Source organism: Episyrphus balteatus, chromosome X, assembly GCF_945859705.1.
Source record: "Episyrphus balteatus chromosome X, idEpiBalt1.1, whole genome shotgun sequence".
Lineage (NCBI taxonomy): Eukaryota > Metazoa > Arthropoda > Insecta > Diptera > Syrphidae > Episyrphus > Episyrphus balteatus.
The window spans coordinates 4,493,278-4,781,635 of NC_079138.1; the positions used below are offsets into that span (position 1 = coordinate 4,493,278).

General features: G+C 30.3%; 5 protein-coding genes across 10 annotated transcripts; 2 read left to right on the top strand and 3 right to left on the bottom strand.

Annotated features, from left to right (window-relative positions):
• Window positions 1–14,674: 14,674 nt before the first annotated feature.
• LOC129920514 (vitellogenin-A1-like) lies at window positions 14,675–20,855 on the bottom strand. The gene is made up of 3 exons (XM_056001803.1): window positions 20,723–20,855; window positions 19,932–20,656; window positions 14,675–19,866 (listed from the first exon to the last, which is right to left on the bottom strand). The coding sequence occupies exons 1-3, from the start codon at window positions 20,751–20,753 to the stop codon at window positions 14,770–14,772; spliced, it is 5,853 nt and encodes a 1,950-aa protein (XP_055857778.1). The 5' UTR covers window positions 20,754–20,855; the 3' UTR covers window positions 14,675–14,769.
• Window positions 20,856–27,046: 6,191 nt separating this feature from the next.
• Window positions 27,047–33,231, top strand: LOC129920515 (vitellogenin-A1-like). Its single transcript, XM_056001804.1, has 3 exons — window positions 27,047–27,166; window positions 27,228–27,952; window positions 28,025–33,231. Exons 1-3 carry the CDS (start codon window positions 27,136–27,138, stop codon window positions 33,095–33,097), a joined length of 5,829 nt encoding a protein of 1,942 aa, XP_055857779.1. The 5' UTR covers window positions 27,047–27,135; the 3' UTR covers window positions 33,098–33,231.
• A 9,063-nt stretch (window positions 33,232–42,294) lies between these two features.
• Window positions 42,295–55,967, top strand: LOC129920521 (tetratricopeptide repeat protein 39B-like). Its single transcript, XM_056001815.1, has 9 exons — window positions 42,295–43,089; window positions 53,342–53,370; window positions 53,440–53,728; window positions 53,798–53,955; window positions 54,045–54,210; window positions 54,488–54,816; window positions 54,878–55,366; window positions 55,426–55,566; window positions 55,632–55,967. The coding sequence occupies exons 1-9, from the start codon at window positions 42,826–42,828 to the stop codon at window positions 55,717–55,719; spliced, it is 1,953 nt and encodes a 650-aa protein (XP_055857790.1). The 5' UTR covers window positions 42,295–42,825; the 3' UTR covers window positions 55,720–55,967.
• Window positions 55,968–70,716: 14,749 nt separating this feature from the next.
• On the bottom strand, window positions 70,717–184,296 carry LOC129920502 (paired box protein Pax-6). Of its 6 annotated transcripts, XM_056001778.1 has the most exons (11): window positions 184,012–184,296; window positions 183,625–183,793; window positions 140,911–141,031; window positions 118,293–118,524; window positions 111,339–111,519; window positions 96,269–96,494; window positions 84,036–84,209; window positions 83,719–83,801; window positions 72,933–73,336; window positions 72,656–72,858; window positions 70,718–71,347 (listed from the first exon to the last, which is right to left on the bottom strand). In XM_056001778.1, the coding sequence occupies exons 3-11, from the start codon at window positions 140,921–140,923 to the stop codon at window positions 71,232–71,234; spliced, it is 1,632 nt and encodes a 543-aa protein (XP_055857753.1). In that variant the 5' UTR covers window positions 140,924–141,031; window positions 183,625–183,793; window positions 184,012–184,296; the 3' UTR covers window positions 70,718–71,231. The 6 variants fall into 6 exon arrangements, with proteins under 6 accessions (XP_055857754.1, XP_055857753.1, XP_055857752.1 ...); XM_056001777.1 differs by lacking the exon at window positions 183,625–183,793; XM_056001776.1 differs by lacking the exons at window positions 183,625–183,793; window positions 184,012–184,296 and adding an exon at window positions 183,132–183,167 and having other exon boundaries at window positions 140,911–141,242.
• Window positions 184,297–219,361: 35,065 nt separating this feature from the next.
• On the bottom strand, window positions 219,362–224,949 carry LOC129920650 (alkaline phosphatase 4). Its single transcript, XM_056002089.1, has 3 exons — window positions 224,217–224,949; window positions 221,077–221,312; window positions 219,362–221,015 (listed from the first exon to the last, which is right to left on the bottom strand). The coding sequence occupies exons 1-3, from the start codon at window positions 224,326–224,328 to the stop codon at window positions 219,537–219,539; spliced, it is 1,827 nt and encodes a 608-aa protein (XP_055858064.1). The 5' UTR covers window positions 224,329–224,949; the 3' UTR covers window positions 219,362–219,536.
• Between the last annotated feature and the right edge of the window lie 63,409 nt (window positions 224,950–288,358).

Below are 288,358 nucleotides of genomic sequence, written 5' to 3' on the forward strand. Positions count from 1 at the left end.
TCTATTAGAAATGTCGGTTGTACTTAAAGTTAAACCACACGCTCTTGAATCAACAATATAGCTTCGTAAAAGAAAACGTAACAGCTCTATTTGTTAATTTTTCAGTCAAGGTCAAGTTACTTGTTGATAAAATATTTGTTCGAGTCAAAAAGCCAAATAGTGTATAGAACTTTTTTTTTCGTTGAAAAATAAAATAAAATAATGCATTTTTGTTGTAACAAGTTCCCTTCTATGGTTCTTACCAATAAGAAACTTTATAAATTCAAAATTTATATTCAAATAGCCCTACGTTCAACCTGGTCATTTATGTCGAATCAAAACAATTGTTGCTTCTTGAGCTTGTTGCTTTTGTTACAAACGACAGTTTTAATGAAGTTTTTTTTTCTAATTTGATTGTAACTCTCAATTGTGGCCGCGGACTAGCTTGATTAATCTAGGAATTATATCTGAGTGAAGTATGAAATTTTTTGTAGCAGTTAGATTCACATGATGAAGTCGAACGTGATATAAATTTTAGACCAAAATTTTATATTTGCCTATTTTCCATTTCCTACAAACAAAAATAAGCAAGAACAAATTTATAGAAAATTAAATAGTTTTTTTTTTATTTAGACAACCTAGTTGTAAATAATTGTATTGACTTCTAATAAAATCAACAAAAAATTTGAAAAATAATAAAAAAAAGTGTCCCAGTTTACGATTTGCATCAAAAATTTAGCTGCACATTGAAATGAATAAAATAAATTAAAAATATTTATTTATAAATTACGAAATTCCGGACAAACGGCATATACAATTTTGGTCTAAAATTTAGTTAGAAAAAAACTATCACAGAATTCATCGCAGTGCAAAATCTTTGCTCTCGAAAGAATTCTGTGCTATTTTTTTTTTTTTTTATTTACATAATTAAATCGAGTTGCATTAGACTGGAACAGCTATGGTTGAATATTTTTACATACAATAGAACAAAAAGGGCAGAATCAACAAAAACGGATGCAGACATCGACATTTCCAGTGCACTGGTTGAACATTGCCATATCAAAATGTTCAATCAGTGAATTGTAAATTTCGATGTCCACATCCGACTCTGTCCAGATTCGCCCCTTTCTCCTCTACATTTATAAAAATAAATATACAAACATAGCTTATCTTATAAGTTTAAATAAATTCAAATAAAAACAAAACAAGAATACATTCGAATACTAAGATAAGTTTCAAAACTAATTATTTTTTTTTTCGAGCACTTACTTGATTTCATTTTGACTTCTTCATCGTCATCGTGTTTTTTTTGTTCTATTAAATAATTACCGAGTTGAATCTGGCTAGGGTTGTTATTAATTACACTGTGTTACAAAATAAAAATCATGTTAATTACTTTGGAAGTGACCTAGCAGAGGTATTACTGACCCTCAAAATTTCAAGTTATCGTCAAAAAAAACCGTTTTTCAACGTTTTCACATTTCAACGATTTTTTACTCAGTCATTTTTCGGTCAATTTCAGATTTTTTTTACAGTTTTAAACAGAGTTTTTAACTTCCACAATTTCTAACTAATTTTTATGAATAAAAACTTTTTTGATTTAGCATAAATAGAACAATAAAATTGTTTAAAACAAAATTCAAAACACAAAATGTAGCTTAAAACGGGTAAAAAATGTTGTACTTTGAGATTCAGTCCATAAAATCTACACATAATTTGGTGCTTAAGTAAAATAATGACTGAGTAAAAAATGGTTGAAATGTGAAAACATTGATAAACGGTTTTTTAACGATAACTGGAAATTTTGAGGGTCTATGAAAAATTTCAAGTGCCGAAATATGATGTATTCAGTAATACCTAGCCCTGCAACCTCTGCTAGTACTGTTTAGTACAGCATACATTTTAACAACTTTACTATCCAATGAATCACATACAGTACAGTGCTGTTCGAAAAATTTCGGTCAATCTCGTTTTTTTTTTTTTTAATTTTGTCATATTTCTTGCAATAGCTTAATAGTTTTTATTGAGAATATGTTTTCTTATTTTAATCGTTTGATGTGTGGCATATTAAGAGTTAAAATTGTTCACACACAAAAAGAAACAAATTGAGACTTTGAAGGCTTTGTACTTTAAAATAAATTTTTAGACATTCTTTCACGTTTTTTTTTTCATTTTGGACTGCTTTAATGAGCCTCCTGGCATTATTTGAATCGGTGCATCCTTTGTGGAAGGCTAGTTTATCCCAGTGAGTCAGAAGCGGCATCCATTTCCACTGTTTCCACTGATTCTTTAGGAATTTTTCCGAGACTCGATTTGAAGAATTATAAATATATTTTCCCAAAATTGAACGAAAGTTGGCGTATAATTTCATCCACTAGTATAACTCTAATTCCTCGGTTGATCATTTCGGTTCCGGTGTGGGACTTCTTTAGATTTTTTTTTTGAGACTCGAGAAGAAAGGAATAAATACAAATTATTATTTTTTGACCGTAGGATGCTCATATGTATTATCAGTTTGACTGTGGGTAGTGAAGTTGTTAAAATAAGCTTTTTTTTTTAATTGAATCTCATTTAAAAATCGATTTCATTCAAATATTAAAAAATTAATGATATTTATTACAAAGAGCCCTATTCTACTGGTTTTTTTTTTCACGTGAATCTTTTGACTTACTTGATTAATCAAATTGCTTTTGATATACTTCCATCTTTTGATTCAAAAACGTTCCTTCTGTTATCGTATTTGAAATTTTGAAAGAAAAATTAAATTTTGACCGCCATTTAAAAACTTGTTATTCAAGACTTTCACGTAAATCGGATAGCCGAATAAAAATAATAAAAAAAAAGTCATGCAAGCGGTGTAAACTCTGGGTAAACCTCGTAAAATGGTAAATAATGTAAGCGAACCCATACAAAATTTTGATACATTTGACACTTTACCACTTTTAGGGCAGACTTAACCAAAGTTTACAACGTTTCATGAATACAAAAAAGAAATGGTCAATGAGTTTTGATTAGAAACAAAAAATTAGTACTTTTCAATCTTTTCTTAAACAATTAATATTAATTTTTTAATATATTAATACTAATCAAAAATACATACATATTAATAAATTAAAATAGTAACAAAAAGACAAATAATGTGTTTCGGAACTCTTTAGAAACTTAAGTAAATGATTTTTGTTTACTTCTAAATTGAAGGGTTGCAGGAAAAAACAATAGATTAATCTACATCGGTATGATGGAGTAGGAAACAGAAACACGCAACTGAAAAATTAACGTGTTTCTATATTCCTTCCCCTCCTAAAGCGTTTTTGTCCATTACTACGCCCCAAGAAGTTGTGGCTTCAAGCTACGCATGGCTGGTGGATGGGTGGGATAGTGGTTAAGTTGATTTTATCTGTATTCCTATCTTTCCTACTAACCCATTTGGTGGCGTTTATAAATTTCACGATGTTATTGCTTGAAATGGGAAGGAAATTGTTGGGAAAGGAATTCTAAATTCGTGATCGACCAAAAAATCAATCCCTATAACTAACGGTACGTCTGAAGTTTGGCTCAAGGCTATAACGATGGGCATTCTGTTTTAGGTGAGGCATGCATCTGACTAGTTCATAAGGAAAGACTGATAGTCTAAGAGCCAGCGACCTAAAGTTTGCAGGTAATTGCTTAGTATTCACCCCTATGAAATATGTTTAAGGACATCCCCAGGCATGTTACTGCAAAAAAAAAAGTCTCGTGAGACGTGGCAAAAACGGTCTGCCAAGCACTTGAATGTGAAAAAAATATTAAATTAAGAACTCGACCTTAAAACAAAAAAAAAATATTTAAAGAGAACGGCAACACTTACAAAACTAAACGATACCTTTTTTTAAAGGTAAAAAGTTATACTACTTTTTGGTTTTTATATAAATGTTTTTTGATGAATAGTTTTTGAAACAAAAAATTTCAAACACAAAATTTTGAAAAAAAATTCAAAAAAAGTTCAAACAGTTTTTTTTTTCATAAAATTTACCCAATCAAGTATTTTTTTTTTTTTTTGTTTTAATTTCTCTTATATATTTTGAGTCAAACACCGAAAACTAAAAGTCAAAATCTCTTTTACTTTTCGAGAAAACTGAAAATTACCAAACCTTCTATTTTTTCACCAACGCCAAAATTACGGCTATTAATTATGTCTTTCAGAAAGGAAGTAAGATGTTCACGGGTTTTATTGCAGGAATCGTTCAATGGGTTATAAAAAAGATAAAACCGCGGAGTGCTATTAAATGAGAGGGTGGGAACTGGAGATAACTTAACTTAAAAATTTAAATTTAGTGTATAATTTTAGCTTTTGAAAAAAGTATCGTTCATAACTGTAAGTGTTACCGTTGTTTTTTAATTAATTTTTTTGATTTTAAGTATTTTTCTTTTTTTTAATAACCCCTTCCGCCTAAACGGGGGAAGATAGACACCCCCTCCCATAGTAAAAAATGATTGTATTTAACCCTTCTACAAAAAACCGCTATCAATTCTTGGTTGCTAAGTTATAGTACTTTCCCCTCAAATTTTTCTTTTTTACTTGAGAAAAACTGAATCTGCGAAAAAAAGATAGGTTCAAATGGCCATATTTTGGTTAATTTTCAATGAAAAAATTTGATGAGACCAGCATTTCAAAGAAAATTTAATCTTCTATGTTTTATTAGAGCAATGTTAATGTCTATCTCAGCCCAAATAAGAGACACAACCAAAAAAGTAAAAAAAAGAAAAAAATTGATTTTGTTTGATTTTTTTTTTGTTTGTTTTGACTGTTTTGTTAAGAAAATTTTTTTTATAAATTTTTAAAAAACATTATTATTATAGGAAATTTTATTCTCTACAAAACTTATTAAGAACAATATCTCAAAATTATGCTTTGTTTACGAGATATATTGAAAAAACCAAAATGGGGGCTTTTGCACCCCTATCTCCAGTTCCCACCCTCTCATTTAATAGCACTCCGCGGTTTTATCTTTTTTATAACCCATTGAACGATTCCTGCAATAAAACCCGTGAACATCTTACTTCCTTTCTGAAAGACATAATTAATAGCCGTAATTTTGGCGTTGGTGAAAAAATAGAAGGTTTGGTAATTTTCAGTTTTCTCGAAAAGTAAAAGAGATTTTGACTTTTAGTTTTCGGTGTTTGACTCAAAATATATAAGAGAAATTAAAACAAAAAAAAAATAATACTTGATTGGGTAAATTTTATGAAAAAAAAAAACAGTTTGAACTTTTTTTGAATTTTTTTTCAAAATTTTGTGTTTGAAATTTTTTGTTTCAAAAACTATTCATCAAAAAACATTTATATAAAAACCAAAAAGTAGTATAACTTTTTACCTTTAAAAAAAGGTATCGTTTAGTTTTGTAAGTGTTGCCGTTCTCTTTAAATATTTTTTTTTTTGATTTAAGGTCGAGTTCTTAATTTAAAATTTTTTTCACATTCAAGTGCTTGGCAGACCGTTTTTGCCACGTCTCACGAGACTTTTTTTTTTGCAGTAACATGCCTGGGGATGTCCTTAAACATATTTCATAGGGGTGAATACTAAGCAATTACCTGCAAACTTTAGGTCGCTGGCTCTCGGTCTATGACATTCAATCTTAAAAATTTTAAATCTGAATTCTAAATAATCACGTATTTATTTAAAAGTGACTGATTGTTCTTTCCCGCAACCCTTCAATTGTTTCTGAAAGACTTGGAAATACTTTATTCAGCTAAATGTACCTCTGAAACATCTCAATCATTTAAAGCTGACAGTAGGCACACATTCAAATATGTCCTTATAAAATATTTGTGTCGTGTTTCTTAAAATTGGTGATTTAATAAACGTGCTAGAACTTTAGTTCTTGCCCATCTCAATATCAATTAAGTTCAATGTAATAAAATAATTTTAAAATCTCATATAAGCTAATTTTCTAAAAATTAATTTAAAAAAAAAAAAAACAAATCTCTATTCCATTAACTTTGTAGTATTTTCTTATTTACTTTCGAAAATTATCTCAAAAATATTATATAAAATCTATTCTTAATTATACTAATTCTTTTAATAGATGAAAAAGCATATTTAGTTGTAAATATTTAGACATATATGTATGAGTGCCAAATGACGCTTTATTAAAATAAAAATACTTTTAGGAAAATAAACAATATCAGGTTTTTGAAATTTCAATATTTTGATTTTGAATATTAAAGGATTCCCATAAATAAGTATAATATTAAAAAACAAAAAACGTAACTCAAGAACTTAAAAAAAAAAAAAAACGAGTGAAAGACAGAAGAAATATTTTTTATATTAAAGTTTAGGAAAACTTTAAATAGTCGTGATATAAGAGATATAAAAAAGTAGTACTAAGTAAAAAGGTTTAGATGGTATAGGAATGTCTTTAAAAATATATATATTTATCTTCAGAATGAAAATAATAACGTAAATAAAATTGAAAATATTAAGTAAATGCATTCTATTAAAATATGTATATCAAAAAAAAAAATATATATTTATGTATAAAATCAAAAAAAAAAAAAAAAAAACAAAAACTCGAATAAATAAATATGAGTAATTTAATTTTCTTTATTAAAATTAAGTACAAGAAAAAAAAACAAAAAATTTTTACTAATCTATATCAACAACAAAAATTCCCTTTTCTCATATTTTGTATTCAAAAGAAAACTACAAAAAAAAAAAAAATTAAATCACCCATTCAATATTATTTTATTTCATAATTTCATTTCATTTTATTTAAACTGATTAATACTTTTTATCTTTTTTTTTTTCTATTTATGTTATAAATTTTATATAATTTTTGAAAGCCCACCAAAGAATATTTTAAAATAATTTGCATAAATACAAACCATATCGTAAATATGCAATGATAAATTCAAAACAAAAAAGACAAAATGTATTGTACATTTATAACTATTACTTTCAAAGGCAGCTTGCCATGTATTTAAGTCTCTCTAATATCTATATCATTTTGCACAAAAAAAAAAATCAAAAAAAAAAAAAAAAAAAAAAAACAATTTGTAAAATTATCAATATATGTATGTAACAATGTAAGTTCTTAAATATTTTTCTATGAAATTAAAATAAAAATAAAACTAAAATAATCAAATTAATGAAATTAATGTTAATTAAATGTAAAAAATAAATTATATGTATAAAATGTGTTTGTTGTTGTTTATTTAATTCTTTATAATTTATTTAAAACTTTTAAGGATGAAAGCATGTTTTAAACGCAGTAAGTATGTACTTGTGTTAGCTTCTATTGATTTCACCAAAGGTTAAAATGTGTTAAAATACTTAAAATACTCTCCATCCTCTTCTCAACTCTGCCTTGCCTTATCCCTTCTCACATTTTCTAGTTCCTTTATTCAATCTTCACCCCTTCCTGATTTGTTCATCTTTCTCTTTCCAATCCCTCTTTCATACTGTCTTTTATTCCCTTCCTTCCTTTCATTTATTCTTTCCCTTGTCCCCATTGTGATTATCATTTGACTATTCACAGAGACTCTTCATTTTATTTATCACTTCATAATCTCGCCTTATGCGACTTCCGAACTAATTATTTCAATTTAAATATGTTTTATTAGTTATTAGTTTTTTTTCAACATTAAATCAACGTTGACCATATTACATTTTATGTTGCGTTTTTTCCCTCAGTGTAGTTCCCTTCGAAATGGCCAGAATCCATTCGAAGTTGTTACAAGAGGAACACTTTCTTCAGTTCCACATATTCCCGAAACATCTATGCACTTGATAGAAATGTCTAACTCATTCTTGAACTCAAATCAAGGAACTAAAAATGCGATCAAAGTGATATTATTTCCTTTTCACAGCCATTTCACAGAAGAATATAACTGTGATAAAAAATCTATCATATGAACAGTTTTTGACAATTGTTTTGATTTTTTCACAAACCGAGAATCGAAAATTTATCGTGAAGACGTGATAAAACGTATCTCTTCACAGTTTCACAAGAATTGACTCCCCCCATGGGTCAGTGTTCTCCCCTTAGTATTTAAATTCTTTCATTTCTACTATCTTCTTTCCCTTCCATCTCCAGTTTACTGTTGTGTTTCTCCCTCCTCCTTTCCTGAATCTTATCAATTTCGTTTTTCTCACTTTTACTTTCGGTCTCTAATTACTTTTCTAGTCTTCTTATCATAAATTGCATAACTTCTTCATTTTTTGCCATTAATCATAATCGTAGTTTATTTGTTACTTTTTCATCGGATAACTTGCTTGTTTCTTTTAAATTGTTTCAAATATTTTTTTTTTTTTGTCCTTCGTCCCACCGTTCCCTCAACCCCAAACTTATATATTCATACGCTTTTCATCATTACATCAGATTTTCAAGATAACCTGAAAAAATGTCTGCCTCCAAAAAAAAAAGAGCTTGAAAACCTGACGTGATGTGACAAAATGGACTTCGGATTCGTTTTTATCGACCCAAAAAACATATGATTAATATAGTCGCACTCCTAGGACAATTTTTTGTTTGTGGTCGTGTTACTGCCTCATGGGGCAATAACTGGCAGGTTTTGTCCGTCAATGGTCACTTTTGATATCCAATTCGGAATCAGCGACCCCAAAAAACTTATGAATTCCACAAAAGATTGAAAGTCTCCATAGTTTAGTACAAAGTACTCTTGAATTTGGGATACTTTTCATCTTTCAATTTTTCCTTCGGTCTCCACCAGGAGAACGAAATGTTTGCGAAATCTCAGCAAAACTCAATTGCAACTCAATGATTATAAAATAAAAGCAAGCTTAAATTTGAGATTTATGTATGTACAAAATAGGACAACAAAAACAAATATAAACAACTCCGTACACAATTTATGTCTCTGGCAAATATTTGTGAGCGAAAAAGAAGTGGAGACTTCTCCAAACAATTTTAAGGCCCTCAATTGTCTCAAACTCTCAACCAATTCAAGATAAATAGTGCAAAATGACATGGTTGTTCGTAGAGATTGATAGATACATTTTTCTAAAAGAATTAAAAAAGTGTTGAAAAAATTCTAAACAAAAATAACACTGCATTATGAACGATTTTGAAAACCTGGGCGAAACGCTTTATAAATTTTTGGAGTTGAGGTCACTTGAATTAGCTTTTCTCACTTAAATTTTGGTAACGAATATGAAACAAGTTTTGCGGAAAATGTAAATTCCCTTCGAGGGAAACTTACAATAGCTATTAAAATTCCGGACGAATAAAAATATTCCACGTGGAAAAATTTTCACGTGAAACCCAGGATAGGGCTGACAATGATTTTTAAATCTATCAATTGACAACCGTATTACTAAAATTTCTGGCAATTGATAGTTTTAATAGTTTCTCTTTTTTACACTTTACATCAGATCATAGCCGAAGAGCGTTTATAATTGCTTTATTCAAGCCACAATTTTGACGTCCAGGGTCCAGACTCCAAAGGGATCCGTTTTTATCTCCTTTTAGTATCTACAAATGGCCTACGTAAAATGGGTGATTATTTTCGGTCATCTTTTGTTTTTTTGGCGATACATCCTTGTCTTCAAAATTCAGCTGGTTAAAAAGCAATTTTTTATTTTTTTTTTTTTTTCAAATCACTAGAAAATTAATTAAAATTCTATAGATTTTTTGACGACTTGAAACTTTTTTTCCAAAAAATTATTTATAAAAAATTACTTTTTTTAAAAAACGGCTCTAACGATTTTCAATTTTTTTTTTCTAAAAATTCACCTTAATATATCAAATAAAACTGCATACTTTTTTTGGAGGGCAATTCGATTTCAGATTTTGTTTTATTTTTTTAAAAAACCTACCTTTTTTATATACCTACGAATACATTTCTCAAATTTCTATATAAAAAGTCTTTAACTTGAACTCTAATAGCAAGTTCGTGCGACCCATTTTATTTTGCATTTTATTTTGCAATAGGTAGGTAAATAATCGTTCATTTACAAAACAATTCGAAGCTATTAAGGGGTAATAACACCTTGTAAACCATGAAATCGAGCGTCATTTTCATCAGCGTATAAAACAAAGAAGAAATATTATTTACTTTTGGTGTTTGTTTAGTTTAAATAAGTATATTATTAGGTAACAGAATAGGCTTATGTTAAATTTTTTAATGATGTGAAATTTTTTTAATGGCGGTGTAGTTCAGGATGATAGTAAAATCCTGTGCTCCCATCGGGCGACCAACTAACTCCTACAGTTTTTAACCGATTGGGCTGAAATTTTGTGTGGATCTTAAAAATACTATTCTCTAGTGAAGTACGTAGGATTTTTTTTAAATATTAATTTTTAAAGAAATGGCATTAGTTTGAAAAAATTATTTCATTCCAAAAACAAAATTCGTTGAAAAAAAGAGCATAAAATCGTTAAATTTTAATAATTCAAAAATACGTACTTCACTAGAGAATAGTATTTTTAAAATCCACACAAAATTTCAGCCCAATCGGTTAAAAACTGTAGGAGTTAGTTGGTCGCCCGATGGGAGCACAGGATTTTACTATCATCCTGAACTACACCGCCATTTAAAAAATTTCACATCATTAAAAAATTTAACATAAGCCTATTCTGTTATTTATTAATATACTTAATTAAAATAAACAAACACCAAAAGAAAATAATATTTCTTCTTTGTTTTATACGCTGATGAATATGACGCTCGATTTCATGGTTTACAAGGTGTTATTACCCCTTAAAAGAAATTTTAGTTTTTCTGGAAACCAAACATTTTGATGTGAACATAATCAATTGAATTGAATTCACTTTTAAAAATACAAATTGAGCTATTTTCCTTGAAAGTTTTCCAGTATTGTTTAGAGAAAAGCAAAATATTTTAAAAATACATTTTAGATTGTAGTTACATAATCAACGCAGAAAGTGGGCGAAATGCGTTGATTTATCTGCATCGTTACAGGTGCACTTCTACTGCTTTCTATATAAAAAAAAAAAAAACCATAAGTTATTCCTCCTATTTTAGAAAAAAAAAAAAATTACCATTGGTACGAGTACTTTTAGCGAAGGACAGACAGCGCATGATGATGGCAAAATGTTCTTACCCATCGCTCCATCATATAACTAAGTAGATAGAAGTCAATCATCAAGTCAAACTTAACTTACAAACGGGGACCACCTTTTTCTTTAAAGCTTACAAAATACCCCAACTAAAAGAGCTTTGTGAACCCTTCAAAGTAATTGGGTGTAGGAGGGATTTAAAGGTCGCACAGTGGGGCGACCCATATGGCAATGTTGGAAATAATTGAAAAAAAAAACAAAAGATATCGGTGTTTTTTGTTAGTTTTCCGTTATATAACATTCCTACACAGAGAAAAATAGACCACATAAAATAAAACAAAAACAATAAGATTTCTCTATGGTTTTCATCCAAGAAGGAAACCTTATTAAAACAATCGGGTTTTCCTTATTGTTTTAAAATCTGCAAAAAAATAAAAAAAACGATGACCAGGCTGGGAATCGAACTGGAGACTTCAAATCATTAGTCGCCCACCTTACCACCTGAACCAACCTGCCATGAAAATATTGATCGCGATTTTTGTTCTAGTGCTAAGTTGCAAAAAAAAATCAACTTTTCAGTCAAATTTTAATAAGATTTTCTCTATAAAAATAATAAGAAATCTCCTTAAAAAAACCTTATTGATCGTTGATTTTAATAAGATTTCCTTATGAAATGTATGGACGGTAAAACAATATGGCAATCTGTTAGTTTTTAGCGGGTCATATTTTTCTCTGTGTATGCATCAAAACCACACTCGTTTTATCTTGGTGCATGATTTCTCACTCTAAAACGAGTACCTACTTGAAGTTGCCACATTAATTGTATTTTAATTGTGTTGTAAAAAAATTAACAAAAAGGTTTAATGTTCAACTAGCTGCCATTTTTGTTTAAATAACAGTATAATTCTGATTAAACATGCAATCGAAAGATTCGGTTGTATATTTTATCATTTAAATAAAAAAAATTTAAATCAATGAATTATTTTGCTGTATTTTGTATTAAATGTAGAGTGTTTAAAATTGTTGGTTTTTTTTTTTTTTTTTTTTTTTGTTCCATCTGAACTTAGTTGCAGTCGGGAGGAGGAGGTGGTTTTAGTGGTTAAGAGTCCCACATATCTATGAGCACGCGTTTTCCGGTCCTCATAGAATCTTTTGAAGATTTCAACACCTACCCACGGACAAAAAAAAAAAAAAAAAAATAATCAAAATTGTTAGTTGGAAACTAAGTTATTTGCGAAAAACTTTAGCTTAAAGTTAGTTTCCACACACTTCCACATCGAGATTTTAGTATTTTCATATGCCTTAACTTATTATCTATGGAATTCTAAAAAGAAACTGTGCTCATATGTGCTCCATTTTTTTGTTTTAAAGTACATCCTCAGTATATTTTAAAAGGCTTACTTTTTGATCTAGGTTTATTAGGAGGGTTCTTATTTTTGAGATATATATAATTTTTTGCTCTAATAATCTCATATGGTTGAAAAAAAAAATAAGAATTTACATTCCTCAATTAAAGCTCCTGACTTAATTCTAACCCGTTTTTCCAAGGAACTGAAGTTTCTTCCATCAAAAAATTTAAAATAAAAAACGTTGAAAATCATTTTAGAAATTTTTGCACACTAACATAAATCAATCTCACCTATAAGAACTATAAGTTTCAGATTTTTTGCAAGCTTTCAAGAAATCATAAAAAAAAAAAAAAATACCACTCTAAAATACTCCTACAAAATAGCTGTTTTTCACAAATTCACGTTCTACGACAAACCGTTGTAAAAAAATAATTTTTGTCTTACCATGTCATTATACCCGTATTTACCCTATCTAATGATTGAATTTTTAGAAATCCTTTCTCAGTGTTCACATTAAGGATATAAACTTTTAAATAAACTATATTAAATTTTGTCTTTTGGCGTCATATGAAATAAGATGAAACTCCAATCTATACCACATAGCTAACGGCAAGTGGAACGTGAGGAATAGTCATCCTTTTTTGGTATTTGCACATTTGCAGCACGGGTTCATCGATTTATAACATTTTACCACGTCACAAATATAATTCAGCCAACTAAATTTCGCAAATGAATTAATTCCAACTTTTGGGGTATCTTGCCCCATTGTGGGTCGTCTTTTTGTTGTTTTTTTTTTTTTTTTTTTGTTGACTTGTTTCGTTGGTCCAGCAGAATTTGGGATGGAGTGGATAGATTTATTGCGCAATAGCTAATTCCAAACTATTTAAAAACCAACCCACAATTTTGGTTGAAAATATTATGCCTATTAACTAATTATTACATTGGATTACAGCCACACAAAATAATATGCCTTAAAAGGAGGAATTTTCAAAAAATTCCTCTTAATCCATAAGACATCAAAAGAAAGGTGTCTTTAAACTCTTTTAATGGATAAAAGCCAAAAGTTCTTCGAGGTTTGTTTACTGAGTTATTTGCAATGCAAGAATGTATTTTTTTTCTCAGTTTTTCTTAAGCTCGAAATGAACCGCAGCGATACACTTTTTGGAGGATTGCCCTTGTCAATTCCTCAAAAGAGTACCTAGTTGTCATACTTTTCTATAGGTTTTTGATGTGCTGAATTCGAACCTGAAGTCAGAAATATCCTGTCAGCTCCCTTTTTTGAAATATTTCCATTAAAAGACTCAAAAAAACTACTTTTGAGTGAAGACATTTTTTTTTTAAATATAAATTATAACTATTTTCCGTCTTTCAAGATCTTTTTAAATCTTTACGATATCTTTTTTATTGTTCGAGATATCGTCATTTTTTTTCTAATGTATCAAACTTTTTGATAAATTGAGCCAAACACACTTTCTTCATTTAACGATATCTCGGGCAATAAGAAAGATATTGCAAAGATTGAAAGAAGGAAAATAGTTCTTATAGAAACCGTTATGATTTATATTTCAAAAAAATTTCTTCAATTAAGGGCATAACATCAAAAGTGGTAAAAAAAGTGGCATTTTCTAACGGTATTATTTCAAAAACGGTAGAATATTTTTGACAAGTTCAACACACCAGAAACCTTCTGAAAATTATATTCTGGTTCATGTGGGGAAAGTCTTGTTAACTTCAAAATAAGTCAAAAAACGATTTTTTTTTAACTTTCTAACGGTAATATTTCGAAAACGGGAGCTGACAAGATATTTCTGACTTCTGATTCGAGTTAAGCACATCAAAAACCTATAGAAAAGTATATTTTAGTGTCCGCACAATAAAAAAAGTTAAATTTTGTAGACCAGTGTAATTATATGTTTTATGTTAAAGACGGTTTACGGATAGTTTTAAGTGAAAACGTCATAAAACAGGAGGCTCTTTCAGAGCTTATTACATCAGCTACAGCAACTTTTTCAATGCCCGATTGAACGTCGGGAAATACTTGCTATGTCCTAAGACGCAAATGTTGCAAATGTTCAAAGAATTGTTTTGAGAAGCACCAACTAATGCTTAAAGTCGTTTATAAGGTTGTGTGCTGCAGCTGTCTATCAAATTTCAGCTCAAGTCTATCGCCGTAACTATTGCACCACAAGGTTGAAACTACTAAGTTTTTAGATGCTAAAACAAAAACTGTCAGAAAATCGAATAGGTCCTTCTCATATGTTATTGAAATATGAATATACAACATTTTTTTTTTGAAAATTTTCTTTATTCATTTAAAAACTAAAATCAAATAAAAAGGTTTAATTTATTTTAAGTCTAACATAATTCTAAGTCGTCAACATTTATACACTTGTCAAAGCCAATTTCGTCTTGTAATGGTTCTATTGCTTTCCAGCACAAGCTGTTGGCACATAGATATTAATCAGTTTGTGAGTCTTCTTAGAGCTGATATCTGGATTGGATCCACGACGAATTTGTTGCATGAACATTCTAGAAACAGAGTCCTTTTGAGAACGGCAATGAGCTTCAATTTCAATTTGTTTTTGGTTTACGGCTACACAGTTCTTAGGGCAACTATCGACTTGAAGCTTGGTAAAACAAATTTGATCACTATCAACTTCGTCAGTAACGTACTGGATTCGCTGTTCAATATCACAAGACTTTTGATTTTGGGATTTTTTCAAATTTTGCTGCCAAGATTTCTTTTCATTTCCTTGTTTTTGAAACTCGTTTGATTCAGATGAAGATGAAGAAGATGAGCTTTGCCATTGACTGTCAGATTGGCGTTTGCCTTGGAATTTCTTTCCATTTTCGAAGTTGCTAACTACGTTTCCGGCTTGATATTGGACTTTGTAAGAACGAGCTGACTGTGCTCTTTGTTGTGCTTGTTGCACATCCGATTCGCATGTCTCATCGGCTACTGCCCAGGCTGGAGTGTAGTGTTCTTGGTTTTGTAGAACTTTTTGTTCTGGTGTGGCAATGTCATTGTTTTGTTCTCCATCGTAGTTTCCGCAAAGACCGGCAACTTGGTTGCGCAATTTTGGATCGGCATGTACTCGTACTCTTTCTCCATCGTAATAGATCTTAACTTCAGCTCCGTGTAATTCAACCTTCAGATCATTTTCTGAGATGGCATAGATGCGGGCGACCAATTGTTTCTCCTGGCTGTTTTGTCTGGAGTGCGACATCGATGCGTGAACATCGATAGAAGATTTCTGGGAAACTTGTTGTGGTTTGTCGTTAACAGTTACGAGGGCAGGAGTATTAGGTGTGTTCGATGGCGAAAGCTGGATGCGTTGTCCTGCGGTAACAATTTGAACTTGTCTCTTGTTGCCACCTTCGTTAGCTTGGCGAACGAGAACTGAGAGCTCATCTTGAGTATTAGTTGGCTTAATGTGTTGGAGCACAGCGTACCAGCACTTTCCAATTTGTTGGTGTTCGGCTATTTCGTTGTCGAAGGTCAAAATTTTGGTTTGATCGATTACGCACACCTCAGAGTTGCGAGTCATGGTGCGCATGGTGCGTTCTTCAAGGTTCATTCCTGGGTGAACTGCTAAAAGGTAGCGAGCGTTACGTGGAATAGGAAGTCCAGTGAAGTTCTGTTGTCCAGTTGGAAGTTGAATGGTCATGTTCATCAAATGCTGGCGGACATCGAAATTGATCTTGGCATCTAATTTGCCGGGTTGTCCCTTCTTTGATTGATCAAGTTTACTGTTGTAATATCCCCAGTGGTTCAAGACAGAGTAGATAGATTGTGCAAAGCTCTTAACATCAGAAGTTGGTTGTTCAGTTTCGGCAATAATATGGAATTGGTCAAGGAGATTGGCCTGGTAGGTTGCCTTTAAGCAGGCTGGCATCTGGTTGTTGCCCTCTTCGCGCATTTGGCGTTCACATTCTTGGGAAATTGGCGATTGGAGGAGTTGTTGTTGGTAGTTGTTTGTTTGATCCATGATAATCTTGACATTGATTTTAGAGTTCTTGGGTTTGCCTCCCTCTCCGAGAATTACTGTCAATTTAGCGTTGGATTTTCCGTTGTGCTTTTGGGCATTGTAGAAGTTAAGGGCAGGTGTGTTGGCAAAGTTTCTGATGTAAGAAGCATACACTTGCTTGGCTGGGCCTCCAGTGGCAGTCTTTGCACTTCCGAAAAGTAAAACGCGGGTCTTGTCTCCAACAGAGTTGTCAGCTTGAGCAATGGTTCCAACGAATTTGGCGGGCTTTGATCCATCAAAGACTAATGCAGAATCAATAAGTCCAGCAGATGCTTGATTCATATCACGAGCGGCATTCCAAATCATTTCCTCGCGGCGAGACTCACTGTTTGGTGCAATATCAGAGACCAGAGCCAATTTGGATTCATCAGTAGAGGAAAGTGGTTTGTCAGAACGCGAACGCTTGTTGTTGCTTGATTCGTTGATCTCGGGTTGGTTGTCAAATTGAACACCGAATTTCACAGCTTGATTGGCAGACCGTTGCAAATCTAAGTGCAGAGTGAATTTGTAGTGAGCCAGTCCACTCTTTGGCCATGGTCCGTTTGCAGAGATGTCTTCTTCTTGAGTAGTTTCTTTCAACTCACTTGCATCGGCAAATGGCAAAGAAGCCAAGGACAAAGCAGCACGAAGTTTGGTCAATCCTGTGTTGTCCATGTCTTGATAGAAAGGCATTGTGAGCAGGGAGAGTACAATATTTCCGGAAGATGTGCTTTGAGTTGTTGGCTCAAACAAGTAAGGCAAGAACTGTACAGGGTTGACAATATTTTGCTGCTTGACCAAAGATTCCATTGTCAATATGAGACTCATTGGAAGTTGAGCGTATTGCTTGACTCCTTCGTTCTGAAGCAAGCGTTCCATAGCATTGACAGCATTCTGTGAGAATTGATGTTGGGATCTAACGTGGAAAGCCATACCGATAGAGTCTTGACCAAAAGTAGTTTCGTCTCCGACAGTTGGACGGACCTCGATCAATTTGACCTCTTGGGCTTCAGCAACTGGGCGTAGGCTGAGGGCGTTCTTGCGAGCAGTGAATGGCCATGAACTGAAGTGCATAAGCTTAACTTTGTTGTCAGTAGCTAATGGAGCAACCTTTCCTGATACTGCGTTGTTCTTCAAGTCAATGTTTAGGCTTGCACTCATTGGCATATGGACTTGCATCTTTTGAATTTGACCAGCAACATAGCGTTGACGTTCGAAAGGTGTGATGAAACCAGCCTTACCAATCTTTTCCATGCTGAAAGTGAAACGCACCTTTGATGTAACGTTGATTGCTTGTGTATCGTGAATGTTGGACCAGGCCTGTGCATTGGCAAGACTTGGTGTGGTCTTAGCCTTAACATCTCCGACAGTTTGTACCAAAATAGGTGCCTTGAAACTGTAGTAGAATGGATAACCGGTAGCCAGAGGGAAGGCAACCTCAATTTGTTGATGGTCGTAGATTTTGTTGAAGTGCAATTGGTGACCGGACATTATTTTCTGAATGATGCCAGCAAGTTGAACAGGAGCTGATTTCAAGGTTTTTTCGTCAAAAGATACGAAGTTCTTGCGACCCAACATCTTGAAGAGGAGTTGTCCAGCTACTTCGTTGTTGTTTTCAGAGCCAAAGTTGATTCCAAGTTGTTTGATGATTTTGTGTGCAGAGTAGGTGGACTTTTGGGATTCAGCAGTGTTGGATTTTCCATCAGAAACAAGAGCATCCCATACATTTTGTACACTGGACATTAGGGCTTGAACATCAATATCATTCATATTAATGCCTCCATAGTTTTTCCAAGAAGTATAACTCATCAATTTAGGGAAGGTGCTGTCAGGTCCCATGATGTGAGTCATTTGGAATTCTTCTGAAATCTGAAGAACCTCGGATACATGGTCTCTTAGTGAAGACTTTGAGTTCTGAAGACCATAAGTGTGTGGGTTCAAGAACTGCTGAGCGGCCTTAGCATTGGCAGCAAGGTTAGCATTTTCACTTGATGTTAGTTGAGCGGCGGAGTTGATAGCGGACTTGATTGTGGTTCTAACACCGATGCTGGGTTCGTTGTATGTTGACATTGCCATGCGTTGAAGAATAGCTGCTGGTGGGTCAGTACGCATCAAAAGAGCTACAGCCATGCTACGGATTTCTGGTTCGTCAGCAACATTGCTGTAGATTTTATAGAGGACCTTTTGTGCATACTTAGGGTATGACTGGGCAAGTTTATCAAAGGCAGCAACAATAGCCAAACGTTCAAATGATGAAGCACGTTTCTCATCTTCCAGGTAGGTTTCGAAAACTTCAACGATTTTGGGATGGGCAACATTACCCAAAGCACGAATGTACTTCTGGCTGCGTTGTTGGTTCTTGTTGTTGATGTTGTCGGCCAAACGTTGTCCCAACCAGGGCACAATTTCCTTGGTGACAATCTCACCGAGAGCTTTTTCGAATGAGCCAAATGATTGCACAGGGTAGTAGTTGTTTGCGTAGCTCTTGTCAGAGTAAGCACGACGCAACAAATCAGCAAAATTAATGAGGATGCTTGGGTACTGTCCTGGTCCTGCTTGCTTGCGAACTTGATCGTTCTTGATGATCTTCTCGAAGATTTCACGAACAATTGGTTCAGTTGGGGTACGCAAGTTCTTAAAAGCTGTTTCCAACAGACTGGCGGCTTGGATTCCTCGCACTTGACCATTGGATACATTGTTCACAATCCATAAGACAGCTGGATTGGTACCAGCTTGAGCAACAGCATCTAAGAGTGTCTCTTCAAGGAATTGCTTGCCTGCTTGTTGTTGTTGTTGTTTTCGGGATGCAAGTAACTGATCGATTTGTTCATAGTCCATTGTTTGGATGAGTTCGGCCAAAATGGTGTATTTCTCTAGGGTGTCGCGGGTAGCGATCTCTCCTTGTGATTCCAAATCGGTGGAAATTTCTTCAGCTAGCTTTTGGCCTTCAGCTACAGCATCAACGGAGTTATGGAATTGGATTGATCTTCCTTTGTTTCCAATTGAAAAAGGATGCAGAGGTTGTTCAGTGGCTTGTTTAGTTGTTGGGTGGGGTTGATAGTGGTGAGGGTATTTGGCAGCATAGTGGGGAGAGTTCAACTCTTCAGATGACTCGGAAGAAGACGAAGATGATGAAGAGGATGTGGTTTGCTTACGAATATGGTTCTCGGAATCAATGCTTCGACGTTGACGCTGACCGTTATATTGTTCCTCGTCGTACTGACCGTTGATGGCACTCTTAGCTGATGTTCTTGGGTTATTTTGGTTATCGGATGGAATGTTGTAACGGTAAACTAAATTTCCAACATGAATCAGGCGTTCAGAGTTGACTGCCAGAGGAGAGTTGATTGCAGCAATAGATTCAAGTTCAAGAGCAATACGACTGACAACTTCAGCTTGATCATCGTCATAGAGCATTGGACTAACAGCAACACGGTTTGTTGTTTCCACAGATCTGATTGTGAAGCGATCTAGGGGACCAGACACAACGACACGGGTAACGGAAGCTTTCTGCAAAACACTGAGTCTTAGAAAAACGAAAAACAAAACTAAATAACAAAATAGGCAATATTTACGGAAAGGAATTCTCCCATCTGGTTTGAATTTGGCTTCATGTCTGATGCTCCAGAAATACCGAAATGGTATCCACGACGAACATCGCAGTTGCTGTAATTGACGGTTTTAACGAATTGCAAAAGGTTTTCGTCCATTGAAAGTCCTGTTTGTGGGGCCCATTTTTCTGCAGGTTCAGCATCGCTGAAAGCGGGAACTGCTGACATTTCGTATAAAGTTTCGCATTCACCAGTCACTGTGGGTTCCATAGTCTTGTAGAAAGCGTTTGTTGCACCGGTTGAGGAGTCTGATGGCAATTGATTGTGGCGGCATGTAATGACATTTTCGCCAGTAGTATCAACTTGCATTTGGGAGAGAACAGCCTTGAGCTGGTTAACATCGTCATTGCTCATAGATTGATCAACATCCAATGAACGGATAACTCCATTTTTGTAGTTGATGCTGAACAAGGACTCGGTTTGAGGTTCGTCGCTGTAGCTCAATTTTTGTTCAGGAATTTTACTGTTGAGGCCGTCTTTAAGCTCATCGTGGAAATGAGCATGTCGAACCTGTGACAGTTTTCCGCGTACAACTGTCTCAGATTCAGGTTGCAAGATCAACTTTCCCTTTGTGATGATACCAACATATTGATCCTTGCCCAATCCGTAGCCGGTGAGTGTATTTGCCACGTAAGAGTAATCATACTGTTGGTTTGGCTGCCATGGTGTTGAGCAAGCACAGAACCCAACTGTGTAGAATTAAAAAGGATAAGTACCTAATGTTTTAGAATTTCTAGATTCGTTGTGTTTCTTACCAAGTGTCAGGAATATTAAGGAAGTCCGCATGGTGTTTAGATACTATTAGATCTATCAGGATTGCACTATGCAACTAAACTGTACCTTTTCAAAAGTAAGCTCTTGCTTTTATACAAATTTTCAAGACTCCCAGGCATTGGGGAGCGTTTGCTTAGATTCAGATTTTTCATATGTTTTTTTATTAGATGTTGATTAGAATGATGATGCAGTTTTATTGCAAACGTTTTTGATAGTTTCATAGTTATTCTTATCTCTAGACTCTAGAGCTGTTTGAATTACACAGTTCGATGAACTGCCATCACACACGTGTAACACTTAAGTTGTACTTCTCACCTTTAAACTTTTTAATTCAATCAGTGCATTTACGATATGTTACTCATATTGACTCAATAAAACTGAGTATTTTTTTTTTTCAATAGATTTAAATACATAGTTTAAATTCGAATCCTAAGTAAAAGAATGTATGACTTCAATGATAAAAACTTATCTTGAACTTCTATATCTCCAAAGCCTGAAGTCATAAGTTTTTTTTAGCTTCAAATTGAAATTAAATATATTAAAATCTATAAGAGAATACAGAAGATGCCAAAATTGGTCTTTAAAAAAAAAGTCAAGAAATAGCGTAATATCATTAAACATCACGAGAAAGGTCTCTTTAAGCTCTATTTACAACTGAAAACCAAAAGTTTCTAGGACGTCTGGTTGCTGAATTATTTGCAATCGAAATATTTTATTTTCTCACATTTGGAAGCAAAAACCAAAAGTTTCTTGCTTCCTTGCCTAAAAATACAGTTGAAACTCGATTAACCGGGATGGTCGGGACCGAGCTCATTACGGATAATCGAAAATCCCGGATAATAGAACTTTTTTTTCCATAAAAAATTTATATTTAGGTATTTAAGTTTTAATTAAAAAAAATTATTTCAAAAACTAGAAAACAAACAGAAAATTATTCCATAATACCTAACAATTAATTTTTTTGTTTGAATACCTATACCTATAAATCGTGGGCAGAAAGCCAAAACCACGAATCTTGAAAGTTGTAGTTTTTAGAAAAAGTCTTCAAATTTTTGGAAACTCAAGCAATATTTACTCCAGTCAAAGCGTCGGAAAAAAGGGCCTTACCTTGCGCACAGAGGTACTGTCATTTTTTATTTCATGGATGGATAGGGGTATATTTAAAAGGCTACAAAATAGGTTAGAAAAATGTCAATCATGAAATAATGACAAAAATGTGTTTTTTAACAACAAGAATTTGACTTTAAATGGCTGCCATTTTGTATTTACTCACTCAAATACAATGAAATTATATACAACGATAGAAAATATTATAAGGAAGAGAATGCATGTTTATTTTTTGGTCTACGACAATCTGGAGCAAAGATATGAGCTTAGAAGTAAAATATCCCAAAAAATGCATTTTTGTGAATAACTCCGCTAAAAAGAATGATCAGGTGGTGAGTAATTGGGTTTGAGCCTTTTAAGTATACCCCTATCGATCCATGAAATAAAAACTAACAGTGCCTCTGTGCGCAAGGTCAAATGACGCTTTGACTGGTGGAGTAATTATGGAATCTCGTGCAAAGGAAATTGATAGTTTAAGCTTCTAGGCAACAAATAGAGGGATCGATAAAAGTTAAATGACGCAATAAAAGGAAAATGTCAAAAAATGCGGTTTTGGCGTTGTGCCGACGAATGTTATGAACTTTAAGGAAAATTAAAAAATGGTTGCATTATTGTGTGACTGGGGTCTTACCCAATGTTTTTCTTCGATTTAATTAATGTAAATGCGGTGAAATAGCAATATATCGTCGGCACAAAGCCAAAACCGCGAATCTGCATTTTTTGGCATTTTCACTTTAAAGCGTCATTTACCTTGTTATCGATCCCTCTATTCACTGCGTCGACCCCTATCCTCCATCTGTTGCCTAGAAGCCTAAAATATCAATTTTCGTTACTCGAATTTCCATAAGATTGCATGTGTTTCCAAAACTTTGAAGCCATTTTTTTTCAAAACTACAATTTTGCAGATTCGTGGTTTTAACGTTGTGCCCACGATATCCTGATATGTTTTCCAGGAAAATTCTACTTACAAAAAAGAACTAAGTAAAAAAAAAGACCCTCTACAAAAAAAAAAATTGAAAATCTTTTCTTTATTTTTGACTGCCCGTTTTGTATATTTTAGCTAAGTTTTCATGGGCACACTACTTTTATTAAGTTAATTTGTCAAATCCATTTTGTTTTTTATTGATAAGACTTTACGTGATCTTTTATTTGCCCTTAACAAAAAAAACTTGACTTGCTTGACTTACGGTTTTCCAACTAAAACCGAACATTATCCAATACAAACCTAGATACAAAACAAAACATGCGTGTCTGTAAGATTTAATAGATACGAAATTCCGTTAGTTTGGAGAAGTGAAGGATCTTCCTCTGTCCTCATGTAACGGATAGTAGAGTTTATTACGGATAATATCCGGGATAATAGAGTTTAAATAAATACATTTTCTTTATTGTCGAGAAAGAATGTCAAATAATTTCATCACGGATAATAGAGCGTCCCGGTTAATCGAATCCCGGATAATCGAGTTTCAACGTAATGGATTTTCAAAAAAGTGCTCCAAAGTTTCTTGCTTAATTGCCTAAAAATAACAGATTTTCAAAAAAGGGCTCCAAATACATCGAGTGGTACATCAAAAGAAAGGTCTCTTTGAGCTCTATTTACAACTGAAAACCAAAAGTTTCTAGGACGTCTGGTTGCTGAATTATTTGCAATCGAAATATTTTATTTTCTAACATTCGGAAGAAGATATTTTCGGATCAAGGTAGCGAAACAAGATTTGATTTACGGATATGAGCTCACAATGAATATGCCTACCTATTTATGTAAAAAAATTAAAAATTTATTTTTCTAGGTTTTTTGAGAAAAAATCAAGGTTAACCCCTTGCCTAAAAATAATGGATTTTCAAAAAAGTTCTCCAAATACATCGAGTGGTACATCAAAAGAAAGGTCTCTTTGAGCTCTATATTTACAACTGAAAACCAAAAGTTTCTAGGACGTCTAGTTGCTGAATTATTTGCAATCAAAATATTTTATTTTCTCACATTTGGAAGCAGAAACCAAAAGTTTCTTGCTTCCTTGCCTTAAAATAATGGATTTTCAAAAAAGTGCTTCAAAAACATCGAGTGGTACATCAAAAGAAAGGTCTCTTTGAGCTCCATTTACAACTGAAAACCAAAAGATTCTAGGACGTCTGGTTGCAATCGAAATATTTTTTTTTTCAGCAAGCTCTATTCATAATTGAAAACCAAAAGTCTCTTTGAGATCTGTTTGCTATAATGTTACACAACTATCATATGATAAGGAGATTCATTTTCATCGTCAGTGATAATCTAGCGCAGTTCATTAAACTTTCTAATCAATTTATTTTCAAAACGTGGATGCAATTTTTTTACCTCAGATTAGTTTTACTTTATTTTTGTTTGATCAATTTTATTTGATTGATAGATTGATAGATTTGCAACATTGTATTTTTTTGTTCACATCAAGTAATACGTAGGGTCGTTGTCCGACTGCACACGCTATTGAGTTTGCTTTGTTTCTATTGTGATGGAATTTTTTATTGAAAAAATGTTAATATTAATGCCAAGTGCATTTGAGCCCAACACAACTATTTGGTTGGGAAATAAATTATGTTACCTTTTGATCTTATTCCTTTCGAAGGTCCTTCTGGTTTACTACCCAAATGTTAAAAATTCTCTATCCTATCTACGAACCATTTCTCTATACGTCCTTGCAAAAACAACGTTATTTTCGGTCCTCAATCATAAAAAATCAATCGTGGAATTTGAATGCCTCAACCAAAACCAACCAAAATTTCGATAACACAGTATTTCAAAAACCTTCTAGTCCAAAAAAGCGAAAACCCAGAATCCTGACAACTTCCAAAAGCCTAAAATAAAAAAAAAAAAACTTTTGGCACACTCTGTATAAAAAACGATTCTAACGGCCATATTATTCACTCTGGATTTAGTTTGGATTTAAGTTAATTTTAAATCCAATCCATTAAATCTGAATTTCATAAATCCGAGGATTTAATTTTTTGTTCATATTATTCACTCAAAAAAAATTATGTGTTTATTCAATAAATTTTGTATAATTTGCATTTATCTTTATTTTTCCTTCACAAAATACGTGAAAAAAGAACTAACACTGTGAAAATTAATTTTACATCTGGATTTATAAAGTTAAACAGACCTCCAGAGAGCAGTTTAAAATTTGTTTGGATTTAACGAGATTGGATTTAAAAAATTGGATTTAAGATTGGATTTAAGTAGTGAATATTATGAAATTGGATTTATTTTTGACATTTGACATTGTTTACATCCAGATGTATTTTTTAAACTAGTGAATAATATGGCCGTAAGTTTTTTATTGACTAGTTTAAAAAATACATCTGGATGTAAAGAAATTGAAATGTCAAAAATAATACCAAATCCATAATATTCACTATTCACACAGAGAAAAAAATAGTCTTTTTTAACTATTTTCATAGTTAAAATCGGGATAACTACTTTGGATTTGGATTTTTGACATTATTTGACAATTTTACATCCAGATGTATTTTTTAAACTAGTGAATAATATGGCCGTAAACTAAAAAAGAACTATTTAATTACCTACTATGTTTTTCATTTATGCTGTTTTTTTTGTATATAATTTCCCCTCCCACCAATCCTTCTTCCACCCTCGCCCACTATCTTTACAGGGTGATTCAAGAGAAATGTGCCAAAAAGATAGAGCGTGTAGGTTAGGTTGAGACAAGAAAAAAATCGTATGGGAGCGGGGGTCTATTCCCCGCGTTTAGCGGGAAGGATAAATTTAAAAAAAAAATTGACTTATTTTGGAAGAAAAATTATTAAAAATCAACGGTTTTACTTACAATAACGTGCTATACTTTTTTGTAAAGTCAAAATCCTAGTCTCTTACAAAAATTCGAAACAAAGCCATATAATGAGACAGTTTTTAAAAAATTAATTTTTAAAATCAAAATTTTGAAAAAAAAAAATTGGGAAAAAAAATTTCAAACTAATTCTTTTCAAAATTTTATGTAATTAAGTACTAATTTAGTTTTAAAAATTCGATGCTCCTATTTATTTTAAAACAAGAACAGAAAACCAGATTCAAAAATATCTTGTCATTTTCGAGAAATTAACAAAAAACCAAAACTACTTTTTTCTAAAAAAAAAACCTCTTCATTTTCTGTTTTTACGTGGCTGGACTTGTTGATAAATTAATTTACGCAACATTAACCATTCGTCAATTAGTTTTTAAACATTCAGACTTTAATAAGAATACAATAAGGTGATAGAGTATTGGATTTACCCTGAATTGATCAACTTTTATCATTGATAACACCTGAAAACTTACCTGAGAATTTTTCTTACTATGTCTGGGGTGCTCGTCGCCCATGGATTCTAGATGTAAGGGCCTTAAGGCAGTAAAATTGTTTTATTTTAATGAAAAATAATGGAATAATACTTGCGCAAGAGCATCGAATTTTAAAAATTAAATTAATACTTATTCACATAAAATTTGGAAAAGAATTAGTATGAAATTTTTTTTCCCAATTTTTTTTCTTCAAATTTTTGATTTTAAAAATTAATTTTTCAAAAACTGTTCCATTTTATGGCTTTGTTTAAAATTATTGTAAAAGACTAGGGTTTTGGCTTTACAAAAAAGTATAGCACGTATAAGTCAATTTTTTTTAAATTGCCCCTTCCCGCTAAACGAGGGGGAATAGACCCCCGCTCCCATACGATTTTCTTCTTGTCTCTAGCTTTTTGGCACATCACTCCTGAATCACACTGTATAGTCCCATAACCAAGTTTAAAAACTATTGATTTGTTTTGAGATGAAGGCAATTTTTCGACTTCGTTGATTGGACTATAATTGTTACATTTTTTGTATGGCAGATAAGCTGCTATTAAGAAAAACTCGAGTTTATCCCATTTGAATTGCATTGGATAAACTCCATTTTAAGTTAAACAACAACTATGAATATGACCCATTAAGATTATGCCAGTTGCTGAATTTACTTTTCGCACATGTAGGTATTAATTTAAGGGTAATGTCTCATCTAAAAATTCAAGGCTATCTGAACTTCATTTTTTAATCATGTAAAAAATGCAAAAAAATGCACACTGATATCAGTTAAACTATTTAAACACAAACAACATCCTGCATCTGATTTGCCTTATCAATGATTTCAAAATTTGATGAACTTGCAAATTTCATAGATGCTTGATCAGTATAAAAAGATGAGAAAACATTTGAGAAGGCACAGATTGGTTTAGTTACTGATCAGAATAACCTTCTATCGACTGAACACAGCGCTCACTCCGGAACGGCATGAGGACTTCTTTGATATTCTTAACCCTTGGTAAGTTTGAAAGATTTGTCCTTGTGAATATTTTGATTCTAATTTATAAAATATTCAATAGTTGGGTTCTGTGCTTGCTCAACACCATGGCAGCCAAACCAACAGTATGATTACTCTTACGTGGCAAATACACTCACCGGCTACGGATTGGGCAAGGATCAATATGTTGGTATCATCACAAAGGGAAAGTTGATCTTGCAACCTGAATCTGAGACAGTTGTTCGCGGAAAACTGTCACAGGTTCGACATGCTCATTTCCACGATGAGCTTAAAGACGGCCTCAACAGTAAAATCCCTGAACAAAAATTGAGCTACAGCGACGAACCTCAAACCGAGTCCTTGTTCAGCATCAACTACAAAAATGGAGTTATCCGTTCATTGGATGTTGATCAATCTATGAGCAATGACGATGTTAACCAGCTCAAGGCTGTTCTCTCCCAAATGCAAGTTGATACTACTGGCGAAAATGTCATTACATGCCGCCACAATCAATTGCCATCAGACTCCTCAACCAGTGCAACAAACGCTTTCTACAAGACTATGGAACCCACAGTGACTGGTGAATGCGAAACTTTATACGAAATGTCAGCAGTTCCCGCTTTCAGCGATGCTGAACCTGCAGAAAAATGGGCCCCACAAACAGGACTTTCAATGGACGAAAACCTTTTGCAATTCGTTAAAACCGTCAATTACAGCAACTGCGATGTTCGTCGTGGATACCATTTCGGTATTTCTGGAGCATCAGACATGAAGCCAAATTCAAACCAGATGGGAGAATTCCTTTCCGTAAATATTGCCTATTTTGTTATTTAGTTTTGTTTTTTGTTTTTCGTTTTTCTAAGACTCAGTGTTTTGCAGAAAGCTTCCGTTACCCGTGTTGTTGTGTCTGGTCCCCTGGATCGCTTCACAATCAGATCTGTGGAAACAACAAACCGTGTTGCTGTTAGTCCAATGCTCTATGACGATGATCAAGCTGAAGTTGTCAGTCGTATTGCTCTTGAACTTGAATCTATTGCTGCAATCAACTCTCCTCTGGCAGTCAACTCTGAAAGCCTGATTCATGTTGGAAATTTAGTTTACCGTTACAACATTCCATCCGATAACCAAAATAACCCAAGAACATCAGCTAAGAGTGCCATCAACGGTCAGTACGACGAGGAACAATATAACGGTCAGCGTCAACGTCGAAGCATTGATTCCGAGAACCATATTCGTAAGCAAACCACATCCTCTTCATCATCTTCGTCTTCTTCCGAGTCATCTGAAGAGTTGAACTCTCCCCACTATGCTGCCAAATACCCTCACCACTATCAACCCCACCCAACAACTAAACAAGCCACTGAACAACCTCTGCATCCTTTTTCAATTGGAAACAAAGGAAGATCAATCCAATTCCATAACTCCGTTGATGCTGTAGCTGAAGGCCAAAAGCTAGCTGAAGAAATTTCCACCGATTTGGAATCACAAGGAGAGATCGCTACCCGCGACACCCTAGAGAAATACACCATTTTGGCCGAACTCATCCAAACAATGGACTATGAACAAATCGATCAGTTACTTGCATCCCGAAAACAACAACAACAACAACAAGCAGGCAAGCAATTCCTTGAAGAGACACTCTTAGATGCTGTTGCTCAAGCTGGTACCAATCCAGCTGTCTTATGGATTGTGAACAATGTATCCAATGGTCAAGTGCGAGGAATCCAAGCCGCCAGTCTGTTGGAAACAGCTTTTAAGAACTTGCGTACCCCAACTGAACCAATTGTTCGTGAAATCTTCGAGAAGATCATCAAGAACGATCAAGTTCGCAAGCAAGCAGGACCAGGACAGTACCCAAGCATCCTCATTAATTTTGCTGATTTGTTGCGTCGTGCTTACTCTGACAAGAGCTACGCAAACAACTACTACCCTGTGCAATCATTTGGCTCATTCGAAAAAGCTCTCGGTGAGATTGTCACCAAGGAAATTGTGCCCTGGTTGGGACAACGTTTGGCCGACAACATCAACAACAAGAACCAACAACGCAGCCAGAAGTACATTCGTGCTTTGGGTAATGTTGCCCATCCCAAAATCGTTGAAGTTTTCGAAACCTACCTGGAAGATGAGAAACGTGCTTCATCATTTGAACGTTTGGCTATTGTTGCTGCCTTTGATAAACTTGCCCAGTCATACCCTAAGTATGCACAAAAGGTCCTCTATAAAATCTACAGCAATGTTGCTGACGAACCAGAAATCCGTAGCATGGCTGTAGCTCTTTTGATGCGTACTGACCCACCAGCAGCTATTCTTCAACGCATGGCAATGTCAACATACAACGAACCCAGCATCGGTGTTAGAACCACAATCAAGTCCGCTATCAACTCCGCCGCTCAACTAACATCAAGTGAAAATGCTAACCTTGCTGCCAATGCTAAGGCCGCTCAGCAGTTCTTGAACCCACACACTTATGGTCTTCAGAACTCAAAGTCTTCACTAAGAGACCATGTATCCGAGGTTCTTCAGATTTCAGAAGAATTCCAAATGACTCACATCATGGGACCTGACAGCACCTTCCCTAAATTGATGAGTTATACTTCTTGGAAAAACTATGGAGGCATTAATATGAATGATATTGATGTTCAAGCCCTAATGTCCAGTGTACAAAATGTATGGGATGCTCTTGTTTCTGATGGAAAATCCAACACTGCTGAATCCCAAAAGTCCACCTACTCTGCACACAAAATCATCAAACAACTTGGAATCAACTTTGGCTCTGAAAACAACAACGAAGTAGCTGGACAACTCCTCTTCAAGATGTTGGGTCGCAAGAACTTCGTATCCTTTGACGAAAAAACCTTGAAATCAGCTCCTGTTCAACTTGCTGGCATCATTCAGAAAATAATGTCCGGTCACCAATTGCACTTCAACAAAATCTACGACCATCAACAAATTGAGGTTGCCTTCCCTCTGGCTACCGGTTATCCATTCTACTACAGTTTCAAGGCACCTATTTTGGTACAAACTGTCGGAGATGTTAAGGCTAAGACCACACCAAGTCTTGCCAATGCACAGGCCTGGTCCAACATTCACGATACACAAGCAATCAACGTTACATCAAAGGTGCGTTTCACTTTCAGCATGGAAAAGATTGGTAAGGCTGGTTTCATCACACCTTTCGAACGTCAACGCTATGTTGCTGGTCAAATTCAAAAGATGCAAGTCCATATGCCAATGAGTGCAAACCTAAACATTGACTTGAAGAACAACGCAGTATCAGGAAAGGTTGCTCCATTAGCTACTGACAACAAAGTTAAGCTTATGCACTTCAGTTCATGGCCATTCACTGCTCGCAAGAACGCCCTCAGCCTACGCCCAGTTGCTGAAGCCCAAGAGGTCAAATTGATCGAGGTCCGTCCAACTGTCGGAGACGAAACAACATTTGGTCAAGACTCTATCGGTATGGCTTTCCACGTTAGATCCCAACATCAATTCTCACAGAATGCTGTCAATGCTATGGAACGCTTGCTTCAGAACGAAGGAGTCAAGCAATACGCTCAACTTCCAATGAGTCTCATATTGACAATGGAATCTTTGGTCAAGCAGCAAAATATTGTCAACCCTGTACAGTTCTTGCCTTACTTGTTTGAGCCAACAACTCAAAGCACATCTTCCGGAAATATTGTACTCTCCCTGCTCACAATGCCTTTCTATCAAGACATGGACAACACAGGATTGACCAAACTTCGTGCTGCTTTGTCCTTGGCTTCTTTGCCATTTGCCGATGCAAGTGAGTTGAAAGAAACTACTCAAGCAGAAGACATCTCTGCAAACGGACCATGGCCAAAGAGTGGACTGGCTCACTACAAATTCACTCTGCACTTAGATTTGCAACGGTCTGCCAATCAAGCTGTGAAATTCGGTGTTCAATTTGACAACCAACCCGAGATCAACGAATCAAGCAACAACAAGCGTTCGCGTTCTGACAAACCACTTTCCTCTACTGATGAATCCAAATTGGCTCTGGTCTCTGATATTGCACCAAACAGTGAGTCTCGCCGCGAGGAAATGATTTGGAATGCCGCTCGTGATATGAATCAAGCATCTGCTGGACTTATTGATTCTGCATTAGTCTTTGATGGATCAAAGCCCGCCAAATTCGTTGGAACCATTGCTCAAGCTGACAACTCTGTTGGAGACAAGACCCGCGTTTTACTTTTCGGAAGTGCAAAGACTGCCACTGGAGGCCCAGCCAAGCAAGTGTATGCTTCTTACATCAGAAACTTTGCCAACACACCTGCCCTTAACTTCTACAATGCCCAAAAGCACAACGGAAAATCCAACGCTAAATTGACAGTAATTCTCGGAGAGGGAGGCAAACCCAAGAACTCTAAAATCAATGTCAAGATTATCATGGATCAAACAAACAACTACCAACAACAACTCCTCCAATCGCCAATTTCCCAAGAATGTGAACGCCAAATGCGCGAAGAGGGCAACAACCAGATGCCAGCCTGCTTAAAGGCAACCTACCAGGCCAATCTCCTTGACCAATTCCATATTATTGCCGAAACTGAACAACCAACTTCTGATGTTAAGAGCTTTGCACAATCTATCTACTCTGTCCTGAACCACTGGGGATATTACAACAATAAACTTGATCAATCAAAGAAGGGACAACCCGGCAAATTAGATGCCAAGATCAATTTCGATGTCCGCCAGCATTTGATGAACATGACCATTCAACTTCCAACTGGACAACAGAACTTCACTGGACTTCCTATTCCACGTAACGCTCGCTACCTTTTAGCAGTTCACCCAGGAATGAATCTTGAAGAACGCACCATGCGCACCATGACTCGCAACTCTGAGGTGTGCGTAATCGATCAAACCAAAATTTTGACCTTCGACAACGAAATAGCCGAACACCAACAAATTGGAAAGTGCTGGTACGCTGTGCTCCAACACATTAAGCCAACTAATACTCAAGATGAGCTCTCAGTTCTCGTTCGCCAAGCTAACGAAGGTGGCAACAAGAGACAAGTTCAAATTGTTACCGCAGGACAACGCATCCAGCTTTCGCCATCGAACACACCTAATACTCCTGCCCTCGTAACTGTTAACGACAAACCACAACAAGTTTCCCAGAAATCTTCTATCGATGTTCACGCATCGATGTCGCACTCCAGACAAAACAGCCAGGAGAAACAATTGGTCGCCCGCATCTATGCCATCTCAGAAAATGATCTGAAGGTTGAATTACACGGAGCTGAAGTTAAGATCTATTACGATGGAGAAAGAGTACGAGTACATGCCGATCCAAAATTGCGCAACCAAGTTGCCGGTCTTTGCGGAAACTACGATGGAGAACAAAACAATGACATTGCCACACCAGAACAAAAAGTTCTACAAAACCAAGAACACTACACTCCAGCCTGGGCAGTAGCCGATGAGACATGCGAATCGGATGTGCAACAAGCACAACAAAGAGCACAGTCAGCTCGTTCTTACAAAGTCCAATATCAAGCTGGAAACGTAGTTAGCAACTTCGAAAATGGAAAGAAATTCCAAGGCAAACGCCAATCTGACAGTCAATGGCAAAGCTCATCTTCTTCATCTTCTGAATCAAATGAACACCAACATGGTAAATTCGCAAGCAAAGCTGCTCAAAAGCAAGGCAACAAACCATGTGAAGTAACCAAACGAGTTCAGTTCCTTGCTCAAGGACCATCATACTGCTTTACCACAGTTGAGGTTAATGCTTGCCCAAGTCACTGCGCTAAGAAGGATCAAGTTACTATCGAGGTTCCAGCTCATTGCCGTGGAAAACAGGATTCTGTTGCCAACATGTTTGTTCAACAAATTCGTCGCGGTTCAAACCCAGATCTTAGCTCCAAGCCTGTCACACAAACAATCCAAATCAATGTTCCAAGAGATTGTGCTAACAAACAATAGATACTAACATTGATAACCTAACTCTTTATTAAAAAAAAAAAAAAACTTTTTATTTTTCTAAAGAATGTAAAAATCATTTTAAAAAAGCAATACGCTTAAATAAAGCGACCTATAAAAAATTACTGTTTTACTCATTTCCACTGTTTACAACAAAATGTCCCTCCCTAGCTCTTATAACAGCTTACTATCGATTTTTCTAATGACCTAATGAGTTTCTTGACTGTATCCTGAGGAATTCCTTCACATTGGTCTACCAAAGCTCATTTACTGTCGATGAAGTGGATTCTTATCGTTTGTTTAAGCAATACAAACGTCCTTTACGAATACGGAAGTTTCTCGTGCACTATAGAAAGAATTCTTATCGAGCATAAGGAATAACGGGATTCAGCAGAATATTGGAAATACATCGATCTAAACTTAAATTTCTTGCCCAGGCAGCACGAGGCACAAAAACAACCACGCTTTTACCTTTTTTGAAATGCCTCTCTATATCATAAAAGATCTGCATCTGCCTCTTAGCATAAGCCGCATGGTTTCAATAAAACAGTGTTGAGAAAACTGCTCGCAAAGTGTGATTCACAGATGCCGTGCCGCACTCAACTCGCATATATGCGGATTATAGCTAGCCCTATTATACAGGGTGTCCCACAGTCACCGCCCCAAATGAAAACCATGGATTCCTGAGGTCATTTGAAGTCGAAAAACTTAAGAGGTAATTTTCTCGTTTTCGTCCCGTTTTCGAGTTACCACGGTTTTTATGATTTTTGCTCTCTTGTCCTTTAACTGGCCTTATCTTTGCCAAACTAAGTTTGATTTGAAAGATTTTTTTTACAACTAATCAAGAATTTATTACAGTTTAAGTTTGTCTCAAATTTTTTTTTCTGCGGACAACCGTTTTTCCACAATTTTGCATCAAACACAATTTTCTTCGTTTTTTTAGTTGTTTTTAACACTTTCATATCATTTAAGTCAAAAAAACACGTTAATGAGTATTAATTTTTTGTCCTTTTTCTTAAAGCCCAGTTTATTTTCATAAAAAAAATAAGTTTTATTTCATAAAAAAGGCTACTGAAAGTAATTAAAAAAAAAATAAACGAACTGAGTGAATTAAAAAAAAAATAATTTTTAAATAAAAAATTGATGTAAATGAATTAAAAACTTTTTCTGAGCTATTATGATTAAGAAAAGAACAAATAGATAAAGCTCAGAAAAAAATTTAATTTATTTAAATCAATTTTTTATTTAAAAATTATTTTTTTTTTTTAATTCACTCAGTTTGTTTATTTTTTTTTTAATTACTTTCAGTAGCCTTTTTTATAAAATAAAACTTATTTTTTTTATGAAAATAAACTGGGCTTTAAGAAAAAGGACAAAAAATTAATACTCATTAACGTGTTTTTTTGACTTAAATGATATGAAAGTGTAAAAAACAACTTAAAAAACGAAGAAAATTGTGTTTGATGCAAAATTGTGCAAAAACGGTTGTCCGCAGAAAAAAAAGTTTTGAGACAAACTTAAACTGTAATAAATTCTTGATTGGTTGTAAAAAAAATCTTTCAAATCAAACTTAGTTTGGCAAAGATAAAGCCAGTTAAAGGACAAGAGAGCAAAAATCATAAAAACCGTGGTAACTCGAAAACGGGACGAAAACGAGAAAATTACCTCTTAAGTTTTTCGACTTCAAATGACCTCAGGAATCCATGGTTTTCATTTGGGGCGGTGACTGTGGGACACCCTGTATAGTGTGTTTTGGCTCACTCAGACATGCCATTTTGTCAGTAGCCCATGTTAGCCATATTATAGTTGCGCAGATTGTCAGTACCGAGAACTGTCAGATGAAAGAAAAAAAAAATGGCTTCCTAAGTTTTTGACAGCTGCCCTATTGAAAATGTTGTTGTTTGTCTTGGAAATTGTTGTTCATAAACTTCCCTACTAACAATTTTGCTCCTATAATGCTTTACAGAAGCAACAATTGCATCTGTAAAGCTTTATAGAACCAAAATTGTTTGTTGGGTTATGACGCCATCTTGCAAATTTTGGGCAGATACGCAGAAGATAACGATAATAAAAACGCTAATAGGTCAGTTCGTTGTTTTCCCGCTCCAATGCACTCTGAGTCATGTCAATCAACTGTCACAAAAATCAGAGTTTCTCGGATTTTATTTTACATTGAACACCTCAGAGCATTAGTTTCACAAGCTGATTTCTGTTTTGACATTTTTTTTCTTTATTTAGTTTCTTATTTCTTGAATTTTGTGAAAAATCTTGTATTTGCCACAAAAATTTTGTATCCACAAACGACAAATCACTTTTCGCACTCCAGCAATTTTTTTTTCTTAAAGCCTGGTACGCTGCTCGCGCTAAATATTAGCTCCCATACAAATTATCGAAAAATTTGATCTGAGCTAAAATGGATCCCATACAAATTATCGATAACTTGTATGGGAATTTTATCTTGGCTAAAATTTAGCGCGAGCAGCGTACCAGGCTTAAATGTTGACTCTGAATTCCGCGCTCTGACAAAATACCCAGAGTTATTCAGGGTGCGTTCAGAGCTAACATCGAACACAGAGGAAATAACTCTGCTTGAAAAATGAGCTACAAAAAACGCTTGACAACGAATTCGGAGCGACCCAGAGTGCCCTACAGCTCACATCACAAAGAACAAACCTAATGTCTTCTTATTGACACTTGGCATCACGACACCTGGTGGATAGCGACGAAAACCCGAAAGTTATATAGATTATTTTCCGATTTGCCGCTCAATGTAATTTCCATAAGAAAAAAAAACAAAAAAGACCCCGAAAGACATTTATTTTACGAATTAATTTTATATGAACGAGTATCAATTTTATGATTGTAAAATGATAATAATATGTGTTTATATCTAAATCAGGTTTAAAATATATCAAAAAGAATAATAATTCCTATTTAATTTGTCTCCAAAAAATGAAGCAAATTGCAGGAAAACAACAACAAATACTACTTAAAATATAAAAACTATTTTGGTTTAATTTTCTTTCAAAATTGTTGAAAATAAAAAAAAAAATGCTTACCTACTATTATAGCAAACTCATGCTGAAGCAAGAAGCTATAGAGGCAACAAACATACAATGGTCAAACATTATAACTTGCCAAACGACCAAGCAGATCTGGCCAAAGCTAGATCCAAAACGTTCAAAAAATTTATTGTCTCTAAGTAGATTGCATATCAGCTCTGTAATAGGTGTCTTAACAGGACACTGTCTCATAGGCAGACACGCCATAAGACTTGGCGTAATCTCTAACGACTTCTGTAGAAATTGCCTTGATGAGGAAGAAGAAGAAACAATCCAACAATTCTCTGCTCATGTCCTGCCCTTTCCAGTAGACGTAAAAAATACTTGGAAAAATATTTCTAAGAAGATACTAGTGAACTAATCAATACTGACATCTTCAACCTTCACCGCTTCATTAAAAGCTCCAACTGGTTTAATTAGTGAGGAATTTCCATACAAAATCATGGTATCACAACGGACCATTAAATGGTCTAAGTGTGTCAGTCGTTTTCCTGACAGCCATTTCTACCTAACCTAACCTACTATTATTTGTGAAAAAGCAAAACAAATAAAAGAATAATTTAATAATTTCTATATTTTTTATAGTATTTTTTGTTGTTTTCAGGCGATTCACTTGCACTTTTTAAATACAAATTACACAAGAATTATTATACTTTTTGATATATTTTAAACCTGATTTAGATATAAACACATATTATTATCATTTTACAATCATAACATTGATACTCGTACATATAAAATTAATTTGTAAAATAAATGTTTTTCGAGGGCTTTTTTATTTTTTTCTTATGGAAATTACATTGAGCGGCAAATCGGAAAATAATCTATATAACTTTCGGGTTTTCGTCGCTATCCACCAGGTGCCGTGATGCCAAGTGTCAATACCATACTTGTATGCCAGCGTTACCGTTGAAAATTTTTGAAAGGTCGCTAAAAAAGTCGCTTTTAGAAAAAAAAAGGTCGCTAACCTGAAAAATTGAAAAAAAGTCGCTATTTAAAAAAAAAAAGTCGCTAAATCGTTTTCATATGTTTTTACATAGAAAAATAAACATAAGTTGTCTTGAAACAAAGTTTTCATTAACAATAACGAAATTAGAAACTAAAAAAAAAACAGTCTTCATTTTAGGATCTTAATAGGCTATTGATTATGTAGTTTAGAAAGGAACTAAGACGTTCACGGGTTTTTATTGCAGGAAATTTTGATATATTGCATATAAAACTTTTTATAGAGAATTAAATTTCCTATTGGAATAATGTTTTTTAAAAATTGAAAAAAAAAAATCCATACCACAATAGTCGAAACAATCATAAAAAAATATCAAAAAAATCGATTTTTTGAGTTTTTTTGTTTTTTTTTTTAGTTATACATTTTTTTTGGGTTGAGATAGACATAAACATTGCTCCAAAGAAAAAAAGAAGATTAAATTGCCTTCAAAATGCTGTGCTCACTAAATTTTTTGATTGAAAATTAACATTTTTTTTTCATTGCATTAACAAAAAAAATTAAAGAAAAAAATGTGAATATCAGTCCCTTTTTCGATTAACAAAAATTAAAGGTATGATATTTGACTAAATTTTTGTAATAATCCATTAGTTTAATAATTAGTATTTAAGTTTATTTCTAATGTAAGCATTTAATATATTAAATAAATAAATAGGCATTATTATCTTTCAATTAAGCCATCGAAACCTAAAAAAATATTTAATGGAATATTTTTTACGAATTTTTAAAAATATGTTACATGAGAGTAACGCTGGGTGCAAAAGGGTTAAATAAAAATTAAAAAAAACTAGAACGACTACTGCACTCTTGCGCCATTATTTTATTTGTTTAAAATTTTTTTCAATTTCACTTGCTAAATGCTTGTGTTCAGCCTTCAGCATTCAACTCGGTCTGCTCAGTTATTTTATTCTGAGTCCATCGATGGTGCTCTGAACTAGCTCAGAATACGTTCAGAACGAAAAAAGAAACACGAATTTGAAGCTCTAAATGTTCAGAATTAAAAAAGAAATACAATTTTTAGAAAGAAAAAAAAAAAAGTCGCTATTATGAAATTAGAAAAAAGGTCGCTTTAAATAATAAGTCGTCGCTTGGTCGCTAAGGCTTCAAAAAGGTCGCTAATAGCGACTAAAGTCGCTTAACGGTAACGCTGCCGTTGTATCTAATCGGAAATGTATAAAGAAGAGCTTTTTACTAAAATAAAAGTTTCACTTAAAGCTTTCCGTAGAGGCACTTTCAAAGGATGTCTTCCATTCTGCTCATTAGTTAAAAAAGAGAGAATGCTTCTAAATAAAAAAATATTTAAAATAATTTGATTTGATTATTTGCCAACACAGATGATAAAAAATTTAAAAATTAGGTGCAAGAAATTCAAACTGTTTCATTATATTTCAGTGCGAATGAAACTTTGAGTGAAACTAATATAAAACGGCATAAGTATTGTGCTTTGCTCCATCATTCTGAGTTAAAGAAATGTTGTGAATCGGAACAAAATTATTTTAGTTCTTCATTGAAAATATTTCTCTACAATTTTTGTCTATGTGAGAGTTAAAGAACGCATGCACTTTAACGGAGACGTTAAAACATTCCCGAAGACATCTTTGCGCACCTTGATGGGTGGTGCCTATTAGCCTATATACTAGCAGTGCCACAGGTATTTAAGAGAACAACTGGTAAGTTGAACTTCTTAATACCAAGTACGCACTCTCTATTTCATGCCATTTAACAATGCCACGCCCGTCCTAACACATTCGCAATCGATTTGTAGTTGAAACTAGGGATTGGAAAAGCCGCCCGGTTTAAAACGGTTGCGGTTTTTTTGCTTCGGTGAACCAGTTTTTTTTTTCAAAAAAAAAAAACAGGCTGAAAAAAAAAAAACGTCGAACTTTTATTCCCCCTCTCAACTAACCATATTATTATAAATTTTCATTCATATTGAGCTTAAAAATTACTCAAAACTTCTACTAAGAGTGAGTTAAGAACTCTTATAACGAAATCAAATTAAAGAAAAACTTTGCTTAGGTTTTTTTTTGGTTGACAAATTAAGTTGAATTTTTTTTTGGCTATCAAATCAAGCAAAAAACCCGAAAATCGGTTTTTACAAAAACCGTTTTTTTGGCCCCGGAAAAAACGAAAACCATTTTCTGTACTAACAACCGCTATCCCTAGTTAAAACGCTAATTTTTTTTTTTCCTCTATTCATAAATGCGTGACAAGGGTGAAACAAAATTTCAACTTCGCACTAAAAAAAGGTTCGGATCATTGTCGGAACAGCTGTCCCTTTATACATTACGATGCAGCCTTATATAAAATTAGCACTTTTGAGATTTTTGTGATCGCATAACATCATCTCGCCATCAGGCCAAATGACAATCGGTCTGCCCGGTGTGTTAGTAAATGTGAACCCGTAGGCATGATTTTTTTTTTTTTTATGGATATGGATATGTTAAAACATTGTCGGAGGCATCTTTGTGCACTTTGATGGGTGTGTCAAATTGTTTATATACTAGCAGTGCCACAGGTGGTATTTAAGTAATTTGAATATCTTAATACTTTGTACGCACTCTCTATTTCATGTCATTTAACGATGCCATTGTTGACATTAGCCCCATTCCTTTGGAGGTGGTAGTTTACTCGTGAGTAGAAATCTAATACAACAACTACATCTCCTACCCCTATTTCCATGGCAGAACTCTTTGCCGCCGCACAGTGGCCCATTTAGGCAAAAGTGCTTGCAATATATGATTTTCGATTCGATGCGTAGCGCGCTTCTACACGTAGTATTTTTTTGAAGGCGCAAATTTGACAGCTATTTTCTTTGGTTTTATTTTGTTTTTTTTTTTTTTTCGTATGACGACTTCTACAGGAAGACGTAGACGCACAAGATTCACATAAGAACAAGGGAGAGAGAAAGATCGATTTCTCCTTTGCTCTTATGTGCATCTTGTGCGTCTACGTCTTCGTGTAGAAGCAGACTATGTCTTCGAACTTTAATCCTCCCTTGCTCTTATGTGCGTCTCGCGCTTTGCGTCTTCGTGTAGAAGCGGACTTAGTTTTACTTTTGGTATATTTTTCACTATACATACTTCTGATCGGTTTTTTCAGCCTAATTGACACACACACTTAGTTTGATAATTGTAAAATAAAAATATTCCATCATCGCAGAAAAAAAGTGGGATTTTTTTTTTTATCTGACACAGGATTTTTTTTTTATTGATGAAGAACACTGGCTGAAAAACTCTTTTATTCGGGTTTCAATTTCATTTTGGAAAAAGTGAAGAATTAACGAAAATAATGTAAGAAATATATATGGCGGAGTATAATAAAATAGGAAATATAATCATAATGGTTGTTTTTGTTAATAACAAAAGAATTTTAAAGAAACACTTTTCACATTTTTCTCTTTAGCCTGGTACGCTGCTCGCGCTAAATTTTAGCCAAGATAAAATTCCCATACAAGTTATCGATAATTTGTATGGGATCCATTTTAGCTCGGCTAAAAATTTTCGATAATTTGTATGGGAGCTAAAATTTAGCGCGAGCAGCGTACCAGGCTTTTCAAACAAAATATTTAAATGTCAAACTTCAAATTCATAAGTGTGTGTGCAAATCGGTGTAAATCTGACTAAAAATGTGGAGTAAATCCGGGGTACTCCGTAGTACTAAAATTACTCCGGAGTAATTTTGTTTTTACACTTTTGTGGCGTCAAAGAACACAAAACCTTCAAAAGTGCAAAAATAAGTACTAAAGCCTGGTACGCTGCTCGCGCTAAATTTTAGCTCCCATACAAATTATCGAAAATTTTTAGCCGAGATAAAATGGATCCCATACAAGTTATCGATAACTTGTATGGGAATTTTATCTCAGCTAAAATTTAGCGCGAGCAGCGTACCACCCTTCAAGCAAGAAAACTGAGTTCAACAAAGAAACTCCGACCTCAGACCGCGAAAATCGGGCTTGCACTCACACACTTGGAACTTTTTGTGTATGAACACAAAGTCGAACGAGAATCGTGGTGAAAAATGAGAAAAGGAAAAGAAAGACAAGGCCAACAAGAGCCAAAGCGTCATTTTGTTATTTTTTTGTTGAAGTGTTTGGTCGCGTCGTGTCTCGTGTCGTTGTTTGTATAATGTTAGTTTATTAATTATAAACAATTTTATTAAATTATAAACAATATGGAAAACAAAAAAGGTATGTTTTATATATCGCTCAAAGTGTTTGGGTTAAAATGTTGTTTCTTCTTGTGTTGTAGATGTAATCTCTAATGATGAAGAAAAATCTAGAAGGTGAAACATGCGATTGGGTATCTAAAAAAACACCAACAACAGCAGCAGCATCAAATGAAATAAAATGAAAAAAAATGTATTGTATTTTATATTGTATTTATTGTGAAAATTTCGTTTGCCAAAATAAAATAAAAAATAAAACAGTTTCAGTGAAAAAAAAAAATAAATCTTGTTCTTTTTTTGGTCGCAAATGCGAAATGTCATCCCTTTCTTATTCCTCTTTCTGGGAGGTTTTCGCTGCTCCGGCTCAGGTCCGCCTTCGGCTCCGTTTTCTCGGAATGGAGATTTTCACCACACCAATACATATGCAATCGACTTCGCGGTGATTATAATTTCCATACTAATTTGAGCAGCCTTCGGACCAGTTTCTGATCCGAAGTCGGACTCAGCTCCGCCTCAGGCGGAGTGGATTCGGACCGAGGTCCGAGGGGCAGGCCATAAACAAAAAATACCAAGACTGGAAAATTTCGTACGTGTTTCCCCCCAAAACCCTTTTGTGTACATTGCTGTCTGTGAATATATGTGAAAGCCACCACGTTGGTAAATGACGTTAACACGCACACATTTATAGATTCACGACATTCACCACACATTTGACACGAACACAACGATAGGTTCACGACATTCACCACATCTCGCAGCTTGTAGGCAAACGTCAGTTGACCGCCGAGTTTCCAGTCTTGGTATTTTTTGTTTATGGGGCAGGCTTTAAACTTAAAACTATCGATAGTTTTGTCGATAGTTTTTTAGAACTATCGATGTACGCGATAGTTTTTTACTATCGATAGACTATCGATGTTTAACCAACACTATTTCAATGACTTGTTCAGCAGTATTTTTTTTTTTTTTGTGATTTCGATTCGGTTGCATGTTTTCTCATAAAAATATAATAAATTTAGTATACAATCGGTTGATGACAGTCGTCGGCCTTAAAACATAATAAACAACAAAGAAATATACATTTATGTTTTTATTTTTTTATATTTTTCTTTTGTTTGAGTAAAAATTTCAATTAAGAAAGGAAAAACTGTGATAACATTCATTCCAAATCAAAAATTAGCAATTAAATTCTATGAGACAAGCAAACAGTCTCGCTCGCATAAAATCAAAATATTTAAGTCTACCAACAGACTACCTTTCAGACTAATGACAACAAAATCCATGAACTTGCTTTGTAAAAAAATCAATAAATATTGAATAAATTTTTGTTGTTTCTTGTGTTGTGGTAGGATTTTTCCAAAAAAAAAAAACAAAAAAAAATTGCCCACCAACAATAAATTTGTGCATGCAAACAAGACCACGGTGACAACACACAACGACGTGGTGCAAGGTGCAAGCAAGAAGCAATCTAAGTACTAAGTTCAAAGAAAATAATCATAATCATGTCGTCGGCTCGCAAAGCAACTGCTTTAGAGAAGCCTTGTGCTTCTCCTTCGAGTTTCTTGCACAAAAAAACACCGACGAAACCGATTGCTAGTGAAGTTGTTGCCTCATCATCAACTTCAAAGTTAACGTCGGCATCGGCGTCGTCGTCGTCGTCGTCGACGACACAAGTGACAACGATAACAGCTCGGAATGCGGGCAACTCTTCATCCACCAGCAACGAGATAAAGGTTGACAACGATGATAATGATGACTCAGGCGAGGTAAGTGCCAATCATCATCATTAAATCAACTCAAAAATGTTGCTTTATCATTTATAGATTCGATAATGTTATTTTTGTTGTTGTTTAAAAAAAAAAAGGTATTTATTTCCTATCTATTTATTTAACCGTTTAACCTAATCTACTGAATAGAATTAATAATAATATGCTTACTATTCAAATTTATATATTATCTTGTATATTTTTTTTTTTTTTAGTTGTTTTAAATTCTAATTCTGTGATTTAATTTAAATACACGTTTTAGGTACCCAACTGGTAATTCTTGTATTTTGTTTTTGTTTTTTTTTTAATGATTTTAAACAAACTAAACAACAACGTTTAGTAATATAACTACACTGCAGGTCAATAGAATATGTTCACCTTAAAAAAAAAGGAAAAGAAGAACTTTTTTGACTTTATAACGTGCATCAACGAATAATTAATGGGCTCATTTTCGCCCCACTCCGAAGCCGGTTTAAGCACTACCGGCACCTCTGGGCAAGATTGCAAGTGGCGTCTCTAAAAGAAAATCATTTTAAAACAATTTTTTTAAATCACGAAAAAAGCATACTTGTTAAAGGGCCCGACCCATAGAATCCGTTGCGTCCGTTGCGACGAAATTTTTGACTGACAGCTCGATAAAATGCATACGTTCTTATGGGAAGCGACCCATAAGCGACGGATCGGACGGATGCGTTTTATGGGTCGGTTCTCATAAGACCGTGTGTATTTTATCGAGCTGTCAGTCAAAAACTTCGTCGCAACGGACGCAACGGATTCTATGGGTCGGGCCCTTAATGCAGTTTACCTTTATCTCTGACTTTTTTGTTTCAACACATTTAAAGAGATGTAGATCCAGTAGGTAAAGTTGGGTTTATTTGAACAATATTTTTCAAAATCCTTTTCAACTACATAAATGTCGTTTTCGAATGGAATCACTCAATGATTAAATCATTTTCTGAAATCCAATAAAAAAGTTTGAATCGCTTCCACTCAATTCACAATTTTCACTAGGAGATTTAAGAATGAAAGAATCGTTGAGTGAAACCACTCGAAAACGACATAAGTATGAATGATTTTGAGTGAATTCTGTTTTGAAATCAAGAATAGAATTTCTCTTCTGACAGGCGAGGCATTTTCGTGTGAATAATGTCGTTTTCAGGCCCCAACCCATAGAATCCGTTGCGTCCGTTCCGTCAATTCATCCGTTGAAGTTGAAGGATGGGACAGAAAGGGGTGACCCATAGAATACGTCGTATGAAGGATTGCTTTTTGACAGCTCACTTCAAATTGTTTATTTATTTATTTCTTTCTATCGAGCTTAAACTCTATTAGAATATAACAATAATATATCCATAACAACAATAAAATAATAGAATAAAATATTCATTGTCAACAATTACATTGGTTTTTTTTTCATTAAAATATCACTAGCATTAACACTTTTTTGAACAAAAATCTACTTAAATGTAGGTCGATTATGTCACAAATTGAATTAAATAATATGCAGGAGCTGGAAACTGGATCATTTTTGCCGTAGTTTGTATAGAAACGTGGCACATAAAAAAACATATTTTTCCCTATTAAGGGCCTTAAAGGAGCAAAAATTGGATAGAGGGCAAGTAAAGCAGAACAATCTATATGAGAACATAAAACATCTCTTGCCAACATTATAAGATATTGTTTACGCCGCGTTTCAAGAGTTTGCAAACCTAATATAAGGCATCTCTGATCATAAGAAGGCATAACATCATCAACCCAATTTAGCTTTTTTAGGGCATACCTCGTGAATTTACGCTGTACCGCCTCAATTCTATTAATACTGACATCATAAGTTGGATTCCAAATACAACAGGCGTACTCAAGATTTGATCTCACTAAAGTATTATACAGAGTTTTTAAAGTAAGCGGGTCCTTAAAATCATTTGAGTTCCTTTTCAGAAAACCTAATAATTTATTACCTTTCGAAACTATATAGTCATAATGATATTTAAAATTTAATTTTTCGTCCATTATTACCCCTAGATCTTTGATCTTCTCAACTTTCTCAAGTTCATAGTTTTTTTATTTTATAAACATATTGTATGGGTCGAAGAGATCTTGTGAAGGACATAAATTTGCACTTTGAAATATTTAGATGTAAACAGTTCATTTATATCTTGTTGCAGGAGGTCACAGTCGTAGGAAGATTTAATGACTCTGAAAATCTTAAAATCATCCGCAAACAAAAGATTACCAGAATGTTTCACCCAAGAAGGAAGGTCATTTATAAAAAGATTAAAGAACAAAGGTCCAAGATGACTTCCTTGAGGAACACCAGATAAGTTCTTAATTTCCTTCGATACATTGTTACCAATCTTAACACACTGTGTTCGATTAGTGAGATATTGTTCAAACCACCTTAAGATTTCATTTTCAAATCCCAATGCTTTTAATTTTTCTAACAAGATAATATGTTGTACTCGGTCAAAAGCTTTCGAAAAGTCAGTGTAGATTGCATCTACTTGACCACCTCGCTCCATTCCCTTTGTACAAAAATTCGAGAAGAGAGATAAGTTTGTAGTAGTTGACCTACTACTAACAAATCCGTGTTGATTTTCGGAGATTCCTCGTTTTATATTTTCATAAATACGTTTTTTAACTATAGCTTCAAAAATCTTAGGAATAACTTGCAACTTAGAAATAGGTCTGTAGTTAACAATGTCTTGTTTAGAGCCCGCTTTGTGTATTGGTGTAATAACCGAAGTTTTTCATTCATCCAAGAATATTCCTTGATTTAGTGATAAATTGAATAACTTCATTAATGGTACTGTTAGAGTTTCTCTACACATTTTAAGTAACAAGGGAGATATTCTATCGAAGTCCTCTTTTTTGTTTCCATCTAGAGACGCTAGCTCTTCTAAAACCTCTTCTTTGGTTAAAATAATTTTACCTAGACTCGTAATTGGCTGAATATTAAGGTCTTTTTTTAGTTTTGGCGTTTCAAGAATGAAGTTAGACTGAAAAAAATCAGCATATAATCATATAAATTCCAAGGTGTGTTCGATATTTTATCGCTGAATGTGCACTAAGGAAGTTCTGATGCAAGAAATTTTCAACTATTATTGTTGTTCTTTTTTTTTTATAAAATAAAATGCACGACTAGATTTCCTCTAGGTACTTGCTCTTCAGTTAAAAACAATTTTTTATAACAAATTATGAGTTGTAGGTATGACTTTGGCATTGTAAAATTGAACTCTACAACAGATTTAATTGAGTATTTAATTGATATAATTTATTAGATATATCATTAAATGTTACTTCTATTACATTTTCTTCACAAATATACAATTAAAGTTCACAATTCATAAAATCTGAGAAGAAAAGAACTCAGTTCTTAGTTCTGAAATTCCCCGGTGTGCACTCAGAAGCAGAAAATCGAACTGATCTATTGTTGACAACCAATGTCAAAGGATACGACGGATGAAAAAGTAGAAAGTTGGGCTACTTCTTCCGTCGAATCCGTCCGTCTCCGTCCGATCCGTCGCTTATGGGTCGCTTCCCATAAGAACGTGTGTATTTTATCGAGCTGTCAGTTGAAAACTTCGACGGAACGGACGCAACGGATTCTATGGGTTGGGCCCTTTCGATTGGTTTCACTCAAGTATTGACTCATTTTGAAATGAAATGGAACAGGTCAAGTCGCTTCCACTCAATTCTAATTTTTTTATATGTCTGAAATTGCATGTCAAATATTTGTATAATTTTTTTTTTCTTGCAAACGAAAGTTATGGTGTTAGAGTTTGAAAATTATGAATTATTATTCGAAGAAAATGGTAATTTATCCATTAATGTATCCATTTTTGCTTTGTAAGTAATTTAAATTTCAGAAAACAATAAATTGTTGAATAAAAAACAAAAAACACTGATTGAGTGTTTTTATTTTGACATTTGAGTGAATTCTGATTTGGATTCTGTTTTGAAATCAAGAAGAGAATTTTTATTCTGAGAAGCGTTCTGCCTGTCAAACTCGAGCGAATAAAACACTTTCAGAAGGCTTCTGAATGATTCCGGACGCTTCCGGAGAGCCAATCGAAAACGCCATAACTAAATGCTTTCAGCAGGCTTCTAACTATTTTTTTGTATTCTCACACATAAACGTAGTTTTTATGAGAAATGGAAGAGCTGTCAATTTTTCAAGAGTTGGGAAATGAGCTCGGGAGTAGTTCTCGCGTTTAGTTTCAAATAAATGAAAATTGTGGACAGTAAGAATAATAAAAACCGAAAGTTTTAGAGTGCTTATGTTGCACCTTCATATTTGCAACTATGTAAATCTTCATCTATTTAATTCTTTAAAGTACAGTTGTGTTTTTTTTTATTCATTACAGTCTGGATATTGTCGGTCTATTCTATTCCATATCCGAAAAAAATAAATGAACACATTCCATCTCCATATTACCAGCTATGATTAAGTGATTTAAATATAGGGGCGCCTTTTCAAAAATTAAATTGGTTGGATGAATATGAGGATTGCTTTAGTCTTTCAAAAGAAATTGGGGCACCTTTTTCTTCAAAGATGAACGAAGATCAACCCAAAATTGGGGGGCGCCTTCATTCTTCAAAATGTTTAGGACAAAAAATAAGAGCGCCTTTGAAAAAGTAAAATAGAAAAAAATTGGGGCGCCTTTGTGAAAGTAAATATAATTAAAACATAGATTGGAAAGATTTCGTTATTTATATAGACTTTTGTAAAAGTTCGGGGCGGCTTCGGCGCCCCTCAATCCTTGCCCTCCTGGGCGATGGTCCAGGCTGCCCCCCCCCTAAAACCGGCAATGCCCCGCTCCGCCCGAGCCTGTGGTATAGATTGCAATTTAAAATTAAATTATTACACTGGCCAACAATTTTGAACTTTTTAAAATTTTCCATGAAGATTTATATCGAATTGTATGGATTTGGGCTCAGTAAGCTCAAAAATCATATACCATATTCTTTCTAGCAGCTCTAGTTTTTGAAATATTCAATTTTTAATATTTGGGGGCATGTTAATACTATTTTTTAAGTTTTCCTTATTTTGAGAGTTTATTTAAATTTTCTGGAAAAAAAAATATATTGAACTTAATGTATTTGGGGTCAAAAAGACTATAAATTACATTCATTTCTTTCTTGAGTTCTATTTTTTTTTTTTAATGTTTTAGTTTTTCACATTTTGGGGATAATTTCGTACTTATTTTGAAGTTAAACTTATTTTAATTGTTTGTCGATATTTTCCAGAAATATCTTAATCGAACCTAATGTATTTGGGTTCACTAAGCCTAAAAATCTCACTGGTCCCTTTTTAGAAGCTCTAATTTTGCATTAGATATTTTCATTTTTAACATTTTGGAGGTAATTTCATAACTTTTTTTTAATTTTTTTACTGGAAACATTTGTTTTGAATGTAATGTATTTCAGTTCAGTAAGTGAAAAAAATACAAAAAAAAAATTAAATAAAAAAAATTTTTGTATGAATATATTTTATATGAATAGTTTAAAAACTAGAGCTGCTAGGAAAAAACTAATGTTGTTTTCTGAATAAGCACCTTCCATTTAGTAAAAAATGATAAACAACGATCTGGAAAATGTTTGTGTGTTTGGCAGTGTTATAAATACAAAAAATCTACTTAAGGGCAATTCCATGAAAAAGTGAACAAATAATGCAGGCTTTTTACCTTTTCTAATACCAAATCACTAGTTTGAACGGCAACTCTTAATGCAAGTTGCAAGAAAAGATTCTTCATTATATTCCTTTATGGGTAGAAATTAAATTCAAGGAGCACAAATAATCTAAAAACATTTTTAAAGCATAAACTTGCCAACTACAGAAGAATTTTACTTAAACGTGACGGAAAAACAAGCTCACAGGCAACAAGATGAATTTAAGAGTGACGAGGACAATTGCTTAAATGAATTAACATTTAAACAGCTTCGTTAAACAATATTGGATTTTAAAATTACTGTAATGAAAATGAATCTAGTCTTTATTTTTGCAACAGAAAATGGCATGTAACATGAGTAACTAATTGAAATTTAAACAAAAATATTTACATTTAAACAAAAATATTTATATTATTTATGTTAATGTTATTGCAACTGAAAAATATTTGCATTGAATATAAAATTTTTAATGCAAATGTATTTTTGAATTAAAAAAATTGTATTGCAATACAAAATTTTCCGCATTGAAAAAAAAAAAAAAATTTAATGCAAAATTTGTGCACTAACACTCTGTAGGCACACTCTGCGTGAAAGGCACACGGGTGCGGATTTGGTTTGTACTTTTTCATGTCACTTTAATTTTTTTCGGTTTCAATATTTTATAAGAAATAAATATATGAAATTGACGTAGAATTTTCCGAAGAATTCGAATATTGTATTCACAATTCTTAAAAAAAAATATATTGCCACCATTAAAATGATAATGTTTTGCGAACACCTTTTTTAATTTTAAAATTTTGTACAACCAAATTCGCACTCGTGTGCCGACATAGGGTTAAATATGTTTTTTTTTTTTTAATATTTATCGAATTTTTTACAATTTTGATTATTTGACTTTACTTAAGCTATTCAACTATAATATTGAACAATATAAGGCCAAGTAATCAAAATTGTAAGAAATTCGACGAATATTAAAAAAAAAACTATTTATTTGCTGAATTTATTGTTTAATGTAGAAAATATTTTGTTTGCAAAAAAAAATTTTTTAATGCTAAATATTTTTCAGTTGCAATTACATTTGTTTTGATGCAATTCTTTCTATTTTGTATATTTTTCAAATACTTTTCAGTTGCAATAAAAAATTTTTTTTTGTGCAAATTTTTTTTCAGTTCCAACAAATATTTTGTTTGTAATGCAAAAGTTTATTGTTTGCAATAAATATTTTTTTTTAAATTATTGTAATGGAAAACAAATGCATTAAAGAAAATGATTTTTTACAACCCTATATGAAAGTAATAGTTATGATACATTCATGTACAGTATTTTCGTAGCAGTTTATATTAAAATTGACAAAAAAAATATGTGTGTGAAGGGTAGATCGTATGGAGTTTTTTTTTTTTAATCGAGAGATAAATTTGATACAAAAGATTCCATACCAAATTCTTAAAAATTCCAGAACTGAATCATGAACGGTTTTCAAAATCTTAAGCATGAGGTAAACCTTTGAAAAAGTGGTAATATTGCTTAGAGAATTTTTTTTACGACGATTAGAATTTTACCATTAGAAAGATAATAATTAAAAAAAAAAAAAAAAATAGGCGTGTAATACGAAGTTTTTTTTTCTAAGGTGCTGGATTGTGTTTTTTAATTTTATTTTTAAAAATTATTTGAAGCATCCAAAAAATCTCGAATTTACAGGACTTATAGACATCACATTACTAACGTGCATGCGTGCTCAAATTGGATGAAAATAACATGCACGACTTGTTTGGCACGTACTTGCTCTTATGGTTAAAGTAACTCTAATGTTAAAGGTTTTTATTGAACATTACATTAAATTTTTAAAAAAATTCAAAAGTAGTGTAAAAAAATAAAAATTGGGTTTTTTTTTGCATTTTTCTCAAAACTGGAGAGTGACCGGGCAAAACAGACTTGAAATTCCTATTCAGCGGGTCAAAATCCATACCGGTAGATAGGTCTGGTTCAAAGTTCATGGCATTTTTTTTTTTGTGTGCTGGGGATGACAACAACAGCAGAAGTTATTGGAATAGAACAATCTTTAATCCTGCGAAAAGTTATTTCTTAACTTTAAAAATTGATGTTTCCGTCTGTCGAAATTTGTGCCAAATGTTCCTCCTCTTCAAGTATTGTATTACCAAATCAGCCTCATCATTATTTATTTCGACATGGTGTGAAGTATCCGAAGGGAAAACCTCATTTTATTCTGTAAAATGTGTCCCTGTTCTGGAACTTTTATCATTGAAGATACATTTTGTGTATGACTATATAAAATCCATTTGATAAAAAGCCGTGTCTCCACTTTTTATGTTTTGCATTTTTTTCTCTAATTGCTTAAACGCCTTATTTCTTATATAAAATTACCTTCAAAAACTGAATTTCATACAAACCGGACATATTTGTCACAGTTTTTTTTTTAATAATTTATTTAGTTTAGATGGAAATTCACTCCACATGTTATCCCACCAAAATTAATGAAATTTCTTTCAAAATTATATTTTCTAATTCATAAATTTTGAAAAGAAAAATTCTGAAAAGAAAAATTTTGAAAAATAAATTTTATACACATTCAAAAATATTCGCATTCAATAAGAATTTTTTTTAAATAAAGTTTTAAAAAAGTTTATTTTTTATAATTATTATTATTTCTTTATTATCACGTAAAGAAATTATAATATGACATTTTAATGTTTTTAGGTACAAAAATTGATTCTTTATCGGGTGAAACTATTCCATTTACCTGGAGTGTAGATGCTTCCGCCTATGTTAGATTTCCTGTTAAGTTAAGTTTTTTTTTTTTTTTAATTGTAGTTAGGTCAAACAGTTTTTCCAACTCACTGAATTTCAATCAAATTGGTTATAAGATTTATAATTGTTCATTTTGTGATTTGGATTTCCATTAAACTATAATTTTTATGATTGGATTTGGACTCTTGAAATTGAAAAAAAAAAAAAAAATTACGACTGGGTCGCACGAAATTGATTTTAGAAATTTACAAATTTAGTAAATGTATAAAAAAAAACTTAATATTCGTTCTTAAAATATAAAAAAGAACTCTATAAATAAAATTGATATAAAAAAGCATGCAGTTTAATTTCTTTTATAAAGATGCATTTTTAGAAAAAAATAATTCAAAATCGTTAGAGCCGTTTTTTTAAAAAGTACCTAATATTTTATAAATTATTTTTTGAAAAAAAAAAATTAATTATAAATTTGGAATGCCATTTTGCAGAAACTTTTAATCAACACAAAAACCAAAATTTCAACAAAATTCAATGTCACGTTTTCAAAAATTTGAATTCCAAAAATCATTTTTTTTTTCAAAATTTAGTTTTTGATTTATATTGGCAATATAAATGTTTTTGCATAAAAAAAATCGTTTAAATTAAACTAATAACTTGGAAGATAATTTGAAATTTAAAAAACGGTTCTATGGGAGGTACCGTTAATAAGGATTTTTGAAAAAAACTTTTTTCATTAAAATATAGACCTTATTTAAAAAGTTATATGTACTTGATTTTTTTAATAAAAATCGTAGGAGTCGTTTTTGAGAAAATTAAACTTTTCCAGAATTGGTATATATGGCAGGTACCTTTATTTTTGGTCCAACAAAATTAATTCCAAAAACCCCTCAATACACGATCCAAAAACTGCTACATACCAAGTTTGAAGTAGATCGGCCCATCCGTTTAGGCTGTAGCTCCTTATAGAAAACGACAGATATCTTTAGTATTTTACTTAGGGCTCATTTATAGCTATCAGTAAAAATTTTGTTTAGCTATTTTGAAGACTTTAAAATTTTATTTTGAGCAAAAAATTGATGAAATAAGTTGAATGCATATTTTGACTAATTTTATTCAGAAAAAAAGAATGCATTTGGAGTTAAATTTTATTCATAAATCTATTTTGAAAATTTTACTGAAGAATTTTCATTTTACTGAACAGCGGATTGCCAAATGCAAAAAAAAATTCCATTTCGTTTTACTGATGGTTTGAGGAGCAAATGTCAACTAAGAATTTAATTTAATGCCGCAAATTTACTGATTGCTATAAACGCTCATCAGAAAAAAACATTTCAGATTCCCGATGTTTCAATTTTTACTGCTAGATTTTACTGATAGCTATAACTGAGGTCTTATATCAAGACCTACTTATATTGACAAAAATCTTACTATAACGTAGTAAAAAAATCATTAATGACTGTAAGAAATGATTTCAACTATTAACCACTGATCTGTCTAATGTGTCCAATATTTTGGAAGTAATAAACGTTGAGAATATATTTTTTTAGACCAATAAATTCATTAAAAAAAAAAATTAAATAAAAAGTAATCCAGGAGATAATTTGATTACTTATAACTACAAGTTGTTTTGCGGCCTAAATCAAAAGATATCTTAAATCTTTTCTTTCTGAAAGCGGCACTGGTAGTTTTTTTTATAATCAACAAACCTGTTAAAGGTTTGAACCTGTCAACTAATCAATTCTAATCAATATAAAATTATTAAACTACAATTTATCAGCAAATATTCAACTTTGTATTATTATATTTCGTCTTGTTTCAGTTTCATGATGCCCTGAGTATAGAAGCAATGTATGCAAAATAAAAAAAAAAAAGAAGAAGAGCAAAAAGGATTGTTACTTTTTTTTTTTAACGTTATAGGTCTACTACAATGGACTTGGACATTGCCTTGGAGGAGGCCAAATTGGCTATACACTACTTTTTCAACAACAAATTCGATGATGCTCGAAACCTTTTGAAACCATGGGCTCACAGTAGTATGTACCATTCGGTAGGCAATAGTGTATTTGCATTCCTGGAAGCAATTCTAACATTCGAGCACAATCACATTGCTATTGCTGCCGAAGAATTAAAAACCTGCCTTGAAGTGTGTAATAGACATAAGCGAAAAAACACCATTACAGAATCAATTGGAAAGAAATTCAAAAAAGTATGACGTCACGATAGTAGATTTTTTTTTTTTTTTCTTAATAGAATTTATTATTATTATTATTTTTAGACAAATTATGATCAATATACAGATTTAGAAGCCCACGCAGAGCTGTGTTCAGCTGAAGCGATGCTCATTAAAGCAATGTTAACATTTATTGAAGATGAAACATTGACAAGTCTCATAAAGGGTGGTATGAAGATAAGAAACTGTTTCAATAGTTATAAGTAAACAAATTTATTTTATGGAATTTAATAAGGAATCTCGAAAATAATGTTATATTTTTGTTTTTTCTATTTTTATTGAAACATTTTAGGGAATGTGCAAATATTTTGACTCAAAGAAATTGGAGTTCAGAAAATTCGCAAATACATTTTGAAAGTGGAGTACGAATGGGCATGGGTACATTTAATCTAATGATATCTTTGCTACCAGCATGTGTGATAAAAGTATTAGAGTTTATAGGATTCTCTGGCAATAAGGTAATTTTCTTCGATTAAATAAAAAAAAAAAAACAATTCACAGTCAGCCCTATTTTGAATGAAAACACCCAAGTAAAAAGGCTCCTAATCAAAAATTTTTAGTGAAATTTTAATTTCTTTTTCATCATTATTAACAAAAAGAGAACGATTGAGGGCACTTCTTCCAAACACATTTCTCCGGTACTTTTCATTCAGAATAGGACTGAATATCATCAATCAAGTTGAAAAAAGAGATAAGAATTGCTTACTTTAGTAAAATCTTACTTTGATTATATAGAAAAATGGCATTGAAGATCTTGTGACGGGATATTATCTGCCTGGTTTGCGTCAAGTCCTCTGCGCAATGACGCTACTTGGCTACCATTTAATTGTCTGCTATGTACTCAGCCACCAAGAAGGTGACCTAGAATTCTGCAACGAAGTCCTCAATAAACAATTAGAACAATATCCCGAAGGAGTATGGTTTCTATTTTTCAAGGGTCGTTTAGAATTTATGAAGGGCAACCTTGACGAAGCACAACATTGGTACAAAAAGTCATGGAAATCACAAAATGTTTGGCCTCAATTTCATCATTTAAGTTTTTGGGAATTATTATGGGTAAACTGGTAAGATTTTTATTTATTTAATTTAAATCAATAAAAAAAAAAAAAATCGAATGGATTTTAGTCTCAAATTAGATTGGCGAGAATCAAGCCTCTATGCAACGTACCTTGTTGAAAAAAGTAAATGGTCTCGAACAATATATTCATACCAGAAAGCTGCAGTTCTTTTGATGATCGACGACAACGAATTAACACCAACTGAACGCACAACCATCGATAATCTTATGAGAGATGCTCCAAAGTACAAACAAAGAATCGCCGGTAAATCACTACCAATGGAGAAGTTTATATGTAAGAAATCCGAACGTTATTTTGCCCAAGATCGCAACTTAATAATGCCTGCAATCGAGCTTATGTATGTATGGAATACGTTTAAAGTAATGGGTAAACATTTTCACATTGCCGATGGAATCTATCAAATTATTGAGAAAAATCTTAAACAACATGAAGAGAAATCAACACCTAGTGCATATGATTCAGATAATCTTGCATTGATACTTTTGCTTAAAGGAGCTTGTCTTAGACAAACTAAAAATCCATTTTTGGCTTTAAAGTAAGTTAAATTAAGAAAATAATTACAATACATTATTAATTTTACAATTTTGTGTTAAGGAGTTTAGAGTCTGTGATGGCATTACAGAGCAGTATCAAAGAGGACATGTATTTGGTTGCTTATGCCCTAGTTGAAATAGGTTTAATTTATGCAGAAGAAGGACGTCGTGACCTCGCAATAGCAGCTTTAGAAGATGCTAAGTAATTATTATATGATTGTTGTTGTAGAAACTTGGATTTCATTTAATTAATTTATTTTATTTCAGAAAAAAATACACTGGTTACTCATTAGAATCCAGGTTACATTTTCGTATTCATGCAGCATTGACGGAACTTAAAGCTTGTGAGCGTTAATAAAGCAAAGGAAAAAAAAAATTAAATCAGAAAGTCATCATAGCACACATACAGACACAAAATATAATTAACCAAATTGATATGCCAAAAATTATTTGTTGAGTTCCAAAGGAAGGTGGCAGTACTTTGGTGTTGCTTAATTTTGTTTATTAGAAAATAAAAATTGTTAATTATTTATTATTTAATTGCTTCAAACAATCATGGGAAAAAATACATAATTCAAAAGCAATATATTACAATGAAATGTTTTTGTTTTTAATTTTATTATACAAAATATTTTCTTCCAAAAATGATAGCTTGCAATGACTGCAGAAACGTTTCATTCATCGAAAAGATCGTCTTTCACATATTCCGCACCGGAACCGGAACTATTGGCGTGGTAAGTCGGATTTAGCATATCATCGAGCTAAAAGATAACATTGGGGTCATATTAATGGTATTATTGTCAAATTTTAAAGCTCACAGACTGGTGGTGCTTTAAAAAGTTTTTGAAACTATGTATGGCACTTAGGCTAGGAACACACATGCGATTTTTATCGCGCGGTTATTCAGTCGCAAAATGGATCACAAGGATTTCAATGCCTGTAAACGCACATGCATCCCGCGATTAAAAATTTGAAAATAGTGTCTACAGTTATTGAAATCGTTTGCATCTAGTTTGCGACTGAATAATCGCGCGACCAAAATCGCATGTGTGTTCCTAGCCTTATGGTGTTTTCGTTTGGTAAAAAAATCAATTTATTTTTTGATCTAAATCTGTCAAAAAAAAAACAATTTTTGATCTGTTCAACTACAATTATGGCGTTTTTAATTGGCAATCTGGAAGCAAATAAAAGCAATCTGAATGCGTTCAATTGGGCAAAACTGACAGTTCTGATTCTGAAAAAAAGAGAATTTCTTTTCTGGTTTTAAAAACAGAATCAGAAGCAGAATCACTCACACATTCATAGATTTAAATGTCAGCAGTACAAAATGTTTGCAGCACAAATACAAATGAAATTTGGCGCGAATACACATATATGTGAAACATGTTAAACTCAAACAATACATTCACACCAAACTTCAGATTCTTCGGAATAAAAAAAAAACTGTTCAATTGGGATTTCGAATCGAAGAACAATTCCGGATTGCCAATTAAAAACGCCATTAATGTCGTTTTCTATTGACTTTTGAGATTTTTGTGTAAAAGTTTCAGATTTTCCACTGCAAATAGAATATGAAATCTAATTTTGTAATTGTGTACGAAATCTGTGCGTATAAAAAAAAAATAAAACAACAACAAATGTTCAGACAAATGTTAAACAGAGGAGTGTATGTGAAAGTGCGTGTGCTTGTATGCGTGAATCTAGCTAAAAATCCAGATTCAGATTCTTGAATCTCATGTCGTTTTCTTTCACTCTATTAAGGAGTACTCTAAATTTTTACTCCTTTTTCTGGAGTGAAAGAACATAATGAGAGTAATTTTTTTTATGTAATTGTGTGTGTGACAAGGCAAAAATGGATAATTTCCTTGAAAAAAATAGTGATAACAGGCCTAGGGAAAACATTTTATGAATTGAAAAGAAAAATTAATATTAATAACATATGAAACATAATACACGAAGACGGAAGGCGCAGAAATCATCTTCCAATTTCCTTTTGATTTTCGTCGGTTCGTCACGCGCTTCTACACGTATTATTTTTTTGAAGACGCAAATTTGACAGTTATTTTCTTTGGTTTTATTTTGTTCTTGTTTTCGTATGACGACTTCTACAGGAACACGTAGACGCACGAGATACACATAAGAACAAGAGAGAGAGAAATATCGATTTCTCCTTTGCTCTTATGTGCATATTGTGCGTCTACGTCTTCGTGTAGAAGCAGACTATGTATTTTAATTCCAAAAAAAAACACCAAAATATACAAAAAAAAAAAACAACTCCCGTGCGGGGTCTATGTGCAACGAAAACTTTTGAATAAATTTAAAACGTTACTATACACGCAAATAATTCACAACCGACGAAGCAGATTCCGCAACCGACAAAATAAAATAAAGCAGAAAAGCAAAAAAAGAGAACAAGATCAAAGAGAAACGTCAAAAAGAGTCACAAATTTTTTTACCGGAGACTCATGGTAGAAAATCTTCCTTCCCTTTTTTTCGAACTTTATTTCTCCTTTGCTCTTATGTGCGTCTCGCGCTTTGCGTCTTCGTGTAGAAGTGGACTTAGTTTTACTTTTGGTATATTTTTCATTATGCTTCTGATCGGTTTTTTCAGCCTAATTGACACACACCCTTAGTTTGATTTTATAATTGTAAAATAAAAATATCCCATCAACGCAGAAAAAAATGGGATTTTTTTGTTATATGGCACAGGATTTTTTTTTATTGATGAAGAACACTGGCGGAAAATTTTTTTTTATTGAGTTTTCAATTTCATATTGGAAAAAGTGAAGAATTAACGCAAAAATGGTAGAAATATATCTGGCGGAATATAATACAGTAAAAAATATATTCATAATGGTTGTTTTCTGTTAATAACAAAAGAGTTTGAAAGAAAAACTTTTCGCATTTTTCAATTTTCAAACAAAATTTTAAAATGTCAAACTTCAAATTTATAAGTGTGTGTGCAAGTGCATGTGCAAATCGGTGTAAATCTGACTAAAAATGTGGAGTAAATCCGGGGTACTCCGTAGTACTAAAATTACTCCGGAGTAATTTTTTTTTTACACTTTTGTGGCGTCAAAGAACACAAAACCTTCAAAAGTGCAAAAATAAGTACTAAAAGGGTACTCTCATTGGAGTGAAAGAAAACGACATCAGTCAAACGATAACACCATTAATGCGATTACTCAATCAATGAACGAATTGAAAAATCGATTGTGCGTTCCTAAAATGTCCAAACACAAAAGAAATATAAACAAATCCACTAATAACTTGTATTAAAATCACAAAGTTCAATTTTGGTGTGCAGCACATTTGGTACGTTTATCAACTTCACCAACACAAACACACCCATCTGAATTTTCAGATAAAAATTTCCACCTGAAAATCGTAATTAAATGTCAAAAAACGTAACTAAATGCCACCTAACTTTTTATGACAGCTGACCAATTAGAGCCTCTGAAAATTTAGATCTAACTGGCTGAATACAATGGTGTAGCTGTGGCTGTAGCTTGTAGAACTGTCAAAATTTTACTGAGGGAAACAACAACAAAAGTTGGCGGCAGCTGAGCAATAAGTTGAGAATTCTTCAACTTGCGCTACAAGCTACAGCCACAGCTACACCATTGTATTCAGGGGGTTAAGTTCAGATGGCCTGCGTTGAACGCGGGGAATTTCAATAGGTCGGTCAGCTGTCAAAAGCTTAATAAACCATTTTTTTTTCTTTCTTTTATCTGACAGTTCTCGTTACTGATTGGGCACGTTCAAACACCTATCGGATAGGCTATCTGGGATACCCGTATCTGGAATATCTTTTTGAACAAAGAGGTATCCAGATAGCTTGCCCAAGCAGATACTAAAAAAATATGTAAATATTGAGAAGAGGAAACTTTTTCTTTTGAGCAAATTACATTTTTTTTATTGTTGAAAAGTACTTGCACAATCGCTTTGACTTTATTTCTTGCAATTTTTTTTGTATTTTGAAGCTGAATAATAGCCCGAAAAAGTAATCAAAATAAAAAAAAGCCAAATGTATATCAGCTGATCACTCGGATACCTGAGGTATACCAGAAATTCTGGGATACCTTCAGATTATTTTTTGACAGAAAATGGTTCGTTTCCTTGCTAATTTTTAACATTGTTTACAACAACAAAAAGCTATCCGATAGCTTTATGTTAGCTCTTTGAACGTGCCCATTGATTATTTAACGATACGATTTAACGATATTTTTATTGAACAGTTATTATATATACAATTTGCTTAAAGCTAGTAATCTAAAAATGTACATTGATTATATTAGTAATATGTTGGCACAAAAGGGGCCTAACGTTTTTACATTGTTTTTTTTTTAAGATAAATTTACAGTTAATTGTCATTGTGTTTGTTTTAAATATTAATTCTGTTGGCAGCTTCTTAACTCGGGTTGTTCAGGTCCGGTTGTCATTGTAAAGGTTGGATTAGGGAGAGGTGAGGCTTTCAGCCACGATAGTGAGCTGATCCAGGATCAGCGTAGAAGGGGATGTTCTCTTCGTCGTTGGTTGATATAAGATCCTCATCCAAAAGTTCCTTAGCTTCTAGGTACCGCTGGTTAGGATGTCTTGGCTGGTTTATTACTCTTCCTATTATTGGGTTTGGATGATTGCTCAGGTTCTGTAGGCATCTTCTGCTTGATTGGATAAGATATTTGTCGAGTTTTATAATTTTGGCTTCTTCATACAGTCTCTTGTTGCTGACGTGTTTCTTGCGTATCCTGTCGTAGTGCATGCCTGTACAGATCCTTAAGATCTTCCTCTCCAGTATTGCTAACTTGTTTAGATGGGATTTTGTCACCGTGAACCAGATAGGAAAACAGTAGGTGATGATAGGCCTGATGAGCTGCTTGTACAGGAGAAGCTTTGTCTTTTGGCTGAGTCCGTTTCTTTTCCGCATAAGCGGATGAATGCGATGAAAGGCGAAATTGGCTTTTTTCAAAACGGCTGCTGCTTGAGGGTTAAATCGGTTCTTCTCATCGAATTGTATTCCCAGATATTTGACGTTATTTTTTGCTGAAATTTGATTATTATCTGCGCATGATATTACCTTTCTCCTTATTCCATAGTTTTTGTGAGATATGAAGTCTGTTCACTGACGCTGTGCTGGACTGTTCTAGGCAGAAAAGTACAGCTTTTTGCTGTTCATTGAGATTTTTTCTGTGCTGAACTTTTCTAGTTTCCTGTTCATTGACAAAACTAGAACAGTTTAGAACAGGATTTTCTGTTCTTGCTTTTGAGTCAGATCAGGTTAGAACAGATGCGTGAGAAGTGTCAAAAGCAAAGCTGTCATTTTTTGTTTTTGTTTTGATTTAATTGTGCGAATATTTCTCGGGTGCTCTTGGTTTTTCTAACTAAAAACAATTTTTAATTATATTTTTCGCAGTAAAAACTCAAAAAATAAATAAAACTAACGAGAACCGATAAGCAAAAAATTCATATAATTTACAATTTGTTTTTTTTTTTTTTTATTTTGACAACTGACGTTTAAATGACTGTTCTAACTTGATCTGACGTTTCTCACGAAACTGTGCTGTCCTGTCCTGTTCTGATCTAGAAAAATCCTCGCTGAACAGACTTATGGTATTGTGACTTGGGAAATAGCTTTCCACGCCATCTACCATTTGGAGCGACAACCTGAAAATGATATAGATTTTTTTTTCGAATTGCCGTTCAATGTAGTTTCCATAAGAAAAAAAAACAAAAAATACCTCGATAAACATATATTTTACGAATTAATTTTATATGTACGACTATCAATTTTATGATTGTAAAATGATAATAATATGTGTTTATATCTAAATCAGGTTTATAATATATGTACCAAAAAGTATAAAAATACCTGTGTAATTTGTCTTCAAAAAGTGTAGCAAATAGCAGGGAAACAACAACAAATACTACAAAAAATGAAAAAAACTGTTTTGGTCTAATTTTTTTTCAAAATTGTTGAAAATTAAAAAAAAGTGCTTACCTAGTATTATTTGTGAAAAAGCAAAACAAATAAAAGAATAATTTAAAAATTTCTATATTTTGTATGGTATTTTTTGTTGTTTTCAGGCGATTCACTTATACTTTTCGAAGACAAAATACACAGGTATTATTATACTTTTTGATATATTTTAAACCTGATTTAGATATAAACACATATTATTATCATTTTACAATCATAACATTGATAGTCGTATGCAACGAGCATGGTGTAAGAAGAGAAGGTAGTAGCACGCGAAGAAAAGGTCTGTTTGGGTACTGCCTAAAACAGAAATATTTCAACTTTTTTCAACTTTTTTAACCCAATTCCTGTTTGGGTACTCTGAAATTGTACATTTTTTCACAAAAAAGATGGCCGCGAGAGAGAAAAAAATTTCCCCTTCTTGCAAATTTCTGTCCAAAAAATTTCATCGAACAAAAATCTGAAATCTGTCAAAAGGTAGTGCTTTCTCTGTTTTTCTTTATTTGTTCTTGTCGCACAACATAAAGAAAACAAACTACAATCATGGTGGCGTGGATTTTTTTCTTGTTTTTTTTTTTATTTATTTCGTTTTAGTGATGTAATGCTCAAAACAAATTAATATTTATGAACAAAATAATAAAAAAAAGTGTTTCAAAAATAAAACAAAGTGTTTTTAATATTATTCATTTCTTTTTTTTTAAATTTGTGTTTACATTTTTTAATGAACAAAACAAAGTACAAACATGGCGATGTGGCTATGTTTTGTGTTTTTATTTTTATTTTTTGTGCTTTAATGGTTAAGAAGTGCTTTGTTTTATAAATGATTTATGAAAAAATGAATAAAAAAAAGTGTTTGTAAAACAAAACAAAATGTTTTGATATTTTTCCTTTCTTTATTTTTTTTTCAATTGGTGTTGTTGTTTACATTTTTGTTGTTGTAGAAAAAGTAGCAGAAAATTTTGTGCCAAAAGCGTTTGGGTACTTTTACACAATTTTTCTTTCTCTGAGAGAATTTCATCCCCACTCCTTAAAATTTGACAGGTTTCATATTTTTGTGCAAAAAGAACCCAAACAGACCTAAAGTCTGTATCGAGCATTGACTTAATATATATGGACTGCTAGAAGCATATTCAGGTTGGTTCCACTTGTTTCTTCGCGATTTCTTCTTAAACAAAAGCGGAGAATAAGTGCAACATTTTTGACGAAGTGCGAAAGGAACAAATAAAGAAAAACAGAGAAAGCACTACCTTTTGACAGCAAATGTCATTCATTAAAACTTTCCTCTTTTCGCCGTTTAAGTTTATACCGCTAGTGGAGCTAGAAAGAACTAGAATCATTTTTTTTTTCAATTTTTGTATGGAAAAGTCAAACGACTAGCAGTCCATAGTAGGTCAATGGTATCGAGAACAGTCAGATGAAAGAAAAAAGGTAGCTTCTTAAGTTTTTGACACCTGCCCTATTGAAATTGTTGATGTTAACTAAAATTTGTCTTGGAAATTGTTGTTGTTGCTTTTGACTTTGACAAATTAAACGTCAAAAACTTATGACTCCATTTTGTATAATGTCGAATCTAATGATATTACCTTCTTTTCTTATACCATAGTGCTACGAGAACTGTCAGATGAAAGAAAAAAATCGTTCCCTAAGTTTTTGACAGCTGCCATATATTGAAATTGTTATTTTTTGTCTTGGAAATTGTTGTTTCTTTTGACTTTGGGAAATCAAACGCTAAGAATAAAAAGCACAGGAACGGGTGTTTGAAGAAACCAGCGCGGCATTTTTCTCATTTTTACAAAGTACCCAGCAAACCACCCTAAACTGCTTACCGACATATGTCAAATGTCATTCTATAGGCCCAACTATAATAGGCATGGGCTTATGTCAAAATGGCATGAGTGATTTGTCGAACATACGCAATTCTTATGGGATAGCCATAATGGGCATATGCGCGCTTCGTTAACTTTCGTTAAGCCTACGACGTGCGCTCTGAACCGCACGACATGAGTAAATTTCTCTTAATAAAAATGTGATAAACGAATTGTGAATTGAATAAAACCAGTTCTGAAAATATTTTTGTGTAATTCAAAGCATTTTTTTGACAAAAATTATGGAAGATATAAATGCAAATTGTGACAGAAGGCTATGCGCGCGTATGCTCATTATCATGGTATAAAAAGACAAGGTATGATCATTAGAGCCGCCATCTTACAAAATGGGGTAATAAGGTTTTGACGTTTATTATTTGGCAAAGTCAAAAGCAACATTAATTTCCTAGACAAATTTGTTTACAACAACAATTTCAATGGGCAGCTGTCAAAACCTTAAGTAGCCATTTTTAAGTTTTGACAGTTCTCTATACTGAGTTTTTTCTAATGATCATACCTTCTCTTTTTATACCATGGCTCATTATGGCTATTCCTCATGTTTTCAGAAACAGGACGAAGCAGTTCGTTCGATTTTGACATATAAGTCCATGCGCACATATGCCTATTATAGTTGGGCCTTAAGGCCGTGTGTGAATTGCGTTAAATAGTTAAATCCGTGTTAAATTTTTGACACTATTGAGGTGAACAAAATAATTTCAAAAAAAGAATTTATTGTTTAAAATTTTGTCTGACTTTTTTTTGCCATGATACTCCTTTTTAATAAAAAAAAAAAAAAAAACAAAACAAAACCATCTGCAAAAAAAATTAACTCAAATTTAACCAGGTCCCGGAGCCCAATAAATTTTTAACAGCTAAAAATTTTTAATTCACCTCAATAGTGTCAAAAATTTTACACGAATTTAACTATTTAACGCAATTCACACACGGCCTTTGGTCCGTTCTTTTATTGAACAATGTTAACTATTGTTGTTATGTCAAAAATATCGTTGTATTTGTTTTTGTTAGATTTTGTTACAAAATGTCAACTTTGATTTAGGAACAACTAAATGTTACATTTTGTTGATCTGTCAAAACAAATTTTTTGAGATCAATTTTATGAATAAATAAACAAGAAATAATTAATTTGGCACTGAAATAATTCTTTGAAATTGAATTCTTAGCAAATTGAAAGAAAAATATGCATTATATAATTTAAAATATGGAAACCAACAAAAAATTCTTTTCTCACATCATCCCCTCTCTTCCCCATTTATTTGTGTTTGACAGATTAACATTGAAACTCAAGTCCAGAAGATGAGTTGGAAAAAGTAACAAAATGTAACTATTTGACACTTCAACATTGGATTTAGGAACGATGTTGTGACGTCACGATGTTACACTTTGTAACTTTTTTCTCATTTAGGAACGATGAAAGTTAACTATTGTTAACAATAGTTAACATCGTCGAATAAAAGAACGCATCACTTAAGTATAATGTAAAGAAGGGTAACTCTACCGACAAAACCAAATCTGCAGATTAGATCTAAAATCAAAAATAAATCAATGGAATGCTCTAAGGAATGCAAAAACAGTGGGAAATTCGTGATGTGACAGATTGAAATAAAAAATAAATTTATTTATTTTAACCATGGAAAACCCAATAAGTGAATTATCAAAAAAAAAAAAAAAAAAAAATGTATTTATATGAGAATTTGTGTGGTGATAATTTTTGTATGTATCAAAAGAAAATTGCACTTCCACCCATGACAAATAATGGCGCTTTCATTCCATCTGTTGTAAACAAATTGAATTAATTTTTGTTTATGACTATCTATTGTTAACTGGAAAAGTCAAAATGCGACACTAGTGGCAAAAATAAGCAACTACATATACACATAAAAAATCAGGAGCCATAAGAATACATGTGTGTTAACATTCAGGTAAAATAATTAATTAAAAAATATAAATGAAATTAATTTCAGACAAATTATATGTAAGTAACTTGATTGAATTTTTTTATTTCTCATTTCACTCACCCTTGTCTGAAATATAACAAACAAGATTAAATTCAAGTGCCGTTAACTTTATAATATTTTGATCACCTACCAACTTTTCAAGAAATGAATGCATATAAAATTACCAGATCACAATTAAACTACACTTATTGCAATACGACCTTCGATTTTAATAAGAATTTTGCTATACCTATATATAGTTTGACCTTTTCTTTTTATGAAAACAAGTTTTTACTTTTATTAAACTGTTGTTTTTACCTTTTATTAATAATTTCATTACAGCACTCAATCAATCAATTTCCATATTATTTTCCACAATTTCTATACAATGATGTGTTATAAGTAGTTTCAACTTCTTTCCGCCAGGGTAGGTAGTACTAAAAATAATTTTGATAGTAGATTTTAGTACTACATATGGTTCAGATATTCGATAAATATACTGTAATTTAAGAAAAATGATACCATCCAGTTTCTCAACTAGATGTCCCTCCTGCATAACAGTTATATTTGAATTTAATGTCGTTTTATCATTGTATGAAGTAGAATTTTCTGTTTTGCGTCGCCACCGCTGGGATCGCTTGTTTCTTTTATGTTTGAACCTTATGCAGAAAATTGAAGTGCAGATCTACCAAAAGATGTCGCCGTATCTGGAATAATCTTTTTGAACGCGATTTATGTCTTATTATTCAGATAACCACAAATAAAATATGTTAATACTGAAAAAAAGAATATTATTTTATCTGAGCAAATTACATTTTTTTTTTATTGTTGCATAGTATTTGCAAAATTAGCTTAATTTTATTTTTTTAATTGAACAAATTTTATAAGTTCAATTTGACGTTTAACAAACAGCTGTTTGTTTCCCTTGTTTACGCAATTATTTTGTGCTAGGGTGTTCATTTAAACCTTTTGCGGAATTTTCTATTTTTCTGCAAAGTAGAAAATTATCTCGTTACGTGAATACCCTTAATATATTTCTATAGTATACTATCAATCGAAGAAAATACTTTGGCGACATCTTTTGGTAGATCTGCATTTCAATTTTCTGCATAAGCTTCAAATATAAAATAAACTAGCGATCCCAGCGGTGGCGTCGACAAATGTTTATCGCTGGTGATAGATTATAGAACAGGAGCCCAGACGTCTTTAAAACGTTTGATTTTCAATTGATATCACTCGATGGATTTGTAGGATTTTTTGAAGTGAAAACTTCTTTAGTATCGTAGTGATTTGAAACAAGATGAAACGAAAACGCGACACGACTTCAGCTTGTTATAACTTTTTTTGTTTTAATAGATAGATGAATAAAATTTGTACTGTAGATAGGTAATTAAATAAATTATAATTGTACAAAATTTCAATTAATTTCATATTAAAAATTCTGAGATAACGGTAAAAAGATGTTCTTTTTCAACAAACGTTATATCTTTTGATGTAGTGCACATACAAATTTGATTTAACTTTAATACGCATGCTGATAACATAACCTTTTATTTGATATATCACACATAACGTTACGTGCTCTACAAGTTACACAATCTTAAATTAAAAAAAAATTTAAAAATACCTTAAAACACCTGTGGAGATCTGTTGGCGATGACCAGCTACCAGTGTAGGAAGTACCGTAATCTCAGTCTGGAAATTCGACATGGTTGACTTTAAAAAATTTTAACTTCTCTTGTAGACATCTTTGAAATAAGATTTATGCATCATTATACAAGGTGAAACAATAAGCTTTCACATGGTATCAAATTTTTTATAGGTTGTCAAACAAAAAAATTGATTTAATAGCATGAGAACATAAAAATAAATGTTTTTTTTGCTTTTTGGATGAAATTTCATCGAGTTTAAAAAATTCTATCTCTTTTTGTAGATCATAGACCTGATCGATATATATATTTTGATCTAGAATAATAAGCTTTCAGATGGTGTAAAAATTTGTATAGGTTGTTAGGAAAAAAAAATGCATTTAATAGTGGGAGAAGATAAAGATACGTGTTTTGTCCCTTTTTTTGATGGAAATTGATCGAGTTCAAAAAATTCTAGCTCTTTTTGTAGATGTCTCATAGACCTGATCGATATATATATTTTGATCTAGGACAATAAGCTTTCAGATGATATAAAATTTATCTAGGTTGTCATATAAAAACATGGATTTGAAGGTGATAGAATAAAAATAGGTAGATTTTTTCTATTTTTTTTTTTTGCAAGAAAAATGATTTTTTAAGGTTTCACTTCTACCACGTGTGAATTGCACACATGATTTTTTTTTTTTAAATGCCTATTTTTAAGCATTTTTTATTGAGAATCTTAAATTTTTTTTTTTTTATAAATTAAATACAAATTGTGAACTCATATCTTTTGTAAACCAAAACTTGTTTCGAGATCTTGATCCGAATATCTGCTTCCGAATTTAAGAAATTGCTGATATTTCAGCAACCAGGCCTCTAAGAAACTTTTAGTTTTCAGTTATCAATAAAGATTATCCTTTTCATGTCTCACTCCATGGTTGAAAATAATTTTCGAAACACATTTTTGCTTTTTTTTAGGAGGTATACCTCCTCTAAGCCTTATTATTTGCATTTACCTTTGATTTATTTAAGTCAATTATAACTTCTTAACGTCTCAAACCATTGGACTTATAGGTTCCAATACGAATTAAAACTACCGTTGCTTTTTGTATATATATATTTATATTAATTTTCGGACCATATTTTGTTTTTTTTTTGTTTTGTTTTTTTTTTTTTTTTTTTAATTTTTTCGATTTTCTGCACAAACTACACATAAAATGTTATAATTTATATATATATATACATTTATATATATATATATATATTCATAATAATATTAATGCATTCTTATATTTAATATTAATATAATATTTACTTGTCATTGAATGTTTTCCACTCTTACTTTAATTTTTTTTTTTTTTTTTGGGGAAAAACTGAAGTTTTATTACTCTCTTTTTGTTTGATTTTGTGTTCTCTTTTGTTTTCTCCCAAATTTCTTTTATTTTGTAAAATAAACTTTATTTTTTACACTGAAAATGTTGTTTTTTTTTTTTTTTGTTTTAATCATTTTATTCTATAATAACACTATGCATACACATAATTTAATGTACATAAATATGCATGATTTATGATTATAATTTAAGATCTAATATTTTTTTTTTTTTTCTTTTTCACTTGTGTTTTAGGTTTATTGTTTCACTTTTGTTAAAACGTCAGCTTTACTTTAAAAAAGTTGTATAATGTAAGCCATACTAAATACTTTTTTTTTTTTTAATTTTTGTTTATATAAAGTTTCATTTAAACATTGTTTATGGGACGTTTTTTTTTGTAATCTCATTTTATTTATTTTTTTTTTTTTATGTAGAGGGCGTTGGGCTATGGTAGAGGTTTTTTCAGTTTCTCTTGTTTTGAATTTACTTAATGTTTAACTATTTTTATTTATTATGTGTGTGTTTTTTTTTTTAAAGAGATCTTATATAATTAATTACAAATGTTAACAATTTTTTTTTTTTTTTTTAATTTGTTAAACTTCACAAAATTATAGAATTTCTTACGTTGTTTGTGTTACATAGAAGTACGGCTGTATATATTTGATTTTTTTTTTTTTTTTTTTTTTTTGTTATTGCTTCAAGTTGCTTTTATTATTATTTATATTATTATTATTTTTTTTTTTGTTTGTTGCTTTTTTACGCGTTGTTTGAGAATTCAATTTTCTTTTTTTTTTACATAAATTAACTTTTATTTACAAAATATATATTATTATGTATTCCTAATAAGAAAAAAACACATTCATACTCGTACCTACCTAAATGTTAGTGTGTATGTGTGTGTGTGTGTGTGTGTATGTGTTGTCCTTAGCTTTAAGAAAATTCATATTTTTTTCAAATGTCAAATTTTCTTTTTCTAACGATCAATAAGGACTTAAGCCTAATAAATTTACATCGAACACAGGGTGATTGACACAAATGGGGAGATTTATATAAATGAAGATCAAATTGCTATGTATTAATTTTTTTTTTTTTCTGTGTTTGTATTGTTGATTCCCCAAGGTGAAAATCTTAACTTGGATGACTTGGCGTGGAAACAAGAATAAAGGAAATCCTTAAAATATATATTTTAAAATTGAAAAACACATTATTAGTATATATAAGAATAAGATGCGATGTTTAAAAGCGATCTAGGATTTTTAAATCGTATTTAATATTGCTTGTCATTTATTGCTCATATTCTTGCACACACTAAGTCCAAGTAACACTTGATGTAACTATTTAAATACACGTCTTTTGGTTTGTTAGTTTTTTGTTTTTTTTTTTTTTTTTTTTTTTTCCTAAATGAGAGAAAACAATATTTATTTTTTCAACATGAACAATTAAAGAAAATGCAAATTGTTATTTAAATCATATTTGTTTTTGTTAGTTTTTAAGACACAACTGAGTTTTTTTTTTGTAAATTTATTTTTGTTTACTTTGTTTTTGCTTATTATAAGTACTTTTTACAGTAATTCGTTTTGGAGTTAGGTGTGTGTTTTTTTGTTTACAAAAAAAAAACTATGCAAATTACCGAATCCAGCAGATGAGTTTCGTTAACAATAGAAAAATTGAAATTGCTTCTAATTCTAACCGATAAAATAGCTTGCATAAAGTTGTTTTAAATTGCAGAATTGGTACACAAATTCAATTTACTTTAATCATTATCAAATGAAACTATTTTAAAGTGTATTTAACCAGCTCTTTTTAAAATCCTTGTAAGGATTCAAACTTTTATAAATAAACTATGAAAGCTTACAGAAACAAAATTAGCATCGGTAAAGCCTTATAGAAGTAAAATTGTTAGTTAGAAAAATCAAATCATTTACATACAATAAGAGAAACAAATTGGACAATGGAAGCATACGAATAGCACATTTTTAGAATTCGGTATAATTAAGATAAATAAATGAAACGGAAAAGTGAATAAAATAAAGAATTCGAAAAAAACAAAAACTATTGACTGAAAACTGAGAACAAACTTACCATTTTTTTTTTTTTTTAATTTCCATAAACGAATTTCATCATCACTAAGCTTTGAAAATTATTTTATTTATTTTTAAAATTTTTGTTTATTATTCAAAAGTAGGATTTTTGTTTTTAAATTCCAGATTAAACTCATAAAAAAAAAACCTTTGACTTAGATCACTAGCATTAGACTTAGATAATTCTTTTTTTTTTTTTTTTTTTTTTTTTTTTTTTTTTAATTCGATAAATTATGTTAAAACTTAAAATCTAATTTAAGCTAGCATTAATTGCATTTATTAAAATACAAATACGATTTATTTATATAATATATACAAATTTATGTATATAATAAATAACAGAGAAGTAAATTAAAATACAAAAAGGGTGCGGTGGGTACTTATAAGTTAAGATGCAGGGAAGGAATTATATAAAAAAAAAAAAATTAAAATTAGCTCATTTATAACACAGTTTTTTTTTTTTTTTTTTTTTTTTTAAATTAAATTATGATGCTTTTTTGTGTATTATTTTTTTTTTATAATATAATTTTATATATATATATATTTTTTTTTAGTTTTAAATTCGTTTCTTAAAAATTTTGTTACATTTTACTTATGGTGCCTCCTCGTGTGGATGCTGTTGTGGATCACTGTGATGAATTGTGTGATGAAGCAAAGCTGGATTTGTGGTGGGGTGATGTTGCTGTGAATGGTGTAAAGATTGTTGCAATAGATGATGGTGATGTTGTTGTTGCTGAGCAAGGTGGTGTTGCTGTTGTTGTTGTTGTTGTTGCTGCTGTTGTTGCTGCTGCTGCTGCTGCTGGTGAAGATGAAGGTGGTGCTGGTTGTTATTTGTTAGACCTAATGGTGGGGTGGATGGTGCTGCTGAGGTCGGATGAGGTGATCCTGTATTGATGTTATTGGTGGTTGTTGTACTATGAGGTGATCCAGGGGCAGCAATTGGGCTAACCTGCGATAAAATTTGTGGAGGCAGCCCAAAAAGTGCGGATCACTGGAGCCGTGGCCAATAGTTGGCGCCAAGGTCAGCGCCTTGCGATGGGATTTGTACGGGTACAGAAACTCCGGCAGAGATGACACCTAAGAAAAGAGAGGGATGAAAGGGGTCTTTATGATTTTTTAAAATGCTTCCTTTTAAATTTTGATATGTGATGGGTTTAAAAAAAAGTCACTGACTTAGACTTTTAAACACTTGATAGTTTAATTTGGATAAACTTAGATTTATTCCATTTTTTTTTTAAATTTTATAGTTGGGTGTTAAAAAAATATATATTTAATGGAAAATAAGTTTTCTCTGTCTGTTATAAGAGGATTAAAATTATGTATTTTAGTCAAAATCTTATGACAAATTTATTTGAAAAATTAAATAAAATACATGATGTTCTTTTTAGATAAGCATGTTTATGATACTTGAAATAGTAGGTACTTGATTTAGTTTCAATGCCAAAATTTATTTGTGTTACGGGCGTTACATAAAAAAATAAATTTTCAAATGAGAAATTCAATTAATTTATTTTTCAGAATGTATTTGAATGTTAACTTTTCTGTACCTTCCTTTTCAATGTGATGATTTAATTGCGTTACGGGTGTGACCTAACAAAATAGCTAATTTTCAAATGATTAATAAATTAATTATCAAATATAGGATGTATTTAAAGCATGCTTATGATACTTGAAATAGTAGGTAGGTACTTGATTTAGTTTCAATGCCAAAATTTATTTGTGTCACGGGCGTTACATAAAAAAATAAATTTTCAAATGAGAAATTCAGTTAATTTATTTTTCAGAATGTATTTGAATGTTAACTTTTCTGTACCTTCCTTTTCAATGTGATGATTTAATTGCGTTACGGGTGTGACCTAACAAAATAGCTAATTTATAAATTAATTGTCAAATATAAGATATATTTAAATATTAATCTTTAAGTACGTTCTCTTTTGCAATAAGACAAAAAACAAAAAAAAGATTGAAAAACCATCAAAAATATTTGTCACGGGTGTGACAATTTGTGACGTATCTTATTTTTACCTGATGGAAAAGTCAGAAGGAGGGACAGGTATGTGTTTGACTAGTATATGTACGTGACGTCATAGCTACTAAAATATTTATGGAATTTTGACAAATAAGGTATTAAAGAAAGCATCTTGCTCGTCTGTTAGTAAATGCCACTTCTCTAAAGGCTTAAGTGATACATTTTTTTTTTATTACTGTACAGTGGCTCAGTAAATAATTCACTAAAACCCCCAAAATAATAAAATCAAAAAAGAAATTAAAACCTGATAACTCAAAAATCAAGCTTAAAAAAAGTTCTACTATATGTACATTTTTTTTTTTTGATTTTTATGCCTCAAAGAAAGATGTGGTTGTGTTTTGGCGAGTTATATAAACAATATTATAAATGAATAAAATATTTACCAGTACTACTCGCACCAGAACCACCACCATATGCTGCATGCTGTGGTGGTGGCTGCTGATGGGCTGCAGCCGGATTACAGGGTGTACGTGAATGCGCTGCATAAGGTGAGCCCAAAGAGAGCGGATCATGAAACATATACGGGTAACTATCTCTCTGCTGAAGACATGAGGTTGTCATTGAACCAAGCGATGATGTCATAGAACTGCAAATATTTACAAAATAAATAAATTAAATCAAAAAATTATTATTATTTTTTTTGTTTTGTATGATAGTTACCTATAATTTTCCGCCATTGTCGCAATAGGCTGAGGAATTGATGAGTACATAGAGTTGAAACCTGAATTAAGTGGCAAACGAGGTGCGACCGCTTGTAAAAGTGGACTTGCTGAATTCGTATGACCGCTAGGATTAACGTCTGAAGCTGTACCACCAGTTCCATTACTGCTAGCTCCTCCGCCACCGCCACCTCCGCCATTTGTATTTTCACCAACATTATTATTTGATGCATTGGCTGCTGATCCACCGCCACCACCAGTACCATTATTACCACCATTGGCACTTCCACCAGTACCACCTGTTCCACTGGATCCATTGCCACTTGAAACATGATCAACGGAACGACGTTGGGTTCGTAGTTTTTCCTCTCGTCGCCATTTAGCGCGCCGGTTTGAAAACCAAACCTGTTGAACAACAACAACAACAACCCTATTATTATTATGAACAACAACAAAAAGCTAACAATCAAAAATATGATAAACAAAAAAAAAAAAAAAAAAAAAAAAAAAATACAAAACAATACTAAAAACCAAACGAAAGTTGTTTAAATAAGCAAAAACTCAATAAGTATAATAAATAAATCCATGCGCCTCTTGTAACACACTTTGTGTCAACTGTCAAGCGTTTATTACTTCCTCTGGATATGCGTCGGCGGCGGAGAAAACAATTTGCACTCGAGAGCAATAAAATCCATCAGCAGAGTGCGAGTGCCCCCTTGGAAGAGTCAGTTGTTATCAGAAATCATAAGCACTTAACGGATGTCAACCCTTCTTCTTCGTCGTCTTACTTTTTTATTTTGTATATATTCTCCCAGGACTTTTAGGGATATTACTACTCGTTATAGTATTTTTCCCGTCTCTCGAGCTCATTCAATAAAAGTCATTCCCCGGTTTAAAGGGTCAAAAAAAAAAAAAAAACAAAACAAATGGAAACAACAATTTTTACTTTTGTCATACGGACAAGTGGAATCAATAATACGATTTTGTTAAGTCACCCTTATTCATTTATCCATAAGGATACACATTACAAATTATGGCTCTTAAACAACAAAATTCATCTTTCTTTTGCTAAGGCTGATATTAAAGTTAGAGCCTGAAAACTCGCTTAACGGGCACAGAGCACGCAGCGCGCTGCAATTGTGACAGCGACGGAACGGACGGGACGCGTTGACAGTCCTTTCAATCCATGGAAATAAGTGTATATCAAGTGTTTACACTCCCGTGAGGGCGACATCAACAAAATAATAAAATATTATTACGATGTTAGGCATCATATAGTCATAATTTTATATTCTCAACTTCCATTCCCATCCCTCTTTACTCTAGCTTGATTATGATGCTTGAATAAGATGGTAACGTTCGGATCGGTTCGGTTCGGATTCGGGCTGTTTGTTTTTGTTGTATATAGTTGTTATTTATTGAAAATTCACTCACTTCGATGATTTATGATGATGTTCCTTCCGTTTTTTTTTTTTTTGAAAACAATAATGAAGAGATGAGTTGCTGTACCTACTCTACATTTGGGAAAGGGGGAAGCATATTTTTTTTTTTTTACTGTTTTGCTTTACAAATTGTTCTTGTTTACTTGCACTTGTTGTGTTTGCTGATTCCTAATTAATAGCAAGTTCTTTTGCAAATATTTGTTCAAGTGGAGTTGGACTTGTGTGTTTATATTGTGACATTGTCGTGAGTCGTTTGAGGAATAAATTATTTTTTTTTTGATTAGTTTGGTGTTAGAAATGCAATTTTACAAGTTTTTCAATAAACAGTTAAATTGGGGGTTGATAAATAATCCTATACAAGATTAACTTACTGCAAGTTAATAAAATTATGCCTACTTGATTCGGATTTGCAATTTACAACTATCAATTTATTTCTACATTTAGAAAAGTTATGAAAACTGATAATGAAGAATAAACTCTCGAGATTCTGCGAAGTGATGCCTTGAAGACTAAAAGTACACATACATATGGGTCAAAATCATGGAGGTGGGAAATTTCGATGACCGACTTCTTGAAAAATCAACTTTGTTTAGCCCTAATTTGTCTGCTCATGAATGGGCACAGCACAAAAAATGTATATTTTTCAATTTACCGCAAAACCCCAAAAATTAGTTTTATTTATTTTCAAATTTTAGCCCTGTAATGTGTAACACTACTTATCCAATACAAAAAAAAAAATCGGTTCACTTGGTTCGGTTGATATTTGGAGCACAAACTGCTAAAATTCATTTTGGCTATTTAGGAAATTCAATTAGTAGTAATTTTTTTTGTAAATTTATGTGTGTCCTAGTGACAGATCAAACAAAATATTTTTTACAATTTTGAAATGATTTCATGTTTTAAATTTCTATATTTTTATCCAATAAAAGCTCTGGTTTATTAAATTTTGTTTTGTCTCAAATTATAGTTTGGTTTGACGTTTTACAATTGTATATTGTAGTGTGTGTGAAAATGTATGTGAATCCGTCTCAAAAAGAGATTTGAAAAGATCGAATCTTCCGAAATCTTCCGGAAAAGTAGCAAATTTTTTTCAATGCAGATTGAATTTTTGGTTGTTTGGAATTCGAAATAAGGTTATTAACACATTTTTGTAAGTTTTCAGTAGTATTTTAGTTAGTAAAATCAGTTTACTTTTAAACTTTCACTTCAGAACTTATGTAAGTAAGATTGTAAAAATGCTCACTTCTGTATTGCACCACAAAATTAGTTTTCAACTCCTTCAAACTTTTTTCAATAAATATTTCAAAATGGCCTTTTAAAAATTCGGCACTTCAAAAATTAGGCTTTTAAGAAATACGGCTATTTGCCAATACACTTGTGGCGACATCTCAAATTTCATCGCTGAATTTTCAATTTATTTGACATTAATTTAAGTCACTCATTCTTTAAAAATTTCATTCATTTCTTTTAATTTTATTACCCGTTAGCAGTGTGCATTAGATTATAATTTCATCTTAAAAGCCAAGTAACATGAAGTCAAGTCCAACTTAAGACAGTTGAATGATTTTAAACCCCAAATATTGAATTTGCTTATATTTTGACATCAGCGTCACCTTCCGGGTCCAAATATAAAAAAAAATTGTCTCGAATGAACCTTATCACACACACACAAAAATTCACAAAAATCTATACAGTCTTTCGGACTCCAAATATGGAATTTCACTATAACTTGACAACAGCGACACCTACCGGGTCCAATTATAACACAAAACCTGTCTGGGATGGACTTTATCACACACACAAAAATTCACAAAAATCTATACAGTCTTTCGGACTCCAAATATGGAATTTGCATATAACTTGACAACAGCGCCACCTACCGGGTCCAATTATGAAACAAAACCTGTCTCGGATGGACCTTATCACACCCATGAAATTTCAGAAAAATCTATCAAGTCGTTTGGAAGGAGTAGGGTCACAAACAAACGCACAGGAGAATTAGATATATATATAAGATACTAAGATAGTAGGTCTTAAATAAATCAAATATAACTTTATTTCTTGGGACAGAGACCGATTTTTACAAAAAAATGATTTTATGCACCTCCGAAACACTTAGGCCATAAGTAATTTTTTTAACTTTTTTTTATAAAATTGTTTATTACAGCCATACTTAGATAGGATACTGAGTAAATATACCCAAAAACTGCAAAATTATGAGTGTAAGACTACATTTTTTATTCAGATTCTAAGAGCGTTCCCGGAAATGACGTTTTGACCTTAATTTATTTTTATTTTTTATGTCACAAAGTAAAACGAAATATTTTTGAGGAGATTATATTTTAGTGGAATCGATTTCACCAACAAATTTAAATTTCATTCTAGCTATACCCCAAAACAAGCGTTCCCGGAATGACGGTTAACCCTTTCGAACCCAAAGTATGAAAATCAATATTAAAAAATGTTTTTTTCGGTATTATCGGGTCAAAAACATCACAACTAAGAAATATGAATAGCAAAAAGTTATTTTCCAAAATAATAAATAGCAAAACTAATGTGTTATTCTCATGTTCAATGTAAGTAACATGCACTGCCTATCACCACCAAAAAAAGTCGGAGAACTGAGAAAATAACTTTTTATGAAACTATAATGTATGCTTCTTCTTCTAAGCAAAAAAAAAAAACAAAACACTTTCTGCATTAAGATTTTTTATATCTTTTTTTCAAAATTATGACCATATTTAAAAAAAATTTTTTTTGCAAAAAAAAAAAAATGTGAATTTCAGTCCCTTTTTCTATAGAAAAAAAATTAAATGTATGATATTAAACTAACTTTTTGTAATAATCCAGTAACTAAGCATTATTATCTTTCAATTAAGCCAACAAAACCTAAAAACTTGTTTAATATAATATTTTTTACGAATTTTTAAAAAAATGTTACATGAGAGTAACGCTGGGTCCGAAAGGGTTAATTGATGTAGGGTACTTAAAAATGAAACTAAAAGTATTTATTGATGTTTGGGCTTAAATGATCCGTTTTATAGATGCAATTAATTAAATAAAAAAATTAATTCATATTTTACCCAACGTTTCGCTAGTAATTTCCAGCTTCTTCAGGGGTTAATATTTATTATCTTTAAAAACAAATTATAAAAATTGTGGTTTTAGTCTATTATTATGAAATCAGTTGAAAATATTTTAATTATTTAAATGGTTAATTATTTTGTCTATAGCACTTACTTTTTTTAATGAATTTTGAGATTTACATTATTTTAAATAAATTAACATTTAATAAACAACACATTAATAATTTAACATTCATTGGACAACAAAACTTAAGCCTAATATCACTTCTTATCACAGATCAATTGTTGTTACTTATGGCAACACTATATATCGAGCTGATATTGTCTAGGTCTTCTTTATGATTCATTGTTGTTGTTGATTTTTGTTGTATTCGCAGACTTTCCAATGTATAGCGAGTGGTGGTGCGGTTTTCTTTATCTAATATTGTTACATTGTCAAAGTCTGCGAGATGATCATTCTCTATCATATGCTGCGAGAGTGCTGTAGCTGATCTCTTCTTTCTTATGTCAGCTTCATGTTCTGATAGTCTTACTGCAAGCTTACGTTTTGTTGTACCTATGTATACCATGTTGCACATGCTGTTGTTGTTGCCTTTGCATGGTATTTGATATACTACATTATGCTGATCTGTTTTTTGTGTGGGTGGTTTTGTTTTTGTAAATAATTAACCATTTAAATAATTAAAATATTTTCAACTGATTTCATAATAATAGACTAAAACCACAATTTTTATAATTTGTTTTTAAAGATAATAAATATTAACCCCTGAAGAAGCTGGAAATTACTAGCGAAACGTTGGGTAAAATATGAATTAATTTTTTTAATTTTTTTATTTAATTAATTGCATCTATAAAACGGATCATTTAAGCCCAAACATCAATAAATATAACGTAAAATATATGATCAAATAAATAAACTAATAAACTAAAAGTAGTTTCTAACATATATTTTATATATTTATCCATAAAAAAAGGTGTGGAATGACAAATCTATATAAAATTAACTATAAAAACTGCTTGCAGCACTCTTTTGTATCTTTGATGATTAAAATATTAATAAATGTTGGTATTATGCGTCATTTTTCTTGGGACAACTTTTATCAATGTATAAAAAATAACAAAAATTAATTTTTTTGTAAAAGTACAGTACAGTGTTGCCAGAATATTTTCGAGGCAAGGAGCCAAGATTTTGAAAAATCTTGGAGCCAAAAATAGCCGCTTTCAATAATGGTCCAAAAATACGCAAAAAACTTTTGTGGCATGAGATTTAAAGTTTTTTTTTTTTTAATTTTCAAATAACTTTTGCTTATCAGACTTCAAGTATAATTTTTTTTTTTTTCATTTTGTTGATATATTCTGGTTTTCATGCTCTTTTATGGGCGTAAAATTAAATTTTAAATGAAAATCAAATGAAAAATGTATGCAAATTGTGTGTCTGTTCATATTTTTGGTGGATTTTTGCTATAAACTGCCTTGATTTTGAAGGAGCCGTTAATCGCCAAGTTCAAAATGAAAAGAGCCAAAAGCGAGTTAAAAGTTCAAGGAGCCCGTTTGGAGATAAATAGCCGGCTCTGGCAACACTGATAAGAGATGTACCAATTAATAAAGAGTATTGTGTATATTTAGTGTGAAGAAAAGAAATACTCAAAAAATAATTAACTTTTATGTGATTTTAAGCCATTTGATTTTTAGTTTTTGAGTTATGGACATGCCCGGGAACGCTTTTTTTTGGGTACATTAGATGCAATAAAAAAGTAATGGAAACTTTTCTAACCGAAACAAATTGGTAAATAAGTAAAAAGATTTAAATAAATGTTATTTTGATTTAAAAAAAAAATGCCTGGACATCAAATTTTCCACCTCCATAATTTTGACCCATATACCCTTAAAGATGATAGCCGGAAGGCATAATCTTCCAGCAGGACACAGCTTACATCGACCCACAGGAGGTAATTTGTGAGAAATCCTTAAAATTGTGATAAAATATACTCAAAATAACACAGCAAAAATTGCCAGATTGCCATCAAGGGTCTTAGAATTCGCCAGAAGCAACACACAGAAAATAGCTTAGTTCGATCCAAAGCTGTATTCAAGCTAAATAAAGCTAAACTGGAAGTTTATAGATTTAGCTATATCTCCAAAATAAGACAAAAACATCCCGAAAGCTCTATAAAGAGAGAAAGGGCAGATTGAACGGCAAAAAGTTGATGAGATGCAGTGCACTTTTAACAGAAAAAAAAAACAGAAAACAGAAAAGCAGAATAAACGCTTAAACTCTGGAGAGACCATAAACCGGCTACTAAATGGTGGAAAAATCAAAACAAAAATCTACACATACGAGCGGTCAGGAAAAGTCAACCTGGAGGATTATTTAGGGCACCAACCACCAACTGGACGAACGTTTGGTAGCCATTTCAAGATAGCAAGAGCTGATGGACTAGAGGCTAAGCTTTTCAAATACTCAAATACTCTTCATTACCTATTCATTGATTTCAAAGCCGTGTAAAACAGTTTCTACAGAAACAAGCTATCTAAAGCCATGTCTAGTTCTGCGCCGTCAATATCAACAAAGACAAAACATAAATATTACCAGAAACAGAAAAATCTCTCTCCCTTGAGCAACTTAAGTGCCCTTATAAAAGACTCCTATCATTCTAGTTTTACTTTATGGTGCAAACCTGAGTAAAAACGAAATCCCGCCGCAGCACCACCACCGCACGGTTTATTTAGAGCCACCGCACCACAGCCGCACCATTATCAAAATGGCAATGGTGCAGAGGTGTGGGATCGAACCCTGCGCTGCCTAAGGCCACATTCTTTTATCCATCCCTCAGCTTGGACGCCACCAAGCAACTCAATTCACTGTACCAATAAAAACTCTTTCCTAGCTTTCTATTCCTTCTAAATAGTGCCGTGCAGTGTGCATTTAAAAGACCTTAAGTCTTAAAGGCATATAGTTAAAACTATTATTTATTATAATTTTTTATTCCGCCGCACCACCGCGCGCCGCCGCACAGTGTGGGATTTCGCGAATTTAGCGGAATTTAATTCGAAAAATGACTTGTCTTGTTTGATGCCAAAACCGGTTTTTCTTAAAGCTAATAGATTGTAGAAAGTGATAACAAAAGCATTGATAGGTGGGGATCATGTAAACAAAAAAAAAATAGCTTCGAAGTTGCAGTTGGCGATTTTTTTTTCTGTTTATTTGGTGAAAGAGATTACTTTGCTCTTAATTTTTTCTCGTGCGTTTGGTGTGCGTTTTAATAAAAGTTTTATTTTTTTTATATTTTCTAAATATCAAGGTATAATTATGTAAGTCATTTTTTATTTCACAGGGTGTTTTACATTTTTGTTTTGGTGATTGAAGTTAAAAAAATGTGTTTTTTTTCGATTTTTGTACCTTTGTTATGGCAAAACTTTAGTTATTCCGCGTTATTCCGCTTAGAGACAATATTCAATGCAAAGCTTGATTTATTATCTATCAAGAATCACTAAAATTTGACACCCCAATTTTGTTATGATATATATTTTTTTTTTTTTCTAAATGACCATCAAAAAAAAAAAATGATGGCATACCGTAAAAATCGAATAACTTTTTGGTATTTTGTTAGAAGAAGAATGTTATAAAATTAGAAACTTTTTTTATTTCACAGGGTGTTCAAAAAATTTGTGAATTTGATTTTAAAATAGTTCCAATAAAAATACAGGGTGTTCAAATTCAAAGTTAACAGTAAGAAAAAAAAAAAGAACTAAGTTATTTTAAAAATTAAAAACGAAAACTATAAATTAATAATAAAAAAAGTATTACATCTGATAAAGGGTGTTCCAATTATAATAATAAAAATAAATTAATTTAAAAAAAACAATTGTTTATTTTTCGAGCAATAGTGCCTTTAACGCGTATTTTTCACAAAATTTGATATTTGATACTTTGAAAATCGGTATTAAAATTAATTTTACTTGTTATAAGTGCTGTGTTTTGTTATTGTGTGTATATGTACTGTGGAGTATTAATTTTCGTCTTTTTATAATGTGGTATGTTATTTGAATAATTAGCAAACTATCCTTTTAAATTACAAAATATTTCGGTATTATATAATTTAAAGAATGTCTTTCCAAATAACAAAGAAGGACATATTTGATGTTTGGGTCTCAAAAATAAAAATTAAGCGCTTTGAGGCAGTTATGTCATTTGTTTTAAATGTTTTTGGTAACATAACGTTTTCTGAAGAAGCAGTTAAATCATTAAAGCCGTCTGTGAGGACAACTTGTTTTAAGTTAGATCAATTATGGTCAAAAAACAGGAACCGTGAAAGCTTTGAATGCAAAAATGCTTCCTGGCTCAGTGGCTATTTAGTAATACCACAGCAAATTTTTTACGAAATTCCTTCCCCTTCGAATTCTGCAAGTGTGGGTAGACCTAGAAAATCATTTAATGAGTGCTGTGAAAAAATGAAGGAGAAGAAAGCACAAGGCCTCTTAGACTCATTTAGCTTTGAAGAAATTTCAACTGCATATGCAGTTAGTTTGCGAAAAAGTGGAAAAAGGAATTAGTAAGGGTGAAATTGTTTACATTAAAAACAAAACATATAGTAAAAACAATTAAATAAATTCAAATTGGCTTTTTATTTTACAAGAATAACACGATTGGTAAAAACAAATTGTCTATTCCAGTTAAACTGATTTTTTTTCGACAGGAAGTTTACGGTTCTTTTAATTTTTGGTATCCTTGATGATGTATGGCAGAAAAATTTCGTGACAGAACACTTACCAATTTAAAAAAAAAAAACATTGATTGTGCATAAATAAAGCTACGTAATTTAAAACATCCTTTGAAATAGTATCTTGTACGTTTTAGTAGCCTTTTACAGAATAGTTTCTTTAGTTCATAAACAACGTCATTGACATATCGGTTTGCAAAAAACCTAGTCAATTCTGATAATAATTAACTTTTTTCTTTATTTTATTCATATTTGTCATAAAATTAAACAATAAATCATTCCTCAAAATTTTTTTTTTGTAAATTATGATTTTCAAAAAAAAGTACTTTTTGGTGAAAATAACCTGTCACTTCAAAGCTCATTTTACAAAAACTTAAATAAAATATCACCAAAATGTGAATTACATTTGATTGTATACACATATTCAATGAACTAATCACAAAAAAAACTACAACAAAATTTAAAATGCAAGCGTTATTAATTTTATTCCGCTAAATTCGCGAATTCCCACACTGTGCGCCGCCGCCGCCCGTACCCTATCCGCATCATGATCAAAAATTTCTATTCCGTGTTCATTATTTTGACATTAACAACATTAACTGAAATTCCGTACAAGTTGGTGGAGCGGGTTTTTTTTATTTATTTTTCGTATCCAAATCGCAATGCATACGGGTCATAAGAAAACTATTGAAATCAGTGAGCATTGGTTTGGATACGAATATCTTCTAAACGGTTAAAGCAATCAATTTCATTCCAAGGAATTTTTTGTAGAACGTTTAAGCCCCTACAAGAATATATCTTGCTAATTTAAAAATAATGAAGTTTCAGTGAATTAGAAATTTTTTAAAAATATAAAATGTTTTTATATTTTTTTGTTAACTTTGACCTCGAATATCTTTAGAATGGTTAGATTAATTAAAAAAGTTAATAAGACCTTTTTTGTGGAACAATCAATTTCCAACAAGAATATGTCTTGCGCGTTTGATTATTATAATTTTTCAATTTGTTACACAATTAAGAACAAAAAACGAATTTTCAAAGATTTTCTCGATTTTTGGACCTCAAATATCTATTCAACGGTTAGATAAACGAAAAAATTGTATAAGGCCTTTTTTGTAGAGCGTTCAATTTCCTACAAGAATATGAAAAGAAATTCGCTAAAAAGTCAATTAATAAAAAAATTATATTTTTTTAGTAGAAGCTTGATGTAAAAATGGAAAATTGCAAAGCGGAGGACCTTCCCATTAATATAAAGAGCTCATATTTGGTGTGTATATTCTAAAGTTGTCTAGCAATCGATTTTTCGGAGTACCAATTCAAAAAAAAGAATTTCGATTTTTTTGACCCACCCTAGTGCTTATTGCATAATTTTTTTTTTTTTTTTACAAATCTTGAACGTTATTCAAGTAAGTCTTTATAAACACAGCTGAATCGCACATGTATACGAAATAATAATAAATTTAAATAAATAAAGAACAAAAAATAATAACAATTTATAAATAAGCAACCCAAGAACAAAAACCAAATGAAAAACAAACCTGAATACGTGCCTCTGGTAAACCGATCTTTTCAGCTAATCTCTCCCTTGCAAATACATCTGGATAATGGGTCCTTTCAAATTCTGTTAAGAATAAAGGAAAAAAGAAAAAAATTTTAATTAATAAGTAATTAAATACAAAATAATCACCACTCTTATTGCGATTAACAACAACTATCAATTGATAGTTGATAAAAGTTTAAATTACAATATTTTATTTATATCAAATGTTTTAAAAACACAGAAAGTTTACAGAATCGCAATATGGGTGAATATCTTTTTTTGAAAAAATATCAAAAAAATAAATAATAAATTTACCTTTTTCCAAACTGTCAATTTGCTCATTGGTAAATGATGTTCGATTGCGCTGCAATTTTCTTTTTAAACGTAAACGCATCTGTGAATCTTCATCCCCCGACGAGTTATGATCGGAATTTCCATCAGACGTGCTCTCATGCGAGTTCGGATGCGAGACGTCCCCGGAAAAGATATCTGCAAAAGGAGCAAAAAAAAAATATACCTCACGGTCAATAAATTTAAGAATAAAAAGATACAAAAATTAAATGGCAATCTAACTCGTGTTTCGTGTATACCTATTTATCTGTCAAATAATGATGAATAAAACTTTAAAGGGTGTTGCTATCGTAACGTAACGAACGAACGCAACGCAACTGATGAATACAAGGTGAGTGAGGGTGTCAACTGTTCGGTTCGCTGTTGAGTTAATAAGCACACCCTTCGTTCAATATCATTTCTATCTATAGGCACTTTATCTATCTATCTAGGTATATCCAAAGCCCAAACACTTGACTGCTCTTTCAGTTTTGGATAAGAACAGATAATCTGTTTTTCTGAATGTGTGAGCCAACAACGGGTGGCAATAGCAATCTGACAAATAATAAATATATAAAAAAGGAGTGTATCCTTGGAGATGAAAGCTGCTCGTTTCAAGCTCATCACAAGTGATATGTACGAGTAATTGGCATTTAATTGAGCCGTCTGCGTTGGCTGTTTAAATTGATATAGATTTTGTAGATTTTTTTTTTTTTTCAATTTTTTTTTTAGATGAAATTGGATACATTTTTCAAAGTTCACGGCTTGAAAAAAAAGAAGTAAATTTTCAAACGATTTAGCAATTATTTTTTTTTTTTTTCTCTTCTTTCTTTTAATTACCAAAAGGCATTCTAGCTATTCATGTTTTTCGTGCCTTTTGCGGTAAACAGCGAAAGAGAAGGAGTTGTAGTCAGAGTCGGAGTCTGTCATGGAATTCATCGTCATCGACAAACTTCTCCTACAACAAGAAAAACAACAAGTGAATAATAAGGACTAACATAACCATATCAGATAACAACAATGCCATAGCCCATAGGAAGTATATGAAGAATGACGACGACGTCGATGATGATGATGATGATGATGATGATGATGATGATGATGAAAACGATGAACACTTTTGTTGAACAAAAAATCACAATGTCTCGTGCTTCTGGGCCTGGCTTTGGCTTCTGGGTATATAGTAGTTATGAATTTGGTCTGGTCTTGTTTACCATGATGGCTGCTGCTGGATCCCAATTAGAAATAAAACACTAAACAACACCTTAGTTTAAGGAGCTTCAAGATATTGGTGCCTTACTGATGTTTATAAAAGAATGCTCTGCTTCTTAAATTTGCTTGTCGCGTTTTGTATTTTTTTTTTTTTTTTTTTTTGGTTTTATTAAGATAATATTCAAATTAACGTAATTTGAGACTAAATTGAGTTTGCTTATGGTTAAGCCTTAAGGTGTTGCAGAAGCAGCAAGTTTGAAAAAATATTTTATGGCTGACCAACGACGCGACGGACGTCGTCGCTTTGCTCGGTCTCGGCCGTTGTTTAGATATTTATGAATAGTTGTGGGTCTCATCATGACCAACACGTGGCTACTGTATTCTCAGCATGGATAAATCTAGTATTCTTAGATGATTGATACCCTTTATGGGTAAAGGACAATGTGTCTATCGTAGTTTTATAGTTTAAACGCTATGATCTTTTGCAGATTGTATTTCTGTTAGACTTTATGTCGCTCTTCGGCCTCCGGAGGTCGTGTGTATGTGTGTGCTTGTACAGGTGAAAAATTGATATTAAATGCCTTGATTTGCAAGAACAGGTGGCGATGGTAATCGATATTTGAATATAATATAGCGTTAAGCTTAGAAATAATAGCCCACAAAAAAAGAGTGTGTGTTCTCATGTACACGCGATTGAAGTTATATTTCTTACTCAGACAAACTCACCTAGTTTGTTCAAACCATAAAAAAAAAAAAAAAAAAAACAGTTTTACAATTATGAACACTTTGACATTTCTTCTTTGACACCTCAAAAGAAGTACAACTTCAAAAAACGATCTAACGGACTAAGGAAGCGTTATAATAATAAATTATTTAATTTCTTGTGAATTGTGAATGATTTTGATAACTTTGGAATGGCCGAGATTTGTATTTATTTTTTTTTTTCAAGTTTGCACATCAGCTCTTTCGTTTAAACTTTACTAGTGCTTGCCTTTCCTTCGATTTGAAATTAAGTGTGTTTTACTTTTTTTTAGTGTTGATATAAAAGTAAATAATTCAAATAAAGTTATTTTAATGCACAATTTCAATGCATGTTTCATTATATTAAATGTTTTTTTTTTTTTTTTTTTTTTTTTTAATTAGGTATGAAAAATTAAGGAATTAAATTAATATAAATATAAGAAATTTTGGCGTTTCGTTTATAAATTAGATATAATTAAGAATTATATTGTGATTTTTGATCGTTTTGCAAAGATTGTGAATGTATCAAATTTCATTTTCAGTCGGGGTTAAATAAGATCCAGAAAATTTGATAAATACTGTTTTTTTTTTTTGACAATGATATGAAATAGTTCTCAAATTTCAAAGTTTATCCAAAAATATTAATAACAGTAATACCAATTCATTAGAAATTGTAAATATTTGCAAAAATGTCGTATTTAACAACCATAAAAGGGTCCTATAAGTTATAAAAAGTTAACTGTCATTATAAATACTATAAAGGGTCTACAAATTAAATCTTTTTTCTTCATATTTTGAATTGAGATGAAAATTGAAATAAAAAAAAAATTATGTTCTTGTCTATATCTAAATGCTTCAAGTCCAATAACCACTTCAAACAAAATACACATTTCCTGTTTTTTTTTTTTTTTTTTTTTTTTTTTTTAATAAAAAAAAAAAAAAATGAAAGAATAACGGATGCAGTCCGAGAATTTCTATACATACTTTTCATCTTGACAAAAAAGAAAAATAAAACTCATGCTACGGAAACGAAAAATAAAAGAGATACTTTCCGGTAAAAGAAAACCATTTCTTTTGTATTCGCCTGCTCGTTGGCTGGCTAGCGATGTGAAAAAAAAAAAAAAATGTCTGTCCACAACAACAATAAAAGGACATCATACACAAACACAATATACACCTACTACATGAAAAGCAATGGTATTAAAAGAAAGAAAAAAAAAAAAGGATCTTTTTCATACAAATCTAACCACCCATCAGCCGCCTGCCGCACAGTGGGGCATCTTGTATGGGAGACCGGAAAAAACTCAATTAAGACTAAACTACTGAACCAATTTTCATGAAATTTGCAGGAAAGGTAGCTAATAGCAAGACAAACCTACATCAATGACCACCCATAGCCACGTCCACTCAGAAAAAAATTATATTAAAAAATCTGAAATCAAATTTTTGCAGCTGTAAATGACTTACTTCCAATCGCTTTTTTAGAAAAATCAAATTCTTTTGAGTTTATTTGAACATTTTATTCATAAATACCGTTTAAATTTTACATAAATAAAAAAAAAATAAAAAATTTTCAAAAAAGGAAAAATATCCAAAAACGGTAGGTATGGCATTTTTTCAAAATTTAACTTTTTTGGAAACTTTTTTTTCCTTGGTTAGTTCTAAAATTTAAACGGCTACCAAGCCTAACCTTTTCCTTCAATTAGCGGAACATTCCATCAAATCATTCCATCCTTTTTTTGGAAACAAGTGGAACTAAAGATAAGAGAGGCTTCAAATAACCAGTTTTACTGTATTCCGATTCCGATAGTTATAAATAAAGCCAAAAAAGTGGCTTAGTGAAAAAAACATTTGTTTTAATAGGTAAATGTGCAATGCAGGTTTCATTAACACAAACTCCTGATCCCAACAGCGACTAAATTGGGCAAAACTTTAAAATTGTGGGTTTAAAATTTTTTTTTGCAATCTTATCAAAAATTTTGGGCTGTTTAGCAAAACGGACTTCACATTCAGATTCAGCATACCAAAATACATTTTGAAAGATTTGTCTGGCGAAAATAGCTGCATATTTCTTTTTTACCTTACCTTTTTTTTTGCTTTTTTGAATGACTTTTTCAGATTGAAATTGCTATAAAAACCGAATACGGACGTCTTCGGGTGAAAACTATTTGAAAACTATTGCTGAGATTTAACATTATCTAACGAAACCTATTCGCCAACAGAGGCAAACAGAGGAAGTAGTTAAAACCTTATGTGAACATAAAAAGTCACTAAAATGGAATGTTTTTTGTCAAAAAAATCGTATTCAATTCTTTTTCGCTAAACTAGTGTACCATATTGTTTGTCAATTTATTTTGAGCCTATTTACAAAAAAAGTTGGTTCAAACCTTGAAATTATACGGTAAATGGATCATTTTGAAACTACTTGTATTTTTATTAGTTTTCACTATTTTTCAACTTTGAGCGATAACCTCCAGGCCCACAATTTTTGTTTTGAAAAACAGTTTTCATTTTCTGATTCTTCAACTAATTTACTGTTAGAAACACGTGCAGTATCAAAATAAATCGTACTTCCGAAAGTTGGGTTTTTTCCGCCTTTTCCCCACTGTGTGCCGCGCGCTGCCGCCACTGTCCATTAACCGCCCAAACCCACACTTTCATCACCCAATGGAATGCCATTTTTATGCTTTTCATGTAGGCTAACGTTATTAGATAGATACACATTATAAGGTAGTATGTTTGCTTCACAAAAAAAAAAAAAAAAAAACAAGAAAGGGTAACAATTTTCCACCCCATTTCCCCCTTCCGCTATAGAGCTCCACTGGGGTAAAGCTCTTTTACATCCCCCAGTGCAAAAAATTCAAACGGTCGATCCATGTGCCAGTGCCATGGATGGGGCACTCCTGCAGTTACGGGATAAACTAAAATGGTAGTAGGGTGTGGTTGGTATATATTCAACAAATTAGTTAATAGAAAGACTATTTCTACGTTCCACCTCCGCATTATTCACTTTCTTTTAGGGTATCCTCCCTTTTGTAGAATTGATTTCAAATACACGCAGTGCGGCTGATGAGGGAGAGACATCACATCACATCACCCGTAAAGTCAAGACCACGTTAACCACTTGTACATATGTTCGGGTTTGGGTATGAGAATATAATTATATTGCGCTGAATAACTTCGACCATGATTGTAGAGGCAAGGCGCTCGCTGCTGAGTTAGCTGAATGAATCAAATATATCTATAACAGAAGCATAAAAGCCCCATATCAAAAACCTAAACCTAACCCCAACCCCCGAACCCGAATCCGAACCCGAACACAATCATGTACACAAAAATGGTTATGTCATTTAACCGTCGGCATTAATTAGCTGCATAAGTTGACGTTGCAACAGGACAGCTTGAGCAGAAAAAAAAAAAAAAAAAAAAAGAAACAAAACCTAAAATAAATATGAACGAAACGAAAATGAAAAGAGGAAAATTAATGATGCCAAGTCTTTTGATTATGATGGAATAGTAAAGGTCCTTTCTTTGACACAGGTTATCAATCAAAAAGAATATTTTTATGTGTTTTTGATATTTGTAGTGTGTCCAGCCTGGGTTGTCATACACCTAGTTGTCACACGTCGACGTCGTCGTCGTCGTCGGACGCCTGTAAAAAAAACTATTTCAAACCACTGACTGAGTCATATCGTTGTCATCGGAAGAAAGAATGAGTTGTTATTGTAAAGTGGGAACCTATATCCAAGAATAAGACTGTCCCAATCACATAGAAGATCTACAAAGTTCGATTATTTGACCTACCTTGCCTATGGCTTTTCTTCGTACCGGTGCATAAACATGTGTGCACTGTACATTAGGGTGTGTCACTTTTGTATATTCGAAAAAAAGTAAGTACTCTAATTTTGCAATTTAATAGTGGTCAAAAGTTTTATTAGGGTCTAAGGTTTAATAATATGTAAAAAAAATTCATAATATCGTTCGTCTTTGGCTCGCTCAAATCGGTTCAAGTTGTTAGGAAAAAAAACGATTTTATATGAAAAAATGTATTTTTTTCCTTCGCATATTATTTCGCAGCTTCTTTACTAAGTGTTAAATTCCAAAATATATAAGCTTAAAAGTTTTTTCTTATAAAGATATATATTTAATATATTTGTTTTTGTATTCAAACGGCGCACAGTGTTTCGAGCCCATACAAAAGTTTATCATAAATACTTGCAGCTAAGTTTTTGGAGTTTTAATATCTTTTTTTGTGTTTTTATGGCAGGAATAGAAAAAAACTTTTTTTTTAGTATAATTTATGAAATTAACATTTATTGAAGAAGCCACTTGTGAGAAAAATTAATTTTTTTTTATATATAAACAAAAATATACTTTTCGTAAGGTTTTTGGTGTGCTGAACTAGAATCCGAAGTCAGAAAAATTCTATCATATCACGTTTTTGAAATATTCCTGTTAGAAAATCTGAAATGTCGTTTTTTAACAGTTTTTGAGGTTATGTTCTTGAACGTGGTGATTTATTTTAAATAAATTTGTGACAGTTTCTAAAAGAACTAAATGTTTTCTTTTAAAGTTCGTTTAAATCTTTTCAATATCTTTTTTCTACTTTGAGAAATCTTAAGTTGAAGTCAACTTGTTTTGTTTATCTTCTCTATACAAAAAAAAATCGTAGGTTTATTTGCGTTTCATAGCAAATCTCGAATAGTTTTTTGTCAATCGATTTCAAATTTTGAAATAACGTTTTATTTGCATTTTCGTAAATTCTTATATCGGCGAGGTTGGTAAAAACGCTATAATACACAGTAGAGCGTGGCCGGGTCAAGTAATTATATTAAAAATTTAGTATGCAGAAAAATATAATTTTTTTTCGTGTTGAAAACAATACTTAAAATATTTTTAATTACATAAACAACTTTTTGTTACTTGTGTATGGCTAAAAATTATTAAAAACATCGATTTTTTCATTTTTGTGATCCCCTTGAAGATGTTTTTAAAAAAATGAATTATTTTGAGTACTTGACTCGTAGCACATAAATGTGAATATCTCTGGTAATCGCAAACAGAAGCAGACCAAACTTTGCCAATATTAAGTATAGGCCTAAGGCAAAATAATATAAAAAAATTATCGATATGATTTTATATATTTTTTTTTAAATTAAGTTTAAAAATTAAATTTTTTTTTTTTGGCCATTTATCAAAGAAATTTTAATAACTCATATATAATTTTATAAATTTATTTTTTTTTGTTATATGTTTTACAACAACACTCAAATAAACAAAATAACATTAATAAAATTTTTCAAACAATTACCAAACGTGAAATATACACTCTCAAAGATTCCCATAAATTCCTCAAAATATTTTCGATTTCCGAGGTACTCATGTTTCGGAGCTTATTTTGAATACATAACCTGGGTTATTTTGTAAGATAAATATGTTTTCATATGAGTTGACACTTCTAAATTATATTTTAATAGCAAAAATATTAATTTTTAACAAAAAAAAAAAGTGATTTATCATAAGGGGACGACACACTGTGCGGTGCAGTTAAAAAAAAAACATTTCTTTCAAAAATCTCTAAAAATTCAAATTTCTTCGATTCCTTCCTATATTTTGTACGAGCCAAATATATATTAATTAAAATGAAAATTGTAAACGCAGGATTTATTTTTGATATGTAATGTAACTTTTAAAAGCTATTACATTTGGAAATTCCATACTTTAGCATTTTGACACACCCAAACTTAATTTTCTCCTTTTCCTTCGAAATTTCACTTGGAAGTGGAATTTTATAGAAACCAACTCACAACATTTACAATTATGGGGACATAGAGAAGGTATTTTTTTCGGCAAGTGGTTAAACTTAATTTTTTTTTTTTTCGAAAATCCTAAAATTTGTTATTTTTGTGTCTATATAATTATGTAGATTGTATAAACGTGTTCACTGCAAACTTATATCTGTTAATCAAAACTTGATTCGATACTTTAGTTCCAAGTTATCTGATTTCGAAGGTAAGAAAATTTTGTTGGAAATAACTCAGCAACTAGACCTCCAAGAAACTTTAAGTTTTCAATTCTGAAAAGAGCTTTAAAAGACCTTTTTTTATGTGTCGCACTTAATGGATTTTGAGGAAATTTTTTAAAACGTATTTCTTTTGGCAAAGAGGTTTACGGTTTACCCTAAAGAAGGTAATTACGTTCTAAAGTTGTTATTTTTTGTAAAGAAAGTTTTCGTTTCTATGCCATTTTCTGCTTCAAAACCTGTCCGGCACTTAAATAAGGTACAAAAAGTGTCATCAGAGATGAATATGCTTCGATTGAAAGCAAAAGAAATAGAACTTGATCGAATAAGGAGCAAAGGCCTTTAAAAATTTCAACGTTATAATATTTTAATAACAGATTTGTTATAGTTCATTCACTTCATCAATAGTAGCTCTTATATGACCAGTATCTACTTTAAAATATGTGTATGTAGTAGCTAGGTGGTAATAAAAAAAAAAGTGCAACTGGATACCGAAACAGAATATGCACTTACAAAAAAAAAGTTACATCGATAAGGAGGTCCTTGTTGGATGCGTATATGTATAGTTTTCGTATGCATGACTGCACAGTGCACATTACGCTTCAGCTGATCATTTTTTTTTTTTTTTAATTTTGCATCCAATTCATCATATCTGTACTCTCGATATAGATACTACCTACTTGATGGTAAATGTAATCCCAAAAATTATCAGTGTAAACAAAATCAAATTACAGGCCAACATAAAATTTATCCTGACCCTATCAAATAATATATAAATTTATATATAACATACAAATTCGTAACTCGTAGGTATTAAATCTTTGTAGAGTTTGAGTTAAAAAAAACGTATTGCGATAGACGACATCATTTAATTTCGTACATTTCTATTCATTTTCATTTTTGACGTTATTAAGGACATATCTCACATAGTTACGAACATTTTGTAAAATAGCGGCGGCATCTGTAAAATTCATTTATATTAGCAACCAATAAGTTGCATTGCCAAAAAGATATGTATAAATCATTTTTAATTGGCTTTTTTTTTAATCTAAAAGTCTGATATAAAACTATAGATATGCCACTGATACATTCAATTGGTAAAATTTTCGTCCTTCCGTTAAAATCAGAATCAATAAAGTGAACAATATACCTATGAGGGAATGCAATATTTTACCATTCAGTTGTATATCAATGCAACACCGAGCAATACCTACACAAATATGTGTATACTTGCGATCCAATGAATAAAAGCATCTTTATTGTATATGTGAATATATTTGTAGGATGAACATGAACAGGGTTGTGATCTGAAAATGTTTGCCCTCATCTGTATTATGATGCCACATGTGGAGAGAAAGCCAAGTGTAATTATTATCTGTATTTGTCATTATTGAAGGAATTCATGGGATTGTGTGTTACGATATAGATAACATAATATTAAGTAGGTACATGTACTTAGGGCTGATTAAAATTAATTATGCAATTCATTGAACATACTACATGTAGGTAGTAGGTATAGGTACTCAAAGTGATATAGCACGAAAATAATTATAACATTCGAAATCCTTTAAAGGAGTGGGGGAGGAGTAAAAAATATAGAGACCAAGACCAAGACCAGAAATTAATTTTATCTTCATGTCAAAATATGTTATCGAAAACTAAAACTTGTAAAAAAAGGCAAGAACAAAACAATAGAATATAAAAAAAAATTTGTTTAGTACTGAGGTTATCATTAGGCGTAAAAAATTAATTTTGAAAAATTTCCTCCCAATGCGTTGAGTCTTTTTAAGCTCTATTTATAACTGATTTTTGTTTTTTAATATCTCCGTTTTCGAGGTATTGCAATTTTCTCGAAAACGACTCTAACGATTTCGATTAAATTTGATGTACGTAATAATCTAAGTAATTCTAACAAAATTTTTGTCAAAAAATTATAAGAACGAAAATATGGCGTTGCCGTTTTTTTGTAAACAATTGATTTAATAAATATCGTATATTTCATCAAAAAGTGAGTTAATTTTATTCAAAATTCTTATCACTTTGAAATGTACAAACAACAAAAAAAAAAATTAATTTTTTTTTAAATCATTATGTCCAATTTTGCATATTTATAAAAATTTACACTTTAATTACTCAAAAACTGTAACATTTATCAATAAAACATGGAATTTTTTGTTTTTTTTTTGAGTAAATTTTGTATAAATAAGCCAAAATTGTACATTCGAATTTAAGCTTTTTTTCATTTTTTGCATTTTCCGAGAACATTTTCCATTGTATACTAATGCAAGCCTGGTACGCAGCTCGAGCTTAATTTTAGCTCCAATACAAATTATCGAAAAATTTTAGCCGAGCTAAAATGGATCCCATACAAATTATCGATAACTTGCATGGGAATTTTATCTCGGCTAAAATTTAGCTCGATCTGCGTACCAGGCTTCAGAAAGTAGAGATTTCAACTAGTGATGAAAACTATCGAATGATTTGAACTAGCAATAGTTCATTCATTCATTCGAATAAAAACTATCGAATAAAACTATCGAACAAACTATCGAATAAAAACTATCGTATAAAAAAACTATTCAAATGAAAAAACTATCGAATGAAAAACTATTCCAATGAAAATATTAACTAAACTATTCGAATGAAAAAACTATTCGAATGAAAATAGTAACTAAATGAATGAATGAATGATTTAAAACTATCGAATAAATGAATATTTTACAACTATCGATAGTTTGATAGTTTTTATTCGATATTTCCCATCACTAATTTCAACGAACAAAATGCCCATCGACTTTTTGAAAAAAGTTAATATTTTGACACGTGAATTTTCGATTGAAAAATAGGGTGTATTTCTGATATTAAGTCAAAATAAGGTGAAAAAATTAATATTTTAAATCATATAAATTACTGTGTATTTGGGACATAATAAGGTAAGTTTTCACCAAATTTAGAAGAAAAAAAAACATTTTTTTTGAAAAAGATAAAAATAAAAAACCAAAACTTGGTTATTTGAATTTTTCACATAAATTTCGAGGTTATGTGAAAAAATTGTCAATACAAAAGTAGTTGTAGATGATCTTTTAATTATATACAATTTTGCAATACATCTTTTTTCCATAGGACTTGTTGTTTTGCTGGAAATCGAAATATACAATTTTTTACCATTTAAAACTCAACCCACCCGCTTCCCGAACTCGGCTCGCCCGTAATTTATTTTTCCTTTCATTTTTATCATATTCACCTCCTTTTCTAATGGGTTTCATTCTACTATGATTTTTTTTTTTTTTTTTTGGTTTCAAAAACTATCGACGTTGGGCTACAAATGCATGCAATGCTAACAGGCCTGTTGAAAAGATTTCGTTTCGGAAGGGGCTTGCATTAAAATCTAACAAGGATTTTTTTTCGTTACAAAAAAAGTTAGGTTTTTATTTCAAAGTAAAATAATTTTTTTTTGCGACAAAATTAAGGTACCAAAATGATTTTGCCTAATGACTTCTGGTATATTTAAAATTGCATAGCGAAATTCTAATACTAATTAACAAATAAACAAATTTTAACAGTTCTATGTACTATAATGACTTGGTTCAGTTACATCGTTTAAATAAACGACTTTAAGCACCAATTGGTGTGGCCCATTGGATTTCTCTTACCACATTTTAGAACAATTGCACTATTTAGACCCTAAAAAGAATTTGCCAAAGTTCAAAGTTTGAGCATAGTGGTATAACTGATATCGACAAATTTTTTTCATACAATGAAGTCAAATATTAACTACGAAAGAATTCTGTCCTTCTTCTCAAGATTATATTTATCGATAACATTGGTAAACAAAACTGCACCTTTTTTTTTTTTTTGTTTTATGAGGTTTCTTTACTGTTCTTTATTAATATTGGCATAGCTGATTTCAAATCTCCCTCAGTTTTCTAGCAGCTTTAGTTTCGGTGATATAGGTACAGATTTTATAACAAGAATATCTGAAAAACGCGAGCCGATAGAGTATTTTTAAGGGAAGAAAATTCCCAGACTTCCTGAAATAACCTCTCTTATTCTGAAGTTTCTATAAAGTATTGCAAAGCGAGTGTACCGGAAATAATTTTTGGAATTTTCTCTTATATTCTTAAAAGTGTTTTTAGCTTTAATAAAAACTTGAATGTGAAGGGAAATCAGCCCCTCAATACCCTCCTCTCTGGCTACATGACTGATGCTCACCTTTATTTTTTTTTTGTTAGTTTAAACTTACCACGTTTTTGTAATTCGTCCCTGGTTATTTGCCCTGTAAGGTTTGTAGCTGCTGGTGTTGGTGGTAGTGCCAAGTGTGCCGCCGGTGCATTACTAGGATACCACGCCCATCCACCTGATTGCCCATTAAACATACGCAGCTTCTCGTATACCGATTCATTTTGCTGTTGGGCTTGTTGTTCTTTTTGTGAGGCCAAATTTCTTAAAACGCGGTTGATTGATGAAACCTGAAAATACAAAAAAAAAAAAAAAAAATCAAAGTTTAAGTTAAAAAAAAAAATCAAGAAAAATAAAAAAATTGAGACTATATAAACTTCCCTGGATTGAACTAAATAAAAACTTAAAAAATGTATTTTTTTTTTTGTTATGGACTGTCATTTTTCCTGAACAGTGGGTTCATATTAAAAACCGTTGAGGTCAATATCTATTTCTTACATGTATGTTGAAGAAAGGTATATACAAATTCTACAAGTCCTTGTCGGCACCTTGTGTGCGAAGAATTGTCCATTATACCAGCAAACCGTTTGATCAAATATTTTTGTATTCCAATTCGTCATCTTTTTTTCCTTTGATGTTTCAAAAAAAAAAAAAAAAAAAAAAAAAAATTACAAATTTACAAAGCTCGAGTATGTACTGACACGTGCGTAAGAGGTGTGGGCTTAAGTGTAGAATTTGTACCATTTGACATTAAGACCGCACTTATCTGAGCGAATGTTCAATTAAGTTGAAACAGGGAATGTTGATGATGATGATGATGGTCGCTTTTCGCAGGAGTTAAAATGAAATACTTTCTTCTTCATTCCCTCAGATTTATTCAGAGATTGTGTGTTGTTCCCCCTTTTTTAAATCACAAAATATTTAATCCAAATATCTTCAAAGTTTACTGAGAAATTCTTTGATATGGTATTTACTTTGTTACTGGTAGTATAAATTCTATTTTTTAGTTCTGAATGTGTTAGGTAAATCGTTTTTTATTATATCCTTCAAAGTCCAATGCTCAAGATTTCTCGATTTCTCTTAAGATTTGGTTATGAAAAAAAAAAAAAACTGATATAGATACAAAATACAGACAAATCACTGTATTTATATGTATGAATATATGAATAGAGATCCACCCCTTGTTTACTAAGCTACAAACCATAAAAATATACCGAGGAGAATAAATACAAAAATGGTTATGATGCATCATATAAAATAAACAAAACCCATTGTTCGCATTAATGGTTAACCGAAATTTTATGACATTAAATAAACAAGTAAGACATCCGCCATTATTATTATTATTTTTTTTTTTTTAAATACAGAGATAGTATTTAAAGGTATTGGAAGATCCGATTCCAGGTAAGGGAAACAAATTGAAAATTTACATTATATTCTTGATTTCCACCCTTATATGAAGAAGAGTATTTTTGAAGTACCTTAAGCTGGTTTAATTTTTAAGCAATTTCATATGAATTATTTTTCAAGAAACACATATTGAATTTTTATTTTGACGTGATGAAGTTTTATAAATCGATAAATCTTGAGGCATCCAGGAAAAAAGGGTAATTATCCTGAGCCTGTTAACAGTGTGTTATAAACTGCAATTTTATCTTAAAGGCCAAGTTATAAGACGCCAAGTCCAAAATAAGATCAAATCTGCTTATAGCTTACTTAAAAGTTTAATCATTAAATAGGGTAAATAGGGTTAAAATGACATGGTAAAAATAAATTTATTATCTAAACGGCAAGTCGTAGAGAGTTGATTTTTTTTCTAAACGATAGATAAATGTGTAAGAAGAATAGCCGAAGTGTTGAAAAATATCTGAAATAAATAAAAAAACATACTGAATTACACTGGCCCAAAAAATTAGGGGAACAAAAAAAAAATCGTGTAAAATCAGTAAAAAATGATCGCATCAAGACAAAACAAAAAGCATGTGAAAGCTACATTCTTCCTTCCTTCTTTTTAGGATTTTATGACGAAATGTTTTATTTCTAACAATAAAAAACAGCTTAATCGTTTAAACTGTTGAAAATCTAAAATTTTCAAAATTGTTTTTGGTTTCACTTTTCTAATAAAAAATTGGGACATTTTTTTGTGATGAAAGATGATAATTTTTAAAAAGGCTTCAAGATTCTTTTTGTTTCAAGCTAGGATTTTTTTTTAGACTGCAATATTAGTCATCAAAACCAAAACCCATACTTTTGACTTTGACTATCAATATCTTAACAACGGATCACCTTACAGAAAACTCAAGGATACATTTAAAAACTTCATTAAATTCTCTACAGAAAAATTAGCTTACTTTGTTAAAAAAAAAATGTTTTCTTACATTTCAGATCAATTTTAGAAAAGCTTTCAAAATAGGCATTTTTACGGTTTTTTAGAACTATGGGTGATAAGATTAATCAGGCAAGGATGTTCGACAAAGTGGTAATTATAGGTTAAAGTTATATCAATGCAAATATTAAAAAAAAAATATATCAAATATAGATTTTTCCTAAGGTCCTGATTTTTGAAAACTATATTTTTGAAAAACAACTATTTTTTAGGGAAATTTTTGTATGGTTTTTTACTGTTTGAAATTTTTTAAAGGTTGCAAAACATCTCAAACTTATAAGGCTAATAAGTGAAATTGATTAACATATCTACGTGCTTAACACATTGGATTTATAAAATGAAATTCGCATCGAATAACGGGAAAACTATATTTTTTTGACCCCATGTCGTCATGTGCCACATGTCACACTTGAATAACAATAATGTAAACTGCATGCACGTTTAAAAAAAAAATACAATGAGGAAAAAAATGGTTCACAATCTTGGAACAGTTTAAGAAAGTCTTACAAATCGCTTAAGTACAACAAATTATAACAACATTTTAGACCAAATCACTGAGGGAGTTCCTTAGACCAACGAATTTCAAATAGAATATTAAGTATTTTCAACAACTGGCTACTGGGTCGAATGCCCGACGAAGATCCCCAAAAGTTGAGGGCCTTAGCAAATGAAAATTGGACTATGAATTTCGGATCTTAACGTGGAATGTCCGGACCTGGAAAACGGTTCTAACGATTTCAATTTAATTTGGTGTCCTAATACGTTGGTATTTTAAACTACAAGAGCAAGTATATTTGGCTCAGCCGTGCATGTTACAAGTTTTTTTTTCTATTTTCTTATGAAACTTAAATAGAAATTTTTAAATTTAACAAAAATAACCACCATCCCCCAAAAAAAAAAACCAATTTCAAAAATATATAATCTTTATAAAACAAAACAAGACTATCTACATTTACACATAGAATCCTTTGAAATACAAAACGTAAATGATACGTATGTAAATTTACATAAATATGCATTATATACATATATGTAGTTATACATACAAAAATAAATAAAAAAAAAAAAAACAACAACAACAACGACGATGTTTAAAATACAAAATGGAATCGTTAAATAACAAAATACCCCACAATACTATAAAGTATTTTGCATATTGAAGGAAATGAATGAAAAAAAAAAAGTAGAAAAAAATATATACATAATATATATATATATATAAAAGAATATATAAAAACACATTACGCGAGTGAAACAAAGAAAAGAAAATAAATAAAAAAAAAAAAAATAAAAATGAGTACAGATCATTATTATGGAGATGGAACACAAGCAAGTTTATCCATGCGAACATTTCTCGTTTCAATTTTTTTTTTATTTTTTTATTTTTTTGCTCTGAATGTATTTCGGATGAAAAGATTTGCAGAAAAATGAAAAAAAAAAAAAAAAAAAAAAAAGTACTCAACATTTTGCGAGTGCGGTGTGGTTATATTTATTCACCTATACCTTCGCTATGCTTGTATGGGAAGGACTAGAAATTGGTATGTGTACTACTTAAATTTAATGGATTTTTAATGGGGGAGACTAAAAAAAAAAAAATATAAAAATTATATCTACACATTCGTATTAATTAAATGCATTTATTTAAAATCATGCATTCTGAGGGTTAATTATTTTTTTTTTTTTCTTTTTACAAGAAATTCATGTAGGGGAGACTTAAATTGAACAATTTATTATTTTTGATTCAAAACAAAGGGGAATCATCACCTATCTTGAAAAAGAAGCATCAAAATAGAGAGACTTTCACATCGATAACTGAAATGACTTTTTGTCCAACTTGATGCATTTGATTTTTAAGACTTTATTTCATATAGAAATTCGGTAAAAAGTAACAAAGAGCCGTATTCGCAAAAAACTGTGGCAAATATGTCAGGGTCACTTTTAGATACGAAATAAGGCGTTTTAGCAGTTTTCATTAAAAGCAACATGTTCATTCGTAGTTTTGCCTTAAAAAGCCGATTTTATTAAAAAAATTGAAAACATGAAAAATGGAAATACAGCCGTTTTTTGTTTATTCACACACATCTTATGTCAGCTCCAAGAAGATTATTTTATTTGATTTCTATTTACTAGAATGCGTATTTATTAAAAATTCTTGACAACTTTTTTGTAAATACAAAATTTATAAGATAATAATACAATCTCATAATTTAATATTTAATCTAAAGATTAACCAATTACTTGTGTTTGTACGTTCTGTAGAAAAAGAAAAGAATTATTTTCTTGAAGCCAATTTATATTTTACAAAAAAAAAAAGAAAAATATTACCTTCTTTCTATTATTTTTTTAACATTTTTTTTTTTAGAAAAATAAATTACACCAACTAAAAAACCTAGCATTTTTTCTAAATAATAAAACTACACTTAAGAGCAAAAAAACGGAATCAAAAAAGATAATTTTTATTTAAAACAAAAATTGCAATGGATAAAATAATGTTTCTTCAAGTTTTATGGTCTCATTTAAAAGCTTGAATTTTTTACTTTTAATTGTTGGTAAAAACTTCAAAATGCATACGATAGTATCATAGCTATCTGTCCAATAAATTGCACTTCATTTTTTTCTAAATGTTAAATTTTCTTGATATTCTCTGCTTCAATTTCAGTTTTTTTTTCCTACCGTTACTATTGACGTTATCTGTCAATAAATTGCACTTAATTTTTTTTAAATGTTAAATTTTCCAGATACTCTCTGTTTCAGTTTCAGTCTTTTTTTGCTTACATGCTTCATTTATGTTGATTGGATCCTTATAAAGTGAACGGGTTTTAAAGTTCCTAGTATTGATTTAAAGCCTTTGTTTCAAGCTTTTTAATGGTGCAATTAACATTCATGTATGTCAATTACATCTTGGCCAATTAACGTTTTAAAAAAACGCAAAAGTTTGATTCCATTTTTTTGCTCCTAAGTGTATATTCAAGTCAATATGCTGCGTAAATAGTATAATAATGTTTTTTTTTTTAAATCACTAATTTATTCGTGAAAAAAAAAAATGAAAAAAATTAACTTTGTTTTTCTTCGCACAACATTTTGTTAGTAATTTTACATGACAACCTACTGTAAGTTTTATACCATCTGAATGCTTGTAATTTAAGCTTAATTAAATTACCAAAATCATGTATGTACGACATCTACAAAAAGAGCTAGAATTTTTCGAATGCAATCAGTTTTTATGAAAAAAAAAACAATTTTTTTACTTTCCATTAACAATTTGTTCATTCCCAACTTAACCCTCTGTAGGCACACCTCTTTTTTGTGACGTGATAGGCAAACGGGTGCGAATTTGGACTTTTTTGTGACCACTTTTTTGAAAAATCGTAATTTTTTTTATTTTTGTCCTGCCAAATTCGCACCCGTGTACCGACAGAGGGTTAATATAAATTTAATACCACCAGGAAGCGTATTTAAGTTTCAGAAACATTTTTTAGCAAAGATATTTTACCAATACAATGTTTTATTTAGGATTTCCTCTTTAGTACACCTAATTTTCTAAAGAGAATTTCAGAATATGTATTAACTTTATTAAAACATATTTTTTTTCCAGTTAAGCAAGTTTCTTTTTTTTAAATTTTGATCATTTAAGATAAGAATTCAAAGTGTTTTTGCACGAAAACTGAAAAAGAAAAATTAACATAAAAGTAGCCTTTGGTACCTATAAATCTTAGTACTAGATAATTTTAGCAGTTTTTTCTCCTATTGGGGAAGAAAATAAAAACTTCCGCAAACCTCCTACATTTTGTTTTATGCATGGGTTAGTGGGTAAAAAATACTTTACCCATTTTCGTTTGCTCCGAAATCTTAACGTGGCATAATGTAAAATTTTGACATTTATTAAATGATCAACAAAGGTGAACTAGTGTAATTTATTAATCAGCTGAGGGTCACTGTGGTGTATGAGTAACCTTTTTTGTATTGAAATATTTTATTCGTTAATACAAATTGAAGCGTTTGAATGAAGAAGGGGATAAGTGACATTTTTTCGATTTTCGGTTTTTTTTTTGAAAAAATGAGGATGTCTTGCGAAAATTTAAATTTCCGTCTAATCTACGTCACGCTACGATTAGTATTTTCTTATTTAGCGTTTTAATTTTTGGTATAAAAGAGTTACTAACACCTAAAAATCGTATAATATGGGTGGAAGAATGGGGTAACAGCACTTAACTCCTTTTTGGGTGTAATAAAAAAACAAGACTTTTTCGTCTGAGAAAAAAAAGATAAAGCAGCTTTCTGTTAAGAAAATAAAAAATTTAAAGGAACAAATGATGTTCATACCAAGTTAACACCACTGGTTTTATGAAAAATCTTTATCGGAACCATGCGAACAGAAAACAACTATTCAAAATAAAAAGAAAAAAAAATGAATTTTGTTACTTAACCCCTTTGTATTCTTAAAAATTCAAAATACTAATAAGCTTTTTGTGCAAGAAAGAGTTAACTGCTCTTTTTCTGAAAAATGTTGTTTTTTTTTTAAATATACCGAGCTACTGTTTTGAAATAAAAGTAACATTGTTAAAAAGCTATTATTTTTCTTGTTTTATTAGTTTATTCAATTTTATTATTGGAATATGAAAAAAGTTCTCAACAAAAAACTTTAAGTCCTTATATCTAAAAATTGTAAAATATTGTAAGTAATTTTTGTATTTATATTAATTACACTTTTTAACTTTTTTCATTTAAAAATACCTTTTTGGGTTATGTGGCGATATTCGATTAATTGTGCACGTATCTACGTTGATCAATCTTACCTATAAGTCCTAAAAGTTCTGAGATTTTTCGTAGCTCTTAAAAATTCTTAAAATTAAAAATAAATTGAAATCAATGATTTGGCCGAACCTACAATGAAGCACCGTTGAACGGTTTTTTTAGCTCTCCGAACCAACGAAGAACTACCGCTGAACGAATTTTTTCGCCAAATGGCGATGCTGGTTTCGATAGTGCGGTTCTAAAAAAATTACAGTTTCGGAGTTTTTTGTTTTCAAGCCGGAATGGAAGAATTTTTTTAACAAACCTAGTTTCGTGGCTTAACTGTTTGCTGAAAATTGAAAAAAAAAAAAATTAAAAAATTATCATTTTTTTACCGTCTAAAAATACCCGAGCCACGGCCATTTGGCGGAGAAATGCGCCTCATGTTGCGTTTTTACTTGCGATATAGGTACTATAGGGCAAGTTTAGGATTCGTAAAAAAAATCGAACTCGAGATAACAATTTTACATGACATTACGATGATGGAGAATGCCAAAAAAGTGGGTCCGGATATTCTGTCTGTCTGTCTGTCTGTCTGTCTGTCCGTCTGTCTGTCTGTAAGAACCTCGAGCTACATCCTAAACTACTGAAGCGATTTTCTTTAAACTTAGTAGTTAACAGTTTTGAGTGATTCCCTAGAGGAGAAATTGAAATTTTTTTTTTAGGACCAAAACTAACGGTACCTGTCATATAACGGAAACAGAAAAGTTGATTTATTTCAAAAACAGCTCTAACGATTTTGATTAAAATTTTTCTGCTTACTGTTACAGATAAGAGCCTTCTTTGACAATAAAAAAAATATTTTTTGTACCGTTATTAACGGTACCTGCCATAGAACGGTTTTTTTGATTTATGAATTTCTCATAAACGACATAACAGATTTCGACCAAATTTTTAATACAGAAACGTTTAATCAATCATTATTTAAAAAAATTTAAAATTTTTCAAAAACCACATTTTTGGATTTTTAAAAAATATTTCAAAATTTTTTTTTGAAAAATCAATTTTTTGGAAACGAGTTGGTGAAAAAATTTGAAATTTTGTTTTTATGTGTAAATTAATTATTTATTCAAAATTGCATATCAACTTTTTTTTTGAAAAATGTTAGAAAATTTTTATATATAAAAAATTATTTTTTTAAAAAACGGCTCTAACGATTTTCGAAAATTTTTTTCTAAAAATTCCTTTTTATACTAGAAATAAAATGGCATACTTTGTTTTTTGTAAAAGATCATTTAAAACGGTATTTTATTATTTATAAAAACGGATTTTATTTTTTTTGTACCACTAACGAAATTCCGTTAAAATATCAAATTTTCCCTAATTTTGTTCAATTAGAGTAACTTTTACCATAAGAGCAAGTACGTGCGAGCCCAGTCGTGCAATTTATTTCATTCAGCAGTGGTGGTGTTGAGATATTCAAAAGGATATTCAAAAGATTATATAGATTTGTTTTTCCTCTGTAACTAGTATACCTAACTATTAAACCATCAATAAAATAACAAAGCCCAAACAATAAAACTCACAAAAACTGAAACCTTTATTTTGTTTGTTTCCTTTTTTTGTTTTTTTTTTCTATTCTGAAAGTAGCAATAATTGAGATTATTCAATTCTTGTAAAACTACATTTCCATTAATTTTGTTTATCTTTTAATCAAAATCTAAGACTTATTCGACTCGTATCGTGTATAAAAGGATAGGGCAGGGGCAGGGGGGGGTTCAACTTCTTCTCTCATTTTAACAAGAACAACCAAAAAAACCTCACGCACTCTATTTATACATTCATCATTGAAAAATTACATTTATTTGATTAAGTTCTCCGAACAAATTGTTCAATACAAAAATAATTTAGCAAAACAAATTGTAACATGGACGGTCGGTTGCGTCGTGCGTCGCTTCGGTCGTCGTCAAAAAGACACAGACTTTTCGGGCGCTTATATATTGTATATGCCTAAAGTGGTGAGTGAATAACGCAGAAAACTAAAAAGGGGTTCATAGGATTTAATTCTGTTAGATAATCATCGCAAGGGACGATTGATCGAATTTAATGTATGTCTATGTAGGTATAAAAGTCTCGATGGAGGGTTAGGTCAATATACAAGGCAAAATGATACAAAAAGCAAATATACAAGAGTACATTGCATAACATATGGCCAATTTTCTAACTCATGCTAGTACACTATATAGGGTTCATTATAAGTTGGACTCTCTCTCTCTCTCTCTTTCTCTTTTGGTTGCATTGGTTGTCTTAATATAAGAGCAAAGCTGGAATTTCACTGCATGAGATGATGATGGAAATTGAAAAGAATATTGCCATTCGAAGGTTTTTCCTTTTATCTTTACACGGTTTGTTGGTTGATTGGGTAAATTAATTCTGTGGGATTGTGAGCGGTTATGCTTTTTAGTTGCCTAACAAACTGAACAACGGGATGAAGAACCCCAACAAGCAACAAAAATACAAAGCAAATCAATTCAAACTTCATTTACGATAAATAGATCAACCATCCTTTCTTTTTTTTTTTTTTTTTTTCTTGTTTTGAGGAAAACAAAAATGTGTTTTGAAGCAACTAATTCAATAGTGGGACTAATGTTATGATGAGTAGAAGTTATTGTTTGTGGGGAGGTATGTTATAGTTGGGTAAGTAATGGGTGTGACAGCTTTAGGGTAATTTTCGCGATTAGAAATATGCTTAAGCATTGGAAAGATGTTCTGATTGTTTTTGAATTGTTAGGAAAAAAGGTGTTTTTGGTAAATATTCCCCAGACGCGTAGTTTAAGATCGGTCTAAGCTAGATAATGTAGGTACCTATATGGTTTCTAGAATGTGACTTTAAGTGTCGTGTGACAACATTTTTGAAACCACGTCTTCCATTAAAAACAGAAAAAAAAAAAAAAAATCAAAAAAATGTTAGCCAAAACGCGTGATTACAGAAATAAATAAAATGCATGACTGGGTCGCACGAACTTGCTCTTAGAGTTAAAGTTGCTTGAATTTTTAAGACTTTTTATATAGAAATTTGGAAAAAAAAAATAAAAATTCGTTTTTTAAAAAAATAAAATAAAATCTAAAATTAAATTGCCCTCCAAAACAAGTATGCAGTTTTGATTGATATATTAACATGCATTTTTATAAAAACAAATTTTTAAAATCGTTAGAGCCGTTTTTAAAAAAACTAATTTTTTATAAATAATTTTTTGGAAAAAAAGTTTTAAGATAATATTGGTATGCCATTTTGTAAAAATCACTAATCAACATCTAAAAAAAAAAATTTCAAAAAAATTCAATGTCCCATTATCGAAAATTTGATTTTTCAAACAAAAATTTTCAAAATTTTTTTAAAAATCCAAAAATAATTTTTTTGAAAATTGTATTTTTGGTTTATATTTAAATTATATAAATGCTTCTTCACAAAAAGTTTCGTTGAAATCGAACAAGCAGTTTCGGAGATAATCGGATTTGAAAAAAACAGTTCTATGGCAGGTACCGTTAATAATGATTTTCAAAAAAAATTTTTTTCATTTAAAGATAGACCTTAGCTTAAAACTATCACTTGAATTTTTTAAACAAAATCGTTGGAGTCGTTTTCGAGATATTTCAATTTTACTAAAATCGGTATATGACAAGTACCGTTATTTTTGGTCCAAAAAAATTAATTCCAAAAATCCCTCTGGAGAGTCGCCAAATAACGCTACATACCAAGTTTGACATTAATCGGTCCATCCGTTTAGGCTGTAGTTCCTTATACAGACAGACAGACAGACTGACAGACTGACAGACGGACTTCCGGGACCCACTTTTTTTTCATTGTCTACCATCGTAATGTCATGGAAAAATGTTATGTACCTATATCGCAAGTAAAAAGGAATTCCTAATGGCAAAAATACCATTTTCGCCAAAATACAGAATACATTTTTATTAATTGAACGACGAATTCTTGACATCATTTTTTCTCGATTGTGAGAAAATTTTTTTATGGTGTTTCGTTAAGTTCATATGAAATTAGCGAATCGTACCTTTCGCATGGATTCGAAATGAATTTATAATTATTTCTTTTCGTTTTTTAAGTTTTTCGTTGATTTTTTTGAAAACTTAACAAAAATGCGTAAGTGCTTCGTTAAATTTTTATAAACTTGACGAATTTGTGTTGGTTTTCTGAGGTAATTCGTTAGTTTCATGTGAAGTTAGCGAATAATTTCTTTTGTATCAATTCGAAATGAATTTATATTTTATTTTTTCCCAAAGTGATTCGTTAAATTTTTATAAACTTAACGAACGTATTTCGGTAAAGTCATACGAAGTAAGAGAGTCATCCTTTTTGTATTGATTCGAAATCAATTTATAATTTCGTTTTCAAAGTGTTTCGTTAACTTTTAATAAACTTGACGAATTTGTGTTGATTTTCTAAAATATTTCATTAAATTGATATGAAGTTAGATTTATCCCGTTTGTATGAAGTTTTGCTGGTTTTTTAAAGTGATTTGTTTAGTTCATGTGTAGTTTATATTATTTGTTCTTGAACTGTATATGAACTTAACGAAACATCGTTAAAAGTATACACAAACAAGTTAACAAAATATCCGATTTTTCTACCATTAAAGTAGGATTTTTAGTTTAAGCTAATTCTTTAACGAAGTTATAAACATAAAAAGAATTTTTTTATTAATAAAAAAAAAAAATTTATGTAAATACAGATGCTCACTACTCACTGTTTGAAAAAAAAAAAAAAAAAAATAACAAAACAAAATGCGTCGCTATTCTATGTCATTCCAGCTTGTGGTATTTAAATCTATAGAGGTAGGTATTTTTTTTTTTTTTTTTTAAATATTGTTTGTCATGTCTGCATCCCTGCCTTCGATTTTATTCTTTTTTTACGACTTACACATGATTGGTCATACACAATGAACCAATGATACCGATGCCGATGGTACTCTGACATGATGAAGAAAAGTCTCTCTCACTTGCTAACAACAGACAGCAGTTCTGTAACATGTATATTTTGCCAGCAAACAAAAAAAAACAAAACAAAAAACAAAAAAAAAACGAAATATTTACCTACCCTTGTAGCTATAGCCATTCCACGTACACATCTACCCTAAATCTACCAGTAAAGGAATATAAAAACTCGACATGTGTATGAATGCTCACACACTTATGCAAGCAATCTGCATAAAGCAACTAAACAAACAAAACAAAAAAAAAAAACACAAAAAAGAATAACATTTACCATCAAAAACAACAAAAAACCCAACTTACCGAACTTACACTATGAATAGGGATAGCGGATAGAGTACCCTACACTAACACTTTACGTTACCCCGCTCCTATCTATACATTATGTGCAATGAAGTTCGTCTTTACATAACATATAGGCTCTACTCGAAAATAGGGATGTCTACATTATAGAAAATATTTCCAAATTTGTTATTATTCGCATTCGCATTTTTAAGCTATACCAAACTTAAAGCCTGAAAAAAAAAAAATACTTTAAACAAAATTAAAAATTCACCCCTGCTTGTTCTGCTTTCAGGTTTAGTTGTTTCTTGTTATTTTAGTGTAATGTACTTAAATACTAAATGAGTTATTATGCCCAATAATTTAATTTTGTATCCACGCCATCAGAGGCGTATGACGAGCTAGCTACCGGGGCCTCGGGGCAAGTAGACATTAAGAGAAAGGCTTCGAAGGCTGATAACTTGGAATTAAAGTTAAAGTTTTAAATCACAGATTTGAGATCATTGTGAACACTTATCTATGCCACACTAATGGAAAAAAATAACTTAAAATAAACAAAAACCAAGTTGATTCGAAAATTTTAAAATCAAAGTAGAATATCGTTAGTTTAAAGTGGTTTGCCGTTATAAAACATCTTTAAATCAAAGTTGTTTCAACTTTGAAAAAAAAGCATCAATTTATTAAAAAAAAAAATAATGTGTGCTATTCACACGTGGTAGAAGTGAAATCTTAAAAAATTACTTTTCTTACAAAAAAAAAAAACTAAAAAATCTACCTTTTTTTTATTCCATCACCTTTAAATTAATTTTTTTTATATGACAACAAATTTTATATCATCTGAAAGCTTATTGTTTCAGTTCAAAATATTTATATCGACCATGTCTATACAACATGTATAAAAAGAGGTAGAATTTTTTGAACTTAATCAGTTTTCATCAAAAAAGAAAATTTTTCTCTTCTAACACCATTAAATCCATTTTTTAAATGACAACCTATAACAAATTTTATATCATAAAAAAGCTTATTATTTCACCTTTTATATGACGCTCAAATCATTTTTCTACCATGCTTACAAACAAAAAGCAAGCATTTTTTAAAGCCAACCATGTCGAAATTTAAAACCAAGATTACGATAAACCTACACTGGTGGCTAGTAATCGACAACAACAGATCTCCACAGGTGTTTTGAGGTATTTTTCAAGTTTTTCTATTTAAGATTGTGTAGCTTGTAGAGCACGTCGCTTTATATACCTATGATATATATCACATGAGAGATAATATAATCAGTATGCGTTTTTGTGTGCTCTAGATCACCATTATCTCAGGATTTTGAATATGAAATTAATTGAAATTTTGTACAATTATAGTTATAGGTTCGGCGAATAAGTACCTAATACCAGTGGTAGATCGACTATATTTTGTACCTTAAATACCATGCAGCAGTGCTGAAAAAAAAATATATTTCGATTTAAATAATTCAGCTACAAGACCTCTCCAACAAACTTTTTGTTTTCAACTATGAATAGATCTTGAGGAGACTTTTCTGTTAATGTCTCACTCAGCGAATTTGTAGGAAATTTTTGTGAATATTTTTTCGAAAATTCGATCGAAATAAAATTTGTAATTTTTGTACCTAAAAGCATATATTCCTGTTCACTCTGAGCTCATTTCGATACCTTTACCTGTGCTAAAAATTTAAAAGAACAATTAGAATAAAAATAAACAAAAATTATCCAATCCAACAACTGGTCGCCTTATCCTTTTATGCAAATAATCATTTTTACTTAAAATGAAAATAAAATGTGCGCCAGGCTGCGTCGAGCTAATTTTTTTTTTTTTTTCTAAACAGCCGGCACGGCGCGCAACGCGGTTGTTGTTGTCATCAGTGACCTCTTATACCTCTATACTATGTATTGTTTCCTATTTTCTTTTAATCTCGGTATCTTCATGTGCGCATATTGTTCAAAATAGAAAAGATCTAACTTTCAAAGATCAGCAAAGCATAGAGACAAGCCTCATGGATTATCCATAAGCGAGATATGTTATCTTGACAAAAGAGGAAGGCTTGCTAACTTGTAGTAATTTGCGAACCATGGCAGAGATATCTCTATTTGTATCTATTTTGTATATATAAATACAATCACCAAAGTGTTCTGCGCAAGTGGTATATGCCCTATAGCTATATTTTTTAGTGTATAGGTACAAATAATACCTGGCCACAGCTAAGGGATCATTATAATTCGTTAGTTTTTCAACAAAGAGCCGAGCGGTTCTACTCTACTTGAGGGCCAATGTCCTTAAATTTAAAGTAGTTCGATTTTAACAATGAGGATATTAATTTCCTATAACAGTAACTGATGCATCAGTGTGGGATTTAGGTCATGTAAGATCATTTTCCATTTGCCGCTAATCAGGATAAGAATTTGAGTATTTCGATGATACTCTTACCTACCATAGGTCTATTTGAAGTGCGCTTTGGATTGCACTTGGAAATGCTTTTGTATTGTCTGAGAGAGAACCTTTTCACCTGGGAATATTCATTATTCAAAATAGTTATTAAGAGATCTAACAAAAATAAACGAAATTTTTAAGTAATTTAAAAATAAAAAGAATTTTTAAGGAAAATTGACGAATTGGATTTTTTTTTTTTTAATGTGAATTCATTTTATTTTTATTTGAATGTAAATAATCTTTGCAAAAATTTAAAAAAAAGAATACTCACGCTTGGTATATTATCGCTATTGCAGACCTGCTCCGACAGCAATCTATCACGAATTTCCCATGCAAAAATACTCGGGCACTCACGTTTGTAATCGGCGATTTTTTGTACAACCGGTGTCGTTGCAACACGTGGCTTTGAACCGCCAATTGCTCGTGGCTTAATTGATCCTGTTTCGTAGTATCTGAAATCAAATAAACAATCAATTAAGACCAAGAAATTTAGGTTATATGTAAGTTTAAAAAAAAAAAACAAAAAAAAAAAACAAGAGACTTTAATTCCAAGTTGAATGCAAATTCCTTAGCAACCTGAACTCTAAGAAACTTTTAGTTTTCAATTCTGAATAGAGGTTAAAGGGACCTTTCTTTTGATGTCTCAATCGGACTCGGTGGATTTGGAGAATATTTTTCAAAATGTATTTCCGGAAATCCGGAAAAAAATAATTTTTTTAAATTTTTGTGTCTAAATGCATAGGCCTGGAGCCCTTTTTTTTATAAAACTATTAATGTTGTACTTGTTGTAGACTTGTAGTAATAAGCAGAAATAAAGTATGGAATTTTAATTTTCTGTTTCATAAAATAACAAACTTTTTGCAACAGAGGCGAAAAACGAGATATTACACTGGCCAACAATTTTCAACTTTTTAAAATTTTCCAGATTTTTATTGATTTGGGTTCAGTTAGCTCTAAAATCATATTGGTTTCTTTCTAGCAGCTCTATTTTTTTTTTTTTTGAAATATTTAAGTTTTCCACATTTGGAGATATTTTCATTTTTCCCATTTTGGGAATAATTTCATACTATTTTTTTTTTTTAAATAAAAAAAATTTAACAAAAAAAAAAATTGTATGAATTTCTATGCATTTTCATGTGTGATTAATTTAAAAACTAGAGCTCATAGAAAAAAACTACTGTTGTTTTCGGAATCAGCACCCTATAATTATCTAGTAAGGAATGATAAACAACGGTCTCGAAAATTTTGGTGTGTTGGGCAGTGTTATGAATTGGAAATAGTTATTATTTTTTCCATTTAGAACTTAACCTATATTGTACAATCGCAAGAAATACTAAAAGTAATAAATACACTGGTCGGCAAAAATAAAAAAAAAAATGGCGGGAGCAAGAACTATGCAAGGTGGCTCTAATTAATTTAAGTGTGCTGAATTCAAAACTGTTTACAATATTGTTCCATCACGTCTATAGTTTTTAAGCTATACTCATAACTATTTTCACTAAAAACTCTCAAAAAATTATTTTCAATTAAGTTTGTTTTTTTTTTTATGTTTAATCAAAAAAATAAATTTTTCCTTAATATGTTGCTTTTTAAAATCCAAATCAGAAATCGCAAACCGGAATTTGGATTAAAAAACCATTCATATAATGATATGTAGATACTAAGATTTTGAGATACAAGTGTCATAAATTTCTTTTTCCAATAACTTTGAGCACAAAATTAATTTTGAAAAAAAAAGTAAATATATTTAGAACGATAAAATATTGCGTTTTCAGATTGCATAAGAAGGTTTGCTAAAAAAAATATTTTACGTTGGTGTAATTCGACGTCAAATGTACCCATAAAACACGTTTTTGACCTGTTAATATTTAAGTATTTCAAAAACGTGGCGTGCCAGTGAAATTCGGATTCGGACTGAGCACACAAAAATCCTTTAGAAAAGTATGGTTTTGTTCGTTGCCGACCAGTGATATTAGCTAACATTCTTTATCTTGTTAGGTAGTGTTGAATGATACTTTTTTTTGAATTAAATTTACAATAGTTAGAAACTGTTGCAATATTATAATAAAAAATGATTTTCGAGATTTTAATCAATACTAAAATTACGATCATAGAGAAGTCCTAAAATGTGAGTTTCATCATGACTGTGCGTCGCTCGGTGCATCCGTGTGTCCATCAGTCTCAACGGCAAGACGCATTGTTTTTTTATATTTCGCTTCGAACGTGTACCTACCTCTCATACAAAATTTTTGAGTTATTGACAATTTTCTCGAAAACCGCTCTAACGACTTTGATTACACATAAAATTCAAAGCAATTGCAATAAAACTGCATTTTTAGTTTTTTTTTCTTAAAAAGTCAAATAACATAAAAATAAAATTATTTATTTAACTAAAACTTGGTATTTTCCCTCAACATCAATTTTATTTTTATATTTATTTTATGCTTTTGTGCTTTGAACTTCAAGACGAAGTACGTGCGACACATTCGTGCATTTTATTTTTGTTTAAATTTTGAATTTTTTTTGATAGCCAGAGGTAAATTATTAAACTTTTTTGCTGTTGTGGCAGTATAAAGGTTAGAGAAATGAGTTTTTTGAGCAGTAGGTTCATAAAATGCATGTTGTTTATTATAAGATTAAATAACTGCGAATTTCCGTTAGGAACTTTTAAGTACTTTTTGTAAAGGCCAACTGTCAGTAAATCGATTTTTGTTGCAAATAATTCGAATAAGATGTATTTGAGCAATCAATAAAGGTCTAAAAATATTTTTATAACTCCAACTAGATAGCCTGTATTGTAGTTTAGAATATGCAAGATCATAATAAATTGAACCTTTTTAAAGTAAAATGATTTTAAAAGATACATTTTTCTTGTTAATGAGCATCAAATGATTGTTGATGTTGTTAGTATGGTGTTTCCAATTATTGTAACATTCAAATATTTGAAACTATTCACTGAATCAATGTTGAAAGAAGAATCGGGACAAGAATATTTTGGAAAGTTGATTTATAAGCACAAACACGATGATCAGCTGTTTTAAAACTCATCAACTTAATTTTTTTATTTATTTAATAATCTTATAATCAATTTGCAAGGTACAATTTAGAAGCGAATTTGACTGGTATATCATCTACAAATGCCGTCGAAAGGCCACCCAAACGGAACAAGGAAAAAGAAAGGGCCAAGTTCAGATCCCTGTGGGACACCTTTTTTTTTAAAATGTGTACAGTTAACAACAACTTTTTGAACTTTTTCATTCAATTTATGATTTAAACCATTGAAAAAACTTTTTTAATAGTAAATTATTGTCGATTAAAATCCTTTCGTTATATATCGATGAAAATAGCCATAGCAGATTTATTTATTATTTAAGCTACAATAAAGTGGACTACATGGACTAAGAACTTGTTTTTATTTAGGTACGAAATAATCCTTTTTATCATGAGTTTTTCAAATATTAAATAAAAAAAAAAATAGGAAGAGTAGAGATAGGTGGGTAGTTTTTTCTATTACCCTTTTTAAAAAGTGGAATAACCTCCCTCCGCACATTTAAGCTTATCTGGAAAACAACTTTGTTTAACACTTAAGTTAAATATTTAACTAAAAACATCCGAGAAATAAAATGCATTTTTTTAAAATAAAAGTTACTAAATATTCCACCTGGAAGTGAAAGAATTTTGAATTTGATGGATTGCTTAAGTGTATTAGATATTTTTATTAAATATTCATTAAACATGTTTGAAATACAGTTAAAGTCAGTTGGGGGAACTATAATAGATAATGATAAACTAACAAATTCGATTTTTCGAATAAGTTAGAACAGTACTTTTTGCGAGTTCATTCAACATTTGTGCTATAACTTAGATAATACATTTTTAGCTATACAATATTTTCATGTTTTTATAGCTTTACAAAGCAAACGAAGTAGATGGGTCCTTTTCCGCCTAAACCTTTTCAAAAAAATCCATTAGTCAAAATGTCCTGTCCATTAGTCAAAATGTAATGCAAAAACCTTATTGGCTTTAAAACCTAATAACTTGAGATTTAAAATTTGGTTCTGCAAGATAATGGTCTTAAAATTTAGTTTAAATATTAGACTATAGAAAATTCAAAGTTTTTTTCTTTTGAGAAACTAAGATACGAACAATTAAAATTGAGTTTAAAATATAAATCAGTGTTTTTTTTTTGTATTTGTTCGTTTTTTTGAGAGGCAAAATGTTATGAAATTAATTTGACTTCAAAATAACAATATTTTCATTAAACAATAGTTTTATTGCAAATTTATCAAAAAAAGCTTAAATCTAAATGAACAAAACACCTGAAGCCCGTTTTAAAACATAAAATTACTAAACACGTAAACACTTAACTTGACTTAGTCAAACAAATTGAGAGGAAACTTTTAAACGCTTGTTATCTAATTTATCTCGTTGAAGAAACAATACTTTTTTCTTGAAATTTGGTTAGTCTCAAGCTGGGTCCATACTACGTTGATCAACACGTTAAACATATGTTCCAAATCGACAAAATGTAAAGTTAAACCGTTCCAAACTGATTCAATTGCGAGTTTGTTTTTATATATTTACTCAAAATTGATATTATCAACTTACGATTTTCAAATTAAGAGTTTTTCAACTCTTTGAAAATTTTATTTCGTTGTAACAAGTTTGTTTTCTTCAAAAATCGTGAAAAATAAAAAAAAAATACTGTTTTCATTTTTTTTTTTGTTTTTGGAAAAATTTAATACATTTTACCATTCAAAATTATATAGGGAATATTTTTCTATAAATTTTGAAAAAAAAAAAAATGGTTTGATCTTTGACAAAATATTTGAGGTTGGCTAAAAAATGTTACGATTCTTGCAAAAAATCGACAGCTAAAGTCACATAACACGATTGCATTACGTGTACCAAAATTAATCGAAATCGTTAGAGTCATTTTTGAGAAAATCCCAATACCTCGAAAACGTTTTATGAGAGATATCCGTAAAAAAAAAAATTAAAAAAAAAAAATCAATTCATGCACCCGTTTAGGCCCTAGCTCGTGGTAAGATGGACGCACAGACCAACCAAAGCAACAAAGTTACGAATGCATGCGGCATGAAAAAAAAACACTTTGTTCAATTTCTTCATCATTAAAATTAAGAAAAAAACTGATTCTCCTATTTATATAATGAATACTGTTCTACTCTGAGGTTAGAATATATTCCAAATCAATTTTGGAAAGTAGTAGAAGTTTTTTTTTTTAATTTCCTTGAAATATGGCAAACCATCGCATGGCCATTTCGCTTCTTTCTGTAAATTCAAATGTTTTTGAGAGAATATTTCTCAAGAGACTTGACCCAAAAACTGAAGAAAAAGGTCTTATAGGTACGTAAAAACCATTTCGGTTTTAATATCAAGAACTGTGAACGGGAGCGGCGGGCGCCATCGTAATTGAGAAAGCTCTTGAAGAAATTTGTCCAGCGGTTATTTCAGATGTGTCTTAACCTCTTGAAAAAGTATAGCAAGAAGTCGTAAAATTCAAATTAAGACAATTCCTGAAGTAATCTAAACCATTCTTAGAGAATATCAAAAGAACAGAATTTTTCACGTTGGCTGGTGTACCACAAAGTAGTGTTCTAGGCACTATTTTGTACTTTTGTTTAAACTCGATGTACTACAAGCAGAATATATCATTTTACCGCAATACGATCAACGAATCGAACAATAAATTGAAAAATGCTCTAAGTAATGTCAATGAATGGAAATTGGCACTTGCACTTTACGTATACAATAAAAATTAGTAGATTGCTTTTTATTATTAATAGATATTACTCAGGTTCCACTTGCAATTGGAGCAAAATATATTTCGGGACGACTTTTGACGCGCAATTAAAAAAAAATTAGCTAAATATTTACATTAAACAAAAATGTTTTCAAAAAAAAAAAAAATCAAATATGCAAATTAAAAAAATACAACTAAAAAATAAAAAAAACCACTCATTTCTAATTTTTCTACTTTTCACCATCACCGCATGCTTCACACAGTTTTTTTTTTCAATTAAATTTTAATTTTTTAAAAAGAAAAATGTTCTCATTAAATTGTCTAATAGTAGATAAAATCCAATTAAATATCAATTCAATGTGAACTTAATACTAATTTTTTTTTATTTTAAAAATAACTTATAAATAAATAAAAAAAAAATGGTTTAAATTTAGATTTTTTTGTGTAAATAAGGGATGGTTAATTTTTATATTTTATTAAAGTGCTAAAAGCATATAGGTCGGTTCAAAGTTCAAAATCATTTTCATTCGGATAAGTTCAAATAGAATAAATCAAGTTTGCACTTCAGCTCTTTCGTTTAAAAGACTAATTCTTCTTAATCAAACTAACTCCATCACAATGGGTAGTTTTATAAAAAAAATTCTTCATACACAAGTGATGCATATCTTAACGGTATTTCTTAAAGATGCTGCTAATCGAATTTGAGAGTAGAAATGCATAGAGTTGATATCAAACATCCTGGCGAAAGTAGATTTAAATGTGCCCGATTTTAGTAACAAAATGTTGACAAGCACTTACAAAAAAAAACTAAATATTAAAACTTTTGGCTAGACAGCAATGTCATAAGGAACACTATGATTTTCAAAAAATGCAACAAATGTTTCGTGGCAACAAAATCTTCGTCAGTAATTTTTTATAACTTTTAATTCATAGTAATAAAACAAAAATCACTGAATATGGTGTGTATTTTTAAGACTTTGATTTTTACTTCCCAAAGTTTTTTTAGGGACTTTAATTTCAAGGTATTTTTAATAGATATTTTCGAGCGCACGAATGCAGTTTGGAGTATGAGTAGAAAAATTTAAACTTAAAAACAACCCAAGTTCTGTTTTAGATCTGAGATACTGATATTTTTTTTTTTACCAAAACTTGGTGAATTTTAACTTTGAACCGAAATTGTGATGCTATTTTGCGAAGATTTGAAAAATCATTGCAGATACATAATGTTGCCGTCGGCCGTCGTCGTCGGCGGCGGCATCGACATAAAGAAGTACCTATTTGGTCAATTGGAAAAAGTCACAACACATCCTATAGGCATATAACACAGTTCAAAACCTTAAACTACTTCATAATGGAACTTAATTTTATTAAAAAAAAAAAACAAAAACAAATAACTACTTTTTTTGTTGAATTTCTTTTTTTTTTTATAAAGAATTAAAGAAAACTGAAAAAATAACTTACCTGCCTAAAATTTTGCTAACACATCCATTCGATACTTGTAATATGCGTGATATATCACATGGTCTCGCTCCTGAGTGGGCTAATTCGACAATTTTTTGTCGCGTTGAATCGGGTAGGGGGCGCCCATTAACATAGACACCCCCCAGCTGGTTAATACCACTATGGCCAGCTGTTGAACAACCAAAAAGTGCACTTTGACTAACCGATGTCGCATGGCCATGCATTATGTGCTCTGTAGTTAGCATCATATTAAGATACAAGTGGTTTATTTTGTACGGTAGGTTTAAATTAGATAGTATATTTAATTTTTTTTTTTTTTTATTAAAAATTTTTATATTTTTGTTATTTAATTATTTATAGCACATTCGTAGGTCGTATCCATTTATATTTTATTTAGGAAATTTCGACGTTTTTTTTTTTTTTTTTTTTTGTTATTTTGATTGAATCACCGAAAAGACATATAAATTAAACACATACACATATGATTTATTATTTTTTAGCGCACAAATATAATCCACTTAATTATAGTGGCGGAATTAACACAGGATACAAATTAAAACAAAATATCAAGAATATTTTAATATCGAAGCAAAATGGTAGATAAATTTAAATTATTTATGGAATTTCCAAAAAAAAAAAACAAAAACAATAATAACAACAAATTGTTTGTTTATTTATTTTTTTTTTTTATTTATTTCAATTCGGATTGAAAAAGATAATATATATTAGAGATATACGTGTTTGTCTTGTTTTTTGCCTATCGTTCGCAGTTGATTGAACTCGCTGTCAGCGAAGCATTGAGTTCTCTCTTCAGATTAGATACTTAACATCGCGTGAATAATTTTTCCATCCATCCATCCATCGGATTTTTTTTTTTTCATACACACAGATACAAATTGATGGCGATGGCGACACGAGACACAACCTTAAGTTAAGCACAAAAAAGTATTATAATCTAGTACTATTTTTCAATACTATTTCTTATTTGCTTGTAATATTCCATGAGGCTTATGGCTGAGTTGAGCTGAGCGCTGAAGCAAGTTGTATTGGGAAGGTAGTGTGTTAAGAAAAAACAACCGAACCGTCTTGTCTATACATTCTGTATGTTGTTGTGTGTACGGAGAGAAAACGGACGATGCGTATAAAATTTCAAAACTAAATGAATATTGCAGAGATCCAACCAACCATTACGCATTATATCTTTACGGTCTAACCCCCTTGGTTGTGTATGTGTGCTCAAATAGATGTAGCCATATATATATATGAACACGAACACATTTTGGTGGTTGTCGTTGCCGTTGAGATGAGAGGGTATGCGTGTGTACAGTGTATAGTTAGTGTGTTCCACCCTTGGATGCACACGACCGAATACCATACCGATAACGACATAGGGATGTGTTGTTTAATAAACATCACAGCGCAGAGGGTGCCCAACACAGAGTTTCGGTGTTAAAGGGCGGGGTTGATGGATAGCGCCCCTTTGGTGTGACGGCGCGCAAAGAGTAGTAGCGAGAGCAGCGGCAACGGAGGGTTCGGGCTGTGTCGTCGTCATGAATTATTTTTCTTCTTTTCTCTTGAGTGTAAGTTTTTGTTTTCTTTCTTTTTTCCTCATTTTTATGACTTTGTTATGATGAGATTTTTTTCACATTTCGGTTGTGTTGTTGTTGTTGGATCTCTTTAACTTGTTAGAGTGGGACAAGGATAGATAATTCCCCTTTTTTTTTTCTTTTGGTAAGGTGTTGTGTGTGCGATTGAATTTTTGGAGGAGTTTTGTTTAGCTAACTAAATTTTACAACTTTTCATTGTAAATTTTGACGAGTTGAACAGGTGTATAATTTAAGGTATTATGATAGCTTCCTAAAAAAAAAATGAATGTATGACAACAATCATCGAATAGGATCTGTATCAGTTTTGATGGAATTCGATTAAAAATGTTGCAGGAATTTATTGATGTAGGTATATCGAGATTTTTATTTGGAAATATTTTTTGTATATTTACTAAACATTTTTATACAAATCGACATGAGCGTATGAATATGGGGATTAATAACGTTTAATTAAAACTCACAATTTGCTTAAGCCTTTTGATTTAGGTATAATTTTGAATGTTGGAGTAATCGATTGGTATATCTAGTTTGTACGTCAGCTCTTTTGTTTAGATGAAAAAAGGATGATTAAAATTATTTTACGGTATAATTTAACCAATTTTACTTTGGATAAAGAAATAGTTTGACAATTAGATGGGATGGTTTTGAAATATTAAAGATTGAGATTTGATCAACTTGATTAAAGATGACTTTTAAGCAATGTGTTAGGATCGATTTTCTAGTTGGATAAAATAATCAGAGGAAATTAAATTGCTTAAAGAGAGTTAATCAATTAAATTGCAATATTATATTCTTTTTCTGGTGGTTTTGAATGTTAGTGTCAACCGATTGGTATCAAGTTTGTACGTCAGCTCTTTTGTTTAATAGACACATTTATGAATAAAAACATTTCAAAGCAATCTGTATTGGAATAATAAGATGGATCGAATGGAGGAGGCTTTTTAAGGGCTATTTTCTAGTGGAAATAAATAAACGTAGGCAAATATAATTTAGTTAATATTTGTTAGCAACTAGATTAAACTTTTTTTTTCGGGTTATTTTTTCCTGTTTCGGTTTACTCAAATTGACATCAACCAATTGATATCAAGTTTGTAGCTACGTCAGTTTTTTTTGTTTAAAATACTAATTCAAACTAACTCCATTGAAAAGGGCAGTTGCACCTACAACAAATTTTTTTTGTCTGGTGCATATATTTGGAGTATTTTTTAAAGATGTCCCTCATCGATTGGAGATTAAAAATGTCAACAAATTTTCTAAGAGTTGATTTTTTTTCAACAGATCCACTCAACTCTGAAGGAGTCTGACGAAGGAAAACTTGTTCAATTTTAACTCGTTTCAAAGCTTCTGTAAAACGTTATAGCTTATAGAAGCTTTTATTAGGCCTTATAGAAATTGAAATGTTGAGTTAATTGTAATGCAGTCGAATTTATTGAAGCGAGATTTGAATTTTTCATAAATATATATTTTAACTGGATCATTTCACTTAGTCTTTTACATATAATTTTGGCGCAATTTTTTATAAATGTACTCATGTTGAATAATATCAAAATCTAGATGGCTTTTAGTTTTCCATAAAAAAAAATAAAAGGAAAAAAAAAAAAATGTCGGTTAACCAAAAACTAATCCCCTTGAGTGAAAATCCTTTTCAAATCAAAATCCATATTCGTCATTGTGTATTTTATTTTTTTATATACCAGCTACCCTATAACGCACTTTTAATATTTCCACAAACTCTAACCCAAAAATGAAGGTTATATGCATCTTGATCCCTACATTCAACCACAAAGATACCAATTTAACAAAATTGAATGAAAACTATATTCATGTTCACAATGCATTACAGTATCATCACAATATTAGCCTTTTGCAATAGTATAATACCTCCTTTATATATGTATATGAAACACAATATTCGGTTCCCTTTTTGAGATTGGCATGATCCTGGCACATTTTTAACAGCCGTGGCCCAAATCCTTTTGTTTGTGTGTGAGGTATTGTCTATTATTTTTTTCTGTAGTTTTCAACGCACCCTCTCGAAGAGCCCACCTATATTTTGTCTAATAATAATTTTATCCCCTCTCAAAAAAAAACCAAAAAAAAAATATTAAGACTATCAAATACCACAATGATTTGAAATATGTTCCTACATTTGTAAATATTATTTATCATAATTGGTATCCTTTCTTGTTCTGTTTTTGTATGTGTGTAATTTTGTTTTTTGATTCAACCAAAAATATAAATATTTTCCTTTGAATAGATTCAGTGAACCTTAAAAACGAGATAGGTTCGTCTGTCACTCCTATTATGACTTTGCGTGTTACGCAAAATTATGATCGTAAGGATAAGGTTTGAAAACAAAAGGAAAATTTTATAAGCTAAATCAATGTGTAGTAACGAAACATTTGGATATTTATGAATACTAACCAATTTTGATCAAACGACAAAAAAAAAAATACATTTCATTTTTTGCAAAGTTTAATCAAAATCTTTAGAGCCGTTTTCGAGTGTTTTGCTATAACTTCAAAATTTTGTATGGGAGGTACACTTTCTAAGCGAGATATAAAAAAAACTAATTTTTAGAACTCCATAAAAATCATCTGTACCTAACGAATTTAAAGAAAATTCGTTCACCCGTTGAGGCTGTGGAAATGTGTACAGATTAATGAGCAGACAGAGACCCACTTTTTCGGATTTCTCCATCATCGTAGTGTTGGTTTTGTTTTGATCAATACTTGCCAATACCACTACTTGCACTATTGAGCAAGTGAAAAAAGGAGCGAATATCTGCAAAACTACTTTAGATCTTTATACAATTACTTTGATTAAATAAATAAAATGCACGACTGGAATATGCTTTTAGAGTTCGAGTGCTTAAATATTTTAAAAATTTTGTTGGTGTCGAGAAAAAAAAAATCAAAAAAAAAAAAAAAAATCGAAAGTTTAAAAATTAAATTCAAATTTTTTTTTTTTTCAAAAATGTTTTTAAAAATATTTTTTTTTTTTTATATTTTATACTTCAAAATGATGTCTGTAAATTTTTAATAAAATTGACTTATGCTGTGATGAAATTTATGAACTTAAAAAATATGTCAATTTGTGAAAAACGGCAACGCCATATTTCCGTTCTCCGCATTTTTTTGAGAAAAACTAAAAACGCAGTTTTGTTAGAATCAATAAGTCTATTACGTATACCAAATTTGATCAAAATCGTTAGAGCCGTTTTCGAGAAAGTTGCAATACCTCGAAAACGTTATATGGGAGATATGCGTTAAAAAGGCGATATTAAAAAAATAAAAAAAAAAATGGGTCTAGGGAATAGCGTAAAAAACATCTGTACCCAGTTTCAAGCAAATCCATCCATCCGTTTAGGCCCTAGCTTGATGTACAGATGGACGCACAGACGCACAGACCGACGGACGGCATGACGAAAACCACTTTTTTTATATTCTCCATCATCGTAATGTTGGTTTTGATTAAAACCTCAATTTTTTTTTCTACACGAAACCAATACTTGCCCTATAGAGCAAGTAAAAAAACGAACTCAATATGTATTCATATAATATTAAAATTACACGAATGTTAAATCAAATTGAGCAGTTTAATTGCTATTATTAAGATGTATTTTAAGAAAAATATTTTAAAAATCGAGCCATTTTTTTAACTATGTATAATATTTTATAAAAATTAGAAAAAAAAAAATTAAAAAAAAAATATAAAATCGGTATCTATGCTTTAAAAAAAAAAAATTAAGTATTTTTTAAAAATCCAAAAACCAATTTTTCCAAAATTATATTAAAATTATATAAATGCTTTTGTTTAAATAATTTCGTTGAAATCAAATTAGTAATATCAAAAAAAAAATGGTCTTATGGGAGGTAAGTATTGTAATGATTTTCGAAAAAAAAAAAAAATTCACTACAAGATAGACTTTGTCTTAAAACTGACATTTGCATTTTATTTAATAAAAAATTTAACTTTTATTTACTAACATTGGTATAGTGACAGATATCTTTACTTTTGGAAATTAGTACCAAAAACACGCCTGGAAAAACGCTACATACCAATTCTGAAGTGGACCGACCCATTTGTTTAAGCTCGAATACAGACAGACAGACGGACAAGGTGGCGGCGCACGGTTGTCCAAAATGACTTATCTCGTTGCAAAAATCATAACTTTTGAACGGATTGAGTTAGCGGTACAATTTTTTTTTTTATTTGAAGGACATTTCTAGGGCTGTTATACCAATGAATTTCAATAAAATTATTTCACAGGGTGTTTCGGAATCATCGACCAAAAACAGATTTTCTTTAAAAAAAAAGTTTAAATTAAAATTGGTATGCCATTTTGTAGAAATCACTAATCCACATTTAAAAACAAAATTTCAAAAAAATACAACGTCACGTTTTCGAAAATTTTATTTTTCAAAAAAAAATTTCAAAATTTTTTTAAAAATCCAAAAATTATTTTTTTTGAAATTTTATTTTTGGCTTATATTTGAGTTATATAAGTGCTTCTTCACAAAAAGTTTCGTTGAAATCGAATAAGCCGTTTTGGAGAATATCGGATTTGAAAAAAAACGGTTTTATGGCAGGTACCGTAAAAAATCCATTCGGTTCCATTCATTAAGCCGAATAGGGTATGTGTACCAATCAATTGTTGATTCAAAATAAAAATATTTAGCTGCGCATGCTTGCGCACTGCCGAGATTTTGTACTTTGAAAAAAAATGAAGGCAGAAGGAACAGATTTTCTTTAAAAAAAATGTTTAAATTAAAATTGGTATGCCATTTTGTAGAAATCACTAATCCACATCTAAAAACAAAATTTCAAAAAAATACAATGTCCCGTTTTCGAAAATTTTATTTTTCAAAAAAAAATTTCAAAATTTTTTTAAAAATCCAAAAATTATTTTTTTTGAAATTTTATTTTTGGCTTATATTTGAGTTATATAAGTGCTTCTTCAAAAAAAGTTTCGTTGAAATCGAATAAGCCGTTTCGGAGAATATCGGATTTAAAAAAAACCGTTCTATGGCAGGTACCGTTAATAATGATTTTCCAAAAAAATTTTTTTCATTAGAAGATAGACCTTGTTTTCAAACTTACATTTGAATTTTTTAAACAAAATCGTTGGAGCCGTTTTTGAGCAATTACAGCTTTACTGAAATTGGTGTATGACAAGTACCGTTATTTTTGGCCCAAAAAAATTAATTCCAAAAACACCTCTGGAGGGTCTCCAAAAAATGCTACATACCAAATTTGAAGTCAATCGGTCCATCCGTTTAGGATGTAGATCCTTATACAGACAGAAAGACAGACGGACTTCCGGGACCAACTTTTTTGGCATTCTCTATAATCGTAATATCATGGAAAAGTGTAATCTGAACTTTTTTTAGATGTGAATTAGTGATTTCTACAAAATGGCATACCAATTTTAATTTAAATATTTTTTTTTTAAGAAAATCGGTTTTCGGCCGATGATTCCTAAACACCCTGTAAAACAATTTTCTTGAAATTCATTGGTGTAACAGCCCTGGAAATTTCCTTCAAATTAAAAAAAAAACTGTACCGCTACCTCAATCCGTTCAAAAGTTATGATTTTTGCAACGAGATAAGTCATTTTGGACAACAGTGCGGCGGTGGGATTTCTCAAAGCAAGTAGTAACATAACATGAATAGTGGCATAGAATTTAATGAGCTTATCATATTGAGTCGTTCAAATTCCACATCCGAAAAAAACATGAATGTGAATCAGGAAACGAATATGAAAAACTGTTCAGTTGAGTAGATTTTCAGAAAGAAGATTATTTATAAAAACAAGAAAGAGAGTCGGAGACAGAACGGAGCCCTGTGGTAGACTAGAATTTAATCGTCAGTTTTAAAAACGGAATAAGTCCACTTTTTTTCGAAAACGACCTTTTGATGAAAATGGTATCTTTAAACGTAGACACATCTTCTAACTCGAAACAAAAGAAAAAAAATATTTTAGCTGTCGGAGTTACAGGGAGTGAAAAATCCCATAAGTTTGAAGAAAAGAATAAATCCAGAATTTGTTCTATTCTTAGGAGTCGGAAATAAGATATTAAATGTTTGATTGCACTTTTTTAATTTTTTGTAAATCTGAATGCATAGTATTTTAAGAGGATTGTGTCAAAATTTGAAGTCGATTGGAGCAAAATTGACGGAGAAATGAGAACCTATAGGTCAAAGAGCTGCAAAAAGCAAAAAAAGGACCCAATTCAGTTTTTTTTGCGTTTTCCCATCAGTTTTCCAAAATGGACTAATTCCGTACTAGATGAATCATAACACTATCTGGCAGTGTTGTAGAGTTGGCAGCAAACTGTCTCGTAAGAAGGTTATCTTTTATGCTTTTGTACAAATATTTTCATTGAAATCGACTTAGTCGTTTACGAGAAATTCAGAAATCATAGTTCTGTGAAAATTAAACCAAATAACCATTCCAGGTTTTAAACTTTTTACGTAAATCTATAAAAATCTGTCAAAGACAGCCCACAAACCAAATCTTAGTGAAAATGTCTTTGCATAAATCCGTCTTAAGGGGGGAAATCCCTCTGGAAGACAGCTTTTTCAATAATTTTTTTTTGGAAAACCGAAAGCATTTATTAAAATTTGGAAAAGTATATGATATTATTGACATTATGAAGTATTGATACATTTTTTTTTTTTAAGTAAAATAAAAACAAAATGGCGGCTCTACAGCTCTTTAAAGTTGGCGTCTACAGTTTGCGCCGTGCAATGTCAAAGTCCAGAAAATTTATTATAATCAAAAAATAAAATATATTTTTACGCATTGCATGAACCTAAATTTAGTAAAAAAAAAGTGTAAAATAAAAATTAGAGACCAAAAAAACGAAAAAACACAATTTTTTTTTATAAAAAAAAAATACTTAATATAAAAATTATATTGAACTTTTAGGTTCATGCTATGGCCAATAAGTTAACGAGTAATTTGCATTTCATTTCAAGTCGATAGCTTCATTAGTTTTTGAGTAACGTTGCACGGCGGCGCGGAAAAAAAAACGCGTTTCGAGAAAAATGCGTTTAAAGTTTTCGTTTTCGTACTGAGGTAGGTTCGGAGCGCGTATGTTTCGGGACTATCTAGGGTTTTTTGAGGCTTCATTTAAGGCTAGGACCACTGAAAATAGTTTCTTCGGTTGATAAATGAATTTACTAGGCAAAAAAAAAAAAAATTCCAAAAGGATTTCCCCCCTTAAGCTAATAAATGATAAGTTTCTTTCGTGAAAAATTGCTCAACTTTAACAAAAATTGTTGTGTTAACAATTGTCATACATCACACTGCACACAAACAAACGAACATTAAAGAGTCTTAAAAAAGGCAAAACTTTTTATATGCAATTAGGATACATATAAAAGTGTTGTTTTTTTTTCAGTTTTGTCACATCAAATACAAAATTCTTGTCAAATTTGAATATCTAACTGTTTTGTGCGATGTTTAGGTACTATTTGGCCCTATAAATATGGCCCAAGATTATATAAGGGAACTTAAAGATAAATAAAAGTAACGTATTTATTAAATTAAATTCTGAAAAAAAAAAATCAAATCAAGTATATTTTCCTTGGTAAATCAAACAAAAGAGCTGATGTACAAACTTTTATAAAATGTCAACTAAACTTTTTTACTTATTTTTCCTACTAGCTTGAAACATTTTACTCATTATCTTTTAAATAAATCAAACATACTTTTTTTAGATTCTAAAGTAAGGTAGCTGCCCTGGCTGTCATCAAATTGACCCTGGCAATCAAATCAACAATCGTTTTGTTTTTTTTTTACAAGTATTTCGTCTACAATATTGCAGTCACTTTAATATATCAGATGTCAATAATAAACCATCATCATTATCATCATCATCCACCCCTCGGCAGCGCGGTGGCGGGCGGCGGCGGAGTGTGTCTCATACCTACAGTAGCGAGCAAAAAAAATGCAAACGAAAAAGATTTAAAGAGTTTTGAATAAGAACTTAGTTACCAAGTTTGGCATATTGAAACTGTTTTATTTTCATTAAACAGAGTCAATTTGTGGAATATTTTACTCCAAAACCATTATTTGGTCAAAAGTCTACCTAAATATGCGTTTTTAGACGAGCAAAAAAATGCAAATGTTTTTATTGTTTGCATTTTTTTTGCTCGCTACTGTATTTAACTAACATACACAATCCTCACTAAAGTCTCAATAGGTGGCTCATTTGCGATACTGTCAACACAAATAATATTTATGATTGTGTTTTACGATCCTGTGTCTCTTGTTATTGTTAAATGCGACATTATTTCCATTCATATATCATTTTTGTGAGTTTTTGGTTTTTTTTTTTTTTTGTTAGTTCCAAAAAAGTTGCATTTAAATGTTTCGAAAGGAATATGCTTGTCATCGTGCGATTTATTTTGTTTTTTCGTGCCTTTCGGAAAAAAAGCTCTCTTCATATTAAAGATGGAATGTTTACTTTTAAAGGAGTTGTTTTTTTTTCTCAAGAGGGATGAACATCATCATCTATTGAAATAGACAAAACGGCTCTATACAACAGGGTTATAGAGTTCGTATTTCAGCTACTGACTGGGATGATTTTATGTGTTTGCTGGACTATGACAATGGAAGCAGGAGTCAACTAGTGCGTGACCAAGTGAAGCGACCACATTTAACGTCAAACGGAACTCAGTCGAATTTCCTATATGTACCTATAATGTTTATTATGCGGGAGATGTCTGTTAGACGGCTATTAAATTGGGGGCTATAGCTGGTTTAACCTTTCGGGAAATGTTTTAACAGTTTAGTTATTCTTAATGTATTTTTTTTCTTTTTCTTTCTTTTATTGTATGGGTATTGGAATGATGTAAAGTGTCGTTGAAGAAATGATACAAGCCATTAGTTTGAACATGGTATAGAGGGAATTTTTTTGGTTTATGGGATAGTTGCATGCAATTTAAGTCCTTGAAGGTTAAAAAGTTCTTCATTGCTTTACCGCAGTATGTCAACAGATAATAATTTATTTACCTTGCTTTGTAATGTAGAAAATGGCATTGAAATTTGAGGTTTGCCCTTGCCAAATAAGTTGAAGTAGTGAGTAATATTTATAAGCTTAGGCTGTTTCAGAGAAGTTACAAATGAGCTCTTCAAACGGCAACCGGACGACAAGAAACATCGCCTTCTAAAATATCACCATTTTCAAATTCTTTTTATTCATCATAAACTTAAATTTAAAAAAAAAAATTATACCTTTTACCACCGTGTCATACGCTTTACCTACATAATAAAGCCACTATAGACGCAGAGTTATCTTAAAGAATAGAAAACAATATCTTTTTTTTTTTGACAAAAGTATAGCAATAGCAAGCGGTAAGGATTATCCCTGACAATCAGAGGCAATGTTCAAAACAGACTGTTAAAAAAATGATGCCTGTGTGAATGTAAAAAAAAAATAAAAGAAAAAAAACATATTCAAGTATCCATAGATATAAGACAGACGACCGACGACGACGCTAATACCAAAAAAGTAAATCTGCCGCCAACACATTGATGCCTATACTGCTGCAGCATAGCTGCTGACAGCCTAGATGATGATGATGATTATACGGATAATGACGATGAGAATGATGAATAAAAAACTGAAAGAAACTATATAGGGACAGGGATTCGTATCAATACAAAAGAAAACAAAAAACAAAAAAAAGGAAAAAAAAACTTAAAAACGCAAAGGTATTATAGAAATATATGTATATAGGAGCAGGAGGGCACCTTTGAGCACTTGCAACACGTTGAATAGAAATTAATACTTTTCATCGTCCTATGGCTCCTAATCTCATACCAGGTAAGGTTTTTCTACAAATTAATAAAAAACAAAAAAACAAAAAAAAATAATAATTAAAACTAGCAGCTCTAAAAACGTTTGTCATAACACAACATAGCAATAACTTGATTGGATTTTAAGCTTAAAAAAAATTTATACTAAATTAAACAAAAAAAAAAATGTTTGTTATAGAAATTATTATGAGAACTTTGCATACAAAATACAAATTTAGCTAAAATGGAAGATTATAGATTAAAGCTACCAAAAGATGGAGAAAACATCGATCGGACAGAAGTGTGAAAAAGAACAACAGTAAGTTTCATTCAGTGTTGTTTTTTATAGGTTTTTTTTTTACATGTAAAAAACTTGAAAATTACATGTAAAAAATTCAGTGATGTAACAAATGGTAAAAAATGAAATTTCTTGAGAAAGTCACAAACAAACAATTTAATGATTGAATTCTTTTATTTTATTTTTTTTAACTATTTGCAGAAAAAGAAAAACACTACAATTTTTGAACGATGGTTAAGTAGTTAATTTCATTAAATTTGTTCATCAGAGAAAATGCTTGATATCGTTTGCTGTTCAACGTAAAATAAATTTGAATTAATTTCTTCGACCTTTCACATTTATTAAAGGACTTGTGCCAAAGGAGATGGCACATTTTTGGGCCCAGTGTGTGCACTAACGAAATATTAAATGAAAGGTGACGATAAGCACATTACGTGGGTAAAATATTTTCAAATTCGTTAGTGGGGTCTTGGAGATATTTGATTGTGAAGTTTCGGATTACAAAATCAAGATTTCAGCTATTTTTTCGAACAATTAATCGTAGAATGCGTAATAATGGATGTACAAAAATTAAATTGGTATCAAATGAAAGGTATTTCTCTTGTCTATATCTGTATCAAAAATCTTTATCTATGTTAAAAAAAAAATAAAACACATTATGTATTTACTTCTCAAAAAGTGATTTTTTTTAAACGAGGCCTTTGGCACATCGTAATATCAAAGTATTCAGTGGTGACATGTACTTTTTTTTGCAATTATTACATAGCTTAATGTGTTACCTTTAATTTTATATATAAAACAGTTCTATAAATCATACAAAAACATTATAATAAGCACACAAAAACGCGCTGAAAAATGCTTATTAAATAATAAGAATAGAAACTTTAGTTCAGTCAGTAATGATGTCAGCTAAGTTTTAATGCAGTATTGAAGAGCGGTTTATCCCAGGTACAAATCTCAGTTTGCGTATTGTTTGGCCTTGTGATGCGCCCGCCATTTTGAAAAATGCATTTGTCTCAATATCTCGAGAACGACTGGTCGGATAAAAAACTAGAAAGGGCTTTTTAGAATGGAAATATATTAATCTTTCTCTCAAGTAGCACACTGGTGCATTAATTAAATTCATTAATTTTGGTGTAAAATTAAGAAATTTGAATAAAATGGTGTATTTATCAAAAAAGATGGTATAAAAATTATACCATCATCTTTTCTGTGCAAAATTTCAACATTTCTTTTAAGATTCCGTGCAAAAAATACGCCGATATTCAATTGTTTTTATAATACACCATTATTGGTGCACAAAATTATTCGATTCTCAAATGAACCAAAACGGTATATTTTGTACACTATCTTTGGTGTAGGAAGTACACCCTGTAAACATAAAATTCACCAGACTGCATAAGTGGGAGACATCATATTTTTCCATGGCCGCCATTTAAATAATGAAAACAGCGATTAATTATTTATTTTACTTTAATAGTACTATATCGGCCTAATATCCCGCATTCTTACTTTTTTTCGATTTGTTTATATTATAATAAAAGAACGCTTCTAAAAAAATGTAAAAACAACAAAAAAATTATTATTTTTGAAAAACTGATTTTTAAAATCGAAAAAAAAAAAATCATTAATTCATTGAAATTTTTGAGGCGCTCGATTTTTAGACGGGGTAGTGTCTAAAATAAGTAGATGGAATTTGTTTCGTTCTTAAATTAGGCACTCAAATTCATATTTAATCATTAGTTAATTGTATTGTGATAGAGAATAATTAATTTTCATTTTTTTCATAAGAAATAGTGTACATTTTAATTCATCAAACTATTTAAATTTAAAAAATAAACTTTGGTTCAAATTATAAATCAGAATAATTTAAATGGTGTATTTTATATATAGATTTATTGTGTATTTTTCAATTTAAAAGGAATAATTTTTTTTTACCAAAATCGGTTTAATTTTTTAACCAGTGGAGTTTATTATATACGAGAAAATGGTATATTTTTTATATTCAAAATGCATATCACGAAAGTGCAAAAAATACCCCAAATATTTTGGTGTATTTTAGACTTTTGTGCTACTTGAGCTTTTTCTAATACAACATTTTTCTCTAGGAGTTTTACTTTCAGAGTAAGCGAACCGCAAATTGTGAGTTTTTTGATATTTTAAATATTTAAAACAACCCTTAGAGTTAAGTGCCAAATTACTGAAAATGAGATGATTTATTATTACGCATTCTACGATTAATTGTTCGAAAAAATAGCTGAAATCTTGATTTTGAAATCCGAAACTTCAAACTCAAATATCTCCAAAACCCCACTAACGAAATATTTTACCCACGTAATGTGCTTATAGTCACCTTTCATTTGATACCAATTTCGTAAGTGCACACACTGGGCCCAAGCTCCATAGAAATATGTGACATCTCCTTTAAATGTTGGGCAATTTTCGTTGATAAAGAGGGCAAATTTAATTTGGAAAGGTTTCTGCGTTTCATTTCAGCCGTAGTCTAAAAAAAAAACACATCACCTTTTAAAATGTTTCCACTTTTTTTGCTAAAATTATGCGAATCTTCAATGCCCTCTCCTGACACATTTCTTAGAAGAAAGTTAAAGTAATTTGGTAATTTGTCAAAATTTCGCTATAGAAAAATTGATACAAATAATATGAAGAAAATGCATATTCGGTGTATTGGATTTCGTCACTGCACTGAAGGTTATTAGTTTGGAGAATACGAAAAAGCGCCAAATTTTGTTCATTCAAAATGGTGGATTTAAAATTTCATTCATTCATTTCATGCTACTTCTTTTACTTTTTTTTAAACAACAATTCTTTTTACTTATTTTCTTTTTAAAAAATACTATTTTAGCATTAAACTTTTGCCAATTATATAAAAAAACATGAAATAATAAAATATGAATATATTCAACAAGTCTGACAATTTATATTTTATTTATTTTTTTTTTTTTATTTATATTTCTTCTAAACCAAAAAAATTATTTTTCTAAAAGATCTTAATGATTTAAATTCGAAGTCAAAAAATCTATGGCCATCCAAATGATTTTTGACGCCAATAATCATTTTTATCAAAAAACAAAATTGACTTCCATGGCTAAAACTGGGTTTTATGGTTTTTTCTAATAGTTCCTACACACACAGAAATTAACGAAATTAAAATGGGACCACATTGCAGCCAACAGCTATATCCAATACAAAAAGAATTATCAAAATTGGTTCACTTAGTCCAAAGTTATGAGGTAACAAAAAAAACAGACGAATTGAATACCTCCTCCTTTTTGGAAGTCGGTAAAAAGAACCAAGGCTAGGTTAGGTATAGGAATGGTTGTGAGGAAAACTTAGAACATTGATTGGAGCGTTGAAAGTTGAACATGACAGCATTAATTAGTTCATTTGTATCTTTTAAAAAGTATTTTTCCAAGTGTAATTTACGTCTTGTGGAACAATTTCTACAGAAGTCGTTTGAGAATACACTTATTCTAACGACCTATTACGGAGCTGATATGCATTCTGCTTAGGGACAAATATAGAGTTCCATTTCTGGCGAGTTCACCGGCATGCACTCGGCACTCAAAAGAGAAAAATGTCTAGTTTTCGGAAGCTTAGTTTTTAAGAGATCCCTACAAGCTCCTTGCCCTGTCAAAATATATGCGTTTATAACTCCTTTCATGTACCAACATAATTTTATGAAAAAGTCCCTAGCATACACCCCTTCTTTATTTTTTATCACAATAAATAAATGATTTAAGAATAAAAAAAAAAAAAAACAAAAATCCGTTTATCTGTCAGCGTTCATCATTTTCATATTTCCGGAACTTTTCACAATAATGCTTACTCAGCGACAGAGGCGCGGTGCGGTGGCGGCGGGCGTGTGCACCATTCAATCATAAAACCATGTGCTATTTCAAAATATATACTAACACAAAATCACACTTCTGTGTGTTTTGATTTATCTACTTAAAATGGAAATAATTGCATATTAAAATTCGAAAGATTTCAGTTTTCCGGTTTGGAGTGTGTGTGTGTGTATGTTAGAGTAGGAAATAATTTTTCTCGGAGATAGATTCAAATGTAAAAGGCATGGCGCACAAGGCGCAACAATAATGCACAATGGTCGTTTGAAAACGTGTCATTTATATGCATGTTTCCGTTTTTAAATTAAAGCCTTTAACTTGAATGTCGGTCATTAAAATTCATCTATTAGTAGAAAATAGAAAATTTTATAAAATTTTTTGTTGAACTATCTAATCAATGCAACATGTTAACAAATAAACTGAAGGGAAAAGAATAATTTTTTTTTTTTTAAATATATTTAAATGCGCCCTTCCCCCAAATCAACCCAAACTGAAGATGGGTAAATTATTTCAGGCAATATCACTCACTCACATAATTAAGACATTCTCCGCAACACAATTATTACGGCAACAGAGAATGTGACAAGCAGTGAAAATATTGCCAAATTAAAATTACACGGTTAAACATTCTTGCAAAATCAAAAGAGTGTATAGGTACATATCCTTGTTGCTTTGATGTTGCCCATCGGCGGCGCGTCGAATTGTTGCTATGTGCCACGACGACGACGACGACAAAGACGACGTTCATTTAATTTTTTTTTTGTTTCCATTTTTTATTTGTCGTATGACAAGCTTCCTTATTTCTATATTTATTTTGTACTGAGTATTTGGTGAGAGCTAATGCTTGAAAGAAGACTAAGACCTGTGTGTGTGAAAATTACCTCATAGAGAAATTTGAAATCATTATACGTGGCATAACGAATTTCACCTTTAAAAGTGCACTAAATACAGATTTAAACGCCTGTGATACGAATCGACAACGTTCGTCAATTAAACTTTTCATCCCTTTGCCAATGGCAGTTGTTTTGTTGCTGTGGCTGCTGCTGCTGCTGCTGCTGCTGCTGCTAGCTGCTTATGGTACTGAGGGGTAAGATAAAAAAATCCCAAAAACGTGTTGGGCGCCACGCACCAAAGTCTGTTCAAACCAAGAAATTTGCACTGATTCATTGCGCGTCGAACGAGGGCAACTCAATTCGGTCGGCAAAGTGGATGTACAAAGTATAACACGCAAAGTAAAATACTTGACTATCATCAACCTCCTACTCCTGCTGGATGCGGATGGTCTGTTATGTTTGCTTCCGTTGCCAGAGAGAGCTTGGTTATACCACCACCAGTGCCGACCGACCACCGCCTGTCCTAGCATATAAAGAGCTTGGCTTTCTACCAGTCAAATATATTTGATATTTCACTGCGGAAATTCTCATTATCCCTTTTTTTTCACGTAACGGAGGGTTGACGAATTGACTGTGCTATTCTGTGGTGGCAGCGAGTGGTGGAAGCTAGCCTACACCTACGATTGAGCTAGCTGTTCATTTCGTGTATGTTCAGCACCCTTTTTCATTTGATGCTATAGTTTCGATCGGCTCTTGCTGTTTTCTGTTGTTTTTTTTTGTTTTATTATAATTAAGACGATGACCACCAATTCTATCAAACAGCAGAACAGTGTGCTTTGTTTGAATGCTCATGTCCTGTTTCATTCTATCCAGTATAAAGTTCAATATTTTTGATTTCAGTTCGATGTGATGTTCTGGCAATTTTGTTAAACTATAGACATTTTATTTTGTCTATGAAAAAGTAAAGTTTTTTGGTAGATTTTTTTTCTTGACTGTTGGTTTCAATAATTTAATTTTTATAATCCGAACTTTGCAGACTAGGGTAATTGGTACAATGGTTGGCACCCCCCGATTTTTGTACCAATTATTGGCACCCTTCATGCAATAAAGCATTTTACAAAAACTAAAAAAATTCATGTTTTTTTTCATAAACTGTTTTAATTCTCTACAATTCTGCATTTTTATTAAGGTCTATTTCATTCTCAGTTCCTTGTAATTAGTAAAAAAGTAAAGCTGTTCTAAGTTCATGAAAAAAGTGCAAAAAATACAGTTTTCCCGCTAAGGACACTGAATTTTTGTAACTGTCCGTTTTTTGATTATTTTTTGAGTTTTTGGATGAAGATTAATTTTTTTTAGCTTAACAATATAATAAATTAAATGTTTTTAATTGTTTTTTATATAAAAAAAAAAATCATGTGTGCAATTCACACGTGGTTGAAGTGAAACCTTAAAAATCATTTTAAAAAAATCGAAAAAATATAACTTTTTTATTCCATCACACTTTTTTTTATATGACAACCTACAATTAATACCATCTAAAAGCTAATTGTTTCAGCTCAAAAAGAGCTAGAATTTTTTTTAACCCAATTAATTAGTTTTCATAAAAAAAGCAACGCAATCAATCTCTTTTCTCTTCTAACGCCATTAAATACATTTTTAGAAGATAGCCTATAATAAATTTTATATCATTATTATTTCACCTTTTATATGACGCTTCAATCATATTTCTACCATGCCGACAAAAAAAGTAAGAATTTTTTAAAGCCAACCATGTCGAAATTTCAAACTGAGATTACAGTACTTCCTCTACTGCTGGCTGGTCATCGGCAACAAATCTTCACAGGTGTTTTGAGGTATTTTTCAAGTTTTTCAATTAAATATGATAAACCTTGTAGAGCACGTACCGTTATGTGTGATATATTAACCCTCTGTCGGCACACGGGTGCGAATTTGGCAGGACAAAAATTAAAAGTGGTCACAAAAAAGTGTCTTTATAAGGGTGAAAATAAATTTTTTTGAAATTGTGAATACAGTATTCGAATTCCTCGGAAAATTCTACATCAATTTCATATATGATTTTCCATAAAATAGTGAGACCGAAAAAAGTTCTAGCACCATGAAAAAGCATAAACCAAATTCGCATGAAATGAAAGGTAATATTATCAGCATGCGTATTAAAGTTAAATAAAATTGTTATGTGCTCTAGATCAAAAGATATAAAGTGTTTAGAAAAAGAACATCTTTTCACCGTTATCTCAGAATTTTGAATATGAAATTAATTGAAATTTTTGCACAATCATAATTTATTTAATTACCTATCTACTGTATAAATTTCATTCATCTATCTATTAAAACAAAAAAGTTATGATCAATTGATTTTTCGTGTCGCTTTTTCGTTTCATCTTGTTTGAAATCACTACGATACCAAAGAGGTTTTCACTTCAAAATATTTTCAAATTAATTAAAAAGTTGTGTCAATAATTGGTCCCACATAAAGTAGTGGTTTTATTATTGGCAGGGGGGGTGCCAATAATGCGTGCTTTGGGACATCAATTGTTGGCACTGCCAATAATTGTACCTTTAAAACTGCCAATAATTAAACCGTGTATCCGTTTTAAGTTTATGTTTGAAAAATGTGGAAAAAAGAGCTCAAAAGGTTTGATAGATTTGCCAAGAACTCGTTACAGATGATTTGTACGTGATTTTCAAGACCCGTTTTTATTTCATTTTAATATCACGATTTCGATTTCGAAAAAAATTATATAAAAATTATAGTTTTTCTCAAAAAAAATTGTACAGCTGAAATGACGTTAGTCTTTTTTGCGAAAATGGCATAATTTTTAGTTAAATTTGAACTTAAAAACAGATTTAACTTCCAAAAATTATCTAAGATAAAGGTATGTAATTTGAAATGCAAGAGCCACTACATACGACCCAGTCGTACATTTTATTTACTTTGTTTTTTTTTTATTGCGTTAAATGAAGATTTCTTGTTACATCAAACTGTTTTTAACTAAACTTTGATGAAAACTATCATGAAAAACACTTGTATTTCTTTCAATTTTGAGGGTGCCAATAATTGTACCTTTTGTGTAGCTTTTCCTATTTTAATACTTTAAAAATATTCTTTATATTTTAAACATTTTTTTTCTAATAACATTCAAGTCAGAAATTCTTAAAATTTTAATTTGATATATAAAACATATTCCTAACTCTTTAAATGCGAGAGTTATTCGCAATTCAAAGTAAAAAAATGCTTATTGGTGCCAACCATTGTACCCGTTGCGCTAATTGACTTATTTACCGTTACATCAAAGTATTCCAGCTTGCCGTGTGAAATTTTTGACTCCTGCTAAATCCGTCGCGTTGTAAGAACCAGTGTTCCTTTTTACTAGGGCATGTTTAGGATTCGAAACAAAAAAAATGGAACTCGATATAACAATCAGACATGACATTTCGATAATGGAGAATGCCAAAAAAGTGGGTACCGCAATTTTATCTGTCCCTCTGTCTGCCCGTCTGTAGGTACCTCCAGCTACAGCCTAAACTACTGGAGCTGTTTTTTTTTTCAAACTTGGTAGTTAACAGTTTTGGGTGATTCCCCAGAGGATAAATTGAAAAATTTTTTTGGACCAAAACTAACGATACCTGTCATATATCGGTTTTTTTTTTTAATTTTTGAATTTCTTATTAAACTTTAGAAAATTTTCAAAAAAACACATTTTTGGATTTTTAAAAAATATTTCATTTTTTTTTTTTTTTTTGAAAAATCGATTTTTTGAAAACGGGTTGATTTGTGTTTTTATGTGATGAATAACATTTTCTTAATAATGTTATTCCAATTTTGTTTTTGAAAAATGTTTGAAAATTTGTATAGGTATATAAAAAATTATTTTTTTAAAAAACAGCTCTAACGATTTTCGAAGTTTTTTTTTTTCTAAAAATTCCTTTTTATGCAAGAAATCAAATAGCATACTTTGCAATTCCTACACCCGATGCGATGCACGTACAGTGGTGCATTTGGTGCTTTTTGGCGTCAAAATTTATTTGCACGGCCATATCTTGACGAAATATCATCCTTTAGTGTACAAAATTTCATATTAGTATGGAAAATATGAAAAAGCTGCCAACTTTTTTGTTTTATTCAAAATGGCGGCCAGAATAAGCCTTTATAAAGAATTTTCTTTTTCAAAACAGCATATCAGCTAGAAATTTGGCTAAATTCATACGTCAAAAAGGTGCTAGTTCTTGGATTTAGGATTCATAACTTGGAAAACAAAGTTCAAAATGTGCCAAACTAGTAAAATACACTTTAAAACTTCTTATTACGCTATTTCAGGGATTTGTTTTTTTAAATTAGGACAATTTTGACATCTCTCCTAATTATGTTTCATAAAAAAATTGCACATTTTGGGGTTATATGGTTGCCAACTATGTTTTGAAGTAAATATTAGAAAACATGATTTAAATGAAAAATTTCAATGTTTTGTCGATAAACCAAAATAATACTTTTCTAATCAATTCTAAATTCAAAACTAAGGTCAAAACAAATCAGATCAGTTTTTTTTTTCCAAGCGAGGTTCGATCATCGCTGATCTTTTCATCTTTCCACAACCTAAACGACTAAAATTGGATTTTTATTGGTATAAATGATTTTTATGGAATTCTGAAAGTGAATTTATTATTTTTTTTTTTTAATGTGGCAAAGTAAAAAGCATGGTTATGTATTTGACCGGTGTATTTTGTATGTATGTTCATCTGTGGCATCATAGCTCCTAAGCTACTTATCGTAATTTGACAAATTATAGATTGTTCGAAGTCTCTTGCATGTCTGCTAGTTATAAGTTGTGTAACGTTGTACCAAACTCTATTTTTTTGATGTATATTTTTGAAATACCTACAATATTAAAAAATCAGACTAACATTAAAAAAATTCATCAAAATACCTATGCAATAGTCAACAGATTTGATAAAACATATTAAACGCTTGTTATAAGAAAAGAAAAAAATAAAATAAAATGATATCCACCATACGTTGAATACTTGAGAAAAGACGACACGTGTCATAGTCCTGAGCTATTATTATTATTATTATTATTATAAAATTTTCTAGTATACGAAAAAAGGATGACAAGAACAACCGACATGACGCACGCTACGCAATATCAAGGATTACACATTTTCAAAGCAAGTTTTTTTTTTTTTTTTGCGTATATAACTTACTATGGGTTTTAAGTGGGCAAACGTACGATAAAGCTGATTTTGTAGTGTTCGTGTGTCAAGTACACATCAATTTAATTATGATATCATCTCTCTTTCTGATGGGAACATTTGATTTGAAAAGGACAATTTTTTGTAGATATTAAGTTTGACGGATGAAGAAGGATGAACGATAGTGTCTGGAATTTGATAGAGGGCGAGGCGCGTGTTGCAACATTTGTAACAGACCTATAAAATTTAAGTGGCCATCATCATACACGATGTTTAAGGAAAGAAACCAAAATATTTACTTAAGGACTTGTTTCCTTTTATTTGTTTATTTTTTTTTTTTTGTAAATGTGTAATTGAGGATGTATTTTATTTGTTGGATAGGTAATTCAAAAAAAAAAAATGTCAGTTAAGTTAATTCTTCTAAATCATTTAACATTTTGCGAAATTGTACATCTTTTGGGTATAAATAATAGTGTAACGCCCAAATTAAAGGATGATTATAGTTCATTTTGTGCATCATTTGTGCCCATCAGTATTCAAAAATCTGTTTTCCTTCTTCTAACACCTAACAGTAGGTAGGCTCAAATACAAACTATACTTTTTTGGGATCGAAGCAAAGCAAAAAAGGGGATGATTGTGCAACTCATATATAGTATCACATTTGAGAGTGGTTTAATTAAGTGGCGATTCTGAATTATATCCAGCTGTGCTGCATTATGAATTAGAATATAATATCAAAGCAAACAACCAAAAAAAAAAAAACAACAACAAATAAAATGGATTATGAAACGATATCTCCTGTCAGGGTTCAATTAAGTTTAAATTTTTTGATTGACTGCCCACGAGAGAGACTGTGCTAAAAGGGAAAACGAAAACACATTCTTAAATTTTACCATTTTGCTTCTTAAAAATATTCTAAAATTTTAGTTTTATTTTGTTTTTTTTTTTTTTTATTTTTAAAGAGAATAAAAAAAATAATAATTGAGTTATACCTGCATGCGGCATTTTCCAAAACGTATCAATACCATCCCGTGTTAACGGGTGCTGCAAACCGGCCGATCCAATCAGTTTGATATTTTTAATTTATCTTTTATTTATTAAATGAGAGGTAATCTAATATTTGGGAAAAACATTAAATTAGTAACTTATTCACTATGCGCAAAATATATTATGTATGAATTTTCGTTAAAGAATTCTTTTTTTTTTTTAAATTATCTACTAAAAAACACAAGGACGCGCTCGAAAAATAACGACAAAATAATAATAACGCACTCGGCACATGGCACGTGATGAAATCTTTTAATCGCTAAAGGGCTTCAATTACCTGCAAAGAAAAAGAAAAAAATATATGTTTTTGTTTATTGTTTTCGAGAAAAATAAACAATTCAAATTTTAAAGAATGCATATAATTTTTTATCGTAATTTTATTTTCAATGCTAAATCTCTCATGTGCATAGAAATTTCATTTGCTCATAAGAACAAAAAAAAAAAAAAAACAATAGGTACTATTAATAATACCTATACAAAAATTTAAAATAAAAATTACTATAAATAGGTACTTCAATATAAAAAAAAAAAAAAAAAAAAAAAATTATTTTAATAATTTTTTTATTATTTTTGTTATTTTTTTTTCTTCGTTATTATAAATAGGTACTTTCTTTTTCAAATTCAAATGAAATTTTTTTTACATTCCTGTATAATCCAACAGTGTTAATTGACTTATAAAATTAAATTTGGTCATACTAATTCATGAGAATCAACAAGAACAAACATTTATTTCAGACATTTTTTTTTCTTATTCATTTTTATTACATTTCGATCCTTTTCACTTTTGGGTTTATTTAACTATATCTGTTAAAAAATGGAAATTATTTACAAATACAGTGAATATAATTTTAAAACTTTAATTTAATTAATTTAAACTTTCGAGAGCACCTTGATTCTCTAGACGAAAAAAGTAGTGTCGTCAGCAAAACCTACCATAATTAAGTGTTTTCAACTAAATAAAATAAGAAAAGAACCTTGCAGATGCCTATTTATTGCAGTGAATTTGAAAAAAGAAAAAAAAAATATTGAAATTTGTTCATATTTTTTAATTTTTTTTTTTCGAAAATCCGAAAAAAAGTAATTCATTGTCAACTCGTATCTGTAAACTAAAACTTGTTTTCAGACTTTGATCCGAAAATATCTGCTTCCAAATGTAAGAAAAAATATTTATAAATTGCAAATAACTCATAAACCAGACCTCCAAGAAACTTTTAGGTTTCAGCTATGAAATTATAAGATAGACAAGTGGTTTTATTTCATCTATAATGTTTGATTATTGTTGTTTTGAATGATATTTTTATATTTATGACATTTTATCTCAATTAATTTAAAAATAGATCAAAAAGAACTACTTTAGTTATTTATTCTTGATGGTAACGCATTGGAGCAGTAACGCAGTTGTAAATATCTCATTATATCGTTAATTTGAATTTAATTAAAAAAACAACCTACAATAATGTTGTCACTGTCAAATTTGTTTGCATAAAAAGAAAAAACTCTGTATAGCAATAAAACAAATTTTGTCCCAATACTTTATTTCAAAAATGTAGTAACTCAGTAATAAACATTCACACCTCTTTAACTGACTTTGAAGTTATTAATTTGTCTATCTTACAACTAGTCAAATAAAATGATGTAAATAAAATTATACTACAATATTTGTTTGTTTTCACATGGTAAGGCAGGAAAGTTATGTATTCATTCCTTGCTGTAGTATTATTTGTATAGCATTTCAAGTGGTCATTTTTGGAGTTTTACAGCATTCATATTGATATTTCACTGCAAGAGTGCGGTAATTACTTTGAATTGTTTAGATTTAGGATGGCAAGATTGACAAGACATCATTAAGATGATAAGAAATATCTTTTGTTTCTATTTTGTTTTGAAATAATAGTTTTTTTTTTAAGAGTCATATTCTATCGTTTCCAGCTATCTTAAGAATGTAACAGCATTCGTAAAAATCTAACAATCTGTTCATATGGTCCACTTGAAAGGGTTCAAATTGTATCGTCAAGTTGCGTAAATCATTGAGTACTTTATTAAATTGTAAATGGATTTTGACACTTTTGAATAATGCCTAATCTCAATCTAATGAAATTACACAGAGAAAAATAGACCACATAAAATAGAACAAAAACAATAAGATTTGAATGTTTATGTGGCAGTAAATTATTAAAATAAATTTATTTGGGGAAGCATGGTTTGAGCATTATGAAATTAAGTACAAAAAGAGAATTAATTGTAGATATATTTGGGGTACTTTTAGTACCTCTTCAAGTGGATTATTAAATTGAAGCAAATTGAATTGTTTAGATTGGACATTGGGAATGCATAGAGTGTATTAAGATTTCGTCAAAGTGTTATGATTATGACATAAGAAGAAATGAATCCGCTCCATAATTATTTTCTACTTTCAGACTTTTTTAAAATATTTTTGTTTAAAGCGTGTGTTTTTTTAAAGTGAAGAGAAAAGAACTTATTGCAAGAAATAATTAAATAATTGTACCCTTTTGAAATTTGAACTAGGAATAACAATATAAGAAAAATGTCTCTAAGAATAAAATGATTCAAAGGGAGTTTTTTTTTTTTTTTTGAAAACTTTATCAAAATTAAAATTAAAAACCCTAAAGGGTTTGGGTTTTAAACAATCATCAAATAAATTTTTTTGAAAAAGGTTGGAATTTTTTGAACTATTTTTTGTAGGTAAATTCTTATTAAAAAAAAAACTTTTAAAAAATAAAAAAAAAAATTATAAATATTCTTTAAAACCAAAAAAGGTGTTTTCGTTGCTTAAAAAAACAGTTTTTAATCCGTTTTCACATTTCTTATAAGGTTATTGACAAAATGAAATTGAAATTTTCGTCTTATGAATGAAATAGCAAACTTTACCATAAGATCAAGCAAAAGGACACAATCGTGCATTAGATTTTTTTTTTCGAAGAGTAAAAATTTACACTTTTTTGACTTTTGAAGAATTTTAAAAAATAGTGATTAAAACTTTTATGCAAAAAACCTACATATTTTTTACCGACTTCAAAAAGGAGGAGGTTCTCAATAAAACTTGATTCTTTGGTATGTTTGTTATCTTAGAACTTTCGACTAGCTGAACTGATTTTGATGATTCTTTTTTTATTTGAAAGCTGGTGTGGTATCATTTCAATTTGGTTCAGTTTTTTATTTAATACTTTATGTTTTTATATATCAATTTTTTTGTGGGAAATAATAAAATCTTTTCTACATCTTAACACAAAATTTGAAATATAAATTGCTTTCAAATATAAATTGAGTTATGTTCAGTTTTTGTTTAATATTTTGCGCCATTATTTTCTTGTTTAATCAGATTTTTTAACCCCTTAGAGTACTAATGCTAAGTAAAATAAATAAAAAAAAAAAAATACAATAAAGAAAACATAGAAAACGTCTCAAGTACTTCGTCGTACTTAATTACATTTAATTATATTTTTTTTTTATATATCCTTGACTCTCCTCGGCACCATTGACTCTCACACTCTTGTGCGGCCACTTGACTGACTATCGTCGTCGTCAGTTGCTGTGTGCAAAAATGAAAAAAAAAAAAAATATAATTGGTATGCTTTTGCCTTTGATCTACTCTCATAACGTCGACATCGACATCGACATACAAAAGGATCAAAGCTAAACGCCTTCTTTTCGTATATCTTTTTTTTTCGATATTTTTTTAAAGCTTGAAAAATATATATTAAAAAAAAAAGGCAACAAATCAGACAAAAAGTCACAAAATAAAAACTTGACTGCATTATAAAAAAAGTTAAAAAAAAACAAAAGATTTTTCATACTGGTACAAGTATCCCAACCACCACCCCCATCATTCTATCTATAAAGAAAATTGTATGAAAGTGAAATGGAAATTCTTGTGAGAAATCCTCTCAAATAAATTCATTCCTAGTTATTTAAATAAACAAAATAAAATTAAATAAAAAAAAAAAATAAATACATTTAAGTCGAATATTCTAGAATAGAAGTGACGTATAATGTATTCAATTTTAAGCAAATTTACTAAAATCGAAAGTCTTTACAACCTCCCTCTCTCATTTTGTTCTTAAAATATACTCTTTAAGTGTGACTAATTTATGAAAAGAGTTAATGATATAATATTTCTCATTCAGTTAATTCTATAGATACTTCAAAAAAAAAAAAAAAAAAAACTACCCTTACCAGATAAATTACTTCAAAGTACACTGAAGCGAAAGAAGATGAATTTATGTGTACTCTACATCATATACAACTTGAAGTACAAATTTCCCACCGTATCGTCATCATCATCCAACATCGTCATCGTAATAATCTCGTGGCTCTGATAGCATAATATACATAATAGTGAATGGATCGAAAAAGTGCAAATTTATGAGCAATTCCATGTCAGAACTCAGAAAATTAAAAGTTCGAATAATTTTTTTTTTTTTTTTTTTTTTTTGTTTGCTGTATGTGAAAGGGGTGGTATAGTGAAATGACAGAGTGGCAATGCAGCAGCATTATTATTGTGCGTCGAAATTGGTTTCGCTACGTGAACACCACGTCAGACATGCTTTTCAATGTTTTTTTTTTTTTTTTTTTTTTTTGTACACAACAAGTGTTCATGACACAGCAGTTTCGGTTTTGTAAGCCTATTGTAATACCTACACCTAGCCCTTCTATACGATTTTTATAAGTGTGCCCTTGGAATTTATTCGTGTATTTTGTACCTACAATCATTAATATTCTCAAAACAGTAATATTATAACCAATTTGTTGAAGAAATAGGTTGTAAAATTACTTTTTTGCAAACATAGTGACCTTAAGACGGCATTAAAATCGTCAACCAGATTTGTCCTTAGCCAAATGTTTTCAGTTTCGCAAGCCAAGTTGATTGAGGTCCTTTTCCACTTGGGTCACCTGGGCCCTATTTCACCAACTTACAAATTTGTAATTACAAGTAATTTTCACAATATTTGTGAAAAAATCGAGAAATTCTGTTTCACCAGTTTCTTGTGATCACAAAATTGTACTTGTAATCTACAATTTTAAATTTGTGAAAAAATCCATTTTCTGTTTCACCGAAACTTGTATTTTACAAGTAACAAACTTGTGAGCTTTCAAGTTTCTTGTGGGTTTCTGTTTCACCAAAAAAAAAAAAGTTACAAGTTTCTATTTATTTGTGAAAATTTTCTACAAGAGTCAAGACGTATGTCATTTTTGTTACAAGTTTGTAAAAACCGTATTTAGCGTGATTAAAGTGTTTAAAATGGCTTTACGCCGAAGGCCATTATTATTATTTTAATAAAAGCTATATATTATTATTATTCAAGGTTGTAAAAATACATTTGAGATTTAAAAAAAAATCATTTATTGCAAGTAAAAAAATTTCATAGTGAAAAAAAAAAATTGCATTAAAAAAATTTTTATATATTTTTCAGTTGCAATTACATTTTTTTTAATGCAAATTTTTTTGTTTGCAATAAATATTTTTTAAGGCGATTTTTTATTGCAATAAATATTTTTTTTTTTAATTTGTAATGGAAAACAAATGCTTTAAAAATTGGTATAGCATTTGTGTTTTAAATCGAATGAAAACATCACAAAATATCTGTTTAAAAAATTTTCCTGATTCCGCTATAACCTGCCTCTTAAGTGTATGTAAAAATTCGTTCTCTTTTGATCAAAGAGGCTTGTTTTTTTCTCATATTTGTAGTTCTTAATTCCTTAAATTATTTTATTAATTTTCCTCACTCTTTACAATTTTATTATTTTACCCTTTGTTTTACTTCTATAAATCCATGAATGTCATTCTAAATTAATAAATATAAAAATAATCCAGCAATACAAAAATCTTAATATTTATTTACAGTTTTGTTTGGCATTTAAAAAAATTTCTTATTTGATTTAATTACTAAGATATGACAGTATAAGTTATTTGACAATTTTTCGATTAAAATAGGGTTGCTTAAGTTTTAAAAATGGCAATCCTATTTTTTCATATTCAATATCAACTTAGTTTTCATTTGAAACAAATTTTAACCTCTGTCGTTACGAGTTAAGTAACTCAACGGTCACCGCTTTGACTTTAAAGAGCTTTACAAGTTTGTGAGATAAACTTGTTGCTTACAAGAAAAAAATATATTTGGTGAAACGGTAATTCTACAAACTTGTGGTTTTCAAAAGTTAGTTGTAATTTTTTTTCTCGATAATCACAAATTTGTGAATTACTTATTTGTACTTTGTGAAACAGAATTCCATTGTACAAATTTGTACTTGTGATCTACAAGTTACAAATTTGTGCTTGTAACTTGTAGTTGGTGAAATAGGGCCCTGGCCGAAGGATTGTATGTCTATGTTCTTCACATGATGTAACCATCTCGGTAGAACTCGTATAGTTCTCCAAGCACCATGAATATAGATGAGACCGAAATTTGTCCGAATAATTTTCCTCTCGAAAGAATGCAAAGAGTTTTCATCTACCTCCGTTAAAGTCCATACCATTTGACAATGATACCACAGCCGCAGGACTATAATGATAAAAGTCTTGTATTCGTCGAGCCGCGTTAGAGTTATGTTAAATTATTCAAGTTGGTTGTGTGGAACGGCATCAATGCTGACTCAACTTTGAATGTGGCAATCTGCTTTTGTGGGGGAGTTGTTTTCATCCATCGCCATTGCAGAAAATACAGAAGTGATTTCTCAAAATTCTCAGCATCGCTTGCGACTCAACTACAATATATGTCCACAGTTTCCTGTGCATTTTTACAGGCTTTTAGATAAGGCTTATAACTTTGAGATGTTCTTTTTACATTTCTGATGTTTCTTTTTCCTTCGGAGAAGCCAATGTTGCTCCATCCTTTTTCTTATGTAGAGCTCATTGGCAATTCTGGTTCACAGAAATAACCAACTAAAAACGTTTGCATCTAAAATGTTTTACAAAAAATTCTTCTGCATTTGTTTTGAAAAGCTTTATTGAAGCAACATTTTGTGTTTGTTGGGTATGTTCACCATTCACCACAATCATGTTTTGTTAATAATAACACTGGTCTGCAAAATTTATCTTTTTTTTTTTCTTCTTCAAATATTTTTTTTTTTTAATTATGAAAGAATTAACTTTTCTCATTTTTTTATAAATGAATTTCGAAAAATATGAGTACTTTGTAGAAAATAACCCTTTTTAATTCGGTTGAACTAGTACAAAAATAATACTAATATTCATATTGAGCTCAAATTTGAAAAACTTATTTCTCAAACCATGATCTATCATATGACACCAAATTTGTATTTATTAATTAAAGTGTACACACATTTTACCTATGGTAAGATATTCCAAACGTACTTAATTTACTAAAATTTATATATCCCGGATAAGAAAAGAGATATTGAAAAAGGTTGAAATTGAATTTGAAAGAAATAAATAAGTCCTTTTATAAACCGTGACAAGTTTAGTTGCAAAAGTTTACAATGCGCCAAAATATTGGTTCGAAAACAGCAAAAAAAAAAATGGATTTTCGAGATTTTCTAATTTGAATATCTAAAAAACGTGACTTCGAATTCGGAATCAGCACATAAAAATCCTTTAGGAAAGTATACTTTTATTAAAAGGAGGATTTCCTTGCAGGCCAGTGTCATCAACTGCATAGCCGTATTTAGGGGGGGGGGGGGGGTAGGGTTACAGGGTTGATTATATATTTTATTATATTATTCTTTTTAAGTATATTATTTGCTTTTCCTAAAAGAGCTCACTTTTGAAATAATCCTACATAAACACAAAAAATTATTATTTTTTGTTTTTTCTTGGGAATGCCATTCTTAAAGTTGTATGCTAAATATTTTTTTTGGTTAAATTCTGATTCGTGCCCAACACTAGAGCTGTAGCAAATCGTATGTATTCGTTACTAAAATGCGGGTATTCACTTCAGTAACGAGTAACGAAACGTTACTTTCTTAATACTATCGTTACTCGTATGTTTCGTTACTGGGTACTGAAGTAACTTAACATACGAAACGTACGAGATACGAAACATACGAGTAACGACGCGATTCCAGTTTCAATACTAAATCCGATGTAAGAATGTACAAAAGTTTTTTGGTTTTTCAAAAAATTAGTTTATTTTTGGTGCAAAATTTTCAACACAAAAAAAGCAGAGAAAACGAGGTTTGAAAATCACTCTCAATAGAAAAAATAAATGAAAAATTGTTCGACATGGTTGTATTGAAGTGTTAATATTTCGAGATCTGCGCGTTGTACTTTTGAAATAAAGGTCTCTAAAGAATTGCGATAAGATTACTGAAAGAATATAAACAAAAAATTACCAAAGTTTTGTCTAAAAATTTGGAAAAAAAATCAAAAAAGTTTCCACGTTTGATTAAAAAAAAAAAAACGAAAAAAATTCAATATAGCTACCTTTAAACTCTTATTACATGAGAATGCCACAACTAATTTTAATGTTTATGACGGGAGCGGGTCATAATTCTGCTTGTCAAAATTCTGTACGACAAAATTCTGTGGGGTCAAAATACTGTAATACCATAATTCTGTACGTCATTATACTGTAAACACAAAATTCTGTACGTCAAAATACTGTATCAACAAAACACTGACATGCAAAATTCTGTTTTGAAAATTCTGTACGGCAAAATACTGTATATCAAAATTCTGTAAAAATGCTGTAAAAAAATATCGTTTTGATAATGTAAAAAAGTGTGCGCGCACTTTTTTACATTATCAAAACGATATTTTTTTACAGCATTTTTACAGAATTTTGATTTACAGAATTTTGATGTACAGAATTTTGAAATACAGTATTTTGACCAACCAGAATTTTGCTATACAGAATTTTGACTTTCAGAATTTTGTTCCTACAGCATTTTGCACATACAGAATTTTGACATACAGTATTTTGGCATACAGTATTTTGAATACAGAATTTTGCAACATACAGAATTTCGACCCCAACCCGTTTATGACCTTAAAATGTAGCTTAGATTATAGAAATTGTTTTTGGTTTTTTTTCAAAAAAAAAATTTTTACACCCTTATACCAAGGTACGAAACATACTTAAAATACCAAACATACGAAACGTATCAAATACATGAAATATACGAAATGTACGAAACACACGAAGCATGCGAAAGTAACGAAAGTAACGAAAAATGAGAAACACACGAAACATACGAAATATGCGAAAAATGCGAAACATACGAAAGTAACGAGTAACGATATTATTGATGCGGGTACTAGTATCAAAAGTAACGTATACATGCGAGTACTCATTTTGTCGTTACTTTTACAGCCCTACCCAACACCACAGGGACTCGTTAAAGCTTGTGGTAACACAGCAAACTAAGCTGAATATGAAAAAGAAACGAGAATGCAAAAAAACTGTTCATTCAGCCTAAATATTTAAACTTTCATTTTTAAACGTAATAATATTAAATGTTTGGATTGAAATTTTTTTGTAGATCACGAAAACTGATAATTTTTGTAAGAGTTAACAACATTTTTTGAAATATTTTACTGAACTTCGGAACTAGGGGTCAAAAATTACATTTTTCAAATTAAGACGTGATATATAATTTATTTATCAGTGACATTTAATTAAAAAATAATTATTTGAGCTGAATTGAGCTGCTGAAGATTTTTCCTGTTCTGGGTGCAGGTTAAATTTGTATCTTTAGGGAATACATTTTTGATCAAAGATGTTTTGTGTATTTTTGTTAATAAAGCCTAGAAGGCAATTTTCAAGTCTCCAAAATCGACAACGAAAATGCTAACGAAAAAATATCATCGAGTATTCTGTCAAAGTCAATAACAAATAACAAAATCCAAATTAAAAATTAAAATTAAAAACCTAGAAAAAACAGCAGAAAAGTGAAAAAAAACTGCTTTTGGAATCAAGAAAAATGCACAGGACAGTATAAAGTATAAGTAACAAATGATTGAACACTCTCCAAATTTTCACTTAAACTGCGAACTGAAATCGAAAAGCAAAACGAAATTTTTCGTTCAAGACGTATGGAAAATTTCGTTTCGCTTCATCTACGTATGCTAGACTTTAAAGTACAAAACTTTTAATAAACAAAGAAATTTGCAAAAAATAATACCTACAAGAATGTTGACTAAACATAAAATTCAAAGCACAACGCGTTTTGGGAGTTTGAAAATTTTAAAGACTTTTTAAAGACGAAATTTTAATGAAATCTTGAACGAAATTTAATTTGTTTTGTTTTTGCTTTAAAACTTATTTTCTGATGTTTTTTTCTTTAATTTTTTGATTTGTACTTTCATTTTTTTTTTTTTTTAATTTGCTGTAATACCCGATGGTATTTTTTCGTTAACATGTTCGCTGTTGACTTTGGAGACTTCAAAATTTTTCGTTTCGCTTCAGCTGCGTACTAGGCTTTACTAATGTTTTTAACACCATTAAATCTTTTATTTTGCAGCTTAAGAAAACTTTTAAGCCACTACCAAAATGTATCCATTTAATATTCAACATGTGTAGAGGTCAAAAATTTGTCTTTGGACAAATAGCCTAAAAGACAAGATCAACAATTTTTGGTTATTTTTAGATATTTTTCACAAACCGTTAGTAAGAGAAAAGTCCATTTGTCATTTAACTGCTGTAGTATTTTTTTATATGATATTTTACGATATAGTTTTTGTGTAAGGCTTAGGGAGGCATCTAAAAATTTTGTAAAAAATATTTTGCTCGGTCTGAGCTAATCACCCCCCCCCCCCCCCCCCCAAATTGAAATCCTAGCTACGGCTATGATCAACTGTATTAACTAATAGGCATGTTAACTGACCTTCTTACGAGCTCTAAGAAACCAATGCCTACTTGCATGCTGTAAGTTTTAAGAGCCTAAGTATTTGGATGTGTTTTTTTTTTTTAACTGATGATAAACATGACAAAGTTTAAAGAGATTTGAATAATTCAAAAGAAAAATTATTTTGACATTGAAATTATGTTTGAAAATAAAAATTGTCTTCAACCCGTAATTTCTATATCTTGACAACGAAATCTGGATTTCGATTAAAAGTCCGCGCATACTTCAAAAATGTCAAAAAATAAAAACAAAAAAAAAAAAACCACTCGATTTGAAAGAAAGAGAGGAAGAGGCTTCTATGTTCTAATTAAGATAGGCCCAGTCAGATATCCTCGGACATGTTTACGTGTGCGCTCCTTCCTGTGTCAAGCCACTCATAATCTTTTTTTTTTTTTTTTTTTTTGATGACCTGTGGAATTGAAGAAAAATAAAAATTAAAAAAAAAAAACCCAAACGATCGAGCCTGTTTTGTGCGCCTTCGCAGGATTATGGTGGAGACACCACCACATCACGAGATAAAAGTGAAACACTGCACAAAGATAAAAAAAAAAATAAAATAAAATACTATGCACGCGCACGCTCATTTTTTGACTTTTGATTGATGGATCGTGGACAGATCGGTTTTTGGCGTAATAAAAATTTCCATAAAAGTTGATGCGTGTCTCATTGAAATTTTGTGTGTGTTAAGCGCTGCCAATTTGCTGTAGAGAATAGCCGGGCCGAGTGGGGAATGCAAAAGATAAACAAAACAAACAAAGGGGTTTGCTTTTTTAATTTAATTCTCGCTGTTAGATCAGGTCAATCATGAAAACCTTGAACACCTTTATATCTACATGATATAGGTACCAACAGCTAACACTTTACATGCTGCAATTGAATGCAATTATTCCTCTAACTTGATTCTTTTCTTGCACGGTTATTATAAATATATCCAATCTTGTACCTTCATTAGTGTTCCTGTTGAACTCCCCTCACCCCCCTTTTTTTTTGTGTACTAAAACATTAGCAAATGTTTTTGAAAGTATTTTTTCCCGATTTAATAATTCTTTTAAAGACAGCCGTTTTGGCTTTTGTTCTTCTCTTAAAACGGGGGTATATTCCTCCATATTGGAGGGTTTGGCTTTTTTTTTTATACGAAAACCTCAATGTGTGTGTTGATGACGATAAAAACTCATTCTGTCATCGGTATATATCAACTTGAATGCTGTGACGATGATAATGGTAGGTTTTCACGTAGAAATGATGTATGCAGCACAGGAGCGGATTTGTCAAGAAAAAAAGAACTTCCAAGATGATATTTTTACTTGCGATATAGGTACTATATATCAAGTTATGCATTCGTACAAAAAAAAAAGTTGAGATAACATTTTTCCATGACATTACGATGGTAGATAATGCCAAAAAAGTGGTCCCGGAAGTCCGTCTGTCTGTCAGTCTGGTTGTCTACCTGTATAAGGAGCTACAGCCTCTAAACGGATGGACCGATTAATGTCAAACTTGGAATTAATTTTTTTGGACCAAAAATAACGGTACTTGTCATATACCGATTTTAGTAAAATTGAAACATCTCGAAAACGGCTCTAACGATTTTGTTTGAAAAATTCAAATGTTAGTTTTTAAACCTAAGGTCTATCTTCCAGTGAAAAAATTTTGTTTTGAAAATCATATTAACGGTAACTGCCATAGAATCGTTTTTTTCAAATCCGATTATCTCCGAAACTGCTTATTCGATTTCAACGAAACTTTTTGTGAAGAAGCATTTATATAATTTAAATATAAGCCAAAAATAAAATTTTGAAAAAAATAAAATAAAATAAAAATTTTTTTTTTGAAAAATCAAATTTTCGAAAACGGGACATTGAATTTTTTTGAAATTTTGTTTTTAGATGTTGATTAGTGATTTCTACAGAGTGGCATACTAATTTTATTTTAAAACGTTTTTTCCAAAAAAATTATTTATAAAAAATTAGTTTTGAAAAAAAACGGCTCTAACGATTTTGAAAATTTTTTTTCTAAAAATGCATCTTAATATATCAATCAAAACTTTATTTTATTTTTTTAAAAAACGAATTTAATTTTTTTTTTTTTTTTCAAATTTCTATATAAAAAGTCTTAAAAATTTAAGCAACTTTAACTCCAAGAGCGAGTTCGTGCGACCCAGTCGTGCATTTTATTTTTTTAAAAGAAGAAAATGCAAATTCAAGATCTTTTTGAATTTTAAGGTAGTCGTCACAAAAGGTTCTTGAGATTTTACATCTGCTTTTAGAAAATCCTTAAGGAAAAATTAGGCCCGCCCTTAATAGAACAAAAGTCCACCGAAATGGGACAGGAGCTCTGTATATAATGTGGAGCTAAAAATAAAATTTTGAATATAATAATTTTTGGATTTTTAAAAAAATTTTGAAAATTTTTTTTTGAAATATCAAATTTTCGAAAACGGGACATTGAATTTTTTTGAAATTTTGTTTTTAGATGTTGATTAGTGATTTCTACAGAGTGGCATACTAATTTTATTTTATAACGTTTTTTCCAAAAAAATTATTTATAAGAAATTAGTTTTTAAAAAAACGGCTCTAACGATTTTGAAAATTTTTTTTCTAAAAATGCATCTTAATATATCAATCAAAACTTTATTTTATTTTTTTAAAAAACGAATTTTATTTGTTTTTTTTTTTCAAATTTCTATATAAAAAGTCTTAAAAATTTAAGCAACTTTAACTCCAAGAGCAAGTTCGTGCGACCCAGTCGTGCATTTTATTTTTTTAAAAGAAGAAAATGCAAATTCAAGATCTTTTTGAATTTTAAGGTAGTCGTCACAAAAGGTTCTTGAGATTTTACGTCTGCTTTTAGAAAATCCTTAAGAAAAAATTAGGCCCGCCCTTAATAGGACAAAAGTCCACCGAAATGGGACAGAGCTCCATTATAGACTTATATCATGTGGAGCTAAGTTTCAGCGACTAACAATGCTAGTAAATTACACTGGTCGACAAAAAAAAAAAAGTTTTGTTTTATCACGTCTAGTAACATCACCATTTTCACTCTAAAGGAAAAAGCTAATTTTCAATGAAGGTATGTTTAATAAAAAAAATCCTTAATTATGTTACTTTTTAAAATCCAAATCAGAAGTCGCGAACTAAAATTTGGATAAAAAAAAAAACATTCTTTATGATATGTACACGGTTAAAAATTTTGGTGTAAATTCTACGAAAATTTGGATTACATATGAGTCAACACCAAAATTTTATTTTAACTAATACTTTGAATATATTACATTTCTAAGCCTAATGCAAAATTTACTGAAATTTAAATTTTTTTTTTGTATTAAAAACCAAGGACATTTTCCTGAATTTAAGGATTCAGTTTATTATATTGATATTTTTTTTGCTATTTCTTTTTTATTATTATTTATGAAACCAAACATTTTTGAAAGTGATTTTTCATCATAAATATATTAATGGTGATAATATTATCTCTTTTTTTTTCATAAGCTATGTGAAGTGAAATATTATTGCCGACAAAATTGTATCAGTAATTCATACATTTTACTTCGAAAAAACACAAAGCGCCTTCAAAATAGTGAAAATTCAGATTTTTTATTTTTTATTTTCTATCAGAAAAAAAGGTTAGCATTTTTCTGATCCAAAATACTTTTATATATATGTAGGTACTTTTTCAGGAAGCGATAATCCTTAATCCAGACATAAAAAAATTATTTCTTTTTTAAAATGTCTTCCATTTTCGTTTACGCTTTAAAACTGTTTGATGAAATTTAGATTTTCTTGTTTTAAAAAAAAGAGTATTTTTGGTTTCAATTCTTAACCAGATAAAGTTATAATTTAGGTGCAAAGAAATTATTTATCAAATTCTCTTATGTTTAAATACTTTTGATTACGTTTTAATGTTTTGTATTTGAAATTAATAAAAAAAATATTATTAAAAAACTGTGTAATATAATCGCAATTATTAAAAAAAAATAATTTTTGTTTTGAAAAAGACCTAATTTCAAAGATTGTATTAAAAACTACGACAGAATTTTTAACCGTGTACTAATAAAAATATATTTGAGAAAAAAAAATTAATAAATAAAAATCCTTTTAGAATAAAATATTTCGGTTCTATAGCTGTATTATCGTTGTCGACCAGTGTTATCAGACCTTTTTTTGACAAATGCAATGAATAAAATTCTTCGAGATGATCTTTTTTTTTTTTCAATTTACAACAATCAATTGATAGGTAATGAAAATTAAATTTCTATATCTTATTTAATTAAAACTAGAAGACATAGAAACATATAGTTTTCACTGTTCGATAAGGAATCAATTGAGGCAGTTTTCTGTGTGAGTAATTTTTTTTGCTAAAATTCACAGTCTGGACAAAAATAGTATAAAATGAGTTTAAAAAAAATTTGTTCGCCTATTTTTAACTTTGAAATCGATTATTTCAAAAACTATTGGTTATATCATATTGATTTAAAAATTAAAATCAAATGTACAATTTTGCCTTTCGGAAATGGTATCATTTATTACTGTAAGTGTTGCCGTTGTTTTTTAATATATTTTTTTTTTTATTTTGATAATTTTTTTTTAGAAAAATGCCCCTCCCACCTAAACAGGGAGAGATAGACCCCCCTCCCAAAGAAAAAAAAATGTTTGTATTGAGCTCCTCTACAAAAACTTGTTATCAAATCCTGGCGCCCAAGTTATCCTACTACGTGCCGAAACAACATTTTTGTTCTATACCTAAAAGTTCGAATTTCTGTATCTGGCTGGGTTGAAATCGAAAACAATTTTTTTCTAATCCAATTTTGAAGTGATTTTCATAAAAAATACCTTGATTGATTGGGAAATAGATACCTATAGTTTTAGAATATATTTTTTAAATAGCATATTGTTTTGAAAACATATACTTTAAATTGATGCTGAAGTTGGGCAAATGACGAAAAAAATGGAATTTTTGGACTTTGATAGCTTATAAATTCTAAGTGGTTTTATACATTGTTTCTGATATCTTCTATCAGAAACTGTAAAAACATCGGAAATGGGTAAAAAATTGACGAAGCTAGAATTTTTTCAATGGGTGAAGGTCCAAAAAACCGTTTTTTGTCCGTAACTGCAGATTTTGGAGGTGTTAAGGAATTTTCAAATACCGTTTCGTATTCAGTGCGACTAGCTCTACAAAACGTGATAGATCTCCGCCCGCGTATATCTTGAGTGTTACACCGTGTTATTTATGTTTAAAAACACAAAATTTTAGTATTTATCAACTATCAATTGATAATTGAAAATTGCAATGCTGCTGGCTTATTTCAAAATACTCTGAAGCTATATATTAAATAGCTGAAACTTGTTGATTAGAAGCGATCTAAGCGTTTAGATGAAAAATAAAGTGTTTCAATTATGTTTATAAAAAAAAAAAAAAAATCCATTAAATCCGCTCATGTATATTCAGATAGAAGTGAAGATTTTATGCTTCAGCATCCATGTAATTCGGTGACATTTTACTGTTTCCGACTCCTCTTCGGATGTTTACATAGAAATATTTTGAAATAACTAAATTGGGGATGTTTTATATTTTTCCCCCTTTGACAAAAAAAAAGATAATAAGTGAGGGAGGAATATTATAAAAAGTTATATGGAAGAAGCAACATCTTGAATTTCAATAGATACATCATATTAAGTATATGTTTATGTATATAAGGACAGTGTGTTTTCTATATATATATATTTTAATACAAGTAAAATGTTTTTAAACTGAAAATGTTTTCTAAATACAAATTGGTTTCATATAAGTTGCATGCAAGAATAAATCCTAATTTCGTACTTTGCTTTTGAATTTGAATTTAAAAGAAAAAAAAAAAAAAAACAAAATTTAACCATGCTCTGCTATCTTTTGTCTTTTGTTGATGAATTGTATACCATGTTAAAAGTCATTTACATCTCTGTACACCTAAAGGAAGACTTTTTTTTTGTTTTTTTATTAAATAGGAAGCATAAAAATAGAATTTGAATGAGTTTCTAGAATATGAGTTTTGAAAAGTGATTGAATTGAATTCATCTGCAAAATTAAAAAAAAAGACATAAGTACTTGACTTTGAATAATTTTGGTTGGTTTCTTCGGATTAACAAAAAGTGCTAAATTTCATTTTTTTTTTATTTATTTTTGAATTCAATCAATACATCGCAGAAATCATTTCATTAAAAAAAAAATTAACTCAAAATAAATGAAGATATTCAAATCGAACCTTTAGATGACTTATCTTATGATGGGTTGTCCCATGATGAGTTGTCATATATGATAACACATGTGCTGGGCTGTTTTGCATATGTGCAATTCTATGATAACTCACGTTACAAGCTTTTAAAATTAGTGACAAAACCAAAAATTTGTTCAATATTTTTCTGTAGTTGGCAAGCTTATGCTTTAAAAATGCTTTTAAAATATTTACACTCCCTGAATTTAATTTCTAGCCATAAGGGAATATAACAAAGAACCTTGCATATAAAGTTATTTGCTATTGGAAAAAGTAAAAAAGTTAGCCATTTAAAGCCTGCTTGCGCAAAATTTTGCAATTCAAATACATATACTTTCTTTATCCAAGATCTAAGATCTTTATGTTATTTCATAGGTCTGAAACAAGTTTTGGCTTTAATTTAATAAATAAATAAAACAAATTCAACTACAAAAAAAAAAAAATATTGAAAATACTTGTTCTTGTTAAAGATAAGATTATTTTTTTTTTCGATCTTCAACATACCTAGAATATATTGATAGCAGGATAAGTCGAACATCTAAACACATATATATTAAGCAGATTTATTAAATTGAACAAATATGTACTTGAAATAATTTAAAACCAAAAACAAAGACAAACGTATTATGTTTTTGAAATTAAAACAATGACTTTAAAATACAAAATGCATGCAGGTGCGCGTGCCTGAAAGAATAATAATCCTTATTAAGGAACGAACCTTTTTTTTTTTTTTTCAAACACAAATATCTTCATTATTATAACACACATTTTACCAAAAACAAAAAGTATCTGAAGTATCTTCTTGATAAAAATACAATTCACTAATTACTTATACAAAACTTCGGCCTACACTAATGTTTAATCTTTTTCTCTTGTGTGTGGAACTCTCATTTAACAAATAAACAGGAGTATATCGAGGTACCTACAATGCTTTTGTTAAAATTCATTTCATGATGTTTATTCAAGAAATTCAAAAGTTCTTTGTCGGTTTAGGTTTGTTTTTAAAATATTAATTTGTGGACATCAAATGCTTACAAATTTGTCCCTTTGATTGAATCTCATTTTTCATGAGTAAAATGTAGGTAAAAATTAGAAGAAACCTATAGAGCACTATTTACGTATATACAACAAAATAGAATAATAACTTTAAATTTTGATTGAATTGTTCGCCAAATCACGGCCATATTGTGGTCAATCTTGGTAACGCATTTGTTTTTCATACAAAATATTCTTGTCACAAATCAGTAAGCACTTTTTTAACAATAATATGTAAATATTTAAAAATATTTTACATTGTGTCTCCCCAGATTACAATTTGGACTACCCTGCGTTACCATGTAAAAACAAACCTTAAGTGACTGTAGTAGGTATAGCATAATGTAGGTACATTATTAAGTTCCATTTGTTGTAACTATTTAAATAAATGATAGCCATTGGTCAGGGAGAATGAGTTATATAGAGCTTCAAATTCACCGAAAAAGGTGTTTAAAGCGTTACCACTGAGTTACTGCATTTGTGATAGAAGTACCTATTGTTAACAATTTTGACAGTGGCAACATCATTATATACATAGTTTATTTTTTCAATTAAATTCATTTGTATGATATAATTAGATATTGACAAGTGCGTTACTGTTCCAACTCCGTTACCATAAAAAATAAATTGGGAATGCAGTTGCTTTAGTTCTATTTTAAAGTTACTAAACTAAACAAATTTCATATTATAAAGTAATTAAAATAAACTTATTGTAAAGTTTTTCTATAAATATCATTCAAAGGATCGGTCAATGGAAAACTAGATAATTATTGAGTTATTTTATTAATAAATTCTAGATATATTAATTTAAAGGTATTTGCACAATATTACGCTACGTGGAATCTTTGTTAACTTTTTTTCCCATTTAATAGTATCAACCTTAAGAAAATACAAATTAATTGTAGGTTAAATAGTAGTCTGGTACTAAAATTAGCCCTGCGTTACTATAGTTATAGCATTTTTTAATATATTTGGACTTTTGATTACGTATCATCATAAGTTCAAGCTTCTATATTTAATATGAACTAATTCATTTGGTATTTTTCCTATGATTCCTGCTGCCTTACTAGTGAGGTAAGGCCGCAGGTAACGCATTTTTTTGTTTAGTTTTTCGATAGCTTTGTATATAAACTGTCACAATATAATAAATCACAAACATATATTTTAGATGATATTGGTATATATATCATTTTGGATAAATAAATAAGTAAGATAAAAATTTCATGCAAACAAGATCCTTTTCATGGGATGGGACAGCAGGAGCATATGATGCCCCATTTGTGGCTCTTATCTCCACAAAACCGAAAACCCTCTTATTTTTCTTCACAATCTAACGCTTATAGCATTCTCCAGCATAGTAAGCATTACATTCAATCCTACAACAGATGTCGATGACAGCTAAATCTTGTAAAAGCGGCACAAATTCGTACTTGACTTCAACTGAATATTTCTTAAGAGTTGGTTTTGTGTGCTTCGCAGTCGCTTTGTTACTCCATGATGCACCCAAAACAAATAATTCCATTTATACATAATTGAAGCTAAATTGTTTATTTTTTTTTTTTTTTTTTTTTGGTTTTGCTCTGACTGTATTTCATCCCCTTTACTTATATTTCCTTCAAAACTTCTATATCCGATACCGATTCTCGCCCTGTTTATAATTCTTTTGAAAATGATGAAATTGAAACATTTGCACTTGATTCGTTTTGGCAAAAGGATGTAAAGTTTTCCATCAATGCCCATCAAGTGGTACAAACTGGCAACCGTGAAAAAATAAAGATTCGGATACATTTTTACCCTCTCAACCCTCAGTGTTTGTATGAATGCGGTTGTTGTTTTTGTCGTTGAAAAGTTTTATACTTGAAATTATAAGTGCATAAGCATAAAATCACCAATCAAATAAAATGGCATTGCTTTATAAGTTGTTTGGTTGTTTTGTATAATAGAATCTTGAATCAAGTGTCAATAATAACAACAAAGCTTATATTGTTTTATACTTAAACAAAAAAAAAAAAAAAAACAATGTAACAAGACTTTATTCTAAAGCGCAAGCTTAGATAAAGAAATCATTTATTTCCAATTGTATTTACAATTATTATAATTTAAAAGCATTATTTCTTAGTCGTCTGATTGGCAAGAAAATAGAATTTTATATTAAAAAATAGTTTAAAAATTAAAAATAAAAACTAAAAAAGTGCGTTACCTGCGTTACCTCACTGCAAAAAACATATAATTAAGCTCTCTAATATGGCAATTTTAATCTATCTATAGTAACACCGAAGTCATTCATAGATTTAAATCATAGAAACATTAAATTCAATAAAATACTCTTAATAGTTTATATCGTTGTGTTACCAACAAATTTACTTTCAACTTTTTTTTATGTGTATGAAAAATAGCAAGTAAGAAGCTTCAACTTATGATAATTAATCGGGAGGTATGAAGCTATTACAGTTTTACGTAAAAGTCAAAATATAACAAAAGAATGCTATAACTAAACTTGTTATATATGGTAACGCAGGGCTAATTTTAGTACTAACCTACAAATAATTTGTATTTTCTTAAGGTTGATACTATTAAATGGGAAAACAAGTTAAAAAAGATTCCGCGTAACATAATATTGTACACAGAGAAAAATATGACCCGCTAAAAACTAACAGATTGCCATATTGTTTTACCGTCCATACATTTCATAAGGAAATCTTATTAAAATCAACGATTAATAAGGTTTTTTTAAGGAGATTTCTTATTATTTTTATAGAGAAAATCTTATTAAAATTTGACTGAAAAGTTGATTTTTTTTGCAACTTAGCACTAGAACAAAAATCGCGATCAATAATTTCATGGCAGGTTGGTTCAGGTGGTAAGGTGGGCGACTAATGATTTGAAGTCTCCAGTTCGATTCCCAGCCTGGTCATGGTTTTTTTTATTTTTTTGCAGATTTTAAAACAATAAGGAAAACCCGATTGTTTTAATAAGGTTTCCTTCTTGGATGAAAACCATAGAGAAATCTTATTGTTTTTGTTCTATTTTATGTGGTCTATTTTTCTCTGTGTACAAAGTTGACAAATATAGAATTAATCAATAAAATAATTCACTAATTTATCTTGGTTTCCATTGACTCAACTGTTGACTCAAGTTTTTCTTATGTTAAAATTGTTATAAATAAGCTGATCTTAATTACTTAATAATTTACATTTGTCTATTTAATAACTTTAAAATAGAACTAAACCAACTGCAATTGCCAATATTATTTTTTGTGGTAACGCAGTGGAACAGTAACGCAATTGTAGATATATAATTGCATTGTAAATATGAATTTATTTGAAAAAAAAACGCAAACTGCAAAAAATTTGTCACTGTCAATATTGTTAACAAAAACACTCTGTAACTCAGTGCTAACGCTTTTAACACTCGCATCCCTTTCACAGAATTTGAAGCTATTAATTTGTCTAACTCATTCCCCTCGACCAATGGCTATCATTTATTGAAATAGTTACAACAAACCAAACTAAATTAATTTATACTACAGTAACTTTAAGTTTGTTTTCACATGGTAACGCAGGGTAAGATTTTATTCCTGGGTCTAAAAATTTGTATCTATAAATATTTTTGTGAAATAAGTATTTACTGGATATTATGAGAAATTCCTCTTTAAATCACAAGACTGATGCTCTGGGACAGCAATATTTTGTATGAAAAATAATTGCGTTACCAAGATTGACCACAGTTTTATTTTTTTATTTTTCAGAATTCCCACTATAAACCCAAATTTAAAGAGCATTTCACTCAAGTCAAAAACGCTCTCTGAAAAGTCTTGGAAAACAGGCTTTATAAAGCTCATTAAACATATATACAGAATAGGATTGAAATTTTGTCATATTTGATTGTGGGTATAAATCTCAAGGCCGAATTACTTACGAATGCATAACTTGGCATTATAGTAAATAAAAACTAGGGCAAAAATTTAAATCATTTAATTTGACATTGACATTATTAACGCAGTTTTGGACATATCGACTATACCCTTAACTTTATGGGTGTGTGTGTGTGTGTGTGTTTATAAGGAAGGAGACACTTATGTCAGCCAGAGAGTCAAAGTATCCATCAAAGAAATAATAATCCCCACAATTCACATAAAACAAATTACAAAAGGGTCATCATCCCCATTCTAATTGTAATCTTTGGATTAACATTTCGACAATCGACAATCGACAAACGAAAGCGCAAATAAACACTCATTCCATCGCAAGAGAATAGGTGTGGGTGTGGGTGTAGACGGTGGTTGGATAGTGTATATCTGCAAGAGTGTATGAAGCATTTCAACTTAACTCCGTGGTTTGAGTTTATTGATTCACATTTGTAGCATGCTTTTTGTTGTTGTTGTTGTTGTTGTGCTATGCAATAGTGCGATGATGCAGTATTATAATAGGTACCTACTGAAAGTGTAAAATTAATTTAATTATTATACATTGTGAGCAAAGCGCGTGCCTACATGGTTTCAGTCCCTTTTCATCGGCAGACGAAATGTGAAAAAGCTATAGGCGTGATATGATTAAATAAAAACCATGTACGTTTCTGGGATTACAACTAGGGTATACAAGTGAATATGTTTATAACAGCACTGGCAACTGCAATGAAGACGGTTATAATAGGGGTTTGGTTGTGTTGTTTTCTCTAATTGAAGGGTCCATCAGAAGAGAAACGGCTTAGCACTTAAATCCTCTTCACTCTGAATGATTCCGGGGAAAAATGAAAATATAAGTTAGCTAACTAATAAAGCTTATAAGTTCACAAAATAAAAGAATGTTATATAATAAATATTAAAATAAAATAAAATAAAATAAATCAAAATAAAATAAAATAAAATAAAATAAAATAAAATAAAATAAAATAAAATAAAATAAAATAAAATAAAATAAAATAAAATAAAATAAAATAAAATAAAATAAAATAAAATAAAATAAAATAAAATAAAATAAATCAAAATAAAATAAAATAAAATAAAATAAAATAAAATAAATCAAAATAAAATAAAATAAAATAAAATAAAATAAAATAAAATAAAATAAAATAAAATAAAATAAAATAAAATAAAATAAAATAAAATAAAATAAAATAAAATAAAATAAAATAAAATAAAATAAAATAAAATAAAATAAAATAAAATAAAATAAAATAAAATAAAATAAAATAAAATAAATCAAAATAAAATAAAATAAAATAAAATAAAATAAAATAAAATAAAATAAATCAAAATAAAATAAAATAAAATAAAATAAAATAAAATAAATCAAAATAAAATAAAATAAAATAAAATAAAATAAAATAAAATAAAATAAAATAAAATAAAATAAAATAAAATAAAATAAAATAAAATAAAATAAAATAAAATTAAATAAAAAAAAATAAAATTAAATAAAATTAAATAAAATAAAATAAAATAAAATAAAATAAAATAAAATAAAATTAAATTAAATTAAATTAAATTAAATTAAATTAAATAAAATAAAATAAAATAAAATAAAATAAAATAAAATAAAATAAAATAAAATAAAATAAAATAAAATAAAATAAAATAAAATAAAATAAAATAAAATAAAATAAAATAAAATAAAATAAAATAAAATAAAATAAAATAAAATAAAATAAAATAAAATAAAATAAAATAAAATAAAATAAAATAAAATAAAATAAAATAAAATAAAATAAAATAAAATAAAATAAAATAAAATAAAATAAAATAAAATAAAATAAAATAAAATAAAATAAAATAAAATAAAATAAAATAAAATAAAATAAAATAAAATAAAATAAAATAAAATTATCAGCTTTGGCTGTGATCCTGACACAAACACCTTTAGAAAACCCAAAGTTGCTTTTAAAAACTGTGATAGATATATCTTCAACCTAGGGAGTTACGATCATGTCTCTGAATTTTGATAAAAATTTTATTTCGATATTTCATTAATATTTACAAAAGTTTTGAAATAGGAGAATGATGCCAAGCGTCATTAATTTGGGAAAAATGTATATTTGAAAATATTCCTTAACAAATTTTACCAGTTTTCCCATAAGTTAAGGTTTTCTAATACCAAATTTTAGCATTTATCAACTATCAATTGATAGTTGACAATCGCAATACGACTGTATTGTAATTTCGTCAAGAATATACTTTTCCAAAGATACCTTGCCTTGCACCTAAAACAACCTATTCCTATTAACTCTATTATTCTTAGCATAATTTCTCTATCATAATATCAACACTAATAAGCATCTATTCAAATACCAAACACACATATTTTAGAAAACTGTTCTTAACAAAAAAAAAAGCAACTCGATTAATAAAAAATTAATAACACAAACAAAAACACAAAAAAACAAAAATATTAAAAAAAAGACACCTTTTTTGTGTTATGTCACAATGCCTCACTAATATGCCTTTTCAGGTAATTAATTTTCGCATTGATAAGTTAGCTGATGGTTCTGATTTGTTATGTTTTATTTATTTTTTTTTTTTTTCGTTTCGCTGTTCGCCTGTCATGAATTGTCAAAGAAGAGTCCTCATGACACCGCATCAGATATAAAATCAGGACGTGCATTTTGAGATACATATACGACACATAACATTTTTTACCTTTTTTTTTTTGTTTGTTTGTGCTTACAGCGAAAACTTTTTAATTGAGTTTGTTAGATTCATTTAAAACTACAAGTGTGCAGATGAAACAGGGACAGTGAGCAAGAGAAGGCAGGATAATATTCGAAAGGGAAAGATGGTTAACTTTTGTGCTGAATCAATGAGCTATGTACGTGGAGCGAGAGAATGAGATCTTAAACAAAAATAGCAATTTCAAAATAATGCTTTCGTGGATGATATTTCTTTTTTGAGGCATATTAAGATTTTTCTGATTAATTAACTGGTTATGTGCGTGTGAAGTTAAAAACAGTTTCAAATAAATGTTTTCCAGAAAAAGTTATTTCATTACAATTATGAAAAGAGAACCTTTAGGCAAAATGTCTCAAACTCTTCAAAACTTCGACGATGACAAATACGTTGCCATCGCATTAAATCAACATAATAAAGCACTTATCATCATACGACAACTCATCATGGACAACCCATTATACAAAAAGTTATTACAAGTTGCTATTCAAAAATTTAGACAAGGTATTTCTCAGTTGCACCACCGCACAATAGGACCAAACGACCAAAACCATCTCAAAATTGGTTTTAACAAATGTGATCATTTCAAAAAAGTAATGATTGTTTAACATAAAAGAAATGTGCGCCATTATGATAGCATACATCGTTTTTAATATATTTTGGATAAAAGTACTTAAAATGAGTCTCGAACCTTACAATTCAATTTTTATTGTTATTCGTCCAATTTTATATAACAGTTTAAACTTAGTTTTCTTAGAAGTTTGTGAAGAAACCTTATATGTGTTGTATATCAATAAAAAGGTTAGAATCTCTACTTTATAAATCCGTTATTTGTTTTTGAATAACCTTTAAATTGATTGCTTAGAAAAAATGGGAAGTAATTTGGTCAACTTTAATTTTCAATTGTAGATTTCTCCTTTGCCGACGACTGCCGATGTCGAGTTATGAATGAATTTAGAATCTCATTTTACTCAAAATTAAGGAATAAAAATAAAATTTTGCGCATATTTGCGCCATTTTGATTTACGGTCAAAAATATATAAAATACAAATTTTCCAAAAATGTTTGCAAATCTTTTTTTTACTGTCATCTACAGGGTGTCTCAAAATTAATGATTCAAATGAAATATTCTGATAGGCTATTTAAAGGGCTCTTAAAATTTGGTAACTTGTTTATCCCAAGTATTTACGGTTTTCGATTAAATGCACTTTTTGTGAAATTTGGAAAAATTCCTACTTTAAAACAGTATTTTGCTTCCGCTGTTCATATTTTATTTTTGTTTTTTTACAAATATGTCCCTAAAACAATAATTGACAATTAAGAACAATTGACAAATAAAAAAAAAATTATGTCGCTACAAATTAGTTTAAACAAAAGCCTATTTTTTTGTATTGCTTTTTTTTACTCTGAAAAACCTTGTTTTGTTGAATTCAAATTATTGTATCTTTCATCCTAACTTCAATTTCCGAATTTTGCTAACTTTGCTGCTAACTTATTTTTTTCAGCGATCTGGCGAACAAAATAAATAATGTTTTCATTAAATAATTGGTTCTTATTTACCAATATTTCAGTGAACGTTTGTAAAAACAAAAATCAATTATGAAAGTTATAATACTGTTTCAAAGTAGGAATTTTTCAAAATTTCACAAGAAGTGCATTTAATCGAAAATGATAAGAATTTGAGATATGTATTTTAAATTATTACTTTTGGGATCCCCTATAAAGGGAATTCCCAACAAGCTTGACCATCTGAACGGATTTCAAGTCCCATTTTCTGCCGCAAATCAAAATCTGCAGATTTGATTTTATTTAATTTCATCCCATTTTTTCAAACTATTATTTTTTTACGCTATTTTAATTCTTATCTCAAGCTTTTGTTTTATTTAAAAAGCCTTCTCTATATAAAATATAAATTATTTTCATATTCTATTCTCACAAAAGCGCCATTGACATTATGGAGTTTTCTTCCGATTATGTCAATATCGTCAAAATATGCAATCAGCTGAAGGGACTTTTGAAAAATCGTGGCAAGCAGAGTTCTGTATTATTCTTCTTCAAAGAAGTCCCAGAAGACAGTTGTTCGTGTCACTTTGACTTATGACATCCAATGAATCGGTAAGGTCTTTTCCAACCCTGACGGAGTAGCGTCCATTCTCAATCGTCATCCCGGGTAAAAAAATAGAAATTGTAGTCCTAAAAAATAAGCCATTTGGCGGGAAAATGCTACCGCACGCTCCTCCGGTGATGGTTCGACGATCATGGTGCGGCTGTAATTCAATTTTTACTCGGGATCCTGCACAGGCGGACGACCTTGGCAGGATATCAATGGATACAGTACATATGCGGTTTTAATATTGATGAATTGGTGTTGGGTATCTTATTGATGTTTATGTTTTTTCTTTCAAGATCTTCCATGATGGTGAACTTTTCTGTTCTAAAATTTCACTACTACGAACAAGCTACAGGATATTGAACAAGGGTAACAGACGCGCGCTTCAGACATAATACAGAGAAGATCTTATTTGCGATGATAAGGAGACTGATTGCTTTGTAGTTGGAGCTGTTCAAGCGGTCATTCTGCTGCTTTAAATATTTCTGCAGTAAGCCAGTCAGATCCAGCAGCCTTATTGAACCTAAACTTGGATATGAATTCCAGGTCGGGAGGTCGAAAATGTTAGCTTCCATCGTCCTTTTCCATTATACAGACTGCAGAAAAGTTATCATGGTAAAATATTTTCTGAATTAAAAAAAAAAATATAATAGATGGCGCTGCTGTCTCTGGAACCTCAAAATCATGTTTGGCGATTTTAAGATACCTATTCATATTGAAATGATCGGCGGGTGGTTACACTATTATAGGGAAAATGTGTGCACCTGTTTGTTTTTTAGTAATGACTGCTTCCCTAACCTTAACCATCATATCCAATCAAATACAATTGAACGCCCTCTTCAAACAAAAAAGCCATTTAAATTCTACAAAACTAAATGTTATAAATCATCGTTGGCGGCGCGGCGGCAGCAGCGCTGGCGTTAATATTAAAACCCCTGGAATTTTTACATCAAGTGGCATGCCACCCGGTCCAACAGTATCTCCCGAGATATATCTAACTTAGCGTATCCTCTCAAATCAAATGTGTGAAACTAAGCCGGTGTTGAAAATTCAATTGAAAAATTCATTTAACTTTACACACTTTTCTATAGTTACACATTGGAATAAAACTCAACACATAATATTATACCTAACTGACTTGGGTGATGGTAGCGACAGCGACAGCGACGTAATGTGGTGGTGGTAAAAAACAAAGCAAGTCACTGCGCTCTTGGAATTTCAAAAACTTGCAAAGGCACAGAGACAGCAGTAAAAAGACTGTATCACACCACTACCACATTTCATTTGCAGGAGAAGAATTTACAGGAACAACAACAACAACAAAAAAAATGTTTGTGAAAATGATTTTCCATTTCAGACCAGTGAGCAATTATCCTTTGAGTTGGAAATCTTTGACGCAAAAAAGGGGACAGATTTTTGCTGCAACTCGCCGTATTCGTCTTTTGATGCAAATACACATAAGGCCCATGCCCATCAGGCCCACAAGGACAATAAAGACGAGGAACCACGAACGAAAGTTGAAATGGCAATGGGAACTTAAAAAATGATTTTTTTTTTTTTTTGTGTGCGTGTATCAGCCCTCGATGGTTGATGATAACAGTCGATATGATTGAAACTTGCGATAAATTAATCGTCCTTTTATTTGATTGTTCGTTTGTTCTTTAAGTCGATTTTTCTGTGCGCAGTTTAAATGCCACAACTAACAGAGCTTATATGTAGAATAAGGCGAGAGAAGTCTGTCGCAACTTAAAGTAAAAAAAAGACTAAGAACGACCAAGTAACGCGTTACAGCTTACAGCTGATGGCAATGCTTTATAGTGGAGTGGGTAGAGGGCGGGTGAAAATGACCTGAATTTTAATTAGGTTTCACAGTTTCTACATGATCAATGAAATTTTGGGTTTGATAAAAAAAAAATACTCGTAGGATATCGAAACAATAGGAATATATGTTTGCCGACGACGACGATAGATCCTTGTTTTTTTATTTTTTCTGTGGGCGATGCCAGTTCGTGCTATACTTATACGACATGGGTTGGATATACTGGGTAGGATGATGGCGAGGCGATATGAGATGGTATTGATTGTTATGTGGGATTATCATTATGAACATTTGAGTGATTTTGAATTAATAAAAATTAAGGAAACAGTTGTAGTTCCTTTTTTTAATTTCAAATGTCCTTTCGGCAATTGTTTGCTGAATGATATGGTGTTCATGGAACTGAGTGCAAACAGGATTTACAACTCATTGTTTGTGTGTGGAAGAATAGAAGAATGTATCGCGTGTGCCGCAGCAGTGTGACAATCATCGTTTACAGTGTCATTAAGATTGGAATTTTTTTTTTTTGCTAAGTCTTTCATAAAAAAAAGTAGGTACTCGGTGGTAATAGAGGAAAGTATGATAAAAAATTTTGTGTGTTAATTTATATATGAGTTTAAATGGAATTGCGCCAATTTACCGACTGGAGAACTGATGCACATCACATTTTCAATGATTTATTCTGATTTTATTAGAATCCGCCTCGAGTAAAAATGGGAATTAGATTGTAAAATTTTTTACTGCCAAAGCACAGCCGAACTACAACATCCGTTTGGCGGAAAAATAGGGAGCACACGCTGCTTGCGGCTGTGCTGCGGCGGTGTTTGGGAGAAATATTAATTTTTGGCGATTCCATTTTTACTCGAGCGATCAGAGATTAAAAATGGAATTTGCCGAAACAACGCCGCACGGCGATTCCACCGCTGAACAATACCGCCGCAACACAGCCGCAACTAAGTCGCCGCACAGTGGTGCCTTTGGTGTTTTTTTGCCGTCATAATTCATTTGCTCGGCCATTTCTGGACGAAAAGTCATCAAATTTGGTACACTGAATGATAAATGGTATGGAGAATACGAAAAGGCTGTCAACTTTTTTTTTTATTCAAATTGGCGGAAAGAATGAGCGTTAAAATAGAATTTTCATTTTCAAAACAGTATATAAGCAAGAAATTGGGCTAATTTCATGACAAAAATTGTCAGATCAAAGTCCAAAAAATGCCAAATTAGTAAAACACACTTTAAGACCTCTTATTACGCTATTTCATTTCATTTTTTTTTAAACTAGTATAATTTTGAGATGTCTTCTATTTATGTTTCATAAGAAAATTGAAAATATTGGGGTTATAATATGGTTGCCAACTATGTTTTTAAGGAAATATAAGAAAAAATGATCTAATCAAAAGTTTCAATGTTCAATAAAACTGAGAATTTATTGTTTCCGTAAACTAAAATATACTTTTCTAATAGATTTTGATGTTCTTAATTTAAACCCGACTTCAATTGAGGACAGAAAAAGTGTATTAGCAGTGGCGTACACAGCATTGGGGTAAGCGGGGCGGTGTTCCGGGGCCCCAACTGACGCTAGGGCCCAGACTGGAGACAATGCAGAGAAGGAAACTGTTATTATAAATAAAATAGAAAAAATATTACCTCAGAGGCCTCGAAAGATGCTTCTAAAATAATCTAAGTCGACACACAAATAATACTTCTGGGGCCCCCAAAAAAAGAGAATAGCGTTTACATACGTCACTTTCAAGGCAAAGTGGCATAAGTCGGAATTTGCGAATTTTCAGGAGAGACATTTAAAGTTTTTTGAATCATTAAAAAATGATTTTCGTTGTCAATAAAAAACAGAACTCAAAAGTTATATACACTGAAAATTTTCATTTTTTTTTTTTTTTTGCTATGAGATGGTATTCTAAGTTTTATAGAAAACGAAATATTTACGAAAAATAGTTTGGAGTTATGCTGTTTTTCGAAAAAAAAAAAAAAATAGAACTATTAGGGAAAAAGTGCCGTTTTGCACGTTATTAAAAGACAAAACAAAAAATTTAAAAATATTATATTATTTTAAGCCAATTTCATATATTTAATAACGAAAAAGGTACACAAAATACGATTTTTCTAGCATATACGAAAACAAAAACTTATTTAAATTAATCTTTTTAACTCAGTTATAGAAAAGGACTTACAAACAGTATAATACGACAAAAAAAAAGCCGAAATAATGAAAAAATCTTACCGGGTTGCTCTTTTTTTATGTGACATTTTCTTAGTTGTGCCTTTTTCTTCACTTTTTCATAACGTGGAAACTAGAAGAAGTAGAAAAGCGCTGATTACACAGAAAAATTGCTGTTTTTTTTATCAGTTCTGTGCTCTAGCGATTTGAAAGCGACTATCCTTTTTTAAAGAACTTTCTATATCGAAATGGCACCTTGATATCAAAGGGGCCCCTAAAAATGAATATTGTCCCGGGGCCCCGACAACTCAATGTACGCCTCTGTGTATTAGGCTAGAAATTTTTCATAAATTCATCTCAAAAATGTGTTAGGGGTTGCATTTAGGTATACTTTTTCACATTTAAAACAAAGTCCAAAAAGTACAAAATTTGTAAAACACACTTTTAGACCTATTTTTATCATATTTCATATATTAATTTTTTTTTTAATTAGCACAATTTCCAAATTTCTCGTTTCGAAGACAAAAACTCATCTTGAATTTCTTATATCTCAAAAACGTAAAGTCATAGTTTTTTTTCGTTAGACTTTGGATTTGAATTTATATTAGTTAAGTATAATTTCTTAGTTTTTAGCGTTACACTCGTACGAGTATATTTCTTTATATTACGTATGTTTCGAATGTTTCATATATGTATGTTCTGTGTCAATACTAGTTCAATACCAGTTACGAAATATACGAGTAACAACATGGTTAAAGATGTAACGTGCGTTACTGATTGAATTTTAAAAATGCACTTTTGAAAAATTTTAGCGTTACATAAGTAATAGTAGATTAGTCTTTAATCTAAAAGGAAATTGTCTAAGAACAGTGGTCCACCACGGCCGCACCTGCCACTTTACGTACCATTTAGAAAAAAAAAAGAGAAAAATCAAATTAAAAACCAACTCCAACACCTTATTATGACGCCTTTCCATTGTTTTACAAATAAAAAAAAAAAAAAACCAAATCATATTCAAAAAAATATTCAAAAAAATGACATTATTAGGCGCACGTTTTAATAATTTGCTTTCAAAACCGCTAAAGCCACAATAAAAGAATTTATATCTTTTATTTCCAATATTAATTCATGCATACAAATACGAGTAGGCAAGTTAAAAAAAGAAAAAAAAATCCAAGAAAAGAAATCAAATTAGAATCACACCATATGATGCCCAGAGTTCGATTTAATTACGTATAGCTCAACCCTAACAGTGTGATGCCTTGGAACAGAAGAGAACATAGATCCTATTATTCGAATACAAAGTCTCATTCAGTGAGCCTGATTGATTTCAATCTGGCACACACTCCGTCCATCGTCGCGTCGTCGTCGTCATCAACCGAATTTGTGGCTGTTCCAATTTAACATATATGTATATATAAATTTGTGCGTTTTTTCGCCTTTTTGTATATGCTTCCGTTTCTCTTCTCAATAACAATTCAAATTTAACAATAGAATCCTTCAATTGGCAGTAATATGCCATAATATGCGAGCCCATGAGCTCCTCTGTATTACCATCGCCTTCAATATAGCATCCTTGTCGTTGTAGCCGTCGTCGTCGTCGGTCGTCCTTGTAACCAATTAAAGTTCTGGAAACATTTCTCATTGTTTCCATCTCTCTGCAATGGTGCAGAGGCATTCTCCTGATTCTTTCTTTTTTTACAACTTAACTGTCGAGCACAGGCCCGCAATTGCATAAAACATCTTGCAGCCAATATATATGATTTTGAGTTTGACAAAATGAAAAGAAGGCCGAAGAAGTAGGTAAAGGCTTTGAAATTTTTTTAACTTGCAACACGTGCCGCATGTCAACTCATTGAACTGGAAACAAGCTACAACCACTGGCAACCCACTATACTATACCGACCGACGGGCGCAGTGGCGGGCGGTGGCGCGCGGCAGCGTCAAGTAAGCAGACAAATTAATATTACTGGAAGTACCAGTATGTTGAAAAAAAAAAGGAATCCTTTTTTTTTTCAAAGCATTTGATTTTGCAAGCTAATTTATCATTAGATTGTCAGAAACTGTGTAGATATTTTTTTTTGAAAAAACTATCCCAAATGACTTGCATCAGCACGGGCGGCTACGGACACACGATTTTACTGCAACAGTGTGTGTGTGTGTGTGTGCAAGTGACATTTAGCTGCCCTCCTTTATCACTTTTCTTATTGAAACATAACTAAGGACTAAGCGATAACAATTACAATAAATGTTGAACAAATTCGTTGACAATGCGTATTTGTAATAAAATGCAGAGAAAAAACAAAAATTATCCACCTAATTTGGCACAATAACGAAAAGAACAGGGGCTAAGCGGTACAAAAGGATCGAACATTTTCATTGCTGGACATCTAACATTACCAAAGGTAATTAAATGCAACAATTAATTTGTTTGAAGTTAAGTACTTTTATCTCTTGATTTTGGATAGAAAGAAAGAAAGAAAGAAAGAAAACCAAAAATGGTAATTGGACATATTTTGTAAAAACATTTCATGTAACATATGGCTCTAAGCTACTTGCTACTTGCTACTTCGCCAAAAAAATGTTAATCGGTCGGTCTGTGTCACACTAAAGCTAATTGTGTTTTCAAATAAAAATAAAAATGATTATGCGTTTCTACTCCAATACATTTTTCTTACATTTAAACAGTTTTGAAGACTTGTAACATTTGCAATTAACTGAGAAGTAATTTAAATTAAGGGGAAGGTGGCCTAATATGGCCCAATAAGGTAAAATGGCCCATTTGCTACGGATCATAGAACGTTTTGTGCATAAAATTGTTTAGTTTATCTGCGGCATCCTTGAGTTGGTGTTGCCATGTACAACGTTCCAATATAAAGCAAAAAGAAAGATAGGCCTAAGAAATTCGTCGGAATCACCGACGTATATGAAACGAAAAAACTGAACATTTTTTTTTTTTTTAAGAAAAAACTCTCTAAATCATTGAACTTTGGAGAAAACATTTATAAAAATTGGATATTTCTTATTAATTTACTGAAATAAGTTGAGTATTGAACATAAATAAAAATAAAAAAAAAACCAAAACCGGGCAAAATGTCCGGGGCTAAGATGGCATAGTGTGACATTTTATACCTACTTTCACATCTGCTTTGAAGTGAAAATGAGCATCCAAAACATTCGGAGTTCAAAAATCTACATGAAAAAAAAAACGACCAACCAACAGAGGCAGGGGCGGATCCAGGATTTTTTTCTGGGGGGGCACAAGGGATGGATTGGCAAAAAAACAGCAATAACAGTTAGAAATAAAGTGAAGTATCATACGACTGACTAACAAGCAGGTCTAAAACCTGGCCAAAAATATTTAGGCACATTTCCCACATCAAATAGGTACCAAATGACCAAAAAGTTATTCGGAAGGAAAAATTTTCATTTTTTTGTTACAGTAAAAACCACTTAAGTGCTTACCCACTTACCCCTGGATTAGCCGGGAGAAAAAAAAATTTTAAAAAATCTGAAAATGCACTTACAATCCTGTGCTATATTAAAGTTAGTAATCTATTCTTTATTTTATTTTTTGACTTAAGTTGTTTCATCAAATAGTTTTTGAGAAATTAAGTTTTAAAGATGAAATTTTGAAAAAAAAAATGTTGATGTTTTTTAATTGATTTTGTATAAAATTTTGCAATATTATGGACATAATTATAATATAAGTTAATGATCTAGTAGTTTTTAGTCAAATACTAAAGACTTCAATCTAATAAATATTAAAGTTCCTAAGAATAACAAAAAAACTGAAGCATACTTTTTTGCTGGGAAACCCAGTTTTGTTTTTTTTTTTTATTTGCATTAACCTTTTGTAACCCAAGGTCGTAAATTTAAAAATTAATAAGTCAATCGAATGGCCTTTATCTTTAATAAAACACGTATTTTTTAAAAATTCAATAAAGTCATTATTTACTTAGTTATATTTTGATATTTAGGGAGTAAAAAAAAGTTTAAATAATTTATTTTTATATAAAAATGCAAAAATTCAGGCAAAAAACTATCTAATATTAATTTTTAGGCACTTTCCTAAAATCCAAAAATAAAATCAAATAAACTAATGAAAACTTTTTTTTTTCTGAATTTCGTAGTTTTTACACAAATTAGCTTATTTTCAAAAAAAAGCCCAACTTTCAACATTAACTGGTCAATTAAAAACTATTGGTGATATTTATTAGAAATTTGAAGTAGGTACTATTTCGATAAAGCAATACTTAAAGATTATATTAGAAGCTTCAAAAGAAAAAAAAATAGTTTGTAGAGCTTTTATGCAATCTTTTTTGGTTTGTTACAGAAATGTCACATGGGGCTACAAGGGGTTAAATTGTTTTATATCTCAAGAATATTGTGTTCAAATTGTAGGTCTCTTGCAGCCAAATTGACCAAGTTCTGAGTATTTTAATACTTCCTTTAGGAACGTTTTAGTCTTTTAGTCCAGAGTTCAAAACTTTAAATCGTTATCCCCACAACTAATGTTATCAACGCCGGTGCTCCTCAAAACTACTGCACCGATTCTTTTGAAATTTGAAACACTATTTTTTTTTTACATATTTTTAAAGGTATCCCTGGAGAAATTTTCTCAATAAAATAATATTTATAAAAATCTATAAGTAAGGGTCGCTTTTGAGGAGTTTTTTTTTTCAAGGGGTCTTTATTTTCGGGGTGCAAACGTGGGCAAACTTCTAAAATGCAAGTTTGTTCTACATATCCAGCAGTTCTATAATATAATAGTTTATGCAATGTTGTGGCGTGTTCCGCTATTTTGAAAACACTAATGTTAAAAAAAACAACGAGAAAAGTGCAAATTTTTTAACCCCTCCGTATGAAAAAATAGAGTTGCATATACAATTATTTTTTTTTTTAGAATATCATTCAATGTCATTCGATGTCCATATCAAAATTTTTCACCAAAATCACTTTGAAAATTCACTTTTTCATAAATCGAAAAAAAATTCGTGTGTACCCAACAAATAGCCGTTTATTTATTTGTGAGGTGGAGCTTTTCATGGGAAAATGATGCAACAAACAATAAAATTCGCATTTTCAGCCAGAAATAGACAAGAGTTTCACTCAAGTTCTTTCTGTTATTATTCATATATTTTAAAAACTCTTATAGTTTGATTTCCTTTAAGTATGAACTTTAAGTTCTGGGGGGGGCACGTGCCCCCGTGCCCCCCCCCCCCCCCCTCTGGATCCGCCTATGAACAGAGGCGTAGCAAGAGATGGAGTGTAAGGTGTCTTAACCCCCCCCCCCCCACACAATGTTCCGCGTCGCTAAATCAGTCGGCATATCACTTTTGAATTAGACGGTATATTAGTTTGATACTTTTTTCCAGTAAATTTCTATATTTTGGACGACATCAAGGGCTTTTCTGGCATCAAGGGTTAAAAATTCTGGAGTATTTTTTAATACTTTTTGGGTTAGGTCTACACCAGAAATGTATTAAAATTTAATACATGACAAATATTTTAAATTTTTTAGTTAATACAAAAAGTATTAAAATAAAAAAAAATAATAATACAGTTTATATTAGAATTTAATACCAGAGATCAGAAATAAACCTCAACCTTTTGAAAGGTTCCTTAATAACTCTTATTTGTCGCCATTTTCAATAAAGGTCATAAAATAACATCTATTTTTAAAAAAGAAAAATTTCAGTCAAGGTCTGAGAGAAACCTTTATTTTGTATTTTTTTATGTTTCGATCAACCAGTGAGATTTATCGCTGAGAGAAAAAAATAAATCTCATCTGCAAATGTATCAATTCCTAGAGACATGAGAGTGGTGCAATATGAAAGCTTATATTGTCAGCTACCCGATGGTGGTATAATCGGGTTTTTTTTTCAAAATTCCGAGAAAATCGAGTTTGAAAGTTGGGGTAAAATTTTTTTTCGAAAAATCCAGGAATCTTTGGACGCACCTGGAAGCTAAACCGTTTGAGAGCAATTTTTGGAAGTGATGCCAAATGATAGCTTGTGTCACGGGCCTACGCTTTGCACATTGTCAGATTTTTAAAAAATCATCTTCCATGTTAAACCTCCACCTCATGCCTATTTTTTCAGAATCGGGCTTAACTTTTTTTTTACCTTTAAGTTCTCCCAGTTTGAGAACGCGTGCACCTACAGGGATGGGAGTTGTACCCAAATGAAGGTTAGAGTCTCCGCTACCTTTTGGCATCAAATCTTTGAGAGTCTATTTAGTTCATACATTATTTAATAGGTACATAAACTTAGAAAAAACATCCTTTTCATTTTTATTTTTGCAATATATTCGACATATTCGACATTTTCCTTTGAATTGACCATTTTTGATTTATTTTCAGCGAAAACGGTTAAAGATTGACCTTTTCCATTTATTTTTTTTGTAAAAATCTCAACCATTGAGAGATATTTAAAAAAATAAAAAATAAATCTCAACCGAAAAAATAAAAGTTATTTTTGATTTTTTAAAATAAATCTCAAACCTTAACCGAAACAATTTAAAGTAATGTGGTAACTCTCAGAGAGAAACCGATTGAAAATAAAGGTTGACTGTTATTTCTGGTCTCTGTTTAATACCAAATGTATTAAATTTCAAGTATTTCATATTTAAATTTAATCTTTTTATATATAAATTTCTTATAAGAATTTTATTAAAAGTCAATACAAAAATATTTCAATTCAATACCAAATGTATTGAAAGTAAATAAAATGTATTCTTTTTCTAAAATTCATTACTGAAAATAAATATTAATCATAAATAATATAATAATGGTGATATTATTGTCTCTATTTTATTTGTTTCACAAATTGTGGCATGTAAAATCATATTGCCGATGAAAATTCATTTGAAATTTATGCATTTTGCTTTGAAAAAACACAAAGCGTCTTCAAATTAGTACAAATTTTCAATTTTTTGATTTGATTTTTTTTTTTAAAGGGACCTCAAACAATGGAGTTTTTTCTTTTTTAAAATGGCTGCTGCTGTCGTTTGATTAAAATATAATATTATTGTATTACAATTTAATACTTTTTATATTAGTTTTTAATAAATTTGTATTATATTTTAATACAATTATATTAAAATGTAATACAAAATATTAAAATGTAATACAGCGGTTTTAAAATTCAATACAATATTAGTATTTAACACACGGAGGTTATTTTCTAATCATTTTTGTATTACAAGTAGTTAACTTAATACTTAAATATTTAAATTTAATTTTAATATTTTTTAAGTATTAAAATGAAATATTTTTTGTATTGAAAATTGCTTTAATACAAGAGCTGTATTAAAAAATACTCCAGAATTTTTAGCCGTGTAATGTTATTATGTGCCCTCAGTCCAGGACTGTCTCTCTATAGATCTTTTATATTTAGCAACCATTTTCACTGGCACATCAGTATGCCATTGTACCCGAGTGTTAAATAGACCATTTTTCCGTTTAGGATTTTTTTAAATTTAAGTTTCAATACCGAAATAACTGAAATAGTCTTATTTAAGAAACCTTATTTCAGTAAATTAATAAGAAATACTTCAAACTTACATTTATTAACTGCTTTCCCCAAAATTCATTGTTTTTTATATACATGTTTTTTTTTTTGCCAAAAATTTTTGACAATATTTTAACGGGTGTACTTTTTGAAATGGTTAGAGACAGTTTGATTTGTCAAATCTCAAATAATGCCTTGAAGTAGCAAACCTTTCGTATAATGTCGGTTATACAAACCAATGAATTTTACCTTAAAGGGTCATTTTAGTCTAGTTTCCCCTATATTTAGTTTATATTAGTTTTTGTGGTGCTGAACTCGAATCTGAAGATCGAAAACTTTCTATCAGCTTGCATTTTCGAGATATTCCAATTATAAAACCTCAATAATCGATTTTTTGCTTTACTTTTTAAGCATTTCTCTAGGTACCTGTGTCACCCAAAATAGAACATGTAAAAATACTGGGAAATAAAAATATTGAAATTTTTTAAATTGTACAAAGAATTTTGTCGGCCAGTGTATATATAATTGTTGAAATTCAACTATAAACTAGGCACTATTAAAACATCGCAGGGTTAAGCTTTAAATTAAAGTTAAATTTTGTGTATAATGTTATAAATTGTTTAGTATACAGTTTTTATTTAAAAAATCAAATTCATATATTTTTTTTATTTTTTATTTAACAAATATTACTTTTAATTACAGCCCAGACAATTTAGTCAATATATGGAAATGAAATTTAATTGTTTGCCCCCCACAAACAAACCCGGGATTTTACCATATCATTTTTTACATATTAATGTGTTTAATGATTGCCATTGTTATTCCAAGATTTATCAAAAATATTGATAATTGACAACGTTAATACCGGGATCTGGTCAAAATTCTGGCTTCAAAATGCTGCTTTTCAAAATTCTGCTTTTTCAGCGAAAATTCTGTTTTTCAAAATTCTGCTTTTTTTCTATTCTATTTTTCAAAATTCTGCTTTTTAAAATTCTGCTTTTCAAAATTCTGCCAGCATTATATTTGAACAAAAAAATTCTGCTAAAGAAAAATGCACCTCATTAATGTAATTCAACATTGGTACTTTCCTAAATTTTTTTATTTAAGTGTCGCAAATATTTTTTGAAATGCATATTTTCTTTCAAATAAAATATGTATACAAATTGGAACCGATGTTGTATATTCCTTTTCTTATTAAAATTTTTGAATATTCATCTTTATTTGATAAATTAATAAATTTTTTAGTTATTTTTGGAAATGTTTAATATTAAAAACCTTTTCTTAATATTTTCAAATTTATTCACAAAAATTAATTCGCATTTAAAAAATGACAAATTATGTTGGTAAGTATATAAGTAAATAAGCAGATAATTTTTCAAAAAGATGATTTCACAGAATTCTGCAAAAAATTAAAAAAGGGTTTGGAAAATTTTCCAAACCCTTTTTTAATTTTTTGGAGAATTTTGAAAAGCAGAATTATGAAAAGCAGAGTTTTGAAAAACAGAATTTTGAAAAACAGAATTTTGAAAAGCAGAATTTTGAAAGCAGAATTTTGTAAAGCAGAATTTCGAAAGCAGAATTTTGACAAAAGAATTTTGAATCCGGCAGAATTTTGACCCCAACCCGTTAATACCAATTTATTAAAATTTTTGGCGTTTTTTTGTCAAATATCAAATTAATAGCGTAAAAGACCCTATTATTTGCCAAAGGTTTTTTTTTTCTGATAGTTACTGAGCAGTCAAATTTGAAGACCTGCATTTTTATCTCGGTACCGATTTCTAAGGGGCAAAAGGTCGTGTTCGGGTAGGAGTAGAAGATGATAATGAATACCAGTTGACAATTCGATTTAAAATTGAAATTGATTTTTTGAGCAGCAACACCGTCAAACCACCATAGTTTGACGATGACGACGTTGATTCAGCGGAACTCCATTTTTGATCGTGGAGGCCATCAAGATCATACATTTTTGTGCAAAAGTTAATGTTGAAAAAGATGAACAAAAATAAAAACAAACTTACATTTTCTTAAAAAGAAAAATAAAGAGACTAGAGGCCCCCAAATTTAGTCTTGCCCCCGGGGCCCCAGCAGCTTAACATACGCCTCTGGCTAGGTCTACGAAAAACAAAGTTACACCTTGTCCTTTTGTTAACAAAATTCTTGGTACTAAATTGGCAGAATTTTATATTTTGTTAAGCTTGATTAAAAAGTTCCAAAAATCAAAGTCAGGCAGTTTTGACTCGATTGTCGGTCTTCAGATGCAAGACGCTAAGAGAAAGAGATGTCATCGTTGCAAATGTATTTATATATAATGGTTTGGGTACGATTGAACGCATTTTGAAAATCTTGTTTTTAAAATCTCGCATTATGAAATCTCGCAATTAGAAAATCTTGCTTATCGAAAGCTCGCAAACTAAAATCTCCAAATTTATAATCTCGCATTGAAATTAAACATTTATTTATTCGCGCGCGCGAACCTCTCTCTTCTGTTTTTTTTTTATTTTGTTTTGAAGAGAAAAATAGAAAAGTTTAAGGATTGTTAACTGTCTGGCGCCAATGTCCAAGATCAACTGGAGTACTGGAGATGTATGAGTTAAAAGGACTTAATTAACGCATTTTACGCATTTCATATTTTTTTTCCTAAAATGCGAGATTTTAGTTTGCAGGATTTTGAAAATGCGAGATTTTCTTATGTGATACCTATGTTTCAAATGCGAAATTTAGGAAATTTTGTTTTGTGTGATTTTTTGCAAAAATGCGAGATTTAGTTATGAGAGATTTTAGCTTGCGATCAATCGTACCGCTCCCAGAGTCTCTAAGGCAACGTTCACATTATGTTGGTGGTGATCACACGCTTGATAAGCAAAGTGGAGCAAATTAAGAAGTGCGTTGATCGATCCAATATTGATTCAAAAAGCAACCCGATTGAAATTGGGTTCCAGCTTGTTGACATTTAACTGACATTCAACATCGACATAATAACATGCCTCCACTTAAAGCCAAAACTATAATTGTCGGATGCGTCGCGACGAAACGGAGGGGAACAGCGCTCGCAACCACACTCGACGGATGAAAACTTGTCGAAAAGTCAAAGAAAACAACAACAAAAACGTGAATTTGACAGCTCACTCCAGTAGGTTCATACCATAACAAAACTGTTTTATAATTATGAGCACTAGATGGTGCTACTATCTAGTTAATCCCTTTGACATTTCTCTTCAAAAAGTAAATTTTACCCCATCGCCACAAAAGAAGTTAAACTTCAACAAAAAAAAAAAAACAGTGTTGATCGACAATTTTGTTTTTATAAAGCCTTACAGAGGCAAAACAAGAATCTGTACAGCTTTAAAGAGGCAAATTTAATGAAATTTCTCGTCGTATATCGCCGTCACGTAATTGGAAACTTCGATAAGTTGTATCAGTTTTTTATAATCTAAAGAAAAACTATTGGTATAAACCATTTTGACATTAGGTAGGTACTGCTTAAATGTCAAATCAATTCAACTGTTCAATTTGACATTATTGGTTTCTGTACTAAAATTCTTGCTTCTTGGAAATGATGAATATTTGTAGATAGATAGCTTTCTAACGTAAATAAAACCAACCAAAAAAAAACATACAAATTTACTTAAACTACAAACAACTCAATATCAGCTATCATCATTGACGACTGCGGCACTATGCCTGAATTTTTTATAAAAAATATACAGCACCTTTATCCAGTTGCTTTACAAAAAAAAAAAAAAACTATTATGCAAGAAGGTTTATATGCAAACTTACCCTTTTGAATAGTTTTTTTTTTTTTTTTTTTTTTTTTCTTTGAAAAGATGTAGGTATTGAAAAAATCCTTGTTTTTGACAGTAAATGGAAATGGTTATTCTTTGTTGTCACTATAAATTCACAGAATTCACTGTATACATATATCAGAATACCGACGGCACTTTTTTGTATCTTGATTTGTTTTGATAAACTACGTTTATACGTAAACCATAAAGGCCCGTTTGCCGACGCGTTCAGGAAAAAAAGTTTTGAAATCAAATCAAAACAATAACAAGAATTCGATATACGAAATCGAAATCAAAGTCCACCAAACAAGTTGAAAATGGTTCTGGAAATATTGTTCGTTGTCGAGGTTAAGCTTCCAGCACTGCCACCGCAACACGCACAAATATTTAAAAAAAAACCCCAAAAAAATACAAAAAACAAAAAGAAAAACGATGAAAACAAATCAACCCTTTTATCGTTTGTCGTCGTGTCGGTCGTCGAAACTCACTCGCAACAAATTATAAGCATGTGCGTATGTTTACACGATATAGAATATGGATTGCAGTATCCACAGTTAGTATAGTTATGCCCCGTGTGTACCTCTTCTATTCGTCGTTCACTGAGGAGTACTAGAGTAACATTAACGTAGTAGCACTGTTGGCTGTTTGCCTTCTATACTGGAAATGCATAAATAAATAAATATTCATAAAAATATATACACCTTAAATGAGTGTGTGCGTATTTGTATATCTGTGCGTTTATTAATTTATGAGTAGCGCAACAACAACAACAACAACAACAAACCCCCAACAAAAGTCGTCGTCTTAACGCAAAACACAAAAAAAAAAAAAAAAAACAAACTGAAATCCAGAAATGACTAAAACAAAACACAAACCCGAAGACTTGAGAGCTGTCAAAAGCTACTTGTTTCTGCCACTGTGCGGCACAATTAGCAGTTAAATTATATATATGTAGATATCTTTATATAACTACTATAGGTATATAGTTTTTTTTTTTTTTTTTTTTTTTTTGAATATTTTTAGTACTAGATTTGAAAGAACTTGAAGAACTACGTCGACACGGCGACGACGACGACGATAACAAGAACGACACCACGACGATGACTATGCGATGAAGAAAAAAATTTAAAATTGTGAATGTAACCCTCAAAGTAGCACACTCCAACATCAACTAAAATATGCAGCGAAAGAGGTCCCAACTGTGATGGATGGAGCACACTATGTGTGCTGGCCTGTAAGTTTGTATTTTTTTTTTTTTTTCTTTTCGTTTTCGATTTTGGGGAGGAGGAGGTTAAGTATAGTAGTGGGATTGAGTATATTTATACTTAATGGTAGTAGGTATGTTGTTGCCGATGATGATGACGTACTAAGAGGCACCTGCTTGGTGCTGCCACTCATACAAGTTCCATTGTAGAAAACAGTTACAAAAAAAAAAAAATAATATAAAAAAAATAAAAGAAAATGGAAGAATAAAATTTAGGAAAGAAAAAATGGAAGAAACTGGTCGCTGTCTCTGGCTTTTAACAGTGAACCCTCCTACTAAAGTTAAATCTTCCCGCTTTGTAAGTGTGTGTTTGTTTTGATGTTTGTATTTGGCCCCAACAAAAAAAAAAAATGGGGGGGTTAAAATAGAGAAAGAGTATGTTGGTAAGGAATTTAGTATTAAATAGTATTAGTAGTATGTAAGTACTATTAAGAAAAAGGAGTGGAATTTAATAATTATAAATGTGGCTTCGAACAGTGTGATGGTAAGTGGGTGGGGTGACAACGATATTCGAGCCCGGTCGGTGATAGATTTTTGATTTTTCTGCTGGATGAATGATGTGCTGCTGAGAGGAATGGGGGGAAGCACAAATCTTAAAGCAAGCAAGTAAATCACCATTTTTTTTATTTATTTTTAGACTTCGACAGGTGTAGTAGGTATGAATGACACGTGTTGTTGGTTTTTTTTTTTTTTTTGAAATCGATTATGTTCTTTTAAAAAGATGAGGGGGGGAGAGGAAGGCATTTCCTATTTTAAATCGATGTCCTTGAAAAAAAGGATGTTTTTTTGGGGTTTTTATAATTTTTTTTCTAGTTGGCTGACGGTGGGTATGATGGTGCAGGCTTATTTTTCGACAGTTTTTTTTTTTTTGGGATTATCATTATCTATAGTTAAGGTTTAAAGCGTTGTTATAGAGGTAAGGGTTTACAAAATTTGGGATTGGTACCACCAATCGGCCTTCAAGGAAATTTTGTACAGTAAACCTAACTTAAATTGCAAGGTGTGAGAAACTAACCTCAAGAGTTCATAAAATTGGTATTGTAGAAGTAGTGGAAGGTGGCATCATTGCAAACCCTTCCCCTCTCCATACGGAATATGCCCCATATCAAAAAAAAAAAAAAAATACGTTCAAACATACCGCCTTAGAGTGCCCATGCGCCATAAGGCGGCTTTCATCCATTGTGGATTTGGGCCTCAATCACCCTACTAAATATTTTGCTTCTGTGCAGCCTACATTGCATTAGCATTTATAAAGCTTTATACAAGCAAAATTGTTTGTTAGACAACAAGCTTCTCCAGAGCCAGCTCTGATTTCAGTTTCGTATCCCAAATTGATTGAGGTCCCCTTACGCTTGCGTTGCGTGCGCCACCTGAGATGAGGTCTTCCTCTATTGCGCCTTGCCACTGGATACTAGAATAATTTATTATTATTTGTGTGGGTTTACTGTTTGAGATGGCCAGATTAACTAATGACTTGTATTTACAAAACCTTCTAATTCTGTTCGAATCTACATATACGATTAATAGCAAGGGGAGCCCTTTTATCTTGGTGGGCCATTTTTGGCCACCTTCCCTTATTTTTATGCTTTTCTATAGAAATCGATGCATGGGTTAAAAAAAAGACCATCTTAAAACAAGTGGATTTTGTATAACATTAAGCAAATTGCTGAATGTTTTTTTCTTGCGCCAAGATGAATTCCGCCTTAAATTAAGCGGATAAATCTTCTTGAATTTTTAATTGTGCAAAATTTAAAAACAATCCACTTAATTTAAGCGGAAAATCATATTATTATTGATCCTACAACTGTTGGGTCACTAGGCGAGTGCTTTTCTATTTTCTCACTAGAGTCGGTTGGGGTAAGTGCGTGCACTTTTCACTTTAAGGCAAAATTGTGAAGATTCTGTAAGAGATATCAGCATAAAGTTTTTTTTACATTTGATAAACCTATATTTTGTTAACATGAAAACACAAAAAAAAAGTTTTTTAGTTTAATTATTTCATATGATTCAAAACAAAAACCATATGATGTCAAAGTGCGCACTCTTGCCCCTAAGTCAGGGTAAGATCGCGCAAACTCTTGGGTAAGAGCGCGCACATAATTTTAATAAGAATCTTGACAGTTTACGACTACTAAATTTCTAAAAACTTAAGTTAAACAAAACTTTCTTTCAAAAGTTCCAAGTTTTCACTAATATGAATGAAAATATTAAAGAAAGAAAAAATTAAGGTCAAATACAAAAACTTTATTTATAAAACAAAACAAACAAAAAATGTTTCTAATTAAATCAGAGCCTTCCTTTTTTTGGAATTCATGAATAACAGCCTTCGTTTCTCGAGATTCAAGTTTAAAAATTATCTGTTGTGTTAATAAAATTAAAAAAAGTAAAGTTTAATATGGGGAGAAGTGCGCGCTCTTACCCACAAAAGAACTGCGCGGTTTTACCCACAAAGGTACTTTTTTTTTATTTATCAAATTTATAATAAAATAAATTAAAGTCTTACAAATTTTTGACTAAAATCCAATATAAATATGCATTATTCAAAAATATATGCTACTCTCGGTATCTAATGCTGCCACGCCGACGCCACACACTTTTCCACCACAACTTTTTTTTTTAGCCGGGTTTTTTTCAACCCTCTTTTAAAATAAAATGGAGCTGGGCACGCACTCGCGAAGATCGTCACTTATTGACGCCTTACTAAGCGCTGATTCCCACATTTTTCGTTTTAATTTTTTTTGGACACAACTCGAGAAATAAGCAGTGCGCTCTCTTACCCACTGCGCAATCTTACCCCAAATGACTCTATTGGAAATATGTATGATAAACTGCGACTGAAGCTGAACTGACGATAATTTTAAAATTTTTATTTTTAGTCGATTCACATTAAAACGAAATTTAACAGAATTTCCTGCTTATTTAACAGAACCATGAAATTTAACAGAATTTTAACGGATTCCACTTTTTTTAATCGAAAAAATTATTGTTTTCTTATATAACAACATTATGCCCTCAAAGGCCCTAATTTATCAAGCAACGGCATTAAGGACATGAACGAAGGATATTCACAGAAACCCCAAAGACCTGCACATTGAGCTGAACGAACTAATTTTGAGCCCTGAATGGACTCCAAAAAATAGACAAAACAGACAGATCTATCTTAGGCTATAGAAACAATAGGTCCAATAACTTTAATGAAGCCCTTTCGAGCAAATGGCCATTGGCACCTGGATTCTCTGGTAGACAAAGTCGGCTTTAGGTTGTGTATTGCTGATTTAGAATCGGAGCCTAGATTGAACGCTGGGAAACCTTTCTGATACTAAACAAATCATGGCCAGAACCACACTTATCCATTTCAGAAACAATGGCTCCGGACTTAGCCGAAATTCACGAAAATGAAAGTTATTTGCGATTTAATTTTTTTTTTTTAAATACATTTTTTAAAACGTAGTGGCCACCATTTAGTACAATAATTCCATTTAACATTACTGCTACATCGGCATCACTTGAGCCACAAATACCTTAACATTCAGGAAACTATAATAAAACACACTTTTGGAGCTGCCATTGTAGCTATAATCTAAACAAAAAAAAAAGGGGTAACAACACAACACAAAATGAATATAATGTGTGTGTGAAGCCAGCAAGCTTTAAGGGAATATTCTTTTTCTTTTTCTAACACATAGGTATACCCACACATTCACTGATATATGAAAACTACAAACTATTATGGCATCAAGTTAACTTTTATTGCTAGTGTATAGGAGAGGTGGGTAACTTTATTTATAGTAATAAGATATTTTGTATTTGTAAACACAATTCTTTTATTCAACTCGAAAAAGAAAGAGATCATCTTCAATCTCAGCATGTTAGCAGGAAGGAATGTAGGTAGCGCTGCTATCCAAATTCAGATACAAAGAAAAACTCCAACACGCCCAGAGCACCCATCGCCATCATTGTGTAATATTGAAATCTTTGTTTGGTGTAATTCTCAATTTACCTCTTCCACACCGCGCGCAACGCTACACTATACTCTTTCTAAAAGGACACAAAAGGTTCTTATTCACACGCACACCACAATCAATCAGCAGCAGCAGTCATTTGGGGTGGCAGCAGCGATTGCTTGTGAAAAGCTGAAGCTGAATTCTCATGCTCTAGGGGAGCAAATCCAACTTTTTGCTTTACAAGGTTTGCTTTTAGATTGGTGGTGATGGTGTTTAAAGGAAATTTCTATTTGGTAGTAGATTTTAATACTTTTTTGCTACTTTTTTCTTAAGATATTAATTTTTATGATTACAAGTTCAAGAACGCTTAGATTTTTGTTTAAGCCATTTAGGTGTTATCTATCGATCTGTTTTTTTAATCGATTTGCTTCTGTTAAGCTTTATAGAAGCAAAATTTGTTATTAGAGATCTCGAGTGCATATTATAAGCATCTTTTGATTCAAACCCCAACAAAATCATTACAAAAAAAAAGGATTGTATTTGTTCCTCTTCCAAAAAAAAAACATAAGCTAGATAAGTAGGTATACCTCAAAAGACCCAAAAGTCATCACTCTCACCTGTCAGTTATCTAACATGCATTGCGCCCCTGAAGATATATGCTAGATATATTTCCCAACGCACAATGAAGATAATGCGATGCGGTTAAACACAAGGAATTCGACTTTAAGGTGAAAATCTGCGCACATTTATAGATACTAAAGATTTTCCCCCTTTTGCGAAGAAGTGAAAAACGCGCTCCTCCTTTATCGCATGTTGATGTACAGAGATTTGGATTCGGACTTGCCACAGAAAGCATTCCAATTCGAACTCAGAGAAGGGAAACGGATTATCCTTTTGCTTTGTTGGAATGCTGCCAATTTTTTTTTTTTGTGTTGCTTGTATCGATTGGGGGAGTTGAGCCCTTTTTGGTGTATACATTATTCGCATTTTATATTCTCTCCAAGGAATTGTTTGCTGTATTTCGCCGCCGAACTATATGATGGAGAGGATGAAAAATTAAAAAAAAAAAACTGGGCTAAGAATAGACCATGCGAAGGTGCCACTTAAAGATGATGCACGCTTGTAAATCAGCAAATGGTTAAAAAAAAAAAGAAAGAATCATTATCCTGTGGGAATCTGGGTTTATTTTTGTTACATTGTTAGATACCGCATCATCAAGAGAGAAATCCTTTCGATTATTGTGCAAGAGATGAGGATAAAACTAAACCAAGAAAAAGGGACGAAAGAGGATTATCGGCTATGGAATTCAACGTTTTTATTCCCTATATTTATCTGTTTTTTTTTTTGTGGGAGAATTTTAATCAAAATAAATATGCTTGAGTAATTGAGAACACTGTATACAAGTTACTAGCTAGCAGCTAGCAGCAGATGATGAGCAGAATGAACCATTGAATATAGTTTGCTATTCCCATACAACACACATTTAAAAAGGGGATCCTTGCTGGATGCTGCTTTATACAAATTGCTTCTTATTTTTGTTTGCCTTGCATATTCTATTGGCAGGATTCGCATTCAAAGAGAGAGAGAGAGAGAGAGAGAGGATATGTAGGTATATTTGAGAACTTTACTGTACGCTCTTCTGAATTTAATGAATTAAAATATTCATTCTATTAAAGACGGTTCGCGTATTTTGTGCAAAAGGCCAAGAAGAATCGGAAACGAAATGCTGCGCTGGATGCTCAGGCTCTGGGCTGTGTGCATTCAATTCAAACAAGTAACAAGTATTTATTACTTTTTTTTTTTTATAAAATAGATGTTATACACCTATAATAAGTATATTTATAAAAAAAAGTTCAAATTGAAAAGAATGCATTTCGAGAAGTGATGGAATTTAATGATTAAGTCCATCATCAGGGAAAAGTTGTTTATTTTTTTTTTTTTTTGCAAAAGTTTGTAGGAGGATGGCCTTCAGTATTAAATGGTATAGGTAGTAAAAATTCTATATATCATGTGTTTGGTAATTTTTAGCTTTAAAAATGGGTTTTTAAATAGAAAATACCTGGGTACTTCAACTTAAAATTTAAAGATAGTCCAGTGCATTTATAATTTGACCCAGCAGTTTGTACCACCCCCAAATTTTTTTTTGCTCATTCGATAAAGCATTGACTGAATATCATTACCCTGATTTTTCGCACTCGTGAAATTCACCTTTCGGCCGCCATCTTGGATATCTATTTATTGAATATCTCGATTTCTATTTATTCTACATAAAAGTTGTGTTTATGTTGAGTTTATGTTAAGAACACTTTTTCGATATTCTGAATATTAAAAAAGTTACAAGCCAAAAAAGTAAAAAAAAAAAACGAAAAAAAATGACAATTTTAAAGTTTTGAGGACTTTTTATCAAAATAATGAAAAAACGTTCCGAAAAAGATTATTCACCTTAAAATTCTCAACAACCTTTTGTGTTTTTTATCTTTTTTTCTTAATTTTTTTTTTTTTTTTATCAAATCTTAAATTTTAAATGATTAGCGAGTATTTTATAGCTTTATGTTACAAGAGAAAATTCTGGACCTGCAATTTTGTTATATTTAAGTCTCTTCATTTCGTAAAAAATGGGTATTTTTTAACAAAAAAGTATTAATAACTTTTGTATTTATAGAGATAGAAAAAAAAGTTGTTAAGAATTTTAAGGTGAATAATCTTTTCTTGGAACGTTTTTTCATAATTTTGATAAAAAGTCCTCAAAACTTTAAAGTTGTCATTTTTTTCGGTTTTTTTTTACTTTTTTTGGCTTGTAACTTTTTTAATATTCAGAATATCGAAAAAGTGTTCTTAACATAAAAGACGCGAAATTTAATTGCCTACGATTCTTACATACACAACTTTTATGTAGGATAAATAGAAATCGAGATATTCGACAAAAGCTAAAATCCAAGATGGCGGCCGAAAGGTGAATTTCGCGAGTGCGAAAAATCAGGTAAGAGATGAGTTTTGTGGACAAATCAGACTGAGTTTCGTTGATAAAATGTTATGTTGACAAATATTCTTCCTCTTCTTCTTCTTCTTCTTCTTCTTCTTCTTCTTCTTCTTCTTCTTCTTCTTCTTCTTCTTCTTCTTCTTCTTCTTCTTCTTCTTCTTCTTCTTCTTCTTCTTCTTCATCATCTTCTTTTTCTTCTTTATTTCCAGCTGGAGTTACTGAAGAATTCGAAATCAAAAGGTGTATGTCAGGGAATTGTCCTGAATCCCTTACTCTTTATTGCAGTTGAATGTTATATTTAAATGACGTACCAAAAAGCAAGAAAAAGAAAAAATTTCAGACCAAGATCGCTAAGTAAGAACAACTTAGAACTTTAACTTCTTTTAAACGCCATTGTATATGCAGTGTCTATGTCTATCGATAAGCGTCAAATTTAACTTCAAATATGATAACACTTCTCCAGTTTCGCTGTGTTTTTATTTTTTTTTTTTTTATTTTTTTTATTTCTCAAGAGATCAATTTTCAAGTCTACCATTTCACACTTCCGAACGAGAAACATTTATAAACTATTTTAAGTTATTTTTTTTTTGTTTTTTTTTTTTATGGTGGATCTTGCCAAATTTCAGACGTGACCCCATTGATATCAAATATCTTATCGACAATCGAATTTCTGAAATCCTATTTCGGTTCACACAAAAAAATAAAAAAAAAATATATATATAATATTTGCAACTATTTTGGAACCCGTTCAAGTGTTAATAATTTTCTACTCTCGTACCGTACTTGGTTCAAAATGCTGCTGCTGGCTGATATGGTGATGATGGATGCTGGATGCTGGTGCTCCTGGTGTCGGTCGATCGTGAAGATTTTAGTATCTTTGCTATCTGCAGAGCTTCTACTATAAGATTTATATAATCTCAAATTTCAATTTCGCATGGTTTGCAAATTTTCGTCTGATCGAGCCGAACAGAAATCAAAGCTTGCTTTTTCACGGTGTGTCGCGTCGCGTCGCGTCGCGTCGTTTAACAATCCACACAATCTTATACATACAAATGTTAACACATTGCAGTATCTTATACGAATTTGTTGTTGTTGTTCTTCTTCCTCGCTCGGTGAAACCATACTACACAAATCACATTTAATCTATTTAGCATGAATGGATATTGACATATATGAGTTGTGATAGCGCAATGGACTTAATACAATGTTGCCACTGGTATTATTATCATTTGTATTGGTCTGAATCTGAATTTGAGTTAGCTAGTCGCTGTTGCTGTTGATGATGATGGCGATAATGATGATGATCATCATCATCATGGATAAATGAAAAAAAAAGAGTTACTCAATTGTTTTTGAGGTTCTTTGGGTTTACAGGTGTCTTTGTCGTAAATGACTTACAGTTGGATTTTGATTTTGAAATTTGCAATAGGTAACAAATATTTTACAATGATGCAAGAAAGTTCATATTTTGAAGTCAAGACTTCAGTTTTAAACGAATTCCCTGTTGCTGTTAGCATTAACGCAATACCACCGCAACAACGCTGCAATCGAAAATTCTTTCACCGCCGCGCAGCCGCACAAAAAACTGAAACACCCTGTAAAATAAAAATTCACTTACTTTCTTGAACCTTGTTATTTAAACAATATAAAATAAATAAAACTTTTATTTAAACACACGCCAAACGCACTAAAAAGTACTAAGAGCAAAGTCATCTTTTTGAACAAATCTTTTTTTTTAAATGATTACCACTCAACAGTTTTTGTGCTTAAACAAAAACTGATTTTGGCATCAATCGAGACAAGTCATTTTTTGAATTAAATTCCGCTAAATTCGAGAATTCCCACACTGTGCACCGCCGGTTTTGAATCATCGACCTCTTACTTTTCGAAGTAGGCCTTTTCTATTAAACAAACGCAGAATATATCTTTGGTCAACGTATTAGATTGAAAAGAAAAGATTGAGTTAATGTATTTAAGGACAAAATATTTTATATTCCTTACTGTTATAGCCACAACACCCCCAAAATACCACCACAAAACATCACATCAACAAAAAGTAAAAAAAAAATCCACCGCAGAAACACCGCACCGCGCGCTGCCGCCGCAACACAGCCGCAACGATCGGCAAATATTTTATCGAGTATTGCGGTCGTGTCCAGGGAGATATTAGGTGAATTAACCTTCCCCTTTGTTTTGATTTTTGAGTAGAAAAAAAAACCTTTGAAAATATCAAAAAGCTGCTGAGCAAACTTTGTGGAATTCCGCTAAATCACAATAAAAAATTACTTGTTGGCCGAACCACCGCCAAATCAAAACCGCTCACAGCGATAGGCGCTATTTTACCCCAAACGGTTTTGATTCGGCTCTAAAAAAGATTAACTAATGAATGTCTGCGGTGCTTGTCTTATTAAGTGCAAAATAAGTACTGTATATTTTCTTGTTTTCCTAGGATTTAAAATGACCTTTTGCGCACCGATCTGATGAAGCTGCCTGGATGTGCGCCGCCGCCTCACCGCAACACAGCCGCAATGTAGTAAAAAAATATGTGTGAAATAAAACAATAAGTATTAAAACAATCGCTACACGTTAAAATATTTTTATAATATTTTGTCGGGTGTTGCAGCTGTGTTTGCAGGGCGGTACGGCAGTGTTTTCATTCTTACTTGTACTCAAATATCAATGCGGTTTTTTGAACGATTTCAAAAATTAAAGCGTTGGTTTAATGTAAAAGCCCGAGCTCGAGAAGCAAGAGTTAAATGGTTCAACATTGGTGGTGGACGATTTTTTAATTATTAACTTTCGAATGCAGTGGTGTTGTAGCGGTGTTTCAATGGTGTTGTGGCTATACCGGTATGATGTATCCGAAATTTGGTTGGGCCGGTTTTATCTTTGCGACGGCTGTGTTGCAGCGATGGTGTTGCAATTGCGATGGATAATTTTTTTTTTAAACTTTCGATTGCTTTGGTGTTGTAGCGTTGATTCGCGGGTGTTGTGGCAAAGTAATGCTAATTTTGGGTTCGGCGGTTGTGTCTTCTAGACTAGACCGCTGTGTTTTGGCGGTATTGTTTCGGTGGATACATTTTTTACCGACATGCAAAAAGGAGAAGGTATTCAATTCGCCTGTATTTTTTTTTTTTTATGTTTGTTACCTCATAACTTTGGACTGTGTGAACCAATTTTGATAATTCTTTTTGTATTGGAAAGCTGGTGCCTGCAATGTAATCCCATTTTAATTTCCTTCAGTTATAGCCATAGGAACTATTAGAGAAACCATAAAAACCATAAAAAAGTTTTGATAAAAAAAAATAATTTTAACTTTCGGTTACTGGTATTTTGTGGCAGTGTTTTGGGTGTGTTTTGGCTACATCGGTAAGGAATACGAATTTCGATTTCAGCGATTTTGTCTTCTAGACAGCTGTGTTTCTGCGGTGGACAATATTTTGTTTTAATTTATTTTCATTTTTACTCGGGAATATAAAAAAAATATTAGGTGTAATTTTTTGCAAGTCCTTTTGTCAAGTATCTACTTTTGTCTTAATAAAACAGTACCTACTGCCAAAATACTATAATCGTTGTGTTATCGATAATCAATGTTAGTGTTAATGGTCTCAAATTGTAGCTTAAGAATGTACAAACGGTTTTTGATGGTTTTGAAAAATTTGTATTTATTTTTGAACCAAAATTTTCAATACAAAAAACAAGCAGAGAAAGTGAGGTTTGAAAATTACTCTCAATGAACGAATGTAAACATAAAATTAGCAAAGTTTTGTCGAAAAAATACAAAACAGTTTCCAAGATTGATTTAAAAAAAAGAATGTGATCACATATGATCGAAATTATTCTTCTCATTCACAGAAATTTACTTAGTAGCTTCATACCGTAATAAAACTCAGCAGTAGCAGCAGCAACAACAACAAAAACAGTTATGAGCACTAGATGGTGATACTTTCTAATCCGTTTGATATTTCAGAAATTTTCTCGTCCCTTACTTTAGCGGAATAAAAAAAAATCATATTAACTTAAAATTTGTACCTCACATGATTTTGAAGTTATTGAATTTTCTCCTAAAATAAGTCTGAAATTAGCGGACAATGATTAAAAACAAAAGGGTTTGATTGACCTCCAAATTTTGTAGCCTTTCAAATGCTTTTGAATTCCACAAACTTGGTTTTTATAGCGTCAACAGTTTTTTTGATATTCAAAATTCCGCTAAAATAAGACTGGAGTAGCGGACGAAAATTTATTTTTTCTGTCCAAAACTGTAGCTAATTAAATGCTAATTTGTTGCGCAAAAATTAATTTTGTACCATCACTCAGTCATTTTGTATTTCAACTTAAAGTGCACTTGCGGTTTGATCAGGTCAGTGGAGACAGTAGCCCTATTTCTTTGGGAGCTGGCAAAGTACAACTTGTAGTTTAATAGCTATTTTCGTTCAATGGAACGCACTTTCAACGAATTCAATACAAATCGTATCTACTCGGAAAGAAGGGCATGAGTAGATGATAGTACTAGATTAAACAAAACATCTACTATTAGTAGACTACCACCTCCAATGGAAAAGGGCTAATATTGAAAACAAAATTTTTTATGCAAACCCCAATTTTGTAACTCCAACACTTTTAAAAATTGTCAAGTTTTGTTTAACCCTTTCCAACCCAAGCTATGAATTAGATACAAAATACAATACAACAATACAAGTAATATCTTGTCAAGAACATTAAAACTAAGAAATTAATAGCGAAAATGTATTTTCCAAAATAATAAATTGCAAAACGAATGTGTCTCAAGTTACATACAATATTTGTGACCACTAAAAAAATCCGGACAACTGAGGCACTAAATTTTTATATAATAATAATGTACCTATACTGCATATTCTAAGCTAATAAACAAAACATTTTCTGGGTTTACATTTTTTATTTTTTTTTTTTTCAAAATTATGACCAAGACCATATAAAAAAAACTTTTAGCAAAAAAAAATTGAATTTCAGCCCCTTTTTTGATAAAAAAAAAAAAATAAAAATATGGTATTCTACTAACTTTTTGTATTAATCTAGTAACTAGACATTATTATCTTTCAATTAAGCCATTAAGCAATATTTTTTACAAATTTTTAAATATGGTGTTACATGAGAGTAACGCTGTTTTCGAAAGGGTTAAAAAAGTTATCACAAAACAAAGAGCTCTTAAAATCCAAAAAAAAAATGTGAAATTTAAAATTTGAAAGTAACCTAGATGAAGATGAAACGCAATCAGTTTTCTTGTAGTCAATATTCCGTTAAAATAAGACCACATACATGTGTAACGGTAAAAATTTTCAAAAAAGTTGCATTTAAATTTTTTTTTCTTTTTTTTCGAAATTGTAGCTTTGCAAAAGAAAATTTGTTTAAAATTAAAATTTTAAATTATTTATGGCCTAAAAATGTAGCTAAAATAAACAAATGATTTTTGGTTGTTTTTGAAAAAAAAAAAATGTTTACACCCATGGATCCAATGGCCGTACCACTACGGAGTTTAAAAAAAAAAAAAAAGAAAAAGCAAAATTTTTGACAGACACCTGCCAAAGTTTTGGACGGATTTCAAATGTGGCGATGTCGTTTTCTTTTGCAAAATGCAAAACTCTATAATGACACACAAACAAAAAAACACACACATTGTTTATGAGAGTAGGTAGTAGCAAGCAGTTGCTCAGTTAAAATTAACCTCTTTACTCATCAATAAATAATGACAACAAAAAAAAGTGTGAGTATAAGGCTAACCAAAATCCAAACAACAAATATTTTATATCGATTTCAATGAAATTAAAATACCTGCTCACTTAATTTTTGCCATTTAAAATAAATTATGTCACATAAAAAATAAAATTTAATCATTTCGCAATGCTGCCTGTTTCATAATGTGTAATGCTATTTTTCGATTATTTTGAAATATTCTCGTAATTGGTTTGAGTTGAATGGAATAACAATGCACTCTGACTCTATTATTAATTACCTATAATATTTCAAATATAAATTGATGAAATATTGGTATAGGTGTTCGTTTTCACTGCTTTTACAAGAAAAAAACGCTTTCTGTTCTTTGTAATTTCACTGCTCTTTTAAAAAATCGCTCTTTAGCTATTTTAATTTTTGTATTTAAATCCATAGACCTTTTTACTAGGAGCTCATATCTTCAAACTTGAACTTTTTTCGAAACTTTGGGGACGAATATATTAGCTGTGTTTTTTGGCATTGCTTTACGTAGACGCACAGTGGCCCGTTTTGACTTTTTTGCTTGCAAAATTAATATCTTCCAAACAAATAAAGATTTTTTTTATCTTGAAGGGAATTTCCAAGGCTATGTAAATTGTGAGTTTCAAAAAAAAAAAAAAACTTTACAGGGTGTTTCAGAATTTGGTGTTAAAGTAAGAAGTTTTACATAAGGTTGTAAACATAATGGTATTTTGATATAAAATCTTCAAAAATCAATTTCTGAAGTAATCTGAGTTAAGTGACACAGTGGGGAAAAAGGAAAGGAACCAATTCGAGTGGAACTGGTTAGAAAAGTATTTTTTTTTTTTTTTTTTTTTTTTTTTTGCAATTTTTTTTTTTTTTTTCTTAATAGAAGAGTAAATTTATAATGTATTTCAGTAACAAATTAATATATGCAAAATACTAGATTTCTTTAAAACTATCATCTAAGTCCGGGGGTAATTTGTAATAAACTCATCATTTCTGGTATTGTTCTTTTAGATCTTTTTGGTTTCTTACATGCCTTAAGGAAGAAATAAGTGTATCCGATGATGTTGCAAGCATGTTAAATAGGTCTTCATTCTGCCGAATCCTTGAAACTTTGCACGTATTTTGATATCTGTACTTCTTGTAGTCTTTAATTTTGCACTCCTGGGCTTCTTCTGACAGTGTTCTCCAAGTGAAAGTGATTGATATTCGATGATATTTTGACTATGGACCAATTTTTGTGAAGAGTAGGCGTGAGTAGTTTTTTAGAATACTTTTTTTTAGAAGCTCTGCTGTTTTCTTAGTATACTCTCCAAATTTAACTGCATTCGTTACTTTCCTGCAATTCAAAACATTTAGTAGGTATTATTTTCAGCATCATAATAACTTCTCCATTGACTCCAGTTATGCGAGCGGTTGAAGACCTACGCAAGTTTCAAAATAAATTCCATGCAACTGATTCTAGCATGCAGTGGAGATATTCCATATTGGAAGTTATGTTCGTCCTCATTTGATTCATCTTGATTGTTGAAGCTTTTCTGTGTCCTTTTGCATATCGGACATGACCGCGTAGACTTTGTTTCTGTCAATTCGTTTAAAATATTTCCGTCAATCATTAGGCAGATATAAACTCTTCACAAGTCCTAATGTTGACAAAAATTTCAAACAAATTGTTATGCGATATATCCATTTTAAATGACTGAGCTCTAGCTCAGTTGGATGAAAAATGACGCAGCTGAGCTTTTGGATTTTTTTTACCGACTTCCAAAAAGGAGGAGGTATTCAATTCGTCTGGATTTTTTTTTTTTTTTTATGTTTGTTACCGCATAACTTTCCACAGAGTCAATCAATTTTGATAATTTTTTTTTTGTATTGGAAAGCTAGTGGCTGCAGTGTGGTCCCATTTCAATTTCGTTCAGTTAAAGCCATAGGAACTATTAAAAAAAAACCATAAAACCCCGTTTTGAATCATGGAAGTCGGTTTTGTTTTTTTGATAAAAATGATTATATTAAGAAATATATAAGGATTTTGAATCAGCTGAGCTTGGTTTGATTACGTGGGCAAGCTTTTTTTTCTATGCAATTTGAAGTCGAAAAAGTGTGCAAAAAACAGTGTTTAAAAAAACATTAAATTAAACTATTAAAAATTTTTTTTTTTTTTTAATTTTTGGTTTAAATAATCCCACAGCATTTGAAAAAAAAAAAAATAGAAATTAAAACATTTTAGAATCCCTCTTCCTAGTTTTAACACTCAAAGCTAAGAGAAAAAATAAAAAAACAGATTTTTTTTCATAATAAAATATTATTAACTTTGACTTGCTCTATAACGCACACCAATAACCCAAATTGAAAATTTTTTTCGAATACTCGAGGTCCAAACATTTGTGAATCCAGAGATCTAAAAAGTTTTTTATTATAGACCCACCCGAAAAATGAATATTGCAAACCAAGCCAAATTTTCCTTTCTCTTCAGTAAAACTTCGGTAAGGGCTAACCAAGGCTATTTTAAGACCAGCTAAATTGCTTGTAAAAGGCCTTAACAAAACACAATCAAACACATTTGGTCCATCTGGAAAGTATGTAAAGTTTTAAATATTTATCTAAGTACAGGTTAAGTACAAAAAGATAATGTATTTCTTGTAGGCCTTAAAGAAACCATTATAAAAACATCTCATTTTAGGAGCTTCTCAATGAAAGTCTTTCCTTAACTATGACTTCCTGTACTTTTTCAAACGACTGTTCACTATTGTGAAGCCTTATTTTAATAGTTTTGAAGTTCAATATAATATTTCTGATAGCTCCAAAAGAATCAAAGCTTATATCAAATCTAATTTTTGTTCGTTCATTTCATAAGCTCAATGCAAGCACTTAAACATTATTGACTTTAAGAAATTTAAAAAATTAATTAATTAAAAATTGTGAATGGAGAGATTAGATAAGTCGACTTAAAACAAATACCATTTCTAACATTTTTGCTTCTATAAAGCTTTATAGATTGCACAGGGCGACAAAAATAAAAATATTTTTTGTGCTTTGGTTTAATTTGCACTTTTTGGGTTCATGGTAAACCAAAACAATAGATAATCACCCTTTTCCCTCCTAAGATTTGCTTTTTGTAGTGTTGGGAGCAAAAATACAATTTTCATATTCTGTGAGCTCAAGTCTTATGAGCTATAGTGCAAGAACCGTGCCTTTTACAAAAAAAAATACTGTTAAAATATAAAATGTAGATAATTTAAATTTAAAACTTAAATTATAACAAAAAAGTTATGATGAATACAAGGGTTTTTTGCTCCGAAAAAACCCTGTTTTTTTGAGTTCAAACTGTAATATTTTTTTTATCTAAATTCAACTTTAAAAACTTTTATACTTTTTTGTAAACTGCACTGGGACAAGTTTTGAAAATAATAAACCAGAGTCATACAATACAAATTTTTTTGGTCTTGTTGCTCTGAAATAAAAGTAAGAAATTGAGTTTTTATGAAACTCGGCACTGTTAATTAATTTTTATTAGTTAATTGTTTCTTATTGTTAGGCAATGTTTTAGTGAAAGAATTGTAAAAATCCAAAATCAATTATGGGCAGAGGAAGCAAAATACTGTTGCAAAGTCGGGATTTTTCGAAATTTCACAAGAACTGTAAGTATTTGGGATGAACAAGTTACCAAATTCTAATAGATCTTAAGTTAGCCTATCAGCCCATTTCGTTTAATCCATTACTTTTTAGACACCCTGTATATGCAACAAAATTAATTTAACTTTTCAATAAATAAAGAATTTCAATATGAACTAGTTTTGCTACAGTTTGGATGCAGTTATTTGTGTAAGCAGTTATTTTTGTATAGTAAAAATACCATCAGAGTGAATTATTTTTACCATAAATATTAAAAATAAAAGGTATCAAATAATGCCTCAAGCTCCCATTTGACAAAAATTCGAAAAAAAAAAACGAATATTTCGATTTAATTTTACTTTTTTCTTCTTAAATTTCCTTATTTTTATTTTTCTAAATATGAATATGAAAACAGCATTAAAATGAAGAAAACAAAACAAAAATCAGCCAAAACGGGTAAGACGTTCGTTTTTACCAAAATTATGCACGACAATTTTTGTAAAAGACAGATTTACTTGAAAACTGGAAATTGCTCTGATGACTTCAAAAGCAAATTAAAAAAAAAAATATTTTCCAGGTGAGTATCAATATATCCAGGGCTACCTTTGCGCCTCTAAAGAGGCATTTTTCCTCTTTTTTTCACCCAATCCACTTTCCCTCCACTTTTTCAAAATTGTCAAAAAATTCCTCTTTTTGATATTCTGATTCCTCTTTTTCCTCCTTTTTAAAATTATGTACGTTTGATTAAAAAATTAGACATTTTTTTGAAAATCATGGAAAATTTGACTCATACCACTCTCAATTATAACGACTCAATTGTAAAAAAAAATATACGTTACCTACTGTTGTTTAGCGCTGATTTGATTTTTATAAGGTTATTTTGGATAAATTTTGTGTTGTTTCTTGAAGAAATTATGCACAAGTAATGTTTGTATACGAGCATTATTTTTATTATAATCAAACAATTTTAATTTTAAGAAAAATTATGTTAAAAGGTTTATGTTGCGGTTCGGGAAAGGCGCAAATGAGGTATTTCGTGTGACTGTCGTAGGGCTCAGTTATAGCTATCAGTAAAATCCATCAGTAAAAATTCTGTTTTGCTATTTTGAATACTTTAATCTTATATTTTGTGGAAAATTTTGATGAAATAAATTGAAAACATAATATTTCCACTAATTTTTTCAAAAAGAATCAATGCATTTTGTGTTAAATTGTATACACAAATTCATTTTATAAATTTTACTGATGAAATTTTATTTTACTGAACAGCTGACTGCCAAATGCCAAAAAAAAATCCATTTCGTTTTACTGATGACGTTCCATTTTTTTACTGTTCCGGTGCCATCATTAAAAAAATTACTGATGAAATCAACAGCAAAAAAATTGCTTGAGGCGCGAATGTCAAATAAACATTTAATTTAATGACGTAAATTTACTGATTGCTATAAACGCTCAGCAGTAAAAGAATTCAGATTCCTGATGTTTCAATTTTTACTGATGGATTTTACTGATAGCTATAAATGAGGCCGTACTTAACTTGTTCTATTTTCACATTGTTTTATTGGGGCCTATTTTTTTTTTATCAAAATCCTCTTTTTTGGCCTCTTTTTGAAAATCTACGAAGGTAGACCTGAATATATCTATCATAATTTCATAGTCACAACCCAAGCACAAATTTCGTGATGATTTCGTGATGATTTCGTGATGATTTCGTGATGATTTCGTGATGATTTCGTGATGATTTCGTTAGTATTTAACGAAATAAACTAAACCTAAACCTAAACCTAGACCTGTGTTATTAGTTGGATAATGCTTTCTAAGCCATAATTTCTTTAACATAGGCCATATTAGCCGATGACTGGCCTTACTACCCTTAACTCCCTCTACATTTTCTTTTTAAATTTTATTTCAATTATAGTAAAACCCGGATAAGTGCCTCTCGCTTAAGTGCCTAACCCGCATAAGTACCTTTGATTTTTTAGAACCAAAATTTTAAGGATTTTTTCATATAAAATTCATCTTTTAAGTACCTTTCGCTTAACTGCCTTCCCCGCTTAATTGCCTGGCTTTTTAAATACTTATAGTTGAATTTACTTGCAAAAAATTATTTTAAGTACACATTTGAAACAAGTTTGAACTGTAAGAAAAACTTCGTTTCCTAAACCGCTTTAAATTCAAAAATTCTACTAAAGGTAGAAATTAACTAGTTAGCTATTTTGAACTTTCAAAGTAATTTTGTTTTGTGAAGATTATGTTTTTAGTAATCAAACATATTTTTTGTTTTATTATTTAATAAATATAGAGATAAGTGCCTATGAGCACTTAACCGGGTTCTTGTAAGTACCTTACCCGCTTTAGTGCCTGTCAAAATAGTGCATTTAAGGTGAGGTACTTATCCGGGTTTTACTGTAATTATTTTCTAAAGTTTGCTTAAATTATACTTAATTCTTTTTAAATATAAGGAAAATCAAAAATAAATGTCTGAATAAATATGTATAACGTTAATTTGATGTAACTAGGTATGCCTTCATCCATAGATACATCACAGGTTAAAAAGGAATATCCAGCACAATAGTTATACAGTTCAATGTTTGCATGAATAACTGAGGCATCTTTTTTGTTTTTTATTTAATATCTTCTAATTGCAACTGCAACATTTTCTGTAGGTAGGTACATTGTATAGGTACCATACCCATAATAAAAACTTCATCATAATTCTCAGATTCACAATCCGAAAGCCAGAAATCTCTGAGAAATAATTATACAAAAATAAAAATATTTATATAATGAAAAATAAAAAAAAAAAAAAAAAAAAAACAGAACAACAAAAACATCAGAACATAAAAAAAAAAAAGAAATAAAAACCATACAGAAAAGTGTGTTTTTTTCTCTTTTTTTTTTTTTTTTTTTTTTTTTAAATAATAACAATCGCATGAATAGCTTGATGGTGGAAGAGGTACCTACTGAACATACCCCCCCATTTCTGTGTTATGATGGGATGTGGGTGCTGCTGGATGGCGTTTTGCAGAGTTCTGATGCTGAAGTTGATGCTATTGCTGATGTTGTGTTGCTCGTTGGGAAAACGCGCTTCAATAAATCCGAAGAAAAATACATCCATCTCTTCATTCATTTTTATTTTTTCTAGCGAATATACTTTTTTAATATATTTAAAAAAGTGGAAACATATTCAGAAGGGAGCAGCAGTAGCAGCAGTAGCATCAGAAGCAGCAACAACAACAAAAACAACAAAAAATGATGAAAAAAGTCTTCTCCCAATAATGAAAAGTGAAATTTTAAAGGGCAGCATTTTTTTTTATTTTTATTTTTTTTTATTTTTATTTTTTGTTCGTCCTTTTCTATTTTTCATATTGCATGGAGAGAGAGAGTCCTTTTGCGTTATTTCATTTCGACAATTGTTTTATTTTGCCAAGGAGAAACTATACCTAGAAGATTTGCAATACACGCACTCTGGACTCTGGATGAGAGGTATTCGTCGTACGCGCCTGCTGACAGAACCAAATGAACACACCCCCTAATTCCTCCAAAAATCATAGTGGTATTGGCAAAGACCTGCGTTGTAATGGAATACTTACTTAATGCGAATATGCTGGATGGAAAACGGGCCCAACCCACTGGGGAATATATTGGCTTTAACTCGGGGCCAGTGGGCGGGACTAAGTACGTATTAATTCTGGTAGGGGGCGGGTCAGTTGCTCTCTGTGCGACTGTCAATTGGCTGCAATCGGAAAAGTAGACGCCATTATTGTTCAACCGTTTCAGATTTCACAAGGGCGAATGCGAAACAAAATTATAGGTTTGTCAGAGTATTGGTGAATGGGACGCACCGAAAAGGGTATTGATATTGGTGCGCATGGTTAGGAAAAGTAGTAGAAAAACACTAAGAAATCTTGTACTAGTTTTGTTTTGTTTTGTTTTTTTTTTTTTTTTTTGCAAAGTGCTAGAAAACTGTCTTTTCCTTAGCAAAAAATACATTTGAATTGAAGTTGAATTGGTATAGTTTTTTTTTTTTTTTTCATTTCAATTTAGGTTTGTCGGTTTGGAATTTTGCAGCAGCACAATGAGAGAAGGAAACATATACGGGAACCTTTGTTTAAGGTTGTGAGACTTGCTGAGATCTTTCGAGAAAAGTCCGTATCCATAGATAATTCCTAAAACTTGTCAGCGATACCTTGCTTACTTACTTGGCGTAACCAGTGGCATAAGGCCTGGATTTGGGTCTGAATCAACCAGCTTCTCCAGCCATCTGCATCTTCAGCTTTAGCTGCCTCCTGTTTCAAACGCGAGGTTGATTGAGGCACCCTTCCTTCGTTTGGGTAAATGTTCTTGATGAAAAAATAAAATCAACCAAAAAATGTGTTTTTTCCAATAACTTCAAAACTAAGGACGCAGGGCCGTTGTCATACTTTATTTTAAGTTATGGCAGCGGTTTGCTTTATTACAGGTATTAGGGCAGTTGTAACATGTTTAATGTTAATGCTTTAGTGACACACGGTCTCCATAGAGCATACAGCTACCCATAATTACAGCCACAATCCAATCCACAGTCAGTATGAGGGGAAGGTGGCCTAAAATGGACCACCTAGATAAAAAGGCCCCGTTGCTAGAAATAGTAAAATCGAGCAAAATAAGAAGATTATGTGAATACAATTTCTTTAGTAGCACTATCAAAATTTTACAAGTCTCTAGGCATCTCAAAAAGTAGACTCACTAAAAAATTTGTTTGACAAACAAATCTATGAACTAAGTTAGTATTTCAGTTTTCGGTATAAAATAAAAAGAAACCCTTAGCCTAAATGGACAAAATGGCTTTTAATGGCTTTGAAAAAAAAAAAAAAAATTGAAAATCGTTAGAGCCGTTTAAAAAAATTCTGGTATGCCATTTAAAATTTTATATTAATCGACATAGATATAAAAACAAAGTTTCAATAAAATTCATTCGTCCGTTTTCAAAAACTTTATTTTTCAAAAAAAAATTTGAACTTTTTTTTAATCCAAAAATGATTTTATTTGAAAATTTTTATTATGTTTAACATTAGAGTTGAAAAAACCCTTTTTATACAAATTTTTACTTGCTCTATAGGGCAAATATTGGTTTCGTGTCGAAAAAAAAATTGAGGTTTTAATCAAAACCAACATTACGATGATGGAGAATTCCGAAAAAGTGGGTCCCTCTGTGCGTCCATCTGTACACATTTCCACAGCCTAAACGGGTGGATGGATTTTCTTCAAATTTGGTACAGATGATTTCTATGGAATTCTGAAAGTTGGTTTTTTTTTTGTTTTTTTATATCTCGTTTAGAACGTATACCTCCCATACAAAAAAATACGATATTACAAATTTCTCGAAAACGGCTCTAACGATTTTGATTAAACTTTGTATACGTAATATTTAAAGCAGTGGCAATAAAACTGCATTTTTATTTTTTCTCAAAAAAGTCAAATAACAATTAAAAATTAAATTAGTCACCTTAATTTGATTTTACAAAAAAAAAATTTTTTTTATTTTAATTGAAATCGGTCGCGTCGCTTAGGAAAAGTCAGATATTAAGAAATCCATTAATAAATGGTAAAATAAATTATTTTTTTTATTTCGATAATATGATATTATTTGCCGCATTACAATCAAAATCGTTAAAAGCGGTTTTGAGAAAAAACCGTTATGTTGGTACTTAACATAAAATTTCAATTACCTTTAAAGCAAATGATATTACCAAAAACACTTAATTACCAAGTTTGAAGCACTCGCTTGAGTAGTTTAGGCTGCAGCTCGAGTGTCTCTGGCTTGTTTTGCCACGATAATTGATCCCGCTTCTGCTGAATTGAAAACTCTTGCCTTTTTCAACTCTCGTGATTGAGGAGCAATGGTGTAGTAACTTTTCCTCCTATCCTGTCTATTTGATCAAGCTCAACCTATACTTTCTTTCACTATATTCTTAGATTGCGCTCCACTGCAACTTTTCCTGAAGGAGTAAAAACACCACAGGATTGGTTCACCCAACAGTTTATGGGAAAAAAACATAAAATATCCAAAGGCAAAAAACTTCCTTTTTTGAGTTTTTTGCATTTTACTCAAAACTGGAGGGTGACAGGGCAAAACGGACTTGAAATTCGGCGTGCCCAAAAACATATAAAAAGATAGGTCTGGTTCCTGGTACATGACACTAAATATGATTTAATGAAATCACTCGTGATGAGATTAAGTACTTTGTTTGAGATTCTATCAAACGTCTTTGTGAAGTCCGTAGCAATAACGACTTGACTACAGCACTAGCTTTCTTTGAAGGCTGGAGGTAGGAATTCTGTCTTGGCCAACAGCCGATTTAGTTCTCTTTTGACTAAATGCTTCTCTTTGATATGTCCAGTTTCGTAAGTTCCTTCTTGCATAGTTTTTATGAAGATTATACTCTGCATTTGATACTCAATTTCGATATAAATCCCACGGGTAGATGGAAAAAAATAAATTTCACCGAAGTGGTAAGTGAAAAATAACGATTTTAATAGATGAATACCAAACTAACAATTTTTCAAGTAAACAAGGTTCAATTTTGTAGGGTTTTGTAACATAACAGAAACACGAGGCCCTTACGAAATTCACATTGGCCTCTTTTGATTAGGTATAGATATTGCTTGTGTTCAGGGGGCCTGAAGCCTGTTCCACAGGAAACTATATTCACATCAGTTACATCAGCTACTTCAATGACTTTAAGCATTAAATGGTGCGGCCGATTGGACTTCTCGAAGCACTTTTAAGAACATATTTGCACTTCTTATTTAAACCAAAAAAAAAGTATTTGCAGAAGTTCAACCGGGCTCAAATATTGATTTTTGCGAGGTCGCTGTTAAAATTGATGTACCCTTTTATACCCTTTTTATGCTATTTCTTGGATTTTTTGATTAAATTAGCACATTTTTTACATCTTTCCTATTTATTTTTAAAAAACATAGTTGCCAAATATATAACGCCAAAATAATCATCTTTATGTGAAAATAAATAAGAAAGATGTAAAAAATGTGCTAATTTAATCAAAAAATCCAAGAAAAAGCATAAAAAGGGTATAAAAGTGTTTTTTACTACTTTGATACGTTTTGGTTTTATTTTTTTAATTTTGTTTTTCATTGAATATGAACAGTTCTAAATAAATCCAAGAGCGAACATCTTTTTGACATCAATTTAGCTAAATTTCTAGCTTATATTCAGTTTTGTAAAAGAAAATTCTATAAACGCTTATTCTGTCCGCCATTTTGGAACCACCATTTTGAAAAAATAAAAGTTGGAAGATTTTTCGTATTTCTCATACTAATATGCTTCAGTGTTCCAAATTTCATGTCAAGAAATGGCCGTGTAAATGATTTTTGACGCCATAAAGCGACGAGGACAATGATACATAGTCAAATCCCTCTTGACCAACAGATTTTCAAATCTTTAACGAGTTCATAGCTTTCACTGATTGTGTCAACTTCATTTTTTCTTCAAATTTGGTAAAAATAATAATTTACCAAACACATAGTCTAAACCATTAAAAAAAATTCGTAAAAATAGGAATTTTGCCATTTTTCGACAAATTTCAAAACGCATGTGCGACCGGTAGCCCTTACCCAATTTGAACAATTTTTTTTTTCCTACTTAATATTTAGCTAATATAAAGGTGTCCAAAGCTATTTAAAAAAAAAAGATGTTAGTGTGTTAAAATTTTTTTTGTAAAAATACCATTTTTTTTATATTTTTTCAAGCTTTAGAGCCGATGCGCGGATTGAAGATATTAACGGATTTTGATTATTTTTTAACCCCTTCTTAGTCTTCACCATTCACAACTTTTCCGCGCTATTACGATTTAAAATTCAAAAAAAAAAAAAAACCCAAAAACAACCCACCTTAATGTACAGTAAGCTCTGAAACAGGCTTCTGGTTATGCTTATTTAATTTTTGAAGTTATACTTATTTTTCAACGTTTTTGACACTAATTATAATGGTACAACTAATTATATGGTTTTTTTTTCAAATAGTTAAATAATAACATATACAGTTAATATTTTATTTTTTGTTTTGGAAATAATCAAGAAAAGATTTTTTATTTTTTGGAAATAAAAAACGATAAAAACAACGCACACAGTAGACAGACAATAAATAAAAAGTAATGATGTACTTTTTTTCTAATGACGACATCCACCACTTGAAGTCGCTACTAGAATCAACACTTTTTGGCTACTAGGAATTTAAAAAAAAAAAATAGCGATTTCTTCTAGTGAATGTATGTTCGTCAAAGAAGCAGATGAAAAAAAAATATCTACTTAATATTTTGCAACGATTTCATGTGTTATCAATATTTGTTTATTTTTATCTCAAAAAGGGTTTTACTAATTCACAGATAAACAAAAACTGGATACCTATGGACTGCTTTTTTCACAAAAATATAATTCGGTTTGACGTTTCGCATTTGTCAAAATTGTAGTTTGTGTGAAAATCTGTGTAAATTTGACATTTAAAAAGTAGCAATTTTTTTTTCATTGGAATTCATTTAAGGAAAAAGTAGCGACTGCAATTCGGCTGCAGATCGAATTTTTGGTGGTTTGGAATTCTTCATTAGTTCAACTTAAAAAAAAAATTATTTTACGGGATCCATATTTTTTTCTCACTTTCACATTTGTGGTTTTAATTGTACCATATAAAGAAAAAGTAAGTACAAAAAGCGTAAAAATATTTTTTTTCTCTCCATAGCGTAATTTGTTTGTAAAAAAGAGTATAATTTTTACTCTAGCCTTTTGGGCTATTGTGGTTAAAAATGTCTTTTCACTAGAGTCCAAATGAAATAATTTCGCAAATTATCTCATTTCGAATGTCAAATCGCTTGGGAAATTATTTCCTTTGAAATTCCGGGTTGGGGTCGAAATTCTGTATGGGCCAAAATTCGGATTCCAAAATTCTGTACCTATTTCAAAATTCTGTATTTTAAAATTCTGTAAATTCAAAATTCTGTATTTTAAAATTCTGTAAATTCATAATTCTGTATTCTAAAATTCTGTAAACACAAAATTCTGGATTTCAAAATTCTGTATTCCAAAATTCTGTACTCCAAAATTCTGTAAATGATAAAAGAAAAATTGTTTTGATAATGAAAAAAGTGCGCACTTTTTTCATTATCAAAACAATTTTTCTTTTATCATTTACAGAATTTTGGAGTACAGATTTTTGATATTTTCTATGCAGAACTTTGAAGCAGTTTGCGTTCGACAGCTTAAGTTAAGTGTTATGAGTTAATCGTGATATAAAATGAATTCAGAAAAATGGAAAATATTAAATCATTAAAATCTAATAAAGGAAAGTTTAAATTGTGTGTCAATGGTTTTATGTTTAATAACGAAGAAAGATCAACTTAAAAAAAAACATGGAAAACGAAAATATTTTTTTTAATGAAAAATCTGGAAAAATTTTTCGAAAAATAGGGTACTTAACTCAAATTAGTCATGCACTTAATAACTCCATTCGAATTTTGTCGAAAAAATTGAATTTTTTGAGAAAAATGAAATTCAAGCCAGCAGAACATGAAAATCTCGAAAAATTCATCCGAAAATGGAACGCTTAATTCAAATTAGTTGAACATTCAATTATTTATGTCCAGTTTTTTCGAAAAAGTGGAGTTTTTTGAAAAAAAAAAAAAAAAAACAAATTCAAGTTAGTACAACATGAATTTGTATGGAAAATGAAAATATTTTTTTTTTTATGGAAAATCTCGGAAATTTTTTTCAAAAGTTGGATACTTAACTCAAATTAGTAAAGCACTTAATTATTCAAGATAATTAGAAAAAAAAATTTTTTTCGAAAATCACAGAAAAAAAATTATTTTTGTAAAAAAAATTTTTTTTGAATTTTTGTTTAGCACCTAAATATTATACCAAACCCGAATTTTTTTATAACAGTTTATGGCATTTTCTGGTAATTGCTCTACTTTTTATAAAGGGAGCACTTGATATAATTTTGGGGTACTTGCTCTGCTTACTTGAGGGACATGTTTTAATGTAGAGATTTAGAATTACAGAATTTTTAAAAGCAGAATATTGGATTTTCAGAATTTTGAAAAACAGAATTTTGGATTTACAAAATTTTGAAATACAGAATAATAGAAAAGCAGAATAATGGAATACAGAATTATGTTCACACAGAATTTTTTCTTCAGATACAGAATTTTGGTCATACAGAATTTTGGAAAACAGAATAACGACCCGTTCCCAATTCGAACTAAGTTGTTTTTCGAAATTATTTTATTTGGGCTCTAGTGAAAACAGGCTATATCTATCTAAGACTTAAAGAAAACTTACAAAAAATATTCTCAGTGAAAAAGTAAAAGCCCCTTGGCCTACAAGACAACAGCCTAGAACAAAAGTTTTCAGTTTTATGACGGTGTTTCCGTATTCCGTTGGCCTGATCTTGACGTCAATGTGTTGCTTTCTCACTCCCATCACTTCATTGTGAGAAGGCAATAGCGAAATAAGACTCCTCTTTCTTATCATGTAATGCGAGTGGGAAAAAAAAACAGAGGCTCTCTGAACAATTTCTGAACAGAAAACATAAGCAATTGATCAAAAAAGAAACACCACTCCGGGTAAACCTCGTAAAATGGTACCTAAATGTGTTAAACGAACTGTCAAACTCATACACAATTGTGACACATGTACTCTTTACCATGTTTACCAGGTTTATTCAGAGTTTTTCACCGTTTCATGAAATCTCGAAGGTATTTTCTTTTGACACTTCAGACACTTCTGTTTTTAATGAAACAAGAAAAAAAAAACCTTAATAGGCGTTTTTCTTGTTTTAGCCCCCAGTGGAGAACGGAGCTGTCAAAAAAACTAAATTAACGGAGCAAATTGAGTAAAAAAACTGAGCGCGGCTAACTTAAATACTTTTTTTTAGAGATTGAGATTAAAAAGAAAAAACAAAAAAAAATAAACTGGTTGTTCTGCCAGCGAAGATAGTTTTATATTAGACTTATTTTCCCTCCTGAGATATTTAGTAATTCTTGAGGCTGAATTAACTATGAGATTTATCGACATTCGTTTCACATGCAAAATTATTATTCGTCGGTGTTTTTTTTTTTTTTTTCTCCCAAAAGTAAATGATTTTATATGAAGGAATTTAAAATTTAATAAAAACAATAGAAATGTAATCAGAAAGTGTTATTCAAACATAACCGATTAATATATTTTTATGTTTTTCTAGGTCACATGTAGATGGAGCACTAAAAACATTAGGCGCGTCCCACCAAGAAGAGATCTCTGAGTGCTCAATGTCATTTTGGAAGAGAGGAAAATAATTTTGTGGGACAAGTTCTTTGTATATAAAATCTATAGTACTATCATAAAGTGAAATTTTTTAGTTTGTTCGCTACCTGAGTGGTAGCGAGGGCGCTTAGATCGAATTCAATAATGGGAGTAAGGAGATGAGATATACTTTTCTGTTTGAAATTTGACATATTTTTTAGTTCGTTCGTTAGCTTACTTTTTTGTGAAGCAAGCTCTAAATAATAACATTTTCTTCAAATGTTCATTAAATTTTTCATGTTCTTAGCATTTTTATAACTGCACACCACAAAAAAAAAAAAAAAAATCAAAACAATAACAAAAACAAAACAAACTAAAGAAATAGAAAGAAAACTGAGAAATTGAATCCAAACCATTTTCGTATCAGAAATCTGAGAAAAAAATGAGCGCTCAGCTGAGATTTTTTGTCTTATTTATAAAAATCTCTGAGCGCTCAGAGATCTCCCTTGGTGGGACGCACCTATTTTAAAAGAACACATCCACATGCCTCCTGACAACATAGCTGTCAAAACTAGAAATACAAACTGATATGGTTTGTGTCTAAACTAACTGCATTTAAATTGTGTTTATCTTTAGTACAAAATAATTTTTAGTACAAAATAATTGTTAGTACAAAAAGCGACATCTCTTAAAAACTGCTACAATATAACAATAGCAGGCGCACAAACTCTTCATTTGTGCGCCTGCTATTTGCAGTGATATTGATTTTTCACAAAGATTTTTCCATTTGAAATGAAAATGTCCACAATTCAATCACTAAAGTGTTTGAAATGAAAGAATGATTGAGAAAATGCTGAAAAATATTAATGTTTTTAAGGTTTTAAGAACGTCTCCTTGAATAATTAATCAAGTCCAGGTTGGTACCAGAGCATGGTTTAGGTAAATAGGTAATATCATTAGCGATTTCATTTTTGTTCTCTTCTGCAAATATGTGCAAAATTTGTGAAATGGCATCATAAAGTTTATGACGTTTGATTTGTCAGAGTCAAAAGCAACAACAATTTCCAAGTTAAACAACAATTCCAGCAGCTGCAGGGTTCCCAGGTTGATAGAAAATCACCATTTTTGCCGATTTTCTTAGACGAAAGGGATAAAAAAGGGGAGACGGATTGTCATTTGGCCTGATGCCCGAATTATATTTTTCGTTCACACTCATCAGACAATTTTCATCAAAACCCATTTTTCATCTTATTTTGAATGTATCTTTCGCCTATTCTGCTCTGAAATTCAAGAGAATGGATTATCACTGTCTGCCGGACAGACATGTCGTTCAATTTACCAACATGTCCGTCCGACCACCAAAAAATCAAAATTTTTTGCAAACCATCCGGCAAACCGGACAGTCTCTCGGATGGGTGTTCACATTATCAAAAAAACATCAGATCAGACCATAATGGCTGCTGGTCTGTCCGGTAAGTTAGTCAATGTGAACCCCCTAAACATAAAGTAGGTACCGACTTGCATATCTGGGCAAAACTTGCATAATGGAGTCGTAATTTTATATGACGTTTTGTTCGTCAACAACAATTTCAATAACACAGCTGTCAAAAACTTTGGAAGCCATCTTAAGAGCTTAACAGAACGCGTTGCTCGTGGCTCAGCGACTAAAATGACAGCTGTCAAAAATTTTGCTTTTGAAAATCGCTGAAAAATGATCGATCAAAATACAGTCACGTGACGGGCTGTCAAATTTCATATAAAAAAATGCCTTTAAAAAATCGATTTTTCTTTCCTTGAAAAATTCAGTGTTTTTTTTTTTATTTTTTGTAGGTATTTTTCCTTTTTTTTTATCAAATAGTTCCACTGAACCACTTCAGAAGAATAAAAAGAATACAAATCAGTAAACAAAAAGCAGCTCGTGAAAAAAATCGTAAACGTCAAACTCGCATCGTGACGAAGTTGAAAATAGTTCAACTTTTGAGCGAATCGCTGAGCAACGAGCATTCTGTTGCCGATGGGCGACTTCCATACAAATGTCAAATTTTTGACAGCTGTCATTTTAGCCGCCGAGCTCTATTCAGCTGTTTACATCCTTTCCTCTGACAGTTCTCGTTATTGACAATCTGAGTATTTATCATAACGTATTTATCATATTACTACATGACCACAATCATAAACAAAAAATACCAAGACTGGAAACTGAGCGGTCAAATGACGTTTGCTGCGAGGTGTGGTGAATGTCGTAAATCTATCATTGTGTTCGTGTTGGATGTGTGGTGAATGTCGTGAATCTATAAATGTGTGCGTGTTAACGTCATTTACCAACGTGGTGGCTTTCACATATATTCACATACAACATTGTACATAAAATGGTTTTGGGGGGTAAGACGTACGAAAGTTTCCAGTCTTGGTATAGTTTGTCGATGACCACAATGCGCGTATGCGTTAACTTTCGTTTAGCATTTATGCCGTGCGCTCAGAATAGAATGAAAACAATATGGATGCAAGAGGCATGGCAGAAATAATATAATTTTAACTTTATGAAAGGGTTGATAAACGAAGTGTGAATTAAGGAAAAATTGTTTTTGAAATAATTTTTGTGTTTTTCAACGTCTTTTTTTACTTTTCGAGCCAATGTAGTTAGACCTTAATTCTGAGTAAGATGGCGATAACGTCAAATTGAGCTGTCAAAAATCTATCGAGCATATTGACACTTGGAATCACGGCACCTGGTGGACAGTGCCGAAAACCTCAAAGTGGTATAGATTATTTTCCGATTTGCCGTTCAATGTAGTTTCCATAAGAAAAAAAAAAAAAAAAAAAAAAATACCTCGAAAAACATTGATTTTACGAATTAATTTTATATAAACGAGTATCAATTTTATTATTGTAAAATAATATTAATATGTGTTTATATTTAAATCAGGTTTAAAATATAAAAAAGTATAATAATACCTGTGTATTTTGTTTTCAAAAAGTATAAGTGAATCGCCTGAAAACAACAAAAAATACCATAAAAAATATAGAAATTATTAAATTATTCTATTATTTGTTTTGCTTTTTCACAAATAATAGTAGGTAAGCACTTTTTTTTACTTTCAACAATTTTGAAAAAAAAATTAGACCAAAGTAGTTTATTATCATTTTACAATAATAAAATTGATACTCGTTTTTTTTTTTTCTTATGAAAACTACATTGAACGGCAAATCGAAAAAAATCTATATCATTTTGAGGTTGTCGCTCCAAGTGTTAGATGGCGTGGAAAGCTATTTCCCAAGTCCCAATACCTTTTTTCTGTTTATCATGTGAGTGCGCATGTATCAGTTAGTGTGCTTCTACACGAAGACGTAGACGCACAAGATTCACATAAGAGCAAAGGAGAAATCGATCTTTCTCTCCCCCTTGTGCATCTACGTCTTCGTGTAGAAGCAGACTTATGGATACTCCTCTTGGTTTAAAAAACATGACGAAGCAGTTCTATCGATTTTGACATAAACTCATGCCACCTCATTCCCATTGCCTATATAGTTGTTGGTTTATTTATCTCTTTTTTTCTAAGTTGTGTTCAACGATGCTGTTCTGGAATGTTCTAGGCAGAAAAGTACCTACAGCTTTTTGCTGTTCATTATGTTTTTTTCTGTGCTAAACTGTTCTAGTTTGCTGTTCATTGCCAAATCTAGAACAGTTTAGAACAAGATTTTTTGTTCTTGCTTTTGAGTCAGATCAGGTTAGAACAGATTCGTGAGAAGTGTCAAAAGAAAAGCTTACATTTTTTGTTTTAATTTAATTGTGTGAATATTTCTCGGGTGTTCGTGGTTTTTATAACTAAAAACAATTTTTAATTATATTTTCCGCAGTAAAAACACAAAAAAATAGATAATAAAACAAACGAGAACCGATAAACAAAAAATTCATATAATTTACAATTTGTTTTTTTTTTTTTTATTTTGACAACTCTAACTTGTTCTGACGTTTCGCATTAAACTGTGCTGTACTGTCCTGTTCTGATAATAGGATTCTGTGAATACGTGTGAAATGTGTAATGAGTTTAGTACCTTCGATAACCAGGTTGTACTTAATGCGAAGGGGAATGAATAGCAAATGTTTAAAAATGTATTTTTTATAAGTTTATGATGATTTTATGGGTTTCGGAATTTTGCAAAGTTTGAAACAAAAAGACGAGTATTGGCTAAGAAAACGGCGGAGGATGGCCCTACGTACACTCAGAGAAAAATATAGTCATATTTAAAACTACTTTTTAACTATTTTCATTGTTTAAATCGTGATAACTTTACTTTTAAATAGTTAAAAATATTTAATAGGGACTATATACTATATACAAAATACAATGCATTTGTTTTAAAGTGGGAGCGGGGTCTATCCACCAAAAAAATATGTATTTACGGTTTGACACTGGTTCTCCTCGAACTGTTATTTTCTATCGCATGTGACTATTATAATAGTTATTTTGAACTATTTCGTAATTTTTTTTCTTTTCAAAAATAGTTGTTTTCAAAATTTCATTGAATTCTATCAAGAGACTAGCAAATAGGTACAAAGTAACTACTTTTTTTTCTCTGAGTGTAGGTGGTCATTGTCATTGACATAATCGTGTAAATATTCCATACAAAAGCTCAAAAAAAAAAAAAAATGGTTCCCAGATAGGCACTAGCTCAAAAGTAGCAACAGCAGCCATAAGAATAAGTATAATTGCCTGAATGGAGAACTTTCTCTTATGTCAGTGCTGGTTTGGAGAAAAGATTTGTAGTTTTTGGGCACGTTCAAACAGTTAACATAAAGCTATCGGATAGATTTTTGTTGTTGTAAACAATGTTAAAAATTAGCAAAGAAACGAACCATTTTCTGTCAAAAAATATAATCTGAAGATATCCGAGAATTTCTGGTATAGGTACCTCAGGTATCCGAGTGATCAGCTGATAAACATTTGGCCTTTTTCTATTTTGATTACTTTTCGGGCCATAATGCAAGAAATAAAGTGAAAGTAATTGTGGAAATACTTTTTAACGATACAAATAATGTAATTTCTTCAAAAGCAACAGTTTCCTCTTCTCAATATTCACATATTTTTTTAGTAGCTGCTTGGGCTCAAGCTATCTGGATAGCTCTTCGTTTAAAAAGATATTCCAGATATCTACGGGTATCCCAGATAGCCTAACCAATAGGTGTTTGAACGTGCCCAATGACAGGTCTCATGATGCAACTACTAAAGATTTGGCATTGCGCATGTTTACTGTTGGTTGTCAAACTTTTGTGGGCGTCACTGAGTTGAGACAAGTAAGTATTTTTGTTGCGATTTCACACTTATTCATGTTGTCATTTCATTCCGTTTCCTTTACGGTGACATTTATTAATAAAAACAACATAAAATCGCTTTAATTGACAAGAACAAACATTTTTTTAAACAAACTCTTTGAGCGCCCATGACGTAGATGCACTAACTTTAGTTGATGGACCGCCGTGGAATCGTCATATTCACACGACTAACAGCAGTCCATGTATGTCAATGTAAATGGTATTATAGTCCAGTAATTTTAGGTTTAGGAAAAATTCGTACTGGGCTGAATAAGCTCAAAAATAAAATTGAACCATGTTTAAAAAGTGTTGTCTAAATAATGAAGGCGCTTATTGTAACAAAAAAAAGAAACATACAAAATTTCCATAAAACGTGTTTTCCACTTTTGTATCTATACACTGAGGGAAAAGCCACCATAAAACAACGTGAAATCACCTTCTCTCCCTACTAACAATTTTGCTTCTATAATGCTTTACAGAAGCAACAATTGCATCTGTAAAGCTTTATAGAACCAAAATTGTTTGTCGGGCTGCGCTCTACTCCGATTCAACGATTCAGTTTACAGAAAAATGTTACATATGTTGTAGATAATTTCACGACGAACAATGATGACATCCGATCAATAGGTTGCAAGATATTTGCGAAAAACTTTTTGTGACCTTTTGACCCTTATAACTTTTTAAGCCGGCACGATATCAATGTCAATTTTTCACATCTTCATTCATAAACGCCGTAATAAAAGTGTATACCAAAATCCAGCCCAGTAGGAATTTTTCCGCAGATTGGGGTTTAAAAATGACTAAAATGACTGGACTATTAAAGTTAATTTAAAGAAGCTCGGCCAAAAGTTTTGTATAGAAGGTTTGTGTATTGAATTTAAACATGATTGTGTTCTTGTGCATGAACATGATGGCGCTCAGATAGATCAATCAAAAACAACCACCTTGCAATAATTTCCGCTTCCGCCTTAATCAAATTATTAGTATTTTTGAAAATGACGCTCGTCACTTATGAAAATGAAGTGTATTATTTTTTGAAAAATGACCCAAGAAGACGTAACGTAAACAAAACACTCACAAAGATTATGTTAGTTTCGATAAAACTTTGTTAATGTTGTTTGGTGTATCAAAAAGAAAAAGTGATACAATGTCCTTATTTTATAAGTATAGTCTCAACAAGTAACAATTTAACTTGTATAAGGTTCAATGCAAACTTTTTTTTGACTTTTATAAGAAGAAGAACAGGTGTTATGCAAATCATTTTAGAGCACATTACCGAATTTCCTCAAGACCTTCCTCCCCAGGCAATCCACAAGCTAATAGCTTGTGACGAACAACGTAAAACGACCTAATAGAGGCCTTTTTACAAAACAACGAAACATTTTAGCGAGGCTATAGCTTCACTATGTAGCCTCGCTAAGGAAACTATCACTTGCATTATATGTTATAATAAGGTCTTATAGAGGTTGTTAGAAGATGTTGAATTTATGAATAAAAAACAAAAAGATTTTAATGAATTTTATTTTTCTTTCTTTTAATTTTTTTCTATTTTGTTTTTTCTTCTTTTTTGGCCGAACATTAAAGATGAGGTGGGGGAAAAATTGCATACTTTTAAGATAAAAACATTGCATACTCACAGGCCTGCTGACACTTGATATATCGAGGCTTCCTTAGAACGGTTCAAAAAGGTCTTAAAAAGTCATTCTTTAACTAAAATTTACAAGGCTTCTTCTAAACACTTGTAGGATGTCTTAAAGATAACTCCTTTCTTTCCAAAATGGTTGACTTGCGTAATCAAGCCTAAAGCCACTAACCAAAGCTTATCGAATCGAAAAAATTTGACCTTATGCAAGCTAAATTGTTACTTGGGGATCCTTCTAAGTCGAGCCCCCTCTTAGTCGAATTTCCCTCCAATTCAAATTTTTTTTTAATTTTCAAAGAAAATGTTTAAAGAGAAATGATTATATCAATTTCTCTGACTCGATTGTGTATAAGAAGCTTAAGCGAACCTTTACCGAAACTGTTAGTTTTGAGATATGATAAAAACTGATTTTTTTGATACCTTATACAGTTTCAAGGTTTTAATGTCGTGCTGTCAAAAAAAAAAAGTTCTTACTTTAATGCATTTGTATATTTATTTTATTATATGAAATTTAAATGAAATGTTTTTCAATTAACAATTTATTAAAATCTTAAGAAGTGTGTGTATGTGTTTAGCCAAATGGGCATAACCAAATCAAACAAAAAAATAAAAATTAAATTTAAATTATATAAAATAAGTTACACCGAACTTATACTCTCCAAACTAGCAAACACAATATTGCTGTTATTAGCTTCCATGGGCCAAGGAATTTTTCTTCACTTCCAGAAGTGCTATCCTTATCGTCATCACTATGGTTATGGCTATGCCTATGGCCGGTATTGGTATCGTCGCTATGGCTATGGGTGGTATGGCCATGGCCATGGCCATGACTATCGCTAGTGCTACCACTAGTTTCTAAATTTTTATGCTCGACATTCGATTTAGGATAACAAGAGTCATCTATATCCTTGGCTGGGCCCATGCAACCAGCATAGCTCATCACATATGCCAAATAATTCTGTTCAAACACTCCACGAATGAGTTCGGAGCCTGGTCCACTTGAAAACACAACTACATCTTCACCACCATGAGTTTCGTCCTTCAATTTGAATGAAGCCATATGACGGTAAGTTGGATTTTGGCGTTTATGTCCAAGCTCTTCAACTGAGATCCACGTATTGTCGCTGCTTGTCGAGCCCGAAACTGAGTTATTTTTCCTATGCTCATCGTAACCAGGGCCGTTAGCATAGGTTAATGTCTCGTATGGTTTTTCGTTAGCTGTCTTATTAGCAAAACCTAAAATGTCATTTCCACGTACAGGATATCCGTTGAAAGTCATTGCATGCGAATGGTCAGCAGTCACAATGATCAAAGTATCATCTCTGCTTGTCAAATGCATGGCTGTTTCGATAGCCTTATCGAATTCTAATACTTCCTGAAGTGCTGCACGGGCATAGTTTTGATGATGTGCCTGATCAATTCGACCTCCCTCAACCATTAGAACATATCCATTTGAATTAGGACGATGCAAAACCTTGATAGCTTGTTCAACCATATCCTTAAGCTCCGGTTCGCCGTCCTCGGCACCAATTTTATAAGTCAAATGATTGTTCCTAAAGAGACCAATTACATGTTCAATATCTTGTGTGTCCATGCTCATTAATTGTTCGCGGGTCTGAACAAATGTACGACTTCCATTCGCTTGCATTGCAAGCCATTCATCAACAAGATTCCTGCCATCCGTACGGGAGCACACTGTTTCGGTGTCTCCAGTAAAGTTCCAAGTTTTCTTTTCGTTCAAATGTGGGGCACCCATTGGCTTGAGTCCACCACCCATAACAACATTGAAATGCTTGCCTGGAGCATGATCAACTAACTGACGAGCAATATCCACATGCATATTTCTGATGTCCTCTGGAATCTTTGAATCGCATTCCCAGTCCCGATCGTAGCTGTTGGCATATGTTGATGCTGGTGTAGCATGTGTAACTCTCGTTGTTGTCACAATACCAGTTCGTTTTTCTACAGATTGGGCCCAGTCCATGATTGAAGGAACTCGTCCCTTGGCTGGGTCATTAATGTCGCAAGTTGTGTCCAGACCAACAACCCCATAAAGTGTCTTTACACCACAAAACATTGCTGTTGCTGTTCCAGCTGAGTCAGGAACTTGCTTATCTACGTTGTAAGTCTATTAACAAGGAAAAATAGTTAAAACAAAGTTAAATGATCATTATCAATAAGACTCTGACCTTTGCAAGACCAGTATGAGGGAAATCGTCAAATGATAGAGAAACTTCTTCACCATTATTTGATCCATATCTTTGTCCTTTGAAAATTCGACCAGCTGTTATAGTTGTCATGCCCATACCGTCGCCAACGAAAATAATGATATTTTTAGCCTTGTGATCTTCAAGATTTGTCACACTTGAAGTTGCAAGTTTTTTCTTTAGAGTTTGTAGACCAATTTTACGCCAGTATGCAGCATCTAAAAAAACAAAAAATTCATTATCTTTCGGTTATCATTAAATGGGTAAATCCCTGACAGTAGATGCATAAATTTTTATTGAATCGTTAACAGTCTTATTGCGACTTTTCTTTATTATGAAAGTCTGATCAAGTTGTTTGCTTATCACCATGCTGATGAAATGAAATATTCACGTTTACGGTGTCAGAAATTCAAACAATCATAAATTTTAATTTTAACGAAATCACGTTCATTTGTCAGAAGTAAGTGATGGCAGGTAATAATCATGTCATGGAGAATAAATGAGTTAAAAAAATTTAAAAAAAAACTAACTCATCGAAGCATGAAATTTTCTATTCAAATGACAATTTACAAAAGTTTTTCTGTTCATTCAAAGTTGTTGTTGGCTTATTATAAAAATTACAAAAAAAAAAAAAAAACGAAGTTTATGTCAATTAGGTCTTAGTTATTAAGTCGTTTTAAGAGCTAATTTACTATATATTTTTTTTAAATCGTTAAATAGCTTATTTCTCCACTTCGTAAACAGTAAAACTTAATTTTTCGATATTTGTATGCATGTTGTTGTTAAACTGAAGGTGTGTCAAATAAGGCTCACATGGAAAAAAATAAACCACCAAACCACTGTTTTATCTCAAACTAAAACCAAAGCCTTTCAATGACATTGTTTGTTTTTTTTTTTCTGAAGTGTTTTTACACTTAGGGACATTATGGTAAGGGCCATGGGTAATATGGCCCACCAAACAATTGCTTTTCCTTAAGCTTAAATCATTATTTCTTGTTTTGGAGGCTAAAATAAGTTCAAACCAATGGAGACTGAAAGAAGAAGGATATAAAATGATTTTCCAGGGTGGGTCATATTGAAGTTTTGTATCGTAAAAAAAAAAAAAAAATCATATGTGCACTTCACACGTGGTAGAAGTGAAACCTTAAAAAATCATTTTTCTTGCAAAAAAATAGAAAAAATCTATCTATTTTTATTCTATCACCTTTAAATCCTTGTTTTTTATATGACAACCTATTATAAATTTTATATCATCTGAAAGCTTATTGTCTAAGCTCAAAATACATATGTATCGATCAGGTCTATAAGACATCTACAAAAAGAGCTAGAATTGTTTGAACTCGATGAAATTTCATCAAAAAAAGCAAAAAAAAAAAAACATTTATTTTTATGTTCTCATGCTATTAATTCAATTTTTTTGTTTGACAACCTAAAAAAAATTTTATACCATGTGAAAGCTTATTGTTTCAACTTGCATTATGATGCATAAATCTTATTTCAAAGATGTCTACAAGAGAAGTTAGAATTTTTTAAGGTCAACCATGTCGAATTTCCAGACTGAGATTACGATACTTCCTGCACTGGTAGCTGGTATAATCGCCAACAGATCTCCACAGGTGTTTTGAGGTATGTTTCAATTTTTTCAATTTAAGATTATGTTATCAGCATGCGTATTAAAGTTAAATCAAATTTGTATGTGCACTAGATCAAAAGATATAACGTGTGTTGGAAAAGAACATCTTTTTACCGTTATCTCCGAATTTTGAATATGAAATTAATTAAATTTTTGTACAATTATAATTTATTTAATTACCTAACTATCTACAGTACAAATTTCATTCATCTATCTATTAAAACAAAAAAGTTATAACAAGTTGAAGTCGTGTCGCGTTTTCGTTTCATCTTGTTTCAAATCACTACGATACTAAAGAAGTTTTCACTTCAAAAATCGAACATGGAATAACAATCAGACATAACATTACGATAATATAGAATGTAAAAAAAAAATAAGTCCCGAAATTCTGTCTATATGTCAGTATGTGTGAATGTATTAGAACCAGTTTTTTTTTTTTTTTTTAGTTACTAGTTTAATTTAAGAAATTTCTTATATCGTAAAGTTTTAATTTTATTCCAAATAAAACAATTGCATTTTTTTACTTTTTATAATTTTGATTTTACATGATTTTGATCTATTTACTTCAATATGACAGCATGTAGGTACTTGCTTTATGAAAAATAAAATTGCATCATTTTTTTGATCTCAAATTCATTTAAAAAGTTTGTTTTTTTCCTTTGAAAAACGAATTTTAAATTTTATTTTTTTTTTATATATTAGTTATATTATATTATTTTTTTTTTTTGAAAAATCAATATTTTGAAAATGTTTTGGTAAATTTTGTCGAATTTTCCTTTTGTAATGCGAATTAATATGTTCTTACAAATGTTAAATTGTTAAACTTTTTTTTTTGACGATTTTCCATTTTTTTTTCCTAAAAATTGCTTTTATATACAAAATCGAATGAAATACTTCGAAAATTATTGAAAACCATGTTAAAATTATTAAAAAAAAGAAATTTCTTATAAAAAAAATCATTAAAATATCAAATTATAAAAATATTTTTAAAATTTTTTTTTGAACTAAAAAGGCGTTGCCGTTTTTACAAAAAATTACACATTAATTTTCGAAAAAATATCTCTTATCACAAAAATTTCTTGGACAAAAATATCGAAACAAAATTAAGGTTGATTTTTTCAATTAATCATTTTAAAAAAATGTTCTAAAGTTTCTAAAAAAAAAAAAATCATAGTAGATATATATTTTTTAATTTGCAAAACAATTATAATATAAGTACACACTCATTATCACAACTATAATTTTATCTATCAATATCCCTTCTGGTTAAAATATACTTTCGCTTTCTTTTAAACCAATTAACGAGTTACAGGTATAAATAATATCAATTTCACACTAATCTACTTGTTATATTTTGAATTTTTAAATCGCGCTCAGGTGCCCAACAACGGTCGTCTAATTTGTTAATTCATATAATCGACCATATAATAGGGTTTGAGTTTGAGGTTAAATGAATGTGATTTATAAATTATTGTAATTTTTGTCTCACCTTCGTGAATTCCAGATGGTGGCTCGTAAGGAAGACGCAAACCCTCGCATACAGATGCAATTCCCCATAACACAAGTAAAACTGCTGAAACTCGTCCAACTAACTTTGCCATTATTTCTTCGTCGTTGCGTTGCGTTGCGCGTTAAAATGTAACGAACAAATTATTATTGCAAAAAAAAAAAAAAAAAAATTACTCCACGAGTATTCGCGTTACTGTATTTGCACTTTATGAAATGAAAAATCGTATTTTCGAATTTTCAAAATCTCCACATTTCCTGACGACACTAACGCCACGGCTTATTAGATACCGATATGAGGAGAATAAGTGTTGTGAATGACAGCTATCGAATATCTTAACTGACATACGAATTATCACAAGAATTTATATCCAAAAGTTTCACAGTTCTCAAAATTCGAACAATATAGCTGCAAATGAATGTACACACGGTAGGTATACCGCACCGCACAGTGATTATAGCGAGGCAGATACAATTGTGTAAACAGATTCGAGCAATTACACTGTATTGTATATTAGACTAAAGTGTTATTAATAAAAATGTGTATTCAAATAACGGTATAATAAAGTGGAATAAATATCAGGCTTGTCTATATTTATCTATCTTTTACAATATCTATACCTCCTCTGGTGGAAAGTAGGTAGCCGTAAAATTTAAAATTGGATGATGCTGATTTTTGTCGTCACTCGCGTCACCGTGTCACCGCACAATATCTCAAATGATCGTTAGCAAAGTGGCAAAGCTAGCGAAAAGCAAGTAATCTTCCGGATTTCTTACAAAAAAAAAAAAAATTATAAAATAAACAAATATCCAGATCCAGAATAACGGACAATATATCTCTACAGTAGCACTTTGAGCGACTATAATATTATGAACTGTGTCAGCAACTGCTATATTGCACAAGCTGACAAATTCTCTATTGAGAATGTTATTTTGTTTATTGCTTGCATCCATCCCATTGCGTCTCGTCTATTTTGCTGTGATTCTGATTGTTGTAAATTGGGGATTTTTTCTTGATTCGGTGAATGTTAGAGAAGCGTTTTTATGTGAACAACGTGCATACTGATATTTCAAATCGATAGGTGGTAGAGAAGAGGGTATTCATTAATTTCTGAGATAATTTTTGTTTGCTTTATATAATTTATTGAATGTGGGAATTCTTATTAATTGTAATCGATAGTCCTTAAGACGATTTTGTTTATTATTTTTTTTGTTTTATGTTTAAATCTCAAAGTATCAATTCTGCTAATAGTTTAGTTAACGATGAGTCAGAATGTAGAGGATATCTGAAAAAAAAGTTTTGACGTCAGCAAAGTTTGCAGAGTGTAAAAATCTCAATGGGGAGTCCACCATTTTGAAAAAGGCTTTAGATATCTGGAGAACAAGTTACAGGCCAGAATACTTGCAAGGATCTTTCTCAAGGACACTAATTAAATTTCGAATCTAAAAGGTCCTTGAATTAGTGTTGGGAACTATCGAATTATTTGAACTATCGATAGTTAGTAACTGAATGATTTGAACTATCGAATAGTTCATTCATTCATTCATTTATTCATTCGAATAAAAACTATCGAATAAAAAAACTATTCGAATGAAAAAACTATCGTATAAAAAAATTATTCGAATGAAAAAAACTATCGAAAAAACTATTCGAATGAAAATAGTAACTAAATGAATGAATGAATGATTTAAAACTATCGAATGAATGAATAATTTACAACTATCGATAGTTTGATAGTTTTTATTCGATAGTTCCCATCACTATCTTGAATATTCTCTATGCGAAAAATCGTTCCCGAAGTATTGAGTAAGTAACGCATTTTTCAAAATGGCAAATGTCTCAAACAAGTATTAACATCACTGCATGGAAACTTATTTTTTTTTGTGTTCCTCATTGACTGGACTATAAACGGATATGAGAGATAGAGTTGTGTAGTCAGTCGACTCTCTCTGAGTCGAACTTTCAAGGGACACAAAAATTGGTTCGAGTTAGAGGAATTAATATATTCTTTTTTTCTTTGAAAATTGTAAAAAAGTTCGAGTTTTAGAGAAATTATTCGACGTAGAGGGAGTCGACTGTATATACAAAAAGTACATAATAACCAAAATGGCAAATTGCCTTTGACAAAAAAAAAAAACACCATGTCTGTGCGACATCTACAAAAAGACCTAGAATTTTTTAAACCCAATCAGTTTTCATCAAAAAAAAAGCAAAAATATCAATCTTTTTTATCTTCTCATGCCATTAAATCAATTTTTTTCTCAGACAACCTATATTAAATTTTATATCGTAAGAAAGATTATTATTTCACCTTTAATATGATGCTTCAATCATATTTTTTCGAAGCCTACAAAAAAAGTAAGAATTTTTTAAAGCCAACCATGTCGAAATTTCAAACTGAGAATATACGGTACTTCCTACACTGGTGGCTGATAATGGGCAACAGATCTCCACAAGTATTTTGAGGTATTTCTGCACAAATATTGCACAAAAATATAGTCCTGCCTATTATATATCTACAGTATAAATTTCATTCATTTATCTGTTGAAGAAAAAAAGATAAAAATAAAAAATAATACTATTGTCAGCCTTAAAAATAAATTTATCTATCGATTAACCCTTTCGAACCCAAGCTATGAAAATCAATATTAAAAAATGTTTTTTCAGTATTATCGGGTCAAAAACATCACAACTAAGAAATATGAATAGCAAAAAGTTATTTTCCAAAATAATAAATAGCAAAACTAATGTGTTTTTCTCATGTTGCATGTTAGTAACATGCACTGCCTAGCCTATGACCAACAAAAAAAATCGGAGAACTGAGAAAATAACTTTTTATGAAACAATAATGTATGCTTCTTCTTCTAAGCAAAAAAAACAAAACACTTTCTGCATTAACTTTTTTTATATCTTTTTTTTCAAAACTATTTCAGTCCCTTTCTCGATTAAAAAAAAAATTAAAGGTATGATATTTGACTAACTTTTTGTAATAATCCAGTAACTAGGCATTATTATCTTTCAATTAAGCCATCGTTACCTAAAAAATTGTTTAATTTAATATTTTTTACGAATTTTTAAAAAAATGTTACATGAGAGTAACGCTGGTTCCGAAAGGGTTAAAAAAAAATTTAACTTTCTATAACGTCGCGTGTAGAAAATAGCTATTTTTTCAATTTTGTTTTACCCCTATTTACCCTAACAAATCATTTATATTCAACTTTAGGTTGATATCTTTCAAATAAGCTATAGAAGATTTTTGTATTTCTAATAGTTTATTTATAATTGAAATTTTTGCAGTACTGCTAAGAATTTCAAGTGGAACGGGAGAAAATGGCGTCACTTTTTCGTGGATTTTTCGATTTATAAGACGTTATCACGTCAAAAATAATCTTATTTGATAACTGACGATAGTTTTAAAATTTTAGTCGGCTTTTTTAAGATGAAAATTCATTTTGCAATGAAATGAAGTTCACATTAAATTAAACAAAATTTAAGTGGATCGTATTATTTAAAGGGGGTTGGATTTTAAGTTGCCCTTTTTTATCCCTGTAGCTGAAATCCAAAAGTTTCTTGGAAGTCTGGTTGCTGAAAAATTTTCCGATATCGTATTCAGAGATATGGAAAGTTTGTACGTCCTTGAATGATAAGAAAAGGCCATAACTGACTGCCTTGAGGAACTCGGGTAGTATCTAGAAAAGGATTTCCTTCTTCTTGTAAAAAAATGCAATTAAAAATATTGCACGCTTTTAGGGTCATATAGTTAAATTTTAATGTGACGTAACTTCTAAATGAAAAACATTATGTAAAATCTTCTGAATTTTTTTTTAATGAGCTAAATATACAATTTTAACCTTTAAATTATTGTTTTCATTAAAAAAATGTATATTCACAAGACTTCATACATTCATTTATTATAAAGCCGGATTCAAATATTTTGTCTGCGGTAAAAAGATGTCTATTTGACTAAGAATCACGAGTTATATTCGGAGAGAGAGACTGATTAAAACAAATATTTTATAGTGGCAGTTGGTAATTATGAATGTTGACATTAAAAATCATTTCGTTTGCTAGTATAATTAAACAAAAATTGTTTGCAGATTGTTATAGTTTATTAATAATTTTTTTTTTTTCGTATTTCTTTTATGCTATTGCTAATTTGAAAATTCTTTAACTTATGTACCTAAACGAATTTGATTATTTAAACAATAGAAATTAATTTGAATGCATCTAGTTAGGAAATAATTTTTTTTTTTTTATCAAAACATATGATAACGTTTTTTGTGTATTGACCCGTTTATCTCTAAAAGGAATGATTTGGTCTATATTTGAATGTATTTGATACCAATTGGATAAATATCTAACTCATGCCAATCTTATTAAATAGAAAAAAAAAAAATACAAACTCATTGTGGAAACATTTATCACGAATGCATTACCTGACCTTACAATATTGTTGTTGTGGGAAAATAAAACGAAACACGTGAATGCTAATCTTATAGCTCAGTTAAATGCTTTTAAAACGCAAATACACAGTGCATCATCACCTGTGGCATCATTAAGATAAAAATTAATTACTACTTAGTTTGGTACCTACCTACTATGCATCCAGTAAACTGTATCTGGTTTATATGAGTTACTCGTTCGCATCTGTTTACGTAACATGTGAAAAGTGGTTTACTACAAGTGGTTGATTACAAAAGAGAGGGTTAAATAAAACAATGGATAGTTTCTTGGGATATAGGTTTAGAGGATTGTGTCAAATACATGCATTTTGAAAAATATTTACATGTATACGAAAAAAAAAAACCAATTAGACCTAAAAGAAGCTTTTGGTTTTCAGTTGTGAATAGAGCTTAAAGAGACCTTATTTTTGCTCACTCAATGGATTTGGAGGAAACTCTTGAATATAAATTATTTTTCGAAAATTAACAAAAAAAAAAAAATTATTTTCATAGGGATAAGTGAAGTACAATGGTGGGGATCGAAATAAAAGTAATGCTTTCTATTAAATCAGGGACTTAGGGTTACTGGTTGATATTAGTGATGGGAACTATCGATAGTTAGTAACTGAATGATTTGAACTATCGAATAGTTCATTCATTCATTCATTTATTCATTCGAATAAAAACTATCGAATAAAACTATCGAATAAAAACTATCGAACAAACTATCGAATAAACTATCGAATAAAAACTATCGTATAAAAAACTATTGGAATGAAAAAACTATCGAATAAGAATAATGTTTAAAAGAAAATACTATCAAATAAAAAAAAACTATTTTAATGACAAAACTATTCGAATGAAAAAACTATTCGAATGAAAAAACTATTCGAATAAAAATAGTAACTAAATGAATGAATGAATGAATATTTTACAACTATCGATAGTTTGATAGTTTTTATTAGATAGTTCCCATCACTAGTTGATATTTTCGATGATAAAAAAAGTCTTTTTTTTAACTTGCGATATAGGTACTATAATAGGGCAAGCTTAGGATTCGTAAAAAAATCGAACGACGATGGAAAATGCCAAACAAGTGGGTTCCGCAAATCTGTCTGTCTGTCTGTATTTGTATACATATACCTCGAGCTGCAGCCAAAACTAGTAAAGCGATTTTCTTCAAACTTGTTAGTTAACAGATTTGTGTGATTCTCTAGAGCAGACAATGAATTTTTTTTAGTACCAAAACTAACGGTACCTGCCATATAACGGAAATTGATATGTAATTTTTTTGATTAAAATTTTTTATGTAATTTTAAAAGTAAGACCAAACAAAACAAAAAAAAATATTTTTTGAACCGTTACTTACCGCAGCTGCCATAGAACGGTTTTTTTTTTTTTTGGTTTCTGTATATCTCGTAGGTACATGACTAGCCCGATTTCAACAAGAAAACCGTTTATATTAAAATTTTATAATATTTTCAAAAAACACAGTTTATATGGATTTTTAAAAAATATTTCCATTTTTTCTTTTTTTTTTGAAAAATCAATTTTTTTGAAAACGGCTTGATGAAATATTTCTAAACTTTGGTTTGAAAATGTTTGAAAATTTTTATATGTATAAAAATTTTAATTATTTTTCGATTCCTTTTCATAGAAGAAATCAGATGGCATACTTCGTTTTGGTTTTATTAATAATAAAAACAGATTTTATATATTTTTTACATTTTAAAAATAAATAAGTAAGATAAGTAAAATAATATTATAATTTTCCCAAATTTTTTTTTATTGAAAGCTTAAGATAAGAACAACTTTTACCATAAGAACAAGTACGTGCGTCCCAGTCGTACATTTTATTTTATTTGTTTTTCTAAGCTTTCTGTGTAAAAACCAGGAATAGGTCTTCCTAGATGTTTGAGGTTCTGAAATAGGACTTGCCAGAGACCACTTTTTAATGACCTACTAGATCTACTTCAAACACTTTTATTTTTTTTTAATTAGCTTTTTCAAATCTGAAGCTCTTTAAAGTAAAGTGTTTAAGGAATTTAAAGGAAGAGAAGACAAAATATAAAGTAAAATCCATTTAATAATCTAATAAAGTATACGGTTAAAAATTCTGGAGTATTTTTTAATACTTTTTGGGTTACATATACACCAGAAATGTATTAAAATTTAATACACGACAAATATTAAAATTTTTTAATTAATACAAAATGTATTTAAATTTCAAGTATTGCATATTAAAATTTAATCTTTTTATATTAATTTCTAATAAGAAAAAACACAAAGCGCTTTCACATTAGTACAAATTAACAATTTTTGATTTATTTTTTTTTTTTTTAATACCTGACTGCTGCTGTAGTTTGATTAAAATTCAATATTTTTGTATTACAATTTATTACTTTTTAGTAAATTTGTATTATATTTTAATACAATTATATTAAAATTTAATTTAACCCTAGTTTACCGCACGCAAAATAATGCAATAACCAAACTTGGGGGTTCGCGCGAACCCCAAAGCTTTTATGCACCTCTAATTGTTCATTATCAACAATTTGATGCATTGTCTCCTTCTGTTATTGATTAAGGTGACAGTTGCGGTGTCTTTTTATGATAACACGTATATATAACAGGTATATTTTTGCCAAAATATACCTAATAAAAATTGTTGAAAATAGTCCATTTAAAGTCTTGGGGTTCGCATGAACCCCAAGTTTGGTTTGTGACTTTTTTTCAGAAAAAAATTCCAGAAAATTATATAAAACCGCTTTTATGGAAAAAAGACAAAAAACGTAAACAAAAATGAATTTCGTTCACTGAGTTTTCATCCCAGGTCGAAAAAACGATTTAGAAAAAAGTTAAGCATGCGTTGGGGTTCGCACGAACCCCAAGTTTGGTTTGTGACTTTTTTTTCAGAAAAAAATGCCAAAAAATAATATAAAACCGCTTTTATGGAAAAAAGACAAAAAACGTAAACAAAAATGAATTTCGTTCACTGAGTTTTCATCCCAAGTCGAAAAAACGATTTAGAAAAAAGTTATAACCATTTAAACATGCGTTGGGGTTCGCACGAACCCCAATTTGTAAACTAGGGTTAATTATATTAAAATGTAATTCAATTATATTAAAAAGTAATACAATACATTAAAATGTGATAAAAAAATATTAAAATCTAATATTTTTTTTAGTACAGCGGTATTAAAATTCAATACATGATTAGAATTTAACCCACGGAGGTATTTTTGTAATCATTTTAGTATTACAAGTAGGAAAAGTAATACTTAAATATTGAAATTTAATACAAATAAGATTAAAAATAATTTCAATACTTTGGATACAAAAAATATTACATTTTAATGTAATATTTTTTATATTGAAAATTGCTTAAATACAAGAGCTGTATTAAAAAATACTCCAGAATTTTTAACCGTGTATAATCTATTATTTTTTTTTTCCATTTAATTTTTTTTTCATTTATTTTTACTTGCTCTATAGGGCAAGTATTGGTTTCGTGTCGAAAAAAAAAAATTCCGTCCGTGCGTCTGTACGTCTGTGCGTCTGTGCGGTTGTGCGTCCATCTGTACACATTCCCACAGCCTAAACGGGTGGACGGATTTTCTTCAAATTTGGTACAGATGATTTTTATGGAATTCTGAAAGTTGTTTTTTTTTTGTTTTTTTATATCTCGTTTAGAACGTATATCACCCATACAAAAAAATAAAATACGATATTGCGAATTTCTCGAAAACGGCTCTAACGATTTTGATTAAACTTTGTATACGTAATATTTAAAGCAGTGGCAATAAAACTGCATTTTTATTTTTTCTCAAAAAAGTCAAAAAAAAAAAAAAAAAATGTCGGCTCTTCCCCAAATATCAATTTTGTTTTATTTTAGTGCCAGCTTTTAAAATCTACAAGGAGACTAACATAAAATTGCTTTGAACTGCCAGAGCAAGTACGTGCGACCCCAGTCGTTCATTTTATTTTTTTTCCATTTATTTTTTCCCATTTATTTTTTTTTATTTATTTTTTTTTTAAACAAATATACAATACAATACAAATACAAATATTAAATATATTGTGTTTTTTTTTACTTTACTTTTTTAATATTATGATTCTCTCTCAATAAGAAGAGTTTTAATCGTAAATCTTTTATTTAATTATAAATAGGTATATATGTTTTATTAGAAAAAAAATTAAGATTAATAATAATAAATAAATAGTATTTAATAAAGATTTCTTTATTTTTCAAAACATACGTTGCTGACAGGACATTTTTAGTCTAAGAAGGTTTCGAAAAAAGTTTCTTTATCAGGGTGCTCCTTCGGTAAGTTGTAGAGTTCTTTGTGTTATTTTTTCGTTTTTTAATTCCACTAGTTGATGCCTGACTCCTTTTTTTATGGGTTCTTTGTGAAGATCTTAAATTCACCTCAGGTTCGGGCTGTAGTAAATCTTCTAGTTCAGCGCATCGTTCTACGCTTTCTATAATTTTTGCTACCCTCAACATAAGAGGTGATGTATATTTTGAATTATTTATATGGTAAATATACAAATTCCAGAGTAAGGGAAGATCAACTTTCACTTCATCAGTCTCATTTGTTGATGCATCGCTGTTTTCTGATGTATTACCTGTTTCCTCATCAGATAGCTCTACTATTGAGTCTTGTGTAGTTAAGTCAATGTTGACTGTTTCTTGTGAACAAATATCATTAATGTCAAAAAATTCTATTGAAGCATCATCATCAATTACATTATTATCAACCGTTTTTTTTTTTGCAAGGACTTTCTCACTTATTGTAGGTTGTTCATCAACCGAAGAAGAAAATGCATTAGGTGTAATACTTCCAAGGGCTTCCTTACTTGTTGTAGGTTGATTATCAACGGAAGAAGACAATTCATTAGCTCTAATTCTTGCAAGGACTTTCTTACTTGTTGTAGGTTGTTCATCAACCGAAGAAGAAATTGCATTAGGTGTAATACTTCCAAGGGCTTCCTTACTTGTTGTAGGTTGATTATCAACGGAAGAAGACATATCATTAGCTCTAATTCTTGCAAGGACTTTCTTACTTGTTGTAGGTTGTTCATCAACCGAAGAAGAAATTGCATTAGGTGTAATACTTCCAAGGGCTTCCTTACTTGTTGTAGGTTGATTATCAACGGAAGAAGACAATTCATTAGCTCTAATTCTTGCAAGGACTTTCTTACTTGTTGTAGGTTGTTCATCAACCGAAGAAGAAATTGCATTAGGTCTAATACTTGCAAGGGCTTTCTTACTTGTTGTAGGTTGATTATCAACGGAAGAAGACAATTCATTAGCTCTAATTCTTGCAAGGACTTTCTTACTTATTGTAGGTTGTTCATCAACCGAAGAAGAAAATGCATTAGGTGTAATACTTCCAAGGGCTTCCTTACTTGTTGTAGGTTGATTATCAACGGAAGAAGACAATTCATTAGCTCTAATTCTTGCAAGGGCTTTCTTACTTGTTGAAGGTTGATCATCATTATGATTCATGACGATGAGAGATTTTTTGATGACTCTAAAAGTAAGAAAAAAAAAAATAAAAATAAGAGTTGGAAAATCTGTTTGTTATTTGGAAAATAAAAATGCAATTAAATATTTTTATCTAAAAAATAAATTAATGTTTAGACAAAAAAAAAAAAGAAACAAACAAATCATTATTTCGGGCATCAAAACCATAATTAGAAAAGTTTCTATTTTTTTTTTCATACAAAAATCATTTTTCCCAAAATCCCAAAAAATTATTAAAATTGAATAGGGCATTGTTTGCCCAACTAAGAAGTTATTCAAAAAACCAATTTCGTACTGAAAATTCCCAACAAAAGTTACGCATACACCACAGTGTACTGAAAATTTCAAAATCCCCAAAAATTACTTTTTTACAAAAATTCAAATTTCTGTCGTTTTTTCACGTCGAGTCTTTTACGTATACAAAAATTCGTCGTTTGTCGACCCTAAGTTTAGTAGATATTCCAAAAACAATTTTTTTTCCTGAAAAATTCAAAAAACCCTAAAATCTCCAAAAATTATTTTTCTTCAAAAATTAATATTTCTGTCAATTTTCCACCTTCAGTTCTTTACGTACATCAAAAGTCGGTTTGTATACCCTAAGCTTAGGAGATATTCAAAAAACAAAATTTTGTACAACAAAAGTTACGCATACACCACAGTGTACTGAAAATTTCAAAATACCCAAAAATTACTTTTTTACAAAAATTCAAATTTCTGTCGATTTTTCTCGTCGAGTCCTTTACGTATACAAAAATTCGTCCTTTGTCGAACCTACGTTTAGTATATACTCCAAAAACAAATTTTGTAGTGAAAAATTCAAAAACCCCTGGAATCTCCAAAAATTATTTTTCTTCAAAAATTAATATTTCTGTCAATTTTCCACCTTCAGTTCTTTACGTACATCAAAAGTCGGTTTGTCCACCCTAAGCTTAGGAGATATTCAAAAAACAAAATTTTGTACAACAAAAGTTACGCATACACCACAGTGTACTGAAAATTTCAAAATCCCCAAAAATTACTTTTTTACAAAAATTCAAATTTCTGTCGATTTTTCTCGTCGAGTCCTTTACGTATACAAAAATTCGTCCTTTGTCGAACCTACGTTTAGTATATACTCCAAAAACAAATTTTGTAGTGAAAAATTCAAAAACCCCTGGAATCTCCAAAAATTATTTTTCTTCAAAAATTAATATTTCTGTCAATTTTCCACCTTCAGTTCTTTACGTACATCAAAAGTCGGTTTGCCCACCCTAAGTTTAGGAGATATTCAAAAAACAAAATTTCGAACAACAAAAGTTACGCATACACCACAGTGTACTGAAAATTTCAAAATACACAAAAATTACTTTTTTACAAAAATTCAAACGGAAAGTCCTCTAAAATCCCCAAAAATTACTTTTCTATCAAAAATTAAAATTTCTGTCATTTGTCGAACTCGTTTTTCCTGACTACGTTTAGGAGATATTCAAAACACAAAAGTTTTAACTGAAAATTCCCAACAAAAGTTACGTATGCAATACAACACAGTGTATGTACTGAAAATTTAAAAACACCCAACAAAATTTTTTTCCAAAAATTTTAGCACTAAATCTTATTAAAAAAAAACTAAGCCCTTCAATTATTACTAGATTAACTAAAACTATTTATACGAACTAAAAGTGGCCCAAAATATTTTACAAAATTCGTGATTTTTTTTTAGCGATTTTCGATAATCAGTGAAAAATAAACATATCATGACAAAACAAAAAGCATGTTTTCATTTTTCTGTCTTAGAACTAAATATATTTTTTTTTTTTCAAACCCAAAATTTTCCAATTTTTCTTTTGTTCTTAAGGAAGTGGAAATTTATTTCTGATAAAATGATTATTATTTTTTGTTTGCCTCATCTAAATTTTTTTAGACTGTATTATCAGTCATCAAACAAAAAACCATGCACTTGACTTTAATTTTCCATACTTTAACAACGGATCAACATGGATACATTTGAAATCTCCATTTAATTATGAAAAGTCAAAACATTTTTTGAAAATTTTTAATTTTTTCTGTATGCACATTTTTTTTTAAATTAAATTAAATATATTAAAAAAAAAAAAAGATGTTTGACTAAATTAACAGCCTTCAAATAAATAATAATAATCATTCTATCAGTAAAAAAAAAAAAATTGTTAATGTTTTTAAATGCAAATTTAATATAATAAAGTAGCAAACTTTATTTCCACAAAAAAAAAAATATCTGAAAAAAAAAAAATAATCAAAAACAAATTCTACACAAAACATTTCAATTTTCATATGTTACAATTTTCGTATGTTTCGTATATTTTTTCATTGAGAAAGTTGATGAACCAGGTTTAAGCAATAATACTTTTAACTCTCAAAAAAAAAAAAAAATATGAGAAAGTTGGTGAATTTTGAGTTATTTTTAAAGCAAACTAACGCCAGATTATTTAGGCTAACTCTGCACACAATTTATTTCAGCAATAAAAGCCATTTTTTGTGGTATCCCAGTTCTTAGCTCAGTTAAGTTAATCTAGCACGTATAACGACAACAAATGATTCCCTACGATAAACAAAAGTATTCGTTTGTAGTGGTTTGCAGGGGAAATTTCTTCTAACCTCACACAACAGCAACAACATTAATAACATTTTGATCCTTCAACAACAAAGGATTATTTATTAATCATACAAAAAAAAAAACAATCTTTTTTTGTTGTTTACGTTATAAAATGTTAAATACTGAATTACCACAATAACACGACTAAAGTAAGTGAATTTTACGACTTACCAGGGCAAGGACACAAATGCACCTCACTTTTACTATGCTATTTTCAATATAAATCGTTTTATATTTTTGTTTGTTTTAAAATATCAAAACTCAGCCAATAAAATGAAACAGGACAAAAGAACACCTCGAAAATAATTGAGTATAAATAAAATATTATTATAATTTTAGTTAACTCAGCGACTCACAGTTCATCATCACTTTAAAGGAAAATGCATATCAAACCCACATACAAACACAAAAAACGCAATGCGCAATGCACAAATTTGAAGGACTAATTTTTAAAATAGAAAAAAAAGTATTGTTCCTGTTTCTTTGTGTACCTATCAGGGTGCTCCTTATTATTTTCGACCAAAGATAAAAATCTTTTCAGGGAATATCTTGAAAAATACAAAAGCTGGTAGAAAATTTCCAGATAAAGATTTGAATTCAGAAAGAGTAATGTTTAATTTTGTTGATCTGTATTAGAAAGGTACTGGTGACTCCTAAAACTCCACTTAAAAAAATATTACCTTTCTCGTTTATTTAGATGATAAAACTGACGGCGGCTAGTATAGTGTGCACAAAACAAACTAATAGCTTTGAACAGTGTTGCACTACGTCGTTGAACAAAGTTGAAAACTTTCATAACTTTGAAAGTTTCAAAGCTAGGAGCTACACAGTGGTTCGTTTTGGCTTTTTTGCTTGCCAAAATCACATTTTTTAATGAATAAAGATATCATCAAAACTATTTATTATCTTAAAGGAAATGTTCAAATTTTTACACTCAGAGTTATGAAAAAATTCATCACATAAATCTATCAATTTTGGCCCGCTTTATATGGCATACCAATAACCCAAATAGAATTATTTTTTTTTTATTACTGGAGTTGCAGGCATTTGTGAAATCAGAATTAGCATAAACGGGTCACAGTGCGTCGCGTCGTCGCAGGTATATCAAACACAAGAGATGTAGTTTTCTTATTCGATTTTCGAAAGTTTTACAAATTTCGGTGAAAAATAAATAAAGTTGCAATTAAGTTTTAATATTGGAAAAGTTTCACAAAAGCTACTAACGTAGACACAAACCTTCTAAAAAATGTTAGTGAGGACACATACCAGAAACTGTTTTAATGATAGTAAGGATCGAAACCAGACATGTTAAGAACATTTCGAATTTTTACCACTCGTGTCGCACTGCAATCACAGAATGAAGAGAGTAGGATAGAGTGCAACAGGGAGCCAAAGAAGGCTTCCTTTTCGAAATGATTATTAAAAAATTCCTATAAAAAGTTAAAAGTCAATCAATCTGCTGTTTTTTTTTTTCATAAAATTAAACAAGTAATTTTAAAAACAACGCAGTTTAAATTAAAAGTGATGGTCACATTAAATCCCATCTCCTTAAAACAAATAAGACGTCTAATTATTCAAATAAGAATCTGCTTAGTTTGCATAAGAATTTTTTTCTTAAAAAATACGACTAAAAATGTAGCCATATTAATTCTTTGTGCACACTTTTTGGTATATAAAGAGGAAATCATTTAAAATTAATGTGGAAGTCTTTTCAATGTTTGGTAGTTGAGACAAATTTCAAAATTTTTGCCAGACTTTAGATTTAGTTGCAGTTTTTCAAACTAATTTTCAACAGTGACATAGCCTTATGGTTAAACAGTCGCCTGGTGACCCGATAGTTGTTTGATCGATCCCCAGTGGCTACCAATTTTTGTTTTATTTAAAAATAAAAAATATTAATAAGTAGATTCTTTTGAAATTTAAAACATTCAAGAATTTCTTAGCAAGAAAAACATGCAGAAATCTTCTTAAATTGATACAGAATCTTTTGCTTTTACCATGTTTTTTTTTCTCATTTTCAAAGAGGAAGTCATCAGTGCCCTGCCCTATCCACATATTTTTAAATAATCACATTCTTTAGAGATTTTTTGGTATGTTTCCTCACTTAAATATTTTATAGAAGGTTTGTGTACATGCTAGTAGATTTTATGAAACTTTTTCGAATACTTTTCGAATACCTATATCATATAGATTATTCGTAAAGAAAATCGAACTCGAAATATAAATCAGACATAACATTACGATTATGGAGAATACGAAAAAAGTGGGTTAGCAATTCTATTTGTCTGTCTGTATACACCTCGAGCTACAGCCTAAAGCCTAAACTAACAAAGCGATTTTCTTCAAACTTGGTAGTTAACAGTTTTGAGTGATTACCTAGAAGGAAATTACCTGCCATATAACGGAAATAGGAAAGTAAATTTTTTTCAAGAACGTCTCTAACGATTTTGATTAAAATATTCGGTGTGTACTGTAACAAAAATAAGACTCAACTTTTGAAATAAAAAAAAAAAAACACTTTTTGAACCGTTATTAACGGTACCTGCCATAGAACCGATTTTGTGGTTTCTGAATATCTCGTACACGACTAAATCGATTTCAACAAAATAATTTATTCCAAAGCATTTAAATAACCGTAATATTATTTTTTTGGAAATTTTCAAAACAGATTTTTAGATTAAAAAAAAAATATTTCAAATTTTTTGAAAATTTTCTTCAAAACGGCATACCAACATTTTTTTTTGTAAAATATTAGAAAATTTGTATATTTTTTTTTTAAACGGCTCTTAGGCTTTTCAAAATTTTTTTCTAAACATACTTCATTTTGTGATCAAATTCATTAAAAACGATGATGCATTTATAATATTAATTTTAAAAATTAAATGGGTTTTTTGCAGCCCGATATGTTTGAAAAAATAAAATAAAATAAAATAAAATAAAATAAAATAAAATAAAATAAAATAAAATAAAATAAAATAAAATAAAATAAAATAAAATAAAATAAAATAAAATAAAATAAAATAAAATAAAATAAAATAAAATAAAATAAAATAAAATAAAATAAAATAAAATAAAATAAAATAAAATAAAATAAAATAAAATAAAATAAAATAAAATAAAATAAATCAAAATAAAATAAAAAAAAATAAAGTAATAATAAAAAAAAAATAAAATAAAATAATAAACAAAAAAAAAAATAAAATAATAAACAAAAAAAATAAAAAAAAAATAAAAAAAAAATAGAAAAATACCGCACGTACTTGCTCTTATGGTAAAAGTAGCTTTTGACTTAAAACTTTGTATGAACAAAATTTAAAAAAATGCTGAATACATACAAAAATCTGTTTTTATAATTATTATAATTATATAATTATTATACTCCCTTTAAAAATGCCCTGGGTTCAAACATGCTCTTATCTGCCCGGACTTAGGGGGGCATAATTTTCTCAGAATGTCAACATTTTAAACCTGATAAAATGTAACAACTATTCTTTCCTAGATTTGGTTCCGATTGATTTTTTAAAAATAGAAACTTTTTGTGTCTTGAGTACGGGTACGCTTGGTTTCTTATTTTGTTTTTGGTGGTAAATAAAAACATGAAGAATTTACAAATATAAATTAGTATTTAGTATTAATTTGAAATTCAATTTTTTGTTTGTTTCTTTTCAAAATGAATCCTGTAGGATAAAATAAAAAAAAAAAATAGGTATTTATTTTATATGGAATTTTTCGAAAAATAAAAATAAGCTTTGTTTCACTTATAAAATCTAAGCAACACACTGTGAACAAGACGCAGATTATTTCAGTTTAACGAAATCCTTTCAAGTTTCAAGTATACAAGTATCATAATTTTAGTATTTTGGTTTTTTATCATTAGCTGTGTATCCGTTGGAGTTTACATGCAAAAAATTTTTTTGCTCTGTGTTGATATTTGGGAAATCCTACTGCGGATAGCTTTGCCAAAAAAACACGCCTATTAAAAAAATTGAATTATTATGCCTATGTAAAGAGTGCAACCCCAAATGAAACTTTTTTTTCAAACCTGCCTGGTTTGATTGCCCAGGATTAGCCCAGAATAACCCAAGATTTTTGTTCGCTAGCCCACCTTTAGTTCTAAAATTAAAACGGATTTTTTTTTTCACCTCAAAAATCAAACATTTTTTTTTTCAGGGTATACATTGTTGGTTTTGAGGATAGCCCAATTTTTTTTCCTTATTCTACCATTTTTTCAAAAGGTACAATAAAAAACTTTTTTTCATATCAGAAACAGAAAAAAATTATGATTTTTTTCCTAAGAAAATATCGAGGAAAAAAACCTTTAAAACCAGAAAAAATATTTTTTTGTTCAGTGTAAAAATCGTGGTTCGTTTGCCCAAGATTAGCAAAGGTCAACTAATTTCGTTAATTTTATAGAAAAAAAAAAAGAAAAAAATAGTACGTATACACCACAGTGACCTTTTTCTTAAATTTATAATTTGGAAAAAGCAAACCCACTGATATGGGCACTGCAACTCAAATGTTATTTATTTGACTTAGAATTCTTACTTGATTGAAAGTAGTAATTATAACTTTCCTATATAATTATTATAAAATACCAATAATTTTTGAAGTGTAAAATTCATTGATTTTTTTTGATTTTTTATGAGAACCTAGAAATGTATAATCTATCCAAACATTTTTCAAAAGCAACAACAAATATTTAAATGGTATTCTTCAGTATACGAATTGTACACTGTTAAAAATAATTTCGGCGTTGTTTCTTCGAAAATTTGGGTTTATATTATAATGATATTTCTTTTTTTTTTTTGTTTTTTATTTTAATTTTTTTCTTCCTTTTTATTAAAAAATTAAAAAAAACAATACTGAAAGTGAAAATTCTTTATAAATATAATATTGGTGATATTTTTGAAAATCAAAATTTTTCAATAATTCATACAGGAACGTTATATGGACTACATTCAAACAAGTAAGAATTCTAAGTAAAATAAATAACATTTTGACGTGATAAAGCCTTATAATATATGAACCACGACTGCATCAACGAAAAACTTCAGCTATTTTGTAATTCAAAATTAGCTTATTTAAAAGGCTATAAACCTAAACGTGGATTATAATGGATTTTTAAAAATTAAATTAATAAATTGATTATAATAACAAAATATTTTCTATAATCTAAGTTGTAGACTGTTTTAGTCGATAGATAAATTTGATACAAGAATAGTATAGGTAATGAAAAAATTCTATACAATTTTCAAAACCAAACTATAAACGAAAAATGAAAAAGACCTTCGACAAAGTTGTTATTATAGATAGGGAACTTTTTTTTTGACATTATTTTAAAGATATCACTGGAAAGATAATGAAAAAAAAAAAACTAAGCCTCTAAAATGGATTTTTAAAAGCCCTAGATTTCGAAATATACCTAATTTTTTGAAAAACACCTACTTCCTTAGCTCTTTTTTCTCAAGCATGCGTATACAAAAATTGGATTTCTGACATGATATTCGACTGAACAACGGGAAAAACAATTACTTTTGCCCTAAATTACACATAACAATACATGCACTTTGATCCGCAAAATGTTAGATTCAAAAATTCCAGAAAAATCACTAAATGCCTATAGATAATAATGTTTGAGCCATATAATTAAAGCTGAAATGATAAGCCTTCTGATTATACAAAAAATTCTGATTATTAAAAAAATGAACAATCGGGTGATGGAAAGAAAAAAAAAATTATTTAGTTATTTTTTTGTTGTTTTTTTATGAAGACTAATTGCATTAAAAAAATTCCAGCTCTTTTTCTCGATGTCATACAAACATGATTAAGGTTAATTTTTTCAGTTGAAGTAACAAGCTTTCAGATCTTATAAAATTTGCAGTGAGTTGTCAGTTTAAAATTTTAACCAAATCTTGTGCGAAAAAAAGTTAGGTAATTTTTATTGTTTTTTTATGAAAAATTAGTGATTTAAAAAAATCATTATTATACTTTTTACAGAACATAGACTTGATTATAGTTTTTTTCTTTACCTATATAATTTTGTTGTAAGCTTTTTAAATGGAAAAAAATTGAAAAAATGATAAAAGAAAAAAAGGTAATTTTTTTTCAAAAAATTATTCCGTTTTTCTACAAAAAAAAAAATTAATCTGTAGCTTTAGTTATGTAATACTATGGAATATTTCCTACTATTAGCTTATAATTTAAAACTAGTTCATATTTAAAGCCATTTTTGATGGTAGGGCATTTTTATTATAAGGAAGGACATAGCATATTAAGATGTAACGTAACGTTAGTATTTAACGAATTAAATAAATAAATAAAACAGCCCAGGCTATGGCTCTGCTGTCTGATTGCTTAGTTATTTGCAATTGAAATACCTATTTTGCAGCTGATTCCATAAAAGTCCAATTAAAAAAAAAAAACGAAATTAACAAATTTTATTCAATTTATATATAAACATTATATTGCGGTGGCGTTGCTGCTGGACATAGTTAGCCTCAAAGGATCCAACCGTTTTTGTTTCTTTATTTTTTTATCATGGCTTCCCTCATGAGTGGTCTTAAAAGAGACTCTGATTAGATACTCATTTTTCAGGCAAAGGATTTCAAAGTATTTTTTTCTTCAATCTCCAATGCAAATTATTTTGTTATTTGAGTTTCAGGACATCATCATCATCCCATTCCATCCATTCTTCAAGTTATTTTCAGTTCTTTCATCTGTAAATAGAACAAATAACAATTAATAAAACAAAAAAAAAAAAATATTCTTCAACTTGTGCGATAAAGACTATGAATACTTTTTCTAGAGTCGCTTTTGCTTATTTTATCTTCCCTTAACCAGAAAAAAAAAAAAAAAAAACAAAACTCACTCAATCTCATCAGAAATGACAGGATAAACCATTTCTTGATCATGCCTGCCACACTCCCCCTCTCTGACCATGTCTTATAATTTTTTTTTTTCTTCTTCTTCTTCAATATATATTTTTAACATAAACTGTAAAGGGACTCAATGGTTGGTTTTCGTTTTTCATTCTTATTTTGATTTTTTTTTTTCTAAACCTATTTTTTTTTTTTTTTTTATATACCTATATACAAACTAATACATTTATATATACCAAAAACCTATACAGATTTAAAAGAGTTTATTTTAATGTTGTGAATATTTTTGTATAAATTTAAGTGGAAAGGGGACTTAAGGGCGTTGACAAAAAGTACTGGATGGGGGAGAAATTACAAAAGCAAGGACGAGGACAGAGTCCAAGAATAAAATTTTTAGAAATTGCCTTTCGCCTCGAAAATAAGCTAAAGAATTAAATAGGCGCGCAATAATAAAAAAAAAAAAAATCTGCAATTTCGTCTTTTAACGTTCGTTTTTTGTTAGGTAAAGACTTGTTATAGTAAAGAAGGGTTCAGAGGAGGAGATTTGATGAATTTTACTTTCTTATATTCAACGAACTAGAAAAAAAAAATACCAACCCTATAAATCAATTTTATTTTGTAGGTAAATAGAAAAAAAAAAAAATGTAAGCAATATGAAAAATCATCCCTTGTTTTTTTTTTTCTAACCCTTATGTACCTAATGCTTATGGGTGTATATTTTCGATTTGGAAAGTGGAAAGGGTAACGAATTTAAAATTTCCAATTCCGTTTTTTTTTTTTATACTCAAGCTATTCATCATAATTTTTATATTTGTAGATATCTACTTCACAATAATTGAGGTTACAATATCAAGTACCTACGAACTCAAAAGTAACTAAACTTAACTTTTAAATTCATCCCTAACTACCCACATGATCTTGTAAGATTTAAGCGTCATTTTAATTTTTTTTTTTTAAAGTTCAGGGAGTTTTGTATAGTTATGTCCTTTAAAGGACTGAGTAAGAAAAAGCGGCTACAAAATAACGAAAAAATCAGATAAAAATATTAATTTTTCTTGTTTAGTCTCTCTGGCAATTATTGAACATAAAAACGTTCTAATTCTTTTAATATATAAAATTATTAGTAGACCGACGACTAGGTTTCGGGTATGACTATACCCTATTTTTCAGACCAACATATTGTCTAACATTTCCAAAACAAAAGTTATTGAATCAAAACGGTGTGCAAATCAACGCTAATTGAAATTTTCGGAGACACCATTTTTACCCAACTATAAAATAATGATCCAAATAAGCTTTTTATTACGATTCATTATCTTATAAAATTCCTATTTAACTCTTATAAACCATTTTAAATTGTTTTGGTTCACAATCATTAAATACACATTCAAAGTCACGAAATTAAAATAACTAACCTATCTCTAATCAAACATATTGTATAGAAGAGACCTTGAAAATGATTTTTTTTTTTTTTCCTTTCTACGCCAGACAAACATTTTACTCAAAATCAAATAAAAACACACATACGCTTGAGTATAAGACGCAAGACGACGACGACGACGACCTTCTTTAAGTTCATGCATACCCCCATCATCACGTGCAAAATACTTCAAACATATTTGGTATCACGACCACCCTCTACATGTTGGTTACAATATAATGTTTTCTACATACATGGTGAATAAACCCTCATATAAGGCTTTGAACTCTGAACATGTGTGTTATCACACTGTTATTTAAATGAAGAAAGAAGTTACTTTAATTTATGACAACACAGGTCAATTAAATTTACAAAAATCAATAGTTTTTTTTATTAATTTTTTGAGAAGTTTTGCGATTTTTTTCGAATTTGAATTGATTTTTTTTCTATAGCAATCAAGCTTTTTGATTGAGATTTTTATGTAATTTTGTAGCAAATAAGAAAAAATTGGAATATCACATCAGCATAAATCATCATAGGTCAGCTCATCATGAGAAAAGTCATCACAAGGTTTTTTTGGAACGAATATATTTTTCATTTTATTTAGCTATCAATATTGGCTAATCCTTATTAGCAGCTGTGTGTAGTAATAAGTTAAATTCAGTTGAAATCCTCCAGAAACGTCATGTTTTTGATATTTTTTAAAATTAAAATACTATAAGGTTCCAATTTATTCACTCTTCATTATATTTAAAGACTCAATTAAAAATTAGAAAACTGTCAAATTGCATACAAATTTGAAAATTTCCCTTTAAATGTGAATAAATTGGACTAAGGTCCTTAAAATATACTTTTGAAAGAATGTTCCCTGTGGTTTCAAATTTAAATATCTCAAAAACATGCAAAAAGTCAGATTTTAGCATAAGGTATACAAATACTATTATTTAAAAAAAAAAAACGATACATAACAATAATGAAAAAATATAATTTCTTGAAATTTAAAAACCAAAATATCTTAAAAAATATCTAAAAAATCTTATTTCAGATCACCGAAACCATTTGGAAACCCTTTGGATGTTAGCGGCACCTTAAATAAGTCAGTGTAATATAAAGTATTCCTGTTTGTTTCAATATTATTTTTGTCTTTGTAAAAAAATATACATAAATAAATTTGTTTGAAAACTTTGTTTTTGAAATTCATTCAAATCTAGCAAGAAACAACTTTATTATATTTGAAAAATAAATAAAGTTTAAATTTGGATATTTCGATTGCCCTTTATTGCTTATATCCTAATTTTTAAATTTTAATCAATAACGCTTACATTTTTTTGCTTTGCGAGTTAAAAAAAGTTCTAAAATGTTTTTAAAGTACCTATTTAATTTTCAAAACATCTCCAAATTTGACTGATTAATTTTTTATGGTTAAAATAGCATAGTCCAAAGCACTGTCAAAACATACTTAACTTTAAAAGCAAAATGTAGCCAAAGAGGAAAAATGAATCTCCTCAACTTTTCTGTGAATCATTCAAAATCTTGTTTTTGTTGGTTGATTGTCTCCAAAGTGTAGTGTTTTTGCAACTCCGATAAACTTAAGAATTTTATATACACAATAGGGTGTGTCACTTTTGAATGGCCGAAAAAAAGTAGGTACTCTAATTTTGCAATGTAATAGTGGTCTAAATGATTTTTGTATGCTGATTCCGAATCCGAAGTCAGAATCGATCTAGCACGTCACGTTTTTTAGATATTCCCGTTAGAAAATCTCAAAAACCCATTTTTTTTTCTGTTTTCGAAGAAATATTTTGGCCTAATGTAATATTTTTCAATTAAAATTGTTACGTTTTCTAAAAGAACTTATTTTTTTCTTTCAAATTCAGTTTTAATCTTCTCAATATCTCTTTTCTTCTCCGAGATATCTTAATTTAAGTAAGTTTAGTAGGTTTGGCATATCTTATCATAAAAAAAACTGATCTCTAAAAATTAATATATCTTTCTCCCTAGAACAAAAATATACTTTTCTAATGGACTTTAGTGTGCTGATTTTGAATCCGAACTAAAGAAATTTTGGTCAGCTCTGGTTTGTGAAATATAGTAGTTTTTATTAAGATTTTCTAAGAAAAAACTTGAATTTGTGATACTTTAATGCGAATATCTTAAAATCCTCACGTTATAGAATTTTTTTGACTTCGGATTCTAACTCAGCACATCAAAAACTATTTTGTTTCTAGGAGAAACAAATCTGAAGCTTTACAAGGCAGTTTATCGAATGGTTTATTAGAAATAAGATATTTCTAAATAGATAAATAGTATATAAAATTTTATCATGGTTTTCTTTACATATTTGACTTTTTAAATATAATGGGCGTTGATATTTTACATTTTCTATAATTAAGGTGCTTTTGTTCATGTTGGATTTACTAAAAAGTAAAGGATTTCGATATATGTGCTTTTTTTATAAATCAGTATTTTAAAATATGAGTAAACATTAATGTAAAAGGACATATTTGGTGCCAATCGATAGGCCATATTACGAGGAATAAGTCCTCAGAATTTGAGCTCAATGCTACAAATAGTTTTAATTTTGCACGAGTTCAAATAAATCTAAAAGGTTGATTTTTTTAGAAACTACCCACATTTTTCAAAAATCATTTTTACAAAAAAGGGTACCTGATAGAATTTTTCTGAAACCAGATTTAGATTCAGGAAAGTCTAATATTTCATAATATCAAAAAATTATTTGAAGGAGAAAAAGAAGTTAAACTTTGCAGACCAGTGTAATATGTAAACAAAATTCATAATATCGTTCGTCTTTGGATCGCTCAAATCGGTTGAAGGTGTAAGGAAAAAAACGATTTTATATGAACAAATGTTTTTTTTCCTTCGCGTATTATTTCGCAGCTTCTTTACTTAGTATTCCATTTCAACATATATAAGCTTAAATATTTAATAAATTTGTTTTTGTATTCAAACGGCGCAATTAAAAAAAGGAAAACATTTATTTCAAAAATCTCTTTAAAAATTCAAATTTCTTCGATTTCTTCCTATATTTTGAGCGAGCCAAAGATATTAATTAAAATGAAAATTGTAAACGCAGGATTTATTTTTGATAAGTAATGTAACTTCTTAAAGCTCTATTACATTTGGAAATTCCATACTTTAGCATTTTGACACACCCTAATACACAACCTTCTAATTCTATTCGATTATGTGATTTATATTAAAAAGAGGGCCATTTTAGCTTGTTGGGCCTTATTAGGCCACCTTCCCTTGATTTTTTCATCCATTACCCACATGAACATAAAATGTATCAAAGTGGTAAGCATTTCCAAAGCTGTACTGATAATTTTCCTCTCATATTAATATAGTTTTCAATCATCATAAAACTGAAAAAACTGTCTCTGAGTTGGTCATATAAAAGTAGTTTTTGAATGATTTTGTTTGAACGAAAAAAAAAAATACATCATTTTCTATTTACTGGCAACTAAAAAAGAGTTTTACGAAAATAAACATCAAGAACCAATGAATAATTCCTTTCTTAAATGTTTTGATGTTGCTTTTTTTGTATGTGTGTGTGTTGGCCATGAAGAATGTTTTTTTGTGTTTTACTAACTGATATAATTCAAGTGAATACAATTCCATGCCATGGTCGGTTTCATTAGTTTTTTTTTTTTTTTTTGTTACCCATCGCCATCAGGAAAGCATTTGCGCTCATTGCATTCCTCCTTCTTTCCCATTGATTGCTCCGGATAAAGGGCTCAAATGTAAAGAACGAAACACGCGCTATCAATCTACCCACATTGCCATCGCACCACCACCACCACCACCACCTCGTTTAAGATCGGGCGTTTTTTCTTTCCACCCTCATTAAATATTCTTCCTTTTTTTATCAACATCGTATCGTCCGTTTGTTTGTCGCCGAGGAGCCAAAAGCATCCTAACAGTTCTTTATATTGTTCTAACCAAAAGCTCTTCTTAAGATTTCAAAAAAAAATACAAAAAAAAAAAAGCAGCAGCAACATTCCTACACTAACTTGCTATGAAAATTATACAAAAAGATGAGAGATAGATAGGTCCTTTCTGATACTATTTTTTTGCTGCTTTAAATGCCATTTCATTTTATGTTCATTTATCCTGTCCTTCTGCCATGTACATAAACTTTTTTTTTATTTTTATTTTTTTTTTTTTAGTTCTTTATTTTAATGGTGTACTGTTGGATAGTCGTTTTTTTTTTTTTGATTTTCTTCTACTCCTTTTCTTTGAATAATTCTGTTTTTCTTTAAATCTATCTCTTTCTTTTATGCCCATGGCCCCCAATTGGAAAAGATGAAATTAAGAAACAGCAAAAGCAAGTGGCGGGAGAGAAAAAAATAAAAATACACACACTTTTTCACTTTGCTGTTGGGATGGACGATACCCGTCGACCGTCCGTCCGTCCGTCGTCGTCGATCCTAAACGAATTATTTCACCTCCCCAAGCCACATCTCTCGTTGACTAATGCCCATCACCCACCCGTACCCGATCACCACCCCCATCCATTTCCATCGTCATCCATATCCACCCACAGGACTATTTAATATTGCTTTGTGTGTCGTTACGAAAAATATAAGCAATTATAAAAATGGCTTCAATTCTTCCGCTCCATCACCATCAAGTTTTTCAGTTTTGTCGGGAAATCGAGCAGCAGGAGAAAAAGACAATGAGTTTTGGAAGAAATCATCGCCATCATCATCATCGTCCTCCAACTCCTCATCGGAAGCCCTTCTTCCAATTTTTGTCCTCTATGCTGTGAATTTGTATGTCCTGGCGTGTTATTCATTGAAAAAAGGGACCTTTGTTTTATGCGGGAGTATTTTTTTTTTTTTAGTTTTTTTTCAACTTTCAACTTCTTTCTCGTCCACTTTCTTCGCAATTTTTTGGCTTCGTCTTAGTTATTTTGTGTTCTAAAAAAGCCCAGCGATTTTTGTTTTATTTATTTGTTGATGCTATTTTTTTTTTTTATTTGGTGCTGTTAAAGAGATGCCCAGTGCCGCATTTTGTACCTAACCTATATTCAATTGAGTTCGAATTTTATTTTTTTTTTTTTTGCTCAATTTGGTCATATTAATTCATGAGAATCAACAAGAACGAGCATTTATTTGACATATTTGAAAAAGAAAATAGCAAATCAACAATTTTGCTTCTATAAAGTTGTACAGGAGCAACAAAATTGTTTGTCGGGTACTCTTTTAAAAAATTAAGTTTTTTCTCAGCCAAAGCCAAAGTCTAAATACTCCTTAATGATATTAGTCGTGTTTTGTAGTAACCTTGTAAAATTTACAACAACAAATGATAGCCTAGGATAATAAAAAATATTTGATTAATGTGGTTTACAGAGATTTTTTTTTATAAATTTTTATACAAAAAAGGATAAATAATTACAATTATCAATTGATATTTGATAAATGCTGAAATTTGATATTTTAAAATAATCGAATCTTTTAATTACATTTTAATTAATATACCAATTGGTTTCAATATGTGTTTTAAAAAAAACTTTTATCAACTATCAATTGGTAGTTGTAATGAGTTAACATAAAAACACTATTATTATTAATGATTTGTGTATCCTAGTCATGTCAAAATGTCCACTAAATTAAAATATACACCATCTAACTACAAGGCGGCAGACATTTCAAATCCGTTACTCTTGATAACTGTGGTGGTTTGATTGCGCATCCCCCATTCAATAGGCTACCAAGTAGTATCTTTATATACGAAAGCAATCAACGTTCAAACCCTAAATAACCCCAAAAAGAAATGGTTGTTGCTTATGAAATAAACAAAAAATAGGAAAAGAAAAAGAATAAGTAAGAAGAATGTACATAAATACAGAGGTACATAACGGTTTATGCAAATATTGGACTAGAACAAAGTTTTTTTTTTTTTGTAATTAATTCTTCTTTTTTTTATATTTAAGTAGGAAAGATACTTAAACTTCAGTTTATGGATGCTTTTTAAAAAAAATACTTGTCCAATTAACTGATACTTGGCATAATTCAATGTGCACCAATATAATCGTTTTTTTTAGAATAAGGTTTTTAAGGAACAGTAAAGTAGCATTATTTTTTTCTATTGTAAACTGAATTACCCAATAATTTTTAAAGTTTCAGTTATTTGAGATTTTTGCTTGTCATGCTCTATAATTTCTAGGTTTTGTTATAAATTATATAGCTTGTTTGGCTAAATAAACTAAAAAAAAAAAAAGGTTGACGCGAATTTATTTTTCAATTAAAAATAAAATTTATCATTTATAGGTACCTATGGCATCATAATAAAAAACTTTTTTATTTAAATGTATTGGTTTCGTGTCAAAAAAAATTTCCAGGTTTTAATCAATCATAGTCGGCCTTTCCCCTTAATCAACCAAATGTCTTTAAAATTTATATGGAGGCAACTCTTAGAATCTACAAGTTAAGCCAGAACTATAATTGGCGGATAGAGTCGGAAGCTACTGTCAATTGTTGTTGTTTTCCATAAGTTTTCATCCGACGAGTGCGCTCGCAACCGCACTCGACGGATGAAAACTTATGGAAAACAACAACAATTGACATTAGCATCCGACTCCATCCGCCAATTATAGTTCTGGCTTTAACTAACATAAAAGTGCTTTGAACTGCAAGAACGAGTAAGTCCATTTATGCATTTTATTTTTTGGACGTTGTGGACGTGCCTGTAGCACGTAGGTATCAATTTTTTCAAGAAAAGATGTGAGCTATAGTTTATAATAATAAAATCAGCAAAAATAAAATGCACGACTGGGGTCGCACGTACTTACTCTTGCAGTTCAAAGCACTTTAATGTTAGTCTACTTATAGATTTTAAAAGCTGGCTCTAAATTAAAAAAAAATTAATATTGGGGAAGAGCCGACATTTATTGTAAAATTTTGTTAAATGAAAAAATTTTTTTTTGTTATTTGACTTTTTTGAGAAAAAATAAAAATTCAGTTTTATTGCCACTGCTTTAAATATTACGTATACAAAGTTTAATCAAAATCGTTAGAGCCATTTTCGAGAAATTCGCAATATCGTATTTTTTCTAAATACGTTCTAAACGAGATATAAAAAAACAAAAAAAAAAAAACACTTTTAGAATTCCATAAAAATCATCTGTACCAAATTTGAAGAAAATCCGTCCACCCGTTTAGGCTGTGGAAATGTGTACAGATGGACGCACAGACGGACGGACGGACGGAATTGCCGGACCCACTTTTTCATAATTCTCCATCATCGTAATGTTGGTTTTGATTAAAACCTCAATTTTTTTTTTCGACACGAAACCAGTACTTGCCCTATAGAGCAAGTAAAAATCTCTGTACTACCTTTTGACTAAATTTTCTTGGAAAAGGCTGCAGAAATTATTATTTTGATGTTTTTCCAGAATAAGTACAACAAAAAAAACTTTCAAGCTATTTTTAACTTAAAAAAAAAAATAAATAAAAAAAAAAAGTTTTACTTTTTTTCCAAAAAATTCAATTTTTTAATATCGCACCCTCTTTTATATAAGATAGGAGTTTGAAAATTCAACAATATGATACCAATAGGATGCGGAATCAAAGTAGAAGGTGGCCCGATGACTTTTTGAAATTTTTATTTTTCCCAAACAAGCTTGGACCACCTTAATGTCTATGCATATTAGAGATTAGGGTCAATGAATGATTGACATACATAATTTGGTCATACTAATCCATAAGAATCAACCTGAACGAACATTTATTTGACAAACTTGTATCATCATTTTTTGTATATACCTACCTTGGGACAACTAGGCTATATTTTTCCAAGTTTTAACCAAAATAATTTTTTTTCACGAGATCAAAAATGAGATAATTTCGGAAATTAGGTCAGTTCGAATTTCAAATTTATAAAAAACTCTTATACTCTTATTTGGATTACAGGCTATAAGTCATAAAAATCTATTATCTATCTATAATCTAATCTATTCCTTGTTTTAGCTGAATCCAGTTATTTTGGTTAAAAGACTTTGAAAAGTTGTCTCAAAATTTTGATAAAAACAAATACGTACGTAAAATTTAATTTTTATTAAGGGCGCCTTCAATCTTTACGGATGAGACACTTGTACTAAAATGAATTTATTGTTTCCCTTTCTAATCTATGTCAAAAGTAGAATTTGTCAATTTCAACTATATATCAACCATAATATGGGATCTTGAATATTTTTGAAAAAGGCATAGGTAGCCTTGTTGTCGTCACGGGTGGGACAAAAAGGAATTAATTTTGAAGTATTTACTTTAAGAATTGGACATTTTACGTGCAAATCGTTCTGCAAGATTTTTCTTAAACTCAGTAAAATACGAGATCTGAAAACCTATAATGTAGTGTATATTAAAAAAAATAACCTGAACTTTAAAGTAAAAGTATTACTACATAATCTTTGAACAACAACAACAAAACACCAGGGAAAGAGCAGCTTGACTTAAAGAGGTTTTTGAGCATTCAATTGAGCAACCAACAAAGTACTCAATTAACCTCTAGTTTTTACCCCTTTGATCATTAAAAACACCATTGTACAATTCAAGTTGTTTTTATTATGAAAATTTTTAAAACACTTATTCAAAAATAATATTTGAAATTTGTTAACTATTTTATGGCCATTTGCTGAAACGAAACTTAAATAAAATTTATGTTGAACATAAACTTTTATTCCCTACTTTTTCCTCTGCGTAAACTGTCACATAAAGATTTACCTATGTAGAAATTAAATGCTTAAGTTTCGATTCAGCAAATGGCTCTTAGTTTTGAATAATAATCTTATAATAATTTCTGTGTCAAGCATAATATAGAGTAAGTGTGGCAAATATGGTTCACGTGGGTAATATGGCCCACCAATATATTTTCCAAACACTCCAGACCAGTATATCCATTTTGTTTTCCTTGCTTGTAATTTTTTGTTAAGAATTCTTCTATAAAGTAGCGTTAAATATTATTCAAATTTGTGTGAATCTCTAACATTAAAAAATATATTAAATATGTGTGTTTAAGATGACCTACGTAGTGAAATTATTCAATGGGCCATAGTAAATTTTGCTTTTGTTAAACTTAAGTTCCTCGAAAAAAAACCATTTGACATGGTTGACAATATGAAACGCCTGGTGGGCCATATTAGCCGGTTTTTTTTCGAAAATGAATTATTAATTTCCTTCGCAGTTTTGTCTTTTACTTTTTATTTTTTTTTTTTTTTTGATTAATTAAATCTGATAAATATTGAAGTAAAAATAATTGTTAAAACTGATTTCAAAAGAAACAAAATTAATTAAATTTAAATGGTAATGGTTTCACTGTAAAAGGTGGGCCATATTTGCCTTACTGCTAACTCCCCACGTTTGTTTTCTCAAAGTTTCTTCAATTTTGAATTCATTTCGCTGAAATGAAAGTGGACATGTAGGATATTAAGGATCAATATTACAAAACAAATCAGTATTTTCATAAAAATTATTCGAAACCAATAAAACTGATCATGTCTATTTTTTTTTTAAGTATTTTTAGGTTTAAGTATTTGCAATTTAAGTACTGCAATGAAAAACACAATTAAAGAAAATCAAGTTGAAATAATTATTTATCAGCACCCAAAACCCATAAATTCGATTGCATAAAGGAAAGACAAAATTAAATAATTTTACAGACAGTAGCTATAGTTGCAGTGATGGGTTCGGTTCCTATCAAAGTCCTGTATGAAATGCAACTAGGTACTTCTTTATTTTTATTTATATAATTTTCTCTTCTGTTTCTTCATTTTTCCCTTTGCAAATCCACTTTTACGTTTTACCTAAAAATGAAATGGAGGTTTAATAATGTCCTTTTCTAAGTTTAATTTTCTTTTTTTTTTTTTTTTTTGCTTTTTCAAAAATAAAATTCTGTAGCACAATTCCTACCCTCTCACCCCCACCTCTCTTTATATCTCTTCACCTTATACACCGCACCACCTTTTGTCCCCCCCTTCAGATCCAATCTATTATTTTGAGTGTTTCTTTCGGCATTTTGCTAAAGAAACAGCTTCCAATTATTTTTCCTTTAAAATTTTGCGTTTGTAGGCAGATACCTATAAGTAAACTTATATACGTATATACACGAATTGCCGTTGCTCGTTATTAGAATATAAATAAGAAGTTGAGTTATTACATTGGTGTTTGTAAGAAATATTTAAATTTTCTGCCTCTCATTAGAGGGAGCTATTCCTTTTATCCTTTTCATTTGGTAAAATGTAATGTTTTTTTTTTTTTTTTTTTTTTTTTGTTGCTTCCATTTTTATATATTTTCTTCGTTGTCCTTTTTCTTTTTATTTTTGTTTTAATATCTACCAAAACTAAGTTTCCAAAAAAAAAAAAAAATAACGACATCGTCGTTGTTTGTCCTTATTTTGTGAAATTCGAATTGAAAACCCTTTCTTTTCAAAACAATCCTACTCTATCGTAAGAAACCATCATCGCAACCAACCACCCCCTTACCCTACCAACCACCACCACCACCACCATCATTGAACCCAGAAAAAGTGATTTAAATTGGAATCTATGCCAAGAGCATTTCTTCTTTAAAAACATGTCTCTAAAATTTTGATGTGTTGGAGAGGAATGTAAAAGGAAGTCAAACAAAGAAGTGCGCAGTAAAAAATAAAAATAAAAAAAAAGTTAAATAGAACAGACCCTTCTCTATTGTCCTTTTGCAAGGGGCCTTTATATATATATATTTTATTTTTTATATTTTTCAGGTGCTTGTGTTGGTGTAATTTTGAGCTTGATTCTAAACAAGTGTACAGTGTACACTTTTTACAGATACAGGGGTGGTATTTCGTAAAATAAAATGGTAAAAACAAAATCACATCGAAAAAAGGCTTATTTAGGTGGGAAACCATTTGCATTTTTTTTTTGTTTTTTTTTTTTTTTTTTTTTTTTTTTAGAGAGATCATGAGTTTTTAACAACGCAAACTAAGTAAAAATGGCGGAAGTTAGCTAGTTTCTACCGATTACTTACAATAATTCCTGCTCTATCATCGAAGTTCGTCAGTGAGGTTAATGATACAAAACACGAATAAAGTGTTGAGGTTTTTGTTCATGATTCCCTATCATTCCCGTTTCCCACCATCTAACCAAACAAAGAGCAATTGAAAATCAAAATATCGGTTTTAGTAAAACCTTTCCGAGGCACCGGTTGTAAATAGTCTTTAGAATACTTAGTTTTTTTTTTCACTGAAAGTCAAGTAAACCGGGTCAAATGAATATACAAAAGAAAAACAGAAGACCTTCCCGAACGGTTAAATATCACCTCTGTTTGGGCAAATATTCCGCCAATTTCGACCCTTCGTGTCTCACAAGGATTTCCTCTTGCAGTTGTTAAGTTCAAAATTTACTATCATTAGGTATAGTTATCAATATCAAACCAAAAAAGGTGTTAAACTCTCAGCTCTCAATCGAGTCCACTGGGGATACCGACATATCCGACCCAAATTCAAAATTCTCAAAATCAATATTTTCCCACTTTAAAAAATCCACAAATTAACTATCCTCAAGTACAAAAACTCCAAACAAAATATGCCCAGACACAAAGTCCAAAAGGAATCAAGAAAATATATAAAACTAGCGTTACTGAAAAAAAAAAAAAAAAAAACAGATTCAAAAGAGAAGATTTTTATTCTTACCAATATTAAAAACATTGAAAAACTAAAAATACTCATTAAAAGAAAAAAAAATCGTGCATAATTATTCCCAAAATCCGAATCCTTAAGCACTAGATTCACCATATTTCGAGTGTATCTAAGATATTAAAATATGTTTGGTGAGAAACATAATTTTGGGCAGTGCCGGTTTAAGCACTACCGGCGCCCCTGGGCAAGATTGCAAGTGGCGCTTCTAAAAAAAAAATCTTTTTAAAATGAAAACCTTAAATCCCGAAAACCCAAAATCCAGAATGGGATCAAGAAAATTTGTTCGGGATTCCGGTTTCAAAAACAATCCTTAGTGTGTAATTAAGGTGTTAACACGTACAAAACAATATAAGTGTATGATTCCGTTAATATCTCTTTTTTACATGATTTCAATTTCATCTATTTTATTTTCGGGATTTTGGGTTTTCGGGTTTTGGTTTTTCGGGATCCTGGGTTTTCGGGATTTTGGGTTTTCGGCATTCTGGTATTTCGGTTTTTGGAATTTTGGGTTTTCTGGTTTTTGGGCTTTCTGGATTTTGGATTTCTGGATTATGTCCGTCTCCCTTCTGTTTCTTTATTCATTATTACATTCTGGATATTCTCCAAAAACTATTTTGTCTCGTCGGTCTATTCGTTTCCATGTCCGAAAAAATAAAGAAACACACTCCCTCTCTATATTACCAACTATGATTTTTTAGTGATTTATACATATATAGGGGCGCCTTTGCAAAAATTAAATTGGTTGGAGGAATATTAGGATTGCTTTAGTCTTTCAGAAGATATTGAGGCGCATTGTTCTTCAAAGATGAACGAACATTTTGGACACCATTGTTCTTCCGGAAGCCAAACAAATTAACCCGAAATTGGGGGCGCCTTCATTCTTTAAAAAGCTTAGGACGAAAAATACGAGCACCGTTGAAAAAGTAAAATAGAAAAAAAATTGGGGCGCCTTTGTGAAAGTAAAAATAAATAAAACATTGATTGGAAAGATTTTGTTATTTATATAACTTTTGTAAAAGTTCGGGGCGCCTGCGGTCTGCGAAAAAAAAATAAATATATTTCTCCGAAAATAATATTTAGATGTAAATATGTAACTCAACTCCAACACGGAGAAAAAAAGACCACCTAAAAACAAGCGGAATCCCTATAAATTAAGCGTATTTCTTCATGGTGTTTTTGGCAATACTTAAAATGAATTAAGCAGAAAAATCTTCTTAATTTCTTAAATGTGCTAATTTATAAGAAATCTTCTTAATTTAAGCGGAAAATTGTCTCATATTTATGTGGAAATAATTTAATTTAAAAAAAAACTGGCAGCCAGTGGGATCGATCTTACGACTGTTGGGTCACTAGGCGAGTGCTTCACCATCAAACTATCTTGCTGTTGGAAATAAGTATGATAAACTGACGATAATTTAAAATTTTTTATTTATAGTCGGTTTTTTTAAGATAAAAATTCACATTTAAATGAAATGTAGTTCACTTTAAATTTAACAGAGTTTAAGGGCAATCCACTTATTTTAAGTGGAAATCTCTTTGTTCTAAGGTGGTGGGATTTAAAGTGGGCATCATCTTATTTTAATGGAGGAAACTTTTTGGGCATCGGGTCAAAATTCTGGCTTCAAAATTCTGCATTTCAAAATTCTGCTTTTTTAACGAAAATTCTGTTTTTCAAAATTCTGCTTTTTTTCTATTCTGCTTTTCAAAAATCTGCTTTTTAAAATTCTGCTTTTCAAAATTCTACCAGTATTATACTTAAACAAAAAAATTCTGACAATTCTGTTTTTTTTTTATAGCATATACGCTGACTAAAGAAAAATACACCTCATTAATGTAATTCAACATTGGTACCTACTTTCCTAATTTTTTTTTGTTTAAGTGTCGCAAACATTTTTTAAAATGCATAGACTGACTTTCTTTCAAATAAAATCTATAACTTATTGGAACCGATGTTGTTTGATACAAAATATTCCTTTTCTTATTCAAATTTTTGAATATTCATCTTTATTTGATCAATTAAAAAATTTTGAATAATTTATTTTCGGAAATTTTTAGTATTAAAAACCTTTTCTTAATATTTTCAAATTTATTCATTTATATAACAAAAATTAATATGCATTCAAAGAATGCAAATTATGTAGGTAAGTAATCAAATAAGCAGATAATTTTTCAAGAAGATGATTTTACAGAATTTTGCAAAAAATTAAAAAAGGGTTTGAAAAAGGTTAAAAAGCGCTTTTAACATTTTCCAAACCCTTTTTTAATTTTTTGCAGAATTTTGAAAAACAGAATTATGAAAAGCAGAATTTTGAAAAACAGAATTTTGAAAAACAGAATTTTGAAAAGCAGAATTTTGACAAAAGAATTTTGACCCCGGCAGAATTTTGACCCCAACCCAACTTTTTGTTTTCAACTATAATTTTAGTTGCCTTGGATTATTTTTCAATATAATAAATTTAAAAAGAAATAAATGTGTAATTATTGTGCCTACAACATCTACGGACTTTCTGATTTTGCCACGAAAAGATAGTGAAAATAGGGTTTATTTTTAAGAAGTAAATAAAAAATATATAGGTAATGCCCAGTGAGGATCTCTGTGGTACTCTGAAGAGGCTATTTTTTTAAATTTTGAATCACCTAAACTTCAGCTCAAAACCACGTTTTTTGTATGGGACAAACGTCATTTTAGGATGTAAAATCCTGATAAATATTTAAAAGGGCCTTATGAAATTGGTTATCAGTTTATTTTTTTTTTTTTTTTTGGCTATGAAATTAAATATTTGGAGAGCATTTGGCAATTCTTTATATTTTGATATGAATCCGAATAATAAAAAAAGGTATAATTTTTCTAATAACACAAAAACTATCAAAGAATTTTGTATTGAAAAAGTTCATATATCGCAAATAATTAATTTATGGTAAATTTTTCAAAACAAAAGAAAATGCAATTCAAAATGAACCATAATGATGCAAATATGAATTTAGTTATCTAGAAACTATGAACAATTTTAAAGTCACTTGCAGTTCACATAACAAAACTCACCTTTTTAAATTTCACATTTCGTTAATTCGACAAAAAAAAAAAGAAATGAATCGTACCGACAAAAAAAACAGGACACGCACTTTCTTATCTACCCGACAGACACTGACCGAATGACCAAGCGCTCTGTATTATGTTTATCTCCGCTTTCCTAAACCACACAAGCGCTGTGATATTTTCGTTTAGTGTTGTCATTTTCACCCAAAACCCAATACCACCCCATATGTGTGTGTACACACATGTGTTTTTATCCATATCCATCCATATAAAAATTAAAAAAAAGGATACACACGTGATATGAAACATTGGCATTTGCATAATGTCCTTCAGAATTCAGAATTATACAATCCTCTCGCATTTCGTTGAGGAAAACCACTAACACAACCAGTTAGACCGGTTTTCTCAGGCGCACATCGGCACATGCATTTCATATCCGGTTTTCTTCTTCCGCACTTTTGTCCGTCAAACGGTCTACATACTCTACAACTGACCTAACCCTTTCCTATGAACAATGACCCTATTCTCTGTTTTCACAAAGGTGACCGACCGGTTTTTTCTCTCTATTTATAAAAAACAGGAAGGTAAAAATTAAACACACAAGAGATTTGCATCATCACCATCTCCGCATCTATCCCATGCAGTGTCCGTTTCCTTAATAGGTAACTTCTGCCTATGGGATAATGTTGTCAAGCAAGTTTTTGCTGTAACCCTTTTATGTCGTTTATATGACCCGTCCGAGTGTGTATTTTTATTGTATAAGGATGAATTATAATTTATCAAACAAAAAAAAAAAAATCCAGTGAAACCCGTTTTCAGGACTAAGCGTTTATAATGACCAAATGGCAGCATCAGATTTCCCAACGGTTGAGAGAGAGAGAGTGCAGACATCTGCCGATTCGATAGTTAGGTCCAGATTTTCTTCTAATCAAAACATTCAAACTCATATAAACGACGGACTCGATAGTTGCACACACAACCCCTTTTCTTAAAGAAAGCAAACTCAAAGTCGCGAAACGTCGCCGTCGTCGTCATCGTAAGTATTTTATAACCCTCAAGTAGAGGTAATGAGGTAATGTATGCATAAATGATACAAAAGAAGATGCTACCACACATCTTTTCTGTATCGTTTGGTCTTATAAAAATATGATGCGTCTTGGGACTATAATAATGGGTTGGTTTGTGGGATATGGGTTTGGGATATCGAAAGGTTTAAACGAACCATATTTTCCACTGTCATGAATCCCTTTGTGTCCTTTTTGTTTTGGTTTATTTATAATTCACATTGGACCAGTGTCAGTGGTCATGGGAATATTATTCGTTGCGGACTTTGTTACAGCGGTGGACTACCAGATGGTCTTCTGCTTCGCCTCACTCTTAGCTATGATGGGTAAATTTTTCATTCAAGAATATTTATTCAAAGAGGACACATTCACTGAAAAGATGTTAAGGTATGTAGTAGGTACTTGGTTTTGATTAATTTTTTTTTTTGTTAAAATTATTTCTAGGTAATGCAGAAAAGTTTTGTCAACAACAGATGTCTTTGGACTCTGCATCCAAAGTTTTCAAAAGTTAAAAATAGGACTTTTCACGACGCATTCGAATTTCTGCTTATACTTACGTTTTTCTAGGAATCCGCAGTAAGTTAAAGGGTTTAATCAACTTGTAAGTGCGAAAAAAATGTGCTTTTTCGATAATTTTTTTGTGAAGGAACTTTTTATTAAATAAATATAACAAATTAACATATTCAAGGAAATCGCGATGTATTTAAAAAAAAAAAATTGGGTTCCGTTAGTAGATCTCTTTGAGGACTTCCACAACAATGTGTTTTGCGGTGAGGAAGATATCTCTGATTCAAATTATCTGGAATAAAAAAAAAACCAAAAGAATTATTTTTAGAATAAGTGAATACAGGTAATGACAGAAGGAATAGTCAAAATTTTGACAAAAGTTAAAATATCTAAGAAGATCGGAGAAATTTTCTTCACCGACTTTGAAAACACCGTTTCCAGAAAAACGCGTTTAAAACTAATTATGGGAGCCATGTTAACTCAGCTAGTACGTCTTCACAAATACGCTAATTTCTCCGAAACTATTTGCCGTATCAATGTGAAAATATATCGGAAAATATTTTAAAATATAATATGAACATTCAATATATGCAAAACAAAAGTACCTATTTGATTTTTTCAAAAGTAGGTATAATAGGGTGGGTCAAAAAAATCGAAATTCTTTTTTTTTTTATTTAGTAGGTACTCCGAAAAATCGATTGCTAGACACCTCTAGAATATACACACCAAATATGAGCTCTTTATATTAATGGGAAGGTGGTCCGCTTTTAAATTTTCCATTTTTGCATCAAGCTTCTACAAAAAAAAAAAATATTTTTTTTATAAATCGACTTTTTTGCGAATTTCTTTGCTTATTCTTGTAGGAAATTGAACGCTCTACAAAAAAGACTTTATACTCTTTTTTCGTTTATCTAACCGTTTAGTAGATATTTGAGGTCCAAAAATCGAGAAAATCTTTAAAAATTCGTTTTTTGTTCTTAATTTTGTAACAAATTGAAAAATTATAATAATCAAACGCGCATGACATATTCTTGTAGGAAACAGATTGCTCCACAAAAAAGGTTTAAATAATTTTTTTCAATAATCTAACCATTCTAAAGATATTCGAGGTCAAAGTTGAAAAAAAAAAAAATATGAAAACATTTTTTACTTTTCAAAATTATCTAATTCACTGAAAATTCAATATTTTCAAATTAGCAAGATGTTTTTTTTAAACGTTCTATAAAAAGTTCCTTGGCAGCAAATTAATTGCTTTAACCGTTAAGAAGATATTCGTATCTAAACTAATGCCCACTGATTTCAATAGTTTTCTTATGACAAGTATGCATTGCGATTTGAATACGATTATCGAAACGAATTTGCATTTTTTTGACCCACCCTAAGGTATATATATAACCCTTTAAAGGATTATATAAGGACTTTTTTTTATTTTTACATTCGGAAATTGATATCATCGGAGCAAAGTATCGAAATAAGTTTGAGTTTAAGGATATACATACATTTACCTAGTTGAAAAAAAAATCAAATTTTTTTTTTGGATTTTCGAAAAAAATTTAAAACAAATACAATTTTAAAATTCTTCTCCAAATCCATCGAGTGAGACATTAATAGAAAGGTCTCCTTAAGATCTATTCACAACTGAAAACCAAATGATTCTTGGAGGTCAGGTTGTTGAGTTATTTGCAAACAAATATGTGTTTTTTTTTTTACTTACATTCGGAAACAGATGTTTTCGGAACAAGGCCTCGAAATAGGTTTCAGTTCTAAGATATGAATTCAGAAATGCATTTTGAAAAAAAATTCTTTCAAATCCATCGATTTCGATATGAATTATTTTCCACAGTTGGTCTTTAAATATATTCAAAAGTATAAGTATCTAACAAATTATTATAGACCAAATCATCAAATATATTTCCATCTTTTGCAAATATGTACTCGGAAACGCACCTGGCCGATTCTTCCACGAGGAAAAGCTCAGTTGTTTTTTTTTTCAAACAGAGCCAGAGTGCCTTACTTTGACAAAAGACAAAAGTTTTATTTCAATCAGCAATTGGGTTAAGTGTAGCAAATATGGCCCTTGTGGGTAATGTGGCTCGTAACTTTTAAAATGGTAAAGTTTGGATACTATGAACATTTGTTTTGAATAAAAACTATTTTTTTCTGATTTTCCGTTCCAAAAAAACTTCAGACTCTGGAAACCAATTAAAAAACAAAAAATTTTGACTTGCCAACTTACGTTTTATATAGTGCTCAGCATAAGATTTCATTTGATATTAGTATTATCTATGTTCGATAGGTCATGTCCTCTAAGAATAAACCATATTGTCATCTGCCCGTTTATGAACTGATAAATGTTAACAAAGTTGGTATACCGAGTCATTAGCTGGACTTAATGTTGTTATTATTAACTATTTTTTAAAAAACAACCCAAACATTTATGTTTATTATATTTTTTGGTTTAAATTATTTGATATTTTATTAAAATTTCGTCGGTGTAAAGCAAAATTGTTCTAAATCCACTTTTTACCGAAAATAAGTTAATGATGTAATTTAACTTATTTGAGGGTACTCTTTCCGAATTTGAAAACGGTTTGTGTCAAAAAAATTTCATTCCGCAGATAATATAATTTCATGGGACATAGAACAATAAAAACAGGGAAGTAGTCTTTTGAAAATGAGCCCGAGTATTCTTGATTGTTCGAAGTCCAATTTTTATTTAAGGAAAAAACGTAGGTACCTACTTGTATAGGAATTGTTCTATCTCCAATTTTGGGTTTTTGGTTTTAAAAAAATATTTAAAAATAGTATGTACCTACTAATGAGGTATATTTTATTCAAGAGAAAAGAACAAACTTTATAAAAAACATAACTTGAATGGCAAACGAGAAGTAAATTGTCGTATTAAACCGATTTGAAACTTAAAAATCGTGCCCTGTAAAATTTGCTTTTTGTGACTTATAGAACAATTTTGCTTTACGGCGACGATTTGTTAATCCACACGGGTGCGAATTTGCTAGGACAAAAATAAAAAATTACGATTTTTCAAAAAAGTGGTCACAAAAAAGTCTCTTTATAAGGGTGAAAATATTTTTTTTCGGAATTGTGAATACAATATTCGAATTCCTCGGAATATTCTACATCAATTTCATACTTGATTCTCTATAAAATATTGTGACCGAAAAAAGTTCTAGCGACATGAAAAAGTATAAACCAAATTCGCACCCGTGTGCCGATCAAGTCACAAAAAAGAGGTGTGCCTACAGAGGGTTAACAACTTACCAATACTTGTTTAAACATAATTTTTGTTAATTTATCTACAGCTTATGTTGATTTATTTGTTTATTTATTTATTGGATAATTTATTTGTTTGTAAATTTATTTATTTGTTAATTTATTTATCTGTTAAATTATTTCTTTATTGATTTTCTTGTATTTAATTGTAAATTATTTATTTTTTTTTTTAATTCATTTATTTATTAATTTATGATTACTTTTTTTATATTTATTTATGAAAATCTGTGATATTTTGATTATCCTTAATCCTTATCCTTATTGTTATTGTAAACAACATTTTTTTCTTAGCGCCACCGCTTCTCTACTGCTTCATGGAACTGTTGTAATTTATTTGTTAAATGAAGGTTTTTCTAGCAGCTTAAGGGGGGAAATCCCTCTGGGATTTTTATTTTTGCATTATATTTTGTTTGCCTAGTAAGTTCATTTATCAACCGAAGAAACTATTTTCAGTGGTCTTAGCCTTAAGTGAAGCCTCCCTAGATAGTCCCGAAACCCATGCGCTCCGAACCTTCTACAATACGAAAACAAAAAATTAAAACCCATTTTCCTCGAAACGCGTTTTTTTCCGCACCGTGCAACGTAACTCAAAAACTAATTAAGCTATCGACTTGAAATAAAATGCAAATTACTCGTTAACTAATTGGCCATTGCATGAACCTAAAAGTTCAAAAAAATTTGTACAATAAATATTTTTTTTAACAATTTGTTTATAAAAAAAACATTTCGTTTTTTTGGTCTCTAATTTTTATTTTACACTTTTTCTTACTAAATTTAGGTTCATGCAATGCGTATGAATATATTTTATTGTAAAAAAAATTCTTTTTTGATTATAAATAAATTTCTGGACCTGGGCATTGCACGGCCCAAACTCGAGGCGTCAACTTTAAACAGCTGTTAAGCCGCCATTTTGTTTTTTTTTTGTTTACTTATCAAAAATTGTATCAATACTTCATAATGTCAATAATATCATATACCTACTTTTCCAAATTTAAATAAATGCTTTTGGTTTTCCAAAAAAAAAATTATTGAAAAAGCTGTCGTCCAGAGGGATTTCCCCCCTTAACGTGATATAACGTCTTAAAAATCGATGCATCCGCAGCAAAAAAAACGTGACTCATTCTCGATTATCCCGTTCTATATTGATTACAATTTCATCTTAACTGGCATATTCAAAATACTCGTACAATAATCACTTTTTGAATACTGAAAACGAATTTTCAAAAAAAATTCTATCATAAAATAGGGTAAACAGGGATAAAATGACATGGTTAAACAATTATTTTCTAAACGGTAAGTTGAAGAGAATTTACTTTTTGTAATCGATTGATAATTTTGTAAGAAGAGTGGCAGAAGTTCTTTTAAAACAATGCTTCGAAAAGTCGATATTATAGGTTTTGTACAGAAACTTGAATTTTTTCTAGATCCCTAACTTTTAAAATTTGGTAATTTTAAAAACAATTATTTTATTTTATAATGTTTTTCATTAAAAAATATTAAAAAGTTCAAACAAATACATATTTGTAAAGCCATGTCGATGTAGTACTGAATCAGCTGGATTTCGTTACTCGGGATTTCGAACGACGGGATTTCTTTAAACGAAATTTTTCATCGAAATTCTTCGTTTTAAAAATAACGTCTTCTCAATTTTACATCCAAGTTTACAGTTGAAGTTATTTTTTTTATAAAGGAATCCCTTTCAATCTGGGAACACCATATTAATGTGACATCTCAAAAATGTAGCTCACCTATAACATGCGAACAAGTAAAACGTTTCCAAAAATACCTCATTTTTCATTTGATTATAAGTAGCTAATAAGTTATGATGGAACAGATGACCATTTATGCATATTGGTGGGAAAAAAAATAACCTCTTTACAAATTCAAATTTATTTTTAATTTGCAAATTTTTAATGAAGCATGCTTTATGTTAGGTACCTACATATAATCCTTTTTCTCGAAGGTTTAACAGAGTTTATAAGTCAAGTTAAAAGTGTCTGTTTTAGAGTTGGAATCTTTAAAATTAGAAATATATATCAAGATATCTATAGGTTCCTACGTACCTATACAAATATAGTTACAAAATTTCAACTTCAAAGAGCTTTCAATTCATTAAATTTCTTCTACTTTCATTTTTTTTTTGTTTGTATCTAAGTGTGTATAGGTAGAGGTAAATTTTGGTATCGTTAAAAAAACAAAAATTTTCCGTGACCATTATTTCACCCTTTACATCATTAAAACACTGTGCAGTCATTAATTTCATTAGAATTACTTTGATTTAAGTTCTCTCTGGCTTCAAGGACACCCCAACTTAATTTACAGAGAAGATACCTACCTACCATCGACTAAGTATCTATTAGTATTGGAGAAGAGTTAAAAAGTCTAGGTTTGTAGGTATATATTCTTCAAACACTGCAATTAATATCTCTTAGTACCGAATATGAATTTTTTTTTAAGATCAAGTTTAAGCCACAATCAACACAAAAAAAAATTTAAGACCTGTATATAACATAGATATACTACCTACCTATAAATACGTATTAGTTGGTACAAAGAATGTATACGGAACGTAGAGAGATCTTCTTTCAATCTTTCAACGCCATCATTATTCCAAGACCATCATCCATCTCTTCTATAAAAAAAAAAAAAAACCTTACCTACAAGCCACCCACTCTCCACATCCCAACTTTTCAAACGATGATGGTGTTGCGAAATTATTTTGACAATAAGAACACAGTTTCTAAGAAAACCAAACCAAAGATCCTGGATCCTGGCCCACCCAGAATTCTTCCTTTACCTCTATATAATCAACATACATACCTACAACAAAATGTTACATCTCTTTCTTTCACCAACATTCAAGCCAGCAACAGCAACATCAACAAAAAGCGAAAAATAAATACATAATAAGTAAGAAATCTCTAAAAATGAAAAGCACAAAAAAAATTTATACTTTTCTTATAGCGAAAATAATAATGAAACAAAAAATATATATAAAAAAAAAAAAATAAAAAAAAAATAAGAAGGACAATAGAAGCCAAACGAAGAAAGCCCAGAGAAGAAGCCAACCCCAAACAGTAAAAACCATCAGCAAAATAAAAACATAAGAAAATTATAAGAAATGAGAAAAGTGTAAAAAGCAAAATCGCTCCATGAATCGCCTTCATCAGGGAATTTGATGATGGAACATTATGAAATAAAGAAAAGCATCACGCGTTTTTTTGTTAAAGCTGAAGGACGACGACGACGACGACGATGACTAAGATGACGACGAAAACGGAGACGACGACGATGGAGACGAAGACGATGGGTATAGCTAGCAATGGCGATGTAAAAGAAAGAATAATGGTTTGTAATAAAGCAGCTCGCGCGTTCCGCGCGTCATCTACCTCTCCACCATCATCATCCTTACCCTTACCCTAACCCTTACCACCCCCCATTTACCCACTTTGCTTGCAATTTGACTTCCCTATTTTAGCCCTAGTACATTCGCGTTCTGCTTTCTATACTACTGCTACCCCGGGTGTCTTTTTTTACACGATCAAAAATATAAATTTTATACTTATGTATATACTTTATTCGTTTTTTTTTTTTTTTTTTTTTTTTTTTTATTATTTTTTTGGCTTGGCCGGGTACACGGGTACAGTACAGCACAACCAGCTACATCACAACCCACCGCCACCGCCCGCCCGCCGCCACCTCTGTATCCTGTATATTGTCCTCCTTCGAAAGACACCCACCTTTATTTCTCATCGCACATTTTTGAAACGCCGCGAAAAGTATAAAAACTGAATAGATGGACCTTCTTTGATTGTAGTAGTGGTGACGGTGGCGGTGGTGATGATGGTGGTGGTGGTGCTATATTGGAGAATGGCGGAAAAACTTTTTAGAAAAAGGGTTGGTTTTCACTTTGAAAAACGGCCAAAGAAAAACTAGGACTTGCCTTTTAATTGTCTAAAAAATTTATTTATTCTCAAGATTATAATTTTTTTTTTCCTTTCCTTTACTTTTTTTTTTAAATTTTCATCAGCTCGTGTGTCGTTTTGCCTATGCAAAAATGAAACGGGGGGTTGTTTTGTGGTGAAGGAGGAAGCGAAGCGAAGAAGGCAGATGCTTAAGGAATAAGTGTCCATAGAATGACGGTTGAAAATGAAAAAAAACAAAAAACAAAAAAAAATATATATATATCTACATCGGTGTGGGAGCTTAGAAGCGGTTGATTACTATTAAGATAAAGTTTTGATTTATACAAAAAAAAATCCTTTATATACTCATAGCTTTTGGAATAGTCTTTAAGAAATGAAGGTTTGAAAAAAAAAAAATAAAAAGAATTATTCATGAGTTTTTCACTTACATAGGTATAATTTATTTTTACAAAGCATTCTTTAATCCCGAACTTAAGTGTATTTTTAACAGAAAACCTACCTACACATTTTATCATATCGAAAAAGGTATGTAAAGAAGTCGATATGTGATTAAAGTAGGTACTTTCGATGAGTTTAGTAACTTGGACTTTCTCGAATTGAAAACCTAATAAGGAAACAGGGAGCCCTTTATAGAATATTAAAAAAAAAATATGACTTTAGCTAAATTTTAAATTAAAATTGAAAGGAGTTTATTTTTTAACCTTCCTCCTCCATATTTTGGAGGTCTAGTTGCTGAATTATTTACAATTGAATATCGTCTAAAATTTTGGTTTCAGAAGATATACTTTAGCCTTTTTGAACATACCTCGTACTTGTGGAAAACATTGATATCTTTTAAGCTTATGAAAATTGTCTTAATAATGATTTCTTTTTTACCGACTTCCAAAAAGGAGGAGGTATTCAATTCGTCTATATTTTTTTTTTTTTTTATGTTTGTTACCTCATAACTTTGGACTGAGTGAACCAATTTTGATAATTCTTTTTGTAATGGAAAGCTGGTGGCTGCAATGTGGTCCCATTCAGTTATATCCATAGGAACTATTAGAAAAACCATAAAACCCAGTTTTTTGACCCATGGAAGTCGGTTTTGTTTTTAGATAAAAATGATTATTACCTCTAGAGATAATTGCGATATACCTAGGTACTATTTAGGGCGTATTAAAAGTAATGGCGACCCAAAAATATAGTGATGACTTTCAAAATTTGGTAACTTGTTCATCCCCTAGAAGGTCTTACTTAGTTTTGATTTTAACAATTCACGGTGGTCTTAAAAACGCGGCAGGTTTTATGAAAATGGATCTCAAAAGTATTGATGCAGATTTGTTCGAAATGATCTCAGGATTCCAAATTTGTAAGTTTCAAAATCGTACCTGATCCCTTGTTTGAGTTACAGGCATTATACATATATATATACATTTGACTTGCAATGGAAAAAAAAAATTAAACAAAAAACAAAAGCACATTATAAATTATAATGTCCTATACCTTTTTGGAAAGCTTAAATATACTCCTTGAATTTGATGTTTATTTGAAGTTGATTGAGTAAATAGTTTTTGAGAAATTTAATTTCAAAGTCAAAATTAAAAAAAAACAAATAATAATTTTTTTATTTATGTTAATTTTTTTAACCTTTGAATTACAAGAGGTACAAGTTTTTTTCAAAATTGAATGTTCTATTTAGTTCTTAGTCAAATCCTTAAAAATAGATGCAAGAAACTAATCTAGTTTTTCAAAAATGGAAAGAAAAGATAAACACTTTTATATTTGATTTATTTGTTCCTAAGGAAAAATTTGTATAATGGTTATTTAATCAACAGATTTGTAAGTTCGAATCACACTTAGTGTGATTCAGAATCAACCCCAAGAACGAAGTGGTATTTTGGCTCCTTTTTTGATATTTTTTGTTAATTTTTTGGTGAATTTTTAATATTTTTTTTTTGCCATTTTCAGAGTTTTGTATTTTTTTTTTAATTTTTATACATTTTAAAGTTATTTTTATTACGTTCTGAATATTTCAGAACTATTTTTGAAATGTAAAAGTTATAATGTTACGTATAACAGAAAAATATCCCACATTACATAGATTTCAGGACAGCTAAGGGACCACAAAACATCTTCCCGTTGTTCATCGTGAGAGCCATTTTCATGAATCCACGTTGAATTTTCACGTTAATTTAAAAAAAAAAAAGAAGACGTCCTGATCAGCAGCGTGTTACAGTGACCTTTTTTTCCATTTAATTTGAGGCTAAATTTTTTTTATTTGAAAAAAAAAATTTAAAAAAAGCTAAAAAAAAAATGGAGAAAAGATACATTTTTCTTACATCTCAAAAACTAGGATACTTTAAAATTTTTTTAATGAGAGCATTGATTTGTGTAAAAAAATTTTACCCTTTATTAAAAACAATAGAATAAAATAAACTAAAAGAAAAAAAATTATTTTTTTTCTAAAATGATAATTTTAAAATTAAATTTCTCAAAAACTATTTACTCAATCAACTTCAAATAAACATCAAATTCAAGGAGTACATTTAAGATTTCCAAAAAGGTATAGGACATTATAATTTATAATGTGCTTTTGTTTTTTGTTTAATTTTTTTTCCATTGCAAGTCAAATGTATATATATATATGTATAATGCTTGTAACTCAAAAAAGGGATCAGGTACAATTTTGAAACTTACAAATTTAGAATCCTGAGATCATTTCGAACAAATCTGCATCATTACTTTTGGGATCCATTTTCATAAAACCTGCCGCGTTTTTAAGACCACCGTGAATTCCTTAATTAAAACATTGGTAAATAGTTGGAAAAACCATTTTATCAAAACATTTTTTATTTCGCTAGAAATTAATTAACAGCTCGAAAATTTAATAAAACTCAATTTTTAAATTTTATATAGAACAAAATTGGTATGGTTTGACACTGGATTATTTAAAACTTGTCCTGTTATTGTTATTTTCAAAAACATAAAAACTTTACAAACTTTAGCTTAGAACGAAAGATATTGCAATTTAAATTCAATTGAACGAGGGTTTAGAGAGCAAGAAAAAACGAAAATAAACTCACCTATTCGAATAACAGATATTTTTTGTTCATTTGTTTTTTTTTTTTTTTTTTTGAACGAACGCCTCTTTTATGTTTGTTTTTCATGCTTTGGAAAACTCCGTTCTGTCAAATTTAAACTTATTAAAGTTTGGAAAGTTCTATACCTACGTTTTTTAAAACTACTCCTACTAACAACTACTTTCCGTCTGCCAATTTAAGAAGCTTAAACATAATTTTTAAGTATTAATTTATCGAAATAGTACAATGGCTCTAAAAGTATTTAATTGGCAGTTAATGTTTGAAAGTTCGGTTTTCCTCCAAATGAGCATGCTTGTGTAAAATCAACTAAATTCAGAAAAAAATAGTTTTACTCGCTTAACTAACAGGGTTTTATTTTTGGATTTTGTAGGTTCCGTTTGTGTGTATTTCTCAAGTAGGTTCCAATTTTGGATGAGTTTAATTTTCCCAAAAACGGCTCAAAGAATTTCGATGAAAAATGCAAACGTATAGGTATTACTTTTTATTGTTGATGAAAAAATTTGTTTTTTTTTCGCCAATCATTAGAAAATGCTTCCAGTCATAACACTTTTTATTTATTTCTGAATATCTCCCAAACAAATGAATGAATTTCAACAAAATATTTTATACAAAAGCATTTAGCTTATATAAATCAAAAATGCAATTTTGAAAAAATAAATACTTGGATGAAAATTCGAAAATGCCGCACTATATTTTTTGAAATTTTTATTTAAGATTTTTATTTATTTCTACAAAATGGCGTACCAATATTTTTAAGAATTTTGTTTGCAAAAAATGATTAAAAACAAAAATTGCTTAAGTATCTATTTTAAAACTCTATCGATTTTTGTTCTAAAAATTTATCTTAATAAGAGAAATCAAAATGCATTTTTTTTGCATCGAATTTTATTTTTTTATATATTTACATATTTACATTTGCTAATATTTTTTAAAAAGATTTGAAAATGGGTTGGGGTCGAAATTCTGTGTGTTGCAAAATTCTGTATTCAAAATACTGTATGTCAAAATTCTGTATGTGCAAAATGCTGTACGAACAAAATTCTGAAAGTCAAAATTCTGTATAGCAAAATTCTGGTTGGTCAAAATACTGTATTTCAAAATTCTGTACATCAAAATTCTGTAAAAGTGCTGTAAAAAATATCGTTTTGATAATGTAAACAAGTATTTTTTACAGCATTTTTACAGAATTTTGAAATACATATAATATATAATATATACATATACATATAATATAATATAATATATACGAATATATTCTAAACGGTTAAAGCAATCAACTTGATTCCAATGAATTTTTTGTAGAACGTTTAAGCTCCTACAAGAATATATCTTGTTAATTTGAAAATAATGAAGTTTCAGTCAATCGGAAATTTTTTAAAAATATAAAATGTTTTTATATTTTTGTTTAACTTTGACCTCGAATATCTTCAGAATGGTTAGATTAATGAAAAAAGTTAACAAGACCTTTTTTGTGGAGCAATCAATTTGGAACAAGAATATGTCTTGCGCATTTGATTATTATAATTTTTCAATTTGTTACAAAATTAAGAACAAAAACCGAATTTTTAAAGATTTTCTCGATTTTTGGACCTCAAATATCTATTAAACGGTTAGATAAACGAAAAAAGTGTAAGGCTTTTTTTGTAGAGCGTTCAATTTCCTACAAGAATATGAAAAGAAATTTGCTAAAAAGTCAATTAATAAAAAAATTATTTTTTTTTTAGTAGAAGCTTGATGTAAAAATGGAAAATTGCAAAGCGGAGGACCTTCCCATTAATATAAAGAGCTCATATTTGGTGTGTATATTCTAGAGGTGTCTAGCAATCGATTTTTTGGAGTACCAAATCAAAAAAAAAAGAATTTCGATTTTTTTGACCCACCCTAACATATATATTTAAAATAGGGTATACTATGAATTTCTAAGAGATCAACTTAATAAAGAGGCAAGCTTCTAATGCTGATTGATCTAGGTACTTTATTAGGAGCTACGGAATAAAGAAAGAGAAAACAAAACTACACTTATTTAAAAAACAATCTGAATTAAACCACGTTGCATACCTAAAACGGTCTGAAAAAAAAAAAATTTAATTTATATTGATTTTGACATTTTTTTTTGTAAAATGTATTTTGTATGTTTAAGAAAAGTTTGATTTGTGTTCCTAGAATTGATTTACTTTTTTACTTTAATAATTATGTTTGTATAAATTTACAACTATACTGTCAATAATTATATTTAAAGCTACTATTTAGTGTTTTTTTTATCAAAGGAAATTTTTTTAAAAATACTGTATTGAAAATACAGTATTTTGCCGTACAGAATTTTACAAAACAGAATTTTGCACGTCAGTATTTTGTTCATACAGTATTTTGACGTACAGAATTGTGGTCTTACAGTATTTTGACCCTACAGAATTTTGACAAGCAGAATTATAACCCGCTCCCTTTGAAAATAACACTAGTCATAGCCTAGTGATAGGGGAGGAGGGGCCCTCAAAAATGTTTGGGTAAGGCCTTCAAAAAAGGCAAAAAAAAAACTATTTATTGTTTTATTAAACATTCAATTTTTTGAATTTTTTTTTGCTCCTTTAATTTTTTTCCTTTTACTGTTTCACATAAAATATATCACTGAAAAAATGTATAAAATATTATTATGAACCACTAAAAGCAAAACAAAAATAAATAGGTACCTAATAAAAAAAAATTCAAAAATAAATTTGTTAACTTTTATATCCACCCTATGAACACTTAAGTATTCAAAGTTTTTCTTTTTTCAAAATTTTGCTAAACTAAGGACAATTTTTTTTAATTTTACTTGTTTTTACTTGCTATAAGGTACTTAAGGGCAAGTTTATTATTCGAAAAAAAAAAAAAATCGAACTCGAGATAACAATCAGACATGACATTAAGGTGATTTAGAATGCCAAAAAGAGAGGAAAAATTGAATTTCTTTTTTCAGGACTTTTGAAATAAAAAGTTGCCTACCATTGTTAACGGTAGGTATCTACCATACAACGTTTTTTTGTTTGGTTTCCGAATATCTCGAACACGACTGACCCGATTTCAACGAAAATTTTTATACAAAGGAGCTTAAGAAACCGTAATATATTAAAACAAAAACACACATTTTTTGATTTTTAACAAATACATACTTCAATTCTCTCTAACAATATTCAAATATTTTTTTCTAAAAATTCCTTTTCATACTAGAAATCAGATTGCAAACCTTAATTTTGTGATCAAAATCATTTGAAACGGTGGTGTTTACATTACTGTCATTATTTATTAAATTAAAAAATAACTTGCCCTTATTTTTTACTTGCTCTATAGGGCAAGTATTGGTTTCGTGTTGAAAAAAAAATTGATGTTTTAATCAAAACCAACATTACGATGATGAAGAATTCCAAAAAAGTGGGTCTCGCAATTCCGTCCGTGTGTCTTTGCGTCTGTACGTCCATTTGTACACATTTCCACAGCCTTAACGGGTGGACGGATTTTCTTCAAATTTGGTACAGATGATTTTTATGGAATTCTGAAAGTTGGTTTTATTTTGCTTTTTTTTTATATCTCACCTTGAAAGTGTACCTCCCATACAAATTTTTCAATTCAAACCAAATATGTAACTCAAAAACGGCTCTAATAATTTTGATTTGCAGACGTAATATTTGAAACAATTGCATAAAACTGCATTTTTAGTTTTTCTCAAAAAAGTCAAAAAAATTTTCAAATTATACCAAATAACTCGAAAATGGATCTAATATTCAAAGCAATTGCAATAAAATTGCATTTTTATTTTTTTCGAAAGAAGTCAAATAAAAAAATATTTATTTTTTTTTTTCATTTAACATCAAAATCAACAAAATTTCTTTAAATTTAAAAAGAGGAAGCTCTTAAAATCTACAAGTAAACTAACATAAAAGTGCTTTAAACTGCAAGATCAAGTACGTGCGACCGCAGTTTTAAAAAATTTTATTTTTTTTTATTTTTAAACTAAAAACATTCTACCTACTAACTAGGGGAAGGTGGCCTAAAATGGCCGCCCTAAGAAAAATGTCCCATATCTTGAATAAAAGTAATATTCAAACTTAAATGCTACATACTTTTCAAAGTTTAATACATTACTCTCACATTTTATTGCTTTTCGAGTTAAAAAAATTCCAAAAAGTATTTAATTTTCTTAATTTTCAAGACGTCAACAATTTTCACTGATCAAATTTACCCGGGTAAAATGGCACACTGTGCAAACATACGTGATTTTAAATGAAAAATCGAGTTAAGGGGCTCCTTTTCCATTTTCTTGGAACAAGTGGTGCTTAATCCCCCGCAAACCCTGTTCACGTTGGTATCCCGTCTCCTTACTGTAGTTTTTATAACTTCGAATGTTTTGGATGCTTTTTTCCAGATTTTGGACGGAATCAAGGACTTTCCTCAGTCCAGGACTTCCTCTCTGTAGATCTTTTATGTTTAGCAACCATTTTCACTATAGAAAAAGAAAATATTTTCGGTTTTTTGAATTTAAGCTTTATACCGAAAAATCTAAAATAGTTCTAAGCCAACTTATTACAGTAAATTATTAAGAAATACTTCATGCATACATATATTAACTTCTTTTTCCAAAATACATGTTTTTTATACTTTTTTTTGCATAAACAAAATTCACAAAATTTTAACGAGTGTACTTTTTGAGGTGGTTAAAGACAGTTTGACCTGTCAGATGTCAATTAATGGCTTGCAGTTGCTAAAATTTCATATAGGTATGTCGGTTTTACAAGATTAACTAAAGAATCGCGATAATAAAACTTTCTAATTATGTTCGATTCTACGATTTCTAGCAAGGGGGTCATTTTAGGCCACTTTCCTACTACAAAAACTTTTTCAAAACCTAATATAAGTAAGATATTTACCTAAATTTATATCAAAAACATGTTTTGCCTTGGACTTATGTATGTATTACTGTTCATATTCAATGAAACAAAATAAAATTCAAACATTTTTAAAACAGAATTCAAAAAGTGCCAAAAAAATAGGGTTTTAGACCTTTTATTTCGATTAAAAAAATTCTTTTTTATTATTAACAATTTTTAAAAGTTTCCTATTTCTTTTCTCGAAAGAAATTAATTCCTTGGCGTCATATTGTTGCAAAATTTGTTTTGAGCAAAGATTTAAAAACAAAAACATGAAATAATAAAAAATACTTTTCACATAGTTTTTAATATTCTTAATTCGAATCCGTAAAAAAAAAATCTATATGACTTCACGTTTTGAAATATAAGAACTTCAAGATGCGGTTTTATCTTCTTCAGAGTGGTTAACACTTTTTTTTTCACTTAGAAACCAGTTCTTAAAAACCTTAATCCAAAATATACAAACTCATATATCGAGGTAGATTTATGGCTAAATAGTTACATTCCTAAGAAAACCAAAAGCACGAATTGAAATGAGGAGATGCTTTCTTCGTGTTGAATGATTTAAAGCTCTTAAAAATACTTGAAAAGTGTTAATTCAATTAGACTTAAAACGTATGAACCATTGGAAACTATTAAAATATGACTGCTATTTGCAAAGACTCCTGTGAGAATCATGTGCATCACAAAAGAAGTTATATTTAATGTTATGAGGATTAGATACTCATGGATAATTCTCAACAGCGAGATTGTTGTTTATTCTGTGGAAGCAAAGTGCGGTTTTGAAAATGTATAGGTTGTATGTAATTAAACATAAGTCTTACTGTGACGGTGATAGAAGGATGTTTTGAGAAACCGTATTAAGGACTGGGCCATTAAGAACATAATATAAGTGTGTGACCAAGTGGCCGCGATATCTTTTAAAATAAATTGTGTACTTTTCGATGGCATTACAGGTTTATGAAAAATAAACAAAAGCTTAATACCAAGAGAATCTAGATAAATCATAGGTTTATTTGTTACTTTTATCAATAATGAAGGTCGAATATATTTGCTTCCGAAAGGATGATGACCATTTTCTCCTATTAAAAATTTAAAATTCAATATCTAATGAAATTTTGGTGAAATACCTATTCCATAAGTTCGGAGACTGGCATGCAAGATATATATAACGATATCAACTAGGTAGCTAAAGTTTTAGTTTGCAACACTTACCCCTGAAAATTTTAAAATGTCTTGTTCTTAACCCATTTCCAATTGCCTTTGAAGCGACCTACAAAAAAAGGGAAAAATAAAATACTACCCTTCCTTTGCTTCGTTTCGTTTCGTTTTTCGGTTTCTGATGGTTCTTTGAGTTAAAAATTCACGGCCATCTTCACATTATTTTTGTTTTATTTTTTTTTTTGTCTACATTTTATACTCCATACTTTGAATCACTCATTTAAGAAAAATTTCCTTATTGTCCTTAGACTCATTCTCATCACGGAATTAGTCCTTTTCAGCAAAATTCTCTTAATATTATGATTTTGTATCTCTCCTCCTTTCTGGAAAATACCAGTTCCCTATCCAGCACTAACTGGAAAGATGATTTGTCTTATTTCCTCTCTTGGGGAAAAATCTCATCAATGTACAAACTACTCAAAATCGAGTGAAGATTTAGCCTCTCTCAGTTTCCCTCTCTGGGTGGTTTACTTGGAAATTTTCAAATTGGTCATCAAACTTATTTTGATTCATGATTTTTATTCAAATTCATGATGGCAAATTTTAAAATTTAAGGACTTTGACTTAAATCTACGAATATATGGTTTAAAAAATAAATTTCCCTCTTAACGAACTTAAGGTGTAATGTGATTCAGTTTCAAACCATTCCTATATCAAGTATTCATCTTCACGACCAACCCCCTTTCAAAATCCTTCTTCAATATTTAAAAAAAAAACTATTCTATAGCCACCTAGCAGCAAATAGTCAAACTACAGAGTTTAGCAGAGAAATTTTCAAATAGATGACAAAATCAAGGAAATTTATTTCGAAACCACGAGTCTCTTAATGTGCATTGGCTAAGGGAAATTATTTATCTTTTCGAAATTATTCATTATTAAAATTCCCTTTCGATTATTTCTTAGTTTGAATTTTGTTTTTTTTTTTTTTTCTAATTGGAACCACATATTAATTTCCAATTAGATTTTTTTTAGTTTCAATAATGTTTGGCAAGTGAAAAAAAAACCTTACTGATGAATTGGGAAAACAAAAAAAATAAAATGGACGACTGGGTCGCACGAACTTGCTCTTAGAGTTAAAGTTGCTTGCTTAAATTTTTAAGACTTTTTATATAGAAATTTGGAAAAAAAAAAAAAATAGATTTGTTTTTTAAAAAATAAAATAAAATCTGAAATCAAATTGCCCTCCAAAACAAGTATGCAGTTTTGATTGATATATTAAGATGCATCTTTAGAAAAAAAAAAATCAAAATCGTTAGAGCCGTTTTTTAAAAAACTAATTTTTTATAAATAATTTCTTGGAAATAAAGTTTTAAAATAAAATTGGTATGCCATTTTGTAGAAATCACTAATCAGCATCTAAAAACAAAATTTCAAAAAAATTCAATGTCAATTTTCCAATTTTTTTTTAAAATCCAAAAATTATTTTTTTGAAAATTTTATATTTAGCTCATATCTATTTAAATTATATAAATGCTTCTTCACAACAAGTTTCGTTGAAATCGAATAAGCAGTTTCGGAGGTAATCGGATTTGAAAAAAAAAAAACGGGTTTTTTCATTAGAAGATATAGACCTTGTCTTAAAACTAACATTTGAATTTTTTAAACAAAATCGTTGGAGCCGTTTTTGAGATATTTCATTTTTACTAAAATCGGTATATGACAAGTACCGTTATTTTTGGTCCAAAAAAATTAATTCCAAAAACCCAAATAACGCTACATACCAAGTGTGTCTATCCGTTTAGGCTGTAGCTTCGTTTACAGACAGACAGACTGACAGACAGACGGACTTCCGGGACCCACTTTTTTGGCCTTCTCTACCATCGTAATGTCATTTAAAAATGTTATCTCAACTTTTTTTTTTTTTTGTACGAATGCATAACTTGGTACCTATATAGTACCTATATCGCAAGTAATAAATTCATGTTTGCAATTCCGTAATTGAAGTGAAACATTAAAAAATCATTTTTCTTGAAAAAAAAAATTGCACCATTAAAAATAAGCTAACAAATTTTCCTGAAGAATAAATCCAAACTTAAATTTTTACAATGCGCAAAAACTATAAACATAATTTATTCAAAAACAATCATTTTTCATGAAAAAAGCAAAAAAAAATATTGTTTTTCTTTTAACACCATTTTTTTTTTTTAAATGACAACCTATAATAAATTCTACATCATCTGAAAGCTTATCATTTAAAATTTTATATGACGTTTCAATCATATTTCTACGATACCTACAAAAGAAGTAAGAACTTTTTAAAGTCAACCAGGTCAAAATTTCAAACTGATATTACGGTACTTCCTACACTGGTGGCTGGTCATGGGCAACAGATCCCACAGGTGTTTTGACGTATTTTTCAAGTTTTTCAATCTATGATTGTGTAATTTGTGGAGCACGTTCCGTTATGTGTGATTATATTAAATGAAAGGTAATATAATTAAAGTTAATTCAAATTTGTATGTGCTCCAGATCAAAAGATAAAACGTGTTTAGAAAAACAATATCTTTTCACCGTTATCTCAGGATTTTCAATTTGAAATTAATTGAAATTTTTGTAAAATAATAGTTTATTTTATTACCTACCTACAGTATAAATTTCATTCATCTATGTGTTAAAACAAAAAAAAGTTATAATCGGATTAATTTTTCATGTCGCTTTTTCGTTTCATTTTGTTTCAAATCACTACGATACTAAAGAAGTTTTCACGTTTTTAATTATTTGACAAAAATACATAGGCACGGTTAATATTAGTTTTGATTTTCTTACAAACTCAAAGACTTTTATTTAAATTTTTGTAATGATTTATTTATCGATAGGAACATAGCTTGTACCGAAAAAAGGGTGTCATGATAGAACCTCTTGAAGGAAATTTTGTCTCTGAAGGCAATTGTTTTTTTTGACAACAATTACAACTTTGGGCCAGAGATATTTACTTCTGAATGCAAGAAAAAAAACATGTTTAACAGAAAATAATTCAGCAACCAGACATCCCAGAAATGTTTGGTTTTCATTTATAAATAGATTTTAAAAAGACCTTTCTTTTAAATTCTGTCTTTCCTAAGCCGCAAATAATTTATATAAGTGGCTTACTAAGTTTATGGTTGAAAAAAAAAAACCGTAGTTAACCTTCATTTCTTATTGGAATAATAAATTTTTGTTGAGTTTTGACGAATTCGGAAAAAAAAATGCACGGCTGGGTTGTTAAATTTTTCATTGAACAACATTAGGGAATGGCTCCGCGAAATTAGGCCCCAGGAAATAAGGCCCCAACAAAAAAATGAAATAAGGCCCCCAAAAAAATACACACAAAACAACAGCAACGAAATTTATCAAATTTTATCAAAAAAATAAATTAATTATGAAAAAGAAAAATTGGGGTCTTATTTCATTTTTCTTAAAAAGTTCAAAATAAGTTGGGGCTTTATTTCATTTATTTTTGGGGCATTTTTTCATTTCGATGGGGCCTTGTTTCACTGGGGCATATTTTCATTATGAAAAAATACCCCAATTTGGGGCGTTATTTTATTTTTGCTTTTGGGGCCTTATTTCCTGGGGTCTAATTTCGCGGAGCCTTAGTGAATAGGTACTTATTTAAAATTTTATTTTTTAAGGAATTTCATAAGTACCTAATTTAAAAAAGGAATAAAATCTGTTTTTGTAATTAATTCAAATTACCTTTAACACAAAACCAATTATGCCATTTGTTTTCTTGTATAAAAAGGAATTTTTAGAAAAAAAAAAAGTCCTAAGACCCGTAAAAAAAATTGTTTCTTATTGTACTTATAAAGTACAATTGTACATTGTATACACATTAAAATTTTCTAAAATTTTTCAAAAAAAAAAAAATTGGTAGGTATATCTATGCCATTTTTAAGAAAATACTATTCAACACATAAAAAAGAAATTTTGATAAAATTCGTCATTCGGTTTTCAAAAAATTATTATTTTTCAAAAAAAAAAAAAAAAAAAATTAAAAATTAAATTTAACGTTTATGTAGGGGAAGTAGGAACAAGAACGCCCCTTTAGTGTTTGATTGTCTTAAAAACCAATGAAAAACTTTTAATTAAAATAAAGTCTATATTCATTAAGTTATAATAATTTTTAATTTATTGTTGGAGCTCTCATTGTTATAAAAAAAGAGTGTGTGTACACATGTAAGAAATTAGAAATTTGTTGATGCTATCTGCTAAACCCAAGACAATCTGACTTCCCTGAATATAGTTATGCATGAAAAAATCTTTACAATTGCAAATTAAGAATCTTCATACCGATTTCCAGTGCTAAATTTTTGAGAAAAAAAAATCAAATTTTATCGACGATTGATGGACTTTATGGATCAAAATCATGGAGGTGAGAAATTTCGATGACCGAATTCTTAAAAAATCAACTTTGTTTTATGATAAAAATTTCATGCTCAAATGTTCGCTTAAGCCATAATTTGTCGGTTCATGAACGGGCAGAGCACAAAAATGTATATTTTTCAATTTACCGCAAAACACCAAAAATTAGTACTAGAAAAACGTTCCCGGAAATGATGGTAATCTCTTCAAAACGACTTTAGGGGTCTAGAAATAGTATCAATGTGAATGATATACTATTATATTAAGGTAGTAGGTCATAAATAAATGAAATATTGCTTTATTTCTTGGGACAGAGACCGATTTCTACAAAAAAAAATGCTTTTATGAACGTCCGAAACACTTAGGCCATAAGTAATAAGTAAAGTGTGTATTAGCCATACTTAGATAGACTCCTGAATAAAAATACCCAAAAAATGCAAAATTATGAGTGTTAGACTGCATTATTTATTCAGATTCTAAGAGCGTTCCCGGAAATGACGTTTTGACCCTAATTTATTTTTATTTTGTATGTCACAAAGTATGTCACGAAATATTTTTGAGATTATATTGCAGTGATACATTAAGCAATGCTACTTTTATGCGTCATTTTTCTTGGGACAACTTTTATTAATGTATAAAAAATAACAAAACTTAATTTTTTTGTTAGAGATGTATCAATTTATAAAAAATATTGTGTATATGAAGTATTTAGAAAAGAAATACCTACTTAAAAATAATTGACTTTAATGTGTTTTTAAGTCATTTGAATATACGTTTTTGAGTTATGGACATGTCCAGGAACGCTGTTTTTGGGTAGGTATATAAAATGGAATAAAAAAGAAATTTAAGCTTTTCTAACCGAAACAAATATATTCGTATATGCGTGCCTACTATTTTAATTGGTATATGAGAGAAAAACTTTAAATAAATGTTATTTTGATTTAAAAAAATGAAGTAGGTATAACTTTAAAAATAAAAAAAATTGAACAAAAGATAATAATTTTTTAAGAAACTAGTGATGGCAACTATCGAATAAAAAACTATCAAACTATCGATAGTTGTAAAATATTCATTCATTCAATAGTTTGAAATCATTCATTCATTCATTTATTTAGTTACTATTTTTATTCGAATAGTTTTTTCATTCGATAGTTTTCTATTCGATAATTTTTTTCATTCGAATAGTTTATTTTATTCGATAGTTTTTTTATTTGAATAGTTTTCTTAAACGATAGTTTTCTCATTCAAATAGTTTTTTTATACGATAGTTTTTTCATTCGAATATTTTTTTTTGATTCGATATTTTTTATTCGATAGTTTTTATCCAATAGCTTATTCGATAGTTTCTATTCGATAGTCTTATTCGATAGTTTTTATTCGAATGAATAAATGAATGAACTATTCGATAGTTCAAATCAAATCAAATTTGTACCTATTAATAACACAATTATGCTATATTTTCATTAGTTCTCATTTTAGCACAAGCTTTGTGTTACCATTTAGCTTAATCCAACAATATTATTGATTGGATCTAGAAAACAGTTGCAGGTAGAAGGTACAAATACAGTCTGCAAAGTTATCTTCCTCAGAAACATCCACTTACAGTATTATTTAGCTCCTGCCGCTTAGCTTTTTGGAAGATTTAACGGTGAACTTCTTTATTCACTTTTTTTAAGCTGCCAGAGTTTCCAATTTCGCCCATGGGCGTACTTGCCCCTGTCATAATATCATATCTGATGTTCAGGATTATTTTTTTTTTTTAATTTATCTCTATGACTCCTTCTTTCGCAGAAAATACTTTTGCATATGCAGTTTCTATTATAGAAAAAGGGAAAATTTAAAAATTTTAATTTTTTCAGTGTTAGAAATACAGCTAACTTTTCACATGAACGATAGCAAATTTACCGTAACACTTCGGCGTGCGTCTCAAAAGAACTTGCTTAAACTCACAGACGTGATCGATCATACCAAAAGGCACCTATTTTATATTGCAAGTGTTGCCAATTTTACTTTTTTTCATACAAAATAGTATTAAAACGGTTTTGCCCCCACTTTTTCTATAAACATTTTGGTTGAAATTGGCTTTGTCGTTTACGAGAAACTCATAAATTAAAAAAAAAAATTTCTATGGTAGGTACACTGAGGGAAAAGTCACCATAAAACAATGTAAAATCAATGAAAACTACATTGATTTAACTATTTTTCGGAATGATTTTGAGTTGAAGAAGAACATTTTAAAATCAACGTGAAAAAAGGTTAATTTTTGGTGGTTTTGAATCTTAAAGCAACATAAATCAAAGTTGTTCATCATTGAAATAAAGACTTTACAACTTCAAATTATTTCCGTTTTTGAAAAAAGTAACTTTTTCTATATCCATTTATAATAGGTACCGTCACTTTTGGTCCGTAAAAAAAAAAGAAAGAATTGAGGGACTCACGTTTCTGGCATTCTCCACCATAAGGTCATGTCTGATTTTATTATCTCGAGTTAAATTTTTTTTCCTTGCTCTATAGTATCTATATTGCAAGAAAAAAAAAAAAACCAATAAGCATTTTAATTAAAAATAAATAATTTCAAATTTGTCAAATTCAGATTTAATGCAGTGCTAAACAATATTCTTTAATACGCCTCTTAGTTCTAAAGAGTAGATATACCCTTCCACGCTTACTACAAACTCATATACCTACAACCATAAAAAAAAGGGAATACATTTTCATGGTAAATTAAATTAAAATATCCATTCCACTTCATTCTTCTACATCTCTATCTTCGTACAACATCACACATTATTCCATAAACATAATTAAAATCCCATTCGGTTGCTTGCCCAAGCCCCAATATACCTTTTACATTTCAAAAACAGTATCTAACTTGTATAGGCTGATGCTTCTTCTTATCAATACCCCCTAAAGACACGCTGACAAAAAGATATCAGTCGTCTCCGTAACACCTCCACCAACCACCATCCCTAAACTTTTTCCAGAAAACTTGTTATATTTATATCAAGACCTCTAACACTTTGTGTGATATAGTCAAGGCCCAACACATCCTTGTCAAATTCAACTCTTAGGCATATAACTCCATCTTTCGCGTATTTATTATTTCTATAGTGCTCAGAAACAAACACAAAAAAAAAAAAAAAAACAAGTCAAAAGAAAAATATTTTATATTTTAAGGTCCTTGTGGGAGTGTGTATGTACATAGGCCAATATGCAAACTATAAGAAAGCAAAACCATATCTTCCAGCATACATATACTCGCATCAAGAAAAATTCAACTAAAATCGGAAAGACTGAGACATACCCTAGCTATATGTCCTTGTGTGCGTAATATCTTATAGATATATACCACCACACGATACAGAGTAAGATTCTTTTGATTGGTCGCGATATCTTTTCAAATAAGAAGAAGTAGAAGAAGATCGCAGAGAAACTTATTTCATCATCGACTTCGACGCGCTGTTAAACGACAAGAAAAAAAAAAGAAATAGCTTTTTCCCTATTCCCTATTTTCTTTCCCTTTTTCCTTGCATAAAAAGTGTGAAGGCAGAAATAGGTGTAAGAGTAGGTATATAAGAACAAATTCACGCGTTCAAAATTGCGCAGTGAAAATTAAAAACTAAAAAAAAAATCTAACCAAGAAAGCGGCACTTTATTTTATAAAACAAAAAAAACGAGAAAATCAATACTTTGGGCGTAAATGTTACGTATACACCATAGTGAACCTTAAAAGAAGAACCGCGGCTACATTCCAAAAACTATTGTAGCTTGAAGAATATTTTATTATTTTTTTTTAGAAAATTCATGGAAAATTCTGATGGCTTCTACACACACATACATACACACACACACACACATTCACTTGAATAGAAAATTTGTTTGAATTCCTGCGCGCTTTCTTTTAGAGACTTTACCTTGGCGGCTGTAGGAATTTTTCCTTCTTTTTTTTTTTTTTTTTGGTTTTCTTTTATGAAAGAAGAATTTTCCACATAGTAGTAAGCGAAATGCAGAAGAAAAAGCAGAATAAAGTATAAATAAAATGAAAACACGCGGAGAACCTTAACCAATAGGGAAATTCTTATAAGAAGGATTTCACTCTTATTGGTTGCTGCTGCCTGCTAAAGGGTTAGAATTTCTTCTCTACAAAAACTTTTGCTACACTAGCATACCTACATATATGAGTATACATTGCTATACAGAAAAAAAAAAAAAATAGACGATAGCTACGACGAAGAAAAACTCATGAAGAAGAAACCACCCGCCATCTTCATCGTCGTCGTCCTTGTGTATATTTCTTGTAAGATTTAAAAATTTTTTTTTTTTCTTTTCAAAGAAAACTTTCTTCTTCGGTCGTATGAGTGCTGGAATATAGAATGAATTCAGAAGATGGTGGTAGTTGAATTGCTTCTGCATAGTTTTATCCTTTCTTCTCAAACAACAACTCAAGGGATTTTATGGAAAAATTAAACTGTCTTACAATTTCAATTTGGCCAAACGGGATTGTTTGGTTTTGATTAATTTTGAAAGAAAAACAAACAAAACAAAAAAAAAATACCATGAATAGTTTAAAATTTTTTTTAAAGATAATTAAATAACGCACACATTTTAAGAAAAAAAAAAAAAAAAAACAAAGAAAAGAGCTGGAAATTAGCGAGCTTTGTCGTAGTTTTAGTAATTACACGGTGTTACAAAAATGAGGTTTTAAAATATACGCGGGCTGAGACCTATCACGTTTTGTAGAGCTAGTCGCACTTTTTACGAAACGGTATTTAAAAAGTCCCTAACACCCCCAAAATCTGGAGTTAGGGGCAAAAAACTGTTTTTTTGACTTTCACCCATTGAAAAAAATCTAGCTTTCAAATTTTTACCCATTTTCAGTTCGAATTTCTGTATCTGGGTTGTAATCGTAAATTATTTTTTTTCTAAGGCAATTTTAAACTAGTTTTCATAAAAAATACCTCGTTTGATTTGGAAATAAATATTATTTTAGAATATATTTTTAAAACAGCATGTTGTTGTGAAAATATATACTTTAATTTGATGTCGAAGTTGGGTAAATGACGAAAAAAATGGAATTTTTGAACTTTGACAGCTTATAAATTCTAGGTGGTTTGACTGAGTTACATGTTTTATACATTGTTTAAAAGCTATATTTATCTTCTATCAGAAACTGTAAACAAATTGAAAATGGGTAAAAATTTGACCAAGCTAGATTTTTTTCAATGGGTGAAAGTAAAAAAAACCGTTTTTTGCCCCTAACTCCAGATTTTGGGGGTGTTAGGGACTTTTTAAATACCGTTTCGTAATCAGTGCAACTAGCTCTACAAAACGTGATATGTCTCCACCCGCGTATATTTTGAGTGTTACACCGTGTTATTATTGTAGTCTTCAAAGAAAAATTAAGTAAAACTTTAAGAAGATTAATTTTTGAATAAAACACTACCTAACAATATTTGTTTATTATTATATATATTTTATAACATTTATTCAAATATTGGTATTTTTTTTTAGTTTTACATTATTTGCTGTTTTTTTTTCGTTAATAATTTGAAATATTAATTTTTTGGAAAGAAGAAGTTAAGCAATTTAAACAATAAATTTCTTAAACCGAAGCACGAATGTTTCCACGAACTTGCTCTTAGGGTTCAAATTGCTAAATTTTCTAAAACTTTTTATATACAAATTTGGAAAAAAGTACCTATATAATACAAATTAAAAGTAGGTACCTTAAATGAATTCAAGTTAGAAACATTTTGTTTCAGTTTGAGTTCTTTTTAAAAAAATTATTTAGTTTTTTAAATAATTTTTGAAAAAAAAAATTAAATAAATCAGTTATTTATTAATCCACACCTCAAAACCAAACGAAATAAAAATCAAAAATTTAATTTTCAATAAAAATTCAAAAATTTATTTGTTCAAAATTTTTTTTATTGATATTAAAACTATAGTTTTTTTTATAAAGAGTTTTATTAAAATTGAATCTGTCAATTGGGAGAAATTCAGAAATTAAAAAAAAGTTGTAAATTAAGTTGAGGATATAAATTTTTGTAATCTTAAAAATTTTATGTTATGACTTAAAAATTTTTGAATTAGTTTGAAGTTTAACAAATAGAGAGTTATTGAAAGAAAATAGTATCAAGAAATAATATTAAATATCTTTAAAATACAATAACGAAA

Bases quoted from the DNA above. Each gene is read 5' to 3' on its own strand.
- LOC129920514 (XM_056001803.1), bottom strand. From the start codon at position 20,753: ATGCGGACTTCCTTAATATTCCTGACACTTG. The intron at 20,657-20,722 runs GTAAGAAACACA...AATTCTACACAG, and splicing joins CTTAATATTCCTGACACTTG to TTGGGTTCTGTGCTTGCTCA. The intron at 19,867-19,931 runs GTAAATATTGCC...AGTGTTTTGCAG, and splicing joins AGATGGGAGAATTCCTTTCC to AAAGCTTCCGTTACCCGTGT.
- LOC129920521 (XM_056001815.1), top strand. From the start codon at position 42,826: ATGTCGTCGGCTCGCAAAGCAACTGCTTTAGAGAAGCCTTGTGCTTCT. The intron at 53,371-53,439 runs GTATGCAAAATA...TTAACGTTATAG, and splicing joins GCCCTGAGTATAGAAGCAAT to GTCTACTACAATGGACTTGG. The intron at 54,817-54,877 runs GTAAGATTTTTA...AATGGATTTTAG, and splicing joins GAATTATTATGGGTAAACTG to TCTCAAATTAGATTGGCGAG.
- LOC129920515 (XM_056001804.1), top strand. From the start codon at position 27,136: ATGAGGACTTCTTTGATATTCTTAACCCTTG. The intron at 27,167-27,227 runs GTAAGTTTGAAA...AATATTCAATAG, and splicing joins TTTGATATTCTTAACCCTTG to TTGGGTTCTGTGCTTGCTCA. The intron at 27,953-28,024 runs GTAAATATTGCC...AGTGTTTTGCAG, and splicing joins AGATGGGAGAATTCCTTTCC to AAAGCTTCCGTTACCCGTGT.
- LOC129920502 (XM_056001775.1), bottom strand. From the start codon at position 118,540: ATGATGCTAACTACAGAGCACATAATGCATGGCCATGCGACATCGGTT. The intron at 84,210-96,268 runs GTAAGTTTAAAC...CTCCTTTTGCAG, and splicing joins GGACGAATTACAAAAACGTG to ATATCTTTTCCGGGGACGTC. The intron at 72,859-72,932 runs GTAACTATCATA...AAATATTTGCAG, and splicing joins ACAATGGCGGAAAATTATAG to TTCTATGACATCATCGCTTG.
- LOC129920650 (XM_056002089.1), bottom strand. From the start codon at position 224,328: ATGGCAAAGTTAGTTGGACGAGTTTCAGCAGTTTTACTTGTGTTATGG. The intron at 221,313-224,216 runs GTGAGACAAAAA...TTGTTTTTTTAG, and splicing joins ACCATCTGGAATTCACGAAG to ATGCTGCATACTGGCGTAAA. The intron at 221,016-221,076 runs GTCAGAGTCTTA...CCTTGTTAATAG, and splicing joins CTCATACTGGTCTTGCAAAG to ACTTACAACGTAGATAAGCA.